Source organism: Cervus elaphus, chromosome 19 (assembly GCF_910594005.1).
Source record: "Cervus elaphus chromosome 19, mCerEla1.1, whole genome shotgun sequence".
In the NCBI taxonomy this organism is placed as follows: Eukaryota; Metazoa; Chordata; class Mammalia; order Artiodactyla; family Cervidae; genus Cervus; species Cervus elaphus.
The window spans coordinates 35,005,487-35,293,844 of NC_057833.1; the positions used below are offsets into that span (position 1 = coordinate 35,005,487).

The window sequence follows — 288,358 nt, forward strand, 5'->3', positions numbered from 1 at the left end:
CCACTTACGGCTGAGAGACTGTTCTTCCTCTGATTTCCACAGATTCCAAATTTCTCTGCCAAGAGTGGAATGAAATTCACACTCTCATATCCTGGTAGTAGAAATGTATGCTGAAAAAATAAAGAAAGAAAGAAATGTACACTGACACAAGCTTTCAGAATATTAAACAAAATATATCAATAACTTTTAAAATATTCATATATTTTGGACCAAGATGTGTCCTTTCTAGTAATTCATTTTATAGAGGAAAAAAAAATCAGCTTTTTAAAAAATTATCCTCATGGTAGTATTATATATTAGAAGAGAAAAAAAATACAGCAAACTAAAAGTCAAAAAAAAAAAATAGGCTGATTAACTCATAGCAAGATCAAAAATTTGGTATTATGTGGCCACAGAAAACACCTTTCCAAGAGACACGTAATGGCATGCAAATAGCTGAGGATGCAGTGTTAAATGTAAGTTGTAAGATTGAATATATAATATTGTATGTTTTAAATATAAAAGTAAATAATTGCATAGGGAAAAAAGCTAGAAGCAAGTATGTAAAGCAATGTAGTTATCTCTAAGTGGTAGAATCACAGGATATTGTTCAGTTTCTCATTGTTTATGTCCATTTTCCATTTAAAGAAGTACATCTACTTAATTAATCTTGACTTTTATGACCAACACTTCAGTCAGATGGTCTCCTCGTCATCTCTCCAAACTGCCTTGATTTTTTTCCTCCTTCACTGATCTGCCTACCTAGAATTCTTCTTCAAGAATTTTTCTTCAAGAGCAAGTTTCAAACTCCTCTATGGAGTTTCAAACCTCCATAGAGGTTTCCCAGTCTATGCTGATCTTCAGCCGTTACTTTTACCTTCAAACCTTTGTCATACCTCACTTAGTGGTATTATATGCCCCTTATTGAGAATATCAACTATCTCCTTTAATCTTCAAACCTCCCTAGGACTTCATTATTTTACCCATTTCAATGATGAGGCTACCGTGTGATACAGAGTGAACAGGTAGCATGTACAATAGCACTGTTTCTTTACTGTTAATTATTTCATGTTTTAATGCTTTGTCTCTCCACCAAGATTATAGGCATTTTGTGTTCAAAGATCTTATTTCATGCAATAGTACCCTACTTATCCAATATCCTATTTTTTCCATAATTGTATTTTCCAAAAAATTGTTTGCTTTAAATACCAAACAGCATTTTGTGTTAACCATGTTTGGTCATTTTAACAATTCCCCACCTACTTAAATTGAGTATTGTGGACATAATTAATTTTTTTTCTAAGATGTATATAGATATTTGTTGTTGTTCAGTTGCTCAGTCATGTCCAACTCTGAGACCCCATGGACTACAGCATGCCCTTCTTGATGGTCCAACTCTCACATTCATACATGACTACTGGAAAAGCCATTGCTTTGACTAGACAGATGTTTGTCGGCAAAGTGATGTCTCTGCTTTTTAATATGCTGTCTAGCTTTATCATATCTATTCTTCCAATGAGCAAGTGTCTTTTAATTTCCTGGCTGCAATCTCCATCCAGAGTGATTTTGGACCCCAAGAAAATAAAGTCTATCACTGTTTCCGTTGTTTCCCCATCTATTTGCCATGAAGAGATGTGACCGGATGCCTTGATCTTAGTTTTTTGAATGTGGAGTTTTAAGCCAGCTTTTTCACTCTCCTCTTTCACCTTCATCAAGAGGTTCTTTAGTTCCTCTTCAGTTCAGTTCAACTGCTGAGTCGTATCCGACTCTTTTCGACCCCATGGACTGTAGCATGCCAAGCTTCCCTGTCCATCACCAACTCCCGTAGCCTAATCAAACTCATGGCCATTCCATTGGTGATGCCATCCAAATCTCATCCTCTGTCGTCCCCTTCTCCTCCCACCTTCAATCTTCCCCACCATCAGGGTCTTTTCAAATGAGTTGTTTCTTCCCATCAGGTGGCCAAAATATTGGAGCTTCAGCTTCAGCACCAGTCCTTCCAATGAATATTCAGGATTGATTTCTTTAAGGATTGACTGGTTGGATCTCCTTGCAGTCCAAGGGACTCTCAGGAGCCTTCTCCAACACCACAGTTCAAAAGCATCAATTCTTCAGTGCTCAGCTTTCTTTATAGTCCAAATCTCACATTCATACATGACTACTGGAAAAACCATAACTTTGGCTAGAAAGACCTTTGTTGGTAAAGTAAAGTCTCTGCTTTTTAACATGCTGTCTAGGTTGATCATAGCTTTCCTTCCAAGGAGAAAGCATCTTTTAATTTCATGACTGCAGTCACCACCTGCAGTGATTTTGGAGCCAAAAAAAATCAAGTCTGCCATTGTTTCCCCATCTATTCGTCATGAAGTGATGGGACTGGATGCCATGACCTTAGTTTTCTGAATGTTGAACTTTAAGCCAACTTTTTCACTCTCCTCTTTCACTTTCATCAAGAGGCTTTTTAGTTCTTCTTCACTTTCTGCCATAAGGGTGGTGTCATCTGCATATCTGAGGTTATTGATATTTCTCCCAGGAATCTTGATTCCAGATTGTGCTTCATACAGCCCAGCATTTCACATGATGTACTCTGCATATAAGTTAAATAAGCAGGGTGACAATATACAGCCTTGACGTACTCCTTTCCCAATCTGGAACCAGTCAGTTATTCCGTGTCCAGTTCTAACTGTTGGTTCTTAACCTGCATACAGGTTTCTCAGGAGGCAGGTCAGATGGTCTGGTATTCCCATCTCTAATAATTTTCCACAGTTTATTGTGATCCACACAGTCAGAGGCTTTGGCATAGTCAATGAAGCAAAAGTAGATCTTTTTCTGGAATTCTCTTGCTTTTTCAATGATTCAATGGATGTTGGCAATTTGATCTGTGGGTCCTCTACCTTTTCTAAATCCAGCTTGAACATCTGGAAGTTCTCAGTTCACGTACTGTTCAAGCCTAGTTTTAAGGATTTTGAGCATTACCTCGCTGGCATGTGAAATGAGCACAATTGTGCAGTAGTTTGAATGTTCTTTGGCATTGCCTTTCTTTGGGATTGGAATGAAAACTGACCTTTTCCAGTCCTGTGGCCACTGCTGCATTTTCCAAATTTGCTGGCATAGTGAGTTCAACCCTTTCACAGCATCATCTTTTAGGATTTGAAATAGCTCAACTGGAATTCCATCACCTCCACTAGCTTTGTTCATAGTGATGCTTCCTAAGACCTACTTGACTTCACACTCTAGGATGTCTGGCTCTAGGTGAGTGATCACACCATCGTGGTTATCTGGGTTGTGAAGATCTTCTTTGTATAGCTCTTCTGTGTATTCTTGCCATCTCTTCTTAATTTCTTCTGCTTCTGTTAAATCTGCTTCTACCCTTTCTGCCCTTTATTGTGCCCATCTTTGCATGAAATGTTCCTTTGGTATCTCTAATTTTCTTGAAGAGATCTCTAGTCTTTCCCATTCGATTGTTTTCCTCTATTTCTTTGCATTGTTCACTTAAGAAGGCTTTCTTATTACTCCTTGCTATTCTTTGCAACTCTGCATTCAGATGGCTGTACTACCTTTTCTCCTTCGCTTTTCATTTTATTCTTTCTCAGCTATTTGTAAGGCCTCCTCAGACAACCATTTTGCCTTTTTGCATTTCTTTTTCTTGGGATGGTTTTGATCACTGCCTCCTGTACAATGTTACAAACCTTTGTTCAGAGGTCTTCTGGCACTTTGTCTATCAGATCTATTCCCTTGAATTTGTATGTCACTTCCACTGTATAATCATAAGGGATTTGATTATCAATATAAATATCAGTTATGATTTAGTGTTATAACATAGTGATGCTCTCAGAGAATATTGGGGAATAGAAGAATTTTCCCTTATTTCAAACATCAGACACAGAATCCTAGTGTGCCTTAAATTAAGTATTAACAGTGAGACTTGTTCTAATTCTTTTTCTTTTCTCCCCCCATTAAGATGGACAGATGGGCTCATCTTAACAAGTACGAGTATCTTTCCAGCTATATCTATCTTTTGATAAAAGAAACTTAGGAACTGAAACACTACAGCTGGGCTAACTAATATAAATGATATTGAAAAATGAGCAACGTAAAGAATGGATCAGATAAAAAAATCTGTTCTATTTCAACTCTGCAAAGTTTACTGCTACTGAGGTCTATTTAGATTCATTTGTTTTAAGATAGACTCACAGAGATTTCCAAACTTCTGCTATATTCTTTATTATCAATTACATAAGGCCCTTTAGAAATATTCAATTAATAGCTTGAAATACTCAGATTCTAGATTTTTCTTAAGGAAAGAATGATTTGGATGATCCGGGACCTTAAAATATATTCTTCTTAACAGGCCTTCTGGGTGATTCCAAGATCTTTCTCGAAAATTGGTCTTTTGGGATAATCTGGCCTCTGAGTCCCTGCATATTAACAAATGTCTTTTTTTTCCTCCATGAAGAATTTCTTGCACCTTTTCCCTTCATTACACAAATGGTGGGAGCTTATTAGGCCTTGTTCTAGGTTGTAACAATGAATGCAAAAATCCCCTGTCTTCATGACACATGTATTCTAAAAGGAGAAAACATACAATAAACAAATACACAGGAAAGCAGATGACAAGTGCTAGGTAGGAAATAAAGCAGAATTAGGAAGATAGAGAATGACTGAGAGTTGGGGTAGGGGATTGCCATTTTATTAAAATACACAGTTTCCCTTGATCAAACAGTAATAGAAAGAAGAGTTGAAGGAAGGGAGGGAATCATGTGAGAATCAGGTAAAGTGAATCCCAGGCTGACAGCAAGAAGGCTGTTGTGACTGGAGAGGTGTGAACAGGAGAGTGAGTCAAAGATGAAGTGAGAGAAGAAAGGGAAAGGCTGCTTTCGGAACCACTTGAGGAGTTTGTGAGCAGAAGTGGTGTGATCTGAGCAATCTTTTAAAAGAATCATTTAGGATGTTATGTGGAGAACAGACTCGTGAGTAGGCTACTGCAGTAATCCAGGTGACAGGTCTGGGTACCCTGGACCAGTTGTTTGAGCAAAGGTTTACAGGTTTGTTTCTTTTTTCCTCTCATGTGACTTGGATTACAATAATTTTATTGCAGTCTTCTGTAGATGCTATATATTTCAGTCTTCTGAATTTAATAAAGGAAAAGAACAAGGCAGTCTGAGTCTTTTTACCTTTTTGCATAACTTGTTCTTTCTATTTGAAAGCTTGTAAGACTTTTTTCATTATCATTGAAGCAGGCTAAAGACATATTAAGTGGAGTGCTAAAGGACAGAGTTGGATTGTCAAATCAAGGTCAGAAAAACACAAACTTGGGGATGGGAAAACTCTTGGAGCCCTGGGCCTGAGCACACAGGCGAATGGGTTGAGGGCAGAAAATCAGCTTTCAAATAAAGTCGTTCCTGGGGCCTTCTTTATCTGCTGCAGGGTGACTGCCCTTCTCCCACCAGCCTCAACTCAAATCAATTAACCTTAGATCTCAACCTCCAAAGCTGGATGAACATCCTTCGTCCTATGCTCTTACTATCACTTTCTTTTGTCAACAAAGCAAAAGACACCAAAACAGAGTCAATATATTCCAAGACAATTTCATCGGCCTCACATGTTGTTCACACAACATGATACTTTCTATATATGCCTACTTTCATCTCTATTCATAAACATTTGTTCTAGATACTTACTTCATACTTAGATCTAAGAATCTATTCACATATATCTGTGGCCCTGAAAGAACTTGGATATATTTATTCAAATGTATAAGTAGAAATTCTGCTTTATTTAGATGCATTTCTTGATTTTTTAAAATTTCATATTTGGCTAAAAGCTGAGTTCATATCTATAAAAAGTTAGTCTCGTTTTGGATATACGCAAGGAAGAGCCTGAAGGAAAGTATTTATGCCTCGGGCTATTTGGTGGGAGGAGAAAAGGGGATGAGTAGGGAAGCCTGATTGAATACAGGGTAAGTGAGACAAGGCTCCTCCATCTACTGTGGAGGGTGAGTCAGAGCAGAGGCTCCAGGAAAATCAATAAATATTATATAGGAGATCACGGCAGGAAAGCAAAGGATAATATTTGATAATAATACCCAGAAAGACAAACGTGCAATAAAGACAAGTATCTCCTTAATTTATTCTGTGTCCTTTCCTCTTCTGACTCCTCGGGTTATTGGGATATATCCTGCTCCCACTCTTTCCCTGGAGCCCATAGTCACCACAAGTTCTCTTTCACCCATTCTGTACACATCTTTGACTGCTATTTCTGTGTTTTTAGATGAAGGAACATTTCAGTGCATGTAATGTGTAGCTTAGAAGGTACATATACAATTTTGGATGAAGCTAGCTGACCAAACGTAGAGAACTAAGTGGGCAAGGTGCCCAGGCAGTGGACAGAAGATGAAACTGAACAAACTCCAAAGAGCCACCTGGAGAACAGATGGGGACCAGAGACCAGAATGCTCTTCCCAAATGAAACGGAAACAGAAAGGCTGTCCAAAGATTTGAGGGACAGGGAGAATGAGCAATGCAGAGGGAATAGTAACCAATGAGCTTTTCTCAAAGAAAATGAATCTAAAGCAGGTGCAGACAGAATGAGGGGGCTTCCATTTCCTGTTTATAATATGCTCAACAGGTTCCGTGGGATCGCAGAGAGTCGGACACGACTAAGCAACTGAACTGTACTGAACCGAACAACAGGTTCTAGTGGAAAATCTCAAAGGATGACACCATTTTTCAAACTTAAAATGCTCTTCTTCTTCAATGGAGGTGTTTGTTTTTAAGAACACAAGTACAGTAGAATATTCATGATGAAGAGTTTTTGATGGCAAAGGTGCATCCCGGAGGAAATCTTCCGGTTGCTACACTGTCACCTTCTGCGGAACTTTCTCTCTCTCTCTTCATTCTTCATTAGGTTGGAATTGGGATAAAAGAGCAGAATGGGTCATAAGGTCCTGTTCCGAGTAATTAGAGAGTTTCTTTTTATCTAAATGTACCTTGTTAAAGTATATCAGTGTCAGCCAGGTTAATTGGAACTTTAATGCATAATTGATGTTAATTTATGGCCCTTTTTGTTCCAGGATGCTACTGCAGATCTTAAAGTCAGGATACAGTTTTCTTGTTATTAATTATATACAGAAAGCCAATATCCCCTTTGAGAAGAGACCCATGTCACCTGTAGCTTATTAAAGATACAGTATCAGATGAAGAAACACTTCAATACATGTAATGTGCAGATAGTGTCAGCCATAGGTCACTTTTACTGTTTAGGTCCTCTCTAAATTCCATATTACTCCATAATAACATAATAAATTAATCACAGTAAGTGAAAATTGGAGTTTTAAGTTAAGGCTTATGTATGCTGTTAAATGTTAAAATGTTTTAAAATGTATTATATTTCTGTGGACTCATTGTATTCCACAGACCATGGAACCCTAGTTTCATTTTGGAAATCAGTACACCACCCTGGAACCAAATGTCTCCATGAATATAAAGGCAATAATACTGCCATAACTGAGACTGCCATGAGTATAGAATACCAAATGAAGACTATAAAATTAAAATTTTCTTGCAGAGTTACTATTTCAAGTCTAATTCTCATTAATCACCTTTTTTGGAGACAGAGGGAGAAAAAGAGTATGTCCCAAATCCACAAAACACTTTATGTTCTAAATATCTTCCATTGTGAGAACTAACTTAACAATTCTGTTGACAGAAATACAGGATCGTACAAGAACTGTAAGATGCATAAGCTCATATGTTGTCCAAAGTGCCACAATCAAAACCTTGACCTCGAAATTGAGGAAAGGGCGAAGTCCAGTGTGTGAATTTCTTGATGAATAGTAGCCCTAGATTTGTTAATGGTTAAAACATATTCAATTTGCAAACTTTGCCTAGTAACTGTACCATTTTGAAGGAGTGAAGAATGAGTGATTTCATATAAATCGAATGTACTGGGTTGTTTTCTGGTATGTCACCAAGTTTTGTTCAACTTGACGTTACCACCATGTGATATATGACATAATGTGAGAAACAGCAGGGGTGTCTCACAATGAATGGAACATGACACAACAAGATGTGTCGAGTTTCTTTTGAACCTTTCTTAGGATCCAATATCAGCCAAAGGAGGTCATTTTAATTATCAGATGATTAATTAATTAGATAGTTAATTGTCAGAGGTAGATGAATCCAAAGATAATGTGGTTCTGTACATCCATGTTTGTACACAGAGGGAAACGTGACATTTTAAAGCATATCTACTAAATGAAAAACTGAAGTTTAAGAATTTCAATTTGTTTTTTTTGAAGAAACATTCATGAATAGCTACTATGTATTGTGTTGTTGTGAAGCATGCTAGCATGCTCAGAGATAGAGGAGCTTTCCTACCCTCAAAGGGCTTGATATTCAAGTTGGAAACACAATGCCTTGCTTAAAAAAAAAAAATCTGGACATTTAGAAAGTGCGTCATAAAAAAAATGTTAAGTTAATGAAGGCATAAGTTCTAGGGCAATGAATAAAAAATATGAACTATATTATTCCATATTACTTTGCCAATGTTTGCTTTTTTAGGGGAAATTACCAAATATCAGCAACAAGGGTGACTGGCATACCAAAATTTCTTTTAAAGCATAGAGTTGAAACTGCAGTATCAGCCACTCAAATTTTGAGTTAGGTATAAACCAAAAAAATAGGATCCTATGTGAAACTTTAATAAATCAATATTTTAAAGTACTGTCTATTTTTTACTTTTCTGCTGAAAGCAGAGATTCAAGACATAAAAAATATTTAATTTTGTTACCAAATCAAACTTGAGTCCACTTGCCAGACACACAGCAAAGCCAATTTGTTGATACCAGGTGAGGAAGAAAAGTGTAGCCTTTATTGCAAGTTCTCAAGCAAGGAGAATGGGCAGCTAATGCTCAAAAGACCTGAATTTCCTGATGGCTTTTAAGGGTGGGTTTTTAAACACAAAGTGAGAATGAGGGTCATAGGGAATGTAATCAATTCATGCAATTTTCTGATTGGTGGGTGGTGAGGTAATCGGATGAGGTCACAGAGATTGATCACATTATCAATCCTCAGGCTCCAGCCAGTCCAGGGGCTACATGCTCATGGTCATCATTCTCCATCTGGCTGGGGTCTGGTTTCTGTAAAACAACTGAGAAATGTGCATTAGACTTTACTTTTGAGACAAAACTAAGAATCCTTGAGGCTGATTTATTAAGTTATGGTTATTTCTCTGCCTGACTGCCCTTTATTTCTACATTCCTTAGCTTTTCCAATCATCCCGCTTGGGCTTGTTTCTTTCTCTCTCTAATCATGGAAGGCCTAGAGGCCACAGTATACTTCCAGTCTTTTTCTTAATCACTAAGAAGCAGGGGACACACTGCGAGTTCTCTCACCAGGAAGGCCTCTGCATAGGTTGCTCGGTTTCAGTTTCACACTTTTATCTAATAAACAGTATTTTACTTGTGGGACATCTAAGTTCCCATCTCTCTTGCTTGCAGGAAGAGCTACAGAATCATATAACCTTAATGTAAGAGGCTGTCAACGTTGTGAATTTCTTTATACATATTTAGAAGGGTTTTTAAACAATTAATGGCAATTAATGCATCATGCAGAATCATTGTCAAGTACATTTCTTAAGCATCTATTTGCATGGGATTTGATCCTAGGCATTATACAAAACAAAATAAGCATGTAGTTAATATCTGCAACTTAAGGTACAATTGCTTTTCATAATTCTAAATTAATATTTTTGTTTAATTCTCTCCCTCAACATTTGTGATTAGCTTCATTGACCTTTCTGGCTCCCAATTTCTTCATCTGCAAAGTGAGACTGTACTACCCACTCACAGAGCCCAGTGATTACCAACAACTTCTCTAAATTATGTGTGCTATTTTTTTAACCACACTATGTTTAAAATCAAAGATTTTTACAATGTTAGGAGGGATTTTTAGAAAAGAAAAGATCTGTATTGTGCTCCAGTTGATTCAAAATACTAAGAGCTCCCAGGCCTTCATTTCCATGTAGCTTAAGCCATTGTAATTTATTGGCTTTTTAGAATGCTTTTCAAAATACAATTATGCTTGGTATCCACCTTTCCCTCACAGCCACTTCCAATCCATCAGTGAGTTCTGCATGTCCTATCTTCAAAACATAGCTAGGATGTATGTATTCTCTCTGTATCTAGGACCACCTCCCTAACCAGGTCCTTATATCTCCTGCTGAGAATAACAGTACTGGTCTCTTCAGGTAGGCATTGCCCCATGCAGCCCATGCCCCACACTGCTACAAGAGTGATGTATTTTCAATAGATCTCAGTGGGTCTGTCCACACTCATTCATTTTCAGTTGACCATTTTCTACTTATTTCACTGAGAAAATAAAAGCAAATTAAACAGAAATTCCACAAAGTTCTGCTGCCACATCTAACCACATACCTATGTGCACACTCACCATTCTGCCTTCCTACCTGTTACTCCAGATGAATTGTTTCAGTTGCTATCTAAAGACAACCATCTTGTCTGGAAGATCTCATTCATTCTTACCTTCTTAATGACATTGCTCCAATGATTCTCTCCTCTCCAGAATCATCAGTTTTTCCTTCTCTGTTGGATTATCTCCATTAACAAATAAACACTATAATGTCTCACTCCATTTTGAAAAAAGATTCTCCCTAAACCTTACCTACTCACTTCCCTAAACCACTGCTCCCTCAACATCAAGCTTCTCCCCTGGACTTTAGATTCATGTATTCAACTCTTCATGTAACACCTCCACATAGACATCTAAAAGGCATCTCAAAGGTAACATGTCCAAACTTAGCTCCTAATCTACCCCCATACCTGTTCCTTTTGCAGTCTTCATCATCTCAGTGAATGGTAACTCCATCCTTCCAGCTGCTCAAATCAAAAACCTCGCCTCCTCTCTTTGTCTCATCAGCAAATCTCTTGTTCTTTCACTGCAGTTACTTCTGGACTTCATCCACTGTACTGCTACTTCCCTGGTGTAAGCTACCAACCTTCATTTTCTAAATCAACCTCCCTACTACTTTTATCCTTCAATCTATTGCCAACACAGCAGGCAGAGTAATCCTTTAAACATAAGTTAGATGATGGCTCTCCTCTGCTCAAAATTCTGCAGTGACTCCCCATCTCATGCACAGTGACATTCAGAGTCCTTATAATGGTGTAATATTCCCTACATGACCTAAGCTTCAGTTACCTTTCTGACCTTATCACCTTCTATTCTCCTTACACATTTCACCCCAGCTATACTGGTCTGCTAGTATTTCTTAAACATGCCAAGAATGCTTCTGCCTCAGGATCTTCGCACTTGCTCTTCCCTCTGCATGGCAAGTTCACCCTCTAAATAGCCTAGATATCCTAGATACTTTCTCACCTTCAGACCTTATCCCAAATTCACCTCTCAGTGAGAACTTCCCTGGTTCCCTGCATGAATTTACACTTCCCCCATTTCCACAAACCAGACACTGTTTTCCTGCTCGGCTTCATTTTCCACTACAGTAACTACATCATTTAACATACTCTGTGTCAGCTTCAGGAGGTCAGGGAGATTTTTGCCTATTTCGTACACTGTACCTTCATGCATAGAATAGTCCCTTAAATAGTATTAGGGAAGTGAATGAAAGTTTGGTTTAAAAGTTAATGCCTGATGTTGATGCAGGTATAGGGCAAAAGTTACTGTCATATTCTGCTGATTAAAATATAAATTTCAACAACTTTCTGGTGGCCAATTAGTCACTAAGAATCCAAAATCTTAAAAACAGATACTATTCAGCTCAGCAGCTACACTTTTATGATTGAACCAAGAAAATTCTCATGGATATTTGGGGGGAAACTTTGCATAATAATGCTTATTGCAGGACTCTGCAACAGCAAAAAAGTGGAAATAATCAAAAAGATAAAACAAAAGAGATTTGGTAGGATAAACTACAGTACAGTACACTTGTATGCTGAAATTTTATTCACCTAGTCTTGATTAAATTTTAGAAAATCTTATAACGATGTGCAAAGCTGTTAACAATAGGTACAATATAATAAAATCAAATTTTGTGAGATAAAAATACATGCAGAGAAAATGATTGGGAGTAGATATCTCGGTTTATCTCTGGATTATGGAATTATAAAGAGTTTTATTTCCTTCTGTTTGTCTGTATTTTCTTTCTCTTATTGAAGTATAGTTGACTTCCCATGTTGTGTGAGCTTCTGGTACATAGCAAAGTGATTCAGATATACTTTGGGTTGACCAAAAATGTCACTGGAGTTTTTTTAAAGATTTATTTTTTTATTTTTATATTTTGGCTGTAGTGAGTCTTCACTGCTGCACGTGGCTTTCTCTAGTTGCAATGAAAGGGGGCTACTCCTCATTGCAGTATGTGGGCTTCTCATTGTGGTGGCTTCTCTTATTTCAGAGCAGGGACTGTAGCTGTGAGTTTCAGTAATTGCTGCATGTGGGTTCAACAGTTGCTACTCAGGGGTGCTAAAGCACAGGCTCAACAGCTGTGGCTCAGGGGCTTAGTTGCTCTAAGGTATGTGGAATCTTCCCAGACCAGGGATTGAACCAGTGTCCCTTGAATTGCAAGGCAGACTCTTTAACCACTGGACCACCAGGGAAGCCCCGGTGTTCTAGTTTTCCTGTAAGATGTTACAGAAAAATCCAAACGAACTTTTAGGCCAAGCCAATATATATATTTTTCATATTCCTTTCCATTATAATTCATTATAGAATATTGAATATAGTATCCTGTCCAATACTTTGGCCACCTGATGTGAAGAGCTGACTCATTTGAAAAGACCCTGATGCTGGGAAAGATTGAGGGCAGGAGGAGAAGGGGACAACAGAGGATGAGATGGTCGGATGGCATCACCGACTCAATGGACATGGGTTTGGGTAGACTCCAGGAGTTGGTGATGGACAGGGAGGCCTGGCGTGCTGTGGTTCATGGGGTCACAAAGAGTCGGACACAACTGAGCAACTGAACTGAACTGCAATACAGTAGGACCTTGCAGTTTATCTATTTTTTAAGTATTTAGTTTATTTTTTAGTATTTATTTATTTATTTGGCTGTGCATGCAGGATCTTTAGTTGTAGCATACAGACTCTTTTTTTCAGTTGTGGGATATGAGCTCTTAGTTGCAGCATGTGGGATCTAGTTCCCTAACCAGGGATTGAACCTGGATCCCCTGCATCGGTAGCACAGAATCTTAGTCACTGGATCACCTCGGAAGTCTCTATTTATTTATTTTATATATAATAGTTTGTATCTGCTAACCTCAAACTCCTCATTTATCCCTCTCACATTGCCTTTCCCCTTTGGTAACCCTAAGTTTGTTTCCTATATCTATGAATCTGTTTTGCAAATAAGTTTGTGTCACAACTTAAATTCGACATAAAAGATATCATATGGTGCTTGCCTTTCTCTTTTGACTTTCTTCACTTAGCATGATAATCTCTAGGTTCACCCATGTTGCTGCAAATTGCATTATTTCATTCTTTTTTATGGCATAGTAGTATTCCATTTTGTATATATACCACATCTTTACCTGTTCGTCTGTTGATGGACACTTAGGTTGGTTCCGTGTCTTGGCTATTTTAAATGGTGCTGCTGTGAATATTGGGGAGCATGTATCTTTTAAAATTAGATTTTCCCCAAATATATGCCCAGGAGTGGGATTCCCGGACATATGACAGCTCTATTTTAAGTTTATTGAGGAACCTTCACACTGTTTTCCATACTGACTGCACCAAATTACATTCCTACCAATGGTGTAGGAGGGTTTGTTTGTCTATATTTTCTTAACTGACTATAATGAATAGGTTCAGTTCAGTTCAGTTGCTCAGTCATGTCCGACTCTTTACGACCCCATGGATTACAGCATACCAGGCTTCCCTGTCCATCACCAACACCCAGAGCCTACTCAAGCTCATGTCCATCCCATAGGTGATGCCATCCAACCATCTCATCTTCTGTCGTCCCCTTCTCCTGCCTTCAATCTTTCCCAGAATCAGGGTCTTTTCAAATGAGTCAGCCCTTCACATCAGGTGACCAAAGTATTGGAGTCTCAGCTTCAGCATTAGTCCTTCCAATGGATATTCTGGACTGATTTCCCTTAGGATGGATTGGTTGGATCTCCTTGCTGTCCAAGGGACTCTCAAGAGTCTTCTCCAACACCACAGATCAAAAGCATCAATTCTTTGGCACTCAGCTTTCTTTATAGTCCAACTCTCACATCCACACGTGACTATTGGAAAAACCACAGCTTTGATTAGATGGACCTTTGTTGGTAAAGTAATATCTTCGCTTTTTAATGTGCTGTCTAGGCTGGTCATAGCTTTCCTTCCAAGGACCAAGCGTCTTTTAATTTCATGGCTACTATCACCATCTGCAGTGATTTTGGAGTCCAGAAAAATAAGTTTCTCATTGTTTCCATTGTTTCCATATCTATTTCTCATGAAGTGATGGAACCAGATGCCATGATCTTAGTTTTCTGAATATTGAGTTTTAAGCCAACTTTTTCACTCTCCTCTTTCACTTTCATCAAGAGGCTCTTTAGTACTTCTTCGATTTCTGCCATAAGAGTGAAGTCATCTGTGTATCTGAGGTTATTGATATTTCTCCTGACAATCTTAATTCCAGCTTGCACTATATCCACTATAGTAAGAAAATGACTTAATGACAAGTAATATTTACTGAGCATTAACAATATTCCAAATACTTATATATGCCATCTCATTTAATTCTCAAAGAGACATTATGAAGTATTGTCTTAGTCAGTTTGGGCTGCTGTATCAAAGATAGCATAGACTGGATGGTTTATAAACAATAGAAATTTATTTTTCAAAGTTCTAGAGTCTGGGAAGTCCAAGATCAAGGCACGTTATCTGGTGTCTGATGAGAGCCTTCTTCCTGGTTCATAGACACCAACTTCTCACTGTTTTCTCACATGGCTGGAGGGAAGGGAGACCTCTCTTGGGTCCCCTTTTTAATGACATGAATCCCAACCTTCATAGGTTCATCACCTCCGAAATGCCCCACCTCCAGATACTATTATATTAGGGATTATTTCAACAGATGAATTTGGAGTGATGTGACTTCAACATCACCCCCTAGTCTTCACTTGGTATAAGCTGGGACAGAATATCACAAATGATTACTGTAAACATCTCAGGACCTACATAATCACCTTTGTGGCTAAGGCTAATGAATTAAGGGACTCCAGAATTACAACCATATAAATAGAATATGCAAATGTGAAGAGTATTTATAGCATATCAACTAAAAATTCAGTTTTTGTGAGATCTCTATCACTACCAAGTAAGACAGCAAATGTGGGTAGCAGGTTTAAGGCCAAGAGTTAATCATTCCTACTGAAGAGTACACGGTAGGGTGATATAACCTATTTCTATATAACTACAAAAGACCTCCAACCTTTTTCATACTCTATTAAATATGAAACAATGGCTAGTTTTAAGAAGGAGAAAATATTCATTGTAGTTAATATATATTAAAAAAAACACCACTTCGAAGGGGGGACCAAGATGGTAACATAGGAGACTCCTGAACTTCCCTCCTTCCATGGACACACCAAATGTACAACCTCACGCAATGCAATTCCCTCTGAGAGAATTCCAGAAACTAACTGAGTGACTCCTACAACACAGGGAAAATGAGGAACTAACTACAACAAAATAATTGGGATAGGCCGAGACATATTCTTGCCATAAACTCCACCTCATGCACAGAACCATACAATCAGGAGGGAACCCCAAACTCCCAGTTTCTCCCTGAGGAGCAAAGAGCTTGAACTGTGCATCTATTGCTCTACCTTTTAAAGATCATATCAGAGGGATGGGTCCAAAAACACATATCTCTGAAAGCCAGTAGGGCTTGGGTCCACAGGACCCACAAAGCTATAACAAACAAAAAAGCAGTTCTTAGCAGGAGTATTAGCACTCACCACATGTACTCTCACCAGGGCTCAGTGCAGAGAAGCAGGCGAAACTGTCCATTACCAAGTTTTTCTCTGGACAATTTTTCCTGGCTTAAATACATACTTTACTAGTTACTGCTTAGAGCCTGTATGCTGACCAGCCTGCATCAAGGTGATGACTGCAGTAATCCTTAGTATTCTTTGGGACATTGATGGGTCTTGGCACACCCTCAAAGAATAAGGACGGTTGCTGGACAAGCACAGAAGTTTGAGAATCAACCAGGAACTTGGACCAGGCTGATTTACAAGGTTCATATCCTACATGAGACCAGCCTATTAAGACTGGGGAAGGTGGCTTTTCTATCTAATGTAGGAAAACCAACACAGAGAGCCAAGGAAAATGAAGGAACAGGGAAATGTGTTCCAAACAAAAGAACAAGATAAATTTCCAGAAATTGATCCTAATGAAATGGAGATAAATCCTGATAGTTCAAAATAATTGCCAGAAAAATGCTCACCAGGATCATAAGATCAATTCATGAACAACAAAGAGATAGAAAATATTTCAAAGTACCAAACAAAAATCATAGAGCTGAAGAATACAGTGACTAAACTGAAAAAATCAATCAGTTCAATTCAGTTCAGTCACTCAGTCATGTCTGACTCTTTGCGACCCCATGGACTACAGCATGCCAGGCTTCCCTGTCCACCAACTCCCGAAGCTGGCTCAAACTCATGTCCATCGAGTTGGTGATGCCATCCAACCATCTCATTCTCTGTTGGCCCCTTCTTCTCCCACCTTCAATCTTTCCCAGAATCAGGGTCTTTTCAAATGAGTCAGCTCTTTGCATCAGGTGACCAAAGTATTGGGGTTTCAACTTCAGCATCAGTCTTTCCAATGAATATTCAGGACTGATTTCCCTTAGGATAGACTGGTTGGATCTCTTTGCAGTCCAAGGGACTCTCAAGAGTCTTCTCCAACACCACAGTTCAAAAGCATCAATTCTTCAGCACTCAGCTTTCTTTATAGTCCAACTCTCACATCCATACATGACTACTGGAAAAACCATAGCTTTGACTAGATGGACCTTTGTTGGTAAAGTAATGTCTCTGCTTTTTAATATGCTATCTAGGTTGGTCATGGCTTTTCTTTCAAGGAGCAAGCGTCTTTTAATTTCATGGCCACAATCACCATCTGCAGTGATTTTGGAGCCCCCAAAAATAAAGTCTATCACTGTTTCCATTGTTTCCCCATCTATTTGCCATGAAGTGACAGGACCAGATGCCATGATCTTAGTTTTCTGAATGCTGAATTTTAAGCCAACTTTTCCACTCTCCTCTTTCACATTCATCAAGAGGCTCTTTAGTTCTTCTTTGCTTTCTGCCATAAGAGTGGTGTCATCTGTATATCTGAGGTTATTGATATTTCTTGTTCCATGTCAGACTAGATCAATCAGAAGAAAGGATCAGTGAACTTGAAAACAGGGAAGTGGAATTCATTCAATCAGAACAGCAAAAGGAAAGAGAATGAAAAAGAGTGAAGATAATTCAAGAGACTTTTTGGTATAACACCAAAAAGACCTATATATGAATTAGAGAGATGTGAGAGAGAAAAAGAGCAGAACGCTTATTCAGAGAAATAATGACTTAAAGAATACTAAATAGGATGAATGAACCTAAATAGACCCAAATGACAATACATTATAATTAAACCATCAAAAGCTGAGGACAAATAGGGCAAAGACACCCTCCTCAATAAATGGTGCTGAGAAAACTGGACAACTAGATGTAAAAGAATGAAGTTAGAACACTTCTTAACACCATACACAAAGATAAAATCAAAATGGATTAAAGACTTAAATGTAAGATCAGAAACTATAAAACTCCTAGAGGAAAACATAGGCAGAACATTCAATGACATAAATCAAAGCAAGATCCTCTAAGACCCACTTCCTAGAGTAATGGAAACAAAAAACAAAGTAAACAAGTGGGACCTGATTAAACTTAAAAGCTTTTGCACAGCAAAAGAAACTGTAAGCAAAGTGAAAAGACAACCCTCAGAATGGGAGAAAATAATAGCAAAAGAAACAATTGACAAAGGATTAATTTCCAAAATATACAAGCAGCTCATACAGCTCAATACCAGAAAAACAAACAACCCAATCAAAAAGTGGGAAAAAGACCTAAACAGACATTGCTCCAAAGAAGACATACAGATGGCTAATGAACACATGAAAAGATGCTCAATATCACTCATTATTAGAGAAATGCAAATCAAAACTACAATGAGATATCACCTTACACCAGTCAGAATGGCCATCATCAAAAAGTCTACAAACAGAACATGCTGGAGAGGGTGTGGAGATAAGGGAATGCTCTTGCACTGTTGGTGGGAATGTAAACTGATTCAGCCACTATGGAAGACAGTATGGAGATTCCTTAAAAAACTAGGAATAAAACCACCATATGACCCAGCAATCCCACTCGTAGACGTATACCCTGAGGAAACCAAAATTGAAAAAGACACAAGTATCCCTTTGTTCACTGCAGCACTATTTACAATAGCTAGAACATGGAAGCAATCTAAGATGTCCATCCACAGATGAATGGATAAAGAAGGTGTGGTCCATATACACAATGGAATATTACTTAGCCATAAAAAGGACTGCATTTAAGTTAGTTCTAATGAGGTGGATGAATCTAGAACCTATTATACAGAGTAAAGTAAGTCAGAAAGAGATAGAGAAAGATTGTATTCTAATGCATATATATGAAATCTAGAAAAATGGTACTGAAGAAATTATTTACAGGGCAGCAATGGAGAAACAGACATAGAGAATAGATTTATGGACATGAGGAGAGGGGACGAGAGGATGAGATGTATGGAAAGAGTAACATGGAAACTTACATTATCATATGTAAAATAGATAGCCAAAAGGAATTTGCTGTATGTCTCAGGAAACTCAAACAGGGGCTCTATTTCAACCTAGAGGGGTGGGATGGGGAGGGAGATGGGAGGGAGGCTCAAAAGGGAGGGGATATATGTATACCTATGACTGATTCATGTTGAAGTTTGACAGAAGACAACAAAATTCTGTAAAGCAATTATCCTTCAATAAAAAAATTAATTAAAAAAAAAGTTGAAGACAAAAAAAGAATCTTAAAAGCAGCAAGGGAAAAACAATTCGTTGTATACAAAGAAATTCTCTTAAGACTATGAGCATATTTTCAGCAAAGACCTTGCTGGCTAGAGGGTGTAGGATGATTATTAAAGTGCCGAAATTAAAAACCAAGAATACTCTACCTGGCAAAGTTGTCCTTTACCTTAAAATTGAAGAAGAGAAAAAGAGTTTTCAGACAAACAAAAGCTGAAGGAGTTCATCAACACTAGACCAGCCTTACAAGAAATGTTAAAGGAAGTTTATCAAGTTTAAATAAAAGCATACTAATTAATAATATGAAAACACACAAATGTATAAAATGTAAAAATGTACTGGTAAAGGTAAATGTATCAATTCAGAATACATTAAGATTGTAACAGTTATGAGTAAGTCACTTATAACTCTAGTATAAACATTAAAAGACAAAAGCATTAAAAATAGCCATAACTACAATAATTTCTTAATAGATACACAATATAAAAAGATGTAAGTTGTAACATCAAAAACATGAAAGGTGGGAGGGATGTGAAAATATAGAGCTTTTGTATGCATTAGAATTTAAGTCATTATCAATTTTAAATTAGCCATTTTAACTGTAAGATGTTTTATGTAAGCCTCATGGTAACCACAAAGCAAAAAACTATGGCAGAGATACAAGATAAAAAGTAAGGAATTGAAAAATACCCACTACAGAAATACACCAAAGTACAAAGGAAGAGAGCAAGAGAAGAAAAAAGGAACTACAAACAGCCAGAAAATAAGTTATAAAATGGCAATAGTTACTCCATAATTAAGTTAAATGTAAATGGACTAAAATATAGCCAATATTTTAATGACTATAAATAGAGTACAATCTATAAAATTTTTAATCAAATATTGTATATCTGAAACTAATAAGTCAATTATGCCTCAATAAAATTAAATAAATATATAAATAAAAATTTTTTTAATCTAAATAGACTAGATTCTCCAATCAAAAGACAAAGAGTAGCTGAATGAAATTTTTTAAAAAATCCAGCTATATCCTGCCTACAAAAGGATTCACTTCTACTTTATAGACACACATAGACTGAAAGTGAAGGGATGGAAAAATATATTCCATGTAAATAAAAATAGAAAGAGAGGAGGAGGAGTTACCTTTACATCTGACAAAATACACTTTAAATGAAAAACTGTAACAAAAAGCAAAGACGATCACTATATAATTATAAAAGGACCAATTCATCATAAGATATAACAATTATAAATAATGTATAATGTACATTTAGGTACATCAAACCACCTAAATGTATAAAGCAAATATGTAACAGGTCTGAAAGGAGAAATAGAAAGTGATACAATAATATAGGGAACTTCAATACCCCCATTTTCATCAACGGATAGATTACCCAGATGGAATATCAGTAAGGAAACACTGGACTTAAACTACACACTAAGCTAACAGACATGTATAGAACATTCCATCTAATAGCAGCAGGATACACATTCTTCTCAAGTGCACATGGAACATTTTCCAGGATAGATCATATGTTAGGACACAAAATATGTGTTAATATATTTAAGAAGACGGAGAGTGATGCGGGAGGGGGGATCGGGACAGGGAACACATGTAAATCCATGGCTGATTCATGTCAATGTATGGCAAAAACCACTACAATATAAAATAAATAAATAAATAAAATTCAAAATAAATAAATAAATAAAAATAAAATCATGTTAAAAAAAAAGAAGACTGAAATCATATCAAGCATCTTTTCCAACCACAGTGGTACAAAACTGGAAATCAATTAAAAGAAAAAAACTGAAAAATTCACAAATATGTGAAGATTAAACAACACGCTCCTGAGCAACCAACAGGACAAAGAAGAAATCAAAAGGAAAATTAGAAAACATCTTAAGACAAATGAATATGGAAGCAAATAACATACCAAAATTTAAAGGGTGTAGCAAAAGCAGTTTTAAGAGGGAAGTTTATAGCAACAAAATCCCATACTAAGAAAAAATAAAGATCTCAAATAAACAACTTAACTTTACACCTCAAAAACTGAAAAAGAACAAACTAATCCAAAGTTAGTTGAGGAAAGGAAATAGCAAAGATCAGAATAGCAATAAATGAAAAAGAGGCTAAGAAGACTAAAGGAAAAAATCCTTGAAACTAAGATCAAGTTCTTTGACAAGATAAATGAAATAGACATACTGTAGCTAGACTAAGAAAAACAGAAAAAAAGACTCAAATAGATAAAATTGAAATGAGACAGAAGACATTACAACTAATAACACAGAAACAGTAAGAATCATAAGAAGCTACTATAAACAATTATATGTCAACAATTAGCTAAACTAGAAAGTGAATAAATTCCTAAATACATATAATCTACCACAACCTGACTCATGAAGAAACAGAAAATCTGCAATGACCAATTACTAATAGATTAAATCAGTGTTCAAAATCTTCTCCAACACATAAAAAAGCAGATGACTGCACTAGTGAATTCTTTTTTTTTTTTAATTTATTTATTTTTTTTTTCAGTGGGTTTTGTCATACATTGACATGAATCAGCAATAGATTAACACGTATTCCCCATCCCGATCCCCCCTCCCACCTCCCTCTCCACCCGATTCCTCTGGGTCTTCCCAGTGCACCAGGCCCGAGCACTTGTCTCATGCATCCCACCTGGGCTGGTGACCTGTTTCACCATAGATAATATACATGCTGTTCTTTCGCACTAGTGAATTCTACAAACCATTTCAAGAAGAATTAATACCAACCCTTCCCAAACTCTTCCAATGAAACAGAAGAGAAGGGAATATTTCCCAATCTCATTTTACAAGAACAGTATTAGTCTGCTATCAAAAACCAGGGAAAGACACTGTTAAGAAAAGAAAATTATAGGCCATGGCCCTTATGAACACATATGCAAAAATCCTCAACAAAATATTAGCAAACCAAATTCAGCAGTACTTTCAAAGGGTCATACACTATGATCAAGTAGGAAGTGAAAAGAAGCTCAACATCACTAATCATCATAAAAATATGTCAAAATCACAAGGAAATATCACCTCATACATATTAGGATGTGAGGTGATATCTATTATTAAAAAGACAAGACAGACTTTCTGGTGGTCCAATCCAGGGGACATGGATTTGAGCCTTGTTCCAGGAAGATTCCAAATGCTGCAGAGCAACTAAGCCCATGCACCTCAACTACTGAAGCCCAGGTGCAGCAAAAAAGACCCAGGGCAGCCAAAATTAATTAAAATTTTAAATAAATGAAAAGGCAAGAGATAACAAATGCTGGCAAGGATATGAAGAAAGGGAAACATCTGTACATACTTGGTGGAAATGTATAGTTGGTACAGCTTCCATGAAGGTTCCTCAAGAAACTAAAACTGGAAGTACCATATGATCCATCGATTCTACTTCTGCATATATATCCAAAGAAAATAAAATCACCATCTGGAAAAGATGTCTGTACCTCCATGTTCATTGCGGTATTATTGAGAATAGCCTATGTGCCCATTGATGAATGAATGGATATAGAGAATGGATTGAAAAAATATTATTCAGTCTTATAAAAGGAAGAAAATCCTCCATACATGACAACAAGGATGAACTTGGAGGACTTTATGCTAAGTGAAATAAGCCAACAGAGAAAGATACATACTGAACAGTATCATTTATATGTGAATTTTTTAAGTTAAATTCATAGAAACATAGAGTTGAATGATGATTTCCAGGGTCTGGGGGGTTGGGGAAATAGAGGCTGATGAAAGTGTAAAAAATTTCAATTTAAAGATAATTAAAGTCTGAGGAACTAATGTATGACATGATATCTATAATTGATAATACTGCATTGTATAATTAAAATTTGTGAAGAGAGTAGAATTTAAGTGTTCTCACCAAAAAAAGAAAAGATAAATAAATATGTGCGGTGGGAATCCTTTCACAATGTATATCTCCGTCAATTCATCATGTATACTTTAAATACATTACAATCTTTTTTGTTAATTATACCTCAATAGGGGGCTTCCCTGGTGGCTCAGTGGTAAAGAATCCACCTGCCAACGCAGGAGACACGGGTTTGATCCATGGGTCAGGAAGATCCCCTGGAGAAGGAAATGGCAACTCACACCAGTATTCTCGGCTAGAGAATTCCATGGACAGAGGAGCCTGATGGGCTACAGTCCATGGGGTTGCAAAAGAGTTGGACACAACTTAGCGACTAAACAACAAAACACCTCAATAGAACTGAAGGAAAAAAGAAAACATCACGTCTTCATTATGCAGTTACCTTCTTCCAAGGAGCTAAAGTCACTTGATTCCACACATTCAAAGTAAATGGCAAATACACTGGGCCAATTCTACATCCAAAAAGTTGTGGCAATAATTCGCAGAAAAGTTATCCAGATCACTGTAAGTTTTCATTGAGCCCATTATGTGGCTAACACTGTTAGAGCCCCTAGAAGTAACAGACAAAAAGAGAAAAGAGGAAGGGTAATAGAAAGAAGAGAAGTAGCATGTTCTTGTTCTAAAGGAGCTTGTCATGCACTGGGGAACCCCTCAGAATGTTAGTTTGAAAATGAGCAAGTGACAAAATCTCAGTTGGTCCATCTGCCTTCACTTCTCACTGCTCTCTATCCATTCACCATACAGCATACAGCAATCTGAATGATTGCTTAAAAACCTAAATCAGAGCTTGTCCTGTGAAACTGAAAATCTTGTCACAGCTCCCTATTTCACTTACCAGGAAAAAAAGAAAAAGTACAATCCTCACAAAGGCTTAGATGTCCGAGACCTGCCAACTTCTGAGACCCCATCTCCTACCACATGTCTTCACTTTCACTAGCCTCAGACCGACTGGTCTTTCTATTCCTCAGTCATCCGAGCTCTTACCTGCCTTTGGGCCTTTGTACTGACCAGTCCCTCCCCTGACACAGCTGGCTGCTGGTTTTCGGTAGACTCTTAGATCCTGTGTTGCCCACTGAAAAAGCCTTCCCTAACCATGCAGCATAAGCCAGCCGCTCATCCCACTTGCCACACTCTCTGACATGCGTTTTCTTCACAGCGCTTTTCACCATCTCAAAGTGGCATATTTACTTGTGTCCTTATTTATTGCTTGTTTCCTCCTACTAGAAAGTCAACTGTCTGAAAATACAAACCATGCCTATGTTGTTACTCACCACACATACTTGGCTTCAATAAATACTTTTGAATGTAAGACAGATAGAAAGGAGCATGTTAGTGTTGACTATAAAGTTATCCAAGAAGGCTCCAAGAATTCAATGGGCCTTGAAAGACAGAGAGTGGTAAACTGCTCAGAATCTGGTCAGATTAACTCTCCTTCACTCTTTCCCACTAAAGCCTATATCCCTGAGCATCTGAAAAAGTCAAAGGAACCCAGGAAGCAAGTGCCAAATGCTTATTGAATTGAATAGCTATTTTTGAAGAATCCCACGTGGTGTGTATCACTTGAATAGAAGACTGGTATTGGGTTCACAGAGGTTTTTCTAGTTCAGGGCAGCAGTGTCCCAGATAGTGCCTGCTCTATGTCTAGTCAGGACAAAATGAAGCAGAGCTACAGGTAACCCAAACTGGTGTTGCTATAAGAAGAAAAAAGAAATATACTCCAAATGAGCTCCTTTCCCATCTCTAACTCTCAAGCCTAACTCTACAAAAATACATACAATATGCAGTCTTGTCAAATTTTGTGACTTAAATGCTGTACTGTTTGCCTCAGATAAGTGTTTGGCTCTTGTGTCATGCTTTTATTTCTGGGAATTCTTACTTAGCAAAGAAAAGAAATCTAAGGCTTAATGTCTCTTTCCATTAGATATCCATACTCCCAAAGTTTTAAATTATCACTACTGAGAATAATTGCACCCCGTTTCCATCCCGTGGTCCCTAACACTCTGTCATTTCAACCACGACCAGGTGGAATACCTAAGGGGATTATATGTTCATTTGGAATGAGATATGTGCAGAAAACCCCTTAAAAAACTAAGATCCTTTTTCTATTCATCAATAGTAATGTACAAGAAAAGAAAAGGGCAAATGGAAGAGCAGCAAGAACCATTTGTTAGTTGTTTGGGAACTAAGGACTTGACAGATCTTCTCTGGTATGACAACAGGTCTTGAGCCTAGTGTTTATCAGACTAAGACTAAAATTGCAATGCCTTTTTACTTGACGTATTATGTCCTAGAAAAAAACTCCAAGGAACAACTTGGTAAACATATATTTTATGTCTAAAATATATAAAACTGCGTCAAATCTTAGATTGCACAGCTACAGCTAATTAATTTGTGTATGTGATAAAGTGTTTAAAAATATGAGATTTTTTTTTAACTTCTGGAAATCAAAAAGTACTCACACACAAATACACTTTTGATTTGGAAAGAGCACATATGATTTGCCACATAAGGGACAAAAGATTAAATTCTTATGTAAAACACAGTTTAAATTAATTAGAAAAAGACAACTCACAATAATCGATAACTGAACAATATGAAAAAAGCAACTGACACAAGAAATTCAAATGTCCTGCTAACATTTATTCATCTTTTCCTTATTCAATCAACAAATATTTATTAAGTACCAAATATGTACCTGGTATTACATAAGACACCAAATTGTTGATGAGCAAAATACGGCCCTGTTTTGAAAGAACTCGTAGTATACTAAACCCAACTCATAATCAAAGAAATTCAAATTAAAATGGTGCCTTACCTATTAATTCCTTCAATTTGCATTCTATAAATTCAGCAAGATACACTAAGTAGTTTAAATTTTTTCATATGTTTGTCTTGCTAATTCCACACCTGGGCATTTTTCCTAAGGGAATAATCGGAAAGATGCAAACAGACTTATGTGTAACTATGTTAATTGTGCTATTCTGGGATCCACCTTAATGTTCAACGATTGGTAATGTTTTCTAGAAATTTTTTATGTCATTAGAAAATTCTGACAAAAAAAGTGTGGCTGAAAAAAAAATCATACAAAACTGGAATACCGATAGCATAATATCGATGCACGAATATATCCATATTCTACATTTTCTAAAGCTAAAGTCTTAGTCTAATATTAAGGGGGAAAGGTTTTTAAAATAACCAACATAAATCCTTTTGACAAGGATGTCATCTTATAAGTTGTTTGCCAAATAAACCGTCTAAATATACTCTTTTCAGTGTTCACAATTTGAATCTATTTTGGAGCATACAGAGGCTAAGAAAATCCTAATGTTAGAAGCAATACAAATCAACCCTCTTAGTTGTCTGAGCAATAAAATGCTGCATTATTTAAATTGTGTTAAAAGCAAAGTTCAAAGTTTAGCTTGACAGTCGCCTCTGCCTTTATACAAGAAACACAGCCTATAGCACCATTTAAAACCGCAGACCACCGACTTGGACTCGGGACCGGGAGGTTCTCGGTTTAGCCCAGACTCACAAAGGTTCCCAGCGGCCCGCCGGCTGCAGATGGCATACCCCCAAAAGGGAAGCCCGCGACTCTACTTCCTGCCTGGGGGCGGCACTTCGGGCCCTCGCAGGGATTTCAGAAACCTGTTCGAGCCGTTTCTTGTAGGCCTGAATCTTGTTATTTGGTAAATATTTATTTAGCTCTCTGAGAACTCCGAACTAATCACTGCCACTTCTTTTTAATAATAAATGGTGAACTTCAAACGCAGCAGAATCAACCAACTCATCAGCGCTCGCCGGGAGGTGCAAAACTGCAGCCGGCCATTGGACATGAAAGACTGAACATTTCCTGTTCCAGCTCCCGGCGGCCCAGAATAAACTTAAACCAAGTGGGAAGATGTTGGTGCGGCCGCCCCCCGCGCGCGGGCCGCGGGAGCCCGGGATCCATCTGTCCGAGGCCGGGCGCGCCGCCCCTTCCCCTTTCGCCCCAGGAACCCTCAAAGCCCGCAGCCCTGCCGGCTCCACAATCTGGGCTGCTGCTCTTCTGGGCTTTTTATGCTGCCTTTTAAATGTGCTGTTGAGCTGCAAGCCAATTAGCCCTTTCCGTTTGCCCGGGCGGGCGGTGGGAGCGCTCGGAGCGCCCCTCACCAGCGGAAAGGCACGGGCTCCCTGGGCGGCGCTCCCGGGCCCAGAAGGGAGTCGGCACGCCTGGCGGCGTTGACGCCAGCCTTCCAGGATTTGGTCCTCGAAGTCTTTTTTAATTTACTAGGAAAGACAAGAATCTCAGCTTTGATGGTTTCATTTTGTAATATGAGAAACAAACTTTAAGGCCCATCCTATACAGTCGTATTTGATTCATCAAAGCTGCACGGTCTCACCTTCATCCACTGCTGATTTGGAAATGCTATCAAGCCTTTGGAAATACTGAAAGATTTTTCTCCCAGACACAGGGATGAAAATAATAAGTGTTGAGACCTGACTCATATTTATCTAAAATTCTGTTTATCCAAGATGTATTTTTGAATTCTATACTGCCCATTCTGATGGAGGCATGAGTGTTTGAGGTAGAGCTGACTCTAGTTTTCTGATAAGCCATAATAAAGCTTTGAATGAGAAATATTTTGCCCGCGATGTATTCTTTGTTTTGTATGATTATTTCATCTGTGTATAATGGAGATCTACACAGATCTGAAGTCCAATTTGTTCTCAAACTTAATTTCACATTTCTGTTACGTTTTTTAAACATGAATTAATTTAGAAGAAGTTGCTGGAACCATAGGGGTTGATGTTAAAATAGCTTCGCATCATTCACAAAGAGCCCTGCTAAATGTACTTTTCATTTTACTCAATAATCCCTAGGTATGGAGAGGAGATGAGAAGCACTTGTTCTCCAACGGCTCACAGAAGCGACCCTGTGGGCACTTTCAGTGATGAGCTTGGAGTGCCCCTCTGTGGAAGGAGATGAGCACTACAGGTTCTCTCACTGATGAGTCTGTGGTTGCTGCTGACTTGGAAACCTTGTGGTTCTTGATTTCTGCACACAGGAGGGCAGATGCTACTTTACTGTTAAAATCTATGAGTTTAGTCTCACTCCTTTTCTTCCATGAAACATAAAATATTTGTTGAAAAGAATGAATGAGTGAATGAATCCTTTTGTCTCTCTTTCAAAAGCTTTGCATTTATTTTCTTGCAAAACCCATAGCCATGTTAGTCCCCATTCTGACATTTAAGAGCAGATAGAATGAAATGACAAGGAGCACAAATAGGTGTTATCTCATGTCCCAGGTCTTAGAAATTGGCAGTGGCTGCCACAAAGGGAGACTGTGGCCAAGTGTTGGCTCAGAAGGAAGGGTGATGTGATGAGTGAGCAGGATGCAAAAAAGAAGTTAATCACTCTGTGCCCTAGGAGCTGAAACCTGTCTTGTTGATATATAGCACTTCTAGCCATTGGTTAATTGTCACTGAATTTATTTAATGCATTTCAGTCTTTGTTTTCATCTCAAAAGCAAAATAGTATATTTACTGTTTACCCTGCCAAATAATAAACTCCACTTTTACTTATGTGATAATAAATTAAAAGGGGCTTTCCAGGTGGCACTAGTGGTAAAGAACCCACCTGCCAATGCAGGAGACATAAGAGACCTGGGTTCAATTCCTGGATAGGGAAGATCCCCTGGAGAAGGGCATGGCAACCCACTCCCATATTCTTGCCTGGAGAATCCCATGGACAGAGGAGTCTGGAGGGCTACAGTCAAGAGGGTCACAAAGTGTCAGACACAGCTTCTTCGAACACTTATTGGCTAGAAGTCATATGTTCAAGTTATACTCTAAATAGAAATATTATCATTAGGATGCTTTTAACTGCAAGTAAACAAAATCCACATCTGTCTTATACAATAAAGGTGATGCATTGGCTCATGTAACTGAAAATTCCCTTTCAAGCTTTAAGCAAGTGTTGATCCAGGGGCTCCAATAGTGTCACCAAAATGTTAGTTTCTTTCCATTTTTCCGCTTTATCTTCCCAGGTACTGTCTTCACCCTAAAGGTGAATTAATGAAATCACCAACATTATCATTACTGTATGAAGGAGGTCACTCAATGTTCTCTAAGAAGGAATAACAGATAAAGTAACAAACTTGTTTGAATCAAGATATTTTCTCATGAAATAATCTATAGATTAAGTCATTTAAGGAAAAAAATTTTGTTGAGAGCCTGTTGAGGCCCATGATGGAGGAAACTGTCCTCCCTTTTTCTTTTTCTTTAATTGAAATATAGTTGATTTGCAATATTGTATTAGTTTTTGTTCCAGGTATACAGTAAAGTAATTCAGTTGCTTTTTTTCAGATTATTTTCTGTTATAGGTTATTACAATATACTGAATATAATTCCCTGTACTATATAGTAAATCTTTGTTGCTTATCTACTTTTAATTTAACAGTTTGTATCTGTTAATCTCATGTTCCTAATTATTCCCTCCCACTTCCTCTTTGGTAACTATAAGTTTGTTTTCTATGCCTATGAGTTTGTTTCTGTTTTGTATATAGATTCATTTGTATTATTTTTTACTCCACATATAAGTGATATTACATATTATTTGTCTTTCTCTGTCTGACTTACTTCACTTAATATGATAATCTCTAGGTCCATCCATGGTGTTGCAAATGACATTATTTCATTCCTTTTTATGGCCGAGTAATATCCCATGTTGTATGTGTGTATACATATATATATATAGATACAACATCTTAAACCAATCAACAGTTGTTGGGCATTTAAGTTGTTTCCATATCTTGGCTATTGTAAGTAGTGCTGCTATGAACATTGGGTCCATTATCTTTTCGAATTAGAGCTTTTGTCGTTTCTGGATATATGCCCAGAAGTAGGATTGCAGGATCATATATTAGCTCTAGTTTTAGTTTTTTAAGGAATTTCCATTCTTTTTTCCTTAGTGGCTGCACCAATTTATTCCAACAACAGTGTAAGAGAGTTCCCTTTTCTCCACACCCTCTCCAGCATTTATTATTTGTAGACTTTCTAATGAGGGCCATTCTGACTGGTATGACGTAATACCTCATTATGATTACGATTTGCATTTCTCTAGTAATTAGTGAGGTTAAGCATTTTTCATGTTGTCCATCTTTTCATATTGTCCATCTGTATGTCTTCTTTGGGCTTCCCTCATAGCTCAATTGGTAAAGAATCCGCCTGCAATGTGGAAGACCTGGGTTCAATCCCTGGGTTGGGAAGATCCCCTGGAGAAGGGAGAGCTACCCACTCCAGTATTCTGGCCTGGATAATTCCATGGACTATATAGTCCATGAGGTTGCAATGAGTTGGACACTACTGAGCGACTTTCACTTTCACTATGTCTTCTTTGGACAAATGTCTATTTAGGTCTTCTGCCCATTTTTTGATTGGGTTATTTGTGGTTTGTTTGTTTGTTTATTTTTTAATTGAGTCATATGAGCTGTTTGTATATTTTGGATATTAACCTCATGTCAGTCACTTCATTCACAAATATTTTCTCCCACTCTGTAGGTCATCTTTTAGTTTTGTTGATGGTTTCCTTTTATGTGCAAAAGGTTTTAAGTTTGATTTGGTCCCATTTGTCTATTTTTGTTTTTAAGTCTTTTGCCTTGGGAGGCTGACCTAAGAATATATTGATATGATTTATGTCCAAGAAAGTATTATCTATGTTGTCTTCTAGGAATTTTATGGTGTCATGTCTTATATTTTGGTCTTTAAACCATTTTGAGTTTATTTTTGTATACAGTATGAGGGATTGTCCTAATTTCATTGATTTATATGTAGCTGTCCAGCTTTCCCAATTCCATGTGTTGAAGAGACTGTCTTTTCTCCATTGTACACTTTGCCTCCTTTGTTGAAGATTAATTGACAATAGGTGTGTGAGTTTACTTCTGGGCTTTTTATTCTGTTTCACTGATCTATGTGCCTGTTTTTGTGCCAATACCATGCTGTTTTTGATTACTGTCACTTTGCAATATTGTCTGAGGTCTGAAAGAGTTATACTTCCAGCTTTTTTCTTTTTCCTCACAATTACTTTGGCAATTCTGTCTTTTATGGTTACATATAGATTTTAGGATTATTTGTACTAGTTCTGTGAAAAATGTCAAGGGTATTTTGATAGGACTCACATTAAATCTGTAGATTGTTTTGGGCAGTGTGGCCATTTTAACAATAGTATTTCTTCCAAAACAATAGCATGGAGTGTCTTTCCATTTCTTTGAGTTATCAATTTCTTTATCAATGTTTTGTGGTTTTCAATGTATAGGTCTTTCACCTTCTTAATTAAGTTGATTCTTATGTTGGTGGGGTATTTTTGTGTTTTTTTTAATTTTACACTATTTTTTTTTTTTTTTGGTTGAGTTGGGTCTTTGTTGTTGTGCCCAGGCTTTCTCTAGTTGCAGTACACAGGCTTCTCATTGCAGTGACTTCTCTTGTTGTGGAGCACAGGCTCTAGGCTCATGGGCTTCAGTAGTTGCAGCTCACGGGCTCTAGAGTACAGTCTCAACTGTTGTGGCACACAGGCTTAGCTGCTCTGCAGCATGTGGAAGCTTCCCTGACCAGAACCTGTCAGGTGAACCTGTGTCCCCTGCATTGGCAGGCAGATTCCCATCCACAGTACCACCAGGGAAGTCCTTTGGCATGATATTTAATGGGAATTTGTTCTGATATTTCATTTTTAAGAAATGCAACATATTTCTGTGTATTAATCTTGTATTTTGCTACCTTGTTGAATTCATTTATTAGTTCTAATAGTTTTTGTGTAGTGTCTTTAGAGTTCTCTATATAGAGCATCATGTCATCTGCAAATAGTGACAGTTTTATCTCTTCCATTCCAGTTTAAATACCTTTTTTTTTTTCTTATCTGGGTTTCTTGTCTGTGGCTAATATCCTCTCTTTTTCTACTGTACACTGTTTAATGTGGTGGTGAGAGAAGGCTGTGATGAATACTAAAATATACCCTACCTTCATATATTACACCAGACTGATAGTGCTAGGAGAAACCTTAGAGAACACTTGGTCTTGCTTCTTTGGTGTACTAGGAAACTAACTAAGACCCAGAGATGGGGAGTAAACATAAAGTTCATTTAATGAGAACTGAAGAGACACTTTAAAATGTGAACAAGGGGGCTTCCCTGGTGGCTCAGTGATAAAGAATCTGCCTGTCAATGCAGGAGACTTGGGTTCAGTCCCTGGTCTGGGAAGATCCCACGTGCCACAGTGCAACTAAACCTGTGAGCCACAACTGCTGAAGCCCATGCGCCCTGGAGCCTGTGTTCTGCAACAAGAGAAGCCACGGTAATGAGAAACCCAAGCACTGCAACTAGAGAGTAGCCCCTACTCGCCACAACTAGAGAAAAACCCAAACAGCGATGAAAACCCAACACAGTCAAAAATAAATAATTTTTTTTACCGTGAATGAAGGTCAAGCCTCTGCATGACCACACGTGTTTATGTCAACAAATAGCACCTGAAAATCAGTCTTACCCAGAGATTCAACCAATCCAGACCAACTTGCCATGCCCTCCATGAAGACTCTGTGGTACAATCTCAGAAAGTAATCTCCCTTCAATCTGCTACTCACAGCTTCTTCTTACCGTAAAATAGTATTTTCTGAATTAAGATACACATACATCAAAGAATACATCGTATGTTGTAGAAAAATATAGCTGGTATTTCAAGCTGTTGACTTCATGACAATCATTATTCATAAGAAGACTATAGTTGATGTATCAGTGGTGTTCTACCTTACACAGCACATTTTTAACTGTAAGTATACAATTCAGAGATACCTGCAAAACTTTAAAATAGTCAACTTTACACACTGCTGTATTCACAGAAAAAAACTTTGATTGCTTTGGATATGGGCTTCCCTGGTGGCTCAGCAGTAAAGAATCCATCTGCAATGCAGGGGACACAGGAGACAGTAGTTCGATCCCTGGGTTGGGAAGGTCCCCTGGAGGAGGACATGGCAACCCACTCCAGTATTCTTGCCTGGAGAATCCCATAGACTGAGCAGCCCAGCAGGCTCCAGTCCATGAGGTCACAAAGAGTCGGACACACCTGAAGCAACTGAGCACAAATGCATGCTCTGGATGTGTATGAAGATCTAAGAGAAAAATGTTGTAAAATTTTAAATACTTTCGATCTCATTAATGCCAAGTTCTTGATCTCTTTGCTTTTTTATTTAACTTGTTAGAGAGATGGAGCTCATTGGCCTTCATTCAGTAATGTTCTCATGTTTTATTTGCTTTGTAAGAAACTCCAAGTCTTTTCTGTATGTAATCTTCAATCTGCCAAATTGTATACATAACTTGTGTTTGTGTTAAAAGATACTTGCTCATTTGAACATTCTAAATCTAACCCTCCATGGCAAGCTTACATTCCATATGCAAGATAAACTGAATGGGAAGATCATAAAGCTGGGGCTGTGAGGAACACTGCTTAATCATGGTGAAAAAGATAGGTTTTGTTGTCTGAATTACCTTTTTTAAACTCAGCTGAAGATCTAGTTGTAATTTTTTTTAATCTTATTAAACAGACACTTGAGAAAAAAGGCTTCAGATTTCCTTTTCTGGAAGTAAGAGGAGCTAATATTCTGAGAGGGCCTCTTACCAAAAAACAAGTAGATCCTGATAAGCCATCTTTCATTGCATGTCTATAGTTGTAAGGAAAAAAGGTAATTTTTCAGGATGCTCTCTCCAAAAATAAATTTCAAGAATGCAGAATGATGAGCCGGACTAAGAAGAGAAAGGTAGAGTGGCCTAAAGGCACAAGCCAATATTAGAGCTGTGATAGCTGGACTAAGTCTTGGGCTAGAAGCTGCTATAAGAGTTGAACTTGAGAATCCCACATTAAGCTGATCTTCTCAAAGGAAACTGAAATGTTCCAGCTCAATGGTCTCCCTGTTTCCTAGCATAATCACAAATAAATGTTCTCTTAATAAAACTATCCCCATTGTATTACCAAAAGATTCAGATTAAGAGAAAGCAAATATGGGCTCAAAAAAGATAAAGACCAGTACAGTATACTAACACATATATATGGAATTTAAAAAGATGGTAATGATAACCCTATATGCAAAACAGAAAAAGAGACACAGATGTACAGAACAGACTTTTAGACTCTGTGGGAGAAGGCGAGGGTGGGATGTTCTGAGAGAATAGCATTGAAACAAGTATACTATCAAGGGTGAAACAGATCACCAGCCCAGGTTGGATGCATGAGACAAGTGCTCAGGGCTGGTGCAATGGGAAGACCCAGAGGGATGGGATGGAGAGGGAGGCGGGAGGGGGGATCGGGATGGGGAACACATATAAATCCATGGCTGATTCATGTCAATGTATGGCAAAAACCACTACAATATTGTAAAGTAATTAGCCTCCAACTAATAAAAATAAATGGGAAAAAAATCAGAAAATATACATGTAAAGAAGACACCATTATTGCAAGTCATCAGTAACTACAAATAGATTCCAGTCCCTAAGGAATTCATATTTTGGAAATTGTCAGATACAGAATATAACATTTCTATATATAAATTGTTCAAATAATTAAACATGCTTTCACAGAACAAGTAATTGATAGGGATTATGAAAAATATTCTGCCAACTTGAAAAAAATGAAAATGAAAAGAACTTTTGGGAATAAAAAATGTAATTGTTGAAAAAGAAAATGGATGATTTACACTGCAGATTAAATGTAAGTGAAAAGAGAATTGGTGAACTGGCAGATATATCTGAAAGAATATCCAGGATCCCATATAGAGAAAAAAGAAGATAAAAATTAATATAGAGATTGAAAGTTATAGAGAATAAAATGAAAGACTTTAAAATACATCCATTCAGAATCCTAAAGAAGAAAATAGAATGGAGGAACTGCAATATTTGGAGAGACAATGATCAAGAAATTTCCAAAATTGATGAGCTACATAAACTCAGAAGTATCAGTAAAGGAAGTCGATATATAATAAGCAAGATAAATAAAAAGAAACCCACAAAGATACATTGTAGTGAAATTGCAGATCACAAGGGACAAAAAGACTTTAAAAGCAACCTGGTAGAGAAAGAATGATGTTTTCCTATCAACCATATGGATAGGAAGCAAAAAGACAGGATCGCTGAATCATGGAGAAAGCAAGGGAGTTCCAGAAAAACATCTACTTCTGCTTCATTGACTACACTAAAGCCTTTGACTGTGTGGATCACAACAAACCATGGAAAATTCTTAAAGAGATGGGAATACCAGACCACCTTTCTTGTCTCCTAAGAAACCTGTATGTGGGTCAAGAAAAAAACAGTTAGAACAAGACATCTAATAACTGACTGATTCAAAATTCAGAAAGGAGTATATCAAGGTTATATACTGTCACCTGGCTTATTTAACTTTTATGTGGAGTACATCATGTGAATGCTGGGCTGGATGAATCACAAGCTGAAATTCAAGTTGCCAGGAGAAATATCAATAATCTCAGATATGCAGATGACATCACCCTAATGACAGAAAATGAAGAGGAACTAAAGAACCTTGTGATGAAGGTGAAAGAGGAGAGTGAAAAAGCTGGCTTAAAACTCAACATTCAAAAAACTAAGATCATGGCAAATAGATGGGGGGAAAATGGAAACAGTGACAGACTTTATTTTCTTGGCCTCCAAAATCACTGTGGATGGTGACTGCAGCCATGAAATTAAAAGACACTTGCTTTTTGAAAGGAAAGCTATGACAAACCTAGGGAGCATATTAAAAGGCAGAGACATCACCTTGCCAATGAAAGTCCATATAATCAAAGCTGTAGTTTTTCCAGTAGTCGTGTATGGATATGACAGTTGGTCCATAAAGAAGGTTGAGCGCTGAAAAATTGATGCTTTCAAATTGTGGTGCTGGAGAAAACTCTTGAGAGTACCTTGGACTGCACGGAGATCAAACCAGTCAATCCTAAGGGAAATCAACACTGAATATTCATTGGAGGGACTGATGGTAAAGCTGAAGCTCCAATGTGTGGCAACCTGATGAGAAGAGCCAACTCTTTAGAAAAGACTCTGATGCTGGGAAAGCCTGAAGGCAAAAGGAGAAGGGAGCAGCAGAGGATTAGAAGGTTTGAAAGCATCACCAACTCAATGGACATGAATTTGAGCAAACTCCTAGAGGTAGTGGAGGACAGAGAAGCCTGATGTGCTGCAGTCCCCGGGGTTGCAGAGAGTCAGATACAACTTAGCAACTGAACAAGGAGAGAAATTACTGTCAGCTTATAATTATGTATTCTGCAAAATTATCTTTTCAGAAATAATGAAAAAATGAAGACATTTTCAATTGAACAAAAATCTAAAGAGTTTGCCATCAACAGTTTTAGGAACTTGTAAAGAATGTGCATTTAATAAGAAAGAAAGCTATTGTTAAAGAAAAGTCTAAAATGCAAATTATTAGTGAATAAATTGGTAAAGGTGTAATTTTTACATCTTTAATTTTAAATGACCTCATTCAAGGAGGAAGAAGATTAGAAAGAAAGAAGGAAGGAGAGGTGGGGTTCTAATTTATAGTGTTTAAGCAATAAAATACAGAACTAAAGTTCTAGACTTAAGTAGCATTTGGAGATTCTTCAGTCTCCAGATTTTGGTTTTGATTCACCAGTGAGAAGTAGCTGATGGAAAAGTGTTCTAAGATCCTTGCATCGTTCAGGAGCACATTTAACATGTTAACTTACTTTAGACTTACTTAAATTTAATATGTATGATACAATTTCAACAGTAATTGCTAAAAGAATATTTTATCTTAACTGGATGAGGGGAAATTTTGTTAAGAAAAATTTTTAACTAAAAACTTGAATTAATCTTAAAAAGGAAAAGGAAGGAAAGAAGCAAGTGAAACAGATAGGAGAAAAAAATTTTTAATATTTGTTTGTTTATTTATTTACTTGACTGTGCCAAGTCTTCATTGTAGCATGCAGCATCTTTTACTTGAGGCGTGTGGGATCTAGTTCCCTGACCAGGGATCAAACCTGTGTCCCCTGCCTTGGGAGGGCAGAGTATTAGCCACTGGACCACCAGGAAGGCCCCTAGGGAAAAATTTACATTGATAGAAACAAGTCCAAGTATATCAATAATGATAATCAATATAAATTAATTACAAGTTAAAAGGAAAATTTTATTTAATCTGTTTTTTCTTTAGCTAAACCATTTATAATAGTCACACCTAAAATATAAAAATGTTGAAAGATTAAAAAAGAAATTCCAGACAATGACAAAACAATACAGAGATCACTACACTGATATTAGATAAAATATAAAACAAAGAACATTATTGGGAATAGAGAAGGTTACTATATAATAGTAAAAGTTTTCAGTTCACTATGTAATTACAGCAACTTTAAATATGAATGCACAGAATAAAATTGCCTCAGAATCATCATAACATATGTTAGCATACCTCTGGTAATTATTGGTGGTCTAGAAGACAACATATTAATTTGAATAAAGAATGCTTGAAGAACAAATATAACAAAATTGCTATAATCAATGTATTTTAAATTAGATATCTAACAAGTAGAGAACACACATTCTTCTCAACCTCACAAGAAGTATTTCTTAAAATCCACACTCAACTCAGCCATAACACAAGTCTCAACACATCTCAAAGAATCAGCATCATGAAGACCATATTCTCTGGCAGCAATACAGTTGAAAAGATAAGGGACAATAATACAAATTTGATGGAAGACTTCAAATCACACATTCAAGAAATCCTATGAATCCTAATCAGAATAACTACAAAGAAAAGCATAACCAGGATATCAGAGCAAAAGAGCTAAAAACAAAAGAAAAGGAGGAAATTTTAAAATCAGGCAAAACAAAAGACATTATCTTCAAAGTAGGAACAATAAGGTTAACAGTCATCTTCTCAACAGAAACCATAAAAGTCAGAATAACGTTCTTTTCTCAGTCTGATTGGAGGTTTATCAATTTTACTGATCTCCTCAAATAACCAGATTTTAATTTCACTGATCCATTTTCTCTGTTGTTTTCTGTTTCACCGATTTCTGCTATGTTTATTCCCTCCCCCACCCCTTATTCTGCTTACTTTGGGCTTGATTTTCTCTTCTTTTTCTGATTTCTTAAGGTAGAAGCTGATAAAGGACATCCACAAAAAAGCTTACTTTTAATATCAACGTTACTGATAAAAGACTGAATGATTTCCCCCTCAGATCAGAAATGAGAGAAGGATGTCCACTCTCATTTCTGCTATTCTGCATCATAATGGAGACCCAAAGGACGAAAGCAAGGAAAAGAAATAAAAGACATGTATATTGGAAATAAGCCTCCCCTATTTGCAGAAGACATGATTCTCTATGGAGTAAATTCCAAAGAATATACCCCAAAAAAAGAAAAAATTACTATAAAGTATGAGTTTTGTAAGATTGCAAGATATAGGTTCAATATAAAAAAAAAATTCATTGTAACATTTCTCCAAATAAGACATACAGATGGCTAACAAACACATGAAAAGATGCTCAACATCACTCATTATCAGAGAAATGCAAATCAAAACCACAATGAGGTACCATCTCATGCCAGTCAAAATAGCTTTCATCAAAAAGTCTATAAACAATAAATGATGGAGAGGGTGTGGAGAAAAGGGAACCCTCTTACACTGTGGGAATGCAAACTAGTACAGCCACTATGGAGAACAGTGTAGAGAGTGCTTAAAAAACTGGAAATAGAACTGCCATATGACCCAGAAATTCCACTGCTGGGCACACACACGGAGGAAACCAGAATTGAAGGAGACACATGGACCCCAGTGTTCACTGCAGCACTGTTTACAATAGCCAGGACATGGAAGCAACCTAGATGTCCATCAGAAGACAAATGGATAAGGAAGTTGTGGTACATATACACAATGGAATATTACTCCAAAGCTATATAAAAAAAAAAAGAATGCATTTGAGTCAGTTCTAATGAGGTAGACAAAACTGGAGCCTATTATACAGAATGAAGTAAGGTCAGAAAGAGAAGCACCAATACAGTATATTAACGCATATATATGAATTTAGAAAGATGGTAACAACGACCCTATATGCAGGACAGCAAGAGACATAGATGTAACGAACAGACTTCTGGACTCTGTGGGAGAAGGCGATGGTGGGACAATATGAAAGAATTGCACTGAAACATGTATATTGCCATGCGTAAAATAGATGACAAGTGCAAGTTTGATACATGAATCACAGCACTCAAAGTTGGTGCTCTGGGACAACCCAGAGGGATGGGGTAGGGAGGGAGGTCAGAAGGGAGTTCAGGATGGGGGGGATGCCTGTACACCCATGGCTAATTCATGTTGATATATGGCAAAAATCACCACAATATTGTAAAGTAATTAGCCTCCAATTAAAATAATTAATTTTTTTAAACTACATAAAAACATAACATAGTAAACCCCGAAGGTAAGCGGATATGTGTTAGAATTGATTCAAAATCAAGCATTTGATAATAATGTTAAGAGCATCATTTAATCATAAGAGTATTTCACTGTATCTATTAAGGATGAAATGAATTTTAAGTATTTAGGGAAAAAAATATCAAATATAATTCTATGTACCAGTAGAAGACAATTGAAAAGTGAAATTTTAAAACAGAATTATTGACAATAGCATCAAAAAACATGAAATGCTTAGGAGTAAATCTAGCAAAATAGTACAAGAGCCATAGACTCTGGAAAGTATAAAACAGTCCTAAGAAAAATTAAAGAACTGAATCAATGTACTGAGCTCACAGGTCAGAATATACAGTATTATTGTGATATCAGTTCTTGTCAAATGGATCTATAGATTCAACACATTCCCAATCAATACCCCAGCAGGCTTTTTTGTAGAAACAGATAAGCTGATTCCAAATTTTAGAAGGAAAAGAAAAGAACTAGAACAATCTATTTCCTCATCAGCCACCAACAGAATCCCAATATCCAAATTTCGTATATATGGTTTAGAACTTGCTTCCAACTAAATCTATTGGTCTTATTTGTACTCATTGCTTAATCTATTGTACACTGAATGCTGAATGATTATCCATTCTTTAAACCATATGCAATCACATTGTCTTAAAAGCAATGGTTAACATAAATACATTTTATTAAAATAACTTTCCCATTTTGATTAGCTTGTTGGAAAGAATCAAGAAATTCACCTGTCAATATGTGAATTTTCCACACACTCATTTTTTAAGAAAATAAAAGTGTAAATCTGTATTGTTGCACTCATAAGCAATAGAAGTAATGAGTGTATTCTTTTCCATATTTTTCACAGCATCTTCTGTTACTAATATCTGCTGCTCTTTATGATGTTCATGTGAAAATATATACCAGTTATTGTAAGCTTTATCAAAAGAAAATAGAACAGATTGAACAAAAGCCTTAAAATGTGAATAGCAGGACCTTTTTTCCTTTGGGATCTATAGATTCTACACATTCCTACAGTAGTAGAATATAATGCCCTTTGCTATATAGTAGGACCTTGTTGTTTATGTACAATATTTTCTATGTAGTAGTTTGTATTTACTAATCTCAAACTCCTAATTTATACCCCCACCCCGTTCCCCTTTGGTAACTGTATATTTGTTTTCTATGCCTGTGAGTCTGTTTCTGTTGTGTAAAAAGTTCATTTGTGTCATATGTTAGACTCTGCATATAAATGATAGCATATGCTATTTGTCTTTCTCTTTTTTACTGCACTTAGTGTGATAATCTCTAAGTCCATCCATGTTGCTGCAAATGGCATTTCATTCTTTTTTATGGCTGAGTAGTATTCCATATTACTCCATGGGTTCTATACCTTCCATATCCTATCATCTGTTGATGGGCATTTAGGTTCCTTCCATGTGTTGGCGACTGTAAGTAATGCTGCTATTGAACACTTTTCAAATTCGAGTTTTCTCTGTATATATGCTCAAGAGTGGGATTGCTAAGTCATATGGCAACTCTGCTTTTAGTTTTTTGAGGAACCTCCATACTCTTCTCCATAGTGTCTACACCAATTTACATTCCCACAAATAGTATAGAAGAGTTCCCTTTTCTCCACAGTTTCTCCAGCATTTGTTATTTATAGACTTCTTAATGATGGCCATTCTGGCCAGTATGAGGTAGTACCTCGTTGTAGCTTCATTTGCATTTTTCTAATAATTGGCAATGTTGAACATCTTTTAATGTGCCTCTTGGCTGTATGTACCCTAGTGTAGGAAATGGCAACCCACTCCGGTGTTCTTGCCTGGAAAATTCCTGGACAGAGTAGCCTTGCAGGCTACAGTCCATGGAGTCGCCAAGAGTGGGACTGAGCATGCACATATTGGCTGAATGTATGGTAAGACCTTATTTTTAAAGCACTACTCATGTCATTTTCTGTTCTGAACTGTGTTCTCTCAAAATTCATATGTTGAAACCCTCCCCGTGACTATATTTGGAGATAGGGTCTTACCTTTTAAGGTAATTAAGTTTAAATGAGGTCATGAAGGTGGAGCCTGAATCCAATGACTGGATCCTCATAAGAAGAGGAAGAGGGACTACCCTGGTAATTCAGTGGCTGAGACTTCACGCTGCCAATGCAGGTGGCCTGGATTCGATCCCTGGTCAGGGAACTAGATCCCACATCCTGAAATTAAGAGTTCGAATGCCACAACTAGAAGATTTCACAGGCCACAACAAAGATCAAAGATCTGGCATGCCACAGCTAAGTCCCAGTGCAGCCAAATAAATAAATAAAAATAAATTTTAAAAAAGAAGAGGAAAAGACACCAAGAGGTCTGGTGAAAAGGCCATGTGAGGACACAGGTAGAAGGCCATCTGTCTGCAAGCCGAGGACAGAAGTCTCAGGAGAAACCAAATTTGCTGACACCTTGATCTTGAACTTCCAGCCTCCAAAACTGTGAGAAAATAAATTCCTGTTGTTTAAGCCACCCAGTCTGTGATATTTTGTTATGGCAGCTCTAGCAGACTAAGATAGTCCAGTTTTTGCCTCTAATTTTTGCCTTGCCTACTTCTCTGGATATTTCTGTAAAAAATGATTATCCAAATTTCATGCCATTTGACCACCTCACACCATACATTCAGCCACCATTTGTTTGACCCAGTCATCTCTTCACCTCCCTATATGGCATGACTCTGAAACCTCCTAGACATGCAGGACTGGTTTCTGCTACATCATTTGATTAGCTCATTTTGCAAGTTTCTGGATGGATACAGCCCATTACAAAGCCAGCTTGGCCAAGGGACAGAAATCACTAAGGAGGGAGACAGCAGGAGCAACAGGGGTTGGGTTCAGAAACCTTGCCACACAGTGCGCTGGCTTTTGAGCTTCATGGCACAGGCCCATGTTCTGTAAACTTTTCATCTGCACACAAATTGCATTTCACAGCAATACTAAAAGGGTGGGTTACTGATGCTGCATGTGGGAGGTATATGCACAAATCCTGTTATCTGATAATAGGATTACCATGCATGCCTCCTGAGCATGCTTTGAAAGTTTACTCCTGAATCTACATATACAGCCACAGGCCAGTCATTTTATTGCGCAAATAAAATTACTGCCAAATCATTTTTAAAGTCACTATTATTTTCCTCATTATTTCTGTCATCATTTCTAAGTTGAGCTGTAGCAACAGCCATATCCAGGTAAGTCTTTTTCTTCTCCCTTCTCACATCCATGCCATCACATCCCAACCCACCCAAGCAGCACCAAATTGTTTCTTGATATTTCTGAAACCCATAGGATATTACAGACAAACTAAGGAGAAAAACCAATAGAAAAGAAAATGCCTGTTATTTTAGCAACATTGATGAGGTATCTTCTTCAAAACTTATAACCAAAAAGTTCTTTTGAATAGTCACTTACCAGAAACTCCCTGTCAGTCCAGTGGTTAGGACTTGGCACTTTCCCTGCTCTGGTGGCTCTGGGTCAGTCCCTGGTCACGTAACTAAAATCCTGCAAACCATGTGGCCAAAAAAATAAAAGTCGTTTACCATACATGTTGCTCTTGGCTTTGATTTAACCCTTTCACTAAGTCTTAGGTTATGGACAGCACAGGTGCAGGTTCAAAAATTTCATGTGTAAGATTTCTGCCCTGTCTTGTGGCTCGAAGGCCTCACACTGTGCTCCAGCTCCATGGGAGCTGAGGAAATTGTTCCACCTGAAGAGACCGGAGCCATGACACTCAGGGCCGTGGTGATGGTTGATCAAAGTCCCTGAACCAACAATCACGATGCCCTGATCTAGCAAAGATTTTCCTCTCAAATGTGAATTTATTTACATGGAAAGTATTCAAAATATACAAATAAATGTCATTTATATGTACATTTAATGACTCATTTTTACTGTAAATTATATGAAGAGAAATACAAAATAACTATACAGTTCAGTGAGTAATATATCTGTTTCAGTAACACATGAACACTTGGAATCTACAGTATCCTAAAATATCTAGAAGGGATACAAAAAAGGGAGGCATGGTATTGGTTCTGAGTAAAACATATGCATCTCATATTTTCTCCGCAGACTCATCTTACACAGGAAGTAATGATACCATAGAGTAAGATGGTACACTTAACATTAATGGTGTAAGCACCACAATTCAAAAGCATCTTTTCTTCAGAACTCAGCCTTCTTTATGGACCAACTCTCCCATCTGTACATGACTACTGGAAAAACCATAGCTTTGATTATATGGACCTCTGTTGGCAAAGTGATAGGTCTGGTTTTTAGTATGCTGTCTAGGTTTGTCATAGCTTTCCTTCTAAAAAGCAAGCATCTTTTAATTTTGTGGCTGCGGTCACTGTCTGCAAAGGTTTTGGACCCAAAAAAAAAAAATCTGTCACTGTTTTCATTGTTCCCCCCTCTATTTGCCATGCAGTGATGGGACTGGATGCCATGATGGTAGTTTTATGAATGTTGAGTTTTAAGTCAGCTTTTCACTCTTCTCTTTTACTCTCATCTAGAGACTCTTCTTTTAGGATTTGAAATAGCTCAGCTGGAATTCCATCAACTCCGCCAGCTTTGTTCATAGTGATACTTCCTAAGGTCACTTTGACTTCACACTCCAGGATATTTGGCTATAGGTGAGTGTCCCAATCACTTACCCCTCCCCTAACAACTCTCTTGAATTTTATAGTCATCACCCCACTGCTTTATTTTATAGTTCTCCAGTTTGGGGCAGTTTCAATTACCCCTTCTCTAAATATTCTTGTATATGTATCCTGGTGAACATAAGCACACATTTTTTAGGGTATATACTTAGGAGAGGAATTTGTGTCAAAGGATATGCAAATCTACAACTTTACCAGATAAGGTCAGTTTCCTGAAATGGTTGAAATTGTTTACCACCTGCCACCCAACCAGCAATATATGAACTTTTCTGTGGTTCCACTTCTTTGCTAACACTTCTTAAGGTTAGAATTTAAGTTTTACCCAGTGTGGTAGGAAGTTGTACCTCACTGTAGTTTTAATTTGCGTTATCTTGATTACCATTGAGTTTGGATATCTTTACACATGTTTATTGACCATTTAGACATCCTCTTTTGTGAACTGTCAATTCATATCTTTTCCATTTTTCTATTGGGCTGTCTGGTTATTTGGTATTTTGTCTTTTGTCTTTGTTTTTTTGTTGTTGTTGTTATTTGTTATTTGTCTTTTATTGCACTGTAGAAGTTCTTTTTCTATTTGGATGTGAGCTTTTTGTTAGATGTGTCACGAATGTTTTTTTCTCTTCTCTGTGACTTTTTTCCCTTCTCTTAATGAGTCTTAATGTGTCTTCTGACTTGTGCAGCGAAATTCAGCAATCATTATTTCCTGTGGCTTGTTTTAAAATATCTTTTCCTGGCCAGGGATCATAAGGATAGTCTCCTAGATTATCTTCAAAAATCTTTCTTCTTTGTATTTGATGTTGAGATCTACTTTCTACCCAAAACAGACTTGTCATGGTGTTGATTGATTATGGGTTCAATATCTCTCCTTTTTTTCTTTCTCTTCCTCTCCTCCTCCTCCTTTTACTTTTTGTTGGTGTTGAGTCATCAGATCCATAAACATGGTACATTTCAGTTGCCTTTATTTTCTTTCATTAAGTTTTATAGTTTTTTTCACAAAGGTTTTGCACATTTTTTTATTTATACCTTGGGACTTGATTTCTTAAGCTATTTTGAATGGTTATCTCTTTTTTGTTTCCTTTTTTAACTATTGGCTGCTGGTATATAGAAATACAGTTAATTTTTATATTGACTTTGTATCCACTGTTCAATTTGGCTATAAACTAATATTGTATTCAGAGATTATTCTGGGTTTTATCATAATCATATCATCTTTAAACAATGACAGTTTGTTTCTTCCTTTCCAATCCTTATAATTCTTATTTCTTTTTCTTATGTAATGGCTCAGACTGGGACTCTGCTACAGTTCTAAATGGAAATAGTTATAATGGACATCCTTGTATTTTTCCTGATTGTGTGATTTGTAACTGTGGGATTTTAATTTATTGAGGTGACTAAATGATGACATGAAAGCTAATGCCATTGGAATAAGAATTACTTACATTTCCTGAGAGAAGAGGCCACGTCACATCATTCAGACCTCATGAGTGGTCAGGAGACAGACAGGAGAGAGGGAAAAGCCTAAACCCAGAACCCTTATTGGAGTTTCTTTGAAAAAGGCAGGGCAGAGTAAGACAGTTTAGGATTAGTTATTATTAGTAATAAATTTTGGGCTTTGGGCTATGGGGTCCTTTATAGCTACTTGGTTCCTGGCCTTGGGATGACTTAGGCCAGGGGAAATATTTGCTTGTTGTGTAAAGTTGGTGATGGACAGGGAGGCCTGGCGTGCTGCGATTCATGGGGTCGCAAAGAGTCGGACACAACTGAGTGACTGAACTGAACTGAACTGAACTGAACTGAACTGAAAGCATTAGATAAAGGAGGCGATTGGCTTGCACACGAGAGGCATGCTCCCAAGTAAAGTATTTACCAATTTCAGGAATTACTAACCTGAGGAAGCCAGCCTGTCCTCCACCATTAAGATTTTTAAGATGTCAAAATATCATAAGATATGAAAAAATAAGACATGATTATACACCGATCTCAAAGAGAAAGTTTCCAACATTTCATTAGTTTCATTTTGTTTTTTTTAGATGTCCTTTATCCTTAAAAAGATATCTTCAATTCTAGTTTGTCAACAGTACTTTTTCCTAGTTATAAACAGATATTGAATTTTATCAAATATTTTTCCTGAATCAATTAAGATGACTATATGACTTTCCTCATATAATCTGTCAATATTCATATTTACATTTATTGAACTCCACTTCCCTGGTGGCTCAGACAGTAAAGAATCTGCCTGCAATGCAGGAAACCCAGGTTCGATCCCTGGATTGAAAAATCCCCTGGAGATCCCACTCCAGTATTCTTACTTGGAGAATTCCATTGACAGAGGAGCCTGATAGACCACAGTTCATGGGATTGCAAAGAGTCAGATACAATTGAGTGACTAACACTTTCACACTGAACTTGTGATGTTAATCTGTATTTTTATTTCCAAGAATAAGCTCAATTTGATCATGATGTGTTATTTTATACATTGCTCAATTCAGTTTGTTAACATTTTGTTAGAGTTTTGGCTGCTATATTTGTAAATGAAATTCATCTGTATTTTTCTTTGTGTATGCACAGTCTCTGTCATATTAGTACAAGATTATGCTCATCTTCTGAAACTAGCTGAAGAAAAAACCATAGGATTGTTGGCATTTCCTCCTTGTTTGGTAGAATTCTCCACTTGAGCCAATCAGAGCATAAATTTTCTTTGCAAAATGCTCTTTATAAGAGACTTTATTTCTATAATAGTTATAGAAATATTTAGGTTTTCTGTGTTTTCTTATGTCAGTTTTGGTAAGTTTGCTATTTTTCCAGGAGTCTAAATATTTCATTTAAATCTTCAATTTGGGGATAAAAAGTTGTTCGTAGTATCTTCTTATCTTTTTATATATTGATAATGTGTTCCTTCTCTTTCTTTTTTTGGTATTTTCACCAGAAGTTAATTGATTTTATTGGTCTTTTCAAATAACTACATTTTGGTTTTTGTTCATCTTTTTTATTGACTGTGTTTTCTATTTCATTAGTTCATGTCCTCATCTGTTTTATTTCCTGCCTTCTAATTTCTGTGGATTAACTTTTCTGTTTTTTCTCTTTTTTTTTTTTTTTTTTTGGCCACACCCCATAGCTTGCAGGATCTTAGCTTCCCACTAGGGGTTGAATCCAGGCTACTGCCATGAAAATGCCAAGTCCTAACCACTGGATTGTCAGGAAATTTCCTCTAATTTCTTGAGATTTGATGTATGGCTTAATTGTTGTCAGCCTGTTTTTCCTTCTTAGTATATGCATTTAAGATAGTAAGTTTTCTCCTAAGTACTGGTCTAATCCTATCTTAAGAGATTTAATTTGTAGCATTTTCACTATTATACAAATAAAAATATTTTCTAATTTTCTAATCTACTTGTGATTATAATCTATAATCTAATTTGTGATTTTTTTCTTAGACTTATAATTTGTTTAGATGCATACTGATTAAATTCTAAACATGTAGATATTTTTTATTTATCTCTTTATTATTGATTTTGTTAGAATAAATATACTTTGTTAGATAACATATTCTATATGATTTCAGTTCTTTAAACTTGTTGAGACTATTTATAGCTCAGTATAGCATCAATTTTTGTAAATATTCTTCATGACTTTGAAAAGTGTACAATATGCTGCTATTTTTGTAATACTCATTCTTCCCTATTAGGGTGAATTTGTTTCTCCAGGCAATTCTGCCTGAAGTTTGCTCTATATATGTTGCTGTTATCATATTTAGTTCAGTTCAGTTGCTCAGTCGTGTCCGACTCTTTGTGACCCCATGAACCACAGCACGCCAGGCCTCCCTGTCCATTACCAATTCCAGGAGTTTACCCAAATTCATGTCCATTGAGTCGGTGATGCCATCCAACCATCTCATCCTCTGTCATCCCCTTCTCCTCCTGTCCTCAACCTTTCCTAGCATCAGGGTCTTTTCCAATGAGTCAGCTCTTCGCATGAGGTGGCCAAAGTATTGGAGTTTCAGCTTCAACATCAGTCCTTCCAGTTATCATATTAAAAGCATGCAAATATAGAATTTCCATATCTTCTTGATGAGTTTAATTTTTTATCATTATGAAATAAAGCCCTTTAACTCTAGTAGTGCTTCTTCCTTAAATTCTATTTTGTCTGGCATTAATGTAACTGCTCCAATTTTAAAATAAATTTGGCAGGAAGTTAATATCTCACTCTTCATCCTTCTGTATCCTTATCATCTTCCTCATTTAGGTATATTGATTAAAAATAATTTAAATATATATATATATATGGAATTCCATGGTGGTCCAGTGATTAAGACTCTGTGCTTTCACTGCCGAGAGCCCCATGTTAAATCCCTGTTTATGGAACTAAAATCCCTCAAGCTGCCAGGTGCAATGAGATATATATCCACATATAGATATATATCTCCAGTTATACATTATACATACAACTTTCTAACTGGAGCATTTAGCCCATGTATAGTTAACATAATAATGTTATTTTGGGGAATATATTTACCATCTTTTATGTGCTTTCTATTTGCCTACAAACTCTTTCCTTTTTCTCTCCTATCCCCTGCCTTCTAGGGCAGTGTTTTGGTTTTGTTTTTGTTTTTGTTTTTTTTGCACATGCCACTCACCTATTAGTTTGAAAGATATACACTCTTTTTAGTTTTGTTCTGTTTTTAGTAATTACCCTAGAAATTACGAAATGGATTAGACTTATAAAAATATATGTAGAAATAATTTAAAGCAAACTGTAGGATTTTACTCTCCTCAGTGTTATTTTTATTTGTTTCCTTCAGACACCTGGACACAGTAGCAATCAGGATCACTTTATTTGGAATTTAGGGGGTTTCCATATGACTGGAAAGGTATAGACCATACGAGATCTGATTTACTTCCAGTTCATTTTTATTGCTATATTCCCAGTCCAAGGAGTAGAGGTAGAGTGTTATTTATCAGGGGGCTTCCCAGGTGGCACTATTGGTAAAGAACCTGCCCGCCAATGCAGGAGATATAAGACACTTGGGTTTGATCCCTGGATCGGGAAGATCCCCTGGAGAAGGGCATGACAACCCACACCAGTATTCTTGCCTGGAGAATCCCACGGACAGAGGAACCTTGAGGGCTACAGTAATAAGGCCACAACACCCTTTGCATGCCCTGGATTCTACTTCTGACAACTCCTAACTCAGTGAGATCTCAACTCAGCCTCATGGCTGCCTCAACTGAGTCAACAGCAAAAGCCATCAAGTAATATTGAAACCAAGTCCTACTAAAACCTAGTTCCCTTCCCAAGTTTATGATTAATCTCTCTATCCAAAACTTTATTCCCTTTCTCGTCCTCCATGACCTCGATCCTGTGCTAACTGAACACTAATCCGCTAGAGTTAGATGACTACAGTTGCTGTTGTATATATCATCACTAACGTACAAACTCAGGTTGTTTACCCAGGGCAAGAGAGGCTAACAGACCCCTGAGCCACAGACCACTAGGCCAGAGACTCATAAACCAGAGACATCCTGACTCCCTAAATTACAATTAAGAAGTGGCACATAAATGGCACAAGACTATGATTAATTCCAGCCTTTTTGTTCTTCCCCTTAAAAAAAAAAATATTCTAATTCGAAGACCAAGTTGGAAAGAATCTGTCTTGTCTTCCTTTCCCTTGCTTGGCACCCAGCAATAAACACTGTACTTTCATTCCACTACAGATCAGTGTCAGTAAACTGGCTCTGCTGCTGCTTATGAGCGAGCCAACCCAAGTTCAGTTCAGTAGCAGCGCATTCACATTTTGAGCTCCCATCCTCTGCCAGATCTCAGACCAGTAATAGTCGATTATGTTGTTTGTTCTTTGATGCTATGATATTGTGATTTATAATATAATTATAATAGGACATTCTATATAATATAATAATTTATAAAAATATAAAATATATTTATTATATATATAACTAATATAATTTGTAGTATAATATAGTATAAAAATAAAATATTTATAATATAATATAATTTGGTCCTCATCCCGATTTCTGGTACAGAGCTCCTAAAACTTTTGGAATCTCCTAAGTGATGAGAGCAACAAAGCTGTTTTCTTTTAGGTTGATGAGGTGACTTTTGGAAAACACCTACGGATGGAGGCTGATTGCCAGGGGAACCAACCAAATGATTAGAGGGGATGAAACTTTTAACCCCACCCCTGACCTCCCAGGAGAGGGTTGGAGGTTGAATCAATTGCCAGTGACCAATGATTTAATCAATCCTCCATATGTAATGAAGCCTCCACAAAAACCCCAAAGGACATTGTTTAGACAGTGGTTTGGTGAACAAGTGGAGGTGCTATGAAAGTGGCTTCAGAGAGGACCTGGAAGCTCTGTACACTTCCCCATACCTTCCCCTACGCATCTCTTCCATCTGGATCTTCCTGAATTACATCCTTTTATAATAAACCAGTGATACCGAACGCTCAGCCTCCGTGCACCAGTACCAAATTGAATCTCAGAGACTGAGTTTTGAGTTAAATAGAAAAGAATAGCTTTATTGCTTTTCCAGGCAAAGGGGAACAGAGAAGGCTCATGCCCTCGAAACTGTTTGTCCCTACCTGGGAGGATTTAGTGAGGAGATTTATAGCAATGGTTCAAGAGTGGGGTTGCTGATAAGGATCAGTTCAGTTCAGTTCAGTCACTCAGTCGTGTTCGACTCTTTGCGACCCCGTGGACTGCAGCACACCAGGCCTCCCAGTCCATCACCAGCTCCCGGAGTTTACTCAAGCTCATGTCCATTGAGTCGGTGATCCCATCCAACCATCTCATCCTCTGTCGTCCCCTTTTCTTCCTGCCTTCAATCTTTCCCAGCATCAGGGTCTTTTCAAATGAGTCAGTTCTTTGCATCAGGTGGCCAAAGTATTGGAGTTTGACCTTCAGCATCAGTCCTTCCAATGAATATTCAGGACTGATTTGTTTAGGATGGACTGGTTGGATCTCCTTGCAGTCCAAGGGTCTCTCAAGAGTCTTCTCCAACACTACAGTTCAAAAGCATCAATTCTTTGGCACTGAGCTTTCTTTATAGTCCAACTCTCACATCCATACATGACCACTGAAAAAACCATAGCCTTGACTAGATGGACCTTTGTTGGCAAAGTAATGTCTCTGCTTTTTAATATGCTGTCTAGGTTGGTCATATCTTTTCTTCCAAGGAGCAAGCGTCTTTTAATTTCATGGCCACAGTCACCATCTGCAGTGATTTTGGAGACCAAAAAGTTCAAGTCTGTGACTGTTTCCACTGTTTCCCCATCTATTTGCCATAAAGTGATGGGACCGGATGCCATGATCTTAGTTTTCTGAATGTTGAGCTTTAAGCCAACATTTTCACTCTCCTCTTTCACTTTCATCAAGAGGCTCTTTAGTTCTTCTTCACTTTCTGCCATAAGGGTGGTGTCATCTGCATATCTGAGGTTTATATTTCTCCCAGCAATCTTGATTTGAGCTTATGCTTCATCCAGCCCAGCATTTCTCATTATATACTCTGCATATAAGTTAAATAAACAGGGTGACAATATACAGCCTTGATGTACTCCTTTACCAATTTGGATCCAGTCTGTTGTTCCATGTCCGGTTCTAACTGTTGCTTCTTGACCTGTATACAGATTTCTCAAGAGGCAGTTCAGGTGGTCTGGTATTCCTATCTCTTTCAGAATGTTCCACAGTTTATCGTGATCCACACAGTTAAAGGCTTTGGCATAGTCAATAAAGTAGAAATAGATGTTTTTCTGGAACTCTCTTGCTTTTTTGATGATCCAGCAGATGTTGGCAATTTGACCTCTGGTTCCTCTGCCTTTTCTAAAACCAGCTTGGACATCTGGAAGTTCATGGTGCACGTATTGCTGAAGCCTGACTTGGAGAATTTTGAGCATTACTTTACTAGTGTGTGAGATGAGTACAATTGTGCAGTAGTTTGAGCATTCTTTGGCATTGCCTTTCTTTGCAATTGGAATGAAAACTGACCTTTTCCAGTCCTGTGGCCACTGCTGAGTTTTCCAAATTTGCTGGCATATTGAGTATATAAGGCTTGCATTCCTTTAAGCTGACCTCAGGTGGTCTCCTGATGAGCTTCTCTGGTTCTCGAGGTATCAGTCTCTGACTTTCTCTCTGAAATGAAAAATACTTCATTAGGTAGTTAACATCTTTCATTTGCTGGGGGGTTTAGTTCTGCAGAAGAGCTGAAAGATATTATTATGTGTATCCCTTGAGGCGGAACCCGGATCCTGACCCAAGGCTGCACTATTGTTTCTTGACTTCTTCCTTGCTTCTGCATCCCCTCCCATCCCTGTTTAAATCTGCCCTTTGAAACTCAGGGAAGGTCATAGAGGCTGAAGCCACTTCTCTACAAACAAAAAATAGGGGACACAGAAAGGCTTCCATGCCCAGGAGACCCACAGGATCCTGCTTGGTTTTACTATCTCCAGGTAGATAGTGTCAGAATTGAGTTGAATTGTAGGACACCCACTAGTGAAGAATTGCTTGTTGGTGTGGGAACCACCCCTGCTTCCTGCCCAGCCCCCACTACATCAGAATTAGTCACCATAACCCTTACGTGGTTTTTCAGAAAACTTATAGTATATTCCATTCAGCTTTTTCATTCCAGTTCTTTAGAGATTACCCCTCAATTCCTGCCAGTGAGGTCCCTGGAGCTGCTTCTAACCTGGTTTCTCATTTAGTCAGTATTTATTGGAGACTACTATGTGCCTGGCCCTGTTCTAAGCTCAGAAAACTCAGCAATAAAGCCCTGCCATCATAGAGTTGACATTCAAGTCGGGGAAAAGAGGTGGTAAACAAGTGAACATATCTGAATAAAGAAGTGAACTACATAAAACTCTGGTGGAAGCTTTCTTCAGCAGGTGAAACAAGTTCAAAGGTCCTGAGTCAGGGGAGAGTACGGAGGGTGGACTACCTGGAACTGATGGGGGTAGGTGGGGAAGCAGAGATGAGGTAACAGAGCCAGGGCCAGATGGTGTAGGGCCTGGTAGAGTTTTATTCTAGCGAGTAATGAAAAACTCTTGGTATGCAAGACAGAAACTTGAATAACTTGTATTTGTATTAAATTGCTCTGGCAGCCTTATAGAAAATAGACTCTAGACCTTTTCTCTGATTCTGATTTAACACATTCCAGCAAATTCCTTTCCATCCTAAGTTAGCTATCGTTGTAGAACAGACAAATAAAAATCCTAGACAGTGTGACCAGAGAGGGGACTGCAGAAAAATTTGAGGTATTTTATTAGAAGTGATAAAAGACAATGAATAGCTCCATTCATATTCCAGACTGGGAAACTATTGACCCCTTGGTATGTAGGACTCAGCCATGCTCTCTTGGGTCTGACATCCCAAGCTGGCTGCTCCTTATTTGATACGGCCACACCTACAGGAGACCTGAGGCCAGGCTGTTCTAGGAACCAGCCACTCCCCTAAAACAATCTAGGTCCTGTTTTCAGCCTGGATCACCAGTCCTGATTTCTCCTTCCTTCATCCCCAGAGGGACTTTGGCATCCTCTGCCACCCACTACTTCAGTTGGGGTCACTGCTATCACCTGAGATGTTCTCAGAATTGAAAGAGATCATGGCATAAGGATAAACAAGGATGAAAACAGTTACAGATTGCATCAAATAGGTAACCCCTGAGTAGTAGTTGGACACCTGCTCGATCTTACTGCTGTGAAACAGCACACTTAGTAGACTGGTGCAAAGCTTCCTAAAGCAGTTTGCTGAGCACTCTTAAAAAATGAAGTAGGAGTAAAGTGATACAGCATAAGTAAGAAGGCAAGTGCTCATGGTAAAAAAAAAAAAAAAAAGAGTAAAGAAAAATGATTTCTCATTCCTAAATTGTGTGAACATATGTTAAACATGACATATCTCAATGTGGGCCACAAAGTCAAAACAGTCATTTTATTTCCATGTATGGTAACATTTCATCTCTTCAGAATCCAGCTGCCTAGCTATTTCCCTACCCAGAATACAGTTAAGAAAAGTAGTAAGCAAAAAACAAAAATCAAAATTATCCAAAGAATGCAAATAAGATTTAATAAAATTGTTCACTAAGACCCATATCTTTTACTCACAGGAGAGCCCTTTGCACTCTAGGTGCTGGTTTGGTTGTTTTTTTTTTTTCTAGTTTATTCATATTTCTCTTAGTTTGCTTTTATATTTGTTCTTTTTTCTCTTAGTTGTATGCAGCATAGTGATAGTAGAGGGGAGAGATGGGCCATCCTGTGGATAACACTCTAAGGACATATGACTGCGTGGTTACTAACTGGGCTCTGAAGTCAGGTAAATCTTGATTCAGCTCTATAACAGCTATCAACTTAGGACAAGTTACTTACCTACCCTAAACCTAGGTTCCGAATCTCTAAAATGAGATTATTAGTACCTCTCTCTTGGGGTCAGTGTGAGGATGAAATGAGATCAAGCAGGTGAGTCTACTCAGTAGTGATGCCAAAAGCTCAGCTTATGTGCACTGGTGCAGAATCAAATCTCAAAGACAGAGTTTTAGGTGAAGTAGAAAAGAATAGCTCTACTGCTTTGCCAAGCAAAGGGGGATACTGCAGGCTCATGCCCTCAAAACTGTGTGCCCCTACCCAGGGGGTTCTGCTGAGGAGTTTTATAGCAGCTGTGGGGTTACTGATAAGGACTAGAGTGTGCACAGGGTCTGTGCTCCTTTATTCTGGTCTCAGGTGGTCTCCTAATGAGCTTCTCTGGTTCCTTTAATCTGGCCTACATGGTCTCTTTGTTTGTTTGTTTGTTTTGGCTGCGTCAGATCTCAGCTGTGGCACAGAGGATCTTCTGTTGAGGAATGCAGGCTTAGTTGCCCCGCAGCATGTAGGATCTTTGTTCTCCAACCAGGGATCGAACCCATGTCCCCTGCTTTGGAAGGCATAATCTTAACCACTGGACCATCAGGTGGTCCCTTGATGAACTTCTTGAGGTTATCAAACTGTAATCTCTGGAATTAAGAATGCTAACTTCTTCCATTTGGTGGGGGGCAAGCGGGGGAGCGGGGGGCGGGGGGGAGTTCAGTTCTGTAAAGAGCTCAAAGATATCGTTCTGTGTATCCCTTGAGGTGGAACCAGGACTCGGCCCCAAAGCTGCACTGTTGTTTCTTGACTGCTCCTCCTTTGTCTCTGGGCTTCCCAGGTTCCCACCTGCCAATGCAGGAAACACAGTTCAGTCCCTGGGTCGGAAAGATCCCTCTAGGTGGGCATAGCAACCCACTCCAGTATTCCCGGCTGGAGAATCCCCATGGACAGAGGAGCCTGGCAGGCTGCAGTCCATGGGCTTGCAAGAGTCGAACGCAACTGAAATGACCTAGCACGCACGCACGCACCCTTGTCTCTGCATCTCCCCTTCCCTGACTAGCAACTGTTTGAATCTGCTCTTTGGGACTCAAGGAAGGTCATGGAGGCTGGAGTCTGTTCCCTACAAACAAGAATCGGGGGACAAAAAGGCTTCTGTGCCCAGGGTCCCCACATGGTCCTGCTCAGCTTCAGCAGTTGCTCTATCATGGGAGCTATAACTGCTAGCATGTTAATGTTTAAGGCAATGTTGCCTAATGACTATGGATTCCGTAGCCAAAATGTATAACTTCAAAGGTCAAATATTGGCTTGGCTACTTACTTAGCTGTGTGACCTTGAGTAAGTTACTAAATTTCTGTGTGCCCCCATTTCTTGGCCTTTAAAATGGAGATAGTCATTGGACCTACTTCATAGGGTTGTTGGGAAGATTGAGTTAATACATAAAAAGTGTTTAGATCATGACCTGGCACCATAAGCACCATAAAAGTATTAACTGTCATTGTTAATGACTGATCTTGCCATAATTATGGGAATGGCAACCCACTCCGGTATTCATGCCTGGAAAATCCCATGGACCGAGGAGCCTGGTGGGCTACAGCCCATGGGGTCGAAAAGACTGAGCCATGGACACGACAGCCACTTCACTTCACATCTCTCCTTCAATTTATCCATGACCTCCTAGCTCTGTTCTCCCCTGGCAATCATATCATATACAAAGTGTTCTCAGGTACATCATCCCAAGAGAGTCTTAGGACATCTCTGTGATATAAACAGGAGAACCTGATAGAAATGTATATACATTCCACACAAATATTTGTCCAAAAAAATGCTTAATTGAATCGTGTATCCTAGTATCAAACAATTCAAGTATCATGTCACATAAGAGTAAATTTGGAAAAAGTGTATAGTTGCAAAAATAAATTTCTTATCTCTCCAGTTCATGGAAAGTCTAACTGCTGAGACGTTACAGAGAAACCAATCTAAATAGGTGCAATTTGCTCACTTTAACACTAGGTGGCGCCAAATGGTGTTTTAATCTGCGGTTTTATGCCCTGGACAAAATGTTCCCGTCCAATCAGAAAGTCTAAGAACACAGCAAGAACTTCCAAGTTAATTTGGGCATCCCAAGGAGCTCCAGCTGTCAGCAGCTTCCTTCACCCTTCTATGCCCAAACTTCTGAAATTGTTTCATCTTGGATAAGACCAGGAAAGTTCCCCTACAAGAGTATGCCTAAAATTAACCTTCCAATGTACTGATATGAAACTGGGGCATACATGCTTGACACCTGCCAGGAAGCTATTGTGTTCTCCTTTTATTTCATTCATAAAAAAAAGTAACAACAACAACAAAAAGTAACACATACACAATGTAGGAAAGTCATCAAATTTAAGATACTAAGAAGAAAATGATCATGCATAATTCCACAACCCAGAAATAAGTATTAATGCCTCCCACAAATTTCAGCCTTCCAAATTCCCTATTTCTGTCACGTACCAATATTTGCATAATATTTGAGATATTTTATTCTTCCCTAACAAAAATAATAATATCCACTTAGAACTTTACTGTTTTAGAAAGGTTTGATCTGCTGATCTGTTGCACAAAAATGTGAATATACTTAGCACTACTGAAATGTACACTTAAAAATGGTTAAGATGGTAAATATTGTGTTATATGCTTTTTACTACAATGAAATTGTGTTTAACTTTTAAAAAGAAAAAATATTTAACTGTCAATATGTTGACGTGTTTGTGCTTAGTCACTCAGTCGTGTCTGACTCTGCCACCACATGGACTGTGGCCTGCCAGGCTTCTCTGTCCATGGGGATTCTCCAGGCAAGGATACTGGAGTGGGTTGCCATGCCCTCCTCCAGGGGATCTTCCCAACCCAGGGTTCAAACCCAGGTCTCCCGCACTGCAGGCAGATTCTTTACCATCTGATCCACCATGAAGCCCTTTGATGTGTTTACTTCAAATTAATTTAAGGAGTCTGCTGGTATAGAGAGGCAGTTCCCCCGTGACTCAAGTAGTAAAGAATCCGCCAGCAAGGCAAGAGACACAGATAGAGTGAGTCCAATCCCTGGGTTGGGAAAATCCCCTGGAGGAGGAAATGGCAACCCACTCCAATATTCTGGCCTAGAAAATCCCATGGACAGAGTCTAAAGCAGGCTACAGTTCATAGAGTTACAAAGAGTCTGACACAACTGAGTGTGCGTGCACACGCGTGCACACACGAAATTGACCAGTAAAGCTCATGCTAAGGAAATAAAATCCTGTGACTCTGGGACTCACTAGGCGTGTGCTCCAAGAAACACAACATGCCTAACACTATGGATAACAAGAGGGCAAAGTAGATGGAGAAGGTAAGAGTAGACCTTCAACCTCAATCTCAACTTCTGCAATAATTTGACTGAAGGGCAAGTGACCCTGAGCACTTCTTTAGGAAGTCAGATGGTGAGCAAAAAGTGGAGAATCCTAGGTTAGTTTTTGTTGCCCACAAGAGTTATTGGATATCTAAGATGTGGGAAAATGAAAAGTGAACTAGTTGCTTTTTGCGATTTCCGGTCAGATTTCAGGCAGGAGTAGAGATGGGGCTTTTGTATGACACATTTTAACAGCTGGAAGTGAGACTATGGGATCTGCAAAGCTCCAGAGATCCACTACCTGGTTTCAAACACTGAGCTCTCATTAGGTGTGTGGCTAGCTTTGCAAATTGTTATTGTTTAGTCACTAAGTTGTGTCTGAATTTTTTGTGACCCTGTGGACTATAGCCCACCTGGCTCCTCTGTCCATGGGATTTCCCAGGTAAGAATACTGGAGTGGGTTGCGATGCCCTCCTCCAGCAGATCTTCCCGACCCAGGGATGGAACCCACGTCTCTGGCATTGGCAGGCAGACTGTTTACCACTGAGCTACCAGGGAAGCTACTTCATCTTTATGTTGCCCCTTTCATCTTTACTATCTTTACTATCCCCCTTTCTAAAGTGAGAATGGTAATTTAATAGTAGTGCTTATCTCACTGAATAGGTAAGTAAATTAAATGAATTAGTATGTGTGAGACTTTTAGTATGGCATTTGACATACAGAAAACACCAGATAACTGGTAGCTATTAGATTTTGGAAGGCTTTGAAAATCAGTCTGAGAAATTTGAACAGTAAGTAACACAGAAATACACTCAGGAAGGTAGGACAAAAGGAAAAGCGCAATAGGTCAGTGTTTTCAAATGGGGTAGGGGTGGGGAGAAGTCAGACAGAAGAAACAGACTCAGTAAATTGAACTTGAGGTTTCAAGGGTTTGACTTGTGGGGTGGTACAGTAGGGAATAATGTGTGAGAAAGATTAGTTTATTACCATGAGAAACAAATGTCAGCAGGTTTATAAGTGGAAAGAGTACCTTAAACAGCTGGGTGACTTGGGCCTGGCTTTGACTCCACTAGCTATGTGGACTTAGGTGAGTCACCCCTCTCAACCTCTGGTTATTCCCCTGTTGTTGACTTTGGAAAATATCTTCACTGGCTTCCTTAGTGATGGGAGAAGAAAATGGTATGGTATGGTATGCATGAAGATACTTTTAAAACAATAAACTTCCAGATGGATATTATTACTGTTTTTGTTAGGAAGGAGAAAATGAATTTAGCCAGCTGGAAAATATTGACAGACCCTCTAGGGATGGCTTAAAGATAATTAATTCAAATTCAAGGTTATGGAATAGAAGTATTTAGAAGACTAAAACTAAAGAACTGTATTTAAAACATTTGATAGTCATCTATTAAATGGAGCAAAGAGCCTGTGGATTTCTCCTGGGTATAAATCCTTTCTGTGTCCTCCATTTCCTGTTTGCAGGAAACAGGCTGCATTCAGCCTCCTTGACCTTCCATGAGTTCCAAAGGGCAAATGCAAATAGTTACTAATCAGGGAAGGGAGGGAATGTATAAACAAGGGAGGAATAGTCGAGAAACAAAGGCAAAGCCACAGTGCAGCATCCTGCTTCCTCCCCATGGAATATGTTGTTGTTCCATCGCTCAGTTCAACTCTTTGAGACCCCATGGACTACAGCTTGCCAGGCTTCCCCATCCTTCACTATCTCCTTGAGTGTGCTCAAAGTCATGTCCACTGAGTCGGTGATGCCATCTCATCCTCTGTCATCCCCTTCTCCTCCTGCCTTCAATCCTTCCCAGCATCAGGGTCTTTTCCAATGAGTTGGTTCTTTGCATCAGTTGATCAAAGTATTAGAGCTTCAGCTTCAGCATCAGTCCTGCCAATGAATAATCAGGACTGATTTCCTTTAGGATTGACTGTTTTGATCTCCTTGCTGTCCAAGGGATGCTCAAGAGTCTTCTCCAGCACAGTTCAAAAGCATCAGTTCTTCGGCACTCAGCCTTTTTTATGATCCAACTGTCACATCCATACCTGACTACCGGAAAGATCTTAGCTTTGACTATGCAGACCTTTATCAGCCAAGTGATGTCTTTGCTTTATAATATACTTTTTAATATTCCTCAAGGAATATACATAGCAATATATTTTAGTTCTTCTATAGGAACTAAAGCTCCTGCTTAGGTGAAGGATGGTAACTTCAGGCTGAGCACAAGATTCCTGACACACTGCCCTGTTATTTCACCACCACCTAGTCAGCTTTTGAACTATGGTGTTGGAGAAGACTCGTGAGAGTCCCTTGGACTTCAAGGAGATCCAACCAGTCCATCCTGAAGGAGATAAGTCCTGGGTGTTCATTGGAAGGACTGATGCTGAAGCTGAAACTCCAAAACTTTGGCCACCTTATGCGAAGAGTTGACTCATTGGAAAAGACCCTGATGCTGGGAGGGATTGGGGGCAGGAGGAGAAGGGGACGACAGAGGATGAGATGGGTGGATGGCATCACTGACTCGATGGGCATGAGTTTGAGTAAACTCCAGGAGTTTGTGATGGACAGGGAGGCCTTGCGTGCTGCGATTCATGGGGCCGCAAAGAGTCGGACATGACTGAGCGACTGAACTGAACTGAGTCAGAAGAAAGCCACACACCCTGAAGCCCTCATCCCATATTTCGCCTATAAAAACTCCCTGGAGCTTGAGGGTTTTGAGCACAAGCCACCTGTTCTTATTTGCCCCTGCAATATACCTTTCTGTGCTCCAAGAATGTTTTGGTTCATTTGGCCTTCCTGTGTGTCAGGCACAAGAACTTGTGTTCAGTAACATCTACATGGAATTAAGTGAAGATTTTAAAATGTGCTATAAAAATGGCAGTAATAAAAAGGATTCAGTTGAATACAATGTATAAATATACCAATCAAAACTTTAAAAGAACTAAACTTCCTTTTTAAAATTAAAAAGATCATGGAAAAAAAAATTTTAGGGGGAGTGGGGGAGAATTTTTTAATTCCATTATTTGTTGCCCTGAGAAAACATGGTTAAAGACAAACTGAATCACTCAAAGTAAAGGCTGATTTTTACTTAAACAGATTGATCACATACATTTACCTCCTTTCCAATTCAAGTCCTCACCAAAACATCAGTGAAAGAAAGGTATACATCTGTCATAACAAAAAGAATAGGAGTCGATGTAACAAAATTTTACAGCTCAGAAAGTAAATTGTCTTATTGCTGCCAAACCAAACTTGGGTCTGCTCACCCACCCACAGCAAAGCTAGTTTACTGAAACCAGTTGTGGTGAAGGAAAGTACAGCCCTCATTGCAGGTTCGAGCAAAGAATATGGGTGGTTCATGCTCAAAAGATTCAAACTCCCTGATGGTTTTCAGGGGAGTGTCTTTAAAGACAACCTTTGGGGGCAAGGGCTGGAGGATTTATAACTTTCCTCTGATGGGGCAGTTGTGAGGCAACAGGGTGACATTTCAGGGATCTCAATCATGAGCCTTCTGGTTCCATCCAGTGTGGGTCTAGTGCTTGTATTCAGCAGTAGTAGTCAGCATCCTGTGCCTCAGGTCGGGGTTGTATTTCCTAAAGAACAACTTCAGAGATACCTGTCCAAATGTTACGTGTATCCCTTGAGTAGGAACCGGGACTCTGCTTCATCACTGAACTGTTACTACTTTTCTTATTTAACTACTTTTCCTTTGTTTCTGCATTCCCTCACTCCCCTAATTAGCAACTGCATGGGCCTGTGCTTTGGAACTTAGGAAAGACCTAAAAGACTAAAGTCTTTTTCTACACACAGGAAATAAGGAACACAGACAGGCTTTTGTACCCAGGAGGGCCCCACTGGGTCCTGCTATTTCAAACCTCCCCCACCCTTTTCCTTTGATACCCCTCAATCCTGAGGGAAACAGATGCAGGACAAGAAAGGGAATAAAGCTTTGTATAGAGAGGTTAATCATAAACTTGGCAGGGGAACTTGGTTCTAGCGGAACTCTGTTTCATTAGCAAAGGGGAGAAAGCTATGAAAACTGTCTGTAGAAGGTGTCAGCTACAAATTGTCACTTGCCATGAGCACTTGCCATCTACCTCTACAAGGATTAAATCATGTGTTACTGCAGCTGCTGTGACCTTCAACATCCCCTGAAGGGAGTTCAGGGTGGAGATCAAGAATGAGGCACTCTGTGCTCTGGAAAACTGGCAGAACAGGTCTTCATATAGATATTTCCAGGAACTGATATTATGAGCCCAATTCTTGCATCTCCTCATGTCTAGAAAAGCACTTAATCCCTTCATGGTGACATTGGCTCCTCATCACTAGCAGAACACTTTTGCAAAGATAAGTACTTGATTAAATGAACTCCCCCTTCACCAAAATTCCTTATATATTGACCTCCCCCCTCCCCTCTTTGGAGCAGTTTCTCAGTTACCTGAGGTACTGTCTCCCAGGCTGCAGTCCTCATTTTTGCCCCAAATAACACTTAACTCACAATTCTCACATTGTGCAATTTTTTTAAGTAGACAAAGGGGATCCCAAGGAGAATAAACCAACATGTACTGCAGAACTGAAACTTGCTCCTCTGATTGGGAATTGAACCCCTGTGCCAGAACTGGAACGCAGCGTAAACCCAGACTGGGACTTAAACCCATGGTCTTTTAATTATAATCATTCACCTTGTGTCTGGACATACTGAGGCTCAGGTTCGTTGTGTCTCAGTGTAGAAGAAATTCAGTGAGAGGCAAAGTAATAGGAAAGTAAATTTATTAATTTAAGATGCTGTGAAAGATGCAAGGAGGCAGGCAAGGGGGATTAGGTGAGCTGCAATTTTATAATCAAAGGAAAATGGGGGAGAGAGGAAAAGATCAGCTTCTTCCTCATTCTTCAAGTATACATCAGGCTTATATCACTAGCTCTGCCTTCATATCAGGCAGGAGAGTGTCCGACCCTATGAAGTCAAACTAGGACTGTCATAGTGCTTATTCACATCAGCAGAAGGGTAGTAACATTTTTCTTTCATTTAATGACCGGAAGGCAGGTAGAGTGGTCTGGTATTCCCATCTCTTTCAGGATTTTTCAGTGTCTGTTTTGATCCACACAGTGGATCAAAGGCTTTAGCATAGGCAGTGAGGCAGAAGTAGATGTTTTTCTGGAATTCTCTTGCTTTTTCTATGATCCAATGGATGTTGGCAATTTGATCTCTGGTTCCTCTGCCTTTTCTATATCCAGCTTGTACATCTGGAAGTTCTCGGTTCACGTACTGTTGAAGCCTATCTTGAAGGATTTTGAGCATTACTTTGCTATCATGTGAAATGAGCACCACTGTGCAGTAGTTTGAGCATTCTTTAGCATTGCCCTTCTTTGGGAATGGAACGAAAACTGACCTTTCCAAGTCCTCTGGCCACTGCTGTGTTTTCCAAATTTGCTGGTATATTGAGTACAGCACTTTAACAGCACCATCTTTTAGGGTTAGACCTAGCTCAGCTGGAATTCCATTACCTCCACTAGCTTTGTTCATAGTAATGCTTCCTACAGCCCACTTGACTTCACACTCCAGGATGTCTGGCTCTAGGCGAGTGACCACACCATTGTGGTTATCTGGGTCATTAAGATCTTTTTTTGTATAGTGCTTCTGTGTATTCTTGCCACCTCTTCTTAATCTCTTCTGCTTCTGTTAGGTCCTTACCATTTCTGTCCTTTATTGTCCCCATCTTTGCGTGAAATGTTCGTTTAGTGTCTCTAATTTTCTTGAAGAGATCTCTAGTCTTTCTCATTCAATTGTTTTCCTCTGTTTCTTTGCATTGTTCACTTAAGAAGACTTTCTTATCCTTGATATTCTCTGAAACTCTGTATTCAGATGGGTATATCTTCCCTTTTCTCCCTTGCCTTTCACTTCTCTTCTTTTCTCAGCTATATGTAAGGCCTCCTCAGACAACCATTTTGCCTTTTTGCATTTCTTTTTCTTGGGGATGGTTTTGGTCACCACCTCCTGTCCAGTGTTATGAACCTCTAGCCATAGTTTTTCAGGCACTATGTCTCAAATCTAATCCCTTGAATCTATTTGTCACTTCCACTGTATAATCATAAGGTATTTGATTTAGGTCATACCTGAATAGCCTAGAGGTTTTCCCTGCTTTCTTCAATTGAAGTCTGAATTTTGAATTAAGAAGCTCATCTCTTCTTAAAGAGATGGGAATACCAGACCACCTCACCTGCCTTCTGAGAAACTTGTATGCAGATAAAGAAGCAACAGTTAGAACCAGACACAGAACAACAGACTGGTTCAAAATTGGGAAGGGAGTACATCAAGGCTGTGTATTGTCACCTTGCTTACTTAACTTATATGCAGAGTGCATCATGTGAAATGCTGGGCTGGATGAAGCACAAGCTGGAATCAAGATTGCCAGGGGAAATATCAATAACCTCAGATATGAGGATAACACCACCCTAATGGCAGAAAGTGAAGAGGAATTAAAGAGCTTCTTGATGAAGGTGAAAGAGGAGAGTGAAAAAGCTGGTTTAAAACTCAACATTCAAAAAAACTAAGATCATGGCATCCAGTTCCATCACTTCATGGCAAATAGATGGGGAAACAATGAAAACAGTGACAGACTTTATTTTCTTGGGCTCCAAAATCACTGTGGACAGTGACTGCAACCATGAAATTAAAAGACGCTTGCTCCTTGGATGAAAAGCTATGACCAACCTAGACTACGTATTAAAAAGCAGAGACATTACTTTGCCGACAAAGGTCTGTATAGTCAAAGCTATAGTCTTTCTGGTAGTCAGGTATGGATGTGACAGTTGAACCATAAAGAAGACTGAGTGCCAAAGAATTGATGCTTTTGAACTGTGCTGGAGAAGACCCTTAAGACTCCCTTGGACAGCAAGAAGACCAAACCAGTCATTCCTAAAGGGAATCAACCCTGAATATTCATTGGAAGGACTGATGCTGAAGCTGAAGTTTCAGTACTACTTTGGCCACCTGATGCGAAGAGCCAACTCATTGGAAAAGACCCTGATGTTGGGAAAGATTGAAGGCAGGAGAAGGGGATGACAGAGGACAAGATGGTTGGATGGCATCACTGACTCAATGGACTTGAGTTTGAGCAAGCTCCGGGAGATGGTGAAGGACAGGGAAGTCTGGTGTGGTGTAGTCTGTGAGGTCACAAAGAGTCAGACACAACTGAGGAACTGAACAACAACAAATTCAAAAGGGCACAGTCGTTAGCAGAATTTCTAATTGAGAATAATTCTAACATGAGAGTAAACAGGTTCAAATCCCTATACTGCCCTACTTATTATTAGCTCAGTGAACTTGGGCCATTCATTACTTAAGCTCTCTGAACCTCAATTTCCCCATCTGTAGAACTATGACTTTAAGGCATAGAATCATGGTATGGATTCAATGAGATTATATGTATAGAAAAGCTTCCAGGAAAAACAAACCTTCATTACATTTAAGGTGTTATATTTGCTTCCTTTCACTGCTGTTACAAAATGCCACAAACTTTTGGGCTGCATTCCCTGTTTCATGGTCCCTTCCACCATTTTTGAAACCTGTTTTGCTTCGGTATCTACTTGCCTTCTTCTATGTCCAATCTCCCATGGCTTCTTGGCTCTTTTTTTAAAAAGATTGTATTGAAGTATATAGTTGATTTACCATGTTGTGTTAATTTCATCTTTACAGCAAAGTGTCTCATATATATATTATATATATTATACTTACAATTCTTTTTCATATTCATTTTCATTATGGTTTGTTACAGGATATTGAATATAGTTCTCTGTGCTTTATAGTAGAACTTTGTTTCCTCTGCCTATTTCTTTTTAAAAAATACTTATATGTTTGGCTGTGCCAGGTCTTAGCTGCAACATGTGGAATCTAGTTCCCTGGCCAGGGATCAAACCCAGGTCCCCTTCTTTGGGAGTGCAGTGTCTTACCCAGTGGACTACCAGAGAAGTCCCCCTCTGCCTCTTTCTTAAAAAGACACCTGTGAACCTTTAAAAACTGAAACTTGCAGACTTCCCTGGTGATACAGTGGTTAGGAATCCTCCTGTCACTGCAAGGGACGTGGGTTTGGTCCCCGTCTGGGAAGATTCTACGTGCCACCTGTGTGCCACAACTACTGAGCCCTCCTCGCTCTAGAGCACATGCTCTGCAACAAGAAAAGCCACCACAATGAGAAGCCCCTGCACTGCAATGAAAAGTAGCAACAAAGACCCAACACATACAAAAATAAATAAATAAAATTTAAAAAATATATATATATAGAGAGAGAGAGAGAGAGAAGAGACACCTGTGATTCCATTCAGGGCTCACCTGGATAACTTCCTGTCTCGGTATCTTTTCTTCATACCTATAAAATCTTCCTTGCCATCATAAGATAATATTTGCACAGTCCAGAGATTAGGATATCTTTGGGGCCATTATTTAGGTTTTATCTACAAATTATGCTTTGGAGGAATAGGAGAGTCCTGTGACTTTTAAACTCATCAAGTCTATTATTGAAAACGAATTGCCCCTGCCACCCAGGCTCTCCCATAGCCTATTTCACCCTGGGCTGCAACCAACTGAATAGGAAGATAACCCTACCCTGGCTGGGCTTCCCAGGTGGCACCGTGGTAAAGAATACACCTTCTGACGCAGGAAACGCAGTTCCATCGCTGAGTTAGGAAAGATCCTGTGGAGGAGGAAATGGCAAAACCCCATCCCACCCCCCGCCCCCCATTGTTTTTTCTGGAAAATTCCATGGACAGAGGAGCCTGACAGGCCACATACAGTCCATCGGGTTGTCAAGAGTCAGAGACGACTGAGCACGCAAGCACCTATCCTGCCTTCAAGAAGTCAAGAAAGAAAGCTTTCATCATCCACCCTGTCATAAAAAAGCCTGGGAAAGTCGGCTGACCCAGCAGAATCTCTGCAAGTGTTGCTCTGTCACCTATGGCTTACCTGCTCAGCCGGGACTCTTTGCAGATGCGGAGTTTGCAGACAGGCAGTAGAACTCCAGCAGAGGCGTGGGAGGTGTTCCCATGGGAGGGCTTTCCTCCCAGACCTGGAGGCTAGCCAAGACCAGCACCAGAGGTCAGGACTGCACACTCTTGTCTCCCACCTTGCAGCGGTGGGGTACCAGGCTCTCTGTGTAGACAAAGAGCTCCTTTTATTTTTTTATTTTTTGTTTAAGAACTCCTTTTTAGATAGCAGCATCTGGCATGAGTCCCTGTCATTATTTTTGGCAGGGTTGTTTTTTCTTCAGTTTGGCAAGTCTTATGTAATAATTCCCAGGCCATGTGGTTCTCATGTACTTCACTTAGCCCTAGCTTATAGTCTTGGCAATTGGTCTACAAGCAAGAGATTTGAGAAGCACAGGAGCCAACGTTTGTTGAGAGCTTACTATGCGCCTGGCACTCTGCTAGCTTATGCCATTTTCCATTTTGTTTTTATAACAAGCACATCATGCAAGTGAGAAAATTGGGGACTCAGCTAGCTTAAAGGTTAATTTACTTTCTCAAAATCATAAAGTAAAAATAAGAGGCAGAGTTTAGAGTCATCCTAGTCAGGCATGGGTATGTCTGACTCCTAAAGTTTTCCCACCACCCCTCCACCTAAGGGAAGGAGAAATAGAAAGCATCTGATCACAGCCATAACTCAGTGGTTTGTCTTGGAGTTCCTTAGTTACCAGCAGCAGATTATCCCCTAGTTACAGTTTTACAATCCTAGCTACCAAACCAGTGGCTAAATGACGAGTAAACAGCACACAATTGAGAAATCGCTCAGGAAACTAAAATCGAGTTATTATTCTGCTTTCACCTAATCCATTACCTTATGGGACAGTAATCTCCAATTTTTTTAACTGTACACCCTAGTCAGTAAAAAATTATTGAGCACACACCCTCAATAAATGTCTATTCATTTTTATTATCTATATACAGGTATTAGACATATAAAAAGCCCACAGGGAATTCCCTGGTGGTCCATTGGTTAGGACTCTGCACTTCTACTACCAAGAGCCTGGCTTCAACCCCTGGTTGGGGAACTAAGATCCTGCAGGCTCCACAGTGCAGTAAAAAACAAACAAAATAAAAACCACAGAAGTAAACATCTATAATGCAGTGTTTTACAGTTAGAAGTTCTAATATTTTCTCTCCATATTTGAATGAGTCAGCTTGCATCTTCGCTGTAGGAACAGTCCACCTGGAAGGCCACTGTCATACGCAGCTACTGTTGAGCTACAGACCCACTGCTGTATACCCAGACTCACTTATAGACATTTGAGAAAACATCAGCAATGATTAAAATGGCATATAATGAAAGATTACTGCTTCTGTAGCAAGAAAAAAAAAAAAAAACAGAACCAACTCACGTGATTCTACAGCATCTTCCACATGGCCAAACAGAACCCTCCCATTTCCCTTCATGCCTAAGTGACACTCTGGTACCCAGGGAACATTTGCCCAGCTGCTCCCTAAATGTTCTGATTCCCAGAGTTAATGCATTCAAAAGTGGCCCAAAAGAATATACCTTAGAAACTCAGACTTTTCCTTAGATTTTGGTTATATAGAGCTTGCCCTGAATTTGGGATGGGTGCCCTGAATTTATAGGAAATCAGTCAGTCACAAAGAGCATCCGACTCCCTGCCTCATTAAGTTTAATTTATGTTTTCTTTTAAAAACAAGTACCTTTGGGTTTGTCTGTCCTGTGGGATGTCTAAAACCCTCCTCCCTGAGTGAGGTGGCTCTCTATAATGTCTTTGTACATTTCCCCTTCTCCACCGCTTGTCTGAGCCAAGGAGAGAGGCTGTCCTGGTAGCATGACCCCTCCAGGATTTCTTTATCCTGGACCACAGATGGGTCAGAATGAACCCAATATACTGAGCAAAGCAGCCCATGCTGGGTGTGTGGCGTTGATGAGGGAATTGGGGAGGAAAAGGGTGATTATCTAGAGAACTGTTCAAGGAGGTAATCAAAGAGAAGGGTCTGCAGTAAATATCACAATTCAAAGTTCAACTGCAATCTTACAGAACCTGTGAATTCTAGCAAAGCAAAAACTGCCACCTGGGCGAATACCTGAGAGGAGGGCTGTTGCATTCAGCTGACTTTTACCTGCTCACTGAGATATGCAGGGAGGAAGCCCAATGTGATATGTCCTGACTGGCAAACTCTACTGGGCCCAGGATCACTTGGGGACCTTGTTAAAAATTATAATCTAATTCAGTAGACTTTAGAGGAGAAAAGGGGATGGAGACTATGAACCTCCGTTTTTAGCAGACACCTCCAGTGGATTCTGATACAGGTGTTCCATGGATCACATTTTAAGAAGCACTTAAATAAGTTATAGCTTTGTTTAGGCTAGTAGGCTACTATTGGAAACATAGTTTTCCTAGCTTGAAATAATGTATATGTGCAGTGTTGTTGTTGTTGTTGTTGTTTAGTCACGAAGTTGTGTCCAATTCTTTGTGACTCCATGGATTGCAGCATGCCAGGCTTCCCTGTCCTTCACTATCTCCCTGAGTTTGCTCAAATTCATGTCCACTGAGTCGTTGATGCCATCCAACCATCTCATCCTCTGTCGCCCCCTTCTCCTCCTGCCGTCAATCTTTCCCAACATCCAGGTCTTTTCCAATAAGTCGGCTCTTTGCATCAGGTGGCCAAAGTATTGGAGCTCCAGCTTCAGCATCAGTCCGTCCAATGAATATTCAAGGTTGATTTCTTTAGGACTGACTGTTTTGATCTCCTTGCTGTCCAAGGGACTGTCAAGAGCCTTCTCCAGCATCACAGTTCAAAAGCATCGATTCTTCAGTGCACAACTTTCCTGATGGCCCAACTCTCACATCTATACATGACTACTGGAAAAACCATAGCTTTGATTATTGTTGGCAAAGTGGTGTTTCTGCCTTTTAATAAGCCGTCTAGGTTTGTCATAGCTTTTCTTGCAAGGAACTAGCATCTTTTAATTTTATGGCTGCAGTCACCATCCTCAGTGATCCTGTGTTTGTGCATAAATGATTTAAATTATCATACTAGTTAATGTATACTATGTATTTTTCCACTGAGAGAGGTATCTGAAAATCATCCCATGTTGACTTAAGTGCTACCAATAGAAAGTTCAAAACTAAGAGGGAAGGGATGTAATGGATGATCAAGCCATGGCAATTATTATTCCCTCCTACTGGTAAGGTGCAGCACCCTTTAGGAGTTATCTTAAAAGATTGTTAAGTCCCCAAATTGATGGGTGTAGAATTTATATTATTCCTGTAATAATTTCTATTTCACATTATACTTTTCTCTTTTTTAAAAATTAAATTATTTATTATATAAGTTATTGGCTCAAAAGCAGTATCAGCTATTTTCTAACATGAGAGTCAGTCTTAGGCTTTTTTAAGACCTAGAGAGAAAAGAGCATAATAGAGTTGCCAGATACTATTCAGATCTTGCAACAACCAAAAAAAAAAAAAAAATTACAAAGATTTGAAAACTAGAAGAGATGGCTGATTCATATCAATGTATGACAAAACCCACTGAAATGTTGTGAAGCAATTAGCCTCCAACTAATAAAAAAATTAAAAAAAAAAAAAAAGAAAACTAGAAGAGAAGCCTAGGGTTGATAGTAAACACACTCTTACAAAGCAAAAGATAGTGATGAAATCAGTCTAAAAACATGGATTTGCTGATTTGAAGGAGTGTTGGCTTTGTCTTTAATGCAGTGACACTTAATGATGAAGAGACTCATGAGGATGCAGCAGAGGCAGAGGGTTTGTTTGGTGGGAGTTAAAGGATAAGGCTTTCTGGGTTCTGAGGATAAAAAGTAAACTGCTAAGAAGGCTTTTTGGTCACTTTTGGTCACTTTTTTGTTTCTGTCCATTGTTGTGGGGTATCAGATGAGATTTCTGTTGAAATTCAATTTGTTTCTTTGTTGCTTTTTGTATACTAACTTTCTGTGAGCAATTTGATTTAACTGCCCACATAATATTGACATTCCTGCCAATGCAATAATATGCTCCTATATTTTGTGCTAGTTTTTAGTGAAATATTTGTTTAGCTACTATTGCTGCAACTCTGTGTATAGCAATTCACTCAAGTTTATTTTATATAGCTGCTTTCTTTGTGCCCATCTTTATTGATATATTTACTCTATGGACTATGCAGAAATTTATCCTGATGTACTTCATATTATAACTCACTTATTGGTACAAACAAATAAAATGCAGTCTTATTATTTGATTTTGCAATATGACATGTACAGTAAGGGACTTAATTTACCAGTCAGTTTGTGATGCTTTATTCTCTTCTAGTCACCAATATTCAGTGGTAATCAATATATTTCTTTAGAACTATATATTTTATATTTTTCCAAGGTTAGTAATAAATTATTATATATTACATATTGTATTATGTGAGCAAAACTATATTTTCCTCTTACAACAGGCACTTTTAAATCACTTTTATACAAGTTTAGAAGTTGATCTATTATTGTTTCTGAGTTGCAGGCAATTTTTACATGAGTTATTTTATTTAATCTTTATGGCAATCCTAAGGGGTAAGTACTATTATCATCCTTATTTTTTTTAACTTTTTTATTTTATATTGGAGTATAGCCAATTAACAAAGTTGTGATAGTTTCAGGTGGACAGCAAAGGGACTCAGCCAATCATATACATGTGTATCCATTCTCCCCCAATACCATCCCTGTTTTGTAGAGGATGGAACTAAGAATCAGTGAGAAGATGTGACTGTCCATTTCACAAACCAGTAACTGGGCTTTGGGGAAGGCCCCGGGACTCCTCAGGGGCTGCTCATATCTGAATGATTCCACCTGCTCTGAGGGAAACCTCCTGATTTAAGTTGTATGCATCAGCCAAGAAAAGGAACAGATGGGAATCTGGGATGTCTATGCCTTATGGTATCTACAGTGAGCAGAGTCACAAACAGGTGTAGTTCACTCAGGTTCCTCTTCCATCTCCAGTTCCATTGCTACTGTCCTAGGATGCTCAGTCAAGTCACCACCTTCTCTGGCCGTGAGTTTCTTCGAAGTACAAATTAAGTAGCTTGACTGTTCTTGGCTGTTCAAGGAATTAAGAGCTTGTCAGTTCTAAGAGCTAGAAATTAACTTCCCTTCCATGTCTATAGGTGGAAGAGGGAGGTGTTAGAAAGCTGAACTTCTGGTAAGCCTGTTCAATCCCATGTTTTTAACAATCTGACACCATATTCTTTATACAGCACCTCTGCTGTGTGCTAAGTCACTTTAGTCATGTCTGATTCTTTGTAGCCCTATGGACTATATAGCCTTCCAGGCTCCTCTGTCCATGGGATTCTCCAGGCAAGAATACTGGAATGGGTTGCATGCCTTCCTCCAGGGGATCTTTCCAAGCCAGGGACTGAACTGACATCTCTTACTTCTCCTGCATTGGCAGGCAGGATCTTTACCACTAGCACCACCTGGGAAGCCCAACTGGGAAGCGGGCATCAGATCTTCTCTTGTTTAATAATCCCCCAAAAAACTTTAAATATTTCTTTTTATTCATCACTTATTTGGCTGTGCCAGGTCTTAGTTATGGCATGCAGAATCTTTAGTTGCAACATGGTCTTAGCTGTGGCGTGTGGAATCAAATTCCCTGACCAGGAATCGAACCCAGGCCCCCTGCGTTGGGAGTGCAGCACCTTAGCCATTGGGCTACCAAGGAATTCCCCCCACCCCACCCAAATAACTTTAAAAGATTATGGTGTTATCCTCATTTTACAAGAAAGGAGATCAAGTATCAGAAAAGATAACTAACTTGTCTAAAGACACAGCTAGTAAGTAGTAGAAGTAAAACTGGAACCCAGATCTATCTTCCTACAAAGCCCCTGCAGTGACCCACAGTGCTCTCCTCCTCGTCCAGTTATGCTATGTGTGGCTTCAATAGAGACATGGAGGAGATGGGACCCTCCCCCAACACTTCTTTGTCTGTGGCTACAGTTTTATGAATAAGAAAGTGTATATAGTATGACTTGTAGTCTCTTCAAGTGCCTCATTTCCTGCCTCTTCCATCTTCGAAGAGGGCTAAGATTACCTGTTTACAAACCAGGAAATAGAATGCCGCATAGAGGACTTAGAAGAAAAAAATCACTTATGTGGTTTTGGTAAGCACAGATATTCTGCAAAATATGTCGGTTAACTAGGACTGAGAATATTTTCTCTGTCTCACAGGACTCAGGAAAATCAGACTCACATTTCACTTGTTCTTTTATTGAACAAGTATTTGTTGTATGACTATTATGTGAAAAGTGTTGTGCTGGATGCTGGTAATAAAATGGTGAACAAAACAGGCAGGCCTTGTCCTCATGGAGCTTATTTTCTAATAGAGGAAAACAAGCAAACAATGAAAATATGAACAAATAAACAGGATGATTTCAGATTGAGATAAGTGTTGTAACCGCAGTAAACAGTGATTATGAGGAAGCGGGCAATTTTATAAGAAGACAGAGATGAGGATAGGGGTGGGGGAGGACCAAGAAGGAATCTAGAAAAGATGACATTGTCAGCCATTCCTAAAGCCTAAGAAACAGCTAGCTGTTTAGAGAGCATTCCAAGAAGAGGGAACAAGCGCAAAGTTCCCAAGGTGGTCATGAGTTGGGCACACGTGAGGAAGGGGCAGGAGATTCAAACAAGGGAGGAGAGAGTCATGAAAGGGGTTGATTTCATTTTCAGTGCAAAGTGAAAGTGAAGTTGCTCAGTCGTGTCCAACTCTTTGCGACCCCGTGGATTGTAGCCCACCAGGCTCCTCTCTCCATGGGATTCTCCAGGCAAGAATACTGGAGTGGGTTGCCATTTCCTTCTCCAAGGGAGGGTATTAAAGGATTTGAAGCTAAGGAATGGCACGATCTGAATAATGTGTAAAAGACATCTTTATGGCTGATGTGTGAGGGAAATGGATCGGGGGTAGTGGCAAGGAGTAGCAGGGATGCAGGAGACTAGGTTGTACGCTACTGCTGGAGCCCAGGGGAGAGACAGAAGAGCCTGGGTGAGGCTGGATTGGGGCAGAGGGATGGGAGAGACAAGGGAAAGAGAGGGATCAAGGGCAGCAAATGGATTGCTCAACTGTACCAAGCTAAGGAATTATCAGTAGATTGTGTCATCCTGAGGGGTGGCAGAGAGGACTCCTGCTGGGAAAGAGATACAGGAACGCTAAGATTGATGACCAGGAGCTCTAAATACAAGCTTCTCCTTGATTTCCCTAGGTCTGTCCCTGCTATGTGGAAATTCTGCTTCAAAGGTTTGAAATGAGGGGTGCATCCAATTCTCAAGCCATTTATATATTTTTTAAATTTTATTATTTTGTTGATTTTTTAATGATAAAAAATATGTAACATTAAATTTACCATATTAACCATTTTTTAAAAATAAAATGTGTTAGTTTCAGGTGTACAGAAAAGTGATTTAGATATATATGTTTATTATATGTATTCTTTTTTGATTATTTCCCTTTTCTATAAGTTTCGTAATGTATGTGTGCGTGCTAAGTCACTTCAGTCATGTCCAACTCTTTGCAACCCAGTGGACCATTGCTCACCAGGCTCCTCTGTCCGTGGGGTTCTCCAGGCAACAATACTGGAATGGGTTGCCATGCCCTCCTCCAGGGGATCTTCCCGACCCAGGGATCAAACCTACGTCTCTTACATTGCATTGGCAGGCAGATTCTTTACCAGTAGTGCCACCTGGGAAGCCCCTGGCAGCGTATACATTTTATTTGTTAAAATTATTTTTGGTTTCCCTGGGTCTTGGTTGCTGCACACAGGCTTTCTCTAGTCGTAGTGTGCAGGGGCTACTCGTCGTTGGGGTGCACGGCTTCTCTTATTGTGGAACACGGGCTCTTGGTGCACAGGCTTCAGTAGTTGCAGCATGCAGACTCAGTAGTTGGGGCTTGTGGGCTCTAGAACGTGGGCTCAGTAGTCATGGCACACAGGCTTTAGTTGTTCCATTGCATCTGAAATCTTTCTGGATCAGGGATTGAATCCATGACCCTGCATTGGCAGGTGGATTCTTATCCACTGTACCACCAGGGAGGTCCCTCTTTCAGGTTATTTTCCATTATAGATTATTACAAAATATCAAATATACTTCCCTGTTTGTTTTATATATGGTAATGTGTATATATTGGCCCCAAATTCCTAATTTATCCCTTCCTTCCCCTTTCCCCTTTGATAACCATAGTTTGTTTTCTATGTCTGTGGGTACCATTTTAACCATTTTTACATGTACAATTCTAGTATATGTGCTGCCGAAGTGAGCACTACATGTACAATTCAAGAGTGATAAGTATATTCATATTGTTGTATCTACAGATCTCTAGAAGTTTTTCATCTTGCAAAACTGACCCTCTACCCATTAAACAGTAATTCCCTACCTCCCTCTCCCATTTATGCTGTATTTTGAACATAGATCCAAACAAGTCTATTCTTTATCCCCAAACTTAGGCTCTCTCCCTGGGTACTTATCCTTCATATTTGAAAATGGTATTGAAAGTAATAAATGTTAGAACATCCAACTTACTTGGATTTCTGTTTTCAAAGAATCTTATTCATAAATCAAAAGTTATGAAGACTGTTCCATGAGGGAGGTGTCTGTGACTTGGTATTTTTCATCAGGATGATATTATCATGTTTGGTGGGACCATCCTTTCCCGTGCTACTCTCTTTAAGCAGTTGGTGCAGGACATTAAGCATCATTGCACCCCATCCCCACTAAAACCAGCCTCATCCTAGTCACTGTGACAATCTAAAACACCCCCTCACATTTCCAAACACTCCTTGGAGAGTGTTGACCCATCTCAGCAGAGATTCACAAATTACACATATATTAGGACCCCTTGACTTGGAATAGTGAAGGACAGGGAAGCCTGGCATGCTGCAGTCCATGGAGTTGCAAAGAGTCAGACACGACTTAGTGACTGAATTTTTTTTTTTTTTTGACAGAAAACTGTTATAATCATAGGGCCTAATTCAATTATATTATCCTGAGTCCATGGTAATGGCATGATTGTAGCTACTTTGCAAGAAATAGTTATATTTTCCCACACTCTTTTCCCCTACAAGCATCTGCTTGGACTTTTTGGCCAATTCTCTTGGCCTCGCACTTCTTTGAAGTAGTTGTCATTAAGTAAAAGGTCTTAATAAGAGAGTACTGCCCTCCTTCATTCACCTGCCACCCAGTCCTGCCACTATTTATGCTTTTTATTTCGTTATATAGACTCAAGGAGGGGTGTGTCCAGGAGCGCAAAAGGTGCCAAGAAGGGGCTTGGTTAGAGTCTTGGTTCAAAAAGGGAAGATCTGAGTGAGGGCCACAATCACCATCACATCATTGGCACAAGCTGCCTTTTCAGGGTGAAAACCATTGCCTTGAACAATAGTACAATTTTGTCAGAGAGAGACAGTCAGACAGACAGACAGAGTGCAGCAACTTTTATCAGACAAGGTACAATGACTCTCTCCTTTCTTACAGGTTTCTACAGTTCTTCTGGCATTGAGTGGTTTGATCTGATAGTAGGAACCAAAGATAGGCTACCTCCTGGCTCTGCCTCTGATTCATAGCAAGTCTTTCTTCTTCTTCTAATGAGTTTATTACTCATCAAAGTAAGTCACAGCCACCAGACTTGATATTTGGTTTCTCCGGGATCCTCCCAGAGAAAGTCCCACAGCACAATTATGAAATGTATGTCACCTCCAATTACATCTGTACTTTTTCTTCATATAAGTGATGACCAATTGTCTGTATCATGTCATAATGTGTTTGCATTATCTACTTCTTGTCATGACAAGACAATCACCCCATTTTCACTGGGAGCTACAAAGCTAAGGTGCGCAACAGACTATGTATCCTTTTAGTTTTATTTCTTTTTCCTTGCTTAAACATCAGTTTACAGAAATATAATCTTCTGTGAAGTCTCCTGGGGAGAAAAGCAATTTGGACATCCCCACTGTAACTTGATTCACAGACTCTGTTGAATGCATCAGACACCTCATGTTACTGTCTTATCGATCCTGGAAACACATGACAGATGCCTCATCTTCTCTCCATTCTGCCTCCAAGCATCTCTCTTTACACCCTTTCTCTCATCCTCCCCACTGGTCTCTGATGGGGGATGTATTGCTTCCCTTCCCATCTGCTGTCTCCACCACTGTCTGTCTTGTCGCCTCTGTTCAGCTGAATCCTCTCTATCTTCTTCACTCCCCACTAATTCACTTGCCCTTTCTTCTGTCTACCCTCTGAAACTAGCCTCCTCTGTCCTAGATTTAAAACAAAGCAAACAAAAAGCCTTGACTAAGCTGCTCCACTAGTAAACTACCCTGGCCCTTCTATTTCCTTTCTCTGCCAAACTTCTGGTCTCCACCCACTGCTTCCACTTTTATATTACCTACTCCCTTGAATCTAGTTCCACATTTAGAGCCCAGTGAAGCTACAGTCTCCCAGGCTGTTCCTCTCATCTCTCTGCAGCTGAGTATCCACTTTTTGAGAGGTTCTCTTTCTTTGAATTCCAAGAGAGCTTTCTAATCAACCTTCCCATCTCTGTTTCTTTTGCTCTTCATCACTCTCTTGTCCACAGCCACTCCTTCAGAAATCTCACCCGCACACGCTCAGTTCTCGCCTTGTGCCCACCAAGCTGCATGTCCTCCTTTCATGGTCTTTGCTTCCTGAATTGCAGTGGGTGGAGACTAGCTGTCTGGCAGAGGAAAAGAACCTGATTCATTCCAAGCCCTGTGTCTCCTGTCCATCAGCCCATTTCTCAGTCTTCTGTCAGAGACTTAACTTTGCGCTCAGATTATCACATTGTTCCATCTTGCCAACACATGTCCTTATTATATCTTGGATCCTCAGTTTTCTCCCGAGGTTTAATTCTACGCTTTAATGAACTGCTAAATATTTCCACTTGATTTTCCTGTCATCACCTCAAAGTGAAAACCTAAGAATAAATGTACTTAACCCTGAGACAATGGCGGAGGAGGGGGAGGTGGGGAACCTGGTATTCTTTGTAATTCACTTAGTCTCCAAATACCAGTCATTTTTGCTTCCTCTTCCTATTCTAGAAATTAGCCCTCTTAATTCTTCCTCTTTACTTTTCTTTCCTTCCTATTTCCACTACCAGCATCTTGATTTCTCTATCCTTGATTTGCTACTAGATTAATCTTCATAAAACCCTACTCTTATTATAGTCTGTGGTAATCAGAAGTCTTTCAGTTGTAAATAAAAGAACCCAGTTCATACTGACAAATTTAAAAAGAAATGTACTGGCTCACACCTAACTGAAAAAGCCAAGGATATCTCTCTTCAAGCATGGTTGCCCAAGTGCCTAGTACTTAAGCAACATCACTGGGAGTCTTTCTCCCTCGATCTCTTGGCTATGCGTCGGCTTCACTCGCAGGCACACTCTTCCTAAGTGTGTGCCACCACACACTTGGCCACCACTTTCAGCCACCACTACCGGCAGACTCATACTAGAGAAATGCAATGTCATTAGCAGAAAGAGAGGACTCTTTCCCAATAGTCTGGCAGAAATCCTAACACTGAGTCTGAGATGTAAGACCTGGGTCATGGGCCCATCCCTAGAGCCTGGGGTGATGTGAACCCATCCAATCAACATAGAGCAAAAGGAGAAAAAGCATGGTTCCCCTAGAAAATAAGGGTGCTATTACAAGATGAGAGGATGGGCTTATCTGTAGGCACAGGCAACAGATGGCCAATACACGCTCCCTTGACTGTACAATACAGTTAAATTCCCTTAATCTGACAATCTATAATAGATTCTTTTACCTTAATGTGGCTTAAAACTTTCCTATTTGCTCACCCATTATACAACACAAGCCTTTCACCTGAACCAATCTTTTTTCTCCCAGCTTTTTGCTATATAATTGACAAATAACATTGTGTGAGTTTAAAGCGCATAACGTAGTGATTTTATATAAGTACATATTGAAAAAATGATTACCACAATAAGGTTAGTTAACATCTCCACCACCTCACAGAGTTTCAATTTTTTTAGCTTAATCTTAACTATTTGTTATCCTCTGATCTCTCCATAGTCTTCCTATCTCTACATCTCTGCTGATGTCACTGCCCCTCTAAACTCTTCAAATTCTATCCATTCTCCAAATCCAAGAGTAGTCCACTCTCTTTGAGGTCCACCTAACCCTCCAGACTGCAATGATTTATGCTTTTATTCCCTAGATTAACATTTATTGACTGTGAGCTGGGTCAAACAAAGTACCACTCAAAAGTCAAAAGCAGAAGACAGCATCTCTTGTCAGATTGTGGGCATATAGCCAAAAGATCAGTAACAACAGAAAAAGCTGGTATGGAAATGACTATTTATTTGGAATGATAAAATAAACTACAATAAATTACAAATTTTGAAAAGTTGACATGTCACAAAATCACAAGATCCAAGAAAGCAACCATATTTTTATTGATTTTACCCCTGGCACCCCTTTATAATTATAATCCTCATTGGGAAGATTTTTGCCTGTATATTCTTTCATCAGATCTTCTGTTGACAATTATTTTGTAATATTTTCTATAAAGAAAATAAATAATTCAGTGTTTGAAGCTTTTTGCTCTTTATTATTGATGTATTATTGACATACTTTAGCTTCATAACTCATATTTGATAATGTCATGTAAATACTTAGGATGCTGTCAAATTTGAGAGACTCTCTATCCTCAGATTTTTTTTTCTATTTATGATTTATCAGATTTAGAAAAAAAAATTTTAGACTAGCTTCTGGCTCCTAATATTTTAAACCTTGGTGTTCCTCCATAATATAGTGCCACGGGTACAGGTCTCTGTGGAACATATACTTCTCATGATAAGAAAGTGGGCCTGAGCTCTTGGGTAGAGAATGACATGTGAGTCAGCACAGAGATTGGTAGGAATGTTCTTAGAAGCCACTCTATTTCCTACACTGGAATGACTGGCAACAACGTTATCTGTGGAAGTGACAGTGAACCATATAAATATATTTTACTAAAATCTCCATTAAATATATTTCCCAGTCTGCTTCTGTCCTTGACATTTTGTGAATAGGGGTGACCTTCTGTGCTTTGGAAGGCAGCTTAACCCTCAGGCTGAAGTTATACTGTGGGAAAACGGAAAAGACGGAGCTGGGGAGCTGATACAGTCATCTTCAGGGCAAGAACAGCTCCCAGTACCACTTAAGATTGGGTGTAACGCACAGAAATCAAATCCCAGATCTCCTTCCGGTAAGCTTCTTCTCATGTTCCCTAATCTGACCAAGCACTCTATACTCCAGAGCATTTCCTTCCCCAAAGGGGAGCATCCCAGATAAACAGCCACAGCTGTCCCACCACTGAAGTTTCTCTAACCATCTAGACTAGTTCTGCAAGTCCTTCCCAGTTCAAAGAAGTATGACCTCAAGTGCCTGCGTGCTAAGTCGCTTTGGTCATGTCTCTTTATGATCTACAGACTGTGGCCCACCAGGCTCCTCTGTCCATGGGATTCTCCAGGCAAGAATACTGGAGTGGGTTGCCATGCCCTCCTCCAGGGGATCTTCCTGACCCGGGGATTGAACCCCAGTCTCCTGCATTTCCTGCACTGCAGGTAGATTCTTTACCACCGAGCCCCTGGGGAAGCCCCGGGGCAACTGGCCAAAAATCCAAGCTGATGTGTGGGCAAAAACGCAATGCTGAGTTAAAATACAGTATCCTACATAGCCAATGGAAAAATTCTAATGCCTGTTCACTAAATGATGTTCCCCAAATAGGAAATGCCTTTGTATACCAGTTCCCAAGCTAGAATGGTGGCTGACCCAGCTGAGTCAACTACCCTACCCTTGATCACCACAGCCTTGTACTCTTTCTCCATCTCTTTAAGTGAGCTGTGAAAAAATTGCATCTTTTCAAACTGAATTTTAATACATGGAAACACACTAGAGCTATGTTTTTAGTGTTCTCCTGTTAGAGCTGAAAGTCTGCTTTCAGGTGCCATTCCCCTTCTTGTGCAGGATAGTGCTTTTCCACAAAAGAAGGAAACCTCAGAGAACTGTACAAGGCAGGCCTGGTCCAGTATAACCTGAAGGTTTTTGAAAATTGAAGGCCTCCATCCTTGATCTTTTATCATTCTTTTGAATAACTTTAAAGACCAAAAATATGGGTTAATATAAAGCTAGGAGAAACAGTGAACTAATAAAAGGAGCCAAAAGTTTTCCTCAGGTTAATTCTATTATGTTGAAATTTTTTTTAAAATGAATAATGAATAAATTTTAAAACGAATAAATACTATAGTTGAGGCAAAAAAAATTTCCAGATGCTTGCAGAAGTACAAAATTAAACAGTTAACACTTATTGAATGTTACTATGTGTCAGTCACTATTATGGCTTTAGTTGTGTTTACCATATCTTGGATGCTATGATGATAAAGGCTGTCATAGATGAGTTAGGTATCTTTAACTCATCTAGCAAAGTTGTAAGGATTAGAAATGGTGTAGGTATATTGCCTGGCACATAGTAGGTGCTCAGTAGATGCTATAACTAGTTTGTAAAGAAAGCTTGAAACAACTTATCCGCTTTAATAGAAAGTGATTATTTAATCTTAGATGGAGGGATATGAATGAAGATAATAATTACCTCTAGTTAATTGTAAAACCGTAAGTCTGGGAAGGAAGTGAATCTATTTTGAGTGACTCTGTAGGAAAGATAAAAAACAGTAAGTGGAAGACACTGGTTAAAAGGAAGAAAGGGAGGGGAGGAGAGCACAAGGGAGGAAGGGAAGAACAGTGGAAGGAGTCAGGGACTGTCTTGAGTCCCCATGTGTCTGTGGGGCTATTCTAGAAAAGGTAGGAACAGACTTCTGAAAATGACAGTTCTGAGGGGAATGCAAACATCTTATAAGCTTGCAGATAAAGGATATTTTTCCCACTAACCTAATACCAAGCCCTACTTCAAAGTTTACCCAGATGACTTGAGATAAAAGTGAGTGCCTTGGAGACTTTTCATCAGAACTCGAGCTTCACAGGACAGTTTTCCGCCAAATGGAGTTCTTATTAATGAAGCAAAAGATAAAGTTGATGCCTGTATAAATGAATAGGTAATGTCCAATCACTATTTTTAGAAGCTCCTTGAAATTAAAAAGAGACTAAATGTTTGCTCATCAGACCAACATTCTTGAGGCCAGTAACTCAGTGACCCTTTTTTAAGGACAGTGGATATTATTTATAAAGCTTTAAGGAGTTCATTAGTCAAGTGAATGTGATAATGTAATTCTTAGAAGATGCTAGATCTTTTTTGCAAAGTAAAGACGTGCTTCTCCTGTAATAGTGAATCTAACACCTATAAACATTTTTTAAATGAACCACCAGACAAATGCAGGGTCCCATTTTTATTATTTTCACAGTCTCATTCAACACATTTCATGACAAAGTAGGCTTCATTATAAAGCCTGGGTTTTTTTTTCCTTTAAAAAAGGGCTTTTAAAAAATTCACTTTAAAAAACCTACTCAGAGGTTAAAATAACAAAATCTATGTTTGCTGGACACATACGTGTCTATATAAAATATTTTACAAAAATGTCATAAAGTTCACTGTAACATAGTCTCAGTGTCACACTTCTGATTTTCACCTGATTTAAAATAAACTCCATGGCAAATGCAAACCCCAGTCAGGCATTTTGTAGAACATAATACATTCAACTTAATGTATAGTATGGTGTAACGGTTAAACTGAGTTGGTACTAGAGATGACTGGTTCACATTCAGTGTCCACCACTCACTAGTTTTAACTTAGTCAAGCTTTCAAACTTTTGTGACTCACCTATAAAATAGAAGTCAGCTCATCAGGCTGTTCCAAGTTAATACAAAGAAAGCACAGTAATTGGTCAATGAATGTTAGGTACCACTGTTATTGGGTTTCCCGGGTGGCTAGTGGTAAAGAATCCACCTGCCAGTGCAGGAGACACAGGTTCAATCCCTGGGTAGGGAAAACCCCCTGGAGGAGGAAATGGCAACCCACTCAGTATTCTTGCCTGAGAAGTCCCATGGACAGAGGAGCCTGACAGGCTCCATGGGGTCCCAGAGAGTCAGACACAACTAAAGTGACTAAGCATGCATACACTATTGTTATTAGTACAGTTATTAAAGGAGGAAGAAAATGTATCACATTTCAGAAAAACTGACCAATGCTGAGTTAAAATACAGCAGCCTAAATAACCATTTGTAAAATCTTAATACCTATCTATTAAATGATATTCCTGCAAACAATAAATACCTATATTGGCATGAAAAGTTAACGTTTTATTCCAGAGACACACATTTTCTTGTTTGTTCTTGCATGTAAGCATTGAGACAAGCAGTATCTTTTGTGTGTATGTGAGTGTGTGGTGTTGTAAGGGGATGGGTGTGTATCAGAGAGTTTCATGGAAGAGTCCCATGTGATTCCATAGTAAGGTTTTCCAGTCTTATGATTGAGATTATTATACTCAATAATTCTTCAAGACAATCACACTTGATAACACATGGTGAATTTTCTGAAGTTTCATTGTTACAAGAAGCAAATAGGTCAAACACATCATACATAATGTGCGGTGCTGTGTTGTGCTTCATCGCTCAGTTATATCCAACTCTTTGCGACCCCATGGGGATCTGTCCATGGGGATCCTCCAAGCGAGAATACTGGAGTGGGTTGCCATGCCCTCCTCCAGGGGATCTTCCTGGTACAGATTGAACCCAGGTCTCCCACATTGCAGGCAGATTCTTTACCATCTGAGCCACCAGGGGAGTCCATCATATGTAATACTTTGTACCAAAAGAATAAGTAATAATCAACCATAAATAATTGGTGGGATGGATTACATGCCATGATCATTTACAATGGCGCCTCATTCTATTTTTAAAATATTAATGATAACTAGCATTTACTAAGTACTAAATGAGTGTCAGGCATAGTTCTAAGTGATTTACATGTATTTTTCTCATTTTATCCCAACAACCCTGTGAGTAGATATTATTATCTTCATTTTACGGAGGTTCTGAGAGGTTAAGCAATTTGTTCAACATCACACAAAAGCTGTGAAGATAGATTTTAAAGCAATAGAGTCCAATTTCTGAGCCCTTATTATTAAACATCTCATCATGCTAAAAAGAGGTAAACTATCAATCAACTTTTCACTTTCAAAAAGAGTTTCCTAAAAGTTCTATCAACATATCTTAATACTTTAAAAATATAATATAATTTATAAAACTGTGGCTCACACATCTCAGGAGCACATAATTTGCATAAGTTAGTTTTTATTAGTTCACTCTGGAAAAACAGCATATTATTCTCCTTTTAGAATGGTTTTCACCTTCAAATTATCTAGTTAAATGCCTTAAAATTGACCTATACATGGATCTTTATTTAATATACCTGAAATATACATTTAATATACTCAAATCTAAAAACATGATTATCTATTTGGAAATACATAAATATATATATGTATAGTAGAAGGCAATGGCACCCCACTCTAGTACTCTTGCCTGGAAAATCCCATGGGCAGAGGAGCCTGGTCGGCTGCAGTCCATGGGGTCAGGAAGAGTCGGACACAACTGAACGACTTCACTTTCACTTTTCACTTTCATGCATTGGAGAAGGAAATGGCACCCCACTCCAGTGTTCTTGCCTGGAGAATCCCAGGGATGGGGGAGCCTGGTGGGCTGCCTTTTATGGGGTCACACAGAGTCGGACACGACTGAAGCGACTTAGCAGCAGCAGTGTTAGTTGCTCAGTGATGTCCGACTCTTTACGACCCCATGGACTGTGGCCCACCTGGCTACTCTGTCCATGGGATTCTCCAGGCAAGAATACCAGAGTGGATTGCCATTCCCTTCTCCAATGTATATGTATATACTTATGTAACATAGTTTCCTATACTAGAGAATCCTACAGGGCACAAATAAATTTCAAAAAGACTATGATTAATCAATGAAAAAAGATAAAATGTTAAATCCATGAATCAAAAACAGGATGATATATTTATATCATCATGCATGATGCATATGTAGAGCAGGAGGAATGTTTAATGATATTACGGGGGAATTGGTTTGGGAATCTGTTTTCCCTGAAGACAGCAAGTAAAGAGTGTCTCTTCCTCAAAAAGGAAGTTTGAAATGCCCCATGAGCCAAAGTAGGAGAGGAAATACCACAGAGGAACACAGATCAGGCCTAATCCTGGGCTACGAGTTCTCCCCAGTTCCAGGAGGCAGGCACTGGAAATTTATATCAGAATCATATACTTATCATTAATATAGTTTATAATAAAGTGTGTAGAGTTTTCATTCCAAAATAGATTTAATCAAACATGAATGCCTTTATTATCTTCACAAAAATCCCACAAAAAGCTTTTCAAAGGACTGGTATAGACTGGATAATTTTTTAAAAATTCTAATTTACCCAGTTCTCCTGTTTTTATCTCTTCTTTCAGTCTCAAGCAAGAATGAAGTTCATTTGTAACTTAGGAATTTTTACAGAGCTGAAAGCATGTACATATGAAATCAGAGTTCTTCTGGTCTTTTGAAACACCTAAGTCATAAAAGACATAATTGTGAGTGTCCTACATGGGAAGAGGAGAAAGGAAAGCATTTTTCTTTTTTTAAGTATTTATTTGTTAATTTGCTGTGGCAGATCTTAGTTGTAGCACATGGGATCTTCATTGCAACATGTGGGAATTTTCCTCGCGGTGCATAGACGTCTCTCTAGTTGCAGCTCATGGGCTTCGTTGCCCTGCGCATGTGAGGTCTTAGTTCCTCAACCAGGGATCAAACCCTGAGTCACTGCATTGGAAGGCGGATTCTAAATCACCACCCAGGGAAGTCCTTGGAAAGTGTTTTTTTTAATCAGAAGTGAGAGAGAAGATGCTGGGAGACTGGACAGGGGCCTGAAGTCAGCAGGTTCTGCAGATCACCAGGGACTAGCTGCACAACAGCAGAGCTACAGGATGAGGCAAGGCCTCCGAGAGGAACGTTTACAGTGCTCCAAAGGGGGACAGAACGTGGCTGTCCCAGGGTTCTCTTTTCTCAGGCATGGTCCAGAAGCAGCTGAGCCCTCAGCCCACGCTGATGAGACACAGGCCTGGCAACAAAAGCCAGGCTGGCCCATTGGTCAGTGCCAGAGTGGTCCATCTCTCCCCAGAATCTCAGCACGGTTCCGTGGCAAGACCCCATCAAGACAGTGAGTGAGTGCTGTTCCTGTTCTGCAGGGTGGGGCCTCCAAGTCAGATTTCAGTGATTTAGGGAAAATAAAGAAATATCATATTTCCTGCGTGGCTGTTTGTGAACTGAAATTCTGTCCCACAACAGATAGGTATCTGGGATGGATGACTACTACAACCTGACTCTGCCAGTTTGGGTGTCCAGAGGGGATAAATTCAGATAATCATCCCCTCTTACAGAACGGTGTCTTATGTTTACATGAGTAAGTGGGGTGGAGAGGTTTCAAAAAATTATTTGTTGGGAACAGTTATCCCATTTCTGGCAAGTTAGGGAATGTTGTCTAGTGAGTTAAGCTTCAAAGTATGGAAAAATGATAATAGAGGAAAAGTTCAGTAAATTGAAATGGTTTATTAACTTTGATAGTTATAATATTACAATCTAGTCAGGAGGAAAAAATTCATTTTAAAAAACTCACAAAGGAAACAACACAATCACATGCTGGATTAGGTGTCACAATCCGTTGAAACTTTGCTTCATGAAACAGGATGAAAACTGAACAATTACTTCATGTTTGTGAAATATTTTATCACTGTTTATTAGCTGCCAAAATGTATGTCAATATAAAATAAAGGGCAAGGAACCCAGAAAAGAATTGAGGACAGTTGGAATCAGGCATCAAGAAAGAAGTGGTTCTTCTTATTTACAAAACAGAAACAGACCCACAGACTTAGAGAATGAGCTTATGGTTACCAGAGGGGAAGGGTAGAGGAAGGGATAGACTGGGAGTTTGGGATGACATGTACACACTGCTATATTTAAAGATAACCAACAAGGACCTACTGTATAGCAGAGAGAACTCAGTTCAATATACAGGTTTCCAACTCCAAAGAGAAAATGCAGCAGTATCTCACCCATAAGACAATGAGACGGTTCATCTTATATGTGGAATGATTTTAAATGGAATGTTAAAAAAAATTTTACATGGATTACTAAGAAAATATGTAAAATTTTATTGGAAACTAGTTGCTGTATAACAGTGACTTTCAACTTTTTTTCTCTTTACTGATAAATTTTTAAAAACACAAAAAGTATGCCTCTTTCTAACTTAAAATTGATATGAAAATGTTTCTTATAGGCCTAAAAATAATGGTCCTTTATTGATTTAATTGAAACTCAAGGTTACCTTTAAAGCTTCCATGCCTCTCTTTTTGTTTTGTTCTATTTTCATTTTCTTTTTTTCCCCACTTTTGTCTTCTTCTCCAGAAGTAAAAGCCAGTAGACTTATGTAGTTTTGAAGTAGCATAAAGCTTGCAGGCGAAAAAGAGTTGAGTTTGAATCTCTACTTGCTCTTGGGTTGGGGAGTTAACCCCTGCATTTCCATTTCTTCACAGGTAAAGGGAGATGGCAGTGCCAATCTCACAGAGTGAGGAGGAGGGAAAAGGCAGTCAAAAAACCTGCACCTGACACAGAGCAGGCAGGTGGTCAGTGATGTTCATTATCCTTCCCCCTTTAGAAAAAGGAGTGAGAGAAGCAGTCTCTGTCTTAACAGCCGTGCTTCTCAAGGTTTAACATGTATGTGAAACATGTTAGCACTAACAACATGCAGTACTAACAACATGGAGATGTTAAAATGCATATTCTGTCCTGGCTGGGTCTCAGATGTTGCTGGCCCCCAGACCACACTTTGAGTAGTAAAGTTTTAGAGGTAAAAAGAACATGGAAATGTTCACATGATAAAGATTAATAGGCAGGAAAATATATCAACATTTACAGAATGTGTACTGCATGCCTAGAAATGTATACATAAATACATTTTAAAAATACTTTTTTTAATCCTCAAAATAATTGTGTGAAGTAGGTTTTATTACCATTTCCCAGAACAGGAAATTGAGGATCAGGTGCACTAGCTCAGAGGAGATCCTTGTCATTCCAAAACTCACATTCACCTTATACCTTGACAGAGGATACAGGGCATGACAGATCAACAGAAGGAGGTAGTGAGTCTAAGTGGGAGAGAAGGACCAAGTGTGGGTGGGCATCAGTGATCTGTAGAGGGAAAAAAGTAGGGGCTTGGGGAAATAGGGGTGCATTTAACCGTGAGAGAGAAGAGTGTAGGGGCAGTGAGCCCTTCACTCTTCCTCTTTTGCCCATACTCCTTCAGAAGCCAAAATAGCTACTGTTCAAGGTCCAACCCTTCACCTCTTTGATCAAATCATCATTGACAAAGAACTAGTGCAGCTGTCACCTTCCAGGAAGTGAAGCAGTGGATCTTAACCAACTTCACCTCTGCTAGTTATTTCTCTGGTTACCGAGATAAGAAAGAAAATGCGCAGAGAAGGTCAGAAGGAGGACAATCAGTATTGCACTTCTGAAGGCACTTTTTCAACCACTTAGTTTAGCAGAGAGTTTATATCTAATCTAAGTTTAATATTGCCCTAGCAAACAAGAGCTGGAGCCAAAGGTATGAACCCAGGATTGCAATAAGTTCTAACTGGTGACAATCATATGACAAGAAAAACATGTTTCCGCATAAATGTCTTATTGCAAGGCAGCAAACATTTCAGTGCTTAGGCTCCATAAACTGTGGACTTCACTTAGGGCAGACACAAAAAAATATAACTGTTTTTCATAATAAACTCTAAACTTTATTTTGTTTTCAAGATGATACACTTAACTGTCTTTAAGGCATCCTTCAGGAAGATACCAGTTTGGATCTGGTTTAGTAATTTCTTCACAGTAGCAATGTGGGAAATATTAATAGCTGTCTCTTCTGGCCTTCCCTGGTGGCTCAGCAGTAAAGAATTCGCCTGCAATGCAGGAGACACAGGAGACCTGGGTGTGATCCCCTGGGTCGGAAAAATCCCCTGGAGGAGGAAATGGCAGCCTACTTCAGTATTCTTGCCTGGAAAGTCCCATGGACAGAGGAGCCAAGTGGACCACAGTCCATGGGGTCATAAAGAGTTGGACACAACTGAGTAGCTGAGCACACACACACACTTCTGTGTCTGGTTGGTCTGACTCATTGCCCCACCCCCACCCCTTTCTGAGTGCCTGATTCTGAGTTCTCAGGCCACTCCCAGTAGGACCGGACTTCAAATGTGAACTCCTTCACAATTAACTAAAATTTCACCCGTCCCAAGTCCCAATACAATTTCTACCTCCTCCTCCAGATGATACCCATCTGTTCCTCTGAGCTCTCCATGATGAAAAGTGAATCCCAGGTGCCACATGAGCACCAATGAGCCTCTGTTCCTTTCTAACTTCACTAAAACTGACCAAGGCTCACAGCTGGTCCTCGGCGCCTGGTTGCACTTCCCTCCTGAACATCTGTGAGACTGATGCTCTGCTCTGAACCCCAGCAAGCTGGCCCACGGTATGCCTCACCGTATCATGAACACACTTCTTACTCTACAGTTTTAAGCTCCAGAATATCCAGAACTAGTGCTGCCTGCTCTGTCCCTCCCAATCTGATCCCTTTGGTCACTGACACTTGCTTGAAACAAACTGAATTTTGTTACATCCCACTCCACCACCCTCAACAAGACATTAGTGAGCTGTTATGCCTTCCAATGTGCAAAATGCCACTGGAATTGTACATCCCAGCCAACATATCCCTGGACAGTAAGTCACAAATCTGCCTCCACTCAAAATGTTTCTGCCTTTGCTAGTTTTGTGGTTCAATATGCCATTTTGTGAAGGAAGGGAGGAGTCCAGGGGGCAGAAACCTTTTCATAATAATGAAAGATACCTAACCTCTCTTGATTTAAAACATATATAAAACTAGGCCAATTTTAAATCACAGAAAGTATGTCTAAAGTCTGACCATTATTTTCTATTCACTAGTCAGTAGATGTGAAAATCTATTCTAATGTCAAGGTTCTATTTAGATCAAGAAAGTTACTAGGAGACATAAGTTGGCAAAGAGTTTAATTTGAGAGCATTATCTAAAACACAGCATGCAATGCAGTGATTAAATCTGGTTTTGATTAGGCAAATAAATATAAAGGGGCTGCTTATAAGGTAACATTAGTCCCATTAATGTCAAGGAAGATCAAGTTCTTAAATATGAGTTCCCAGGGATGGCTCATAAGGGAAATTAATCCAAGGATGGGAGAAAAGTAGGAGAGTTTATTGTTAATAATTTTAAACAATTTCAAATTCCTTAATTGCATTTGAGTATGGATAACCAATGGGGAAATGAATCATTCTTTCTCCATATGTAGGTCTGGAGTCAGAGGCTGACATTGTTGATCTGGAGTTTATAAGAGAGAAAGGGAAGTGACTCCATTTTGGATATGCGTAATTTCATTCAGTGTAATGTTGCTCTGAAACCCATCCTCCAGGACTCTGTAAAAGACAGAAAGAAAGCTTCCAAACTCATTCTATGAGGCCACCATCACCCTAATTCCAAAACCAGACAAAGATGCCACAAAAAAAGAAAACTACAGGCCAATATCACTGATGAACATAGATGCAAAAATCCTTAACAAAATTCTAGCAAACAGAATCCAACAACATATTAAAAAAATCATACACCATGACCAAGTGGGCTTTATCCCAGGAATGCAAGGATTCTTCAATATCCGCAAATCAATCAATGTAATACACCACATTAACAAATTGAAAGATAAAAACCATATGATTATCTCAATAGATGCAGAGAAAGCCTTTGACAAAATTCAACACTCATTTATGATTAAAACTCTCCAAAAAGCAGGGATAGAAGGAACATACCTCAACATAATAAAAGCTATATATGACAAACCCACAGCAAGCATCACCCTCAATGGTAAAAAATTGAAAGCATTTCCCCTGAAATCAGGAACAAGACAAGGGTGCCCACTCTCACCACTACTATTCAACATAGTGTTGGAAGTTTTGGCCACAGCAATCAGAGCAGAAAAAGAAGTAAAAGGAATCCAGATAGGAAAAGAAGAAGTGAAACTCTCACTGTTTGCAGATGACATGATCCTCTACATAGAAAACCCTAAAGATTCTACCAGAAAATTACTAGAGCTAATTAATGAATATAGTAAAGTTGCAGGATATAAAATTAACACACAGAAATCCCTTGCATTCCTATATACTAACAATGACAAAACAGAAAGAGAAATTAAGGAAACAATACCATTCACCATTGCAACAAAAAGAATAAAATACTTAGGAGTATATCTACCTAAAGAAACAAAAGACCTATACATAGAAAACTATAAAACACTGATGAAAGAAATCAAAGAGGACACAAACAGATGGAGAAACATACCGTGTTCATGGATTGGAAGAATCAATATTGTCAAAATGGCTATTCTACCCAAAGCAATCTATAGATTCAATGCAATCCCTATCAAGCTACCAACGGTATTTTTCACAGAACTAGACCAAAGAATTTCACAATTTGTATGGAAATACAAAAAACCTCGAATAGCCAAAGTAATCTTGAGAAAGAAGAATGGAACTGGAGGAATCAACCTGCCTGACTTCAGACTCTACTACAAAGCCACAGTCATCAAGACAGTATGGTACTGGCACAAAGACAGAAATATAGATCAATGGAACTGAATAGAAAGCCCAGAGATAAAACCACGAACCTATGGACACCTTATCTTTGACAAAGGAGGCAAGGATATACAATGGAAAAAAGGCAACCTCTTTAACAAGTGGTGCTGGGAAAACTGGTCAACCACTTGTAAAAGAATGAAACTAGAACACTTTCTAGCACCATACACAAAAATAAACTCAAAATGGATTAAAGATCTAAATGTAAGACCAGAAACTATAAAACTCCTAGAGGACAACATAGGCAAAACACTCTCCGACATAAATCACAGCAAGATCCTCTATGACCCACCTCCCAGAATATTGGAAATAAAAGCAAAACTAAACAAATGGGACCTAATGAAACTTAAAAGCTTTTGCACTACAAAGGAAACTATAAGTAAGGTGAAAAGACAGCCCTCAGATTGGGAGAAAATAATAGCAAATGAAGAAACAGACAAAGGATTAATCTCAAAAATATACAAGTAACTCCTGCAGCTCAATTCCAGAAAAATAAATGACCCAATCAAAAAATGGGCCAAAGAACTAAACATACATTTCTCCAAAGACGACATACAGATGGCTAACAAACACATGAAAAGATGCTCAACATCACTCATTATTAGAGAAATGCAAATCAAAACCACAATGAGGTACCATTACACGCCAGTCAGGATGGCTGCTATCCAAAAGTCTACAAGCAATAAATGCTGGAGAGGCTGTGGAGAAAAGGGAACCCTCTTACACTGTTGGTGGGAATGCAAACTAGTACAGCCACTATGGAAAACAGTGTGGAGATTTCTTAAAAAACTGGAAATAGAACTGCCATATGACCCAGCAATCCCACTTCTGGGCATACACACTGAGGAAACCAGATCTGAAAGAGACATGTGCACCCCAATGTTCATCGCAGCACTGTTTATAATAGCCAGGACATGGAAGCAACCGAGATGCCCATCAGCAGATGAATGGATAAGGAAGCTGTGGTACATATACACCATGGAATATTACTCAGCCGTTAAAAAGAATTCATTTGAATCAGTCCTAATGAGATGGATGAAACTGGAGCCCATTATACAGAGTGAAGTAAGCCAGAAAGATAAAGGACATTACAGCATACTAACACATATATATGGAATTTAGAAAGATGGTAACGATAACCCTATATGCAGAACAGAAAAAGAGACACAGAAATACAGAACAGACTTTTGAACTCTGTGGGAGAATGTGAGGGTGGGATGTTTCAAAAGAACAGCATGTATACTATCTTTTTTTTTTTTTTAATTTTTTTTTATTTTTACACTTATTCCCCATCCCGATCCCCCCTCCCATCTCCCTCTCCACCCGAAGAACAGCATGTATACTATCTATGGTGAAACAGATCACCAGCCCAGGTGGGATGCATGAGACAAGTGCTTGGGCCTGGTGCACTGGGAAGACCCAGAGGAATCGGGTGGAGAGGGAGGTGGGAGGGGGGATCGGGATGGGGAATACGTGTAAATCTATGGCTGATTCATATCAATGTATGACAAAACCCACTGAAATGTTGTGAAGTAATTAGCCTCCAACTAATAAAAAAAAAAAAAAAAAGACAGAAAGAAAAATGGAATTGCCTAGAAAAACATGAGCTCCTCCTGGGTTTTAAGGTAGCTTCCTTATTAACTATAGAAGTAGGTACAGAGGTCAATAAACAAGAAAAAAATATAATCAGGATTCCTTTTGTGTTGATATAGTGTGGAGCTTGCCTTAAATGAAGATCTGAAAGGAAAATCATCACAATACATTTTTTTAAATATTAAAACTATTATTCTGGAGTGTCTTCCTGACTCTCTTGGAGATTAGACAGTACTTCTTTGTACCCATTGCAGCTGGCACATGCCTCCAATACAGCAGGTATAATGGTATTGCAGTGGCTTTAGCTCATGCTCAGTCGCTTCAGTTGTGTCCAGCTCTTTGCAACCCCACGGACTGTAGCCCACCAGGCTCCTCTGTCCATAGGATTCTCCTGGCAAGAATAGTGGAGTGGGTTGCCATGCCCTCCTCCAGGGGATCTTCTCAACCCACGGATTGAACCCAGGTCTTCTGTATCTTCTTCATTGCAGGCGAATTCTTTACCACTGAGCCATCAGGGAAACCTAATGACTTTAGCTTCAGATCAGTTCAAGTCAGTCGATCAGTCATGTCCGACTCTTTGTGAGCAAAGCACGCCATGCTTCCCTGTCCGTCACCAACTCCCAGAGCTTGTTCAACCTCATGTCCATTGAGTCAGTGATGCCATCCAACCATCTCATCCTCTGCTGTCCCCTTCTCCCCCTGCCTTCAGTCTTTCCCAGCATCAGAGGTTTTTCTAACGAGTCAGTTCTCCTCATCAGGTTGCCAGAGTATTGAGCTTCAGCTTCAGCATCAGTCCTTCCAAATAATATTCAGGGTTGATTTCCTTAGTATTGACTGGTTTGATCTCCTTGCAGTCCAAGGGACTCTCAAGAGTCTTCTGCAACACCACAGTTCAAAAGCATCAATTCTTCAGCACACAACTTTCTTTATGGTCCAACTATCACATCCATACATGACTACTGGAAAAACCATAGCTTTGACTCTACAGACCTTTATCGGCAAAGTAATATCTCTGCTTTTTAATATGCTGTCTAGTTTTGCCATAGCTTTTCTTCCAAGGAGCAACTGTCTTTTTATTCCATGGCCGCAGTCACCATCTGCAGTGATTTTGGAGCCTAGACTTTAGCTTATCTGGCTCAAACTAAGATTGTTAGTTACTTGAAGTCAGGGACTATTTTTTCTGTGGTTTTTCAGTGCCTAGCAAGGCACTGCCAAAATGTATTGAAAAAGTTAATAATTTTTTTCCATTATACAAAGTAGTTGTATAATACAGATATAAGGTCAACACTTCTATCAATAGAATGACCTGGAAATAGATTGGTGATGACAACTAAAACTTGTTTCCTTTGGTCTTCTCTCTAAGATGGAATCAAATATAGCAGGTAGGATCATCTGTTTACGACTTTTAGAAGCACATTTTTTTCAGGAATATGATTCATGGGAAGAAAAGGCCATTTTCATATAGAATTACTATGTCAGTGTTGCAAAATTTAGTGGTAATTTAAACACTGCTTCTTTGAAAAACATTTGCATTAGTCAGTCTTCTCCAGAGAAAGAGAACTAAATATACACATAGAGAGAAGGAGAGAAAGAAATTTATTATAAGTAATTGGCTCATGTGATTATGGAGACTGGCAAGTCCAAATCTACAGGGTGGGCCAGCAGGCAGAGACCCAGGAGAACTGACTGTGCAGATAAAATCCAAAGGCCACCTGCTGGAGAACTCCTTCTCTGGAGGAGGGTCACTGTTTTTTGTTCAATTCAGGCCTTCAGCTGGTTGGATAAGGCCCACCCACATTGTGGAGGGCAATATGATTACCAATCAAAATGTTAACCTCATCTAAAAACACCCTTACAAAAACACCCAGAACAAAATTTGACCAAATATCTGGTCATCCTATGACCCAGTCAAGTTGACACATAAAATTAGCCATCATCATATTCCTGTGGCAGATAGCAGTGTCTGTATAGTGATGTTCACTGTATACTGCTGTGTACGATGAAGATTTGGAGTAAATTTCAACTGAGTAGACTACAGCTACCAGAGTCTATTGAGTCGACTCAACTGAGTAGACTATAGATAGTTTTGTGTGACTGTGCTAGTGTGAGCTTTTGTTTCACAGAGATCTGGGTTCCAGGCCCTTCTGCTATCTGTATGACACTGAGCAAGTTACATAAACTTTGTACATTTTAGTTTTTAAATTTTCTTTTTAGGAATAATAATAATAATACCTACTTCATAGAGTCATTGTGAGGATTAAAATCAAATGCATGTAAAGCACTTAGCTAGTACCATGCCCATAGTAAGACATCAATAAATGTTATTGGTTTTTATAATTATTTCCATACAACTTTCTCCCCTTTAAGATGGTCTAATTTCTCAAGACAGAGAATTTATTTTTAACCTGTTTCTATCACGCTCCATGCAAAATCCATCATGTGCATCTGTTAAGTACTTATGGGTTTAATCTGCCTCAGATTCTATGACTTTCGTTTTATGATGAGATGCCACGGGTTAGAATACATTTTAATAGTGGAATTTGTATTTGTATTTTTTTTTAAAGAAGCAAATGGTGGCAAATAGTTCATATGGTATTGAAGTAGTGTCAGAAGCTAGGCAAAAATCTGTGAAGCAGAAATAAGCTCTAAATAGGCTCTGGTGAAAAAAGATAAGTTCCTCAAAGGAATAAATAAATTTGTACATGGAAAGACCTGCAGCACATGTGCAACATTCTGTAGGCTTTAGTTGCATTTTAAAAATTGATATGAGCTCTATTTAAAGAAACTCCAGGTTGTTCTGGGGCAAATTCAAGATACCATTCATTCTCTCTATATTTCAATATTGTATCATTTTAAAAGTACTTTCCTTTTCATTTTCATATTTTTAGAACTTCTCTTTTTAAAAAGCTACAATACTTCACTCTCTCCAAAGTCAGGAAAAATTTCTTAATACTACTAATACCCAATGTTCACATTTCCCTTATTGCACTATGAAATCTTTTTAAAAAACAGTTTGTTCAAATCTTGATACCAATGGTCCATATATTGTTATGGATTGATATATATTTTGATAACTTTTTTCTTTAATCTATGTTTCTGTGGATCTCTCTCTTTAAAAAAAAAAAAAGTTGCAATTTTATTATTGAAGGAAAAGGTCATAGGCCCACAGAAGTTCTCACTGTCTAGATTTTGCTGACTGAATATCCATGGACTCTTTTAAACATATTCTTCTAGTCATACTGCCATCTGCCACATTTTATCTTCTATAAACTAAAATCTGAGACTTGATCATATTTAGATTTTTTTTTTTTTGGTGTAGGACAAAACCACCTCACAGATGTTTACGAACTTCCATCAGAAGGTACATGTCTGGTCATCTTCTTGAGATGCAAATAGCCATTGTTGAGCAATACCTACGTAGTGATACTCTGATTTCTTCCTAGTTTATTGGCTGTGATACTATAAAAAAGAAACTTTCCCTCACAACTATTAGGTTATTTTGAGGTACATGTTGTAATACTATCCTTGACTATTGAAACTGTACTTTCATTAAAATTGTAGTAACTAAATTTTATGTTTGACATTATATTGCAGAATCCATCATTTCTTGCCACTGTCAGCTGCTGAACTGTGTCGGTAGTGTCTGTAGTACACATTTGTATCATGAAATAGGTGCTCGGGATTTTCAATTATGGTAGATGAAGGAATGTGATACCTAGTTTGTGAAAGTGATCAACCAAAATTTTAATCTATACCCCTAATGTTGATTATTTATTCTGTACCAATGTCTTATTATTATGGATAAAGAGGTAATGAATGTATTCATGTATATACCTTTTTTATTTCTTTTGAATTAATTTGTTTGTGATAAAATTCCTCAAAGTAGAATTGATAGAACAAAGGACGTGATTTTACTTTTGTCTGTCGTTCTTTGTTTCCATATTCCTTTCCAAAAGGATAGTATTAATTTACAGTGCCATCAAGAATGAGTACATAAAAAAAATATGTACTTTGTGAAGTGAAATATGTACTTTATGAAGTGAAATAATACTTTCACTTCAACATTGACAATTGTCATACTTTTATTTTGCTATTTTAGTAAATGTAAAATGTTATTTTAACGTTGCTTTCACTTGCATTCTTCGGATTCCTATCAAGGAATAACATTTTTTTGCCTATCTATTTGTAACTATGTTTCCTAGGGTAGAAGAGAGATTTTTCTTAAACTATTAAAAGGCATGCCCGAACAACATAACTGCGTAATAGGAGCACAGGATTTCAGAATCTGGTGAATTTTCTGTTTTCACAAATTGGCTTACTAGGAGTGGATATAAATATTTCTGGTTTCAATTTCCTTTTTTGTAATGGGAGCAGAGGGTGCTGTCTTGGGAAGGAAGAGTCTCTGAGTGTTTGAATATATCATAACATTTCTTCCCATTTTGTTTTTTCATTGGAAAACCCAGTGGATTTAACAGTCAGCCCTGTGGCCATCCAGTTACAAGTCAGCGTGCTGCCTGTTCCCCTGGGAAGGTGACTTTCCAAGCCAAACAGTGGCTCTGGCCTAATCTGCAGAAGCAAGCATGAAGAGAGGCAGCTCCGGAGAGAGCATTTACAGAGCAGCTGCCAGGACCTGGCTCAAGGCTAGACCAGGGTTCTGTATCAGGCAACCAAACTGGCTTGAGCTGATTTAAAACTGACAAGGATTCTTCTTATTCGTTTTGAATAGTATGCTGGTCTTCGCAATCTTCTTAACCCATAGAGACACAGTCACAGCGAGAGAATGCCCAGTTGACAATGATTTTACAGAACATTTTATATCTCCCAAGCTGATTGTGTGTGTGCATGCTCAGTGGTGTCCAGCTCTTTGTGACCCCATCAACTGTAGCCCGTTCCTCTGTCCATGGGATTATCCCAGGTCACCATTTCCTCCTCCAGGGGATATTCCTGACCCAGGGATCAAACCCAGGTCTCCTGTGTCTCCTGCAATGCAGGTGGATTCTTTATCCACTGAGCCACCTACTTAATCTCCAAGCAGTAGAATGCAAAATGACTTCTAGGAAACTTGATAAACTGTTTTCCTTAGTATACAATAGACTTTTCTTTCTTTAATTGGCACCTTAGTGCCTAATTAAATAATAAGTGTGTCAATTAAAAATTAATAATAACATGTAATTAGCTTTCAAAACCTAGTGAATTTATCAAGAGATTAGGCATTGTTGTTATATAATTGCTAAATCATGTCCAACTTTTTCTTCACCACCCCATAGACTGTAGCCCCCTAGGTCATCCTGTTCATGGGATTTACCAGACAAGAATACTGGAGTGGGTTGTCATTTCCTTCTCCAGAGGATCTTCTCAACCCAAGGATCGAACCTGGGTCTCCTGTATTGGCAGGTGGATTCTTTACCACTGAGCTATCAGGGAAGCCAGATTAGGTATTAGGAAACCCTAATTTTAAACCTAGCTTGTTAATGATACACTCTATTTCCATGCTATTTTTCCCATTTCTGAAACTAAGGTAAAACTGGAAATGATGTCAAAATAGTTAATAGCTAAAAGTTTAGTAATCACTCACAAGTAGTAGTACATTCCATGAGCAGATACTCTTTAAGAATGAGAAATAAGATTGCCCTTTGGGTTTTAAAACAAAGATCTACACTGAGATGCACCTTGAAACAAAATAGCCTGCTACCTAATTAGTAAAGGTAAGAATGGTAGTGAGACTAGATCTGCCCAAAAAATAGAGGAAAAGGAGATTCACAGTATAAACATTGACCGAGCCCAGTCAATTTGTGTTTTGAGGAAAGAAAATCCAGCCAGTTTCTTCATAGTATCTGGTCTGCCTGGTAGGTATTTTCTTAGAGCAGAAATGCACACACTGGGCCATCTTAACATAATGCCATAAGTCTCTCACAAATACCTCCTCTCCTAAGCCTCCTCTCCTAAGCCTTTGCCCCTCAAGATTTCTGGCTTCTTACAGGGGAGGATAATGACAGGAAGAAAAATTAAACAACGGGCTCCCCAATCCCTAAAGGTTTTATTTCTCATTGTAAATTAATAAAAGTACCTTTCTGATCTCATATATCAGTCTTTTGGGAGGTTTGCTAAATTGAACATCCCCAGTCTGATCAACTTCAAACTACTGATGAAACATTTTCTAATGTGCAACATTTAGACTCTATCGAAGTTAAATTCTCCAAGGCTTCCCCAGGTAATACCCTCTGCATTGGTAAAGTGTCAAACAAACCTTTCCTGTTCCTATCTACACCCTTACTAGTGAGCACAGTGCACTCCAGGTCAGCTACAGAATGTAAACAGAATGGTGGATGCACCAACTTCTGGAATGATATCCAGAAGTTAACTTTCTTTTCTGTCTTCAGTTGAAACAGGCCTCACTTGCCCCACCTCCCTTGATCTCTATAGCAAATACAGCTCCTAGCACATAGCAGGCCTTCAATTTATGTTGAAATGATGGCTGCTCTTGTGCATATTTGATGGTCTCTCACGAAGGATAAGGAGGCAACTCACCACTGTGGGAATATTTTTGTGACTGTGTATAGCTGGGATGATTTAGTCTCAGAGTGTAATCATAAAAACAGCAGAACTTCCCAAAACTTGGGAGACTTTTTGTTTTAACAGATACTTCTCAGGTTCCCAGGGGAAAAAAATAAAGCAAAGAAATGAGGATGAGACAATCATCACCAGCTCAGGGCCTCTCTGGGGTACTTGCTAGTGATTCAGCCCTCCCCTGACAAGTCCCTTCTGCCTTCCAGCAGGGTTCCAGAAGATTCCCACTGCTCCTTGCTCCAGTCCTCAGCAGCCACAGTAGCTCCTACTATCACCGCTCATCACCAATTCTGACCTCCCTGCGTGGAACAGGGAGGACTTGCTCTGGCTGAAGATGTGTTTCTTTAACTCTCTGAGCTCAGATCCTGCCTGTAGCCATCTTGAACCTGTGAAGAAGTGATCATGGGGCAGGTGGCATCCCTTCATAAATGCTAACGTAAGTCCCAGGGTTAACTGTCACCAGAGAGCGGTGTGGGCCCCAGGCGTCGCTCAGAGCCCAGTGAAGAGCATGGGCAGGTATCCCACCCCTGCTGCTGCTTTGTGGAGAGGTTGCTTAGTGCTGCTGCAGGCTGACTCCTCCATTGGTCCCATGGGGTTCAGATAGTGCTAGAAGCCCCACTGCAAACTTGAACAGACCAGGAAGAGAGAGGCACAGGCTGCTGTCCCAGAAAAAGAGCCAGACTGGGACCTCAGCAAGAAACCTTGCTGAGATGCCACATATGTATACCTTCCAAAGGTCTTCCCACTTCTCTCTCCAGATGCTGCATATGGATAAAGTTTACTGCTTCTCTCACCATGTCCAGAGGATTTCTGCTTTCCCCCTAGTCAGTTTTCCTGTGTTGGCACAGGGATGAGGGACTATCCAATCCTGGAAGGTTTATTGCATTTTGTTAAGTAAAAGTGAACTCCAAAGTTGGCAGATTTGTTGATCCACATACAGGTGCTAAGTAACAGTCTTTAAAATGTAACATGTGCTAAGTCGCTTCAGTCGCCTCCAACTCTTTGCAACCCATGAACTGTAGCCCGCCAGGCTCCTCTGTCCACGGGGATTCTCCAGGCAAGAATACTGGAGTGGGTTGCCATTTCCTTCTCCAGGGGATCTTCCCAACCCAGTGATCGAATCCAGGCAGATTCTTTACCTACTGAAGCTGTGAGGGAAGCCCACTGAAAGATACATAGCACTGTAATAATAACATTTGAATTTCCTTTGATACTAAGGATGAGGTTGGGTAATGACCTGGACACTTATGTATGCTAAATTGGAGGCTCGCTTTTTGTCAGAAACGGAGAGAAAGACGTAACAGATGAAACACATAGATAGAGAATTAAAATATAATGCCAAGAGTTTTCAACAATTGGTATTTGGATTTTGGACATTAAAATTATATATAAAAGTAGACATAGTTTAAAAGTATGTAAAATGTGACTTTTGTAACTGAAAATTCTTGATTAGGTTAAATACCAAGTTGTGTGAATTAAATTGGATACAGTGGATTAAAAGGTCAATCAGGGTCAAGCAAATATTGCATAATCACAGCTTATCTAGCTACTAAATGATTACTGTACTCATGTTGTAAGATTGTGGGAAATAATAGGAAAAATAGTGAACAATTTAAGAAAAACAACAACTCATATGCAGCAGCTGTGAGGTGCATGTTCAGTCGTGTTTGACTCTTTGTGACCCCATGGACTGTATGTAGTCTGTCAGGCTCCTCTGTCCATGGAATTTTCCAGGCAAGAATACTGGAGTGGTTTGCCATTTCCTCCTCCAGAGGGTCTTCCCAACCCAGGGATGAAATCCAGGTCTCCAGCATCTCCTGCATTGGCAGGCAGATTCTTTACCACTGCACCACCTGAGAAGCCCAATAACTCCTATAAAACATTTCATAATCTGGGAATACACCTAGCCTGTCAAATAACACAAAAGAAAATTAAAATTTTAAATATAATTGCACCTGAAAAATTATTGCCTATAAACCCAGAGAAGAAACAATATAAAGTGAGAAAATAGTCAAATAAAATCTAAGCATCCTTGAGGCAACTTGAGTCTTGATTAACAGTTATTGATAATTCAAAATCTAATGGAATATTTTTTCATATCTGGGAGTTTATATTAGAGATAAGTAATATTTTTGGCTAAATTAACAACCAGGTAATGTTCTTTCCCTAATGAAATATATCAGTTCACATCTTGAGAGTCTTCTGAAAGCCTTCTTGGACTTTACAATTTAACATTTCTTCAGACTGTGGTTATACAAAATGAAATAGCTATCTTAAAACCATCTGCTTATTTTTCCTAAAGTAGACTTTCAAAATAGGATAATTTAATGGATTTGAGGTTTGTGGGCTTTGAGCCTCAATTGTGTCTTGGCACTCAACATTAAATCAGCTAATTACCAAAATGCCATCTCATCTTACAATGACCTTAAATCTCCAGTGAACATTTAGTGGTCTAGTGGTTTGGGAAATGTAGGTGAGGTGAAGTGAAATTCTATTGAACTTAGCTACAGCTAAAATTGACATAATTTTCCTCTTAGCTTTATTTCAGGTATGAAAGTAAAGGCCAGATTAATTTTTTTACTCCATAAGATGGCAATCTTCACTATTGCTATGAGGGAACTATCAGAGGGCATCAACCACCTAAGCAGCCTGGGACCAGAACTGAGGATCTCACTTCCAATTTTGAGTCAATTCTCCCTGACATTTTGATGGTAAGATCAAAGCTAATTTGCATTACTGATAAATCAAAATTATACCACGAGTTCTTTTATACCCTTCAAGGGATTTTTCCACTCAAATAATCCCGAGAGAATAAAGGTTGCTGTCATGTACTCTTTTTTTTTTTTTTTTGTCATGTACTCTTTTTAAACAGAATTGTACTCACAGGACTTCGCTGGTGGTCCAGTGGTTAAGAATCCACCTACCAGTGCAGGGGACATAGGTTTGATCCCTGGTCCAGGAAGATTCCACAAGCCTCTGAGCAACTAAGTCCATGCGCCACAACTACTAAGCCCATGCTCTAGAGCCTGCAAGCTGCAACTACGGAGCCCACGTGCTGCAAATACTGAAGCCTGCACACTCTAGGGCCTGTGCTCTGCAACAAGAGAAGCCACTGCAATGAGAAGTCTGAGCACCGCAAATAGAAAGTAGCCCCTGATCACCACAACTAGAGAAAGCTCATGCACACAACGAAGACCCAGCACAGCCACAAGTAAATAAATAAAAAACTGTACTCACAGTATTCAGATTGTACACAGTTATTAAATAAATGATATTATTAAATGTATGATATATAATTTTCTGACTTCCGTTGATTCACTAGCTTTCAAAGGCCTTACTCTATCTGAATGATAAAATAAAGGCAATTGCTTGCAGAGAAGGAAGCTGAAACTAACTGGGGAGAAAGAGATGAGAGCAAGATATCGAATATCTCTTATCTACAGAGATGATATTGTTGGAGAAAGAAATACAAAGAAGTGTTTATAATATAGACATTGAGACCCTCAGCAGAGTATACTCACAAAAGATGTCTTTTACTCCACAATTATTTTCTCTGAGCACCATACTGAGATCTCCCCACTTGCTAATAATTAAATATGTTATGAAGAAAACTTCTCTATTAGTTATAAAAATGTAAAGTGTTAAATAGTATGATTGTTGCATTGCAGTTAAGCTGCATCTGCCTATAAGGAGCCAAATTTACTCTAAATAAGCATACTTTTACTCTCAGTTTAACATCTAATCAATAGAAATTTGAGACAGATGAATAAAGCAGAATTACAGGGTAGGCTGTATTTGCTCACTTGTGGTTATTATAATTATTAAATAAATATTAATAGTAAAATTAATAAAGCATCAAAGTTATATTAAAACCAATGAGCAATAGCAGCAAATTCCTAACTTTGAAGAATGCAAGTACTTTCTGTCCTTCTCCCAGGTTGGATTCAGTGATGCATCTTCTTAGACTCTGACCCAAGGGGCAGGGAAAGGCTGAGAATGGAGATTCTGGGAAAGAGCAGATATGGCAAAAGGAAGACGGGAAATCCAGGAAGAAGAGACTCCCAGGTTCCAACTGAAGACAAATTCCATTTATATGTTCTACAAAGAGCCCCTAGGAGAACAATTAAGACTCTCAGATGCTCATGTGTCCATGATCCGACCTCAGGAAAGAAGAGGTTCTTTCTGGTACCGGGCCAGCACACCTACCCTGCTGAGGTGCATGACAGCATGTTTACGGGTCAGTAATGAAATATTCACTCTAGGAAAGATAATGGGAACAATATCGAAACTACAAATGCAGTACTGTACCAGCATTTAAATAGCAACTTGATAAAACACAACAGAGGGAGCTAAAACTGATGGATGCAATCTAAAAGCTGGCATCTCCCCCAATTTACTATTTAATTAATTAACACAGGAGAAAAGTCACATTTTCTTGTCTGGCATTTCAAAACAATAAAGTAAAAATAAGATGCCATTCAGAATTCTAACGCAACCTTGCTGGAGCACTCACATTGATTAAAGCTATCATTAATTATGGAGTTGGACTAAGGCTTATCCATTAGAATTCACATGCATTATTATATTATTCAAGGTTAAATTAGATTTATATCTTTCTGTACAGGTACATTAATAAAAAGACATATAATAATACAGAGGAGAACATATATATGTATGTGTTTAAAAGTTGTTTACCTTTCCTATTGTGGTTCCTCTTTTTTTCATAGGACAGTGGAAAGTCACAGTGTGATACATCTAACAGTAATCTCTTTACAATGATGATCTGACCTCAAAAAAGAAATGATATTATTGATCTGCCATTATATGAATTGAATTTATGATCATGTTGGTGATTTCACTGAATTATCTGCTCTCTCCTGTCCTATTTTGGGGGCTGGAAATACAGGCTATAGTCCTGAGATAAACTTTTCTTTTGGTAAAGCTAACAACCACCTCTGAGGGTTGAGTCTATGACTTTACACTCATCAGTAACTCTGGATAAAAATTAAATGTGCTAAGTAATAAAACATGCACACATCACCTCTTCATCTCCTCCCCTCCTGGCACCCAGATGCACACATATACATGCATAAATACACATACACACTGACAAACCATCAGCCCTGCATTGTGTAGAAGTGCAGTCTCCTTTTCTACAGACAGAATGCTTCTTCATGCAAAGTCCCTAAGTATGCATATGACGCATATGCATAAAACATTGCTCCATCTAAAAAAGTTACCACATCTCAGATGAAACTTTGAGGATCTGATCAGTGAAAAAGCAAGTCTGAAGTTGGAGGTGACAGAACTAAGAAATTTTTAAATTTTATCTTCTTATAGACCTTTTTTACTCTATGTACCAGTAACTTTTAATACTTTCACATATAATATTTTTACTATATTTAAGATGACAGATATAAAATTGTGTTACTTTAATAACTTAATTTTAAGATGGACTTAACCAGGACTTAAACAATGAACTCCTTAAGTGTAAGGTGTCTGGGAACGTTAACCCAGACACCTAGCACAATGACTGCGTGCGTGTGTGTGTGTGTGTGTGTGTGTGTGTGTGTGTGTGTTATGTCGCTTCAGTCTCTTGGGGATGCTACGGACTGTAGTCTTCCAGGCTCCTCCTCCTCCTCTGTCCGTGGGATTCTCCAGGCAAGAAAATTGGAGTTGCCATTTCCTTCTCTAGGGGATCTTCCTGATCAAGGGATCAAACCTGGGGCTCCTGCCGCATCTCCTGCATTGTAGGCAGATTCTTTACCGCTCAGTCACCCGGGAAGCCCCCAAATTGTTTACATTTGGCAGGATAGTTGGTCGAGTAAACAAATGTTTGAACAAACTGACACCCTGCCCCACAGAAGAATAGTGTCATAGGGAAGACAGACATTAAAGCGATTTCAGCAAAAAATTACGTGATTACCAGTGTGCAAAATATTTGGGAAGGTATAGGACACTGGAAATGCTTAATGAGAAGAGTGCAGAATTACCTTGACAGTTGACTCAGCATTTGTTTGGGGCACAAGGAGAGACTCAAGGGGGGAAAAAGGAGACAAGAGAGAGAATAGGGCAGCATGTATGAAAGAGAGATAGAGGGGGATAATTTCGATCAGAAGAAAATCTAGAAAGAAGTTATTCAGGATATGTATACATTTTGTTGTATGCTATTTCCAAAAAAGGTAAATGTTTCACACTTTTGTGTGTGTGTTTCAGTTTGTATTTAGGTCGGGTTGGTGGTGGCAGCCACTGGGATCTTTTGAGTGCTTATAAATGTCTTAAGGGAACCCAAGCTTCTCTGAAAAGTAACTTTTAAGCTGAGACTTAAATGATGAAGAATTAGTCAAGTAAGAAGCTTCCTTCTCTTCAGGATATCAGAAGAGACTTCCAAACAGAAGTACATGGAGCATGTGAAACCACCCAAAATTGGCTGAGACCACAGCCCCATTAATCTCTTTCCTCTTCTCTGTAGGAGTCACTGTGAAAGGTTGATGCACCCAGATCCTGTCATATATGCACAACAAATGGCCTTGCTGTGAGAGCCACATCAGAATATTAACCACAAGCAAGTGGGCAAACACAGTAACACAGACACACAGTTCAATTTGGTACAGCTTTATTTATGTAACTGGGGCTTCCCAGGTGGTACAGTGGTAAAGAATATGCCTGCCAACGCAGGAGACACAGGAGACATGCGTTTGAAACCTGGGTCAGGAAAGATCCCCTGGAGGAGGAAATGGCAACCCACTCCAGTTTTCTTGCCTGGAAAATTCCATGTATAGAGAAGCCTGGCGGGGTCACAATGAGTTGTATGCGACTGAGTACGCACGCATATTTATTGTAACAAAAAAATTCTGAACACATAATATGTGCCAGGCCCTAGGTTACCAGAGAATTTCCTACTCTGGGTTCTTACAGGGCTACTGCCTGATCTCAGCTATCTTCATTTGAGATCTTCTTCTCACCTGATTCCCAGAGAGGTGTGACTTCTCCTATTGGTTGTATTGTTTCTGCCCCAGCGTCCTATCTCCCCTGATCCCAAACCAACCCAGCCACTGTCTTCAGTTCATCCCAGAGCCCTCCTTCCCTGAGCACTAAGGCAATAACAGGCTTTGTATGTTATCCAGAATTATTTCCCACTCCACGCTCACCTGCCCTCTGCTATTTCCTTGCTGGTATTTCTGTGAAATCAACCAGACCCTTCCTTGTGTATGTATGTATGTACTCAGTTGTCCAACTCTTTCTGGCCCTATGGACTGTAGCCCGCCAGGCTCCTCTGTCCATGGAATTTTCCAGGCAAGAATACTAGAGTGGGTTGTCATTTCCTTCTCCAGGGGATCTTCACAACCCAGGGATCGAACCTGCTTCTCTTGCGTCTCCTGCATTGGCAGGCAGGTTCTTTACCACTAGTGCCACCTGGGAAGCCCAGACCCTTCCTTAATAGTAAGCTATTAACATTACCAAAACCCCTTCAAACAAGCAGCCACTTTCTGTTTCCCATACAGAAATCTCTTGGAGCAGTATTTCTTAATACTCAACTTTCAACACATTCTACTTCTTGCAACCTTAAAAAATACAGTTCTTTGTTTGACTCATCATGTTTTCCTCCTGATCACATTTTTTCCCCTCCTTTCACATACTACCAAACCTGACTTCAACCTGTACTCATTGGTTTATTTCCTTACAGTTAATCTCCGACTCACACAAATTAACATCTCTACTCACTATAAAGTAGGGAAAACACACGTAATTGTGGTGGCAGTAAAGGAAATCACAATCTTCAGATTAGATTATTTGGGGCTTATTGTTATCTTAAAGCATACAGGCTTCCTTTGTGGCTCAGACAGTAAAGTGTCTCCCTGCAATGTGGGAGACCCGGGTTCAATCCCTGGGTTGGGAAGATCCCCTGGAGAAGGAAATGGTAACCCACTCCAGTACTCTTGTCTGGAAAATTCCATGGACTGAGGAGCCTGGTAGGCTACAGTCCACAGGGTCGCAAAGAGTCGGACACAACTGAGCGGTTATCTTAAAACTAATCTTTGTGATTTATAATATGAATGACTATCTTATTTTCTTTTATTCCTTCTATTCAGAAATAATTGAAGATGGCTTAACAAAATATAGAAGGTATAATAAGATACAAAGGAGGTGAAATAACTAGCCAAAGGAAAACTAAAACTAGACAAAACAAGAAATCCAGGGTAAGAGTAATTCACGAAATGTGTGCTGTAGAGTCTAGGCACTTGCCATAAATAATTCCCTGAAATTTTAAAATAGCAAAAAAAAAAAAAAAAAAAAGCAACAAAATGACAGAAGGAAGCTCATTCAATTACATAATTCAAAATGCTCAGAAGCTTACAAAACAAACTAGTTGCTCAAGAGAAGCAGAGTCATCTGTGGTGAGGAGTTTCTGCAGGCTCTCGTCAATAGAACACAGTGTGATGAGTGAGCGGTGTTCCCAGCTGCACCTCCACAGCAAAAAGCAGTCATGGGGTTCCTGAGGCTACTTCTCCTACCTTCTCTGGACTTAGGCTGTTCACATGATCCTAAACTGCAGTTCAGTAAAAGTCACCATAGCAGAAGCCAAAATAAGACTATCTAAAGACAGATTTCTGACCTTTTTTTTTAATCTGAAGATAAAATAGACATCACCAAAAGAAAGTACATAGTCCTCACGAAATCCTCCATTAACATTTCTTCTCGCAGCTAAGCATTTCTGACAAATCTGCAAATCAGAAAGGAATGTTGGCAATTTAGGGTATATTCACTTCCATTAGTACTCAGCAGAACTGAGGATGGGTTTCACATGGTTTTATAAAAGTTAAGGAAACAGATGGGAACTGAGGAGACATTTGTGGGCTAAGCCAAGATTTTACTCAGAAAAGAATTTTGGATTTATTCTAATATAGATAAAAGGGCAAATGACAAGATTTTGCCATTGAACACAACTGTGATGGTTTAACCTAGAAAAATCAATGAGGTAACTGTTAACAAACATCTCTCTATGCAGTCTTTTTTTCCCCCAGGTTTTTTTATTGTGGTAAAATACACATTTAAATTTATTATCTTAACCATTTTTAAGTATACAATTCAGAATATATTTATGCTTTACATACTTTGACTTTTCAAGAAGGGATCATTTTTATAGACCCTAACTCTCACAATGACTCTTGAGTTTCAGTGGCTTTTGAGTTATTCATAAGCATAAATAACTAGAAATTAAACTGTGTTCATACAACTTAGTCCTGACATCTGTTTCAGAAATTTTCAAGAAAAGTTTCAAATATGTAATGTAAAATTGTTCCTAATGAATTTCTTTACCAGTTGATAAAATATGCAAGCCTGGTCACTACTGGAAAAAGCATCCCTGAAGTCTGTGTTTCCTTTGCCTGAAGTCTGGTCTGGAAATTCTAGAATGACAGTTAACCAAAAGGAAACTGCTTTTTAAGCATAATAATTTATAATATACTAGATTTCTAATTTTGAGAAAATAGACAGCTGTCCTTTTAAAAATGAGAGCAGATTCTAGGGCCCAACTGATGGTTTAATCTGTGGAAAAATAATTAAAGCAACAGATTGTCAAGGCTCACTTTCCTCCAATCAGACTGAACCTTGAAGGGTTCTGAGAGGCAGGCAACAGAGAGTGCCCTGAGTCTAAAGGATGGTAACCAGCACTCGTACTGTATAGCTTATGATCTCCTGAAATCATTCAGTATACTTCACTTTCTTCCACTTTGATATTTCAGAACCAGATGTTTTCTTCCCTGACTACTCAGTTATTGATATTAATTTGACAAACACATACTGAGTACCTTTTACACACTATGCGTTCCAAAACGAATGAGCCAGGAATCATGACCTTAACAAGCTCAGTCTGTGCTTCCTACTGATGGTCCAAGATGTTCTGATCGAGAAAAATATCCCTCTTTGTCCTTATTATACCTAAGAATCTCTATTACAGAAAACCAGGAGATTTTTTTTACTCCCTTGGAATAAATACATCTCACAGGTATATTTAACACAGAATTATATAAACAAGTTTACTCAAAAAAAGGAACCATACTTAGCATTAATTCAGTGACTGTTGTGTGATGCTATTATTCCCTTGGAAGGCCTGTCACCTCACTTGAAATGGCTTAAGTTCAAGTTTCTTTGTCTGACACCAGAGCACAACTTTCCTATTATGTGGCTCTCTGCCAGGGCAGCATTTGTGAACTTGATGCTTCATTCTAGCAATAATTTCCTATCTGATGTTTTTTCTCTCTTCACCCTATCACATATAATGTCTATGAACATAACACTCTGATTTCATTCTGTTATTTCATTGTTCAGAAAATTCCAGTGATTGACCAATTTCTGGTAAACTGACTAGCCAGAAACTCTCCTAAGATTATGCCTTCCCTTACTTATCCAACCTCACCTCTTATTACTCCACAGTAGTTGTACCTCAAACATCTTTAGCTTTCCGTGGTTCTTGCTGCTGGGAAGCCTTTCTCTCCCACCTTCATCCTCCCATTTCAAGTTCAGTTCAAATTCATCTCTGTCCTTCTGAACTCTCTTCAAATGATATTGCCCACATCAATTTTCTGAAATTAGTGACTATTATTGGTACAGTTCTTTAGAACTTAATCTCATACTGCCTTGGACTATTATTTAACTGCTTCCTCTCTGCAACTTCTCTTTCCAAGGGGACTGTAAACTCTCCCCAGAGCGAAGGGGCTCATCTTAAAAGTCGTATGCACTTGTGTCTCCTCCTAATATTAGGCAATTGTTACGAGTACATTTGGTGTCCGATACATTGAGGAAGTAGCTATGGAATGAATGAATTACCACTGACTGCAAATACATTTTTTTTTCCTTTCCTTGTAGCTGGTGCTTGCCTTAAGTCCTGTGTATTCCAATCTCAATGTTTTCAAAACTTTCCAACCACAACCAATAGGAAGACATTCTTTTATAATGTGATCTGGTGTGTATGTATATACACATACACACATGCACATGTGCATGTGTATGCACATGAATGCACACATGCATGTGCATACACACATGAGCACCTGAAACAAAACTTCACAAAACAATACATATTATCTACACTAAGCAATATATTCCAATGTTTTATATTCTATTTTTTAGAGACACTGATCATGACACATTAAATTGATTTCATTGCCAATAAAGAGTTATAATCTACAGTATAAAAACTTAATACTTCTTGGATCAACATGAAGTGTATAATATTGCTCTTGAAAAATCCTTAGACCAAAACACTACCATGAATACTCATTCTGTTACCGACAGTTTGAGCTACAATTATCTTTACACAGTTATCTTGAAATAACATCTTACTGTATTTCACTACAGAATTTAGAATCAATTTCAACTCCTCCCACTCTGCATTTTGAAAATTGGGACACAGTTAAATAATAATACACAAAATGTCCTTTAGCTTTCTATTTCTTGTCTTGACAAACTTTAGTGGCATATAAATAAAAATTTCCAGGCCCAATTTTAATCAGACAACTTGCAGATGAATAAAAGTAGATACATTCATATTTTTGTTTCTTTACAATATCATAAGAGCATGAACTTTTGTTGCATCTGGGAATTTGAGTCCCAGCTCTGCTGACTTACCTGGTGGCTCAGATGTTAAGGAGTCTGCCTGTAATGCGGGAGACCCCAGTTCAATCCCTGGGTCGGGAAGATCCCCTGGCGAAAGAAATGGCAACCCACTCCAGTATTCTTGCCTGGAAAATCCAATGGATGGAGGAGCCAGGCAGGCTACAGTCCATGGGGTCACAAAGAGTCAGACACGACTGAGTGACTTACTTCACTTCACTGCTGACTTAACCTGAGCAAGTTACTTAACCTGAACCTCATGATTTCTGCATCCACACAATGGAAATAATAGTATCAACTTCAAAGGAGAGATGAGGGTTAAAACAGACCGTGCAAGTAAAGAGCTTATTACAGGGCTTGGGACACACAAGTGTTCCATGAATGTACTGTTTGATCACTGTAACAAACAAGTAAATGTATGGCAAAATTCCTTTTAGGGTCATAAAGAAAGATTTAGTCATAAGGACAGAAGGGAGATTACGTTTTCTCTTTGTAGTCAGACTATACATACAATGTAAAATTCCACTTCTGGTTTTATAGATCATTAATACCCCTAAGAAAAGGCTCTATTTGTGGTGCTGGATAATCATTATATAATAAGGAATGTCTACTGAAATTAAGGCTTCCCCGGTGGCTCAGCGGTAAAGGACCCGCCTGCAACGCAGGAGACAAGGCCTGAGCTGCGGGTTGGATTCCTGGATTGGGGAAATCCCCTGCAGAAGGAAATGGCAACCCACTCCAGTATTCTTGCCAGGTAAATCCCATGGACAGCCCATGGGATCGCAAAAGGGTGGGATACAACTTAGAGGATAAACAACAAGTAAAACTAAAAAATTTTGTATATATACGAAAAAAACTGCCCAGTTTTGCTAATTTCATTTAAATTTGTTTTTGCTTAATTAAAAAAAAATTAACTCTTGTGTGTTGAAGTGTGCTTTAATTCAGCAAAATACTGTACACGATACACATACATAACACTCAAGATGTATAAGAGCTTGCTTTGAATAAAGCGAGACCCGGCGCTTCAGTTCAGCCTTCCAAGTCAAATTTTTATTCCTGTTGTCTTTACAATATATTCCTTCTTACTTCTATTCTTCCATACCCTCATCTTACTTAGGTCTTGCTGCTGTTGCTGCTGCTGCTGCTAGTCGCTTCGGTCGTGTCCGACTCTGTGCGACCCCATAGACGGCAGCCCACCAGGCTCCGCCGTCCCTGGGATTCTCCAAGCAGGAACACTGGAGTGGGTTGCCATTTCCTTCTCCATGCATGAAAGTGAAAGTGAAGTCGTGTCCGACTCTTCACGACCCTATGGACTGCCGCTTTCGCGGTATTCTTAACCGCAGTTCGGCAGTTAACAGTAAACAACTACATTCCCACAGGAAGTGTTTTCCCCCTAACCTGTTCAATTTAGCACTGCAAAACAGCATATCTTGTCTGTTCCCCGGGAAACACTGGTCTCCACCCGACCAGGCACAGGGGAGTTGCATCCTCTTTCAAAATTACTTAAGTGATCAAGATTCCCCTAGCCCCAGCTCGCCGGTTTACTAACGAGAGCTGCGATGTGTTGAGACAAACACTTCGGACAATTTAATTGAACCGAAACTGGAGACCTCTGGGGATGAACTTTCAGTCACTACACTCCTGATAGTACGTGTGTTGGGCGGCTGAACGAACCAAAGAAAGTAGAGAGCCGGAAGCAGACCTGCAACAGGGGGTAGAAACAGAGGCGTCTGCCAAAAGCTGCGGCCTCGGTATATAGGACACAGCCGTTTGACTTAGTCCAACCCGCTAAATGAACGGGGGGCGGGGGCAGACGCGGCGACTGACAGCCCGCCCGCCTCCACGCGCGCCGCCTTCCCACCCACACTGCTGAGCCCCTGCCCTTGGTCGGCTCAGCCTCTTTCGTCACGTCCGGGGGCGGGCCGTGGCGCCGCGGCCGGCCCAGGTGGGGCCGGGAGCCGGGGGCCGGGGGCGGGGTTGTGGCGGTACTGCGGGTGACAACGGTCAATAATGAAGGTGGCTGCGGCGCGGCAGCAGACTCAGCTGCGCCGGGTGGGGGCGGCGCCGAGGACGCGCCTGTAGGACCTCGGAGCCGGCGCGGAAGATGGGGCCCCAGCGCGGGGAGTGAGGCGGCCGCGGCGAGCGCAACTTCAGCCGGAGGGGCTCTCCCGCTTTCCCCTCCGGCTCGTTAGCCTCCACCTGGAGCCCCTCGACCCCCGCGTCCCGCGGGACGGGAACGGCGACGGAAGGGGCATGTGGCGCTGGGTCCGGCAGCAGCTGGTAGGTACCTCCGCCTCTCACCTCTCGGACGCTGGCTCTCGCGCGGCTTCTCGGGCCCGGGTGGCGGGGAAGGGCCGGCGGCGCAGAGCCGCGAGGCCGGGGCGGGAGCTCCGGGCTAGGCCTCATTGGAAGGGGGTCCCGGAGCCGGCAGTGCCCCGCGCAGCCCCGCACACGCGTCTCACCGCCGAACTCTGGACCCCCGAGCCCGGCGGCGGGGGGCTGCCGCTTCCTGGTCGCGCTTCTAGGTTAATTCTCTCCTCCTCGCCGCTCCTGGGCGGTTTGCGACCAAAAGTGGATGCGGAGCGGGGTCGGCGTCTTGGCTGAGGAACTCGGGCGGGGGAACGGAAAAGAGAGTAGGTGTTGGGGAGAGAAAAGAGGCTCGCATTTCCTGCCTTTAACAGTTTGGGACTGGTTTGAGTGAAGGGGACGGGGAGGATCTGTCTCCAGCCCCCTCTCCTCGCTGTTTTCAAGGTTGCGTGATTTATCAAGGAGAAGGGTAACTTGTCTAGTCTAACTCCTCTTAGAGAAATTTTACCGGAGGCCTGGGTGAGAAAGAATATTCTAACACCCCGTCTAGTTGCGAAGCTAAGTGAGATAGTCACGAAGGACGGTTTTCTTCCTGCCTTGTCCTCACCCCACCCCTGGTGAAACTTTTGGAATGGGAACCTTACTTTTTTTCCGTTCTCGAGGCAGTGTCAACGAGACCGATTTGGACCCAATGGTTAACTTTTCAGTTTTACTGGAACATCTGGAGAAAAAAAGAATTTTAGAAAAGTGTGATTTAAGGCATATAAAAAGCGCCACCTTTCTCCGAGTTAATTCACAGAGAAAACTTTCTTGCTTGCTGGCAACTACAGCCCCCAAAATACAACGCTTAGGCCACGTTGACAATTAGGAGTGAAACTGCTGCAGACTGGAGAAGTCTACCCGTACCTCCATGATGTCTGTTCCTGGTTGCTGCTTAATTTCTAAATCGCATTAGTAGTTAGATGCTGCTACAATTCGGTGTTTTCATTTACTAATTTAAAAGGCAGTGAAGCAGAAACGGTTTCTGTGGGACTGTAAAGATTTTTGGGGACTAAAAACATTGATACCTCCTTTTCCCTACTCTGGAAGAGCATTTTTATGTTTAAGAAGTATGCTATTTCAGAGCCAGCCTTCTGTTAATTCATTTGGCAGTGGGCATCATTCTCAAAAAAATACCTTATAAATAAAACTAGAACTGCCTGCCACTCCCTCAAGCACATGTTGGCTCTCTATTTTTAGGTAATTGTGAATTCAGATATCCCAGATATACTCCTTATTAGACGACGAAGCTAATGATGTCATTATAATACCAAATTGTTGTAATAGTTTGGCTTTGTTGCATTAAGCCGCAGCTGGGTAACTTGACTCTAGAAGTTAATTATTTCAGGTCTGACTTCATGAGTTTGATTTGCCCATCTTCGTGTATAGAAATCTTGTTTACCTGATGGTGTTTTTATGTGCTAGTGGTTTTTTCTAGTTTTTCCTAGTAGATTAAGACACCACTTCTCAGTGTTAGGTATTTTTTGTTAATCTGGATAAAATCCTGATTGTATTCTCACCTTCAGAATAGGCAGTCTGTTAATTTTTTTAAAAATGGCTTCAGCCAAACACAGCTAACAGGAGGGGCAAAAAGTCTTGTGTGGTTAATTTACAAGAAATGCCTTATGGGGTGATTAACAAGTTGAACAAGTTGCTGTGCATAAAAAATGCTACCTCTGACATTAGTCACTCACTTCACTGGTTGTACTTTTAAGTTATCAGATCTTCCAAGTATGTGATCAGACCTGTGCCTATGTAGGACTTTGTCTCTTTGATTAAGTTTGTACAGTCACTTATTATATGTAAAGGATAGTGAATACACAGAATAATAAGTATATTTTACTATCCCAGTCATAAACTGCCTTTCTAGTTACTGCACCAGAAATTACTCAGTTCGTAGGCTAGTTTAAAGTATACTTCGATTTGCCCAGTGGGTTGAGTCTTTCAGCAATAGAGGCACTAGGAGGGCACAGCAACCTGCTTCAGTACTCTTGCCTGGATAATCCAGTGGACAGAGGAACCTGACCAGCTGCAGTCCATAGGGTCGCAAAAGTAGGACACGCACACAAAGAAAATTCAGATAAATAAGACAGATTTGGAGAGGTTAATAAGCAGATCACAAAGACAGGATTTTTGAAATTATAAACACTTTATTTATTATATGAATCCTGATTTCCAGCCTCTTAGATTGTCGTGCCAAAAAGTTTGTCATTTGTTACAGAAACAACTTGTATGTTCTGTTAATTCCTTGTTAAATTAAACACAACTTGACTGCTTATCTCCACAAACTATTTTCACTTCTTGACACAATGAGAAAAATAAAGAAGGTTGTCAGAAAGTTGATGTTTTTCTTTGGGAAAGCAGACTGAAAAGATTGAACTATCCTTTCCTTTTTCTTCTTGATTCTTCGTTTTTGAGCTCACAATCCTAGTTATTTTACACTAGGAAAATTTTCTTATGATGTCTTTCTGGTATAATGAGTATTATTCTAGCATCATATGTGTTAACTCGTTAGAGATGGCAGCACCTCGATTATGATAACAAATGACATTAACTCATTGTAGTCTCATATTTAGGTTTTTATGGTAGCCGTTAACCACATTGGCTGTTAAATTTCTGATTAATTAAATTAAAATTCCACATGGCTATTAGCTACTATATTGGACAGTTCAGAGTAGAACATATTCATTATCACAGAAAATTCTGTTGTACAGCACTACATTAGATTTAAATGGAAGTCTTTGTCAATTCATGTTTTAGTTGACATGTAATGTTTCTTTACAGTGCAATGTAATGCTATATTTTTAAAGCACTTACTGTGTGCATGCATAATAAGCTAAATAGTGGGGACACAAATGTCGGTCAGTGAGGGCCTTATTTATCTCTATTTTCTGTCTCACACAGGACTTGATATAACAGTAGACACTGGGTACATGTTTTTTGAATAAATGAATAGGTGAGAAGATAAAGAATTAATCCATATTATTGCTTCTGTGTTTTGAGATAAAGTGACAAAATTCAAGATTGACCAGTCCAAAGGAAAGCTGGAAAATCAAAAAATACGACTTAATGTTGTCATACTAGGATACAGTTTCTTAAATTGTTCTATAAATATAGTCCCTTCAGGTTTATATCTACAGTGGCAGAAGGAGGCTAGTAAGATTGTCTTCTGATTCACTGAGAAAAATGGTAAGCTCTTAGCCTAAACTCAGTCTATTCACATTCACCAAACTTGTTTATTCCTCTATTCCTCTCTTTACACTTGTCACAAAGAAAGGTGTGACAGTCCTCTTTTCCAGACTAACCAGTCCATTTGTGTTCTTTCATCCTGCTCTCCGCATCAATTATCTGTAGTCTGTTTACTCTTACTTTTTCTTTCAGCTGTGAACACATTCATGCCTCCCTCTATTAATTTACTTTGCCCCATATCTGTGTCAAAATGTTTTCACTTTTCTAAAAAATAGGTCTTTCCTATATAACTATGCTGCCAGTACTCTGAAATGTGGCTAGTTCAGACTGAAATATGCTTAAGTATGAAATTCACATAGGATTTTAAAAACAGTGTAAAAAAAAAGCATGTAAAATATCTCAACTTTTTATATTGGTTACATGTTGAGTAATATTTTGGATTTATTTGGTAAAGTAAAATACTGCAGTTCATTTTGCCTGTTCCTTTTTACTTTTTAAAAAATGGTTACTAAAAAAAAATGGTTACTGGAAATTTAAAAACTACAGAAATGTAATTCCGTATAACATTAAAAGTGAACTCATTTTTCCTTATAGCACATTATGTAAGTCTAGATACCTTACACAGTAGACTAGGCTGTAAATATCTTGGGGTGGGCTATATTTTATCTTTAGAGCCCTTGCACTCAAGACAGCAGCTGGCCCATTGAAGGTACCCACCCACCAAATGTTGGTTGACTGAATATCAGGTTTCTTTCCACGTCAGTTTGGAAGTACCTGTGTTCTTTGCCTTTCTCTCAAGGAATGAATGAGGAGTAGGCCAAGGAAGCAAGGCCTATGGTGGTGGTATTTTGGTGTGGCTAAGTAAATTTTAACCTCAAAAGTTAATGTTTTGGGGCTTCCCTGGTGGTCCAGTGGTTAAGACTGCGTCCTTCCACTGCAGGGGCTGCAGTTCAATCCCTGGTCTGGGAAGTTCTGCATGCCACAAAGTGCAGCCAAAAAAATATTAATGTTTAAGATCCTAAATCTTAGAATATTTTATTTTATCTCTGTGTTCAGACATCTATCCTCAGATACTCAATTTTTCATTTGGTTGAAGAGGTCAAGCATTAGTGAAGTAACGTGAAAGTCGCTCAGTCATGTCTGACTCTTTGCAACCCTGTGGGTCCATGGAATATACAGTCCATGGAATTCTCCAGGCCAGAATACTGGAGTGGATAGTCTTTCCCTTCGCCATGGTATCTTCCCAATGCAGGGATTGAACCGGGGTCTCCCACATTGCAGGCCGATTCTTTACCAGCTGAGCTACCAGGGAAGCCTGGTCAAGCATTAGTAGAATCCCAATTATCCTAGCTGTACTGAAGTAGGGACCTTGCCCAAATGCTCCAAAGAACCTTGTGATTGCCACTATCAACATTAACTATCCCCTTTATCCCTACAGTCTGTTTTCAGTATTAACAGCCAGGGTGATCTTATTAAAACACAGGTTAGGTCATGTGATTCCTGTGTTTAAAACCTTCTAAAAACTTGCCTTCTTGCTCAGAGTAACAGCCAAAGTCTCTGCTAGATCTGTACCCAAGTCCCTGCCCAGACCACTTCTTGTCTCCCATCATTCTTCACCCACTTTGCTTTATGCTTTATCCACATACACCCTGCTGTTCATCAGAAGTGCCAGATGGATTTCATTCAGTGTTAAGATTTTTGCCCTGGCTGTCATCTCTGGCTAGAATGTACTCCCCGCCCCCCGCCCCAGTTAACCTGTTGGCACCTTCAGTCCCTTCAAGTCTTTGTTTAGATGTTATCATTGAGGCCTTTTCAGTATTAAATTGTAAATCCCCACCCCCATTTCCCTAGCCCTCTTCCCTGCCTTTTTTTGTTTCTCTTAGCACTTACCACTATTTAATATATTCTGTACTTTACTCGTCTCATTTATATCATGAAGGGAAGGATTTTTGCCTATTTTGTTTTAGTTCTCCATATAACAAAAACTGTTTCTCAACTCTGCATCCATACTTTTAGGTAACACTATTTCTTTCTCATTTATTGATTCACTCAAACATTTTCTGAACATATACTCTGTGATAGCATATTGCTAGGCCCTGGAACTACCAAAATGAAGCAACCCCTGCCCTAGCCGTTCTTCTAGGACTATTGGATATTTGAATTTCTGTCAGTTTTTTCCTGTTTAAAAAAAATATTGCAATGGACATTCTTGCTTGTGTGTTTTTTTAAATTGGCATACCTAGAAGTGGAATTGCTGGGCCACGGGGTGTGCATTTTATAACTGTTACTAAATATTGCTAAGTTATTTTCCAAAACGATGTTCCCTTTTCCCTACATCTTGGTCAACACTTTGTACTGTCAGACTTGAAAAAGCTTAGCAATCTGATGAGTGTGAAAGGTATCTCATTTTGCTTAATGTGCATTTTCCTGATTGCTAGTGAGATTAAGATGTCCTGTATTTTTTTCTTTTTTAAAAAATTTACTTATTTTTGGCTGTTCTGGGGCTTTGTTACTGCATGGGCTTTTTCTCTAGTTGAGCCAAGCTAGGGGGGGTTACTGTTTGTTGTAATGTTCAGGTTCTCATTGCAGTGGCTTCTCTTGTGGAGCACAGGCTCTAGGGTGCAGGCTTCGGAGGTTGTAGCATGTGGGCTCAGTAATTTCGGCTCCTGGGCTCGAGAGTGCAGGCTTAATAGTTATGGCATACCGGCTTAGTTGCTCCGCTCCGTGTCAGATCTTCCCAGATCAGGGATTGAACTGTGTGTCCTGCACTGGCAGGCAGATTCTTGCCCACTGAGCCACCAAGGAAGCCCCCTTGATTTCATTCATATGAGTAGATTTCCCATTTTTCTGTTGAGTGGTTTGTTTTCTCCTTATTAGTTTGCTTTGTAGTCTGGATGCCAATTCTTTGTTGTGTATAATGTGAGCATCTTCCAGCCTGCACTTTGTATTTAACTTAATGATATCTTTTCTGATATTTTAAATTTATTTGTAGGTAAACTTATTATTAGGTGAACGATTTCTACTTTTTATTACTTGTTTAGGAATTCCTTCCTAGGGTCATAAAGCTATCTTTCTGGCATTTTCTTAGTTGTCTAAAAATCTAGTTTTACAACGTTTAGGTCTTGAATATGCCTGGGATTTATTTTTGTATATGAAATAAAGGAGAGAATTTATTTTCTCCCATATAGAAAGTTATTTGTCCCAATACTGTTTATTGAATGGGCCATCTTTTCCCCACTAATCTCTGTTGTTTGCCTTCTGTCATATACCAGTATTCTTTTTGTGTTGTGTTCTCTTTTTAGGTTCTCTGTTTCATTCATCTGTTGATCTGGTGGTGCATGAATAATATAATACATTGTCTTAATGTAGTGTTTTATGAGAAGTCTTGATATCTGACCAGGCAAAACCCCTAATCCGTTTTTCTCCCCTAGAATTGCTTTGGCTCCCTACTCTTCCTTATGTTATTTTTTATTTATGTCATCAGTTTGTCTAATTCTGTGGAAAATCTTTCTAGGATTTTGATTGGCTTTGCATTGAATTTGTTAAGTTCTATTAATATTTTTCCATTTGATCATGTAGAAGCTATAGATTGTTGGAGAAGGAAGTGGCAACCCACTCCAGTGTTCTTGCCTGGAGAATCCCAGGGACGGCGGAGCCTGGTAGGCTGCCGTCTATGGGGTCGCATAGAGTCGGACACGACTGAAACGACTTAGCAGCAGCTATAGATTGTATTTTTATCCTTTTATTATCTCTCTCTACCTACAAATAATACAGGGATTTATAAGATTTTCACTTGTGTTCCCTCTTACCTTCCACATTACTATTAATAGTCTAACTGTTTTGTTTTTTTTTCTTTTACTGGCTGTATTGAGAGATAACCACATACAATTTTTTCATTAAAGTGCGCAGTTCAGTTTTTCAGTATATGCATAGAGTTGTGCAGCCCCACCACACTCTGATTTTAGAACATTTTTATACTCCCTAAAAGAGATTCCTTATCCACTTTCTCCATTCCCCTACAAGTCACTAGCCCCATTAGCCCCCAGCTGTGATCAATCACTAATCTACTTTCTGTCTCTATAGATTTGCCACCTCTAGACATTTTTTGTAAATGGCATCATATAGCATGTGGTATTTTGTGATGACCTTTTCACCTAGCATAATGTGTTCAAGGTTCATCTGTGTTGTAGCATATATCCATACTTCATTTCTTTTTGTTGCTAAAATTCCATTGTATAGATATACCAGAGATTGTATTCATTCATCAATTAATGGACATTTAGTTTGTTTCTGCCTTTTGGCTGTTAGAAGTAATGCTTCCTTTTCCATTCATGTGCAAGTTTTTTGTGGATATATATTTTCATTTCTCTTGGGTAAATATGTAAGGAGTGGAATTACTGGGTCGTGTGGTAACTCTGTTTTTGAGTTTGTGAGGAATTGCCAAACTTTTCTAAAGTGATTGCACTGTTTTACATTACTACCAGGCATGTATAATATAAGGCTTCCAATGTCTTTGTATCATTACCAATACTTGTTTTTGTCTTTGATTCTAGCTATGGTCATGAATGTAAGTGTAACTCATGATTTATATTTGCCTAATGACTGATGATTTCAAACATCTTTTTAGGTTCTCTATTAACTGGTTTGTTTGTACTTTGTGAGGCTTTTCTTGATGAAATGCTTATTCATATCTTTTAACACATTTTTAAGTTTTTCTTTTAGTTAGAAGAGTTATATGTATATGTTCTGGATATAAGACCCTTACCAGATACGTGATTCACAAATACTTTCTTCCTTAATGTTTGTGGAAACTCAAAACATTTAAACTCAAAACATTCTCTAGCTTTTTAACTGTCACTCATTTTGATTTACTACAGTGATTTTTTTTAAATTCACCATTATTTCTTTTAATTTAAATTTTATTTACTTATTGGCTGTGCTGGGTCTTCTAGTTGTGGCGAGCAGGGGCCACTGTCTCGGTGCAGCGCTCAGGCTTCTCATTGTGGTGGCTTCTCTTGCTGTGGAGTGCAGGCTTCAGGAGCTGCGGCCCCCCGCTCGGGAGCACGGGCTCAGTAGTTGTGGCGCACTGGCTTGCTTAGTTATGTGGTGGGATCATCCCAGACCGGGGATCCCGCCCAAGTCTCCTGCATTGGCAGGTGGGTGCTTTACCACTGAGCCACCGGGGAAGCCCACCTCTTGCCTATGTATTTACATTTGTTCTTGCTGACATACATTCTTTAGTTACTTTTAAGCAAGGCTTCATGTCTGGTAAACTTTCTTAGTTTTTATGGCTTAAAATGTCTTTATTCCTAATTATTATTGAATACTAATTTAGGTAGATTCAGAATTGTAGATTAATAGTTACTTTCGCACAACGTATTGTTATTATTGCTATTTTTGGCCACACTGTGTGGCATTCAGAACTTCCTCAACCAGGGATCGAACCCATCACTCAGCATATTGAAGATACTACTTATTCCTACTTATTCCTTTGCTTTCAGACATTTATTAGTGGTGTGAAGTATGCTTTTAATCTAATAGTCATTACTTTGCTGGTAGTCTCTGTAACATTGTTTTTAAGATTATCTCATTGTCCTCTATTTTGCAGTTTAACTGTGCTGTACTTACGTTGTTTCATATGATTTTTGTTTCTCCTGCTATACTCTTGCGTGTGCTTTCAATTTGAAAGCTGTCATTTCTACAGTTCAGAAAATTTTACAGCTTTTTTCCCCCTTTAAATGTTGGTTCTCCGACTTCAGTTTCCTCATTCTCGAACTCTTGCTTGATCTTTATCTGTGCTCTGTGGCTCTTCTTGTTCATATTTCTCATCTGTTTTCTCTCTGCTGCTTTCTGTGTGAATTCTCAGTTCAAGTTTGTAGTCACCAATTTTCTCCTGTATCCATGGGCTAGGCCTCTGACCTCCCGCCTGACCGGCCTCACCTCTCTCCCCTCACCTGCCTTCCCACCCCAGGCCTCAGCAGCATCTCCTAGCAGGAAGGGAGGATCCAGGGCCAGGGAGGAAAAGCCATGGGCTGCTCTCCAGTCTAGAGGTCATCCTTGTCTTCTGAATTTTTAATTTAAATGACTCCCCCCGGCCCCGAATTTATTATTGGACCTCTTTCATTTCCATTTGTTCTTGATGCATATTTGTCTGATTTGTCTTGTAATATTTTGTTCTTTAAAAAAAAAAAAAAGTATTATTCTGTTACCTCTTTGGAGATTCTACACATATTTAAAAGTACATAGCAGTTTTTAGCCTCCTTTCAGTTGAACCTGACTCTTGGACCCTGATACAGAAGGGGATTGAACTTCAGACTGCCTATTTCTAGAGCCAGAGTACCAAAGGCTCAGCCCCTGATTACAGAAAAGATTACCTTATTTTAAGCCTAGCTAAATCATCTTAAAGAAGAAAAAAGAAAAAATTTTTTTTTAATTTTATCTTGTGAAGTAGAAGGAAGAGTTCAAAGTGTGTACTTTTCCAAAGTTACTAACTAATTAGTGCTAGAGGCAGGACATAACCCAGAGTTTTTGGCGGGCATATGTGAGTGTGGAAGAGAATTAGCAGGAGCAGCAGTTTTCCCTGTATATCTCTTTCCCATTCCCGCCATTTTTAAATCTAACCAAGAGTAAGGCAAGAAGAGAGAATGAGTTGGGGAAAGAAATTTGTAGGTAGCAGTGGTACTCTGGAGATGGAGGTGACAGGTCTGAGAGGAAAAGGAGAGAAGTGATCAAGAGTTCCTGGAGTTAGCCAGTGTAGCCATTTTCAAGTTGGCATAATATTTTAGGTACTAGAAGAAGCTAGGCCTTGCTTGTACCCTAATATATATCTCCTCTTGAATATGTTATCTAATATCAAATGCAACACATTTTAATTGATTTTGAACATTGTGTCAAATTTTTAGAAAGGTTTTCAGTTTTAAGTGTCTTTTTTCATCTTAAACCTTAGGAACCACAAAATTGTTTTGATATTTGAGAACCTCATGATGTTGAAATAGAAATTGGAAATGCTGAAAAGATATAGGTTAGCTGTCCTTTTTTATTAGTAACTTTAATTACATTTGTAATGAAATTATGCCATACTTTTTTATATATATTTATAGTTGTATATTTATAGTTTATATATTTATAGTATATTTTATATATTTATAGTTTTTTAATATATTTATAGTTTATAAATTTATATATATTTATAGTTTTTATATATTTAAAGTTGTTATTTAACTATTCAGAAGAATGTGTTTGATAATTTTCTGTAGGTTAAAAAAAAGCAAGTCATCTAGTGATGACTTACTGCTATTTCAGTCAAAATTTTAATCATTTTATTTGATTTTCATTTCACTTTTTGTGCTTATTAAAGGCAATTTTTTTTTTTAATAACATCTTATTCAGGGCAAGGGTCCTGACTTCTCATTTTGGTATTTTCACAATACCAAGCATATTACCTAGCACATAGACAATGCTCATAGTATTTATAATGAATTTTTTTAATTAAATTATAGAGTCACTTAACAAATGAAATACTAAGTTGCTTGATATTTCAGAATGGTCAAATCAGTCAGTCAGATCAGTCACTAAGTTGTGTCCAACTCTTTGTGACCCCATGGGCTGCAGCACGCCAGGGCTCCCTGTCTATCACCAACTCCCAGAGTTTACTCAAACTCTTGTCCGTTGAGTCAGTGATGACGTCCAACCATCTCATCCTCTGTCGTCCCCTTTTCCTCCTGCCTTCAATCTTTCCGAGCATCAGGGTCTTTTCAAATGAGTCAATTTTTTGCATCAGGTGGCCAAAGTATTGGAGTTTCAGCTTCAATATCAGTCCTTCCAATGAATATTCAGGACTGATTTCCTTTAGGGTGGACTGGTTGGATATCCTTGCTGTCCAAGGGATTCTCAAGAGTCTTCTCCAACACCACAGTTCAAAAGCATTAATTCTTTGGCACTCAGCTTTCTTTATAGTCCAACTCTCACATCCATGCATGATTACTGGAACCATAAGCTTTGATTAGATGGACCTTTGTTGACAAAGTAATGTCTCTGCTTTTTAATATGCTGTCTAGGTTGGTCCTAACTTGTCTTCCAGGGAGCAAGCGTCTTTTAATTTCATGGCCACAGTCACCATCTGCAGTGATTATGGAGCCCAAAAAAATAAAAGTCTGTCACTGTTTCACTCTTTCCCCATCTATTTGCCACAAAGTGATGGGACTGAATGCTATGATCTTAGTTTTCTGAATGTTGAGCTTTAAGCCAACCTTTTCACTCTCCTCTTTCACTTTCATCAAGAGGCTATTTAATTCCTCTTCACTTTCTACCATAAGGGTGATGTCATCTGCATATCTGAGGTCATTGATATTTCTCCCGGCAGTCTTGATTCCAGCTTGTGCTTCATCCAGCCCAGCGTTTCTCATGATGTTCTCTGCATATAAGTTGAATAAGCAGGGTGACAGCATAGAGCCTTGACCTACTCCTTTTCCTGTTTGGAACCAGTCTGTTGTTCCATGTCCAGTTCTAACTGTTGCTTCTTGACCTGCGTACAGATTTCTCAAGAGGCGTGTCAGGTAGTCTGGTATTCCCATCTCTTTAAGAATTTTTCATGGTTTGTTGTGATCCACACAGTCAAAGGTTTTGACGTAGTCAGTAAATCAGAAGTAGATGGTTTTCTGGAACTCTTTTGCTTTTTTGATGATCCAACGGATGTTGGCAATTTAATCTCTGGTTCCTCTGCCTTTTCTGAAACCAGCTTGAGCATCTGAAAGTTCACAGTTCATATACTATTGAAGCCTTGCTTGGAGAATTTTGAGCATTACTTTACTAGCATGTGAGATGAATGCAATTGTGAGGTAGTTTGAACATTCTTTGGCTTTGCCTGTCTTTGGGATTGGAATGAAAACTGACCTTTTTCAATCCTGTGACCACTGCTGAGTTTTCCAAATTTGCTGGCATATTGAGTGCAGCACTTTCACAGAATCATCTTTTAGGGTTTGAAATAGCTCAGCTGGAATTCCATCAACTCCACTAGCTTTGTTCGTAGTGATGTTTCCTAAGGGCCACTTAACTTCACACTCCAGGATGTCTGGCTCTAGGTGAGTGATCACACCATCGTGATTATCTGCGTCGTGAAGCTCTTTTTTGTACAGTTCTTCTGTGTATTCCTGACACCTCTTCTTAACATTTTCTGCTTCTGTTAGGTCCATACCATTTCTGTCCTTTATTGTGCCCATCTTTGCATGAAATGTTCCCTTGGTATCTCTAATTTTCTTGAAGAGATTTCTAGTCTTTCCCATGCTATTGTTTTCCTCTATTTCTTTGCATTGATCAGTGAGGAAGGCTTTCTTATCTCTCCTTACTGTTCTTTGGAACTCTGCATTCAAATGGGTACATCTTTCCTTTTTTCCTTTGCTTTCCGCTTCTCTTCTTTTCACGGCTATTTATAAGGCCTCCTCAGACAACATTTTCCCTTTTTGCATTTCTTTTTCTTGGAGATGGTCTTGATCCCTGCCTCCTGTACAATGTCATGAACCTCTATCCATAGTTCTTCAGGCACTCTGTCTATCAGATCTAATCCCTTGACTCTACTTGTCACTTCCACTGTAACCATAAGGGATTTGATTTAGGTCATACCTGAATGGTCTTGTGGTTTTCCCTACTTTCTTCAATTTAAGTCTGAATTTGGCAATTTGGCAACTGAGTGCAGTGCCTAGCATCAGTTCAGTTGTCGCTCAATCGTGTCTGACTCTCTGCGACCCCATGAACCACAGCACGCCATGCCTCTCTGTCCATCACCAACTCCTGCAGTCCATCCAAACCTATGTCCATTGAGTTGGTGATGCCATCCAACCATCTCATCTTCTGTCGTCCCCTTCTCCTCCTGCCCTCAATCTTTCCCAGCATCAAGGTCTTTTCAAATGAGTCAGCTCTTTGCATCAGGTGGCCAAAGTATTGGAGTTTCAGCTTCAACATCAGTCCTTCCAATGTACACCCAGGACTGATCTCCTTTAGGATGGGCTGGTTGGATCTCCTTGCAGCCCAAGGGACTCTCAAGAGTCTTCTCCAGCACCACAGTTCAAAAGCATCAATTCTTCTGCCCTCAGCTTTCTTTATAGTCCAACTCTCACATCCATATGTGACCACTGGAAAAACCATTGCCTTGACTAGACGGACTTTTGTTGACAAGATAATGTCTCTGCTTTTTAATATGCTATCTAGGTTGGTCATAACTTTCCTTCCAAGGAGTAAGCGTCTTAATTTCATGGCTGCAGTCACCATCTGCATAGTATCTAGCATTCTATGCCTAGATACCTAGCATAGTATCAAGCATTTTTCCCTCTACAGATACAATAGATCTATTGTATTGTATTCATATCAATTGTATTGATATGTATTGTTCTGCATATCAATAGATATGTACTTGGGTACATATTGGTCTCGTAAGATTTTTTGCAGTGAATGCAATTGAATGTTAAAGCTTGAATTGTATACAGTCAGTTCAAGTCTTAATCACATTTTATCTAGGAAATTGTTTCTTCACTATTGCATCTCCTGAGCTACGAAAGGAATATAGATATCCTTCCTTGTCTCGCTTCTCCACTATGCTCTTTATTAGTTCAGAAAACTCTAACAAAGATTGAGGGTAAACTTAATTTTTTACTATTGAAAGACAGGGAAGTTGTTCTCTAATTTTGGGTTTTTCTATTGAAATTTAAATATTGTAGAGGAACTGGCCTCTAAACTTAGATTTACAGGAGACTTTGTGAATCCAGCTCCTATGCAGCATTAAAGGGAGACAGTGCTTACCTACCAGTGTTTGATCAACTATTTTTCCAGCATATATTTGCAGAATTAAAAAAAACAAAAAGCTTAGGAATTTATTATGAGACAGTGAAAGTCAAGTCTTAAATAATTAGAGATGCTGTTATCAGTCTTTATATGATGTCTTAGACCGTGAGTTCCCTCATAATGTTTCTTGTAGATAAAGTTTTCGGTGATCTGTGGCAAAATGAGAAATACCAGGTCAGTGTATTATGCACATGTCTGTTTGTGCATCTTTGCTCTAACTTATATATGTCCTTGTTTTTGAGGACTGTGCTTTTAACTTCTTAAAAGAATAGCTTTTTATTTTAAAATCGTTTCAGATTTTCAGAAAGGTTACAAAAATAATAGAGAATTCCTATACATTTTTCTCACCCAGTTTCTCTTGTTGTTAACATCTTATATTACTATGCTACATTTGTTATGCTAATTAACCAGTATTAATACATTGCTATTAATTAAACCCCATACTTTATTGCTAATTTTTATACATGGCGAAATAATCACCACAGGAAGTCTAGTTAGCATCCATCACCACACAAGAGTTACAGAATTTTTCCTTATGAGAACTTTTAAAATCTACACTCTTAGCAACTTTTGCGTATACAATACAACATTATTAACTATGGTTCCATGCTGTACATTACATCCTGTAACTTCTTTTATAACTAGAAGTTTGTACCTTTTACTTCCTTCACCCATTTTACCCACTCCCCAAGCCCCACCCTGGCAACCACTTGTCTGTTTTCTATTATTTCTGTATTTATGAGCTTGGGCTTTTTTGTTTTTGGTTTTATGTTCCACATATAAGTGAGATCATACAATATTTTGTCTTTTCTGACTGACTCTTTTCACTGAGCATAATGCCCTTAAAACCCATCTGTGGATTTAAAAGATTTCATTCTTTTTAACAGATGCCATTCTTTTTAATGTTGTTATTGTTTAGAATTTTATGGTTGTCTTTGTAGATTGATATGTATTTTAAGATATTAAATTTTGAAGGTACTTTGTAAAGGATATGTTTTCTTCATCAAGGATTCTTGTCTGTGGCCTCAGAATTGTAAACCCACTGCTTCTGATGTGCTGAGGACCCAGGAAGCCATCTTCATTGCCATTGTTGTTTATGATTGTGAGTAGAGAAAAAGGAGCCTTAGAAGTGTTTGAGAAATCTTAGTAGATTTCTCAGTAGTAGATTTCTCATCGTACTAAGAGATTTCTTAGTAGTACTAAGGAGTACTAAGTAGTATTACTAAGTACTAGCTTTCCAGCTGCAGGATTCAAAATATAGAGTCATCTTTGGCATCACCGACACGATGAACATGAGTTTAAGTAAGCTCTGGGAGTTAGTGAGGGACAGGGAAGCCTGGCGTGCTGCAGTCCTTGGGGTCTGCATGGAGTAGTACTTAGCTAGTATTTAGGAGTACTAAGTAGATTTCTCAGTACTAAGATTTCTCTCAGTAGATTGTTCACTCATCTATCTCCAATTTGGACACCACAGTTAGATTTACTAGTTTCACTTGTTATCCAGCCAGTGTTCAATTATAGGTATAGATATAGGTAGATCAAGAAAATTAATTTAGGGTTCTTGGTTACAGAAACCTTAAATTCTCTCAGTGAAATCTGTAATTTTAAAATTTGATCTAAGCTAAAACTACTTCACAGATTTATTTTTATCATAAATGTCTCTGTGATTCTATACACAGAAATCACCAGTTTAGCAAGTAAGAGACTGTCACAGTTAAATTATGGCCAAATAGGAAACTTCTAATCCAGAAAATCTATGGTAAAGTCCCAAATGGGTGAAATTGATACATTTTTAATTGTAGTAAATATACTTAACATAAAATTTGCCATTTTATCCATTTTTAAATGTACAGTTCTGTGGCATTAAGTACAGTGACATTGTTATGCAGCCATCGCCACTGTCTCCTGAACTGTTTCATCTTTACAAACTGAAACTTTATGCCCATTAAACACTAATGCCCTTTTACTCTCCCCTCCACACCTTGAATAAATGCCTGACAAGGTATGAATTTGTCAACTCTTATTCCTTATGTAAGAGGAATCATACAATTTTGTCCTTTTGTCACAGGTTTAATTTCACTTAGCATAATGTCTTCAAGGTTCTTCCATGTTATAGCATGTGTCAGAATCTTCCTTTTTAAGGCTGAATAATATCCTGTCGTACATACCACATTTTGTTTATTCATTCTTCTGTCAATGGGCACTTGGTTGCTTCCACCTTTTGGCTATTGTGAATAATGCTGCCATGAATATGAGTTTACAAATATCTGTTTGAGTTTTTACACAGAAGTAGAATTGTTGGATCATGTGGATGTTCTGTGTTCACTTTTCTGAGGAGTTGCCATGTCATTGCCACAGGGACTGCTATGTGTTGGAGTGGGGAATTAGGGCTGGGGAGTAACAGAAGAGATGAGCTTCCTGTAAGAGATGAACTTCTTATAGTAAAGTATTTGCAAATAATTTAAGAATTTTAGAGTTAAGCTCAGTTCAGTCACTCAGTCGTGTCTGATTCTTCACGACCCCATGGACTGCAGCATGCCAGGCTTCCCTGTCCATCACTCACTCCCAGAGCTTACTCAAACTCATGTCCATTGTGTTGGTGATGCCAAAGATTACTCTATATTTTGAATCCTGTAACTGGAAAGCTAGTTCCAACCTACCTCTGCAGTAGGAGCAGTTCTTGGAAGCCCAGACTGATCTGATAGATGGCAGACTACCTTAAATCCTAAAATGAAAATTATGTAACATGATTCAAAAAGTTAAATTATTGTGTTTACATCATAGGCATTTTAAGTTATTTCCTCTCACCTTGCTTTGGGCTGTTAACAGTGTAAAATTATAATACCTTCATATAGATGTATTTTGGGCTTCCCAGGTGGCTCAGTGGTAAAGAATCCAACTGCCAATGCAAGAGACACAGATTCAATCCCTGAGCTAGAAAGATACCCTGGAGAAGAAAATGGCAATGCACTCCAGTATTCTTGCCCGGGAAATCCCATGAACAGAAGCCTGGTGGGCTGCAGTCCATGGGGTCGGAAGAGTTGGATATTACTGAGCATCTGAGCATAACACAACATAAATGTTTTTTACTTGAAGTTCACATCCAGGAAACAGTAATTCACTATTAATTTTGTAGATTTGGTAAAGTACATTAAATCATTCTTCCCCAGAAGCATCGTTACATTGGAACATGTAGGCAACACTTTCTGTCATATGAAGTGTGTGACTAAAATAAAACTTTTGATCATTTCTTTTAATAACCAGTGCCATTGAAGTTTTGATTCTGAAGCTTCTTTTTATGTTATTTTTCATGGATTTTTTATTTGTTTTGTAGCTTTTTCTTTGTATTTTGGAGGAGATAGATCACATATAAGAATGATTACATGTACAGATTTGATCACTAAGCTCTAAAAATGTTCTCTTAGTTTTGTTAAGGAAGTGTGACATTTAATTACAGGACTGTAGTTTTAGTTTTTTCTTAGCTCTTATTTGTAATGCTTGCATTTTTGATAAAATCTTTGAGATTTGTAAGAATAGTACAGAGGTTGGTATATTTGGTATGAAAATATGTTATGATTCATTTCCAAGTACCGCTTTTTTCCACAGACCAGCTTCTAAAAATTATAAGCTGTTTTCTGGTTTGGTTTTTCTAGACTTCATGAGTTTGCTGTTAACAAAAGAAATCGCTTTCAAATCAGTCCCATGTGTTTTCAGTTTTTTCCTTGAATGCCATTGTGGGTTTTTTTTTCCCATCTTAAATATTCATCCACTTAAAAAAAAAATACTTGTGGTTTTTGCATATGCTCACAAATCCAGACAAAAAAGAGATTTTTAATTTCATACTTTCTTAGAATATGAGAGTTTTACTTTTTAAATAAAAATTAAATTTGTGTGCTTCCAAAATCCTATTCAGTTGACTCTTGAACAACATGGGTTTGAACTGTGCAGGTCCCCTTATATGTGGGTTTTTCAACAGTAAATACTACAGGACTGTAGGGCTGATTCCGAGCATGCAGAGGGCCAATTCTGAAGTTACACTCAGAGTTTTGACTGCATGGAGGGTCGGCTCCCCTAACTGCTGAGTTGTTCAAGAGTCAGCTATACTCTGTTTTTTAGCAGGTGCAAAAATCAGGATGGCTAGAATAGCATTACTGTATCTCAGTTCCTTTACTCAGGACAAGATGAAGTCAGAGAAGAAAGAAGCAAGCCATCCAAGGTTCAGGGTGTGAGTGGATAGTCTGGGTGGACAATAAAAAGTATAATATGCCAGAGGCTTCTGGACCCTGATGTGTGGCCTTAACCTAGTGATTCGGGAGTTCAGTTTGTGCAGCACCATAGAATTGCTGATAATGCTTGCTAGAAATAGTGTGAAACTGTGCTTGAACTTCACACTAACAGTATAGTTATTTAATTCTGATAAAAGGTATCTGTTTTGATTTCTGTTAAAGAAACTAGAGGTGTTATTGAAATAAAGATCCTCTGTGTCATTTTTAAAATATGGAATGTTGAGGTGGGCAGCTGAGTATAAAAACAAGACCTTAAAGTGGTTCTAGCTTTCTTAATGTCATCAAAATCTGTTGAAAACTATTCTGTCATCAGAAAAATACTTGTTCCCTGGTGGTCTAGTGGTTAGGATTCTGCACTTTCACTGCTGTGACCCAGGTTCAATCCCTGGTCAGGGAACTGAGATCCTGCAGTGCAGCCAGAATTTTAAAAAAATTTGAATGCACATATATGCAAATTTACATGCAATTTCAGAGACACAGACCTGAAGCCCTGCTCTAAGTTACCTTTCTCCTTTTTGGACAGTTTTATTCTTTTGTTTTTATTTAGTTCATGGCTACTTGAATTTGTGGCAGAGAAGACGATGTTCACGTATTGAAGTTATAGGTTTAATTTCCATGAGGAATGCTTAGCTATCCTTATACTACAGTTGCAAATATAAAATCAAACTATTTGGTGTGTGTAAAAAAATACACCCACATGTATATACATGCCATTGGTTATAACAAAATTGGGTAAGATCATTTGAATTAATCACTGGAAAAACAATTCAGAATGCTTAAGTGGGTGTTATAGCATCTCTGGGAATAAGGAAAGACGTGCTAGCATTATTTGCCTTTTAGTATTGTCATCTTATATGATTTCCTGGAATATGGTGATACTGAATTTAAAATTCAGTTTAATTTAAAACTGATTTTTGGAACATTTCAATTTATCTTCTTGAAGTAATTGTAGAAATCTCAGGAGTTCTAGCATTTGTGTGTGATCACCAGTTCATTCAGTAGAGAGGGATGGAGAATGGTGAGCATTTGCTTCCTGTAAAATGCATGCATTTATATATAGTATATTCATACTGTGAAATATGAGAGGTTATAGTACTAATATCATAATACATTTTGGGGTAAGGTCGTGGTTTCTTTGTTTTTTGTTTAACTTTAGATGTACATAGTAATAATCTTGGGATTCAGCAAAAAGAATTTTGTATCCGTGGTTCTCAGTCTCAGTTGTCTTGACATCTTAAAGATTTATATATTCTTTCAAGTCCTCAGATTTGCTCTTTTTTCTTTTATCTCAGAAGCTTTACACGCATGGTGTATAACTTAGGGTTTAGGTTAACATGATTACAGAGTGGATACAGAATGAGTATGTTCCATGGAGTCTAGTGCTTCAGTTACCTGTGTGTGTCTCTTCTTGTTTTATGTACCGTGTAGACAGACTTCTGGTGGACCCTCTTTGAGAAACACAGTCATAGACTACAGCAGTAGCATTCAGACTGTTTGTTCATCTATTTATTGAGTTGGAGCATATTATGATTTGCTTGCGTATTTAATAAATCATATTGTCCTTCATGGGTTAGCATAGTGCTTAAACTCAGTAGATAGTTGTTGATTGAATAAATAGTATATATCTTTTAAATGATTATGATATTCCAGATAGAGCAGTGAGTTCCAACTCTGATTTTGAAACCCACCTTTTTCTCCCATGAATTATTACAGGGCACAATTATGAAATGTTTAGAAGAAAATTAATGAGGAAAATAAATATGTGCCACATTGTATCCTTAAACTGATTTTGAAATCATATACGTAATGGCACATTCACATCCACAAAGTGTGGTCATCACTTTAAATAGCATAACAAAGAAAATAAAACTTCATTTTTTAATGGTGCATACAAATACATTTAATTTGCACCATTGTGTGCTGTTTCTATGATCACAAAATAAATTGTTTAAAACCATGAACAACAGCCATTGAAACCCAAACATAGCACTGCTAATATTCTAATGTGCTAAACAAAGTATCCTTCTAGGTAGTATGGGAATCTGCACTATCCTGTGTACGTCTGTCCTTAATGGAAATTTTACAGGGCTGCCAAGCATGGGAAGGCAGCCACATGACTTAGGAGATTACTCGCTTTAGAGCACTTAGTTTACAAAAGTAGATCGTTGTAGTTTATGAATACCAAGTTTAATTGATCTCTTAATAACTTCATAGTACTAGTAAATAGCCCTTGACCATCATGAAAAACATGTAAATCTAAGAAAATTTGAATCGTTGCTTGTTAGAACCAAAAAAGGTCTTGCATTTGGTGATTGCTTTCAACCTGTGAGTCCTTCACTGGTGGCTCAGACAGTAAAGACTGCCTGCAATGCTAGGAGACCTGGGTTTGATCCCTGGGTTGGGAAGATCCCTGGAGAAGGAAATGACAACCCACTCCAGTATTCTTGCCTGGAAAATTCCATGGACAGAGGAGCCTGGTGGGCTACAGTCCGTGGGGTTGCGAAGAGTTGGACACGACTGAGCAACTTTCACTTCAACCTGTCAAGGGTTCCCCAATCAAAGAAGTCTTGAAGATTTACTTGTCATTCTGCAAAAATGGAAATATAGACCAATGGAACAAGATAGAAAGCCCAGAAATAAACCCATGCACCTGTGGGTACCTTATTTTTGACAAAGGAGGCAAGAATATACAATGGGGCAAAGACAGCCTCTTCAATAAGTCTTGCTGGGAAAACTGGACAGCTACATGTAAAAGACTGAAATTAGAACACTTTCTAACACCATACACAAAGATAAAATCAAAATGGATTAAAGACCTAAGTGTAAGACCAGAAACTATAAAACTCTTAGAGGAAAACATAGGCAGAACACTCAACATAAATCAAACCAAGACCCTCTATAACCCACCTCCTAGAGTAATGGGAATAAAAACAAAAATAAACAAGTGGGACCTGATTAAACTTAAAAGCTTTTACACAGCAAAGGAAACAATAAGCAAGGTGAAACACAACCCTCAGAATGGGAGAAAATAATAGCAAATGAAACAACTGACAAAGGATTAATTTCCAAAATACACAAGCAGCTCATACAACTCAATACCAGAAAAGCAAACAGCCCAATCAAAAAGTGGGAAAAAGACCTAAACAGACATTTCTCCAAAGAAGACATACAGATGGCTAACAAACACATGAAAAGATGCTCAATATCACTCATTATTAGAGAAATGCAAATCAAAGCTGCAATGAGATTTCACCTTACACCAGTCACAATGGCCATCATCAAAAAGTCTACAAACAATAAATGCTGAAGAGGATGTGGAGAAAAGGGAATGCTCTTGCACTGTTGGTGAGAATGTAAATTGATACAGCTACTATGGAAGGATGATATGGAGTTTCCTTAAAAAACTAGGAATAAAACCACCATATGACCCAGCAGTCCCACTCGTAGGCATATACCCTGAGGAAACCAAAATTGAGAAAGACACATGTGTCCCTTTGTTCATTGCAGCACTATGTACAATAGCTAGAACATGGAAGCAACCTAGATGTCTATCAGCAGATGAATGGATAAAGAAGTTGTTGTACATACACACAGTGGAATATTACTCAGCCATAAAAAGAAATGCATTTGAGTCAGTTCTAAAGAGGTGGAAAAACCCGGAGCCTATTATACAGGGTGAAGTAAGTCAGAGAAAGATAAATATCATATAGTAACGCATATATTCAGAATCTAGGAAGATGGTACCAAAGAATTTGTTTGCAGGGCGTCAGTGGAGAAACAGACATAAAGAACAAGACTTACGGACATGGGGAGAGGGGAGAAGAGGGTGAGATATATGGAGACAGTAACATGGAAACTTACATTACCATATGTAGAATAGATAGCTAATGGGAATTTGCCGATGTCTCAGGGAACTCAGACAGGGACTCTGTATCAACCTAGAGAGGTGGGATGGGAGGGAGGTTCAAGAGGGAGGGGACATATGTATGCCTATGGCTGATTCATGTTGAGGTGACAGAAAAACAACATTGTAAAGCAATTATCCTTCAATTAAAAAAATAAATAAATTTTTTAAAAATAAAAAGATTTACTTGTCAATTTGGAAAAGAGTGTAATATTGTAGGAATGAAGTATCAGTATTCTTGTCACCAGGGCAAACCTTTCCACTGGAGATGATTAGTAAATGTACCTTAATTGAATGTCTTCTAAATTTGAAGCCAGAATTGTAACATATTAATATATCCACATGTCAGAGAGTCGATTGATAATGTAACTAGCACAAAGAAATGCTTGTATGGAATGAATCTGGGCTATACAATGCGTTTTTAAGTTCTCTGGGAACAAAGCTCTTTGAAACCGAGTTGATCTGGGTGTAAAATAAAATGTAAGCCTTTGTCATCAGACATGGTAGGTGCTGAGTAGGCCTTAGCTACTCTGGGCTTCCACATTACTGACTAGGAGTCAGAAAAAGACTAGGAAAAGAGAAAAGCACGGAAGTAAGAAAGAGAAAAGCAAGGAACCCCAGGAATGAAAGAGAAGGAAAGAAGCCTTCACGAACTTCTGTAGCTCTTCTGTATGATTATTCTTTTCTTGTGGTTGCATCTCTGACAAAGAATGGACTATTTTTCATTACCAGAGGTTATTACCTAGTTAGTTTATATCTAAAGAAAATGTACCTGTTTACTTTGAAAGGGGCTTCCCTGTTGGCCCAGCTGGTAAAAAAATCCCCCTGCAATGCAGGAGACCTGGGTTTGATCCCTGGGTTGGAAAGATCCCCTGGTTCTGGGAGACTACCCACTCCAGTATTCTTGCCTGGACTGTATAGTCCATGGAGTCGCAAAGAGTTGGACATGACTGAGCAACTTTCACTTACTTTGAAAGAAAAAGAAATGGCTTAAATAGATTAACCCTATATGCAGTTCAAGGCAAGTAATAGGTATAATATGATCAATTAAAAAGTACCACCAGTAAAGAATCATGACAACTAACTTTGCTGACAGTTGTTTTTCTTTTGCTTTGCCTTAGGGTTTTGACCCACCACATCAGAGTGACACAAGAACTATTTACATAGCCAACAGGTTTCCTCAGTATGGCCATTATACACCTCAGAAATTTATAGATAACCGGATCATTTCATCTAAGGTAAGAATTAACACTTCTATTATTAAAACTGTGGTTATGTACTATTTTGCTTTAAAAAGTGATTTGTTTGTGTAGTATACATTTATATCCTTAAAAATTCAAGGAAATGGTGGTTGGTAGATTTATCTTAACCAAAATTGTGAACTGTAAAATAAAAAGAGTTGCTGGTTCCTAATGTCAGATAGCCAATGTTCCAAAAGGTACCCTTAGTTTAAACTAAGGAACTAATTAAGGAAGGAATTAAACTAAGGAAGCAGTTAAAACTAAAGGAACTGATATTTATACCATATGCCAGGCACTATATTAGGTACTTCTTATATTATTTAATCCTTACAACAACTTTAAGATATGTTTAATGAGTGTTGTTATACTCATTTTATATCAGTTTCTCCAATTGAAGTGCTGGAAAATAATTTACCCAGGGTTGGGATTGGAGTTTGAACTCAGTTCTGTGTGACTTTAAAGCCTGACTTCCTCCAATTTTATCATTCTTTTATAAACATTTTATAGTACAAAAGAACCTACTCATTCTTACATATTCTTCCTTGATTCATTTTTTTCCTGTGGCATTTTGAAGCTGAAGATTATAGAATAATGCTGTCATGTCATGACAGACATGTTTTCCTTGCTGTCTAATGTGATAATAACCATTAGCTAACACATAGGGCTGTTTAGGCCTTGAAATATAGTATGTAATTGAGGAAGTTAATTTTTAATTTTAATTTATTTTAAATTGTCAGTAGCCACATGGGACTAGTGGCTACCTTATTGGACAGTGCAGTTACAGAGGATGTGAGTCAGAAACTGAGGGTAAAGTTCTTTAAGCATTGTTGTTGTTCAGTCACCCAGTCGTGTCTGACTCTTCGCTACCCCATGGAGTGCAGCGCTCTAGGCCTCTCTGTCCCTCGCCGTTTGCCCAAGTTCATGTCCATTGCATTGGTGATGCCATCTAGCTATCTCATCCTCTGACACCCTCTTTGCCTTCTGCCCTCAATCTTTCCCAGCATTGGGGACTTTTCCAATGAGTCAGCTGTCCACATTAGATGACCAAAGTACTGGAGTTTCAGCTTCAGCATCAGTCCTTCCAAATCAGCAGTGTTTATTTCCCTTACGATTGACTGGCTTGATCTCCTTGCTGTTAAAGGGGCTCTCAGGAGTCCTCACAGGCATTTTTGAGCATGTGTGTTTTTGTTAGTCATGCCCACTCTGTGAGCCCGTGAACTGCAGCCCGCCAGGCTCCTCTGTCCATGGAATTTCCTAGGCACAAATACTGGAGTGGGTTGCCATTTCCTTTTCCAGGGGATCTTCTTGACCCAGGGATCAAACCCAAGTCTCCTCCATTGCAGGCAAATTCTCTACCGTCCGAGCTACCAGGGAAGTCAAGATAATAGAGGAACTTTAGATTAATGACATAGTTCTTAGTAAGTGATGGAAGAAATAAAAGTCCTTCTTGAAAAAAAAATTTTTTAAACACGAGGTATAGTTTATATACAATACAATTTACTAATTTGATGAATTTTGACAAATGTATAGCATATGACCACTGTCATTAAGATACAGAATACATTTGTCACTCCAAAAAGTTGGTGGCCGTTCTCCCTTCTCTTCACTTCCAACAATAGCAACTGATCTGCTTTCTGTAGCTATAGTTTTGTATTTTCTAGAATGTCATATAAATAATGGATACGGTGGTAGTCTTGTGTCTGAATTTCTTTTCACTTAACACAGTACTGTTGAGGTCGATCTTTGTTGTTCCAAGTGTCAGTATCTGTGTTCATTTCCTTTTTAGTGCATGTTTTAGTTGTCATCATAGGTTTGGGTAGTTTATGTTCTGAATTTGGGTCATTTTCCTTGGGTGGTTTCACTACTAGTATTTTCCCCTTAAGTTTCCAGCTGCTTTTCTAGCCCTGAGTTCTAAATCTTTGTCGTATTTTGTTGATAAGGGAGTAGTCCCCCCGCCCCCGCCTTTGGCTGACATAGCTATACAAGCTGGATAGTATCTCCAGGCTAAGAGGCTATTGCTTATAATTCATACACTTTCCATTTGTAATTTTTTTGAAATTAAACTCTCTTCACTTTTCTATCTATATTTTGGACATGTTCCAAGATTTTAAATAGTTCATTTTAATCTAGTTTTCATAATTCTTATCTGCTAGGAGTTCACTTAAATTGAAGAAAGTAGGGAAAACCACTAGACCATTCAGGTATGACCTAAATCAAATACTTTATGATTATACAGTGGAAGTGAGAAATAGATAAGGGACTAGATTTGATAGACAGGTGCCTGATGAACTATGGACAGAGAGTTTGTGACGTTGTACAGGAGACAGGGATCAAGATCATCCCCAAGAAAAAGAAATGCAAAAAAGCAAAGTGGCTGTCTGAGGAGACCTTACAAATAGCTGTGAAAAGAAGAGAAGCAAAAAGCAAAGGAGAAAAGAAAAGATATACCCATTTGAATGCAGAGTTCCCAAGAATAGCAAGGAGAGATAAGAAAGCCTTCCTCAGTGATCAGTGCAAAAAAATAGAGGAAAACAATAGAATAGAAAAGACTAGAGATCTCTTCAAGAAAATTAGAGATTCCAAGGGAACATTTCATGCAGAGATGAGCACAATAAAGGATAGAAATGGTATGGACCTAACAGAAGCAGAAAATATTAAGAAGAGGTGGCAAGAATACACAGAAGAACTATACAAAAACATCTTCACGATCCAGATAATCATGATGGTGTGATCACTCACCTAGAGCCAGACATCCTGGAATGTGAAGTCAAGTGGGCGTTAGGAAGCATCACTACGAACAAAGCTAGTCGAGGTGATAGAATTCCAGTTGAGCTATTATCAAATCCTAAAAGATGATTCTGTGAAAGTGCTGCACTCAATATGCCAGCAAATTTGGAAAACTCAGCAGTGGCCACAGGACTGGAAAAGGTCAGTTTTCATTCCAATCCAATGCCAAAGGCATTGCCAAAGAATGCTTAAACTACCGCACAGTTGCACTCATCTCACATGCTAGCAAAGTGATGCTCAAAATTCTCCAAGCCAGGCTTCAATAGCACATGAACTGTGAACTTCCAGATGTTCAAGCTAAGTTTTCGAAAAGGCAGAGGAACCAGAGATCAAATTGTCAACATCCGTTGGATCATCAAAAAAGCAAGAGAGTTCCAGAAAAACATCTATTTCTGATTTATTGACTGTCTCTTTGACTAAAGCCTTTGACTGTGGATCACAACAAACTGTGAAAAATTCTTAAAGAGATCGGAATACCAGACAACTGGACATGCCTCTTGAGATATCTGTACGCAGGTCCAGAAGCAATAGTTAGAACTGGACATGGAACAACAGCCTGGTTCCAAATAGGAAAAGGGATACATCAAGGCTGTATATTGTCACCCTGCTTATTCAACTTATATGCAGAGTATATCATGAGAAACGCTGGGCTGGATGAAGCACAAGCTGGAATCAAGACTGCGGGGAGAAATATCAATAACCTCAGATATGTAGATGACACTACCCTTATGGCAGAAAGTGAAGAAGAACTAAAGAGCCTCTTGATGAAAGTGAAAGAGGAGAGTGAAAAAGTTGGCTTAAAGCTCAACATTCAGAGAGCTAAGATCATGGCATCTGATCCCATCACTTCATGGCAAATAGATGGAGAAACAGTGGCAGACTTTATTTTTTGGGGCTCCAAAATCACTGCAGATGGTGACTGCAGCCATGAAATTAAAAGATGCTTATTCCTTGGAAGAAAAGTTAGGACCAACTTAGACAGCATATTAAGAAGCAGAGACATTACTTTGCCAACAAAGTAATTGTCTAGTCAATGCTATGGTTTTTTCAGTAGTCATGTGTGGATGTGAGAGTTGGACTATAAAGAAAGCTGAGTGCTGAAGAATTGATGCTTTTGAACTGTGGTGTTGAAGAAGACTCTTGAGAATCCCTTGGACAGCAAGGAAATCCAACCAGTCCATCCTAAAGGAAATCAGTCCTGAATATTCATTGGAAGGACTGATATTGAAGCTGAAACTCCAATACTTTGGCCACCTGATGGGAAGAACTGACTCATTGGAAAAGACCCTGATGCTGGAAAAGATTGAAGGCATTGGGGGTGGGGGGCGGGGGAGGAGGACGGAGAGGATGAGATGGTTGGATGGCATCACCGACTCAGTGGACGAGTTGAGTAGACTCCAGGAGTTGGTGATGGACAGGGAGGCCTGGCGTGCTGCAGTCCATGGGGTCACAAAGAGTCAGACACAACTGAGCAACTGAACTGAACTGAGGAGTTCACAGTCTGCTGATACTTGAAACTGAGTGTCCTGGAAAACTTCTGAGATTAAATATCTTTATATGAATATTTTGATATTCAATCAAATGTAGTAGTATTAGGTTTAGTGTTTTTGACCAGGTTTCTAAAGTGTAGACTTTTAAATAAATGTTGCCTTTTTTCACATAAATGAAGACTGTCTTTCTCATTTCTCCTCTATTATTATTCCACTACTGCTTTTTTAAACTTCCAAAGCAGATTACCTGCTATTCCATAAATTAACTTCCCTACCACCTTGGCTTTGCTATGATTTTGTTTTGATAATCTCAACTTTTAAGAACATAGGTTGTATATTTTTGCAGAGAATATAGATTTCATGTTTTTAACCATAATTTCAAGAATGGAGACATTTTTATGCGTGTATGCATGTTCACGATTCTTTGCGACCCTTTGGACTATAGCCCTCCAGGCTTCTCCGCCCATGGGATTTCCCAGGCAAGAATACTAGAGTGGGTTGCCATGCTCTCCTCCAGGGGATCTTCCCGACCCAGGGATTGAATCCGCATCTCCTGCAGTGGCAAGCAGATTCTTTACCGCTGAGCCATCAGGGAAGCCCAGATATTTATATAGGCAGTGTCTGTTTTTTTCTTGACCATAGTTGAGCCTGGATTCTCAATGTTCCCTTTTACTACCTTTCTGCTCTCCTACTGTTTCCCTAGACTCTTTTCAGACTGCATTATCTTCTGTCACAAAGCCATGATGAACTTCCCTCCTCTCTGCCTTTGTTCATTCTTTCTTTCCTTCCTGAAATGTTCTCCCTCTGTTTGCCCCAGTTTTCAGATTGTGAGTGTTCCTTCCTTAAAGCCCATGTTGAATGTAACCTCCTTCATTAAATTTTTCTTTCTTGTTGAATTGTTTGTATATTACTTCTTTTACTTTATCTTGGAATATAGCTGGTGATAAAAGTATTGTTCTTAATCCCCTCTATTTAAACTTGTTATCTTTGTTCCTTTTATAAACTGATTAATAATATAGCAACAGACACAGCAATTAGTATGAACTAGGTTCTGTCCTTAGCACTATGAAAGTGAAGTCACTCAGTCGTGTCCGACTCTTTGCGACCCCGGTTCTCCCGCATTATTGGCAGATGCTTTATTGTCTGGGCCAGTGGTTAAAGTGTCTGCCTACAATGCGGGAGACAAGGATTCGATCCCTGGGTCCGGCAGATCCCCTGGAGAAGGAAATGGCAACCCACTCCAGTATTCTTGCCTGGAGAATCCCATGGACAAGGAGCCTGGTAGGCTACAGTCCACAGAGTCGCTAAGAGTCGGACACGACTGAGCGACTTCACTTAGCACTATATATCAGCTCATTTAATCTTTGTAGCAACCTATACAGTGTGATTGTTGTAATTGTCCTCATTTTATAGAGCATAGAATGTGGTACAGAGAAATAAGATCCAAGGTCCTTCGGTGACCATGAATTAGGATTTAGATCACAAAAATTGTTAACCTTTTACGGTCAATGTTTATAACCGTTATACTCTACTGTCTCACTGTGAAAATAGACATTGTGACAGATTTTCATGTCCTTTATGAGATTTTCTTCATGGTTATACCAGTGATCACTTAACTAAAGTAATTTTCAATCTTTTTCGCATTTCATATCCCATGCTTACCGAGGAGTAATTGAAGAATTTTACTGTCTTCTCTTTTTCTGACAAAACCTAAAGAAAATACTTATAAAGTAAACTGAATCTAGTGTTAGCATTTTTATCAACTCTTAATCCATCTTTAAATTTATTTTTATTTATTTGGCTGCCCTGGGTCCTAGTTGTGGCACATGAGCTCTTAGTTGCAGCATATGGGTTCTAATTCCCTCACCAGAAATCAAACGCAGATCTCTTGCGTTGGAAACGTGGAGTGTTAGCCACTGGACCACCAGGGAAGTCCCTTAATTCATCTTTCAACATTAGGTTTAGTTTTGTGTAATCAAAATCCAAAGTATTAAAATATTATTTTAGATCTGCCATCTCCAACTTCTAAAAAAACTAGGAATTTAATAGCAAAATTGATAGATTCCTTTATCTCTTTTTTAAAATTATACTAAAATCGCCAATAAATAGTAAAAGGTAAAAAGTAGAATAAAAGCTCAGGTAAAAAGTAGAATAAAAGCCCTGAAACTCTAAAAGCCGGATAGTTTTTGTAGCATTGAGTTACATGAATTTGTGTAAAGACTTGGTATATCTGATGTGTACAAGTTTTCTTATTATTTGTATATAGTACATATTATTTTAAAATATTAACTTATCTTTTTGTTTTTTGTTTTTTTTTAGTATACTGTGTGGAATTTTGTTCCAAAAAATTTATTTGAACAATTCAGAAGAGTGGCAAACTTTTATTTTCTTATTATATTTTTGGTTCAGGTAAGCTTTATCACTCCATAAATTGTTAAGTTGATAGACATGAATGCTAAACATATATCTTCAAGGAAAAGTTAACATTGCATTCTAAATCATGTGACTATGGGACCCTTTTTTTTTTTCTGCAGAGCTTCCCCATTGTATTCAGTGAATATAGTAATGGTCTGAAGAATGGCCAGTGAATTTTAAGATCAGTTGTATTTTGTTTTATCACTTATGTGTTATAGTGCTGATAATCATAATTAAAGCCAAGAAAATAGCATCATCCTTTCAGATGTTCTGCCTCAGAAAATAAATATTATGGCTTTTAACATACAGCACTTGTTTTTGGCACATTTCTGCCTGTGGAACCATCTTTGTACAAAATTAATCTTCCTTTGGTTTTTCTTTTTTTTTAATTTATAGATTTTACTTTTATTTTAAAAGTTTTTATTATAATTTCTGAGGATCTTCATGAATATAGATTTTTATCCAGGAGGCCATTTTCTTAAACTAAATCTATATTCATTGTGCTTTTTTGTTCCCTAATATCAGAATATCAAGAGAACAGTATGAAACTTGAGTACAAACCAAGATTTAGAATTAATGACTGTTGTTTTCCTTCAAAGAGGTTTTTCTTTTCTGATGATACGTTAGCAGTCTCTTTCAGTGTGGCACTGAATTTTTTTTTATAAACTCTGAACTTTTCTCTCCATAGAACCTGGACCTTCAAAAGAAAAAAAAAACTTGTGAAGTAGTCACGTTAAAGCTTGAGGAAGCTTTTTTTTTTTTAATTGTTTCTCTTTGTGAGCAGAAAAAAAGAAATTCTGGGTTTTGTTTTTTTGTGTTTTTTTTAAATCAGTAGACCATCAGCTTGCTTAGTCCAAAAAAACGAGAAATTTATACTTATTACATACAAGTAACATGCATTTGTGAAATTACTGCCTAAAATCAGGAATTCAGCCTGTCTTTGGAATAGAACAAACTTAATTGGCCTAACCAGAATAAAGCAATATTAATAAATTATTAGACCCATGTTCTAAATAACCAAATATAATTACTGCAAATATTTCTTTTAAAGCAGTTTATTGAAACATCAGTTGTATGATTTAGATAATTGCAGCATCGTTTTCCAAGTTGTACCCTTCTGGTTCTACTAGCTGTAACAAAATCACTTGTAGAAAGAAACCGTTTGCCTAGTCCCATTTCTTGTTTTCTCTCCAGTGTGAGTTTATTCTGGATCCCAGAATAAAAATTGACAGATTTTTTTTTTTTTTAGCATTTCTCTGGATGGGCAAAGAAATGTGAATTGAGATTCTGAATAGCTGTAGCTCCCCTCCAAGACAAATACTGAGGAAGACCTTAAGTACTCTGTGTGTTAAGAAAGCAGAGAAACAGTCCACTCTAGCAATATTTGTGGGTATGCAATAGATTTAGATAGTCTACTAACCCCATATAATAGCTAACAAAGTGTACTTGTGAAACTGTGAAGTAAACTACATTCACTGCATAATCTCTCTCAAGTTACTTTTTCATCTGAACTACGACATGTATTTTGTATAATGTTTTCAGATTTCCCAATAATTATGAGATTCTAGATGTTAATAGTGATATGTACAATATAAAATATAATACTCTGCGTTCTTTCTTTTTTAATGCAGCTTATGATTGATACACCTACCAGTCCAGTTACCAGTGGACTTCCATTGTTCTTTGTAATAACAGTTACTGCCATAAAGCAGGTACGAAATATTTTCTGTTGCTTGCTTTCTTCCCAAGTCATTCAGAAGTTAACTTAATATTTCTCCTCTAAAGTAAGATTTATTGTTGCGAAAGTAATTTTCATAAGAAAGCAAATTTAGGGCTTTCCTGGTGGCTCAGAGATAAAGAATCCATCTGCCAAATCAGGAGACATGGGGTCAATTCCTGATCTGGAAAGGTCCCACATGCCATGGGCAACTAAGCCTGTGTGTCGCAAATTCTAAGCCTGTGCCCTAGAGCCCAGGAGTCATAACTGCTGAAGCCTGCGTGCCCTGGAGCTTGTGCTCTGCAACAGGAGAAGCCACTGCAGTGAGAAGCCCCTGCACTAGAGAGTAGCCCCTGCTCCCTGCAACTGGAGAAAAGCCCGCACAGCCATGAAAGACCTAGCACAGCCAAATAAATAAATAAAATTATAGAAAGAAGAAAAGCAACAAATTTGTTTGATTCTGCATATGGTAAAAATTAGGTAGAACGCTTTACCACCTGAGCTCCCGGAGAAGCCTGCATATGGTAAAAATTAAACGAAAGTAAGCCTCTCTTGGGATGATTACAGTTATTAAAGTATGTTGTTCCTTTAACATACCTAAGAAGTATCCAAAAGCAAGCATTTTTTAGGTACAAGCCAAGTTATGTGTGAAACAGATTGTTATAATCATCTTTGTAGAGTTTGGTAGTGTTTAAAGGATATATAATTCAAAGAAAGGGGGTATGTTTAGGAGTGAACATGTACTTCTGGCATGAACATTTTTGAATAAAAATTGTATAGTACTTTCCTACTTTTTACAGGTTTCTCTGTGAAATTGATTTTTATGTAAAGTAGTACTCTAAGGGAATAGCTTCAACTAGATCTGATTTGATATTAAAATCTAGGTATAGAAAAACAGTATTATTGGATAAGCATGACAAGAAATTTAAAAATTCCTAGAAGCATCATGTTTATATAGCTACCACTTCTCAAAATATCTTGGCAGAAGCTCAGCTATACAGAACTGCTCCCTTCCTCTTGAAAGAGTTAATTTGAATTTTCATGTGCCAGTTTGATAAGTTTTCATTTTGTAAGATTTAGGGATAAGGTTTAAATTGACAGAAACAAAATTGGCAGACATTTGATCATTCTGAGATGTAGTGTATTTATTACTTATTTGATAAAGGTAAGGGAAGTCTATAAATCAACAGTTAATCTAGTGTGTCTGAATAACTTGCTACTGCTGTAAGTTTGATTTCCCTTTATTCACTGCTCTGTTGGAGACTAGGATTTTTGTAAGTCAGTAAGCATCCAGATCACTTAATACAATTACATATTCATTTGGTTTTGTAGATGTCATTTATTGCATCAGAGTAACAAATATTTGTCCGTTGGGCTTCTTTTTTATATATAATTTTTTCTTCGGTGATTTCATCAAGTCTAGTGGTTTTCTAATTTACATGTATCCTGAAACTATGCTCTGAACTCCAGAGACACATATATAACAATATATGCTTGAAAATACAACTATTTCTCTTGGACACCTTAGGCTTTTCCTGACCTCTGTGTCACTGTCTCATTCCCTGCTCTGGTCTTTTTGCTTATATCATTTCTCATTCACTGCCTATTCTATTGAATAAATGCTTGTTTATTCGTTTGTCTGTCACCTTCATTTGAATGTTTAGTTCTCTGAGGGCAGAGACTTTGTTTTGTATTATCAGTTTGTTACCAGTGACCAGAACAAGGTTATGCACATATTTGACATGAAATAAATATGTGATAGATGAATAGATGAATGAACGAACCTCTTGAATATTTTTAAGAAAGTGTTAAATGTTGCAATACTTCTTTCCTTGGTTTCCCAGTATAAATTTGGCCAAATAAAGAGTGGATTTAGTTGGAATATGATGCTGTAACTAAGTTGAAAATATGTTGGTGAGTTTATAATATATCTGCCAAAGGAGTGAGTTTAATATAATAATAATGACTTACAACCTGTCTTTTTCCAAAGTGAGTCATTTGTCAAGATGGGAGACATTGGAAATGCAGCAGATTTTAAGGATAACATCATCAGTTTAGTTTTTAAATGTTTAATGTTATTTATGAGACATCAAAATGGAGATATTAAGAATACAGTTGGATATTTACGTTTATTAGAGTCCAGAGATACAGGCTGGAGATAGAAATTTCAGAATTTTTTGAAGACACAGGGATAAAGAAATCTTGTATAGGAAGTAAGAGAAGGGTGAAAAAAGGGCCCATTAAGATGATATAGAAGGAGCCTCCCATAGTAAATTGAGAAGAAGTAACTGGAGAGGTACTGTGAAAACCAGGAACATGTGTGTGATGAAAACCAAGTGAAGAGAGTGTTTCTAGCAGTAATGAATGCCAAAGTAGTCTAACATGGTTCTAATGAATGAAATGTTTTGCGGAAATTATGTTTCTTTTTCTCAATTGATAAAAGTATCTCTGGGGAAGGGAATTGCAATCCATTCCAGTATTCTTGCCTGGAGAATTCCATGGACAGAGAAGCCTGGCAGGCTGTAGTTCGTGGGGTCACAAAGAGACACAACTGAGCAACTAACACACACACACATATCTTCTAATTATACTCAGAGGAGCTTTTTTTATTCTTTTGATGTTTACAGGGTTATGAAGATTGGTTGAGACATATCTCAGATAATGAAGTAAATGGAGCTCCTGTTTATGTTGTTCGAAGTGGTGGCCTTGTAACAACTAGATCAAAAAATATTCGGGTATGCATTTAATAAATAATAGAAATCAATTATATTTTAAAAACAATTCTAATCTGACTATATTTTAGTTAAAGTCTGCTTTCCTACATTAAAATATTATAGTAGACCACTTGTTTAGAACCCAATAAAAATAAGTCCTGCCTTTAAAAATCTGTATATTCACTTTTCCCTAAAATTCTTCATAGGTGGGTGATATTGTTCGAGTAGCCAAAGATGAAAGTTTCCCTGCAGATTTGGTGCTTCTGTCCTCAGATCGACTTGATGGTTCTTGTCACGTTACAACTGCTAGTTTGGATGGAGAAACTAACCTGAAGGTTTGTACATGTGTATGTTTGAGTGTGGCTCTTGGTGAACAAAACGTCTCTGGATTATAGTGATATTTTCCTTTGGTTAAGGTAATAAAGTTTGACCCGACAAAGGAGAAATGTTTTAAATTACTGTTAATTACTCCATGAAAGCACACATTTTACTTCAAGGTTAGCCTCACATGGTTTAGTCAAGTTAAGAAAAGTAAAAAGTGCTTTGGAGAAACTATAATCTTTTAATATACTGATGCTTTCTTAAATAGGGGGCACATTTAAATTTTTCTCAATTTTCAAAGTACAGTCAGAAATTTTACTTGATTCACTTTTTTCTCCCTGTTAAATTTATTTGCAATAAACTTTGAGCAGTAAGACTATTAACACACTTACAGACTTAATTTCCTTGTATGCAAATGGCCTTTGTAGACAGGTAATCACAGTAGCTCCTTTTATTGCTTGTTACTTTACATTCTTCTTTCTCTTCTCTTCTGCCATCTAGCTTAGTGATCTCAAGTACAGAATGCTATGATCTCATTTATAAAAGAGATTTGAAATAAATGATGTCTAAGGTCCCATTTAAATCTCAAAACTATGGGCTTTAACTTTCCTTTTTTTCAGACACATGTGGCAGTTCCAGAAACAGCAGTATTACAGACAGTTGCCAATTTGGACACTCTTATAGCTGTGATAGAATGTCAGCAACCAGAAGCGGACTTGTACAGGTATGATGTGAATATTCACCATATTTATTTTAAGTCTATTTACAGATCTCATTTTTTAGGGTCATAAAACATGCAATGAAATAGCTGTTTGAAGACATTGGGGGGAGCAAGGCAGGAGATCAATTAAATGGGGGCAAAGCTAAAAGCAGAATTTGGCAGAATTCTAAGCTGAAGTATTAAAAGCTGTGCTTTTATTCACATGTTCCTCCCTTTTATCTTCTACTTTGGGGTGAACTGGCTTTATAACAATAGCAGTAAACATTATAACTATAATAGTAGTTATGAGGGAAATAAAATTATTTCCTTGGAAGAAAATAATCTAATGGGGTGTGTGTGTATGTATGCATGCAGGCACATGTGTATATGTGCTCCATGAAGGGCCATGTCTTTGTGTTCGTTAGGAACTAACTCATTTTAACACTGTTAGTCATCTTTCAGTGAGCTATATGCTAATTATTGCCATCTATGAAATGGAAACAACTTTAATTATTAAAGAGAAAACTGCTCATTTTTACTCAAAAACGGGTATATAAATCACAACCACATTATAAAAATTGGCTTCAGCTTTTTGTCATTCTCTGCATTTATTGGCTTAAGATGTTATCATTAGTCATTGGCTTTTTCAGATCTCTTACATATCTTTGTTCTGAATCCATATATTTATAATGGAATTTTCTCTGTGTGATATAAAAAGCTTACATTTTCATCAAAAACAAAAACAATGTGGAATTTTCCACTTAACTGTAAAAATTTGAAGTTCTGTGCATTTAAATTATAAGATAGATTTAACTGAAGAATTCAGTGCTTTGAGTTCTATATTGCTGTTATTTCTAAGTCTCAGAAAAGGGTGAATTATAAGAGGATTATTGAAAACTAGAAAATGATGCAGCATTAAGGAAGCATAAGATTAATAATGAGATCAAATGTGACTAATGCTTTGAGTGGTTTTGCCTTATTTGAAAAATGGGGAGAAAGTTTAAAAAAGCTTTTTATAATAAGAAATACAACATTTTATTGTCACCACTGAAAGCACCTGACCCCCTCCCTGGTCTGCTCTTAATCAGAATACATAATTTATAGCCAAATGTCAAATCATTTTTGAACTTGTATCCCTACCCCCAGCCAGGGTTCTATTCCCAGGCCCAGCATAACTCCTTGAGTGTCAGAATTGTGGATAATTGCATAAAAACTACAATATTCTGCCTTAGGAGGCTGGAAAGCAGAATGGAAAAGGAGAGTGACAAATTCAAGAAAGCCCTGGGCAGAGTCCGAGCAGTAGTTTTTAGAGGGCAAGAAAGGCCCAGGATGTCAGTAGTCACAAGGGGAACGAGATGCTGAGGTCACAATCTGGAGGAGAATGAAGGGTGGAAGAGGCCTGGGCTGGGAAGCAGTCTTGGTTCAGAAGGGGTCAGCCAGAGTTAGAAATCCTGGAGGCTGTGAATCAAAGCGCAGTGGATCAACTCTTCTGACACAGAAGAGTTGGACAGCTGGTCAGAATGGAGAAGGTGACAGCACCGCCCATGACCTGTAGCAGCAGCAGAAGCAGGATGGGGTTTCTCTCATTCATTGGCCCAAAGACTTTAAGTAGCAAGTGGATGAGTGTCATGTTGTTACGCTCCATGGAGGCACTGTCCTCATTCTCATTCTGGTGCACTGTCACTAGCCTGAGGCTCCCTGCTACCAGTTATGGTAGAGCAGTCCCATGGTGGTAGAGAAAAAAAGATATGAAGTTGAAGGAAAAGACATGATCATCCCAGGAATCACCTTCCAGCTCCACTAGGAGGTTGAAGACAATGATGGAAGCAGAAATGACTAGCAACTGGCCAGCCTCTAGGCTGTTAATTCCTGCTGCAATTTTGATGGCAAAAGTGGGTGAAATAGACCATAAGGAGAGCTAGTGAGACAGCTGTGGGCAGCAGCAACAGCTTATGGCACCAGCCCATATTTGTACATCATCTGCAAAGCCCAGGAAAATCGTGCAGGGGATGGCAGGGAGAGCACTGCATAGTGGGGGAAGGCTTTACACCGCTCCTCCACAAATGAAACGGGATGAAGCAAAAGAGCATGAGAAGGAAAACAGCACCACTGATCACTCCCTGAGAATCTAAGAATACTAATTTTTTAAAGTGATTGATTTTTTTAATGACACTAAAATTTTTTAGTGACTGATTTACCTTTGTAATTTCTAGTACAAATATTGGATCATTCATACATGCAAAAGGTTGGTTTTGTTTCATGTGTAAGAATAGTGCCAAAACTTTAAAAATTTCCACCTATTGATGTCATAAATGTATTATTAGTTTTTTGTAACATGATGAATTCTTTGATAGATTCATGGGACGAATGACAATAACTCAACAAATGGAAGAAATTGTAAGGTAAGAATAAATTTGCATTATCCAATCACTTTTAAGTGAAAATTGTTTGGGGAGGGACTAAAATCAAGTTAAAGGGAGATTAGATAAGTAAGCAATGGGATCATGAAGGAGTTGAAAACATTTAACATTTCATCTTCTAGCAAATTTCCAGCAGCAGCAAATGAGATGAGGATGAAGCAAATGCTGTGAAATGACATTAAAATAAGTTAGTAAGATTATTGGTGTACTAGTATTTTTTGGTCTAATGATATTAGGTAGTATTAATAATATTAGATAGTAACATAAAGGAAACACTGGTTCCTGATCATATTCTTACACATTTAAACTACCACCACCTAAGTCTAGAATACAAAAAATGTCTTATGGTCGTCTTCACTTCAGAATCATTCCTCAGAAACTAGAGTACTGGGCAATCTAGAACTTCTTATTTACTCTTTTGGTTGGTTGGTTGGTTGTTTTGGTTTGTTTTCCCTCAATATTCAGGTTAATTTCTGGTAACATACAGGAAAAACTTCTTGTCCTATCAAAGATTTTCTGATAGGGTGAGATTACATAGTTACTCATGCCACAAAGCTGAATTTAGAATAAATCTTGGAATCAACCCTTGAACTTCTAATTAAATTAGCATTCTGCCTATTTTCTGGAAATGTTCAGTTTATACTGGCTGCATAAAATAAGATACTAACAAAGAATTGAGAATTTGTTTTAATAAAATCTTCAAGACAAGCCACCAAAAATACGCATCAGGATGGATTCACATTTTTAATAAAAGTTAACATAGAAGCACGTTCAGTGAACTCTGTGACAAGGTCTTTGTAAGTTTAGGGACCCCTGCTGAACAACAATGACTGGATTTTATTTTGATTTCTATAGTGACATATTGGAATGCTTGTGTGGATACATAGTATGACTAGCATTAAGATATTGTGGCTGGTAAAAGAAAAGATCAACTATGTTAGCAAGTAGAATGGTTTTTTTGGTTTGTTTGTTTGTTTTTTTAAGGGAGCCTTGTTCTTTGCTGAGGCAACCAGAGTAAACAAATGAATTTTTTAATTTGAAGCTTTCTACCATTATATCCTAATTTTATATGCCAACTTGAGCTCGAAGTTTTTCTATTCATTGTTGGAACCAAATGAAAAAGAACTGTAATAAATCTCCTGAATAATTGATTTTGGAATATCCATTCAGTGTGTTCCAAATATATGATCTAATAAAACCATACTTGTTATACATAGCCAAACACCTGGCCCCCTGTATTCATTGGATTTTTTTTTTAAGTATTTGGGTTTATAGACCTCTTCAAAATTGGTTCAGATTCTGTTTAATTTGGATAACCTTGTATGTATATTTCTGGAAAGCCTTATGATAAGGAATATCAACAAAATTAAAGCTTTTTAATCCATCCATAACAGAGTTATCATTTGCTATCACTAAGAAAATACAATTTTCCTTTCTAGTTATTTCTTCTCGTTTTACATCTCCCTTATGGAGAGAAATTCAAACAGCAAGAAGACCCCATGCTCCAAGAAGTATGCAATGCAAGTAGTCAACTTGTAGTGTTGATCTTGCCTTAAAAAACTACTAACTCACTTGCTATATTATCTTTTGTAACCTAGTATAATTTTAATTGTGCAGAAAACATGGAGTTATATACGAATCATACTATAATTTATGTTTACATTGCTTTTTTTCTTCACACAACCTGTTTACATTGCATTTTAATTCTGTATTTTCCCTTTAAAAACTGTTTATTGATTTTGGTCAAAATTTTAAAATTTCGTCTTCTGTAAAACATTTTGAAGTTATCACTTAATTTTTTGGTTTTGTTGAATTTTATGTCTAAACTTCTGAAACTAGTGGCTTTCTGATTATATCTACAGGCATAATTTATTTCTGAGTCATTAACCTTAAAATGACTGAAATGCTAAAGCAGATGTTTGTTGTTATAGTAACTAACATCATGATTGACCTAGACAGCTTTATACTAGCTGAGATTTTGGTGTTATTTGAAAGCATTGTTGTAAGTATAGCTTTAAGTTCCTTCTGTCTGCTAAAGATGCCATTTAAAATTTAATTGAATATTTAATATATTTAATGCTTTTGGTTATTTTTCCCCCTAGACCTCTGGGGCCAGAGAGTCTCTTGCTTCGTGGAGCCAGATTAAAAAACACAAAAGAAATTTTTGGTTCGTATATATCAAAAATTTTTAATAATAGATTTGTTTTGGTGCTTTACATGAAGTATTTTTGAAAGCACAGCATTTGTGTTATTTTGGTTAGATAATTTATTGTCTACGATAATTTTCTTTCAAAGATTGTGTTAATATAATTTTGTGTTGTATTTTTTCTTAATTCCTACTTTTGAATAATAGATTAGAACCTTGCTGTTATATTTTCTTCGTGAATACTTCTGCTAAGAAGAAAATTCTGGCATTTGTATTAATGGTGTTAAGAACTATATTATCTGGCACCATGGTGCAAAAAACCACTTGTATAATTCCATTATAGTTAGATTGGATTGTTAAAACTGCTAGCTCATTTATTCCTTCAGCAAATTCTTACTGATCTGTGACTGTATATCAGATGATGTTTTAACATACACTGACTGGATCAAAGGATAAATAGTGTTCTTGCATTGGAGATCTCAATTCACTGTGCTCTGAGTCAACTCTAGGTAAATGGTGAAGTGAATGGTAACCGTTAGCTGTCAACTAGCTCCTCAGCATTAAGGAATGGCCCGTTAGCTTTTGAGCTCTTCTTTCTCATTCTTTTGTTTTCTGTTAACTGTACTATATCTTATCAGTGTTAGGCTCTCTGATAAAGAAATCCATAATTTTTTAAAAAGGAGAATAATGAGTGTGACAAAAATGTGGAGAGATTGGAACTCTCATACATTGCTGGTAGGAGTAGAATGTTCCAGCTGCTATGGAAAATAGTTTGGCAGTTCCTCAATAAGTTAAACGTAGAATTAGAAACATATCATCTGGCAATTCTACTTCTAGATATATACCTTAAAGAATTGAAGATAGGTGCTCAAACAAAGGCTTGTATGAGAATGTTCATAGCAGCATTGTTCATAATAGCCCAAAGGGTAGGAACTGCCCAAATGTCTATCGACTAATGAGTGGATAAACAAAATGTAGACTTTCCAACTAATCGAATATTACTCCCCTATAAGAAATGCAGTACTGATACATGCTGCAACATAAACTTTGAAAACATTATGCTGAGTGAAAAAAATCAAACAGAAAAGGCCACATATTGTATGATTCCATTTATTTAAAAAACCCAAAATAAGCAAATTCATAGAGACAGAAACTAGATCAGTGGTTCCCAGGAGCTGGGGGGTGGGAATGGGAAATGATTGCCTAATGGGTTCAGGGTTTTTTTTTGGGGGGGTGGTGAACTGTTCTTAACTTAGATAGTGAGGATGGTTGCACAACATTGTGAATGTAACTAAGCACCTCTGAAATAAAAAGGTAAATTGTATGTTATGTGTATTCTGCCACAATTTAAAAAAGGAAACCATAGTAAAGTTTTATGGTTTAAAAAGTCCAGAGAAACCTCCAGGACTTTTAGGCCCTCTCATATAATGCCGTATTTTAACACCTTTCTAGCAATAATGCCTTTCACAGTCTTACATTTCAGGAAATGTGTATTCCTTTAGATGAGTTTGTTGCTGTTTTCCTCAGCATCGCCTGTCTGTGTTGTACCGTTCTGTGTGATTTCTCACATTTCTTTTTTTTTTTTTTAAATTTTATTTCAATACTTTATTTTCTGCTTTTATTCTGTCTTATTGCTGAGCAAAATATGTTGTCAGTAAATTATTGTTCCTTTACAAGTGATCTTTTCTCATTGGCTGATACTAAGATATTTTGGTTCTCCAATAATCTGCAGATTGATTTCTCACATTTCTATAATTTTCTTGGCCTTTATCATTTGAGTTGTAATCTCTGCCTTTAAGGAATAATTCTAATAGTGAAAATTCCAGCACAGATCTTTAGGAAGAGAGCATAATGAATATTGTTCCTCACATCATACTGTTTAGGAACAGGCATAAACATTGATTGATTGTCTTTCTGTTTCTAGCCTTTTTGCTAATTTGTCACACAACCTTGCAACAGTTTTAATGAGGTATTTTTTCCCATTTAAAGATGGAGAAATTGAGACAAGGAAAGATTAAATAACTTGCTCAAGGTTGCAGAACTAAGTGGCAGAGCTAGCATTCAAACAAAGTTCTAACTCCAAAGTTTTTTTTTTTTTCTTTTTTAATAAGACAGCTCTTACCTAATTTCAAACTGCTCTTCTCAGTTTTAGTCCCATTATTACTGTCATTCTCTTTCATCTCAGAGTCCTTCTCATAGGCACGAGTTTTTAGAACAGCAGTTTCCTTGTATTTACTTCATTTACTCTTGACAGATTTCCATATTATCTTTCTAGTGCTTATGAGATTATGTCTAGACTCCAGATCCTGGCATTCAAGGCCTTTCAAACTGACCCCAATCCATTGTTGCAACCTAATAGAAAGTGCTTTTCCATTTCTGTCTTTGCCCTGTACTTAATGTACTATTTGCTATATCTGTAATGGCATTTTCTGCCATCTTTATCTTTCCAAATTCTTTGCCCTATCAGTTCCAACTCAAGTAATACCGCTTTCATTCAAATATCTCAGTTATAATTCAGGAACAGAATCTATATGCCTTTCTCAGTCAGCAGGCTGAATGACTGGAGTTTCCCAAAAACCTCTGGGACTTAAAGGAAAGCCGAATTCTAACAACTGTCAGTTGATACATTTTCTTAGTTGCTTTCATGCTAGTGAGTACATTCCTTTTGTGAAACATGGTGGAGGATTAGTTTAAGACTGTTTTGTTTTTCAGGTGTTGCTGTTTATACCGGAATGGAAACTAAGATGGCATTAAATTACAAGAGCAAATCGCAGAAACGATCTGCAGTAGAAAAGTAAGAAAACTATTTTATTTACACGTAAATATGACTGTTGATATGGATATTATTATATATATATATAAAATATGTGGTATAAATGTATGTTTCAAGTCAACAAAAGTTGGTATCCTTGAGGATAGGGAGAGTTTCTCATTTTTATTTAATTCTGATTTATTGACATATAGTTGATGAATAATATTAGTTTCAGGTGTAGTATGTGGTGATTTGACATTTGTATCAATTGTGAAATGATACAGTGAGACTAGTAATCATCTGTCCCTATACAAAGTTATTGCAGTATTATTGACCATATCCCTTATACAGATATTACATCCTCGTGTCATTTATTTTATAACCAAAGGTTTGTACCCCTTAAACCCTTTCACCATTTTACCCATTACCCCAACCCCATCAAGCAGCCACCTGTTTAATCTATGAGTCTGTTTTCATTTTGTTTTTTTTAGATTCCACATATAAGTAAGATCATATGGTGTTTGCCTTTCTCTGTCTGACTTAGCATAATACCCTTTAGATTCATCCATGTCACTGATGGCAATATTTCATTTTTTATGGCTGAGTAATATTCTACTGTGTGTATATATACCACATCTTTTTTATCCATTCATCTATTGGTGGACACTGAGGTTGCTTCCATATCTTGGCTATTGTAGATAATGCTACAGTGAACCTTGGGTGCATATATCTTTTCAAACTAGTGTTTTTGTTTTCTTTGGGTAAATACACAGAAGTGAAGTTGCTGGACCATGTGGCAGTTCTGTTTTTACCTTTTTTGAGGAACCTCCATATTGTTTTCCACAGTGGATGTGCCAGTTTACAGTCTCACCATTGGTGTATTCAGTTCAGTTCAGTCACTCAGTCCTGTCTGACTCTCTGTGACCCCATGGACTGCAGCACTCCAGGCTTTCCTGTCCATCACCAACTCCTGGAGCTTACTCAAATTCATGTCCATCAAGTCAGTGATGCCATCCAACCATCTCATCCTCTGTCATCCCCTTCTCCTCCTGTCTTCAGTCTTCCCAGCATCAGGGTCTTTGCCAGTGAGTCAATTCTTGGCATGAGGTGGCCAAAGTATTGGAGTTTTAGCATCGGTCCTTGCAATAAATATTCTGGACTGATTTCCTTTAGGATGGACTGGTTGGATCTCCTTGCAATCCAGGGGACTCTCAAGAGTCTTCTCCAACACCACAGTTCAAAAGCATCAATTCCTCAGCACTCAGCTTTTTTTATCGTCCAACTTTTATATCCATACATGACTACTGGAAAAACCATAGCTTTGACTAGACGGACCTTTGTTGGCAAAGTAATGTCTCTATTTTTTATTGTGCTGTCTAGGTTGGTCATAGCTTTTCTTCTAAGGAGCAAGGTCTTTTAATTTCATGGCTGCAGTCACCATCTGCAGTGATTTTGGAGCCCCCAAAAATTAAGTCTGTCACTGTTTTCCTAATTGGTGTATTAGAGTTCCCTTTTCTCCACATCCTCACCAACACTTGTCATTCGTTGTATTTTTGATGATAGCCATTCAGACAGATATGAGGTGGTATCTCATGGTTTTGATTTGCATTTCCCTGATGATTTGGAAAAGTATCCAATTAGATCTTTTGCCAGTTTTTTAATCTGATTGTTTTTTTGATGTTAGGCTATGTGAATTTTTATATATTTTGGATATTAACCTCTTGTCAGATAAATTATTTGTAAAGTTTTCTCTAATTCAGTAGGCTGCTTTTTCATTTTATTGATAGTTTTCTTCACTGTACAAAAGCTTTTTAGTTTGATATAGTCCCTTCTTGCTTTTGTGCCTGAGGAGATGGCAAATATATATATATTTTGGCCATGCCATACAGCATGTGGAATATTAGTTCTCTAACCAGGGATCGAACCTGGGCTCACAGCACTGAAAGCTCAGAGTCCTAACTATTGGACCACCAGGAAACCACCCCTCCAAATATTAAGATCAATGTCAAAGAGGAATGGATGGTTTCTAACATTTCTGCATACATGTAGCATTTTGCACAATGTTTGGCATATTGCAGGTGCTAAAATTATGATTTTAAAATAAATACTGTTGAATAATAATGGAACTCCTTGAGCAGACTAAACCTCCTGCAGATAACAATTATAAAATCTGGGCAGAATATTAATAAACAAGTATTTGAAAGCATTGGAAAGTGATCAAAAACATAAACTGGCAAGGAGTCTACTCCTGAAAAATGACAGCAGCAAAAAGGGGGAGTGCATCTTCTTACCTGAGGGCCCTTTTTACTTACTGTGCTGCTGCACAGGCTGTGAGAGAGCCTGAGCTGTATAGTGTGTAGATGTTAAAGGACGAAGTTCAAAGCTGAAGGAGCAGCTAAAAAGGGAAAAATCATTTAGGGGAATGAACTCCAAAACAGGCACATAAATTCTGCCCAAAGCCTTGACTGACTGTTAGAACTATTCATGTACAGGGGAGACTCCAGTGGGCTTGGCAAAAAGTCAGTACCAAGAAGCTGAAAGAACCAAACAGATAATTTTGCTGTTTGAACAGCAGTCGAAAACAGAATTTGATGTTTGAAGCTAGTCAAGTTAACTCCCTGCTGAAATAAAAAGCAGCACTCATCTGAGGAAACATAAAAGAATACAGTCTCTATAATGTATTATTTATAAAATCCAATATGTAGTCAAAAATAAGCAGATATGAATAAGGACCTACTGTATAGCACGTGGAACTATGTTCAATGTTATGTGGCAGCCTGGATGAGGAAGGAGTTAGGGGGAGAATGAATACATGTGTATATATGGCTGAGTCCCTTCACTGTACTCCTAAAAGTGTCAAAACATTGTTAATTGTCTATATACCTCAATAAAAAACTAAAAGTTTTGAAAAATCTTGTATTAATAAAAAATGTAAATAAGTACCATAACTAATATATTGTAATTAAATACCTTTTCATTTTACTATTTGTACTTAGTTTGTAATATGGTTATCATATAAAATTTTTATTTAGTTGAAATTATCAGTAATTTTCTTTATGGTTTTTATGTATTGTGTTTTACTTTAAAAAGGAGTTATGTAAAGCAAGGTTAAAGTTCCCCTGTTTTTTGTTCTGGTAAAAAAACAAAAGCAGACATGTGAAGGAAATGTAACTCATACTCAGAGAACTCAATAGAAACTATGTAGTGATTTAGACCTTGTAATTAGTAGACAAGAACTTGGTAGCAGATTTTATAAATATGTTCAGGAGCCTAAAGGAAGGTGTGAAAGAACATATGTGAAATCTCAGCAGATTAAATGGAAACTATAAAAGAATGCAGTGAAAATTCTTGAATTGGAAAACATGATTATTGTAATATAAATGTCATGAGATGGACTCAATACCAGATTAAGGGAAGCAGAAGTTGTCAGTGAACTTGAAAGAGCAATAGACATCAGTCTGAAGAACAGAGAAAGAAGATTGAAGAAAAACAGAGTTTCAGAATCATGTGGAACAATATTAAGCTATCTAGCATAAATTTAAATGTGTCCCTGCCCCTGAAAAAAAAAAGAGCCAAAGGGGAAGAATAAAAATCTTTGAAAAAATAATAACTGATAATTTCTAAATTGCAGGAAGAGAACAGAATGATAATTTTAAATCCAGCATATTAAATCTGCAGACTCAGGCAAAACCTAGGTTAAAGAGAATTTTTTTGCTTTAAATGTTGATGGAGAGAAGAAAGGCTTAAAATTAGTCTTCTAAATTTCCACCTTAAACTGGATAAAAAGAAACAATTAAACCCAATCTGAGAATAAAGAGAAGAAATATTTAAAATGCAGGCTTTAAACAATAGAATAAAAAACAAGCCATAGACAAAATTAAGAGCCAAAAGTTGCTTCTTTGCAAATATTAAAATGGGTAAATCTGTACCTAGATCGGACAGGACTGAAGCGACTTAGCAGCAGCAGCATACCTAGATAAGGGATCAAAGGGAAAAAGAAGCGGTAGAAGAGAGAAAGCTTAAAAATTACAAAGAGCAGGGATGAATGAGAGGATATCACTGCAGATCCTACGTACATGGTCACTTGATCCACAGATAAAGAAATTAACCTTTCTGTCTCTAGATTTTTCCAGCTTAGATGAAATGAACAAATTCTTTGAAAACATAACTTTCAAAGATTGTCACAGGTGAAACAAAGTCTAAATAACTCTATGTATCAAAGAGAATTATTTTTAAAAATCTCCACACAAAAGCATAGTCTTTTCAGCACAGTGCTGGAACAATTGACATTAATACGCCAAAAACCAAACTTTGACCCTTATCTGTTTCAAAATGTAAGACCTAAGCATAATAGCTAAATCTATAAAACATGGGGGAAAATATTTGTGACCTTGGATTAAGAAAATATTTCTTAGATAAGGAAACGTACAAAAAAGGAACCCAAAGCAAAACTCAAAATTGATAAACTTCATGAAAGTATAATGTTAAGAAAATGAAAAGACAAGCCATTAACTAGGAGAAAATATTTGCAAAGCTCATGTCTTGTAAAGGGCTCGTACCCAGAAGATCCAGTCTCACTACTTTCTTTCAGCATTATCCTAGATCCCTATTCAGTGCAACAACACAAAAACATAAAAGGCATAAACATTCGAAAGTGAGGAGTAAAATTCTCCCCATCAGAAGACACATGACTGGTCACGTAGAGAGTTGTAAAGACTCAACAAAAAACTTCTGGAACTAGTAAGTGATACTACCAAGGTCTTGGAATATTAGGAAATAGTAGGAAAATGAAATTTTTAAGAAAATAGTTACATTTTACATTAGTGTCAAGAAAACATATTTAGAAATAAATTTTTAAGAACTTGTGCAAGATCTCTATAATGAAAACTATGAAACATGAGAGATGTTAAAGTCTTAAATAAATGGAGAAATCATAGTAGATTGACAGGCTCAATACTGTTAAGCTGTTAGTTGATATGTAAATTCTTTCATTCCTAGTTAAAATCCTAGCAAGTTTTTTTTTGTAGTAATTGGCAAGGTGATTCTGATCTGAATATTGAAATGCAGTAGCCAAAATACATAGGCAAATGCATAATGGAAACAATCTTTCTTAAGAAAAAAAAGCTGGAAGATTTACATTGCCTCATTTCAAGACAGTATAAAGCTACAGTAAGTTTTGTATGATTTTAGCATAAAAAGATACTTCAGTAGGTTAAAATATAGAGAGTTGAGAAATAGTCAATAGATTTTCAGCCAAAGCATTAAGTGAATTCAGTGAGGAAAAAGTCTTTTCAACAAATGATGTAACAACAATTGGATATTCAAGTGGGAAAAAAAAATAATAAACTTCAACTCCTGCCTTACACTGTACACCAAAAAAATTTTTAGGATGGATCATAGACCTAAACATAAAAGCTAAAACTATGAAACTTTTAGAAGAAAACTTAGGAAGATATCTTCACAACCTGGAGATAACTAAATATTTTTTAGGACACAGATAGCATAAATAAAAGGAAAAATTGATAAACTGGACTTCCTCAAAGTTAAAAACTTGTCATCAGACTACACAACTAAGGAAATGAACAAATAAGCCACAAACTGGGAGAAGATATTCACAAGATCTATCTTACAAAGAACTTGTATTCAAAATATATAATGATATATTAAAAGCTCCTACATATTTATAATAAAAACAGCCCAGTGAAAAAATAGGAAAGATGTGAACAGATATTTCACAAAGGAGAATATACATGTGGCCAATAGGCACATGAAAAAGTGTGTATCATTAGTCATAAGAGATACGAAGTAGAACGACAGATATCAAGACATGTATTGAAATGGTGAAGATGGAAACAAGTGAACGTTCCAATTATTGGCAAAGATATGGAGCAGCTGGAGCTCTTCTAAGTAATCTGTGGGTCAAATAGGAAATTTCAAAGAAAAAATTTTTAAATACCTAGAAATTAATGAAAATACAACAATCATATTTTGTAGAATGTAGCTATGGCAGTGCTGAGAAAGAAATTTATAGTACTTGTATTAGGATTCTCTAGAGAAACTAAGCCAGTAGACTATACCTCAGTTACATATAAGGGGAGATTTATTACAGGAATTGGCTCACGTGGTTGTGGAGCCCATGACGTCTCAGTCGGCCAAATGCAAGATAGAGACCCAGGAAACTCGGCGGTATAATTCAGCCCAAATCCAAAGTCCTAAGAACCAGCAGCTCTGATGTCCCAAATCAAGAAGAGACAGAATTTGTCCTTCCTTCACCTTTTTTTGTTGTTGTTCCATTTGAGCCCTCAATGAATTGGATGATGCTTGCGTATATTGGGGCTTCCCTGATGACTCAGACAGTGAAGAGTCTGCCTGCAGTGCAGGAGACCCAGGTTCAATCACTAGGTCAGGAAGATACCCTGGAGAAAGGAATGATTACCCACTCCAGTATTTTTGCCTTGAGAATTCCATGGGCAGAGGAGCCTGGCAGACTACAGTCCATGGGCTTGCAAAAAGTCAGACATGACTGAGCGACTAACTGCCTATATTGGTGAGGGCATATGTCTTTACTAAGTCTACTGAACCAACTATCTCTTCCAGAGACACCCTCACAAACACATCCAGAAACAATGTTTTACAAGCTCTCTTGTTAGCCTGGTCAAGTCAACACAAAAAATTAACTGTCACAGCACTAAATAATGACATTGAAAAAGAAACACCAATGACAGAAACTGAAATTTAAATTATGCCATTTGCAGTTACCACCCCCAAAGAAGTACCTAGGTGGACACCTAACAAAATCCATATAAAATCCATGTGCTGAAAAGAACAGAACATTGATGAAGGACTTTAGAGATACAGTATGAAGCTTGCCCAGTGAAAAGAAGAGGGTTTTAAAGTCAATTCATGACTTGTATGATTTGGGGAAATCTATAGAATGATTTTTGAGTTTTGGTCACCATCTTTAAAAAGGATGCAATCTCTTCCTCACAGGTTTTTATAAACATTAGACAAGCTTGCTTTTTGTTTAACATAAGGCAAGTTAGTGGATGTGACAAAAGTTTTATAAAATATCAATGCTATACAAATATTAGTTATGTTTGCACATAAAGTAAGATAGGTCCTGAAAATGTAGAAAATCTTTTGATCATTGTTTCCAGCAAAATAACTGGCCAAAACTGTCATTTACTATAAGCATTTTGAACAGTAGCTTAACTATAGTAAATATGGTTGTAATCATATGTATCTGTTCTTTTATTTCTAGTAAATAGATTCAATTGAGTGGTCATGAATTGTGTCATTTAGATAGCTATCATAATATCTTATATATTTAATGTCTTATTTAATACCAATAATAATTTCCAAACAAATGAGTATAGTAACGTGTTATTGATGCATTTTATATTCTCTTTTTTTCATTTCAGGTCAATGAATACATTTTTGATAATTTATCTAATAATCCTTATTTCTGAAGCCATCATCAGTACTATCTTGAAATATACATGGCAAGCTGAAGAGAAATGGGATGAACCTTGGTATAACCAAAAAACAGAACATCAAAGAAATAGTAGTAAGGTATTTTATGGTGCTTTTGACTCTGTTATAAAGAAAATTTTATTCTTTGGAAATTTTGTATCTTTTAATGTTTTGTAGTGTCTTCTGATAGGAGTTACCACTGTCATCCCCTAAAAGTATTATTGTTGAAGGATATCAAAAGGATATTGCATGTGAAGAGTAGCCAACATGTTTGTACTGGTACGCTTTTTACATTTTAGGACATAAGCAATTACATTCCCTATGGCATAACTAGAATGGTTAAAGAAGATCACGAAAATTTAGATTATCTGTATTGGCATTCCATTTCAGTACTAGATATTGAAATTTTTATTACATTTACTGTATTTTATAGATTAACTAAAGAGTAAATTAATTAATTTTCATTTCTATCAGAGTAATTCACTGGGCTTCCCTGGTGGCTCAGCAGTTAAGAATCTCCACCTGTGATGGAGGATACGCAGGTTCAATCCTTGGGTCAGGAAGATCCCCTGAAGTAGAAAATGGCAACCGATTCTTGTCTAGAAAATTACATGGACAGAAGAGCTTGGCCGGCTACAGTCCATGGTGTTGCAAAGAGTCAGACCTGCCTGAGCAGCTGGGCACAGGCTTGCGCACAGGCACAAAAAGTAACAAATTAAGTAATTTGTTTTTAACCTTTTTTTCTTTCTCTTTGTTTAAGATTCTAAAGAGCAGTAAATGTGTTGAAAGGACAATTCGATAAATGAATTTCAACTCATGAGGCTATTCTGTTTCAGAATATAGTTGATAGTCTATTTAAATGCTTAACTGATTATTTTCTTCAGTGATGATAAAGAAATTCTCATATTTTTTCTTACCAAAAATCATTTTTTTCCCACAGATTCTGAAATTCATTTCAGACTTCCTTGCTTTTTTGGTCCTCTACAATTTCATCATTCCAATTTCATTATACGTGACAGTGGAACTGCAAAAATTTCTTGGATCATTTTTTATTGGCTGGGATCTTGATCTCTATCATGAAGAATCAGATGAGAAAGCTCAAGTCAATACTTCTGATCTGAATGAAGAACTTGGACAGGTAAAAATGATCCTTTTGTTTTTTTAATTTGTTATTTTTATCAAAACAATAAATGTACAAAGACTAATAAAACTAAGTATTACAAAACTTATGCTAAAAAACAGCCCCACTTTCTTTGCTCCACAACTTATTTCTTGTTTCCCATTTTGAAATCTTAAGCTGTTCTTCATTATTTAGCACTGTATTTTTATATGGTATTCTTTCTGGATTTTTAAAATTGAGACATTATTTACTATGAAATACAAAGATATAACCCTTACACTATTCCTTCTACACACATACCCAGACATATACCCACTTTGCCTCTCCATAGCTCCCCAATATTGTTAAATCACAATTTGGGATTTAATAAATATTCACTTATTGACATTATAAGAACTGTTTTGTTATTGTTTATTAACTCCTAGTTCTCTCTGTGTGCTGTGTAGTACTATATTTACATTTTTCTTATGTATTTTGGTTTTGTTACACTTAATTGTTCTGTTTTTCCATTCACTTAATTTTCATTTACCACAAACAAATCTGACAAGTGTATGAACCACCTCTCCACATATTCAAACACAGCAGGTAATCTAGGATTTCCTTTCTCTTTTTTATTCTGTTGCTCGCTTTCTCTTTTGAAACCTTTCATTTTTCTGCTTTAATTTGGACTTCTTTCTGGGCCAGCTTCTCAGCTGTCACCCTGTTTACAATCTTCTCTTTGTGCAATGAATCTGAAATTTTATGATGATACACCTTGGTGTCTTTTTTTTACTCCTTTGGGCAAAGAACTCTGAGTCCTCTTAATCTAGAAACATGTCCTTCGCTTCTAGGAATTTTCCTTATTTCTTTGGTAACAAGTTTTTTCTGTTTTGTGGAATTTTATTTCTGAAATTTTTTAATTTGGGTGTCAGACCATTTATCCTGATTTCCTAATTCTCTTTGACTTTGAATTTTCATTTCTGTGTTTTTATAATATGCTTTCTGGGAGAAGTCATGCACTTCTATCTTTCCACCTATCTTTTGGTTTATTATAATATTTTAAATTTCTGATATTATAGTATATCAGAACAGTGTGTTTGTTTGGCCCTGCCCTGTGGTTTGCAGGATCTTAGTTCATCAGTTCTACTGTAATGTGACATATCCATTCCTAAAAATCATTGTGCTGTGCAAAATTACTTAGTAAAAACCACAGGGTTTATGGGAAAATGGGATTGGGGTATAACAAAAACTTTGTCAGTAATACATTTAAAATGAAAAGAGAGGAACCTAATGACAACAGTACTTGCTAAATTATTAAGAAATACAATAAACATGGTGGATACAATAAATAAGTAGTACAATAAATAGGGCACTTTATCTTGAAAAAGACCTAAAAGTATACTTTTAGAAGTGGCCATCAGAAGTATTGCAGCTGGTTTTTGTTTGTTTTTTGAATTTATTTATTTGGCTGATGGGTCTTGGTTTTAGCATGTGGGGGCATGCAAGATAAGATCTTTCAGTTGAAGCATGTGAAATATAGTTCCCTGACCAGGGAACTATTTCTGTTGTTTGTTCAACAAAAACTATCAGTCACCTCTATAGATAAACGTGACCCTAAAGATGCCACAGACTTAGAAAAGTATATAGATTTTAAATGTTTTGTGTTATCCTGTCTCTGTGGCATCATTAATTATTTGTAGTCTCAACATCAGTATATCAGTGTTAATTGGTAAACAACATCAGGAGACAGAGGGCAGCTTGTTGTTTGTTTGTTTGTTTTGTCCAATATAAGACCCTGAACAGAAAAGTTTGTTTTCTTTTCTCTCTCTAGGTGGAGTATGTGTTTACAGATAAAACTGGTACACTGACAGAAAATGAGATGCAGTTTCGGGAATGTTCAATTAATGGTACAAAATACCAAGAAATCAATGGTAGACTAGTATCCGAAGGACCAACACCAGACTCTTCAGAAGGAAACTTATCTTATCTTACTAGTTTATCCCATCTTAACAATTTATCTCATCTTGCAACCAGTTCCTCCTTTAGAACCAGTCCTGAAAATGGAACTGAACTAGTAAGCAATTTTTAAATTAATAAATAAGAATCTCATTTGAAATAGTAATTCTTTGTAGTTGGTGGGTTGTAGAAGAAAATGTTTTAAGTATTAGTGGGGAAAGAAATATACATTTGAAATGTTTATACTTTGGTTCAGCACTGAGAATTTATAGTCATAAGCCAGCTTAAATTGTCACTTATTATGTATCTACTTTAGTTCTCTAGGTGTTTAAATGAGACTAGGTTAGGGAAAGCACTTTCTGCCTTCAAGTAAATAAGACTTTATTAAGGAACAGAGCTTAAATTGATTTAATACCTTTTCCATCTCAATTCTGCCACAAAATAGTTTTCACCCTTACTTGCAATTTGGTTATGTCTACTAAAAAGATAGTCAGATGTTGAAGGGTCATAAGCAAACATGACGTCTTAACTCCTTGGAGTCAGAAGCAGCCAGCTAGCTATTACTTACGCAATTCAAGATTATAGCACTCTTGTTCTACATCTTATTTTATCAAATTACAAACTGTATTTATTGGCATTTTTTAGAATTTTGTTTCTGGTTTCCTACATGTTACTTGGTATTGATACTTTTATTGTGAATATTAATTATATTTCTACAGAATAAAGAACATGATCTCTTCTTTAAAGCCGTCAGTCTCTGTCACACTGTGCAGATTAGCAGTGTTCAGACTGATAGCATTGGTGATGGTCCCTGGCAGTCCAACTTTGCACCCGCCCAGTTGGAGTACTATGCATCTTCACCAGATGAAAAGGCTCTTGTGGAAGCTGCTGCAAGGTAGTTTAAGTATAATTTTCAAATCTTCAGAAGAATACCTTTCAAATAAAAGTGTGAAAATACAAGAAAATACTTTAAAATTCTCAGACAAAAATCAAAAGCACATAAAGATATTATAAATAAGAATGTGAAATATCATTAATTTTGTTGTCAAGCTTGCATTAAGTCGTGTTTTGAAGAGATCTCTTTAAAAGTCTACTGCATTCTGCCTGTGTGCTCAGTCCTGTCTGACTTTGTGACCCTACAGACTGTAGCCTGCCAGATTCCTCTGTCTGTGGGATTTCCCAGGAAAGAATACTGGAGTAGTTTGCCATTTCCTCCTCCAAGGGATCTTCCCAACCCAGAGACCGAACCTGCATCTCCTGCATTGGCAGGCAGATTCTTTACCTGCTGAGCCATTGCGGAATACCCATACCCAAAGTTAACAACAAGACAAAGTAACTTTGTTGCATAAATTAACACATTTATTATAGGCTAGCAGTGTTATCAAATGATGACACTTCTACTGGTCCTTCAATTCCTTCAGTCTTCTGATGGCAAATTTTACTGTCACAGCAGAAGTAGTGTTGTAGTAGGTCCAGGCACCACTGGCTGCTGTCTGATTGCTATGAAATATGTTGTGAAAAATACTTCTGTGTGTATTGTTTTGTACCTACTCTAATCCTTTAAATTCTTAAAAATAATGCTATATATACTCAAAGGAAATACTTTAAAATACATCTTAAACTTATATTTTAAATGTTTACTCAAGTTATATTGTAAAATATGAAATGTTGTTGCTGTTCAGTCACCCAGTCGTGTCCAACTCTTTGCAACCCCATGGACTGCAGCATGCCAGGCCTCCCTGTCCCTCACCATCTCCTGGAGTTTGCCCAAGTTCATAGTGCCCAAGTCCACTGACTCGGTGATGCCATCCAACCATCTCATACTCTGTTGCGCTCTTCTTCAGCCTTCAGTCTTTCCCAGCATCAGGGCCTTTTCCAGTGAGTAGCTGTTTGCATCAGGCAGCCGAAGTATTGGAGCTTCAGCTTCAGCATTAGTCCTTCGAATGAGTATTTAGGGTTGATTTCCTTTAGGACTGACTGATTTGATCTCCTTGCTGTCCAGGGGACTCTTAAGAGTCTTCTCTAACACCAGTTTGAAAGCATCAGTTCTTTGTCACTGTGCCTTCTTTATGGTCCACCTCTCATCCTTTATATCTTGTATTTCTTTCTTTTATTTCCTAGATTTGGCATCGTGTTTATTGGTTATTCTGGAGAAATTATGGAAGTTAAAACTCTTGGAAAACTGGAACGGTAATTTTTTTCTATATGTAATTTTCTATGTATTAAATACTATAGAACAGGTATTGGTAAAATGACCCAGAAGCCAGATCTGGCCTACAGCTTGGTTTTGTATAGCCTACAGACTAAATTACATTTTTAAAGCATTTTCAGAAACAAAAATGCAACAGAGATCATATATGATGTTCAAAGACTAAAGGATTTACCATCTGGCACCTTTAAAGTTTACCAAGGCCTGCTCTAGAATGATGTCAGTATTACATTGTATCTCATCTCAATAATAATATAATGATCTGAATCTTTCATCTATACTTTAGCTTCATGGTTCTTGAATTTACTTATGTGTTTATTTTTACATGTAAGGGTAATGAGTTTTGTAAGTTTCTACTCACTAAAGAAAAATTTCTTTATCTTTCCTATGATTTTTATCTTTCAAACATTAAGGAACTGTTGTATCATTTCCAGTACTTCTACTGTTGGATAAATTAGTCCATTCTTACCATATTCATATATCTTTTGTGATTTTTATCAGTTCTGATCACATCTCAGCTCCAGCCCTGCTCATCCAGACTATGCTTTTCTGAACTAAATAGTGCCCAGTCTTTGACTACTTTTATCTGGGACCCTGTCTAGCTCATATTATCAACTTCCACATTTGACCCATCACACACCAAATTCTTCTACAGCTCCCTAGAGAAATCTCCCCCGCCACCCCACCCCGGCCAGTTGTACACATGTGCCCTGTCTTGGGTTTAGAATCACTGCTATAATGAGCCTCTGTTACTAATGTGAGGGCTTATATTTCTCAGATGTGTTTGGGCAGAAAAAAGGATTTAGAATCAGTCACCCTTTTTAGTGAGGAAACATGAAGCTGGGCAGATCTGGATTCCAATCCTTTCTTTGCCACTCATATGCTTATTTGGCTTAGGCAAATGAATATGCCTTTCTGAGTTTAATAGTCTGCATCTGTAAAGTGAGGTAAGACCTATATCCTTTGGTTTTCATGGATGTTAAATGATAGAAGGTATGTAAAGTATGTGGCATTTGGTTAAGTATTAGACTGATCAAAATGGTCATTCAGGTTTTCCCATGAGATCTTTTGGCAAAACTTGCATGAACTTTTTGTCCAACCCAATACTTAATAAATGTCTGTTCCTTCTTTTTCTATCTTGTATTATTAATTGACTCATGATCCATCATCTTGAAAAATATAGTTGAGATTAATTTATTGTTCTGAATTAACCATTTTATCTCTTATGGGGGTTCTTTCCAAATAGTCACTTAATATTATTCAAAAAGTAAAGATTTTGTCTTTCTTATTTTTTTTTTGCTTAGATACAAGCTGCTTCATATTTTGGAATTTGATCCAGATCGTAGAAGAATGAGTGTAATAGTTCAGGCACCTTCAGGTAACAAATCTAAACTTTAATGAATTTGTACTTATTTAATATTGTATCTAATACAGTTTTTTAAATGTTCATTTTTCTTTTCAGGTGAGAAGCTTTTATTTGTTAAAGGCGCTGAATCATCAGTTCTCCCTGCATGTATAGGTGGAGAAATAGAAAAGACCAGAATTCATGTAGATGAATTTGCTTTGGTAAGTGCAAATTTCTCTTATTTTAAAAACCATTAAAAATATATGTGAAAGATATTTGCATTAGTATTTTATCAAAAATTACAGTAATTCTGTAGTTCTGTTACATTATGTGTTGGTTCCTCATTCTTTGGTTAAATACTGACCTTTTAACCTGCAAACATGTATCTTCTGTTTGAACCTATTACAGCCAGAGTACTTATGGCTTTAAGGACCCCTCAAATTGCTGTGTTATAAAAGGAGGGATTTCCTTAGTGGTCTAGTGGTTAAGACTCTTGCTTCCACTGCAGGGGGCACAGGTTTTTATTCCTGGTCAGGGAATTAAGATCCCACACGGCACAGCCAAAAAAAGGAGGGGATTATACAAAAAAATCTCAAGAATGTGTAAACCTGAAACCCTCATACATGCTGTGGAAATATAAATGATATGGCCAACTTAGGAAACAGTTTTACAATTCCTCGTACAATATAGAATAATATAGAGTTACTATATGAGTCAAGGTATACATCCAATAGAATTGAAAATATACATCTAACAAAAACTTGGACACAAATATTTGTAGCAGCTTATTGACTATGCCAAAGCCTTTGACTGTGTGGATCACAATAAACTGTGGAAAACTCTTAAAGAGATGGGAATACCAGACCATCTGACCTGTCTCTTGAGAAACCTGTATGCAGGTCAGGAAGCAACAGTTAGAACTGGACATGGAACAACACACTGGTTCCAAATAGGAAAAGGAGTACGTCAAGGCTGTATATTGTCACCCTGCTTATTTAACTTATATGCAGAGTACATCATGAGAAACGCCAGGCTGGAAGAAGCACAAGCTATGCAGACGACACCACCCTTATGGCAGAAAGTGAAGAGGAACTAAAAAGCCTCTTGATGGAAGTGAAGGAGGAGAGTGAAAAAGTTGACTTAAAGCTCAACATTCAGAAAACTAAGATCATGGCATCTGGTCCCATCACTTCATGGCAAATAGATGGGGAAACAGTGGAAACAGTGTCAGACTTTATTTTTCTGGGGTCCAAAATCACTGCAGATGGTGATTGCAGCCATGAAATTAAAAGATGCTTACTCCTTGGAAGGAAAGTTATGACCAACCTGGATAGCATATTTAAAAGCAGAGACATTACTTTTCCAACAAAGGTCCATCTAGTCGAGGCTATGGTTTTTCCAGTAGTCATGTATGGATGTGAGAGTTGGACTATAAAGAAAGCTGAGCGCCGAAGAATTGATGCTTTTGAACTGTGGTGTTGGAGAAGACTCTTGAGAGTCCCTTGGACTGCAAGGAGATCCAACCAGTCCATCCTAAAGGAGATGAGTCCTGGGTGTTCATTGGAAGGACTGATATTGAAGCTGAAACTCCCAATACTTTGGCCACCTGATGTGAAGAGTTGACTCATTGGAAAAGACCCTAATGCTGGGAGGGATTGGGGGCAGGAGGAGAAGGGGACGACAGAGGATGTGATGGCTGGATGGCATCACCGACTCAATGGACATGGGTTTGGGTAGACTTGGGGAGTTTGTGATGGACAGGGAGGCTGTGCGTGCTGCGGTTCATGGGGTCGCAAAGAGTCGGACACGACTGAGTGACTGACTGAACTGAACTGAACTATTCCTAATAGCTTAAAAAATGGAAAAACGCAAATGTCTGTCAACTTTGAATGGATTAAACAGTGTCCTATCTGTATAATGGAATATTAATTGGCCCTTAAAAGGAATGGTGTTCCTTGTTAAGGAAAGAAGCTAGTCACAAAAGGCCACATATTCTGTTTATATGAAATATCCAGAAGAAGCCAGTTCATAGAGCCAGAAATCAGATTAGTGGTTGCCAGGAGCTGGAGGAAGGGGTAAAAGGGAAGTGTCTGCTAATGAGTATGGAATTCCTTTTGAAGGTGATGAAAATGTTCTGGAATCAGATAGTCGTAATGATTGCATGACTTCATGAGTACACTAAGGACCACCTAATTGTACTCTTTAAAGTGAATTATGGTATGTGACTTATGTCCCTCTTAATAAAAGAATGTAGGAGTATCTTACAAAATACAGTGCCACGATTCATGTGAAGAGGAAACTTATTAAGCAGTTCTGTCTCAGTGTTAGAGCATCATGATCTCTCATTTCTGCATTTCTGTAAATATTTGCTTCATACTTATCTCTATCATTCTGCCTCCTTAGTTTCTTTTCTCCCTTTACTTATTTTCTAATTGTTTATGGTCTAGTTCATCTACCACACTGTAACATCTGTAAGAACAAAGATATTCTACTTTTCTGTCATTTTAATATCTAGAACAATGCTTTCACTAAGCTGGGACTCAATAAATACTTGTGGAATGAATTCATTTCATTTATTTATAACTCTCATAGTCTCTTGGCTTTTTTAAGAAGAGGTGTTTATAAAGGTAGGTCATATGTAAATCAAGGAAAGCCAATATTTAGAAATCTACTAAGTAGTGTCATATAGTATTTTAAAGCCTTTCCTTTCTGAGTCCTTTTATTAGAATCTTTATTTTGGGTTTTTGTGAGGAAAATGTAAGAAAAAGAACTTTTATAAGTTTTCAGAGTTAGATACCAACTTTCAAATATTAACACCATAAGAAAAATTGACCCTTGGTACAATCAGATAATCAAACATGTATTCCTAAGTTTTGTGTAATTCCAAATCACCGGTGAAGATATAATGATACAATTAAAAATCATTCATTCGATGGCTTTAGAAAAGTATTGGTTGATTGATAATGACCACCTTACAGTCTTCTTTATTTAAATTGTGAATTTGTCATACCATGAAGCCTCAGGAAATTATAGTCCCCTTTGCTTAAAAAAATTTTTTTAAGTAGATAAAAGTGAATTTATAGTGGTTAAAACAAGAGAGTAGAACCTAGTGCTGCCTCTTTTGATTGGCCTGAAGGTACCTTTGTAGAACTTTTATCCTTTCCTGGTAGAAACAGTTTTAAAATTATAGATAGATCATGTTTATGATCTTGTCTAGGGTCTGTAATGTTCTACAATACAGTGACCTTAATTATTATGAGCAACTTTTTAAGAACCCATCAGAAATTGAAAGAGCAATGATAATATGTATCCCACAATTCAGGTGACTATGGTTTTATAACAGTTTCCTATCACTAGATGGTGATAATTTTTAAATTATTGATAGTTGATTTTTGGTAATGGTATCCTCAGTTTATTTCAGTGACTTTGATTCCCCATTAGTTATTTTCATTCAATTTTGTCTTTAATTTTTCTCTTTTAGAAAGGGCTAAGAACTCTGTGTATGGCCTATAGGCAGTTTACATCTAAAGAGTATGAGGAAATAAATAGACGTTTATTTGAAGCCAGGACCGCCTTGCAGCAACGGGAAGAGAAATTGGCAGGTGTCTTCCAGTTCATAGAGAAAGACCTGATATTACTGGGAGCTACAGCAGTAGAAGACAAGTAAGTATCAGATAAATAGCCAATGTCATTTTTCTCATAAGAATTTTTTTAACCAAGTATTTCTAATATATGACAAACTCCATTTTTAACATTTTATGACGACTTAATATATTTAAAATAAAAAGTTAAAGCCTTAATGTTTCCCAGTCCATACATACAATTTTTTTCCTAGTCAGCTATCTGAAATACTTGATAGAATCCAGCCATATATAGTTCTGAGTTTTTAGACAACTACTCAGTGTACCATTCAAAGATTTTAAGCTCTTGCTTAATTCTCCAGCCTCAGCTCCTACCATTGTCACCTTCTGCTTTACATTTCAGCAGTACCAAACTGTAGTTTTCTGAACATCAGTGAAGACTGTTTTAACTAAAACTGTTCTGTTTTTGCCTTTTTTCCTTTGCAAAGCTGTGCCTTCTGCCCGGATCATTTTTCTCTTATCCATCTATGAATACCCATTCATAAATTATAGTTCATATATTACCCACACTCTCTAGAAAGACCTTTCCTGACTCCTAATAGTATTAAAAATTCTCTTCTTTGGGAAGCCTTCATGTTTTGTAGATAGTTTCTGCTGTTGTCCTTGTGACAGTATATTATAGTTACTTGTTTGAAGACTTTCCACTCAGCCTGTGAATTCCATGCCATCTATTTACTTATTGCCTTGTTCCCTAGCCTCTCTCTCCATGTATGTTTCAGTTTCTTGAATTATTGAATTCTACAAATTAAGTCTATTGTTAATGTTTTTTTCTACCACCTAGATCTAAGGGTGTTTGCATTTTTTTAAGATCTAGTGTTCATTTACTTTTCAGTGATCCTTGTGAGATTTCTCAGACTCTCTGAAGTTATGTAGACCTTTATTGTCTGCAGTCTGATTTTTGAACTACTGATTTAAGAGATTTTCTTACCAAAAAAGAAAATCTTCTAATTTGAAATTTAAGACTTTTAAGAAATAAGTTTGTCTACCTAAAGAAACAAAAGACCTATACATAGAAAACTGTAAAACACTGATGAAAGCAATGAATATAGTAAAGTTGCAGGATATAAAATTAGCACACAGAAATCTCTTGCATTCCTATACACTAACAATGAGAAAACAGAAAGAGAAATTAAGGAAACAATACCATTCACCATTGCAACAGGAAATAAGTTTGTGAAGACCGTATAGTTCAGTTCAGTTCAGTCGCTCAGTCATGTCCAACTCTTTGTGACCCCATGAATTGCAGCACGCCAGGCCTCCCTGTCCATCACTAACTCCCAGAGTCCGCCCAAACCCATATCCATTGAGTCGGTGATGCCATCCAGCCATCACATCCTCTGTCGTCCCCTTCTCCTCCTGCCCCCAATCCTTCCCAGCATCAGGGCCTGTTCCAGTGAGTCAGCTCGTCGCATCAGGTGGCCAAAGTATTGGGAGTTTCAGCTTCAATATCAGTCCTTCCAATGAACACCCAGGACTGATCTCATTTAGGATGGACTGGTTGGATCTCCTTGCAGTCCAAGGGACTCTCAAGAGTCTTCTCCAATACTACAATTCAAAAGCATAAATTCTGCACTTAGCTTTCTTTATAGTCCAACTCTCACATCTATACATGACCACTGGTAAAACCATACCCATGACTAGATGGACCTTTGTTGGCAAAGTAATGTCTCTGCTTTTTAATATGCTGTCTAGGTTGGTCATAACTTTCCTTCCAAGGAGTAAGCGTCTTTTAATTTCATGGCTGCAGTCACCATCTGCAGTGATTTTTGGAGCCCAGAAAAATAAAGTCAGCCACTGTTTTTACTGTTTGCCTGTCTGTTTGCCATGAAGTGATGGTATAGTTAGTTGGTTCTATAAAAATCGACTTCAAAGTACAGTCTTAAAATACAAAGTTGTAGATTTTATATCTAAGTGTACATAGTGCTCCAACATATTAATACCCTGTGAGCTTCAAAAAACCAAATATGTTTACAGTGGTATTATCTGTCACCAAAATGAAGAGGAAGGAAACTTAACAATTGTTAGAATTCATACATGTTCTCATCAAGGCAGTATTGACCCAAGTGATTAGTATCTGTTACCTCAAATGCCCCACAACTCTGGTATGCCTGTTGTTACAAATGTGTCAGCACACAGTTGTAGATTTTGTATTAGCCAGGTGATCACTGATTTGGGTTATTCTTGTTTTTTCCCTACTGGGAAAAAAAGTCAGTTGTATTACTATACTGTAGCATTTCTAGGTTAAGGAGTTCAGAATTACCCTACTTGTACTTGTTTACACTTAAAATTCAGTCAAAAAAGTATTCTCTACTACTAATTTGTTTCTTTTGTTTTCAGACTACAAGATAAAGTTCGAGAAACTATTGAAGCCTTGAGAATGGCTGGTATCAAAGTGTGGGTGCTTACTGGAGATAAACATGAAACGGCTGTTAGTGTGAGTTTGTCATGTGGACATTTTCACAGAACCATGAACATCCTTGAACTTCTAAACCAGAAATCAGACAGTGAATGTGCCGAAAAATTGGGGCAGCTTGCCAGAAGGTAAGAATATGCATCATGGAGTTCAGGGTTCAGGAAGCTATTGCCCAGTGAACCCAAATATGGCCCACTGCCCTTTTTTATAGCCCATGTGCTCAAAATAACTTTTCTGTTTTTTAATGGATGAAAAAGAAGTCAAAGAAGAGTAATATTTCATGGTGTGAAAATTACATGAAATTAAAAATTTAGTGTACATAAATCTTATTGGAACAGAGCCACATTGGTTCATTTACATATCAGCAAAGGCTTTTGTGCTATAACAGCACAGTTGAGTAATTGGGCCAGAGCACTTTTATCATTTCTCATTGCTGCTTGATACAGTGCAAATCACAGTGACACAGTGATAACTCAGTAATGTTTTCTCTGCCACACTGCTGTATGGCATTTTGGTATATTTTTATTGTCAGTGTTTAACTATCATGTCCAACATAAAAAGAAAAATGGACTTTTAATATCACACTCTTAAAGCACAGTGGAGTGTTGATTATTATCAAATTAGATGGCAAAGCATTGTGTTTATTATTCAGTGACAGTAAGCTTTAATATACTGCCTATTTAAGATATAATCAAATATGAAATATAAAATCTCATTACCTATGGTTCTTTTGTAATAAAATGTAAAATCTCATTACAGATCAGCATTAACAGATGGACATGTGCCAGCTGACTTTGATAAAAGACATTAACTTTGAACCCCAATTAAAATGTTCTTTCCCTGCCAAGAAAAAGATTTCTATTCTATTATTTTTAAAATTGTATTTAATTATTATTACATTTTCTTACTTAAAAATTTTTGTCAAAATTTGTTTCTTCTTTTGTAGTATAAGAACCTATATAATACCTTCGATTTAGTCTCATGGCCTGCAAAGCTTAAAATTGAAATATTTACTTCTGGTGCTGTATAGAAAACATTTACCAACCAGTGATATAGTTCACATGACCATACTGGGAAATGCATCTGCATTTTACTGTTCAAAGATACTTTCATAAGTATATATGCTCTTAATTTGTTCTGTTTTTCTCTAAACCTGCTTCTTTAGGTAGATCAGCTTTTTTAGGAGCCCTCATTTAACAGTTTCTTTAAGTTTTATTTCTTTATGGCCGTGCTGGGTGCCTTCATTGCTGTGCAGGCTCTTCTCTAGCAGTGCGCAGGCTTCTCATTGTGGTGGCTTCTCTCACTTCGGAGCATGGGCTCAAGGGCGTTGTGAGCTTCAGTAGTTGTGACTCCTGGACTTTAGAGCACAGGCTCAGTAGTTGTGGTACACAGGCTTAGTTGCCCTGCAGCCTGTGGAATCTTCCCAGATCATTGATCGAACCCCCTATATCTCCTCCGTTGGCAGGCAGATTCTTCACCACTGAGACACCAGGGGAGCCCCAGGTTGTTTTTTTTTTTCTTTTTTACCTTAAATAGGAGTGTTTCAGTGTAAGCATGCGGGTTGCTTGTATGTAGGTATCTGAGATGTCCTACTGATATCTCTCTTTGCCGTCTTGTGATATTAATGCAGAAAAACAAATACGAAAAGACAGTGCCACAATTGTCACTGTACATTCAGTGCTTTATTTATGTTTGTTATGCAGGGATTGGTGTGATACTAAATTTTGGATTTTATCAGAGAAAAGCTTATTTAAGGAATGTTTTAAAGAGACAGTACAACTTTCAGAAAGATCTTTGCTTGAGCTCAGAAAGGTGATTGATCTAGGTTAATGACACGGGTTTTGAAGCAATGCCAACACTATTGTGGCTACTTAAGCATTTAAGGGCATAATGTCCAGAACTCCCTAAAATATACAAACTAATTGTTCAGAATCATTTGCTTCTTAAATATTACTTCTGATTATAAAAGTAATAAATACTCATTTTAAAGCACTGAAAATAAGATATGATGATTAGTAATATAATACAGCCATCTGAAGATAATTATATTTTCAAATATTTTTAAGTCTTCTATATATGTGCTTTTGGTGAGTCTGTTAAGATCATGGGTATTGTTCATTTCCCTTTTTGTACAAAAGCTGTATTATAAAGTGAATATTATACCTTGAAATTAATTTTAGGCTTGCTATGTGAAATGTATGTTTCAGAGATACCATCTTAGTGGAATATATTTTCTTCCTTTTTTTTTCTCTTTTGCTGAGCCTCAAAGCTTGTGGGATATTAGTTCCCCAACCAGAGATTGAACCCAGATCTCTGCAGTGAGAGCACAGAGTCCTAATCACTGGACCACCAGGGAATTCCTGAAATATGTTTTCTGAGTTAACCATATAAGTCAATAGGATTTTGATTTATAGACTTTCAGGAAGTATCTATTCTAAAAATCTTGGATATAGCAAAAAAATTCCATATCTTTCAAAGCTTTAGTGTATGTATCTAATCCTTCGAAACCACATTGATTATCTCCTATGTAGGCGTTTGGGACAGTCATGTAAGGTGTGTTGTTTATTCCCAGAATACTTACAATGTGTCAGAAAAAAGAAGTAAGTATACTGTCACAACCATCACGACTGAATTGTAACTGAGACAAGAACAGAGAGCTGTCTGTGGACCGAAGTGGGAAACTCAGCCCAAGTTTATCCTAGAAACAGCTCTGTACATTAGAACGCTGTACATGGGAACTCATGACTGTTGTCTCCTGTTTTGAGATGTAAACTTGTCAGAAAAGAACACCAAGAATCAAAGTGGCCCATGTATGCAAATTCCCAGAGCTGAGAGGCTCATTCAGGCAATTGATAGTAGCTACGTATGGCCAGGGAATGGAGTAGATGGGACAGGATGTGGGAAATACTGAAACATGAGGCTACAGAAGTAAGCAGATGCTAACCTTACTATGTGCCAGAACTATGAGGGGCTTTTCCATATTGCATAGACGTTACACCATGGATTGTGTGTGCTGATTTATGAAGCCTGTCCAGAGAAGAACGTCACTTAGTGTGCCTTGGGAATGTTCCCGAGGAAAGCTTACCTGACCTGTCCTGCTCTTGGCTGCTGCTGCTTCTGAGACCATGTGCTCAGGCAGTGCTTACACGGAATGCCTGTAGGCAGCAGGGGCTGCTAAGGAAGTTCAGCCCACAGAGAGGAAACAGTCAGTTTAGATGCCGATTTCAGGTACTGGAGAATTGATAAAGGAAGTATACATTTTTTAAAGTTTATATTGTAAATGTTAATTGCTTTCCACTTATTATACAGTGCAACACTATAGTTACTAGGCATACAATGAAGACATCATTTTAACTTACAGAAAAGATTTAAGTATTAGACGGAAAGTCATCAGTATGTTTAGTTTTCATAACTTACTGCTCATTTAATAGTCTTCTCACTTATCATTTAAAAATTGAGGGAATAGCCGCTATGGAAAATGGTATAGAAAAAATTTTAAACAGAACTACCATGTAATCCAGCAATTCCACACCTGGATATTTATACAAAGGAAATGAAGTCACTATCTCAGAGAGAGCCACACTCTTGTGTTCACTGCGGCATTATTCACCATAGCCAAGAATGGCAGCAACCTAAATATCCATTAATGTGTGTGTGGACAGTGAAAATGTGATGTTCCTTCAACACATGAAGGAATATTATTCACCCATAAAAAAGAAGGAAATCTTGCTTTTTGTGATAACATGGATGGATCTTGACAACATTATGCTCAGTAAAATAAGTCAGACAGAAACAAATACTTATATGTGAAATCTAAAAAAACCAATGATAGAATGGTGATTGCCAGGAGCTGGTCTGTGGGGGAGATGGGGAGGTGATAGTCTGGGGTACAAACTTCTAGTTTATATATAAGATGAATAAGTTCTGGGGATCTAATGTACAGTATGGTGGCTATAATTAACAGTACTATATTATATATTTGAAAATTGTAAAGAGAGTAGCTCTCAAGTCTTACCACCATGACAAAAAAAAGTTTTTACATGAAAGGATGGAGGTGTTAATTAACCTTATTGTAGTAATCATTTTTGCAGTGTATATATATGTATCAGATCATGTTGTGTACCTTAAACTTATATATATGTCAATAATATCTCAATAAAGCTGAGAAAAAAAATAAAATGAAAATGTGTGGGTGTTTCTCAGTAGCAGTCCTGCTATACTGTGAACCCAGTGGTGAACTGTAGTATTTTCCTTGTGCTGACCTGAACACAATGCTTCTCTGAGTGCTGGCCTTCAACTGCATAAGAAGCTTGCTCCAGAATGTAAATCTATACACTGCTTCTTTCACTGAGAAATTCTTATTACCAAAGGGGGAGTTGGGTGAAGCAGCTGAACGAAATAGTGTGCTCAATAATATACTTTATTTACATACTGACGCAATAACATACTTATTATGATAATATACTTGTTTTCTCTTTCTTGTCGCAAGTAGTTCTCTCAACTGCCAATTATTAGACCATTTTTGAAATAGTCCTCAGTATAGTATATGCCCACAAGGGAGGTGTTACCCATTTTCCACCATTGTAATACCTGGCATTACAGTCCATTGTAGGGTTAAATATCAAGAGACAGTTGATGGTTTCTTCATTCCTTGCCTTGCTACTTAAATATACAGTGAATCTAGCTTGTAAATTTTCCTGAACATTCTTGATTTCGTTTAATTTTTTAAAATTAGAACTTGCTAAATGTATAACTAGTCATATTTTTATTTTTCTAAGATTTTTTATACAGTTTGGGAGAATATCCTCAAATTATGTGTAACAATTCACTTTTTAGAAAATACAGTTTCTCTTTGTGTGTGTGTGTATATATATATATGAATTCATTGAAAAATTGAATATCATCTATTTTACTCTTCATATCAGTCACTCCCAGTTCTGCTTAATCTTAACTTTCAAATGGTAGAACTCTATTCCCTAACATGTCAGTTTTGCAACAGTGAAGTCTATGGGTGAATGATCCATTTTTCAGTAAGAATCTTTTGTTTACTAAATGAATGTAAATAATATGGCTTTATACATATCTTACAGAGGATATCATCATTTTCTATTTTTTTAGGGTTAGAGAGGATCATGTGATTCAGCATGGTCTGGTGGTAGACGGGACCAGTCTGTCTCTTGCACTCAGGGAGCATGAAAAGCTATTTATGGACGTTTGTAGAAATTGTTCAGCTGTAATGTGCTGTCGTATGGCACCACTACAGAAAGCAAAGGTATGTTTATTTCATAACAAGTCCCTTAGAGATACTTTGATTTAAAAGTATTCTTTAACATTAATGCCTCACCTAGTTCCATTTGGTGATATACAGTATATGAATCTTAACCAGGAGTCAGTCACTTCTCATAATATGAATTTTAACCATATACATTAGGCCTTTGGAAATTTCACAGTAAATATTGAAGTTTTAATTATTCATAATAACATAGAAATAGATCATTGTAACCTAAAAGTGACCATGTGATAGATAGCAGTTTGTGATATTCCTGAGACACAAATTTGAACTATGGTAACAAGTCTCACGAGTTCGTTACTTAACTTACAGGGTCAAGGACCCTATAAGACTTCAGTTCATCTGCACCTCTAGGTCATTCTGTTGATCTTTGCTTATTCTTGGATTCTCATGAATTGATAATTCTCTTTGTTAAAAATGACTGTTAAGTGCTAAATAGAACTTTAATAAAGAGTTAAAAAGCCAATTAATTGTGATATGAAGCCGTAGTTAGGAAATATTTAATGTTCAGCTGTGATTCAAGTGAAAACCTATACAAATATCTTTTGTAACTGAAACCTTCACAAGTATATGCTTTGAAATATACCTCTAAACATATTATTTCACATATAGAGCTAATAAACTATATATCCAGTTTTTTTGGCTTTATGGAGTTTTATTACAGTGCCTATTTTATTATGATAACCCATATACCCCAGTCTGTGGACGTTAAACTGGAGACCAAACAGACCTAATGCCTAAATTCTTTAGAAAAGTACGTTCAAGTATTCCAAAGAAACCTTTCGTTAGATTTTATTGAATTTAATTTTGATGGCTTTTTAAATTTTTAAGAAACTTTACTACAAGAGAAACTAATTATCTTTCCTATGTATCAAATGAAAATAATTTCTTTGAGAAAAAAGAATTGCCTGACAAAGTTCAATTAATTGTAGTTAATTTTTTACACAGTTATTATTAAGCTTTTTACAAATTTAAGCTGTGTTTAACAGATTCTTACATCCCATCATAAAATCCAAAGACTGAAAGACATTGCTAACGTCTTAATGGAGACATCAGACAATGAACCCCAGTGCATATTACTGTCCAGTATAAAACTAATTTTTTTCATTACTGTTCTTACAACAGATCATTTCAGATAAATAATTTTATATAAATACAAGAAAATTGAAGTTTTATTATAATTAATGAGTTGTATGTCTTTCAGGTAATAAGACTGATAAAAATCTCACCTGAGAAGCCAATAACATTGGCTATTGGCGATGGTGCTAACGATGTAAGCATGATACAAGAAGCACATGTTGGCATAGGTGATTGATATTTTTTCTTCGAACTTGTAAAGTTGGTATAATTATTTGATGATGAATTTTCCTTTTGTAGAATAAAGTACAATGTCACATATACAAATGAAAACTAAATGCAGTGGTGTAATATATCACATCATATTTCTGTCAGAAACCTATCATTATTAAGCCCAATATTTAGGATTTTTTAAAAATATTTATTTGGCTGCCCTGGGTCTTAGTTACAGCATGTGGGATCTAGTTACCTGACCAGGGATTGAACCCAGGCCCTTTGTTTTGGGAATGTGGCGTCTTAGCCACATGGACCACCAGGGAAGCTGCAGGATGTTTTAATTGCAAATTTTCAAGGAAATAAATACCACTAGTGAATTTTATCTCTCCAGTTCTTCTTCCCAGTAAAGTTAGTTTAGTTTTACATGCAATTTTGTACCTTTTTAAATACTTTTACACAGTATTTTTATCATTTTTAAATTATAAGTTCATGATATATACATAAGATGTATAATTATCTTATTTTAGAATATTATTATTTACCTTATCCATTAGTCTAAAGATTTTGGAATGTATTTTAAAGATAATTTTTAGAGACAGGAAATTATACCAAACTATAAAATTTCAAGTAACTTTCTAATTTAATAATCTTTATGCTAACTTTTTTCTATTTTTGCCTAAAATTTTTATTACATTCAGAATACTAAAATCATTTTATTATATTTATATTACCAGTCATTTCCCACTTAAACAATATTTTGACCTGTCTTCCTCAATAATTTTATTGAGGAAGCAAAAGAGATGAGTATGGATTTTTGTTGAAGGATAAAATTTTAGAGTTAGAAGATAGTCCTTGCTCTGGAGTTGCCTGTGTGATGAGTACTGATTGGGTCCATATTTCCAGTGTATCCCTCAAATCAACTCCTTCCTCTTTGGGATAATTAACTCTTCATATTGAAAACCTCGCTTTCTTTATATTGTTTATACTGTTGTTTCTCAGAAATCTTCACGATAATTTGATAACTAACTGTATCATATTTAGAGTATAAAAAACAACAGTACTTTTGATTTTATCAGTAATATGATAACAGCCAGACCAGTGAGCAGAATCAATTCGGAATGCCTGGAAATTTAGTATGTAACAAAGGAGATGTTTCAAATAAGTAGGGAAACAAATTATTTGATTTAATAAAACACTGATATAACTAGTTATCTGGGGGGGGAAAGTGAGTCCCTTTCCATTGCTTATAGCAAAACAAATTCCAGATGGATTAGGATTTAAATAATTTTTGAAGGCTATAAAAATAATAGACTTTAGTGAATAATCCTGTTATTTGAGGTATGGAAGGATCTTTTAAATACACAACCAAAGAAAGCAAGGAACTGAAAAGGCAAAAGATCAACATGTGTGACAGAAGTAAATACTTCCCATAAAAAAATTTTTAAGACAAACTAATAAAGAATATTTGTAAAATAGATTATAGTATTCCTATTATGTGAGGTCTTAAATTAAGGAGAATAAGAAAAACAGTCTAGTGGAAATCTCCCTAATAATCAAAAAGTAAGTTGAAATTGCCTGTCAGATTGGCAAAAATACCCTGAAATTGATCAGGGGTATGGACTTCCCAGGTGGCACTGTGGTTAAAGAACTCCCCTGCCAATGCAGGAGATGCAAGAGATGGGGTTCAATCCCTGGATCAGGAAGATACCCTGGAGTAGGAAAGAGCAGCTCACTCCAGTTTTCTTGCCTGGAAAATTCCATGGACAGAGGGGCCTGGTGGACTACAGTCCATGGGTTCACAAAGAGTTGGACACAACTGAGCACACACACATGCAGATTAACAAATGCCCTTAAATGTTAGTAGGAATGTAAATTGGTACACCCTGCATTATTATATATAACAATTTTAAATGTGTGCCCTGTGGACTTCCCTGGTGGTACAATGGATAAGAATCTGCCTGTCAATGCACGGGATGTGGTTTCAATCCATAGTCCAGGAAGATTCCACATGCTACAGAACAACTAAGCCTGTGCACCAAAACTGCTGAGTTCTCGTGCCATGACCAGTGAAGCCCTCATGCTCTAGGGCCCAAGAGCCACAGCTAATTGAGCCCACATGCTGCAACTACTGAAGCCCATGCTCCTAGAGCCTGTGCTCTGCAACGAGAGAAGCCATTGTAATGAGAAGCCCATGCACCACAGCAAACAGTAACTCCCCTTGCTGCAACTAGTGAAAGCCTTTGCAAAGCAAAAATAAAATAAATGTGTGCCCTTTGACCTAGTGACTAGGCATCCAGGAATTCCTTTTAAGAAAATAAATGACTATGTTAGCAAGCACATATGTCCATATATAGTAAGTAAACAATGTCCATAATGTAGAAAGTGATGAAAGCAGATTACAAAACAATCCCATCTTTATGTACTTGTTTGTATATGTGTTAAGTGAACATATATGAAATATGCATAAGGAGAACTTCTAAGAGTATATAGACCAGAAATAGTGGTTTTCTCTAGGAGCTGTGAATACAGATGATTTTCTTTACATTTTGTAACATTTTGATCCTTTTATAACAGGAGTAGAAAATTTTAATTTTGAAAAAATAATTTTTTTGAAGCTGGTTTCACATGGAATAAACAAACTTGGCAATAATTTTTGAAACCTAATGAACTATGGTAACCTCAAAAAAAGTGCTCATATTTGTCAGATAAAATTATGTACTGATTTCAAGTAATATTGTACATTTTTCTTTTAAAAAGCACACTGAGTTTTGCATGAGAGTTTTAAAACTGTTAAACATGGTTATTTCTACTTGATTCAGCATATTTTTTATGTTCCTTGGAAATAAGAGACGTGAAAGCTGTTTTATGGCATTCTCTTGATTAGAATAAAAAAATGTTCTTAGATCCTGAACTTTTAATATTTTATATCAATTTTATTTTATTCTAGTTCTTTGAAGATTGATGTTACACGCCTAGTATATGTTATAGCTTTGTATTAATTACATATCTGATATAAGTAGAACAACCTTTTCAGAATCTATTGTCTGCTATAATTTAGAATATAATTATCCTAAATCCACGTTCAGCTGCTACAGATAATTAAGGTATTTGCAGACATCTTAAAATTTACATTTACCAATTATCAGTGAACTAATCTTTTTGTCCCCTGTATTACAGGAATCATGGGTAAAGAAGGAAGACAAGCTGCAAGGAACAGTGACTATGCAATAGCTAGATTTAAATTTCTCTCCAAATTGCTTTTCGTTCATGGTCATTTTTATTATATTAGAATAGCTACCCTTGTACAGTATTTTTTTTATAAGGTGAGTTTCATGGAGATAGTCTAGAGTTAATTGCTAACAGTATTTGAGGTTTCAGTTTAAAGAATGTTATTAATATTACCATACAAGTTAGTCTGAAAATTTTTTCTATAAGTAAAAATAATAGTCTATGGAATATACTTTTTTTATTTTATCATAAATCTAATGTGTACTCACAGTGGTTGCCTGAGGCCAAGAGTGTGAGTGATAGAATTGACTAGAAAAGTATATGAGAGAACTTTGCTTGACAGAAAAGTTCTTTAACTTGATTGTGGATATATGAATTTGTCAGGATACATCAAAATTCACACTTATTTTATTCTATGCAAATTAGAACATGATTAGTTTGATTTCTTTATTGTTATTTTGTCCCAAACCAGTAATAAGTTTTAATTTTACCTCTAATATTATGATTTTAAGCAGAAGTTCTTCATCTTTTTTGGGCCATGAATGACTGGTAGTCTAGTAGTATAAACTACTCAGTATAGGGATTTTAGGTGCATAAAATAAAATACATAGAATTACAAGGAAGCCAGTTATGTTGAACTATTGTTCTATCTCTTGACCCTTTGGGCAAAGATAGGATTATTTGGAACCAATGTTAAGCACCTCTGAATACCAAAACATTTACTACATCAGAGTGTTCTGTGTTGCATGTATTTCTATAATTAGTAGCTGCAGCCCAATGAAAGAACACAGGTAGATTGCATAATGCTAATAGATGATGTTGGCAGTTTTTTCTTAGCTTATTATAATAACTTTTGCTGTGACCTATGGCTTTTGTAATGGAAAGAAATTTTGATACTCCATTTATTTTATTTTAAATATTTTTGCATTCTAAAGTAATTTTAGCCCTAAAGTTTAAATAAACCTTCCTAATTGTGTTGTGTATGAAAAGTATTGAATAATAGTTATAAATTCAAAATTATCATATTGTTTGGCAATGACAGGAGTCAAAGGTATTTTCATGTTGACATTTGCAGTGCTACATAGACTACTTTTAGGCATTTTTTAATAAAATGGGATTCTTATTTTCCTATTTTGTATGGAAAAGTTCTTATGGGCAGATCTATTTACCATATCAACTGAGATTATTTTCTGGACTCTTAAGTTATTTTTAGAAATCATTTCACATTTAGACTTAAATATTTCAATTATTTCCATTTAATCTTGTTTTTCAGAATGTGTGCTTTATCACACCCCAATTTTTATATCAGTTCTACTGTTTGTTTTCTCAACAAGTAAGTAAATAGAGTCTTTTGTTTTATCCTTTTAGATAAAGAGTAGAGTATGTTTGTTCAGGTCTTGTTAAATACTTGGAGGGACTTTTTCCATTTTTCCTAGTCCTGCAAATAACTAGATAGACATAACTGTTCTTACAGTATACTTAATTAGCTTAGCGTCAATATTCTTTTTTCTGATTTTCAGTGTGAAGTGAATGTGAATGCCAAAAAATATTTTAACTGTGGATGCTTTTTTAAAAAATAGATATTATTACTCTTAATAGCTTATGAGAGGACTTTGCTAACTGTTTTCAACTTATGTATAGTATTTCTGTAAAATTCATATCAAGCCAGGCCACATAATTATTGTAAGATTACATCATTATTTATTTTTTGACTCATAGAATTTTTTTTAGATTTGGAAGAAACATAGTGATTGAGTCCAGGGATGACATATAGGTTTCATCTCAGAAGGTAATTAAATGGAGGTTCTAGGAGTGCTATATTGAAAAGGGTTCTGAAGCTATATGGCTATATGCTCAGAGGGAAAACCTTATAGTAGGTTAAGTAGCTATAATGAACACTTGATGGGTCATTTCTTCGTATACATGTCACATAGAGAAGGAAACTGAAATCCATAGGGATTAAGTAACTTGCCCAAGATTACATAGCTAAGTTAATAACCAAACCATGCTTGGACCTATTGCTTCTGACTACCTGACTACCTGCTTCTCACATACCATACTCAACATCTCTAATTGATCAAGACATTTGTTCTAACTTATTGAAATTTTTAATTATCTTAGGTTTTGGGTTGTTTTTTTTTTTAAATGAGTTTCCTACTCTTAATCACCGTTTTCTCCTTTGTTTACAACCTGGAATTCTAAATTTGAGACATCTGCTTGGACATTAAGTTAGTTAATGTTGTGTCCGACTCTTTGCGACCCCGTGGACTATACCACCAGGCTCCTCCGTCCATGGGATTCTCCAGGCAAAAATACTGGAGTGGGTTGTCATTTCCTTCTCCAGGGGATCTTCCCGACCCAGGGATCAAACCCAGGTCTCCCACATTGCAGTCAGACACTTTAACCTCTGAGCCACCAGGGAAGCCTGCTTGGACATTGATTGCTAGTAAAAATGTTTTACTTGGATGAAATAAAGAAAGCTGTGAGAGCATGTGACAAGAAGACTTAACCTATTTTGTTTAGGTTTTCAGGGAATTTATAGTATAATCTGAGAGACAGTATCAATGTTAATAAAAGCTATATGTAAAGAACAGACAAACTGCTAAGCACTTAGTATCAACAGTAGCACATATAACTGTTTAGAAGAGGCAGCTATCATCAGGAATTTGAGCCAGTGTTTTTAAGTTTCATGGATCATGGATTAAAGAAAGTGTAGGACTTAGGTGGGAAAACAAAGCAATGAAAACAAAACTAAATGTGTAGCATATCAAAGAAATAATAACAAACCTAGGACACGTAAGAGAATTGTGTAAAATTACATCACAGTGATCAAATTAGGATATCTTGAAATATAGACCCATCTGACTGTAATAGTAGAATCAAGTGTCATAATATTCCAGTTTCCACAAAGAATATAAATGTAGAAACATTATGTCTATATAAGAAACAAATTAGACTTACTAAAATGGATTCAGTGTAAACTGACAATATGTAATTTTTATGATGCTTCTTTGTAATGAATAATAGTAATGTAGTCTAGAGTCTACAAATTCCGACAAATTTCTCTTTCTAGACACTATATGACAGCGTGTACCTGACTTTATACAATATTTGTTTTACATCCCTGCCTATTCTGATATATAGTCTGTTGGAACAACATATAGACCCTCATGTATTACAGAACAAGCCCGCCCTCTATCGGTAAGTGTTTTCCAATATTAAATATCCATACCACCTCTTGCAGCAAGTAGTACATTATATTTCAATAGTTACCCATTTTTAAAAGTATCTTAAAAATAAGCAAAGATATCAGGCAATTTCTTGGTGACTAATGTCTTACTAAGGAAAGTACTTAAGTTTTCGTATGGTTTATAATTGTTGAACATTGAAGAGAATATTTGAATGAGTTTTCCAATGTTTTTAGGAATGAATAGTTTCGTCCTAGGAATGCATTGAGCAGTTGCGTGATTTGCACTTACTGTTTTAAACCAATAATACTCTGTTTCATGGGCACACACAAAAGTTACTCATTACTTACCTGAAAAATAGTTCGTGTTCTAGCCCTGCCGAATTTATGGGTAGTAATTGATGCAAGATGGAGAGTTGAGGCCATTAAATCCCATCCCAGGCCCCCTGGGTTATTCCTTTCTCAAAACCAGGTAATCATAGATACATGGACTCAGCTCAGGACTAGCTTATGATTCCCACATTAACTTGACCTTTATGCTTATAGAGATACTCAGTTATCCAGAAATGGCAATAACTTACCTTGATTTCCCAGGATATCTAGGCCTGGGCTTGACCCAAGATTGTACTTAGTTACTTAGTTGTGTCTGACTCTTTGCAACCCCATGGACTATAGCCCGCCAGGCTCCTCTGTCCATGGGGATTCTCCAGACCAGAATACTGGAGTGGGTTGCCATGCCCCTCTCCAGGGTATCTTCCCAACCCAGGGATTGAACCCATGTCTCCCGCATTGCAGGCGGATTCTTTATCACCTGAGCCACCAGGGAAGCCCAAGAATACCGGAGTGGGTAGCCTATCCCTTCTCCAGGGGATCTTCCTGGCCCATGAATTGAACCAGGGTCTCCTACATTGCAGGCAGATTCTGTAGCAGCTGAGCTACCGAAGTCCTGACCCAAGATTGGCACAGGCTTTTCTGCTCATAATAGCTGTTGATAGACATGAACTCAGTTAGGAACCTCAATGCTGAACCTAGCTCACATGACTCCACCATAAAGAAATAATCATGGCTGGTTATAACAGAATATAACAGATTTGACAAAGAGGAAATTCCCAGGCAGTCCAGTGGTTAGGATCTGGGCTTTCACTACTAGGGGGTCAGGTTCAATCCGTGGTCAGGAAACTAAGATCCCATAAGGCACACATTATGGCCCCAAAAAAGAAATAGCAACTTTACATAGTTAAACTGAAGAATTATGCCCATATCATATTTCCTGTATTTGAATATGTTATGAAAATATAAGCTGTATGATTTACAAGCAGTGGTTTGTAAATTAGGTTTTGTTCTTTTGCTAAAATTGTAAGCAATTTTGAATTAAAAAGCCATCTTTTTTAATTATCAAATTGTAATAATTATTTAGTAGGTAAATAATAAGTCGTGATGTATTTTTTTTTCTCTTCCTTTTTTTTAAATTTGCAGAGACATAAGTAAAAATCGTCGATTAAGCATGAAAACATTTCTTTATTGGACCATCTTGGGTTTCAGTCATGCCTTTATTTTCTTTTTTGGATCCTATTTTCTCATAGGGAAAGATACATCTCTGCTTGGAAATGGCCAGGTAAAATATACAGTTTTTTTACAGAATGTTTTTAATAATTAATGTAGTTTGGCTTTTGATAACTTTCTGTCTTAAAAAATAAAGTAAAATTACGTTTAAGTTATAAAGTTGTATATATTAAATTAAAATGCAATTATTAAAAGGTTTTAACTTAATCAAATTTCATACAAATGAAAATTAAAACAGAAAGGCAGTGAAGTGTAATTTTAATGTGAAATTCAAGTTACCTAAGTAGTTTTGTGGGTTCAAAAATTAATTCATATAAGGGAATATATTCATGCCACTGCATGCTGTTCACTTCAAGATTGTGTTTATGGTAATGATAACCCTATATGCAAAACAGAGAAAGAGACACAGAAATACAGAACAGACTATTGAACTATGTGGGAGAATGTGAGGGTGGGATATTTCAAAAGAACAGCATGTATACTATCTATGGTGAAACAGATCACCAGCCCAGGTGGGATGCATGAGACAAGTGCTCGGGCCTGGTGCACTGGGAAGACCCAGAGGAATCGGGTGGAGAGGGAGATGGGAGGGGGGATCGGGATGGGGAATACGTGTAAATCTATGGCTGATTCATATCAATGTATGACAAAACCCACTGAAATGTTGTGAAGTAATTAGCCTCCAACTAATAAAAAATTAAAAAAAAGAAAAACAGAAAATAAAATCCTTTGCCCACAAAAACAAAACAAAAAAATAAATAAATAAATAAAAACCTTTAGACTACGAAAAAAAAAAAAGATTGTGTTTTAATAATAGCTACTGTTTATTTTGATTCATTGGAAAAGACCCTGATTCTGGGAGGGATTGGGGGCAGGAGGAGAAGGGGACGACAGAGGATGAGATGGCTGGATGGCATCACTGACTCGATGGACATGCATTTGAGTAAACTCCGGGAGTTGGTGATGGACAGGGAGGCCTGGTGTGCTACGGTTCATGGGGTCACAAAGAGTCGGACACGCCTGAGCAACTGAACGGAACTGAACTGTTTATTTAGTACTTAATATTGTGCTCAGTGCTTTACATGCTGCATTTCCATTAATCCTCACAGTAATTCTGTTGGAATGATACTATTACTCGGCCTTTTCAAATGAGAAATAGAGACAGTGTCTAGGGTTTTGCTTTTAAATGGATGAACTTTTTTTTTGGTGTGCTTAAAAAGTGCTGCTCTACTCTTAAGTGCACAGCAGCAATCCTGAAGATGTCAAGTTACAGTTTAGAATGGCCATATTTCTGAAATGTAAAATTGGAAAGGAGTACCACACAGTATGTTGCTTCCGTGTCCTGACTGGAATGCTCATGTTGAGAGATTCTTTGCAGAACTAGGCCTCTCTCTAGGCTTAACTAGATAGGTTAGGAGGAAAAAGAAATGACATCTGTAGTCCCGTGATAGACTGAAAATACTTGTCACCTTAGTTTCTGTTTTCTGTTGGCAGTACTTAAGAACTCCAAAATATATTTGCAGTTGGGAGAATATGAAGTTTTATCTGTGCAACAAACATTTATTGAGGACCAGCCATTCCCATGTACTATACTAGTGTCTGGATTTATGAGAGGAACTAACACACTCCATTATGGAGCTTAGAGTCTTGTGAGAGGTACTGGAAATGAGCAACTGAAATAACACAATATTCAAGAGCATAAAGGAAATGGATTTCAACTTTAGAGAGGCTTTAACCATGCAAATCCCTTTAGGATGTACAATAGGAACATACATATTATTGCCACTTTTGAGGACATACTTAGCCAGGTTTGGACAAATATATGAATCTAGTTTGTGTAGCATGAATGTTACAGCAATTCCCTCAAGTAATTGAATTTTATTCAGTTTTTTTTCTCTGTTGCAGGTATATTCCATGTATTAACTTACTAAATTGTAACAACAATCCTATGTGAGGAAAATATATGTTACTTTTTTTCATATTAGAAAAGTAATCTCAGGTTAAAAAACTTGCCTCAAGTCACATAGTAAATAAATTACAAGAGTATAATTCAATATTATATAATTGATATATAATATTCTATATTATACAGTATAGATCTGTATAATGTCAAAGCCTGTATGCTTTGCCATGATCCTAAATTCTGTTGAGAAACAGTTATTAGCCTAGTACACTTCTGTGCAGTATTACCACCTGTGCAAGGACCATCAAACATATATATATATTTGCCTGTGCTAGGTCTTGGTTGCTACTCACAGGCTTTCTTTAGTTGCAGTAAGCAGGGGCTACTCTCTAGCTGCAGCGCACAGGCTTCTCATTGTGGTGGCTTCTCTTGTTGCAGAGCAGGGGCTCTAGAGTGTGATCTTAGCAGTTGTGGCCCATGAGCTTAGTTGCATCTTTGCATGTGGGATCTTCCTGGACTGGAAATCGAACCTGTGTCCCTGCATTGGCAGGCAGATTCCTAACCAATGAATCACCAGGGAAGTTCAGTCATCAAATATATAGTTATATGGGTGAGCATGCCCATTTTCACCTGAAATACTGGGGTAAAAACGGGACAGAATAAAGAGGGAAAAAGTTAAGAAAAAAGGAAGATGTCATTGGATAAAAAGGAAGTTAAAGAGATCTCTTTTGTGCTAGTTTTTCTTCTGATTTTGAAATACGGTATCGGAAAAATATACAAAAATAAAAAATAAAACTACCTGTTCTCCTTGTACCCAGGTGTAATTATTCCTATCGTTTTTACATATTTCTCCTATTATTTTTTCATTAACCTCAGAATTTATATCCTCTCAATAACCTCATCACCATTTTCCCCTTAATATTGCCTCAGTGATTTTTCTTGTTATTAAAAATGCCTCAAAAATATTTTTTTCATAGCTACATAATATTCATTACATGGTATAAATTATTTAAGAATATTACAGCTTTGATTTGCTTCTAGTTTTTAGTGACTTTTAAAATTAAATCTTGAGCATGCTTTATATGAAATTAAAAATCTTAATGCAAGGTAAATTGTTCTGGCCCTTTGGTATAAAAGTTTCTTTTTTTCTTTTTACCACTTGTTAACTACCATTTTTTTTTAACTCAAATTGTATATCATTAACTTCCTTCCCCTTTTAGCCTACCAGTTCTATCACTCAGATATATACCACTGGAAATTTATCTACCACTCCCTGCCACCAGTACTAGTAGATACAGTGGGAAAGAGGCATATGTTACAGTCAGTCAGATTGGATTTACATCCTGGCATCTGAAGTTATCATTTGACTGATTTGGGATGAATCAGTTAACCTCTCTGATACTCAGTTTCCTCCATCAAAATTAGGAGTTTAATTACTACCTTATTGGTTTGCTGTGACAGAGTAGGCAATGGCACCCCCCCTCCAGTACTCTTGCCTGGAAAATCCCATGGACGGAGGAGCCTGGTAGGCTGCAGTCCATGGGGTCGCGAAGAGTTGGGCACAACTGAGTGACTTCACTTTCACTTTTCACTTTTATGCATTGGAGAAGGAAATGGCAACCCACTCCAGTGTTCTTGCCTGGAGAATCCCAGGGATGGGGTCGCACAGAGTCGGACACGACTGAAGTGACTTAGCAGCAGCAGCAGCAGGTTTGCTGTGAAGAATAAATGATATATGCAGGGCATTAGGCATAGAGGCTAGCATACAGAGTACTCAATCTTCAGAGTATTACTTGTTATTATTACTATCAAGTCTTTTTATTGAAGACCTTGTTGTACCCAATCCCATCTAGCCTACTTCTCCCACAAACCCTCTCTATAACCATATAAGTTAAACTGCCCTTGTTGGCTCTCTCAGAACATGCAACATTCATTTCTAGAGTTCAAAGCTATTTCTATGTTTCCTCTCTAGAATGCTGTTTACCTCTTTCTCTTATGACTGTTCTTCAGGGTTGAGCCTAGGTTGTAATTTTGAGAAAGAAAAACCTTTTTGTAGTTTTTACTACAAAGCTTTTTTTTTTAATGTTAATGATTTTAATTACTCTTTCGCACTATAATGTCATCAGCTGTTGAAACCTAATCATCAAATGATAAGAGCTCTGTGTTAAGATAGAAATATACTATTTTATATTTATATTACACAGAGAAGTCAGTATCTTTATTTTAATTCAAATGATTTAACCACTGTAATTACCAATCAGGTCATTAAAGACACATATGCAATTTAATTCCTAACAGTAGATATAGATTTATTTTAATTAAAGCTTGTATGATTGAAATGCCTTTGATTATCTAGTTCATTGCATAATTTCCCTGCGTATTCTCTTATTCATGAGAATATTTAAAGCACTAATAATACTTCAAGCAGTCAATAGGAAATTTTCATGTACAGAGAACAGAAAAATATACCTTGCTGCTTATGGTATCACCCAACAATTGGTCAATGTTTTAAATGAATAATAAAGAGTTTGTACTGGAGAACTGAACAACTGATTAACTCTATAGAAGGTAATTGTCTTATAGATCAATGTATAGTTAAACCTGTTACAAAATTGGAGGAAGTTATATTTTTTACTATTTCTACTTCCTGGCCTCCTCTTCTCCCTTGAATGTACTCCTGTGGGACTTTCCCCCAAAGCTCTCCCATTCAAACCATGTTCTTTATGGTCAGCAGCACCCACTTTATTGCTAAATCCAAGAACATGCCTCAGCACTTATGAACTCAACCACTGGGTACAATTTATGAAGACTTCCTGCCTGCCACAGTATCTTCTCTCAGTCTCTATAAGTTACTTTGGCTTCATTACCAATTATTCCTTTTCAGTCTTTCAGGGACCATAGTAACTACCTTCTTCCTGCTTCTGTTCTTCCCCTTCCTACTATCCATTCTTCTCACAGCAGCCCAAGTGATCTTATAAAAATGAAAAAATTTTGGACTACCTCTTGGACTGTATTTCCTTACCACCTTCCCTTTTAGTCACTGTATGCCAGCCACACTGGTTTTCTTGCTCCTTCAAACTAATTTATTCCTGCATTAAGACTTTTGCACTTGCTCTTTCTCTGCCTAGATTCTTTTCCCTCATGTGGTCATGTGGCTGAATCCCTTAGTTCCTTCAGGTCTCCTGAACTATCACTGGTTTGACTCAGACTTTCTAGACCACTCCAGTAAAATCTGTCCCTCTCACTTTGTCACTTCCCGACCCCTTACTCTACATTTATTTTTCTTCATGGTGCCTGCCTCTGCCTGAAAGTACATATTTTTAAGTTTATGTCCTGCCTTTTCCATTATACAAGCTCCATGAGGTCAGGAATGTTACATTATTACTGCTTCATTCCCCAAGGCCTAGAATGGTACTTGGCATGGAATAGATTCTCAGTTACTATTTCTTGATTGGCTTTACAAGTGAGTAATGAATCATCTTCTTTAATTCGAACTATATGATTGGCTTTATTAAATTATTAGGTATCAAATTAAGTTAAAAGAAGTGATTAAAAAAACCCAAAACATTGTGATAGAAAATGTTTTGAGCATCTGTCTCTTCTGAGCAGGAGCAGATCCAGGTTTAGTAGAGTAGTCTAAACCTTACTCATTTTGGCAGGCCTTCTTTCAGTGAAAAAACATAAAACTGTAAGTACAAACATAGTATATGTAAAAATGATTGTGAGTGACATAAATAGCTTCTACTTAGAGCAAGCCAAAGTAATACGCCCATCTCAACTTCTCTTTAGCTGGATCCCCAAATTCCCTCTGCCACTCACTTCATCACCAATTAAACTAAATTCAAGGGGAAATCAGAGGGAAATAGACTTAAGTTATTGCTGCAGTTGAAATAAATTACTTTGCTAATTTACCCAAAAAAGAGAATGTGAATTTGTTTTCTACAGCTCCCTCTAGGTCCTTAAATGCTCAAATTTTAAATCATCCTCTGCCTCAAAGGAGGATACATATAATTAGCCTCAATCTGGGTCCAGTAAAACCAGATACTGAGAGGTAGATATGTGTGGTTGTTACCATTTCCAGGCCCATGTGGCCTGACTGCATTGATTACCTGCTTCCATATCACTGAAAGAGGATCTGGCATTCTTAAGAGCTGAATTGAGTGAGATACAATGGTTTTTCAGTATTCTAAGTCATTTCTAGAGATGATAAAAGCAGGAAAAGTCATATTGACTTTTCCTTTATTTTCCCCTTGACAAATAAGCACCCCAAAATACCCTCAAATAAAGGGATATTAATGTTTCATTGTTGATTGTAAGAATCATTATTTATTGGTTGCTTTTTTACCTTTAAGCTATTTGTTTTTTAATTGAAGTATAGTTAACATACAGTGTTGTTAGTTTCACATGTATAGCATAGTGATTCAGTTGTATGTATACATATATTATTCTTTTTCAGATTTCCATTATAGGTTATTACATGATCCCTGTGCTATATATACAGTAGGTCCTTACTGTTTGCCTGTTTTATATATAGTAGGGTGTATATGTTAATCCCAAACTTCTAATTTATCTTCTCTCCCCATACAACCCCACTATCCCCTTTGGTAACATAAGTTTGTTTTCTGTTTCTGTGAATCTATTTCTGTTTTATAAACAATCTCATTTATGTCTTTTTTTTTTTTAGATTCTGTGTATAAGTGACATCACATGATATTTGTCTTTCTCTGTCTGACTTACTTCACTTAATATGATAATCTCTGGGTGAATCCATGTTACCAAAAATGGCATTATTTCATTATTTTTTATGACTGAGTAATATTCCATTGTGTATATACACCACATCTTTATTCATTCATCTGTCAGTAGACATTTAGGTAGCTTCTATGTCTTGGCTATTGTAAATAGTGCTGCTATGGATATTGGGGTTCATGTGTCTTTTCAAAGTAGTTTTCTCTGGTTATAAGCCCAGGATTGGGATTGCAGAATCATATGGTAACTGTTTTTAGCTTTTTAAGGACCATTATTCTCCCTAGTGGCAGCATTAATTAAATTCCCACCAACAGTGTGGGAGAGTTCTGGCATGCTGGCTTTTTGTTGCACTGTGTGGGCTTTGTCTGGTAGCGGAGCATGGGCTCTAGATCTCCAGGCTCAGTGGTTGCAGCATGCAGGCTTAGTTGCCCCTAGGCATGTGGGATCTTATTTCCTGGACCAGGGATTGAACCCACATCCCCTGCATTGGAAGGCAGGTTTTTAACCAGTTGGCCACTAAGGAAATTCTTCTGCAGACTTTTTAATAATGGCTAGTCTGGCCAATGTTAGGTGATTACTCATTGTAAGAAATTTTGATTTGCATTTCTCGTATAATTAGTAATATTGAACAATTTTTAATGTGCCTGTTGACCATCTGTGTGTTTTCTTTAGAGAAATGTCTATTAGGTCTTCCGCCCATTTATTTTTTTTAATTAAGCTGTATGAGCTGTTTGTATATTTTGGAAATTAATCCCTCGTCTGTAGCATCATTTGCAAATATTTTCTCCCAATTCATAAGTTGTCTGTCTGTTTTGTGGATGGTTTCCTTTGCTGGCAAAAACTTTTTTAAGTTTAGTTAGGTCCCGTTTGTTTATTTTGTTTTTATTTCCATTATTTTAAGAGACAGATCCAAAAATACATTCTTGCACTTTATGTCAGAGTGTTCTGCCTATGTTTTCTTCTAGGAATTTTACGTTTAGGTCTTCAATTTCTTTAGATTTTATTTTTTTATATGGTGTTATGGTGTTAGGGAATGTCCTAGTTTCATTATTTTACATGTAACTGTCCAATTTCCCAGCACCACTTATTGAAGAGATTGTCTTTTCTCCATTGTATATTTTTGCCTCCTTTGTCATAGATTAATTAGACCATAGGTGCATGGGTTTATTTCCAGGCTTTCTGTCCTGTTCCACTGATCTGTGTGTGTTCCACTGATCTATATGTCTGTTTTTGTGCCAATATCATACTGTTTTGATTACATTAGCTTTGTAGTATAGTCTGAAGTCAGGGAGCATGATTCCTCCAGCTCCATTATTCTTTTCTCAAGATTATTTTGGCTATTCAGGGTCTTAAGCACTGAGTTGGTCATTTATTTTGAATTACTTAGATAAGTGTTATTGCCATTGGAACCCACTTGTTTTTAAATGACTGGTCTTTTAAATAGTGTTTTTTTTTTAACCAATGGTAAAGATTATGACTTTTGGTGACGTAAATTGACATAAAGTTCTGGTTATGCTCTTGTTTGTGGAAATTAAATCCTGATGTTCTTTGGGGAATCTGCATTTTTAATAAATCTTAGTCAGTTTTGGCTAAAAAGCCCAGAGCAATACTGTCTGATTGGCATTAACTGCATTTTTACATGGAATCCTTTGAGTCATTCCACTAGCCATTACCTTTCCTTTCAAGTGTTGGTTTCGTGTATAAATTTCTTTTTACTTGATCTTTCTATGCTGTGTCCAGAAATACAGTGGCAGGTATTCTCCTGTGACTTTTGGCTGGAGTGGTTTCAGAAAATAATTATAATTGAACAGGGTTTATTATCATATTTACTCTGTGACGAGTAAAGCAGTTACTAACAAGTGTATAATTCTCACTAAAAACTATCTGTGCCACACAACTTCAAACCTGTCTTTGAGTTTCCAGTCTGATAGTGTTATCCAAAGGATCATTTATGTAATAAACATAATAATGCTTTATGGTATTTCTTCTCATTCTCCTTTAACTTTACTAATCTAATCAGATTTCAGATGTACCTGACGTAAATGATGCAAGTGATTTTCAGTGAAGAATGTGATTATTCTTTGCATCACTTCTGTTTCAGCATCATTTTAACATGTAATACAGTACTAGTTTATTCTTTGTGTTTTAGATGTTTGGAAATTGGACATTTGGCACCTTGGTCTTCACAGTCATGGTTATTACAGTCACAGCAAAGGTATGATACAGAAATTAGGAGCGTGGACATGTTTTGTCTATAGAGTTCTAAATTTTCTTCATTATTTTAGTGATACAGTTTTTCTTTTTATTGTCAAGAATAATTTCATGGATGGCTAGTTTGATAATTTTAATTTTTGTCAAAAAATTCATTATGAATTCATTTTTTAATTCATTATTTTGGAAAGCCTCAGCTGATTTTTCTAGTCAAAGGAAAGTTAACTCCTCAATACCCACCTGTGAAATTATGCTTCTCTCTATGTAATGCAAGATAACACAAGCTGGTTTAGCCCATGGAGTTGATAAAGTACTCATGAAATTTTAATGCTGCTTCCTCACAGAAGAAGAATAGTATAAACTTGAAATTGTTCAGTTTCATACTAGGAGCCTTTCATTAATATTTGTCTTCTGAGGGACTTTGCCATAGGAACTTTTTAGTCACTTATTCTTGGGTTGTATCTGAGAAGTTAAAGATTTATTAATTTACATTAAGGATTTTTTAATTTATTTTTTTAGATGGCTTTGGAAACTCATTTTTGGACCTGGATCAATCATCTTGTTACATGGGGATCTATTTTATTCTATTTTGTGTTTTCTTTGTTTTATGGAGGGATTCTCTGGTGAGTTACTATATTGTATTTTAATTACATTGATTCAACTCTAATAAATATTTATTATGATAGGTTATATTATGAACAAATTCTGCTCAGAATAGTTTGTTGTTGTTTTTTTTTTCTTTTTTTTTTTTGGTCTTGTTTATCTCACAAGACCTCCAAAAATTGTGTAGAACTCTCCCATAGCCCTCCTCAGGGCTGGGGGGAGGGGGCGTCCCTAACTCTCAGAATAGTTTTAGACCCTATCCTGGTAAGAAATTTAGTTCTTTCAGTTGATCTTACTAATAAGGAAGAAAAAAGAAACTAACAATTACTCTATCTACTGCATTCTAGTGTTTTACCTGAGGTATTAACATTGATTATCACAATAATCTTACTGTCCCTTTTTTTCTATTTGGAAACTGAACTCTTTAAGATCACAAAGGTTAAAAATAAGATTTACTTGAAAATTATTGTTCTTTATGCTAACCATAGTATTGATACTCTAAATTATTACTAATGTATATAATAAAATAAGTCACATAAAAACATTAAAGTTTCATGAATAAGTTAACTTATCTCTCAAAAGTAAATAGTGTGCTGTATTTTCATTGCTAAAATCAGATATTCAGCTTCTCTGATAGATAAAAAATGAGTGCTTATCCTAAAGAATCCTAAAATTCTTTGATAAATCATGGACAACTGAAGTCTCTGAATTAGAGTATTTATATTACATTGCCTACTGTGTCTGCAAAATATTGTATCAGGCAAAGTATTACAAAAAGCAGGTAAAAAATTTGGATTGGCTAAACATTAACTTTAATTAGGATTATAAAAGGATGCTCATGACTATCATTTGTTTTTAATCCTCTTTATTTCTTCATTTCTTCCTGTATTTCCCCATATTGCTTTGAAGTGATATGTACAAAACCCCAAAAATGGTATTTTGACAAAACCTATTACTATGTAGAACTAATATTTGTGAGTACATTTATTTTTAAATAAGTGTGTAGAGAAGATCCTCTAACTAGAGCTTTCCAACCTAAAATTTTGGTTATCAAGCTTATAGTTGCTTAGTAGAAAACATTTTGTTACATACTTTTCTTGCTTTTTTAACCTCTTAAGTCTGTATTACAACATAATTCTTTGGATTTCCTACCACTGGGATAGAATAAGTCAACTACTTGGCACTTTCCTAATTAGAAAAACTGATTGTCATTCAAGCGAATTAAATTGGATTTTATTTTTGACAGTGAAAGTGTATCACATTTTATTAGTTAGTTAATTAAATTACATTGATTTGGAATTTTGAACATTTTACCTCCGTATACGTAAAATTATAACCTTCGAATATAGTGGGTTTACTTAATGTCTTGATTTAAGAATCTGTCTTGTCAGTTTCTTCTTTTATTAAGCCCACTTTCTTTGCAGGCCATTTTTGAGCTCCCAGAATATGTACTTTGTATTTATTCAGCTCCTATCAAGTGGTTCTGCTTGGTTTGCCATAATCCTCATGGTTGTTACATGCTTATTTCTTGATATTGTGAAAAAAGTATTTGACCATCAGTTCCATCCTACAAATATTGAAAAGGCACAGGTAACCACATTTTATATACAGTACCTTTTTAATTAGGAGTCTTTAATGAGTAGTTTTCATTATAATTTGTTCCTATTAGAAAATGGTAAATTAACTATTCCTGTATCAAGTGTTTTGCAATATAAATGTTGTTAAATGTGATACTGTTAAAGTTGTATTAAGTTTTTGACTCCTGAAAAATTATAATTTTAAAATTTCATAGAAGTAGAGTAGAAATATAAAACTATCAAGTTATATCCAAATAATAGTATAAATACATCTTAAGTAATATCACAGCATTTGATCAAATATATATAATTGGGATATATATCCATGTCTTTAGAATCATTAGAATTTCAGTAGTACTTCTTTAGGTTATATTGTTGGCAACAGAAGAAAGAAATAGTTCTTTAACCTAAATAACTTCTACAGAATGGATTTTTACAAAATATTTTCTCTCATTGAGTACTCACTAAAGTATTTAAACTACAACAGGTATTAACAGTGTTTACATAGTGTTTAAGAATATGTTCTTAAGGACCTGATAGTTGTGGGTTCAAAATCCTTATTCTACCACTGGGTAGCTCTGACTTTAATTCTCAGTTTCCTCATGGGTAAAATTATGACAGAAATGTCTATTTCATTGCATTTGAAGATTAAATGAAATAATATTCAGACAAAGTGGATGCTCAAGAAATAAAAGCTATTTAGTTGAATGTACCATCTTTGTAATTTGACTTGTACATAACCTAGAAATCCTAGTTTGTTCTGTTAACTGTACCATGGCATTGAATATATATCCTCAGGAACACATTCTGATCAACTTTTATGCCCCTGTAAACACCAAGTTTATTAATTGTTTAATTCTTCCTAGGTTGAGTGTTTGTTGCAGATGGGGGGTGGGGGCGGGGGTTGTTGTTTTTGCATGTTTGTTGTATGCAAAGCAAATTTTGTTTAAATTTTGGAAATTCAGTTGTGTGTTAATGCTACAAATAGAATAAGTGCTTCCTAAGTATTTAGTGATTTGTTAGGCTTCCTAAATCGTATATGGGTTTAATTTCAATTGATCATATTAACATTTCTTTAGCATTTACTTGCTTTGGTCACTCAATTCTAGCCAGTATACAGTTTAACACCATTGAAGCAGTGCAGGCATCTGAAGCCTGACAGACTTAATTTAAATACTGTTTTAACCATACAATGTATATTCTTAATCAAGTCACTTCCTTAAGCCTCAGTTTCTTCCTATATAAAATCAGAATAATAATTACTACCTTACATGATTGTTAGAGACAATTAATATGAAGCACCTGGGTCTGTATGTAGTAAGTCCTCAGTAAGAACATAATTATAATAATGATTAGGATGCTGTTCTAATACTGATCTTCAGCTCAGGTTGAAAAAATTTGCATAATCTATTTATTGTGTCTGCCTATGCATTTACCTGTATCCGAATATGGACAAATTTTTCCACTGTGCAAGATATTACTTAAATATCTTTTGTTTGCCTTTTTTCTAAGCTTCAGAGATATTCTTTTTTTTTTTTTTTTCTTTTTTTTTTTTCAGAGATATTCTTGATAATAGAATACTACTTTTAATACATTGACTATTATACTTTTTCTAGACCTTTATGAAGAACATTTTTGTCTTCTTGCCTAAAGTTATATTTCACCAAAATAGATTAATGACATCACTTAAAGACTTAAATTTTTATAAAAGTAAATAATCAGAATTATTTACATTTATCCTTGGAAATTTTCTTTAGTCAGAGTATTTACATACTTACATTTTTCAAAGAGATTTCTTAATGATAATACAAGATGATAATATTAGTCCTTATTTTTACGGGCCTCTTTTTAAAGGATTACATAGGAAGTATTTGATACCTTAAGATGGACCCTTAAACAAGAAAAAGTTAAAAGTGCTTTATATTTTGGTTCTTTTACCATGGGTTAGTGGATTTAAAAAATAGAGTTAAGAAATCAATCATTTTTCTATGTGTGAAAGCCAGTATAATCTCCCTTTCTACCCCTACTAAATTTTTTTTAAATGATTTGACTGGATATTCAACTGGAGTCTGATCTAAAGAGGAAAAGGATGTATATATGTATAAAACTATGTCCCTTTGCTATACAGCAGAGATTGGCCCAACATTGTAAATCAATTGTACTTCTGTAAAAAATGAACATATAAAAATAAAGAGGAAATCTCTGCTTTCACTCAGGGATTTTTCTGTTTTTATTAAGACAGTATATGGTCCTTCAAATCCCATGTGTGATGTTATTCTTTTGCTATAGTCAGTAATTTTTATTGTTTCAGACTTGTACTGTCACCCCTAATTTCAAATGATAAGAAAATTGTTAGAAAGCTGTCAGTTCCTTAACTTCATTTTGCTATCATCCAAATAGTAGCAAGAAAAATTATATCACAAGAAGAGGCGGCAGCATTGATTCTGAGTTTTTCCTGCAGAACAGCAGTGTGGTAATAAGAGTAAATTGTTGGGATAGCAAATGTCAGTCATGTATGTGTACCGTGTATGATACTTCCTGCTCCTGTAGGAACAAATGTCTTTACCAAGCTTGTCGTGTGTCTGTCTCTTAGATGATAAGTCCAGCTCACTGACTTGCCGCATGTCCCGTCCCTCTTCTGTCCACTTGTAGATGTACTCCAACACAGTCGCTTTCAGTGACGAGTTCATCGCACTGCAGCCGTTGTCGAGGGCAAGGAGTCAGCTGAGCAAACTTAGGTAGAGTAGGATGAGTAGAACCTCATTAACTCTTCTGCATGCTAAAGGTCAATTTAAAAATATTCAAAAGATGGGCAGAGGCATGAATTAAGAGTGGGGCGTTTTTGTTAGCACAGCTCTGTCTCTAATTTGACCTTTACCATTATGTATGTTAAAACCTAAAAAATATCCATTTCTTTGAGATGAAAATTCAGCATAACAGGACAGAGATCTGTACTTTGTTATATGTTTTATACCTTAACTACCTTTCCTAACACAATTCTAATGCTTCTGCTTGTCATACTCGTATTTAAGAATGCTCCTGCATGTTGAGTAATTTAATTTAAGCTACAGGAATTCATCATACAATTTAAAGTTTTAAGTTTCAGTTACTTAGAAGTGAGAGTTGCCTATTTTTTATCTTGCCTTAATCTGTGTTGTAAATACACATGCATATTTGTCTTTGTACACTGAAATGGCTGCTGAAATATTTCATATCCTTGCTACTGTTTAGTGCATCTATAAATTGAATAATAGATTTTGTATCTCATATATATCTTTATCTCCACTGACAGATTCATTCTGTCAGTTTCTGCAAAAAATAATTAGTAATCCCAAGGTGTCTTTTGATGGAACAGAATTGAAAGTTTAAATCCTAGAACTTTTCATATTAAGATACCAAAGTTATATATTAACTTTAATTCCAGTCTGGTTTGAAGAGGAAAAGTAATATAAAGTTTCTTTGTTTTTAGTTTTGGCACCCTTCAGCTTCTCACCCTGGGTTTTTAATCATATGTATTTTTTAAATTCTTTTTTATTCTGTAGATTTCTAATCTGTGTTCACTTGATCAAATGAATGACTGTGACAAAGCCCTGCTTAAATAACTTATGTAACCTTGTAATTTTGAGTTCTTCCAAAATTTTCCAAGCCTTTTGATTTTATTATTCCTATTAGTATGAGGGTTTTTCAAATATTCTGCTTTGAATTACAAAGATATATAATTATAGATGATATACAAATGGGAGTTTAAGTGGTAGTCAACTAAATTTCATGTTCAAAACGAGAACTAAAATGAAAACACACTTGGAAGATTTACCACCAACTTTGGTTGAGCCAAATATGTATATCATTTTTATCTACATGTGCCTTCTGAAAACAGTGCATACTTATCACATTTTTGAACATCTAATAAGGCAATAGGAGAGCTCATTATTTAAAATAACACTCTGGTAAGCACTTTTGTGAGGATTAACTTTTGCATTGTGAATAATCTTAGTATTTTTATTAAATCATATTTTCACATGTCATGGTGGCTCAAATCAAGCAACATTTTTTGCGTAGTGATAGACAAAAAAGGAATGAAGCACTGCTGCTGCTAAGGCACTTCAGTCGTGTCCGACTCTGTGCGACCCTATAGACGGCAGCGCACCAGGCTCCCCCGTCCCTGGGATTCTCCAGGCAAGAACACTGGAGTGGGTTGCCATTTCCTTCTCCAATGCATGAAAGTGAAAAGTGAAAGTGAAGTCGCTCAGTCATGTCCGACTCTTAGCGACCCCATTGACTGCAGCCCACCAGGCTCCTCCGTCCATGGGATTTTCCGAGCAAGAGTACTGGAGTGGGGTGCCATTGCCTTCTCCGATATTCTAATCAGATTAGAATATTAATTGAGCTTCAAGGTTCTTCACCTATCAGATGACCATTTTACATACTATAGTCTTATTTACTTAATATCAGCATCAGCAAAAAACAAAAAGAAATATAATCAACCAAAGGTCAGGCAGAAATAACAATTGATTACATGAGTGGTGAATGACCACTGGATGGGCATTTGCTCATAGCTTCATGAAGAAAAAGTGCCCACAAATATCTGTCTGCTGGTGTATCCTGTGAATTTTAAATGCATCTTGTTTTTGAATCGTGTTGAGCAATATTCCTGGGTGTGGTCCATGATGACTTGTTTACTATTGTAACTGGAAAATTATGCATATATTGAATGTCTTTAAGAGTTTTCAAATCTTTTGTAAGGTTAGTATTGATACTTAAGAACCATTAACACAAAGCTATTAATAATTTTTTTAAATAAAAGAAAGCTCAGTTTGAATATTTTCCACTCCTTTATAAAAGGCAAAGCTATAATAATAAGCTATCTTTACATAAACTTACTGTACTCTTGAAACCAAGAAATTCTATTTTATGTATATAAGAAATTTACTACAGCATTTTTTATAGAAATAATTATTGATTAGTCCTAAGACTGAGAAAACACACAGAAATGAGGAAAAAGTATGTTTTATTTATTGAGGAACTTTCTTTTTTTGGTAATTTAAGAAAGGTTAAAATTTTTAAATTAGCTTGGCTATGGGCACATATTCCTTAGAAGGTCTCTAATACTTAAAATATAGAGGGAACTCCCTGGCAGTCTAATGGTTAGGGCTCCACGCTTTCACTACTGAGTGCCTGGGTTCAATCTCTTGTTGAGAAATTAAGATCCCACAAGCCATGAGGCATGGCCCCTATGAAATAGAAAAAGCAAAGAATAGAAATTGATTTGAGTTAGTTAATACTAAAAAAAAAGATATTTTAAATTAAGGATTAAATTAATTTTGTTTACTAAATCAAGTCAAGCTTCCCCCTACCCATATGTCTAACATTTGAAAGGCTATTTGATTAACCCTTCCACTCTGCTGAAGTCCAGTTAGAGAAGTCTTCTGAGAAGGAGCATGAGAAATATGAAATGAGACATACCTTTGCAATAAGAACCCTAATTCTTGTTGACAAGGAATTTGTTTAATGGAAGAAACTGAACTTTCCTGCCGGAAACCTGGTTGTAATTTAACTTTGTGCCCTGTATAACCATGGCTTTGTTTGGTGTGCTCCATTGTATGCTCCTTAAGCTCCTATTAGCTCTCTTTTGTGACAGTAAATGAATGTGGTGGTGTGTGAACTTTCATTTGTGCCTCACAGATTGTGGACCCTGACTTGCTGTTTTGATTCTAAACTTATATACAGTGAGAGTATTGTTCTGTAATATGAGACTTGTTGCTTTTCTGTCCTTCCAGATGGAAGAAGATAAGGGTTCAGTCAGCTCAGCATATGAATTTGCTGAAAGCAAGCACAGAGGGGAGGACAGTAGGCACCTGCTAGCTGAGGCTTGCAGCCAGCAGGACAGTTCTTGCGTGCACTAGGTAGTACTGCGCTGGACCTTCCTGGGGATATCCGCTAAGCTTGGGGCATGCTATGGGAGAACTGGCCTCACATTTCAGTTTTTACTTTACTAATTCCTTCACTGTTTCTCATATGTTGTTTTCATTTACCTGTTTTCCTTTTTTGGTGATCTTCACATTTTTTATATGTCTGTACCCAAATATTTCATTTCTTTTGGAGTTATAGTTAAATCTTACTTTACTTCAGATTCTGTCTTATTGTCTTATAATCAAGCATTTATTCCTTTTCACTTCTTTTGAAAATATGTCATGCTATTTCTCTTATTTCTGAAGTCACTTTTCCCACTTTGTAGTTGTATGTCATTTTATACATGTTAATGTAGTTAGATACCACATTACTTACCTAAGTCTCCCCCTTGAGTTGAATGGTCAAATGAATGAGTGCTTAGACCTGGTACTGAATAATTTTCTGTTGACTGATATTCACCAAACTCTCAGTTCTTAACTTTTCATTAGCTTTCATAGTTACATCTTTGTAATAGAAAAGTGTGAATTAATAAAGACTTGATTCACTCCCCTCTTGAGAAATAAACCCTACCAACTACTTCTATATCTAATTGGGATATGCAAAATACTTTAATTGGTAGTAACCAAGGAAGATAAAAATTCTTACCACTAGTAATTATATTTTTACTTGGGCTATTTGCCACTTTGGATATTGTAATTACTGATCAAGAAGGTGGTACTGTGTCATCTGAGATAACGCTTATAAGTAGCGAAACTTTAAAACAAAGCTACTTAAAGATTGTAAATCAAGACAGTGGAACAGATACAGTAATTTGAAAAAAAATATGAATTACATTGAAAAATGTTTTTAAAATTAGATTCTTTTAATGAATTGCCCAAAATGGAAGATGCTGAAGATTAGTCAGCTATCATTCATTATTTTAATTAGTTGAAAAGAAATCCAAAAGAACTCAGAATTTTTATTTTGTTCAGGGATATTTCATGTGATTATCTTTACAACATATTTATCTTGTATTTTGATAAACATAGAAAGATTTTTAGTTTTTAGAACATGCACTCATTGGCTGAAAGGAAAACTCAGCTGAAGGATGCACACTGGTTAAAGAGGGGAAGCTGGCTGGGATTTAGATTATGTCCTGGTTATTTCCTAGAGCAGATAATCCTTTGGGTCCTGGCTGTGCTAATACTGTGAAATTATGTCCTCTGTGATAAAAGTTCCCCAAAGGCTCAAGCTCAAGTGGATGTTTCATAAGACATGTATCTGGTGCTGCTTTGCTTTAATATGTGCATTAAAATGTAGAGTATAGTTGAGAATTGGGTTCATAGAATGCCCCTAAAAATAATAAGGGCCTTGTTATGATTACTTTTCCAAAGGAATGATAAGTGAATTCTTCTATCATGCTGTGACATATGGTCTGTCTTCCTATAAATAAGAAAGCAGAAGAACCCTTAGGCCATGGATATGATTTTAGTAAAAGTGCTGGAGGTGTTACCCTGATCTGCAGTTTTTTTCTGCATATCACTAAACTTAAATTGGTTGAGTAAAATGTATGTTGAGTATATCTCTTCTCCTGTATTTCTGTCTTTGGCATATATTTTGAGGTAAAAATCACTTGTAAAAATAAGTGTTAAATAATCCCTCTTCTATATATTCTTTCTTGAATTGGCATTTATTTCTCTAATCAAAATTTGGTTAGCCTTGCCAAATCAGACAGAGAGTTATGCTGAGCCCTAAATGTTACCATGGGCCATAGACTCTCCTAGTTATCGCCCTCTTTGTCACCTGCCTCTTAGGCCTTCATTGGTCTGTCATTTCTTTCTCTCTGGAGTCCTGGCTCTACTCTGGATGCCCTTTTCCAGCTTGCACCTAGTAGCTACCATAGAGATATCAACAGGATGCTAGGGCTACTAAACCTTCTCATTGTGGATCAGGGTACTTAAGTCCCAGACCTGAAATCTGCCACTACCAACAACATTTTAAGCAGTTTAAACCAACTACAAGTCACCTTCCTCTCCTTATGTGACAAAGATAACATAGAAATACTGCTTCATTTAACAAAGCAGCTAACTACAGAGGAACAGAAAATCTGAATGGCCTGTATTCAGTTATTTGCCTCTAAAAGGTACACTTTTCTGAATGAGTAAAATTTTGTAAACAGAATCAAACATTTAAAAAGCTGATAATAATAAGGCATATCTGATAAGTGTGACATTTTACAAAACTAATGTTATTTTCAAATCTGTGCTGACTTACTGAACAGCATTTTCATCTGGAGGTTAAAATGAAGAAAGGTACTAGTATTAATATTATTTCTACCAAACAGTAATGATATGCTGTGTATGATTGATACTTAGAAAACTGATTTCTTAACATTAGCTCTGCTGATGAGTTAATAATTGCTATTCAGATTCACCATCTCCATTAAAATAGGAGATTTTATCATTTTTCACAGATACCTCATACTCTTATTCATCTAAACTACAAATTCCTAGTCAGATATTGTTGTTTTGTTTTTCTGGTAATCACACTATTAAAAGAGTCTCAGTCTTTTTGAAAGAAGGAATAAGCCAAATTTGTAAGCTTGCCTAATAATGTATGCTTATTTTCATACTTAAATTTAGGCAACACATATGGAAATCTCCTTTCTAAGGATCCCTAAAAGTCAGTATAGAGGTATTTTATTTATAACTATCTTTCAAAACTGTTTATTTGGGGAGAATGAAAAAAGGGAGGGAGTCTAGGGAAGTAAATATGAACTTGCAGCATGTTTTGGAGAAAAAGACCTTGAGTAAGAGAAGCAGTTATTTAAATACAATCATTAAACAGCCATGTCTTCCAACTCTCAATAAGGACTTGAAGCTGTTACTAGTTTTAGGGGTTTTACTATTCGTAACCAAATTTGGAAATTGGTAATACTCAATGACTTTCTCGATCTTACATTTAAAAGAAAAACATTTCCTAAACAGGAGCCTTTTTTTCTCACCATCATTATAGTTTAAGGCTTCTTTCCAAATACCTCCTATAAGGCTAAGCAAGGTATTCATTTTGATTATGAAGTATATAAAATAATTTTAAGAGCAAAAGAACAAATGTGGTTAATAGTTTGATAAAACTTTATTTGAAGGGTAAAATGTCATGGGAGTGACTAAAAAACTTAGAAATGTTATGAGTTTTCCAAAATTTAGAAGATTCAAGAAGGATTTTTGTAGAAGCAACAGGAGAAAATTCTAGATGTTTGCCATCACTGATGTGAAAATATTGGATATAAAAGCAGTAAGCTAGAATTTATTTCAGAAGGGAAGTTCTGTAAAGATGAAAATTTCCACTAGCCTTACATCCCATGTTGGCTCTCCATAGCTGTTTTGCTTGGCAGCCCTTTTAGCTCTGAGTTATGTGGTGGTTTCTGAGAAGTATTGTGGAGAGTGAGTCTTACCAATAAATCAAAATTTCTGATAAGTTAAAAGGTAACTATTTAGTCCACTAAGTAGGGTTTCATTCCCAGTACTTTCCTTTTTTTCTTTTCTAGTATTTATTAATATTAAAAAAATTATTAATTTTTTTTTTTTAAGGTAGTGACCCCCTCTCCTTACTTTGAATGAAATGAGACCTAAATGCTGCACACTCAGTTATACTGGAAGCTGTGATATGAGATCAAAGATGTATACATGGGAAAGTGGTAGAGCTTGGAGATTTGCTAGAGAACAGTATAGTGTTTCCAATACATAGCTTTACAGAAATGCAGTTAACCGGCATTCAGCATTTTCAAATCAGGTGGGGGTTTTCCCCCTTAGGGAAGAAAAAGAAATGTATTTTATTTAGTGTGATCAAAGGGTGATCTGAGAAGTCATTTCTTTATATATGTTTGACATTTTAAGATGTTTACTCTCTGTGTTGAGTTGCCCATAGTTTAATACCTGTCCTCAGGTTTTAAAGTAAAAGGTGATGAGTGCAAAGAAAGATAATTACCTAAAGTCAGATCCAGACCTAAGCACTGTTCTACATGTATCAGTATGTGGACACGCAAATGCTGTTGCCCTTACGGATGTCATCTTTAGTGAATCCCTGTCAGTTGGTTGAGCCCCAGCAGTTAGTAAAGCACATGCTGTTAAATTAAGAAGAACCAGACAAACTCCTTGTTCGGGTTTCTAGTCTAATTCATTGCTCCGCAGATAAATGTGAAGGACCAGATTGTTTTCTTGTTTTGTTGTTCATTTCTAGTTCATCACAGATCAATACTTTTGTAAAATACAATAAAAATGAATTACTAGGAAATGAAATTTAAAAGATATATAAAATAAGCCCCAATTTTGAAATTATTAGATTGAACAGTTAACAAAAATATTCTGTTGGATTGCAGTAAAATTGTCTAATCTCTTAATCTCACTGACCAGATGCATTTGTGTTCTCATGGGCCAGTAACGTGTTTTCAGACCAACAATGATCCATAGATCACACTTTGAGGCACACTGGTGTTTTTGCCAGGGGGGCACAAGTAACAGCTGCTCTCTCAACACTTAGGCTAAATATGTGCTGAGTGCACATCATGCTTTTCTGCCCACACAGTTACTCATTCTTTTTGCTTAGCCTGGAATGCTCTTTCTCTCCCATCTTCAGCTATTGAAATCCCATCCAGTCTTCAGTATGTATTTCAGATGCCATCTTTTTCATCAAAATACTCTCCCACTAATACCAACAACAGCAGCTGGTTTTGAGCTCTCCTTTCCCTTTTTTGATATTTGTAGTCTGCCTTATACCGTAACTATAAGAAAGCAGTATAGTAGCATGGTAAAGAGGTTTGGGCCCTGGAATCAGAGAAACCCAAGATTCAAGCCCCAGCTGGGTGAGCTTGAATATATTTTTTTAACTTCTCTGTTTCCTCATCTGTAAAATGTGTTTAAGTCTGGTGCCTATCCCAAAAGGTGGTTATAAATAAGATAATCCATGAGAAGCTTCTTACCTAGTAACTGGCACACAGTAAGCATTCCATTAACATAACTGCCGTTTCTGACTTACCTCCCACCCTTTTCTTTATCCTTAACTCAATAGACTGTCCCCTGTAAAAAACCAGTGCAGGGCCCTGCTCAGTGAAATACAAGGTGAATTTAAGTGCTTCTGCCGTTTCAATGATACAGACAACCATTGGAGTAGAATCCAGAGAGACAGAGGCTACTGATAGTTGGACAGGTGGGAAGATTTTAGAGAAATGACAGTATTTAAACTGATCTTGGTGTTAGGAGTCAGCATGCTGCCCCTAATTGGTGACAGGCCCTGACCCGTGTTCGCAGGCAAGGAACACTGCCTGGTTGGCTGTGTGGACACAAGAGCATTTAAAGGTAGAAGGAAAGGCAGCCTGAGGTCAGGTTATAAAGGGCTGGTTTTGAGATGGAGGAAGCTGGAGCCCAGTGACCCAAGAAGGAAACTAGGAAACTGGTTAAATCCTGTTACCTACACCAAGATTTCCTAAAATCTTCTACTGAATATTAATATTCCCCCTGGTATTGATTAATTAATGTTCCTTGGGGGGAGGGGAAGAAGGGAAGTTCACCAGAAAAAAACCAAATTTGCACTGTATCTAACTCTCCCCCTGGAGACTGACCATACAAACATGACTTCTTGGCAGTCCTTTACTCACAAAAGTCTGTTTAGACATTCCTTGAACTAGGGTTTCTCAAACTTAGCACAAAACTTTTTTCATGTGATATCTGTAAATACCTCAAAAAAATTCAGTTTAAGAAATAGTAAACAGTCCTAAATCAAGGGCATTATAATGAAAGAACAGGTTGAAATTTGGCTGTTCCTCAGTGTTCAGCAGATCCTAGGACATTGATGCAGTCCATTCATTGCCAAAAAGAAACCAAGTTGTCTCACATTGCCTGGTATTTGGCAGGATTATTATGAGCAGGGTTTTTGCTGGACCTCACCAGTTGCTTCCCTGGTGGCTCAAATGGTAAAGAATCTGCCTGCAATGCAGAAGACCCAGGTTCAATCCCTGGGTCAGAAAGATCCCCTGGAGAAGGAATTGGCAACCCACTCCAGTATTCTTGCCTGGAGAATTCCATGGACAGAGAAGCCTGCTGGGATCGCAAAGAGTCAGACACGACTGAGCGACTAACTTACTTTCTTTGACCAGTTGCGTTAGGTTCAGAATGCCAGGTTATTTATGTTCCATCATGCTTGTGTCTCTGTCCATTGTGCCACCCATGCATGTCCCCTGTTGCCATGCTTGTACTCAACACTTGGTGACTCCCAACCTTTGCGAATTGTAGCACTCCAATGATCTATTGTTGTTGTTTTCCTTCCTCTATATTTTTGAGAGATTTGTTATGCAGTATGTTATACATGTAAAGTAAATGAAAATAAGTTTGTTTAAAATAACCCTTGAGAAATTTAGGAGTACCCTTGACTGTGTCAAAACCAGGTTGGGAGTCATTGGGCTATGTGGTTATACCATTTTCCTCCTTATTTTAACAGGATTGAAATTATTAACTACTGTAGCTTTAAGTAATCTTGCCCGGTTGTTTATCCCTCCTCAATATAAAGCTTGCATACTTACAGAAATTAATTCAGTTTTAAACCTAAATAGTACTACTTACTTAATCGACTTTAATAGTTTGTCATCAGTTAATTTTTAAAAAAACAAGATGAGCTGCTTATGGACATGGTTAGCACTTAATAGTTGCTTAGCAACTTGAGGCAAATGATAGTTTTTTTCAAGAATTATTTATGGTGTATGTATATATATCTATATGGTGTTTAGAACTTACCACATAGTAAACACTATGTAAGGTGTTTGCTGCTGTTGGTGTTATTGCTGAAGATTGGAATTCAGTCCTGCCTGGTTATTTCCCAGTCTTCAAAATAATTTAAACTCTGCTTTTCTCAGTTACTGGACATTTTTAATTGAAGTTGCAAGAGCAGTTTCACCTAAAAAGTTCAAAGAAGAATTAAACTTCTTTAAGTTTCTGAGCGGTTGATGTAGATCATATTGATCATAATATATTAAGATACTGAAATCCACAATCTTGGGACTTCCCTGGCAGTCCAGTGGTTAAGACTCTGTGCTTCCAGTGCAAGGGACATGGGATGGGACGTGGGTTCCATCCCTGGTTGGGGAGCTAAGATCCCACGTGCTGTGTGGTGGGGCCAAAAGATAAATTTTGAAAAAAAATTTTAAATGCACAAACTTTCCAGATTTATACAAGATTCAGCTACTTGTTTTATATAACTATTTTACTCAACCTCTAATTTAGGACATAGTGCCTTTTAATCACTCTTCAAGTTTCCCATACCTTTCCATATTATATAAAACATGTATGCATTACTTTTGGTTTTAAAGTACTTGTTATTTTTTTTAATGCTTTTTGGAAGTCCAAATCTATCAGTAACTAATATTTTTCTGCTTCACCTCCTTCAGCTTACTGAAACAAATTCAAGTATCAAGTGCTTGGACTCCATGTGCTGTTTCTCAGAAGGAGAAACAGCGTGTGCATCTGTTGGAAGAATGCTGGAGCGAGTAATAGGAAGATGTAGTCCATCCCATGTCAGCAGGTGTGAAATTTCTCTAAGTAGCCTTTGCTGCAGATGAGTATCCTATAAACTGGAACAGGTTGAACCTACATCTCTAGATACCTAATCAGTCAGCCCCTGCTTTTACCAGTTGAAGCAGGAAGTGTGCTATTTATTAGCACTCTTTGATGCTATTTCACTTCGTGGCTTTAGGATAGGGGGTTCTTTCACTAACAAAGGAAGAGAAGGCACCTTTGAAGAGACTTTTCATCTAATGAACAAAAAATTTTTGCTTTACAGTCTTTCTCAAATGTGGTGAATAGGAGTGTGTATATGGTACTCTTGCTTTTATAACTTTCTCTTTTTTGTTATACCTATACTATTTTATTTCCTGTATTTGTTTTGTTTGCTTTTTGTATTTACAAAATAATATGCACATAATAGGAAAAATCAAGAGATTTTGCTTTTCTTATTCTTCATGTATATTGTCTAGTAAGTCATTTGAGACTTTGGGATATTTATAAACAGAAAAAAGGCTGTATTTCTGCTCTCCTATACCTTTTTATCTGTGTGCTGCTGCTGTGTAATGAGGTTTTAAAATAAGTTGTGGTTTTTAAGTTTTTACTGCTATTTATGGCCTAATTAAAAGTTTATAAGTTAGAATGGGTCTTTAAATTATGGTTTAGAAGAATTTTATTGTTTTTTGTCCCTTCCCAAATGTATTTCTTGAATTAGACTTGTGCTTTTGAATCATAACAAAAATGCCATATTTACCACTTAAATTATTTAAAAGTGAAATTGATTCAGCTCTTTCTACATTTCCCCAAGAGACATACTATTATTTAGGCAATATTAAGAAATAGAAAATTGTTTCACACTTTGGTGTTCTTTAAGTGAATGATATTAAAGTTCCAAAGTGACAGCAGCAGTGCACTCGTGCCCATGATGTGTTAGAGATGGGCACAGATGAGTGGTGAGTTCCATTGTCCACAGCGTGCCACATGAACAGGATCACTTTCTATATGTGCCATGCTGGGGAAAAGTGTGGAAAGACCCCATGGAGCAGGAAATCAAGGGTGGAGGCAACACTGCTTTTATCTGTTGATAAAAGAATTTTTAATATTTGGTTGGCTTTATGTTTTAAAAGTGAAGAGCATGACATTCTTCTTCTTATTCTTAATGATTATATATTATTATTATAAGGTACATTATTCTTGTACCTTAGAATTCAGGTAACTTTTACTGGCAAACTTGTTCACTCCCACTTTGCCTTTAGTTATGGCCATTTCTTTATGGTACAGTTGCATTTATAAATAGAATTCTTTTAATATGTATATGGTTTCAGTCCCCATTTGTTGATTATAATGTGATCAAGAACATTTCCATAACACTGTGACATTATAGTCATTTTATTCCATATATAAGAATTACTATGAGCAGCTGAATTTATTGTGACTTGTATGACTTACAAAATTGTATTATAAAATGCATTATAAGAAATAGTTCTGTCATGTACCCAGGCCAGTGAGTCTCCCAAAGGAAGTTCCAGAAAGACCTAATATATATTATTTTACTTATTAAGACAGGTTTACTGCACAGAACTAAGGTGGGAATTAGACTAAGAGACTGCTATAGAACTTGTATAGAATTTTTTATATATCTTTTCAGCACAAGATTTCTGTTTAATGACAATAAATGTCTTCACTAACTACTAAAACAGATTAGAATTAGTTTTAAATAAGCCCAGAATATTTTTCTGCTTTACATATATTCCCACTTTCTGGATATCAGTTATTAAGGTAATCTGCCCCATTACTCTTAACATAGCCATTTTTTTGCTACGTTATCCCTTTTGAACCTGCCTGAGGGATTATATGGGGTTTCTTTCTGCATATTCTATTGAATGTGTCTGTTCTCATCTGTACTTTTTTTCACTTAAAGTTGTATCTCACTTTTTTCTTGTGTAAGAGTTGGGTGTTTTTTTTGTTTTTTTTTTTGGTAATAAAATGTTTAACAGTAGTGAATATCTTATTTGACAGACTATAAATAGCTTTCCAATTTTGTTCAACATCTCCGGTTATGTTATTGGTTACTACTGTCATTATCTCCCTGTTTTCTTCAAATGAATAATCCAAAAAGTCTTTTGAGATTTGTTCGATTTGTTCTATTTTTTTTTTAGTGGATAAAATTATATAATATGCAAAACCACTTTGTGCCTTTCTAAGGGCTATATGAAAATTACCATAGATCCATTAACATTATATTTAAACTTTGAAAAGTCATTTGTTTTTGTTTTTTACATGTAATTGTTTTAGTGAAGTACATTTGGCACTCTGTTTTGATTCTGGAACAGCTTCTATTCTACATCTCTCTCTTATGTCTAATTTAAAAAGTAGGACAAGATTAACGTCTATTACAAGATGTAGAATCCCTTGGATATTTGTTCCATTAACATTAAACATAAGAGATAATGGTAATTACTTGAATACAACTAGTGCTTTCATATAACAGATTTCTAATAAAACTAATAAAGTTTTACCATCCTTTATTCTACTTAAATTTTATTAATTGATGTTGTCAAAGAAATATGCCATATTGCAAGCTACGTTTCAAAGGTAGCATCATGGTGCTCTATAAAAGATATGCCATGTTGTACTCTGAAGGTCTGTGCTTCAGCAGTAAATGCTTTTCTGTATGTAATTTACCAGCAGTTACTTATTCTAATCAAAATTGTCTTTTAAATAGAAAGGAGTTAATAGTTAATATATAACTCCGGGTTTAATGTTCTGTCAAATATGATATTTAACAATATAAATGCACATATGTGCTTTGAAAAGATCAAAAATGAAAGACAGCTTACCTAAGAGGATTTTCTATGTAAGCAGTGGTTGAAAAATAGGAAAAACTAGTACAAAATATTGGCAGTTTAGGAGTGTTGTTTATGGTTATGTTTTGTCATCTGTGCCTGAGCATACTTTTCCTTGCCTCAATACCAGGAAATGTTCCCATTTCATTCATTTATTTTACCAATACTGAGTACCTACTATGTACCAGGCATAGTTCTAGGTACTAGAGAGACAGTAGTGAACAAGCCCTTCTTAACGGAGGGTAGATACTGTTTAAGTTTTCTGGAAACTAGTAAAATTAGAGAACCTGTAAACCACTGGTATAGTTGTTACTTGTCTGTCTGCCTCTTCGCCAGCTTTGTAAAGTTTTCCAGCTTCTAAACTTCATTGTGATTGTGCTCACTTAATCGATTTAAACTGGAACTACATACACACTTTAGAGTCTCTAGGAAACAGATTTTTGAGAAAAGTGAATTTGAGCCATTTTAAGTGCTACTCTCTTCTTCTAACATCTTTATTTAAGGAAAGTGGGAACCCTGGTAAAAGTTATATAAAATGTATTTATTGTTAAGTGCTTTTAAGTCTTCTAAGAACAGCCACCTTTAACTTGGTAATTCTAAACTGTCCTTGAAATAGGTTAGGCTATTTTAAGCATGGCAGGCTATTTTCATTCTTAAGTTTTTTAGCTGAAATTGGTACAGCTGCAAATAAACTACTATATAATGAATTGCATATGGTCTTTTCATTCAGACAGTAGTTAACTTTTTACAGACCAGTAGAGGATTATTTGTTCTTAGTTAAGTGAAAATCCTAGTGATTTCCAGGTGTCTTTGATACCTGTTGAATTAAAACATCTTCTTTGTTCAAGCTAATTATGCTAAAATCTTTAGAATAGAATTTATATCTGAAAAGAAATTATAATATAATATGAACATACTATTACTTCATTCTAAAGCTTTTGGTAACTGGGCTTTTTGTTGTTTGCTTTTGTTATATCAAATACAGCCTAGTTGCTTTTCAGGAAAACCAAATGTGCATAACTTTAATAACATATTTGTTTCTTACTGAATTGTTAAGATTTTAAGAGTGTCTCATGCTTTACTACCTATAGAAATTGTTTTAATACTAGTGGATTTTGGCTAATATTTTTATATGATGACTAATTTTCCCAAGTTTTTGTATAATATAATGTTTGGTCATTCAGTGCTAGTAAAAAGAACTTCTCTTTAGCTTTTAAAAATGAATCAATCAGTGCTTAGTTTAATACTCAAACTGCATTTTGCTCCTAAGTTTTAGAGTTAATTTTTTTCTCAATTGATACATAGGTCCTGGTGAGCCAAACTTTTCTCTTATTGTTACTTTAGATCATGGAGTGCATCGGATCCTTTCTATACCAACGACAGGAGCATCTTGACCCTCTCCACAATGGACTCATCTACTTGTTAAAGGGGCAGTAGTACTTTGTGGGAGCCATTTCAACTCCTTACCTAAAACTGAGTGTGAGCATCCTGGTAATGGCCACACTACCTCTGTGGAATTACTTTCTGAAATCTCTGAAGTAGTTCATGCCCACTCAGAGTTATAATGGCAAACAAACAAAAAATATTACCATGCACCCATGTCAGCCACCATCTTAATTTAAACATGTTAAAATTTGTGAATAAAGAGACATTTTTCATCTCTTTATCTGGGTTGTCCCCATGTGTTTATGGGACTCCTAATGGCATTTCAGCCTTTTCCTAAGGCCACTCTACTTTAATATCAAGGTAGAAAAGGGAGCTAATTCCTAGTTAATTGTATTTTTTAGTATTAGCTTGGTTATTGAGTCTTCTATTTAAATCTGCTTCTGTAAATTATGCTGAAAAGTTTGCCTTGAAAACTCTATTTTTTTATTAGAGTTATATTTGAAGCTTTTCATGGGAAAAGTTAATGTGAATAGTAAGGAATTTTGGTCCCTCGGTGACCCATGTTAATTCTTTAGTGCTTTCTAAGTTCACAGAACAAATTAGGAGAATGCATTTCCAACCATTATTTACTTGCACTATGGATAGTATAGATAAATATATATCAGTTCCAAACTTTCAGTGTACTGTAACACAACCAGTTAAGTTAACCATATACATGCAAAAAGGTATACCATATCATATATAAATCAAGAATCAAGTCCATTCACCAAATTTCAAATTAATATTTACTATTTTCATGACAATGTAAAGAACCTGTAGTGGGTAAATTAGACACATTTGCATATTACTTAATGTGTTTATCATTGGATCTTTTGCATGCTTTAATCTGGTTAATATATGTCAGTTTGCTTTTTCTTGTCTATCTGAAGGCTTTGTTTATAGTATTTTACAGTGCTGTTGTGAAGTCCAACTATATCAATAAAAAACAGTTTGGAAAGTATTCAAATATTGCAAATACTTTTAATTATATGAATCAAAATTTTAGGATAATTAAATCAGTAAAATGAGAAGAGCCTCTTTTTGTGACTAGCTTAGAACTGCTCTTGCCTTTCAGTAAGCTAGCTCTTAGAATGAAGAATTTCAGATGAGAATCCTGTTATTTTTAGGTTAGTATGTTATCTAAGTTACAGCAGCCTACCACAGTAAAGTCAAGTCTACCCGGTGTCCCATTATAAGGTATGGCTATAGAATGTAAATGAAATAAACTCTAAAATGCTAAATTATATGCGGTAATGGCTGCAGTAAATTTAAGTGCTATAAATGATTAATCAGGTTTGTATGATTGCCATTAATTCACTGCAGTTCAGTACTTGATTTCCATCCTGAATTTAACATGTAGATCCAGTGCTATCATTTGTTTTCATAAAAAGTAATGTTGTTTTAAAATTTGGAAATGATTATTAGTTTAAAACTCTTCCTAAGCATATGATTGAATACATATACATTTAAAATTGTATGGGAATGGTTGCCAAAGTTTTTTGAATATGGTAATTCCTTTCTGTACATTTATTTTTTGCACAACCCTTCCACCCCTTTCCCATTTCATGAATATAAGACTTCTAGAATTGGGCTTGTAGGGAAAGAATCATACAATTAAGACTTTACCTTTGTTCACTGGTAAGCTGTTTTCTTGCCAGTATAACATTTGTCTGTTTCAATAATGCAAGGATATATTAGGTTATAAATTTCAGCCTAAATATTAATTTTTGCAAATAGCCCATCTTTACCTTAGATTGGGTTTAGGAAAATGCTGTTATTCTGGAAATACTATAAAGGGATAATAAAAATTTACAGTGTGTACCCTTACCACTTCATGTTTCAGAAGAGGAAATACTGCAGAAAATATTCAGTAGAGTATTAGTGGATGACAATGGCAAACTTGCTCTTAGAATGTCTTGTAAAATGTTCATATAACAAAATGACATTTGGTAGCCGGGCATTGCATCTACCTTGGTGTTTATTTGCCATCAATTTAACTGACTACTAATACTAGGGAAGGACTGCAAAGCCATCAAGCAGTCTCTGACCAACTATAGCAAGGCATGAACTCAGCCAGCCTATTTGGTGCTCAAAGTATGATTGATACAATTTTTTGCATTCACTATTTGAAGTTATTTAGGAACTTTGTATCTGAAAAATAGCATCTGCTGACATGCTTATCCTACTCTGTTGTTCAAAACCTACTCCCTTTAAAGGAATTCTTGCAATTGTAAGAAAAGGATTTTCTGTTGTTTAAGAAAGTAACAGTGTTGTCTGCAAACCTCCAATAGTTCTGTAGATAGTCATTTTGTAAAATTGTTACTGCATAATGAGTATTTGTAAATTTTCCTCCTTGCATATCTCTTTAAAATTCTTTGGAAAGTACGATGTTGATAATTAACTTACTCTTATCTGCCAACACCAGGTACCATGCTACATGTGTTATTGCTAGTTACTGGTCTCAAATCTATTTGCTTCGCTTGCTTGTGTTTGCCTAGCCTTAAGGCTGTAGCCCTGAAGATAGTAGCAATCACCAAGTCAGTTTCCAAAATTACCCATCAGCTGCTTTAGGTGACTCAGCAATCCTGCCTCAACTTTCAACAAGCATTAGGCTCACACTGGAAGGAATAGAGTGTGGGCCAGGGGAACTATAGCTACCCAGGCTTGCTGTGGGGTTGAGAAGGAAAAAGGAGAGAATTAAGTTTTAATTTCTCTTAACTAACCACCTCCTTGGGTCTTAATCTCTCTGATGTCCAGCGGCTTCCCAGACCTGATCCAGACTCTGGCACTGTCCTGAGTAGGAGGTTAAACAGGGTCATTTCTACTGCATAAGATTGTGAAATTGGCCTTGTGTGATAAGCTTGAGCCTCCTATCTAATAGGCAGGAATCACAACCACTAAAATATTTACAATTTATACCAAAAGTTTTAAAATACACTGAAAAGTTATTGGGGCTGGGAAAAGGGAAAAATCATCCCATGTTTTGTGTTTTTCCTTTAAAGATCAATTTGGGGTGTAAGCATGTGTTAATAAAACTTAACACACCAAAGACTTATATGAAACATGTTTTGTTATTTTTGGCCCCCCTTTAGAGACACTTTTATTTCTATCTAAAATGCCTTCTATTTTCATAAAAACAGAACATTATTAAAGTGCTGTTTATGTGAGATAACCTGAATGATATTATTGCAAAAGAGCATAACTAATGATATGTTTGTAATAATGGTGATTGTTAGATTTTTATGAATAAAAAGAATAGTTGGAAATACTATTGTAACAGTTTAAAATTCTGGACCTCAGACACTGTGGCTATCTAATATAACTTGTTATCTTCATTGTCAGTAAATGTAGCATACCTGTTGTGCAGCGCTCAGTAATTTTTTAAAGTTTATGAAATTATATTAAATAAAAAATTTCCTATATAAGTAAGTCTTTTTCTGTTATTTAAATGCATTTTAAACCACCCTCTCCTCATCAAAACCAGCACTGCCAAGTTTTTGTAGTTAAATTTTACTGCATTTATTCTCCAGTAAAGAAATGTTATTATATGCCTTTCACTAACTGCAGTTTTCAGAAATCCAGTTCTTTTGTTACCCAAGTTTTATAGATTATCAGTACAGTTTCTGAAAGCTGTCTGATTGAAATGTACAGACTGTAAAGACCAACACACTTCAACTACAAATGCATCATTCATGAAAAACCAGCCAGTGTAAATTTGGAAATGCCTTCAATGAATAGAAAATATGTGCTTTCTGGGATTTCCTTGGCAGTCAATGGTTAAGACTCCAACGTTTCCAATGCAGGGAGCACAAGCTTGATGCCTGGTCAGGGATCTAAGATCCCACTTGCTGCATGGTGTAGCCAAAAAATTTAAAAATTTAAAAGAAAAAGAAATGTGTTTATTAAAATATACTGTATATATTTATGTCTGAAATATTCCACTGTCCTAATGATGCTCAATCATTGTAAACACATTATTTCATTGGTGTTTATTAAAAAGGTAAGCTGTTGTTTTTGTACATGTGTTAGTATTTGCAAGGGATGACAATGTATATATTTTTTTATTTCTGAAATGAGCTAGAACACGACCCTGGACAAGTCAATTTATCTAGGTATCTTTTTTTTCCATTTATTTTTATTAGTTGGAGGCTAATTACTTTACAATATTGTAGTGGTTTTTGTCATACATTGACATGAATCAGCCATGGATTTACATGTATTCCCCATCCTGATCTCCCCTCCCACTCCCTCTCTACCCGATCCCTCTGGGTCTTCCCAGTGCACCAGGCCCGAGCACTTGTCTCATGCATCCAACCTGGGCTGGTGATCTGTTTCAGCCTAGATAATATACATGTTTCGATGCTGTTCTCTTGAAACATCCCACCCTCACCTTCTCCCACAGAGTCCAAAAGACTATTCTGTACATCTGTGTCTCTTTTTCTGTTTTGCATATAGGGTTATCGTTACCATCTTTCTAAATTCCATATATATGTGTTAGTATACTGTAATGTTCTTTATCTTTCTGGCTTACTTCACTCTGTATAATGGGCTCCAGTTTCATCCATCTCATTAGAACTGATTCAAATGAATTCTTTTTAATGGCTGAGTAATATTCCATGGTGTATATGTACCACAGCTTCCTTATCCATTCATCTGCTGATGGGCATCTAGGTTGCTTCCATTATAAACAGTGCTGCGATGAACACTGGGGTGCACGTGTCTCTTTCAGATCTGGTTTCCTCGGTGTGTATGCCCAGGAGTGGGATTGCTGGGTCATATGGCTGGAAATAGGCATCTGTTTTAAAAGGCATTGAGGACTCAGACTGTCTTTAAGATATTCAGCCTTTAATGTTTATTGTACAACATAATGAATCATGTTCCTAATGATTAAGACATAGGGCAAGAAAGTAAAATTTTCTGAGCAGCATTTCACCAGAACATGTAGTGAATTAAAAAACAATTGAAGTTTTATTTTAAAGAGTATTTATTTTGACTCAAAGCTGTTGTATTGGGTTGGCCAAAAGGTTCATTCAGTTTTTTCCTAAGTTGGCTTTGGTAGCACTTAAATTAGTTGTCTTTAACTTAATTTGAAACAATTTTGTTAGATTGTACTGTGACAGTTGTCATATAAATGTGCATTTTAAAAATCAAAATTGGTGGATTTTTGTGTAACCATTTTAATATTGAAGATGGAAGAAAAAGCAGTATTTTCAGCTTTATTATTTATTATGCCTTATTACTTTAAGAAAGACAAAAATGCAACTGAAATGCAAAAAAAAAAAGATAAGTGTGGTGTATGAAGAAGGCACTGTGATCAGCGTTATATACCATCAGAAGAAAGCCAACAAACTACAAATATCCAAATCAAGAGTTAAAAGGCATTTGCACCAGTTTGGTTATGTTCATTGCTTTGATGTTTGGGTTTCACACAAGTCAAGTGAAAAACAAAAACCTTCTTGACCATATTTCTGCATGTAATACTCTACTGAGACATAACAAAAACATTTCATTTTTAAAACAAATTATGATGGGCAGTGAAAAGTGGATACTGTACAATAATGTGGAACAGAAGAGATCGTGGGGCAAGCAAGATGAACCACCACCAACCACACCAAAGGCCAGTCTTCAGAGAAAGTGATGGTGGGATTGGAATGCTTATGGTGGGATTGGAAGGAAGTCCTGTTGTGAGCTTTTTCCAGAAAGCCAAACAATTCCAACACGTACTGCTCCCAATAGACCAACTGAAAGAAGCCCTCAACAAAAAGCATCCAGAATCAGTCAACAGAAAATGTATAATCTTCCATCAGGATCAAGACCGACTGACTTTGATGACTGGACAAAAGCTGTTACTGCTCGGCTGGGAGGTTCTGATTCATCTGCTGTATTCACCAGATACTGTACCTGAGATGTCCATTTATTTCTGTCTTTACAAAATCCTCTTAGTGGAAAATTTTTTAACTCTGGAAGACTGTAAAAGGTACCTGGAACAGTTCTTTGCTCAAAAAGATAAGTTTTGGGAAGATGGAATTTTGAAGTTGCCTGAAAAATGACAGAAGGTAGTGGAATGAAATGGTGAATTTGTTGTTCAATGAAGTTCTTGGTGAAAATGAAAAATGTGACTTATTTTACGTAGAAAACTGAAGAAACTTTTTGGCTAACTCAGTCAATTGAAGTGAATTCACATATCTGTGAACAGCTGTTTTTGGAAGTAGCAGACTTTAAGGTAAAATGGTCTGTATTCAAGTAAAATCTGTGGACAGTGAAGTGCATTGACTTTAGGATTACATTTTATCAGTTTTGACAAATGTGTATCTCTGTAATCCTAACCCAGATAGAGAACCTTTCCACCTTCTCAAAGTGTGCAGGAAATTTCTCTCCCTTTCTGCCCTTGGCAACCATTTTTTTTTGTTGTTTTCTGTTGACATAGACTAACTTTACCTGTTCTTGAATTTCATATAAATGCAATTGTACATTTTCACTTTTGTATATTACTTTGTTTACGATGTCAGTGAGATTCATACATCTTGTTGCATAGTTTGGAGTATTTTTTTGCTACTCAGTGTGTTCCTTTTTGTGAACATCTCACAATTTATCCTTTCTCTGGTTTATGGACATTTGAATTATTTCAGGGTGATCATAAATAAAGTTATTATGAACATTCTTCATGGACATGTTTTTATTTCTATTAAATAACAAGTAGAATTGCTGGGTCATAAGGTAGGTCTATGTTTCATTTTATGAGAAACTGTCAAAAAGTTCTCCCAAGTGATTGTGGGTGCTATTTTATGTGCATTTGTGTACAATAATGTGTTTCAGTTTTATTATAGCTCATTTTAATTTGCATAACAAATGACATTTAACTCCTTTTTTTATGTTTACTAGCAATTTATATTTTTCTGAAATAATCTGTTGATGTCTTTGGCCATTTTTTTCAATAGGCTGCTTGTCTCATTACAGAATGGTTGGAATCCTTTTCATAAGGATGTAAGTTCTTTGTCAGATGTATGTATTACTTGCATTTTTCTCCAGTCTGTGCTCTGCTTGTATATTTTCTTATACAGGAGCCAGAGTGATCTGAGGAGCCAGAAGTGTTTTATTTTGATGAAGTTCTTTTTTTTTCCTTTCTGGTTATGTGTTTTTTCTGTCTTATCCAAAATATTCTTATCAACCCCAAGTTCATAAAGGTAATTATGTTTTCTTCTGAAAGCAGTCTCATATTTAAATTCATGATCCATCTTAAATTCATTTATGTAAGGATTGAATAACTTCCTTCCTCCCAACCCTGTAAAATATGTTTGGTTTACTTAATTGGTTGAAAATGTTCTCAATCTCCATTGAATTCATTTGGTGCCTCTTTAAAATTAACTGAGTGGGGAATTCCCTGGCAGTCCAGTGGTTAGAGCTCCAAGCTTCCACTGCAGGAGGCATGGGTTCAATCCCTGATCTAAGAACTAAAATCCCGCAAGCTGCACAGTGTGGCCAAAAAACTGAAAACTATATAAAACTGTATAAATATGGGTCTATTTCTGGACTCTATTCTGGTCATTTATCCTCATACCAGTAGCACACTCTTGATTACCATAGCTTTCTGCCTAACTTTGAGATCTGGTAGTAAGTTTAGCTCTCCTATCTAGGTTCTTTGCATTTCTATATAAATTTTGGAACCAGCTGATGAATTTTTTTAAAGTCCTGATATGATTTTGATTGCTCTGAATTTATAGATCATTTTTTGAAGCACTGACATCTTAATATTGACTCTTGTATTTCATAAGCATGTTATCTCTCTCCATTTATCTTAGGTCTTTTTAGGAAGGTTTTGTAGTCTTCAAGAGTGTAGAAATCTGGCAAACTCCTTAAATGTTTAAGATTTTTGGTGCTGCAGTAAGTAGAATTGTTTTTTAATTAATCTTCCAGTTACTTATTACTGTTCTACACAAATGCAGTTAATTTTGTGCCTTTGACTTTGTAACTTAACAACATTGCAAAATTCATTCAATTTTTCTAACTTTTGTGTAGAACCTTTTTGATTTTGATACACACAATTATGTCATCTAAGAATTGTTTCAATTTTCATGTCTTTTTATCTCTTGTTATCACCTTATTGCACTGGCCAGAATTTCCTGTACAGTGTTTAATAGATATGCTGAGAACCATGAATAGGTGTTGAATTTCAAAAATTCTCCATTTTTTCCTTCCATATTTCAAGATGATCATGTGATTTTTTATGTTTCAGTTTGGTAATATGGTGAACTATCCTGGTTAATTTTCCATGTTAAATCAACTTTGTATGTCTGAGATAAATTTCACTCGGTTATGATGTATTACCCTTTTATATATTGCTGTTTGATATGGTAATACTGCGTTAAGGGCTTTTGTATCTGTGCTTATGGAAGGATATGGATCTGTAATTTCACTTTCTTATAACATCCCTGTCAGGTTTTGGTACTAGGGTTATTACACTGGCCTCACAATAGTTTGGGAAATGTCCCTTCCTCCCCTTTGTTGGAAGAGTTTATAAGGTTGATGTTATTTTTAACTCTTAATATTTTGAAGAATTTACCACTGAAGTCATAAGACCGAGAGTAAGAGGGGTTTGGGGGCATTTCAGTGAAGATATTGTGGATCATGACAGATACAGGATTATTCATTCTGTTTCTTTGTGAAAAATTTGAAAAGTTGTATCTTTTAAGGAATTTGTCCATTTTATGTAATTTCCAATATTTCTGACATAATTCAGAATATTTTTTATATCTTTTTAATGACTCTGGGATCTGTATTATGTTTCTGCTTTTCTTTTTTATATTGGTAGCTTCTTTCCTGATTTTTTTTTTACCTGACAAATCATGCTAGGGATTTAATCAAGTTTATTGATTTATTTCAAAGAACCAACTTTTGGCTTTGTTAATTTTATCCATTTATTTGTATTGCTTTATGCTCTCAGTTTTATTATCCCTTTCTATTTTGGTTTTAATTTGATCTTCTGTTTTGGCTTTTTGGAACCTTAGATAATTGATTTTAATTAAACATTAAAAGTATATAATAAACATTAAACTATATAATAAACATTAAAACTATATAATAATTTTAATTAAACCTTAGATAATTGAACCTTAGATAATTGATTTTAATTAAACATTAAAACTATATAATAATTGATTTTAATTAAACATTAAAACTATACACTTTTCTCTATGTACTGCTTTAGATGCATCCCACTGATTTTGTTTTTGCTGTTATTCAAAATCAGAATATTTTATTTCCTTTATGATTTCTTTTTTGACCCCTGGATTATTTAGAAGTGTTTTGATTTTTAAACATTTGGAAGATATACTTTTTTTTCCTTCCATTCCCTACACTTTTTCTTAATAGTGTACCAGTTCTGTGTTAAAACATTTGTGGTAATAAGGATATCTTAATCTTGTTTCTTATCTTAAAGAGAATGCATCTAAGTTTAACTCATTTAGCGTGACGTGTACTGTAAGGTTTGCATATGCATAGCTTTTCCCTTGTTAAAAATGTTTCCTTCTAGTCCTAATTTACTACCAATTATAGACAGGTGTTGAACTTCATGAAGTGATTGTTCTGGTTCAATTAAAATTATCATGAAATGTTTTACTAATGTAGAGAAGTATATTGATGAGTTTTTCTGATATTAAGTAATCCTTGCTTTATTGGCACAAATTCTGCATGTTCATGATCTGTTATTTTTAGTGCTATGTTGGATTCATTTAACTCGCTTTATTTAGGATTTTGCATCTGTGTACATAAACAAAATGGGCCTATAATTTTTACTCTCTTGGTATGGATTTTTTGTTTATGAGATGGGAAGCTTCCCACTTCCCCATTTTCTGGGTTCTGAAACAACTTGCATAAAGCAGCTATTGAAAGTTTGGTAGAATTTGATAGAGTAAAAACATTTAGACCTGAGGTTTTTTGAGAGGACAGGTCTTTACTATTTCTAATACCCTTTTTACAGTTGATGAGTCTATTCAAATTATTCCTATACATTTTATATATTTCTAGGAGTTTATCCATTTTAAATATTTCAATTTAGTTCATAAGACTTTACCTCCATATGTCTGAAATAATTTCTCCTTTCTGGGTTATTTTCCATACATTCTTTGGTTTTGTTTTGTTTTTTAATTGAGGTATAATTGACAGATAACATTAGTTTCAGGTGTACAACATCATTTTATATTTGTATACATTGTGAAATGGTTAATAAGCCTAGTTAACATCCCTCACCAAAGATAGTTACAAAATTTTTTCTTGTGATGAGAACTCTTAAGATCTCTTAGCACTTTAAAACTTGCAATACAGTATTTAGTCACCATACTGTCATTATATCCTCATGACTTACTCTGTAACTGAAAGTTTGTACCTTTTGACCCCCTTCATTCATTTCACCCAACTCTTAAGCCCCCACCTGTAACCAATCTTCTCTAATCTCTATGAATTCAGTTTTCTTGGGATTTTTTTTTTTTTGGAAGATTCTACATATATTTAAGTTGGCTCATATGATATTTGTCTTTCTCTGTCAGATTTATTTCACTTAGCATAATGCCGAGTCCATCATGCTGTCTCAAATGGCAGGATTTCTTTTTTACGGCTGAATATGCCTTTATGTGGGCTTCCCTGGTGGCTCAGAGGTTAAAGCGTCTGCCTCCAATGCGGGAGACCCAAGTTCGATCCCTGGGTTGGGAAGATCCCATGGAGAAGGAAATGGTAACCCACTCCAGTATTCTTGCCTGGAGAATCCCATGGACAGAGGAGCCTGGTAGGCTACAGTCCACGGGGTCGCAAAGAGCCAGACATGACTGAGTGACTTCACTTTCACGCCTTTATATATGTATGTATATTTTCTTTATCCATTTATTATTGAACATGTTTCCACATCTTGTAAGTTGTAAATAATGCTTCAGTGAACATGGTTCAGTTCAGTTCAGTCGCTCAGTCATGTCCGACTCTTTATGACCCCATGAACCGTAGCATGCCAGGCCTCCCTGTCCATTACCAACTCCCGGAGTCCACCCAAACCCATGTCCATCAAGTCAGTGATGCCATCCTGCCATCTCATCCTCTGTCGTCCCCTTCTCCCCCTGCCCTCAATCTTTCCCAGCATCTGTCTTTTCCAGTGAGTCAGCTCTTCGCATCAGGTGGCCAAAGTATTGGAGTTTCAGCTTCAACATAGGTCCTTCCAATGAACACCCAGGACTGATCTCCTTTAGGATGGACTGGTTGGATCTCCTTGCAGTCCAAGGGACTCTCAACAGTCTTCTCCAACACCGCAGTTCAAAAGCATCAATTCTTCAGTGCTCAGCTTTCTTTATAGTCCAACTCTCACATCCATACATGACTACTGGAAAAACCATAGCCTTGACTAGACGAACCTTTGTTGGCAAAGTAATGTCTCTGCTTTTTAATATGCTATCTAGGTTGGTCATGACTTTGCTTCCAAGGAGTAAGCGTCTTTTAATTTCATGGCTGCAATCACCATCTGCAGTGATTTTGGAGCCCAGAAAAATAAAGTCAGCCACTGTTTCCCCACCTATTTGCCATGAAGTGATGGGACAAGATCCCATGATCTTAGTTTTCTGAATGTTGAGCTTTAAGCCACTTGTTCTCTCTCCTCTCTCACTTTCAACCAGAGACTCTTTAGTTCTTCACTTTCTGCCATAAGGGTGGTGTCATCTACATAGCTGAGGTTATGTTGTGGACTTAGCAAGTTAATGTTTTTGTTTTCTTTGGATAAATACCCAGAAGTAGAACTGCTGGATCATAGGTAGAATGTCTATACTGTTTTCCATAAAAGCAACACCAATTTACATTCCCGCCAACAGTGTACCAGGGTTCCCTTTTCTCCACATCCTCACCTGTACTTATTTTTTGATAATAGCCTTTCCAACCAGTGTGAGGGGATACTGTGGTTTTGATTTGCATTTTCCCGATGATTCGTGATGTTGAGTACCTTTTCATGTACCATTTTTATGTCTTCTTTGGGAAAATGTCTGTTCAGAGCCTTTGCCCATTTTTTTAATTGGAGTTTATTTTCTTGCTATTGAGTTGTAAGAGTTCCTTATAAATTTTGCATTATTAATTAACGCTTTGTCAGAAATATTTGCAGCTATTTTCTTCCATTCAGTTGTGTTTTCGTTGTATTGATGACTTCCTTTGCTATGAAGCTTTTTAGCTTGATGTAGTCCTACTTTTTTATTTTGTTGCCTTTACTTTTTATGTCAAATCCAAACATCAGTGCCAATACTGATGTCAAGGAGTTTACCACCTATTTTTTTTTTCCTAGGACTTTTATGGTTTTAAGTCTAAAATTTAAATCATTTTGAGTTATTTTTTGTTTCTGGTCCAGTTTTCCCAGTACCATTTATTAAGAGATGCCTTCATTTTAAATTAATTGACCACAGGTGTATGGGTTTATTTCTGGGTTCTCTATTGTGTTCCATTGATCTATATATGTTTTTATGCCAATACCATACTGTTCTGTTAGAGCTTTGTGATGTATTTGAAATTTAGGAAGCATGATGCCTCCAGCCTTGCTCTTTTGTCTTAAGATGGCTTTGGCTATTTGAGGTCTTTGATGGTCTTATACAAATTTTAGGATTGTTTGTTTTCTATGTTAAAATTTCCGTTGAAATTTTTATGAGAATTGCAGTACATCTGTAATTTGCTTTGGATAAGATGGACATTTTACCAGTAATCTTCTAATTCATGAGCACAAAGCAGCTTTCCATTTATTTGTGTCATCCTCAGTATCCTTCAGTGTCATGGTTTTCAGTATACAGGTCTTTTGCTTCCTTGGTTAAAATTTATTCCTAGATATTTTATTCTTTTTGATGCTTTCAGAAAGAATTTTTTTTTCCTTTTTCAAAGTTGTTATTCATGTATAAAAACAACACAGATTTCTATATATTGATCTTATATCCTGCAACTTTACTGAATTTATTAGTTTTAAGTCTTTGGTGGCACTTTTATGGTTTTCTGTATGTATGTCATCTGCAAAGGTATACTTATTTCTGAGTTGGATGCCTTTTCTTTTTCTTGCTTAATTAATTGCTCTGCTTAGGACTTCCAATACTATGTTGAATAAAAGTGGCAAGAGGGGACATTCTTGTCTTGTTCCTGATCTTACAGGGAAAGCTTTTAGCTTTTCAGCATTGAGCATGTTATGTTATCTGTGTACATGTCAAATGGCCTTTTTTTGCTGAGGTGAATCTTCTCTATACCTGCTTTGTTGAGAATTTTACCATAAATGAATGAATTTTGTCAACAGCTTTTTCTCCTATCAAGATTGTTGTATGATTTTTATCCCCCATTTTGTCAATAATAGTATATTACATTTATTGATTTGCAAATGTTGAACCATCCTTGGATCCCTTCAATAAATCCTACTTGATCATGGTTTCTGACCCTTTTAATGTATTCTTGAATTGTTTGCTGGTATTTTGTTGAGGGATTTTGTATCTATGTTCATGAAGGATATTGGCCTGTAATTTTTCTTCTTGCAGTGTCCTTTTCTGGTTTTGGTACCAGGGTGATGCTAACCTTGTAAAATTGGAAGTACTTACTCATGCAAAAAAATTGGAAAAGAGGAAGATTTGGTATTACTTAAATTTTGGTAGAATTCCCTAGTGAAGTCATTTGGTCCTAGAGTTTTTGTTGAGAGGTTTTGGATTGCTGATTTAATCTCCTTACTAGCAATTGATCTACTCATTCTATGTGTTTCTAGGAATTTATCCATTTCTTCTAGGCTAGTCAGGTTGTTGGCATACTATCATTCATAATCTCATGATCCTTTGTATTTTTGTGGTGTCACTTGTAACATCTCTAACATTTCTCATTTTGAGTCCTTTCTTTTTCTTAATGAGTCTAGATAAAGGTTTGTCAATTTTGTTTACTTTTCAGAGATCCAGCTCTTGATCTTCTCTGTTATCTTTTGAATCCATTTCCTTCCATCTACTAATTACAGTGTTCTTTAGTCATCTTTTTCTAGTTCCTTTCTAGGCACTTCTCACTATGAACCTCCTTCTAATAACTGTATTCCCTAAGTTTTGGTATTATTTGCATTTTTGTTTGCCTTAAAGTATCCTTTTTTTAATCCTTTATTTCTCTTGATTTCTTCTTTGATCCTTTGATTGTCCAGTCGCATGTTGTTTAATCTATATATTTGCAAATTTTCCAGGTTTATTCTGTAATTTTTAGTTTCATGCCATGTACTCAAAAAAAGAACCTTGATTTCATTCTTCTCAGATTTATGAAGACTTGATTTGTGGCCTAAAATCTGTCTTGGAGAATGTTCCTGTGCACTTGAGAACAATGTATATTTTGTTGCTTTTGGATGAAATATTCTATATACGTCTAAGTTCATCTGGTTTAACATGTCATTTAAAGACAGTGGTGGTTTTTTCTAATTGATTTCTCTCTCTGGGTGATGTATTTATTGATGAAAATGGGACATTGAAGTATCCTATTACTGTATTGCTATTTCTGTAAGTCTTAATGTTTGCTTTATATATTTAAGTGCTTCTATGTTGGGTTTATAAATGCTTACAAATATTGTATCCTTTTGTTGGATTAACCTCTTTATCATTATGTAACGTCCTTCTTTGTCATTTATTACAGCCTGTTTGTCTCATGTAAATATACCCAAAACAACTTTCATTTGCTTTCTATTTACAAGGAATCTTTTCAGTCCTTTCACTTTCACTTCCAGTCAGTGTGTGTCCTTATATCTAAGTGCATTACTTGTAGGCAGCATATAGCTTAGTCTTGGATTGGTTTTTATCTATTCAGCTACTCTGCATATTGGTAGGTATATACTCATTGGCCATTTGTGCATTGTTTTCAGGCTGTATTGCAGTTCTGTTACTTTCTCTTCCTGTGTGATTTGATGGTTTTCTTTTGCGGTGTGTTTAGATTTATTTATCTTTTGTATATCTAGTATAGGTTTTCCTGTGTGGTTACCATGAAGTTTACATATAACAAAAGTCTTTGTCATTGATAACAACTTAAGTTGGAACGCATTCTAAAACTACATTTTTACTTTCCCCCAGCTACATTTCAGGTTTTTGATATCACATTTTACTTTTTATATTGTATATCACTTTTTTTTTTTTACTACTTTAATCTGTATGCTAGCTTTATGAGTGACTTACCTACTTAGGAATTAAGCTTTATGTAATCTAATTAAGTTTTCTATGTCTTTTAGTGATTAAATTTATAAGAAATTTTTAATTTCCAAGTACTTGGGGTATATATTATTTTTAATTTATAATTCTGTTATAGTCAAAGAACATACTCTGATTTCAAACCTTGGGACTGTATTAAAAGCTAGCATTGGATATATCTTGGTGAATGTTCCATGTGCACATCCAAGACTTTGTTTCTGGTTCTACATTTAAAAGCTTAAAGTCGCCACTCCATCCCGACAGCAAGTAAGAAGTTGAAACAGATTGAAAAATCAATAACTCTTCCTAGATTCATAAGAGACTGGAGAATAGAGAGCAAACTTCTACCCCAATATTGGAGAGGTAAGCAAAGACTGAAAAAAAAACCAATACATTTGGGACAGTTACAAAAGGTATAACATATGTACACATGGTGATATCAATAGAAGAAACAGAGAAAGGAGAAGAGATATTTGAAACAATGACAGATTTTACCCCAAATTAATGGCAGAGATCAAACCACAGATCCAGGAGATTCAGAGATCACCAGTCTAATCTGAAGAAAGCTAGAGATTAAGAAAAAAATATCACCAACGTAGATTTCTGTACTCTGCAAAACTGTTCTTTCAAAAGTCAAGGATAAAGATTTTCTGAAACAAAAACTGATGGAATTCATTCACCATGCAAGAAACATTTAGAGAGAATGAATGTAATACAGGTCAAAAACTCAGATCTGTATAAAGGAAGAGCAGTGAAGAAGTAATAAGTGATGGTAAAATTAAAACTTTTTTCTTATTTTTAATTGATCTAACAGGATAACAGTTTCTTCCAAATACCAACAATGTATTTGATTATGTATGCTAATGTATATGCTTATATATAAATGAAGTGAATAACAGCAGTTGTACAAAGGACTTAGGATTACTTTGTTACTATAATGTACACTACCTGTGATGTGTTATTTCATAGTTGACTTGGATTAGCTATAAAAGTACATACAAATTCTATGGCATCCACTAAAAAAGGTGAGGGAAAAAAGTATAATATGCTAAGGAGAGAAACAGAATCTTAGAATATGCTATTAAAACTACAAAAGCCAGAAAAAGAGAACCAAGGGCAACAATTAGAAAACAGTAATGAATATGATAGGTATTAATATTACCACTGTATCAGTAATCACTTTGAATGTCATTTGAATGTACCAGTTTAAAAATAGATTGGTCTTCGTTTTAGATCCACTCTGACAAACAGTATGTTATCTACAAGAAACCCATTTTAAATATAAAGACATGTAGATTAAAAGTAAATGGATAGAAAAAAAATAGACCACACTAAGGCTAATCAAAAGAAAGAGCAGCTATATAATTTTCAAGAAGAGCAGACTTCAAAGAAAGAAACATTATCAGTAATAAGGGCATTAAATGATGATAAAGGGGTTAGTTTATTGTGTATGTGCCTAAAAACAGCATGAAACTATATGAGGCAAAAACTAATGGAAATAGATAAATTCACTGTCAAAGTTGGAGATTTCACCAACCTTGATCAGAAGTGGACAGATCCAACAGGCAGTTAAGGATATTGTTGAATTAAAAATCGATCAATCAACTGAATAAAATGGACATCTGTAGACTGTTTTATCCAACAACAGAATACAAAGTCTTCTCAAGCTCATAAATATTCACCAAGATAGACCATATCTGGGACAAAAAAACACCTTTAAAAGAACAGAAATTATGCAATATCTGCTCTCAGAACTAGAACTTAAACTAAAAATAAGTTACAAGATAACTGGAAAAGCCTAAAATACATGGAGATTAAGCAACACTTCTAAATAACACATGGGTCAAAGAAGAAATCAAGCGAAATTTTAACTAAACTGAGTATTTTGAACTAAATGAAAACAGAACTTAGCAAAATTGGTGGGATGCAGCAGAAGCAGTGCTTAGAAGGAAATTTATAACATTTAAGTGTATACATTAGAAAAAAAACAAAAATCTAGAATAACTTACACCTTAGGAAACCAGAAAGAAAAGAACAAGTTAAAACCAAAGTCAGCAGCAGAAGAGAGAGTGAGAACTAGAGCAGAAATTAATGATGTTGAAAACATATCAATAGAGAAAATGAATGAAACCAAACTCCAGTACTTGGAAAGAGCAATAAAATCAATAAATCTCTAGCCAGGCTAACTGAGGAAAAAAAGAGGACACAAATAACTAACACCAGAAATGAAAGAGGACATCACTACAGATCCCAAGGACGTTAAAAGGATAATAAAGGAATATTATGAACAACTATGACCACAACTGTGACCACCTAGAATAAACTGACCAATTCCTTTAAAAACACAATTGTCCAATGCTCAAATGAGAAGAAATAAATTATCTGAATAGGCCTATATCTACTAAAGAAAGTGAATTTATCATTAATAACGTTGCAAAATGGCAACAAGGCCAGATGGGTTCACTGGTGAATTCTACCAAACATTTAAGGAAGTAATTATACCAATTCTTTCTTAGAAGATAGGAGAGGAAATACATTCTACACTCATTCTTTGAGCCCAGCATTACCCCTAATACTGACAGCAGATAAAGACATCATAGAAAAAAAATTGTAGACCAAATCTCTTTGATGGGTGGAGATGGCAACCTATTCCAATATTCTTGCATGGAAAAATCCCATGAACAGAGGAGCCTGGTGGGCTACAGTCCATGGGGTCATGAAGAATCAGACACAACTTGGCAACTAAACCACAGTATCTCTCATAAACATAGATGTAAAATCAAAAGTTTCAGCAAATCAGGAGGGGTGCTTCAGACTCAGAAGCATTTCCTCTCCCCTTTGATTTACAACTAACTGGACATCCATAGCCCAGGAAAAGTATCTCTGCACAGCACACCAGGTGACCTGAGAGAGATCCATCTACCTTACATCCAACAGTGGGTGGATTGGGATCTCAGAGGAGGCAGAAGACCCAGTACATTAGTGGCAATGGTGGGCTAGCATGCCATTCTGGCAATGGAGATGGAGGGCAAAGATAGTGAGTGGGGGTCTCCCTGGTCACACATGCTGGAGGGACCGACTGCTCTCAGCGACTGAGTTACAGTGACTGAGGAGAGGGAAAGGGAAAAAGGTAAAAACCTAAATGTCCATCGACAGAGGAATAGATAAAGAAGATGTGGAATGTATATACAATGGAATATTATTTAGCCATTTAGAAAAGAATGAAATCATGCCATTTGCAGCAACGTGGATGGACCTACAGATTATTGTACTAAGTGAAGTCAGACAAATATGATATTACTCACATGTGGAATCTAATTTTGTAAAATGATACAAATGAACATATTTACAAAGCAGAAGTACACTAGCAGACTTTCAGATATCAAAAACAATGCCGAAGTGGGATAAATCAGGAGCTTGGGTGGACATCACACACACTACTGTAAATGATCAACATGGACCTACTGTGTATAGCACAGGGAATTCTACTCAATATTCGTGATAACCAATATGAGAAAAATCTGAAAAAAGAATGAGCATATATTTATGTATAACTGAATCACTGCTGAAACACAACATTGTAAATCAACTACCAATAATATTAAAATAAGAAAGCAGAGAACTGAAAGGATTTCTTTTCTGCTGTCTGCCCCAGGATTCTGGCAAGAAGGCCACCCACAAACATATTCAAGGATCCCTTTACCAGGCTTTAGGCAGCCCCAGGTGCCAATGACATACCTCACCCAACTCTGCCACTGCCCTTTTCTCCCCTATATTTCTGTCTGCTAACTTTTTCTTTCTTTATATGCACACTCCCAACCCCTTAGTGGTGAGTGAGCTTTAAGAGAAATCAAAAACTTGTGCTATAGTGCAACATTCTGAAAAAACGAAGGTTCCTAATTGCTAACCTGCTGAATCAAAGTCTTACCTAAATAAGAAAGGTGTTCTCTACTTCAAATGCAGCAGCAAAGGCACTTTTCATCAAATACTATTGAAAAAAATCATGGTATTACAGTTTCACAAAAGTTTTTATATTGTGATCTAAAAGATAAAGAATTCAAAATAGTTGTTACGAAGAAATTCAACAAGCTATAAGAAACTCAGAAAGGTAATAACAATGACCTCAGGAATAAAGTCAATGAGTAGAAGGAGTACTATACCAAAAGGATTGTAATTCTAAAAAAAAAAAAAAAATTCCAGGTATCAAGAACTTAGAAAAGAGATGAAGAATGCATTAGAAAGCATTGGATATAGGGCAGGTCAGATGAAAGAATGAGCTCAAGGATAGCAATATAGAAGTGTTTCAGGTGGAAAACAAGAGAGAAGTAATACTTTGAAATGAAGAAACCCCATGAGAATTTACAGACGCCATTAGAGGTGCCAACAGAGCATTAGTGGGTATACCATAAGGAGAAGAGAAAAAAGAGCTGAGCACATGTTCAAAAAAATATAGCTGAGAACTTCCTAAACCTGGGAAACTGGATATACTGGTCCATGAAGCTAATAGAATACCTTATCTCAATGAAAAAAAGACCTCCAAGATACACTAAGACTCAAACATCAATGATAAAGAATTTTAAAAGCAGCCATTGGGAAAAAAAGCAAAACCCATAACCTACAAAGGAACTCCTATAATGCAGATTTATCAACAGAAATTCTACACACCAGGAGACAATGAGATGACATATTCAAAATATTGAAAGATAAAAATTCAGCCAAGAATACCCAATGCAGAATGACATATATACACTACTATATATAGATCATAAAGACCTAATGTACAGGAGAGGGAGCTCTACTCAATTCTCTGTAATGACTTATTTGGGAAAATCATCTAACAGAGAGTGGATATGAGACTTCCGTGGTGGTCTAGTGGTTAAGAATCTGGCTTGCAGTGCAGGGGACTTGGGTTCAGTCCCTGGTATGGGGAGATCTCACAGACCGCAGAGCAAGTAAGCCCGTGAAATTCTGAGCCCTTAAATTCTGGAGCCCACACCATAACTAGCATCCATGCACCATAACAAAAGATGCCGCGTGATGCAACAAGATCCAGCACAGTCTAATCTTTTTTTTAAAAAAAGGTCAGATATGTGTATAACTGATTCCCTCTGCTGTAGAGAAGAACCTAACAACACTGCAAATCAACTATACTCCAATTTTAAAAAAACACCATATCCAGCAAAGTTATCCTTCAGATAGGAAGGAGAAATAATAGCTTTCCCAGACAAATAAAACCTCAAGGAGTTTACCACCACTATACCTGCCTTAAAAGAAACATTGATCAGAGCTCTTCAAGATGAAATTAAAAGGCAAAAAAGTACATACAAGTGATTAAGGTGATAGAATTGAAAAACTAAAATTTAATAGTATATTAAACAATTAGAAATGTTAAAAGGAGGACATTAAAAATTACTATAGCTACTAAAACTTAGTAACAAAGTCACAGCATAAAAAAAGATAATTTGAGAAATCAAAAATATAAAAGGGGAAGAGTAAAGGATGGAACATATTTAGACAAATGGAAATAAATTGCTATCAGCAAAAAAAAGGACTACTATTTCTATGAGATATTTTATGTAAATCTCATGGTAACTACAAAAAGCTACAGCAGACACACATACATAAAAGAGAGTGAACAAATCACCATGGAAAATCACCAACTTACAAAAGTGAAAAAGATAACAATGAAGAGAGAAAATAACCAGAAGGCAAAAAATAAAATGGCAGTGGTAAATCTTTACATATCAATAATCTCCCTAAATGTAAATGGGTGGAACTTATCAATCAAGAGGCACAGATTGGACGGGTTTAAAAAAAAAAAGACAACTATATGCTGTTTACAGGAGACTTATTTCAGCTCTAAAGACACACACAGGCTCAAGGTAAAAGAATGGAAAATGACATTTCAAACAAATGGAAACCAAAAGATGGTGAAGCCATACTTGTATCAAACAAAAGAGACTTCAAGCCAAAAGTGGTAATGAAAGTCAAAGGTTATTCTATAATGATAAAAAAGAGCCCATACATCAAGAAGTTAGAGCAATCATTAATATATGTGCTCCCAACACCCAAGTAACCAAACATTTTAAGCAAATACTAACGCCGGGAGAAATATCAATAACCTCAGATATGCAGATGACACCACCCTTATGGCAAAAAGTGAAGAGGAACTAAAAAGCCTTTTGATGAAAGTGAAAGAGGAGAGTGAAAAAGTTAGCTTAAAGCTCAACATTGAGAAAACTAAGATCATGGCATCGGGTCCCATCACCTCATGGGAAATAGATGGGGAGACAGTGGAAACAGTGTCAGACTTTATTTTTTTGGGGTCCAAAATCACTGCAGATGGTGATTGCAGCCATGAAATTAAAAGATGCTTACTCCTTGGAAGAAAAGTTATGACCAACCTAGATAGCATATTAAAAAGCAGAGACATTACTTTGCCAACAAAGGTCTGTCTGGGCAAAGCTGTGGTTTTTCCAGTGATCATGTATGGATGTGAGAGAGTTGGACTGTGAGGAAAGCTGAGCGCCGAAAAATTGATGCTTTTGAACTATGGTGTTGGAGAAGACTGTTAAGGGTCCCTTGGACTGCAAGGAGATCTAACCAGTCCATCCTAAAGGAGATCAGCATCAGTCCTTCCAATGAACACCCAGGGCCGAAGCTGAAACTCCAGTACTTTGGCCACCTCATGCCAAGAGTTGACTCACTGGAAAAGACCCTGATGCTGGGAGGGATTGGGGCAGGAGGAGAAGGGGACGACAGAGGATGAGATGGCTGGACGGCACCACTGACTCGATGGGCATTAGTTGAATAAACTCCAGGAGTTGGTGATTGACAGGGAGGCCTGGCGTGCTGCGATTCATGGGGTCGCAAAGAGTCGGACACGACTGAGCGACTGAACTGAACTGAACTAACACCTTAAGGGAGTAGACAACAGTATAATAATAGTAGGAAAGATCAGTATCCTGCCATCAGCAATGAATAAATTTTCCAGACAGAAAAACAGTAAGAAAATGTTGGAATTAGGATAAATGGACTTAACAGTCATATACATAACACTCTATGCAACAGCAGCAGAATACACATTCTTTCAGGTGCACACGGAACACTCTCCAGGATAGACCATAAAACAAGAACACAAATTTTACCAAATTTAAGAAAACTGAAATCATACCAGCTATCTTTTCTGACCAAAATGGTATGAAACTAGAAATCAGCCAAAATATCTACAAATATGTGGACACTAAACAGCACAATGGGTCAAAGAAGAAATCAAAAGGGAAATTAAAAATTATCTTTGGGAATTCCCCGGTGGTCCAGTGGTTAGGACTCTATGCTTTCACAGATGAGTGTGCAGGTTCAATCCCTGGTTGGGAAACTAATATCCGAAAGCCACGTGGCACAGCCAAATAAAATTATCTCAAAACAATGAAAATGGAAATACAACCTATCAAGTATTAAGTACATATTAAGAAATCAAAACTATCTCAAATAACCTAAAGATATTAGAAAAAGAACAAATGAAGCCCAAATTAAGCAGAAGAAAAATATAAAGATTAGAGTGAAAGTAAATGAAATAGAGACCAGAAAAAGAACAGAATCAACCAAACTACAGGCTGCTTTTCTGAAAAGATATAAAGAAAATTAACAAGTCTTTAGCTACACTTAGAAAAAGACTTAACTAAATGAAGTTAGAAATGAAAAGGAGATGTGACATCTGATACTAGAGAAATACATAGGATCATAAGACTACTTGAAAAATTATATGCCAAAAGTTACATAACCTAGACAAGATAGATATATTTCTAGAAACACAAAACCTACGAAGACTGAAGCAGAAAGAAACAGAAAAACTGAATAGACCAAAAGTCAGTAAATTGGATCAGTAATCAGAATCTCCCAACACAGAAAACTCCAGGACCAGATGGCTTCTAGAGACTTTTACCAGACATGTAAAGAAGATTTAACACCCATCATTCTCAAAATTTCAAAACATCAAGGAAAGGGGAACACTTTCAAACTTATTCTACAAAGCCAGCGTACCTTGATAGTAAAACCAGATATGGATAATGAAAGAAAAGATCCATAATCCTGATGCTGGGGCTGGGGGGGGGGGGGGGGGGGGGGAACCTTTAACAGAATGGGTATAGAAGGAACTTAATTAAGGCTATATATGACAAACCCACAGCTAAATTATACCCGGTGAAGAAAAATTCCAAGTGTCTACCCCAAGATCAGGAAAAAGACAAGGATGCCCATTCTCACCACTTCTATTCAATACAGTGATGGAATTACTGTACTTGCTAGAGCAGAACAGAATAGAGTGCCCAGAACTAAATCCTAGCATACACAAGGCAGCTAAGCACACCAAATGTGGAAAGGACAGTCTTTTCAACACATGGTGCTGGGGAAACTGGAGAAACACATTCAGAGAAATGAAACTGGTCCCCTCTCTCACATCACCCAAAAAAAATAAATAAACTTGAGGGACTTCCCTGCAGTCCAGGGTTATGATTCCACTTCCACTGCAGGGGGCACAGGTTTGATCCCTGGTTGGGGAACTAACATCCTGCCTGCTGTGTGGCCAAAATAACAATTGAAAATGGATCAAAAGACTTAAACATCAGACCTGATACCATAAAACTCCTAGAAGAAAACACAGGGAAAATGTTCATCAATATTAGTCTTGGCAGCAATGTTTTGGACATGACACCAGAAGTACAACCATAAAAGCAAAAATCAATACGTGGGAGTACATCTAACCCAAAAGCTTCTGCACAGCAAAAAGAACAAAACGAAATGAAAAGACAACTTACAGAATGGGAGAAAAAAATTGCAAACCATGTTATCAGTTAAGGGGTTAATATCCAAAACATACTGAAATCATACAACTTAGCAACAAAATGTATTTAAGAAATGGGCAGAATTAATAGACATTTTTCCAGAAAGGACTCAAAACAGTCAACAAGCACATGAAAAGATAACATCCCACTAATCATTGGGAAAATGTAAATCAAAACCACAGTGAGATATCACCTCACACCTTAGAATAACTATCATTAAGAATACAAGAGAAAAAAGATGCCAGTGAGCGTGTGATAAAAAGAAAACCCTCAATTCACTGTTGGTGAGGATGTAGACTGGTCTAACCACTATGGAAAACAGTATGGAGGTTCCTCAAAAAATTTAGAAAAATAGATCTAACACATGATCCAGCAATTCCACCTCTGGATATATATACCCAAAGGAAATACAAACAGGATTTTAACATGATAAATGCACTTCCTTGTTAATCACAGCATCATTCACAATAGCCAAGCTATGGAAATAGGACTTCCCTGGTGGTCCAGTGGTTAAGAGTACACTTGTCAACCCAGGGGACACAGGTTTAATCCCTAGTCCAGGAAGAACACAGGCCAAGGGGCAGCTAAGCCCACGCTCCACAACTATTGAGTCCATGAGCCCTAGAGCCCATGCTCTGCAACTAAAGAAGCCACCACAATGAGAAGCCTGCACACTAGAGAGTAGTCTCCACTCACCACAACTAGATAAAGCCCGCATGCAGCAACGAAGATCCCAGTACTGCCAAAAATAAAACTTTTTTAAAAGAACCTAAACTCTTAAAACTGAGTATTGTCAAGATTTCAGTTTTTCCTAAACTGATCTACACGTCCAACATATTCCCAGTTGAGATTCTACCAACTGCACTATAGAATGTGTAGCATGTATGAGCTACAGAATTTGTATTCTACAGTTGCTGAATGTTCTATAAACATCAACTGTCATTTTCAAATCAGTATGTGTGTGTGTGTGGCTTTTAGCCAGTTCTACTAATTACTGAATGAGTAGTAAAATCTCCAACTGTAATTGTGAATTTGCCCATTTCTGTAATTTTTTTTGCTTCATACATTTTGAAGGTCTGTTATTAGGTGCATACACATTTAGGATTATATTTTGATGAACTGATCTTTTATCAAAGTGAAATGTCCTTTTATACTTTATATTAACATAGCCACACTCCTTTATGCTTGTTTACATGATATATCATTTTACTTTTAGTCCTTCTGTCTTTATATTTAATGCATGACTTGTATAAAGCATCTACTTGGGTCTTGCTTTTTGTCTATTCCAAAAGTCTAATTAATATAATCATTAATATATTTGTATTTAAACTTCACATCTTGCTCTTTTCTATTGTCTCTTGTGCTTATTTCTTTCCTGCCTTCATTCAGGTTGTTTTTTAGCATTCAATCTCCTTCTAGCTTTATGGTTATACCTGTTTTCAGTGGCAATTCCTAGGATTTACAAAACATCCTTACATTGCTCAGTGGTAAAGAATCTGCTTACAATGCAAGAGCCACAGGAGATTCGGGTTCCTACACTGGGTTGGGAAGATCCCCTGGAGGAGGAGATGGCAACCCACTCTGGTATTCTTGCCTGGAGAATCTCATGGGACAGAGGAGCCTGGCAGGTTACAGTGCATAGGGGTCACAAAGAATTGGACACAACTGAAGCAACTTAATTAGCATCCTTGCAGTGAACCAGTCTTTACATATTAACTCACCTCATTTATAATAATCTTAAAATTCCATTTACTCTTCCAATCCTTTGTACTACTGTCATGTAGTTTACATTTATAAACCCAACTAAACACCTTTTGCTTTAAACAATTATTTTAAAGAAATTAAGTTTTGTAAAACTATTTTATAATGCTTTCCAATTCCAACGAATATTCAGGACTGGTTTCCTTTAGGACTGAAAGTACCATAAAAAGTATTTTATTTTTATTATATTTTTAAAATATAAAAGTATTTTATTTTTATAATATTTTGAATCCTGAAGAAAATCAGTCCTGAATATTCATTGGAAGGACTGATGCTGAAGCTGAAGCTGCAACACTTTGGCTACTTCATGTGAAGAGCTGACTCACTGGAAAAGACCCTGATGCTGGGAAAGACTGAAGGCAGGAAGAGAAGGGGACGACAGAGGATGAAATGGTTGGATGGCATCACTGACTCGCTGCACAGGAGTTTAAGCAAACTCCAGGAGCTGGTGATGGACAGGGAGGCCTGGTGTGCTGCAATCCATGGGGTCGCAAAGAGCTGAACACGACTGAGCAACTGAACTGAACTGATGGCATAAGTTGTACTTTTTAGTGTCCATGCCTGAGAACACACACACACACAGATGTAAAGACCCCTTACGCCTGCAATGGTGTACTAGAGGTACAGCCTGAAGGAGAACTACGTCACGTGTGCCGAGTCACTTCAGTTGTGTCACTCTTTGGACTGCAGCCTGCCAGGCTCCTCTGTCCATGGGATTTTCTCCAAGCAAGAATACTGGAGGAGACTGCTGACCTTCTCCAGGGTATCTTCCGAGCCAGGGATTGAACCGGTGTCTTCTGTGTCTCCTGTATTATAGGCGGATTCTTTACTGCTGAGCCACCAGGGAAGCCCCCAGAACTACCCTACCCAGCATTTAAAAATATGTGTGCACCCTAGAGAGGCAGTTTTTCATTTCCTGGGGTAAAATGTACAGCTCCGAGATCCAATGCAGGACTGTCCTGCCCAAAAATGTTCAAGTATCTGGCTATACTTTGGGACATTACTTATTTTTACTTGTTTGAGTAAGAAACATTGATATCTAACAACAGAACACTTGATTTTCCCAGATTTCTAATCCAATGATCACCCATTATGCTACATGACAGCATCATCTATACAACCATTTCAATTAAGAGTTTTTCCTTCCCTCCCAACACAATCCATCATTATTTGACCCCACCTTTAAAATATATCCTTCGTTTGCCCACCTCTCTTCTACCATTGTCGCACTAGTTCAAACCAGCATCACCTCTTGTCCAGATGGCAAACTCCTAACTCGCTGGGAATCATTCTCAAAATAGCAGCCAGTCATCTTTTAAAAGCAAAACTCAAAAGTTTTCTTCTTTCCTGTTTTAAAATCTCCAAAGGCTGCACTTAGAAATTCACTCTCCTTGTGCTAGCTCACAAAATCATATGCCATGTGGAATCATGTGCAATCCTGCCTGCCTCTCATCTCATGGCCCAGTCTCTGCTTCTCAGCCACCTCACTACCTTACCCTCCATTCCTCGAACTTGCCAAGTTCATACATGCTTCAGGGACTTTGAACTACTGTTGTTCTCTGCTAGATCTAGATCACGTGGGTGCCTCCTTTTCTTTTGGAGCTCCAGCTCTGCAGAATCCCCAGAAGTAGAACTAGGTGGTTACCTTAAAAATAAGTAAACTAAAAAACAGAGATAAAGTTTGTGATCCAGTGAGCTAAACTTTCTTCTCCTCAAGCCTCTAAGCAAGTTACAGATTTAGCTGTTAATGAATCTGGAAATAAAAAGTGAGAATCCAATTCAGTAAGTTTTCTTATTTCCCTTAGAAAACCTTCACATTCAGTGCATGTTGTATTAGGTAAGGCCATACTGCTGCACCAGACACCCAACAACAACAAAGAGCCTTAAAGAGAAGAGGTGTAACATCTCTGATTACCTTCTGTGGAGAGTTCCAGTAGGAACTGTACAACATGACAAAGTGGGAGTTGTTCCTGGAATGCAAAGATGGTTCAGCATATGAAAATCAGTCATTCTGATATGCCACAGTAACAGAGTGAAGGACAAACACCACATGACCATACTGATGCAGAAAAACACTTGATAAGACTCAATACCCTTTCCTGTCACCCCACCACCAACAAAAAAAATCAACAAACTAGGAATAGAAGGAAACTACCTCAGCATAATAAAAGATTTAAAGATCATATATGAAAAGTCCACTGCTAACGTTATACTTCAATGGTGAAAGATGCAAAGCTTTTCCTCTAAGATCAGGAACAAGATAAAGATGCCCACTCTCTCACTTCTACAAGGTATCTGAAGTCCTAGCCACAGCAATTAAGATGGAGAACAAAATGAAAAGCATCTAAACTGGAAAAAACCAAAATTATATTTGCAGATATTATCTTTCATGTTGAAAATCCAAGATTACACACACACACACAAAAATTGTTTTAATATAAAGCAAAACAAAAGAAGAAATTGAAAGGGAGAAATAGACAACAGCATAATAAAAGTAGGGGACTTCAATATCCCATTGTCATCAATGGATAAGATCATCCAGACAGAAAACCAATAGAGACACACTGAACTTAGTAACATTTGAGCAAGTGTTTAACATCTAGAATATCAAAAGAACTCTGATAACTCAACAACAAAAAAATAAAATAGCCAATTCAAAAATGGGCAAAAGACTTAAACAGTCATTTTTTCAAAGATGATATACAAATGGCCAACAAGCATGTGAAAAGATCCTCAATATCACTAACCAGAGAAATGTAATTAAAAACCACAATGAGATATTATCTCAATTCTTTAGGATGACAAATACTAAGGGGGAAGGAAAGGAAGGCAGGAGGAAAGGAGGGAGGCAGGAAGTGTTGATGAAGATGTGTGGAGAATCTGGAGCCCTTGTGCACTGTTGGTAAGACTAAAATGGTGTAACTGCTGTGGAAAACAGATTAGAAGTTCCTCAAAAAATGTAAACAAGAAATGCCACAGGATCCAGTTATAGGACTTCTGGGTATTTATCCAAAAGAACTGAAAGGAGGCTCTCAAAAAGATATTTGCACACTTATGTTCACAGTAGCACAACAGTCAAATGTCCACTGACAGATAAATGGATAAAGTAAAATGTGATATATATACTTACAATGGAATATTATTCAGTCTTTAAAAACAATGAATTCCTGTCACATGCTGCAATGAGGATGATGCTTGAGGATATCATGCTAAGTGAAATAAGCCAACCACAAAAAGATAAATACTGTAATAAAGACTCCATTTATATGAAGTACATGAAGTGAAGTAAAAGTTGCTCAGTCATGTCTGACTCTTTGCAACCCCATGGACTGTGGTATTCTCCAGGCCAGAATACTGGAGTGAATCCCAAACCCAGGGATCGAGCCCACGTCTCCTGCATTGCAGCTGAATTCTTTACCAGATGAGCCTCCAGGGAAGCCCTATGAAGCACCTAAAACTACCTGAAACAATCAAACTCATAAGACACACAAAGTAAAACAGTGGTTACCAGGGGCTGGAATGTGAGAATGTTTTCAGTTCTATTTCTAGGAGTAGAACTGCTGAGTCATATGCTAACTCTATGTTTAACTTTCTGAGGAACAGCCAAACTGTTCCACAGCTGCTGCACCATGTTCGCATTCCCACCCATGTACGAAGGTTTCAGTTCATCCGCATGCTCTTCAACACTTGTCCTTTTCACTAAAGGAATCCTTGAGGGTGTGAAGTGATAACTCACTGTCGTTTTGCTTTGCATTTCCCTAATGACTATTGATGTTGAATATTTTTTCATCTGTATATATGTTCTGGAGAAAGATCTATTCAAGTACTTTGTTCATTTGTAAATTGGGTTATCTTTATTGTTAACTGTAAGAGTTCTTTATATATTCTGAATACAAGTCCCATTATATTTTTAAAGTTAAGGGAATGTCTATTGATATAATTATTATAGCTTTCTATACCACACTTCATTAACTTCCAAAATATTTTCAAGTTATAATATTTTTTGATGAAGCACATCAAAGGTTACCTTAAACATAAATTGCACAGAAATTTTAAAATATAAAGCAACCAATGCATTTTCAAACAAATGGACTTCAAGCAGAAGAGAGGCAGGTACGGGGACCCATCAGTTAAAAGAAATTTACAGATATACATTGAACTGGAAAAATAAATTATGAGACAATTTAAAATGCTGACTTACTAAGAAATTGTTAACATTTAAGCTTGATAACAGTGTTTTGGTTATCTTTAAGAGCTTTATCTATCAGATATACATACTGAAATATTTACAAATGAAATTTGCTACCTGGGACTTGCTTCAGAATAAATCAGGGTTGGGAAGATGGGTAGCATATAAATAAATCAAGATTAGCCACATGAATTTATTGTGTTGAAGTAGGTTCATTATACTAATCTACGGTTGTATATCCTGAAATTTTCTATTACAAATAAACACTACTCCAATGTCCACTCTAAGAGCAAAAGTGGCTAGAAGCAGCTAAACAATATCATCTAAAGTTTTACAAACTTAAGAAACTTAACAAGTTTTACAAACTTAAGAAATTCATTCCCAGAACAAAAGAGCTCTGGGAAAATTAATAATGAGACTGATATGTCTGTGCAATTATTTATACAACATTTTAAGTATTACCACCAGTCACAGGCTAACTGGGAACTTACATCAAGCACTGTACACAAAGTAGCACAATGCAACAGCCATCAGTATCACTCTTAACCTACACAGTTCATTTCCTCACTGGAATTCACCAAGGGACTGGAACCCCCATTGGAAGAGTGCAGTAACTACCCTCACTGATTTGCAGAAAATACTGCCTTCAACCAAATATATGTACATAGCAAGTAATTTTATAACAATCCCTGAGGCCACCTTATACTCAACTAAATTGCACATCCAACATACACACGAATTAGGATAGCTAGATATATATAACTTGTACATGTGAAATACAGATCTACCAGGATGACGATGGCAAGCCAATGCAGCACTCTTGCCTAGAAAATCCCATGGACGGAGGAGCCTGGTAGGCTGCAGTCCATGGGGTCGCTAAGGGTCGGACACGACTGAGCGACTTCACTTTCACTTTTCACTTTCATGCACTGGAGAAGGAAATGTCAACCCAACTCCAGTGTTCTTGCCTGTCGGACACGACTGAAGCAAGCGACCAGGATGGCGATAATAATAACATACTCACAAGGATTTAGAGAAACTGCAATCCTGCATATTGTGTTAGGAATATGTTTAAATGGTACAGCCACTCTGGAAAAGTTTGGCAGTTTAGAAAGTGAAACGTAAAATTTTGAAACAATCCAACAATTACACTCCTAGGAATCTACCTAAAAGAAATTAAAATATATGTCCACATAATGACATATACAGGGAATATTCACAGATTATTCATAGTAACAAAAATGTAAACAATCCAAATGTCCATCAATTGGTGAATTAATAAACAAAATGTAGTATATCCATATAATGGAATACTACATAGCAACCAAAAGAATTAAGTACAGGTATATACCATAACATGGATGAACCTCAAAAACATTATGCCAAAGGAAACAAGCCAGAAACAAAAGACCAGATTGTATGATTCTAGTCACCTGTAATTTCTGGACAGGAAATTTATAGAACAGATCAGTGTGACTGCCTAGGTCTTGGGGTAAGAGCAGCAATTAATGCAAAGGAGCATGAGAGGAACTTCTATTAAGGATGATGGAAATTTTCCAAAACTGGATTGTGATGGTTTCAGAACTCTATGAATTTACTAAAATTTAATGAACTTACTAAAATTTACTGAATTGTACACTTACAATGGTTGGATTTCATGGTGTGTAAATTATACCTCAATAAAGCTGTTCCTATTGAGTACCATTACAACAGTCTTATGAATGACTATTTTAAAGCTCTGGCTTTCATTACATATAATTTCAGTACAATGAATACCAACACACTCTCAGGATTAAGAATTGGAAACTAAACATAAGTATTTTCAAAAGATTTCATGTACACACATCTCCAAATCTTACTGATCAAATATTGCTCTTTTATCTCTGTGTAATGTAACTATATGACAAAGCACTTTCTATAGCTTACCTTAGCATTTCTCCTTAGCCACTAAGCTTATGCCCTACAGTACTCCTTTTTGTAAAAATCTCATTTGGCATTGCCCAAGTTTTCCATTAGATCCAGAGTTTTCTTAAAATATTTCATAACCTGAAATAAAATTTTAATAATTATATGTGTGCCTAAATATATATACTAAATATAAAATGAATATTATCCATTTTTTTTTCTTTGCTTTGCTCATTAAGCCATTCACATGTTGCCTCTACGTTTCCAAACTTTTTCACTGTTTTAAATCAAGCTTTGTTTTTACTATTTTTGGTTCTAAACTATTCTTCACTTTAACCTCATGTGATGGATTCTTCTTTTCAAAGCAGTGCTGCTTTCCATAATCAAGCCTGCTTTAATTTCAATCTGACTCCATCTCTTCCTAGCCCACTGAAAAATGTTCCCTCTAAGCCAGGTATTAAAAAAAGAAAAACACCTTTTTAACCAAACATTTTTCCCCAGACCAAATCTCATGTGAAATGCCAATAACATACAAGAGATACAGTAGAAAGCTTCTGACCTCATGAAATATAGCAGCCTCAAGGTGTTTCTTGAAAAACAATGCTCTAAGTTACAAGCTACACTGATTTCTGCACAGCACAAACACAAAAGATAAGCTGAAAATAAATAAGCAATACTTTTAAGAAAAACTTGGTTATACTTAGATTAAAAAAATGTTTTAGAAACTCAATTTTTAAAACATAATTATAAAATGATTCCCCAAATATCTGTCTTTAAAACTCCATAAAGACATTACTTTTTAGGAATTCCATCTACTACAACAGCTGTGCACTTTTTTAAAATCATAATTTCCTTATTTATGGCAGATTAAAAAAAGACCAAAGAAAGAGAAGTCAAAAGCCACATTAACACAAAACACTGAGCCTAGTGGAAAGTTGTCAAATAAATGAGTTTGTCAGCAAGAAATGCCAAGTACCCAACAGGCAGTAAAGAAAATAGATAGCAAGAATGCTCTGGTAAAACCATTTATGTAACTGTATTATGAGTTTAAAAAAAAAACAGAACTATCCGCCTCCAGAATCAAATACAAATCAAGCAAATATTCAACCAAAATGGCAACAAAGAGTAAGGGTAAACCTGGAAAAGGGGATTTGTACTATTAGGAATTTTCAAACGTAAAACTACAAAATGTAAACCACTTCCCCTTCTGAAATCAAAGGTAAAGGTATCAGAACTTCACCACATTTCTATAAAATAAAAATAGAAATTATTGCTATATGATTGTAAAAATGGAGGCAAGTAAAGAGTTCAGAAATATACTTGTTTATAATCAATTAAATGATGAACCATAATTTGAACCCTAATTATCACATTATGTAGAAATCACAAATCCGGTATTGTGTCCTCAGTTATTAAGATAAATGTTAAATAGTTCACATTTTAAAAACATTTTATCATTACATTATCAAATTTGATAAAATCTTATCAAAACATCTATGTATGCAATATAAATCATGTTGTTAAAAGTATAAAGTAACATTTAAAGAAAACTGCTGAGGTGTCAAATAAGTATTTTCTATTAAATATATACAATTTAACATTTAGAACTCCATAAATTAATTCTTGCTAAAAGTTGATTCAGGTTTACAAAGGCATACTTTGTGAACTATAATAAATTTCCCCAGCACCACTTTCCTTTATTCCAAAATTCTTTCATTAGGTTTAACTTTCTTCTGTCATTCATATGTAAAAGTTACAGAAGGTTTACAATACGTAGTCTTCATAGTAACATGTTTTAAAAAATCTAAGCAAAGTGCATGTTAAACTGGCTACAACTACTCAAACCTCTTGATTATCATCAAATAAAAAATAGATGAACACTTCATTCACTTAAATCTTTCTGAGGAAAAAAAAAAATAGTATACCTTGCTTAAATAAGAATTTCCCAGTAAGGGTATTATATAAAAGATTTCCCATGTTATTTTATTAACTCTCTTTCACTCATTAAAACTTTTTAAAAGTCTAATGAAGAACATATACTTACAAAGCCATATTACACAACTACAGTACTGTTAATTAAATAAAGCAGCCCAGTATAGTTGTAAACATTTTAAATATAGTAAACAAGACTTGGCAGGTCTTTTCTCCCAAAAACTTGCCATTACAATGCTCTTTCCATAAATAATTATCCTTTCTAGAAAAGTTTTCCGGTATATTTTAGTCTTTAAAAGTATTACACTGAAATAATATGTGAAAAGATTTAGTCATGGCAATTTCACTGAAGCTTTTATTGCCTCTGTTGGTAATATGACAGGGATGTAAGAAACACAATTGAACTTACAGAGATATGCAGATGATAGTCACTAAAGATAACCTTGATCTCAAGTATTTTTATATGTGGGCACTTCTAATTTTATACACTTTACTATTTAAAAAGCATTACATTTTAAAATGTGTACCTGTTTTGACATTTGGCAAAAAGGAAACTGTACCTGTGGTTCAGTTTAAAACAAAGAATCAGCATGGGGAGTTAACCAAAATAAAGACTGAAACACTAATTAATTAAAGCAATTCAAGTTGTGTGTGTGTGTGAGCATATGTGTCCCTTTCAACCTGTCAATCTCACTCTTTCACACACACTCACACACACATGGCCATTATGTATAAGCATTCTTAGTACAAAATATTCCCTGTAAGCAGACATTTATCCTCAGAAAAATCACACCACATTAAATCAGTCTTCTCTTTCAGGCCCTAGTAATAGTATTGTTTAATTCTAAGATGCCATCATAGAGTTAACAACCTTAACTTTTATGCTACATAATTATATTCAAAGTTTTATGTATTGTTTTGTTTATAATTACACAGTAATTATAAATGTTTAGTACCAAACTGATGACAAACACTATTTTGTTGAAAAGGTCTTGCATTTAAAAGGAAAAGTCTGTAGAACCCAAGGCACTAGGCCACGAACCAATATCGGACTTTTATGAAAAACAATTTATATTGGGGGAAAAAAGCTAATCGGATCTCATTTCAAAACACAGCGTACTGGAATTAATTAATCAATTCAAAAACAATACCGTAACTCAAAATCTTTAAGACAGGAAACAAAATAGTACATATATATATATATATATATATCTTATTAAAATATTTCATAATTGAAGTTCCTCTTAATATTTACAAATATGAAATCAGGAAATACTGAAAGCAGCAGGATTCTTCTTTTTTTCTTTCTTTTTTTCTTTAAATAACCAATTCCAGTAACCTGAATAGAAATTTTCAAAATTTTCTTTTGATAGAATCATATTTTTTAATTAAAGTTATGATTAGAATGTTAATATCTATGGGAAGAGCTTTCTAGTCAATTTCAAAATCATGTAAATAAAAAGTAGCTTTAATATATAAGTTTTTTTAAATCATTTCCACATCTACATTATAATGTACTGCTTTCCTGAAGTACATTCCTTTGATAATTTCAACATTAGACCTTACAGAATGCCTGGATACACCAAGCAAAATCTACTCCTGCTAAAAACCAGTCATCCAATCTCTGAAGTTTTACATTTTTTAAACCGGCCTTAAAGAAATGTTTAAAAAAGCAATAAACCCTTCTTCACGTGTCAAGAAGTGAACAGAGAAATGAGCATTTTCAGCATGAAAGCAGTTCACGGGTCTTGTAATAAAAAAAATAGACACAAGATACAGGTCTGCTTTGATGTGAAAACTGAGCTGAGTGAAATAAAAACATAGTAGAAACTAAATAATTTATGAAAATAGAAGCCAGATTTGTATTTTGCATCAAGAGCATGCTTGCTTGAAAATCTTTGCTCCTCAAGTATTTGGCAACCACAGTGATTAGCAGTTAAAACAATTTCAACAAAATAAGAAGTCATCAAAAATGGACTATTTTTCTGAAAGAGCAGTACCTATAAGAATTGAACTTCATGGCTCATTACAACCATTTTCAAAATTTAATTCCTACTATCTTCTTATAAATTAAGAGAATTTCATTTGTGTTCCATAGTGTGCTGACAAAAAAAAAAAAACAACAAAAATAAACCCTCATGCCTAAATTTAGAATATTGTATTATGTAGCAATCTAAAACATTCAAACAAATTAAATAGTTTAACTTACTCAACAGGCATATAAGCATTTCAAAATCATAATGAAATCCAATTATGAGGTGCATAATGTAGACGGGAGTAGAAGCTAACATTATGCAGATGTTTTTCTAAATAAAAGCCCCTGTAAGACAACTATATATAAACATGGGTAAGATAAGTGCAGACTAGGTTCTGTGGAACCTTTTGAAATCGAGGGTCTAAAACACAATAAAATTTTGGGTAGGCACACCAAGTTATCCTAAAAATTTTTCACGTTGGTTATTTTGACTTTTTTTCATCAGATACTCTACTCACATTAACAATACATGTAATTTGCCAGGAAAAAAAAAAAATCCCCCCATACCAAAACACCATTCCAGATCTGGTACACTTAAATATATCACTCTCACTGGAAGTGCTATCAGCATAGTCTTTGCAACTAGCCCAAAGCATATATTTAAGAAGTTTTTATAAACTGTGATGTTCATATGTTTAATTCTTATGCCAAACTTGTTTTCTGATGAAGACAGCATTGTGCTTTATGCAAGAATGGAAACTTCAAAATAATCACCATAAAGCTTCTAAGACTTATGGGAGAATAAACTAGGATGGTCCACAGATATAAGATGAAATCCACAATGTTGGAATAATAAATGTTTAGAGCGGCCCAGACTAGAAGACAAGCCCAAACCACCATTAGAAGAATGAAATATGATATGGTCCAAGATGTATCCTTAAAGTTTTGTCTCAACCCTCAGTCTGAATTGTGAGGATTGATCTTCAGTTCAGTCCAGCCAGCAGAAATTGACTGTGCAATTTTCCGTTGTTTTTATTGTACAGACTATGTACATTCTAGAAGGTTCCTTCAGTGCTACACTGTTGTACTTTTTGTCCCAGCAATTTGAGGGCGTGCAAATTCCACAAAGTCATCAATAAGAACAGGCCATGCTCCTGTGGGGGGGATATGTGAGAAAGGAAAGAAACAAAAGCAGAAATAAGGATAGTATTTTAATAGAATCCTTTTTTAATATCTTCCCTATAATTGTTAAAATATATCATTATAAATATCCCCACTGATAAGACCTCTAAATGTCTAGTTCTTTAAAGTTTCTACCTATTCCTTGCATTTTCTCATAGTTCTATTATTCCAACACTTGATCATTTTCTGAATGATAAAAAATAACTCTCCTGGTAATTAGTAATATATGGTTTTCTGAAGGCCACTGAAGTAATCTGGTCAAATCCGGCCTTGATATGATGACACATTGCCAGTGCTGAAAGCATATTAGGTTGAAATTAACCTTTTTCTGCATTTTAGGACAATCTTACAAAAGAAATTAAAAGCAAGGATCAGACACTAACCTATTTCATGATAATAAATTACTAAAGGATCTTAAATTACATATATGCATGCCTCTATACATGCTGCTATGGTAACTTCCAAATCAGCAAGTTCTCCACTTTTGCATAAAGCCTAACAGAAAGCACAATCATCAATTATCAGTCATTTCTCAATTCTTATAAAGAAAACAATACATGACAATGAAAACAAAGATGAAATAACATTATCTGTGGTTAGGTTAAATAGTTCCAGAACACTTTTAAGGAGACCAAGGTTATTAAAGATTTTTCAAAGAACACCTGTCTATTCAAAGATATCAAAATATATCTTGCTAATTCTCAAGGGGAACTAGGTAAGTATCTGTGAAGAAATCAATGTAAACTACTACCAGTTCCAGAAAACAAAAATATCCTGATAGTGGATGGTAGAGTTACCTTTCTATATACATGAAGAAACAGCAGACAAGTATTTAATCAGTGAATATTTACTGAATGCCAATAGTACTACAGTAGGAAAATAAAGTCCATTTCCACGTGGCCTAAGTCACAAAACTCAAGGAGTTTACAATCAAGTTCACAGACAAAAACAGACAATAAAAAAATAAATACAAGTACTATAAAAGTACATTAAGAAAAGAATAAGTTCCTAAAGTAGACTGAAAATCTAAAACATGAATGAAAATTACTCATGCCTTTCTGGAAGACATGAATACAGAGCTGGTATTTAAGGAAACAATACAGATTGGTAAAAGAGGATGAAGGCATTTTCTACATTCAGAAGAGCACAAATAAAAGCTCAGAAGAGGGAAATCTAAGAAAAACAAAAGTAGACAAGAAGTTCCAGGGTTTATGATTAAAGATATTTTTAAAGAATTGGTAGAGCAAAATGTTCATTACCTTCTTCATCATAATTAGACATGTCATCTGCAATCATTGTACTGAAGTCTAAAAGAAGATTCCAAGTATCTTTTGGTATTGATCGTTTATGATGTTCCTATTAAGAAAAAAAAATAACAAGAAGCATCCAATTCACTAAAAAGAGTTTCAAAAAAACAGTCCAGAAGATGCTGAGTACAAGAATGCAAAACAACCTATGTAATAAAATTCTGGAAATCAAATTTCTCATTCTACATCCATTACATGTTCTGAAATGAGTTAGGCATCCTTTAAAATGTTAATTTATCTTCAAACAAAGCAAAAATTTAGAAAACACCAAACCGCAGAAAACATGAACTTACCAACAAAAATTTATTCCATAAGTCTAAGAATTTAAATCTTCCATTAAGCACTAAATTCCAGTAGGCAATGGCCATTTCTAGATCTGTAATATTAAAAATAAATTATGTACTTCAAATGCCAGGAATATTTGTCCCTGAAAAAAAACACCAAGTAAGACAAAGATAGCCTTAATTTAAAAAAAAAAAAAAAAAAAAGGCTTGTGTCCTGAATACTTACATAATAAAAATTTCCTATAGAGTTAAGTCCAAGCTTTATATCCTGATTCCATCACCAACGCAAAGGTTCCTTCAGGGCAAGAAGGGTATCACTTACCTCATTAGGGGTTTCTGAAGTTTAAATGAGATAATGTAGGTAAACATGTTTGACTACATCATAAGTATTGAAATGTTAATGTACAGCAGACCTCAGCCCTTTTGACATTTTGGACCAGATCATTTTTGTTGCGGGAGGCTGTCTTACGCATTACAGCATTAGCAGTATCCCTGGCCTCTACCCACTAGATGCCAGGAGCAGTTTCCTATCCCCAATGGTGACAACCAAAAATATCTCCACATATTGCCAAAGGTCCCCTGGGATGCAAAACTGCCCCCAGATGACAACCACCAAAGTACATGTATATGCTGTAATGCAAAGAGTTGCTATCCGCAATCCTAATTAATCTTACACTCCAAGTTGTTGGCTGACTGATCATGGTCTCACCTCAAGGAGACCATTAAGAAGACTGATTAAAATTTTAAAATTAATAATAAACTAAGATCTGTCTTTCTAAAAGTTTGATGAAGAGGATATAAATGACTATTTAACTGGAGCAGAGAAGGGTAAAGAAGCAGTATTACCGCATGACAAAATATGTATCTGTCTTAAAAGAGGAACTGAAGTAGTTATGTCAAGCTTTTATGAGTAAATTTACATTTCCAGGTCAGGAAAACTTCCATCCCAAGTAACTTAAAAGTTCTTTTGATATGAACTCCAAACTACTCTGAATAATCTGAAGAATCATGAGAGACTAAGACTCCAAAAACAGGCTCACATCCTACCTGAAAGAAAAATGTAACAGAACATAAGGCAAAAAATCTCCCATCTTCACTAGATCCTAAGCTCTTCAAGGATAGGGACTACATATCCCCAAACTAGCACTGAAACACATAGCAGGCATTCAGAAACTGCTGAATGAACAAGCTTCCTACGTATGGTTCTATTTACAAATATGTACTCACCTCCAAATTCATCATTATGTCTTCCCTCAAACTCAATGGAAAAGGTGCCTCTTTTTTCCTCCTATCCAAGGTTAAGCCCCTAACACCATTACTCTGGATCCAATATGCCATCCTGCCTTTTAGTTTACAGATTAGTTTTCTTCTCTCCTTGTATCCTCAACTTTGCCCTGTCTTCTGGCTTCCCCCTCCACAAACAAACACACTCAAGTTATCAACTAACTTTAAAAAAAAAATCTTTCTTTCTTGTATCTCTCCACCCTCTTACTAACTACCCTCTTTCTCCTTCCCTTCACAGATCATTTTGGAACAGTACATGGAGTCTTCTACTTTTATTTTTAATGTGCTCACAAAAACATGTCTGAAAGTCAAGTTCAGATCCCCATATTTTATGAGAACTAGAAACAGGACCTCGGTCCCTAATCACAAATCCTTTTTAATCTTCACAATCTTTAAAGCTTTACACCAAATACTCCTTTCAGGTTCTTTATTATTTTTCTTACCAATTAAACATAGAGCATACAAATCATAGAGATAACGTGCAGTAAAATTGCTGTCATTAGCCTGTCTAGTAGGATTTGCTGTTATTAGCATGCTTTATGATATCCTTCACTTCAAATGCATTAAATTTATGAAAACTAAGCTTATCACTTAGCATTTTTTTTAACTTTTAGAAAATAAGAATGAGAAACAATGAAATATTCAAGTAATTGTAAACCATGAAACACCTATAAATGCCCATTTCTCAGCTGATATACCAATCTAAGAATCTTAAAAGAGTAGAAGTATATATGCATGATGTTTGAAAGTTCAGGTTGTAAAAGAGAACTTTTTGTAATCTACATTCATTGTCCAATTTCTTTACCCCCCAGACACTTTAATTTTAATTCACTCACCCCACTGAAAGTAATCTCTGAAGGGTCGGTCACCAAGCCCTTCTGGTTGCCAGATAAACCTTAATGTCCTTAATTTACTTGGCTCTCTGCCATATTTCACAAAATTGAGCACATCTCCTGGATGGAACTGTCACTTCTTTTAGCTTTTTTTCCCTCTGTCCTTTCTGGCTTTCTTTTACTTCTCCTCTTCCTCTATTCATCCATTAAATGTTGATGTTCTATAACACTGAATGTCAGTAATAACCACTTCTACTTCTCTCAGATTTTTCAAACCTTTACCTTCTTTCAAGTTTTACGCTCAACCGTCTCTAACAAGTCCTAAAATCTGAAACTTCTCTATATATATTCTTGACTCTTACATCTAACTGCCTAAGGATATCTTCAACTGGATATGCACAAACAATTCAAATTCAAAAGGACTCAAACTCAACTCAGTATCTTACTTCTACAGATCTACCATTTCCTGCTCTTTCAATGAATGTTATCACCCTACAGTGATAACCTACAGTTATCTCAGTGAAACACAATTTTTCATTGTGAGCAACAGAACTACGCACTGCAGGTCTCTGAGCAGCCCCCTAATCCTAAAGGAAACCCTGTCATTCTAACAATACCAAAACTATCCCTCGCACATTTCCAAATATTCCCAAATGGGGATTAATGCTAACTTCCTCATCACACTTTCAAACAAAGCTTTCTCATTTTGGCTTCTAAGTACCTTTTGAATCTCTCTTCTCCATCCCCACAGGCCCTGAAAAGGGCCTATGCCAGGGTCCTTTTCATTTCTAGCTTCATAACCAACTTCTCGTCCTCTAGTTCTGCCTCCACTCCTTTTAAAGGACCACACTGCTTTCTGATGGACCTTGCAGGCATATAAATTTGGTTTCACTTCCATGAAAAAACCTGTACATAAATGTTTACAGAAGCTTATTCATAACTGCCAAAACTTGGAAGCAAGCAACATATCCTTTAGTAGGTACACATATAAACTGTGGTACATCCAGATGAAGGAAAATTATTCAGTGCTAAATGAAATGAGCTATCAAACCACAAAAAGATATGGGAGAAAACAAATTCATAATAATGCTATTAAGTGAAAGAAGTCAGTGTGCAAAGGCTACACACTGTATGATTCCAACTAAAAAAAGGCAAACTTTGGAGACAGTAAAAAGATCAGTGGTTGCCAATAGTTAGGAGGGAGGAAAGGATGAACAGGAGAGCACAGAATTATTTCAGAAGAGTGAAACTTTTCTGTATGATGCTATAATGGTAGATATATGTCCTTATACATTTGTCCAAATTCACAGAACGTACAATATCACAATATCAAGAGTGAACCCTAGGGTAGGAATAAATTAGTAGGAGTTTGGGATTAAAATATACACACTATTATATATGCAGCAGAGAACCAACGAGGACCTAGTATATAGCATAAGGAAATACATTCAATATCTTATAATAATCTATAATGAAAAAAGGTGTGTGTGTATAAACACACACACATATATAACTGAATCACTTTGCTGTACACCTAAAACTAACACAACACTGGAAATCAACTATATTTCAATAAAATTTTTAGAAAGAAAAAGAGTGAGCCCGACTGTAAAATTAAAGTTTGAATGATAACAATGTGTCAATGTAGGTACAACTGTAACAAACGTACCACTCTGGTAGGGATTAGATAATGGGAAAAGCTATGTAAATATAGGGGAATGGGATAATTGGGAAATCTCTGTATCTTCTGCTCAATTTTGCTGTAAATCTAAAGCAAATCAAGAAACAAGATCTACTAACTTTTAAAGTCTGCAACGTTTCCCACTGCTTTCAGATAAAATCTACATTTCTAGTCAAATAGACTTACTTGCAGTTTCTCAAAGGTGCTCTGTCTCTCACCTCCAAGAAATTGAACTTGCTAATCTTTCCACATTCAAGATGGCTTCTTTTTCTTTTGGTTTTGAAATAATATATTCATTCTTCAAGGATCAAAAATTATAATCTTTGTGAAGACTCTGCAAACTCACCCAAACAAAGATGCTCCTAACTCCATGCTCTCAGAGTAAGCAGTCAATAAATGTTTTTGGATGAAACAGGAATACTCAAATATTAATAAATTTTTATTAGGAGCTGAAACACAGAAGATTAAATTTTACAGGAATAAAATGTCAATTGCCACAAGCACGTGAAAAACTGCCTGCCCTTTAGGGACTTCCCTGGTGGTCCACTGGTTAGGACTCAGCGCTCTACCTGTCTGGGCCCTGGGTTCAGTCCCTGATTAGGAAACTAAAATCCCATAAGATGCACAGCTCAGCCATTAAAAAAAAAGAAAAGCTGCCCTTTAGTCAGAAATGTCTGAATAACAGAGAACAGCTCAGCGAGAGAGAAGCGGTTTAATGTAGTGGTTTAACATCTTAAATCTCAATTCCTCCCCTAATTAAGCAGGCCCTGGGCAACGAAGCTCACCTTGCTGTAATTCAGGTTAAAATAAAGATAACAGCACCTGCCCTCATGAGGTTGTTTTAAGAATTAAGTGAGAGAATACACATAAAGTATTAGAACAGTCTGGAATATGTTCTTACTATTACTGTTGTTTGAGTAATTTTTAAAATTATTATTATAGATTCTGAAGCAGTATGGGAAAGAAAACAAACTCTATAATGTAACAAGAAGCAATGACAGCAATTAGAACAAACAGAAGGGTGACACAGAGGGAAAGAGACACAAGAAAGGCCCAGTAACAGTATTACCTAAAGCTGAGATACTTGCAGAATGAAGCCTTAAGCCCTTATAATAAAATTAAAAATGCAAACAGAGGTAATCCCAGTGTCACTCTTTCACAGAGAATCAACAAGGGCTATGTTCTGTTTCATAAAAGATGATCAGCTGAGTGCCAGACAAAAATGGACATGAATTGAGACTGAATCCAAACATAGTCCCTAAAGGGAAACAAAATGTTGCTAACTCACTAGGGAGGATGAATGGTGATTTAAAATCCTATTCACAAAGTCTTAATTTACCTAGAAATATCTAAGTTAGCACAACATAATACAATAAAAAGAACATAAAATGTGGAGTCAGAAGATCTGAGGTTGAGTCCCAATTCTAACAACTCTAAAGTTACGTGACCTTAAAAGTCAACCTCTCTGACCATGAGTTTCCTTATCTTAATGACAGGGTGTTTTACTTAGCTCAAAGGGTTGTTATGAGAACCAAATGGGATTGTGTAAATAAAAATACACATTAAAAAACTATAAAATAAGTTCTAAATATTAAATGTTTAATAAATGTTAAAAATTTCTAAATTCTAGCTGAACCCCAACAGTTTACAAGAAAATAACCTATAGACTTTAGTAAGTTCAGGATGATCCTAAAAATAATATGGCTGTTAAAAAACAAAAGCAATTTTTGGACAAATTAATAGAATGAACAGTCTTGCAAAAAATAACAGACCCATGGTGTTCTACATTAAATAGCCTCCTTCTGGAGTATTATATTCAGCTTTAAGAAATCTATTTTGAGAGAAACCAAGAAACTGGAAATGTTATCTAGGGGTGACAGCAACAGGAATAACAAAAGTCTTCTCAAATGAAGAATGGTTAAAATTTGGAATGCTGACTTGAAAAAAATGAGAAAGGATAAATGAGAAAAATCTTGAAAGGGTTAGCCTTCCTTTGTGTTGCTGCAGAAGACAATTAAGAACAGTGGTAAAAGTTATAAAGACGAAGATGTCATAAGGAAAAATAACAATAGTATTCTGTGATAAGAATGAACCACTTTCTAAAATGACATGTGTTCAATCCCCACCCTGTATGTTCAAACATAAAAGCTAAATGAGCATCAGGTACAGATGCTACATTGCATAGGTTAGATTTAACACAGAACTTATGAAATCCCTTTCAAATTTAAGATTCAGAAGACTACCAGAAATGGCAGGTGACTGAAGCAGACGGTGACAAAGGAAGTATCCTATCCTGGTGTCATAAGAAATAAGGTTACAGAAAATGAGAAAATACGGGAAACACCAGCTCTCATTATAGCTAGCCCAGCTATTTATAAATAAACCACAATGCTGTCACTGTCACTCCGCCAATTTTTTGAGGCCTCAACTCTTCTCCTACGATCTCCTAATTCCCTTCTGCCAAATATTATAATTTAGAGCCCTGTAAACCCTTAGAAACACTGTCAAGAAAACTACTTTCTTTTTAATTAACTTCAACTAAGCAAGTCATTACACTTCCTGACACCCAACATCGGTGCAAAAACAAAAAGAGAAATTATGATCTGTCTTTTATTACATTTTTTTAAATTAAGACTTTGTAGTTTCAGGTTTATGGAAAAACTAAGCAAAAAGTACACAGTTCCCATGTATCTTTACCCCATGCACGTATACTATGTCACTTCAGTCATGTCCAACCCTTTGAGACCCTATGGACTGTAGCCAGTCAGGCTCCTCTGTCCATGGGATTCTCCAGGCAAAAATACTGGAGAGGGTTGCCGTCTCCTCCTCCAGGGGATCTTCCCGATCCCAGGATTGAACACGAGTCTCTTGTCTCCTGTCAGAGGGTTCTTTATCACTAGTGCCACGCCACGACCTTCCCCCATCTTTAAGGTACTGCTTTGTGCTGCGCTTAGTCCTTCAGTCGTGTCCGACTCTCTGCAACCCCGTGCACTGCAGCCCGCCAGGCTCCTCTGTCCATGGGGATTCTCCAGGCAAGAATACTGGAGTGGGTTGCCATGCCCTCCTCCAGGGGATCTTCCCAACCCAGCGATCGAAGGAAGGTCTCCCTCATTGCAGGCCAATTCTTCTTTGGTATGAGCCACCAAAGAAGTCCAAGAATACTGGAATGGGTTGCCTATCTCTTCCCTAGAGGACCTTCCAGACCCAGGAATTGAACCAGGGTCTCCTGCACTGCAGGCAGATTCTTTACCAGCTGAGACACCAGGGAAGCCTTTAGTATATTTCTTATAATTGATGAGCCAATAGTATTACCAAAAGTGTATTATTTTACATTAGGGCTCACTTTGTGCTATACGTTCTGCAGTTTGAAGCTTTTTTAAAACAACTTTTAAGTTGTGGTTAGATACACATACAATTTATAATCTTAAGCATTTTTCAGTGTATAGTTCAGTAATGTGAGTTACATTCCCACTATTGTGCAATGAATCTCCAGAGCTCTTCACCTTAGAAAACAGAAACTCTATACCCATTGAACAATGTTATTTTTTTCTTAACCTCAATACTTACTACAATAAAACAATTTTAAAATCTAATTCTTCAGTATACTTTTCTCAACTTTTCCTGTAATCTAAAATTCCAATATACCATCATATTAATATACCCAACAGCTATAAAAATGTCAATTTTATTGAAATATCAATAACCTCAGATATGCAGATGACACCACCCTTATGGCAGAAAGTGAAGAAGAACTAAAGAGCCTCTTGATGAAAGTGAAAGAGGAGAGTGAAAAAGTTGGCTTAAAGCTCAACATTCAGAAAACTAAGATCATGGCATCTGGTCCCATCACTTCATGGCAAATAGATGGGGAAACAGTGGAAACAGTGGCTGACTTTATTTTTTGGGGCTCCAAAATCACAGCAGATGGTGACTGCAGCCATGAAATTAAAAGACACTTGCTCCTTGGAAGGAAAGTTATGACCAACCTAGACAGCATATAAGAAGCAGAGACATTACTTTGTCAACAAAGGTCCGTCTAGTCAAGGCAATGGTTTTTCCAGTAGTCATGTATGGATGTGAGAGTTGTACTATAAAGAAAGCTGAGTGCTGAAGAATTGATGCCCTTGAACTGTGGTGATGGAGAAGACTGTTGAGAGTCCCTTGGACTGCAAGGAGATCCAACCAGTCCATCCTAAAGCAGATCAGTCTTGGGTGTTCATTGGAAGGACTAATGTTGAAGCTGAAACTCCAACACTTTGGCCACCTGACGTGAAGAGCTAACTCATTTGAACAGACCCTGATGCTGGGAAAGATTGAGGGCAGGAGGAGAAGGGGACGACAGAGGATGAGATGGTTGGATGGCATCACCAACTTGATGGACATGGGTTTGGGTGGACTCCCAGGAGTTGGTGATGGACAGGGAGGCCTGGCGTGCTGCGGTTCATGGGGTCGCAAAGAGTCGGACACGACTGAGCGACTGAACTGACTGAATACAATAAAAACTAAGATTCACTATCAAAACTACATATTCACCCAAAAATATCATTTATACTGTGCTCCAGTGAGAGGTAGGGATATAACTAAGCAATATGTCAGCCCCATTTAAATCAATATCTAATATGCACAACATTTTCTCTAATCTATATCAAAATATTGTGATACGTTCTAAACACAACAGAAATAATTCTTTAAGCACACACATGTAAATTCAAATGCTTCAATCGATTTTTATTTGTGGGAAGATAAGAGGAGACGAGAAAAAATAATCCAGTTAACAGGCGGCCACAGATACAAGACAGAGAAATTAACCCTAGGTATCCCAGCTTATTTTGTCGGTAAAATGAGGAGTTTTCCTGGAAGAATAAAATCCAATCGAAATTAACTGAAAAGACGACTTCATCATTCCAAATTTTGCTTAATAGTTATTTTGTAAATCCTTAATTCCGTCACATTTAGTCACTCTTTGGATCAATTCTCTAGTACAAATGTTGTACATTCATCCTTTCCACTAGCTTTCAGTCATGTCCTGTGTGTGCATGCTATGTCGCTTCAGTCTTGTTCAACTCTTTGTGACTCTATGAACCGTAGCCAGCCAGGCTCCCCTATCCATGGGATTCTCCAGACAAGAATACTGGAGTGGGTCGCCTATCCCTCCTCCAGGGGGTCTTCCCAACCCGGGGATCAAACTCGCGCCTCTCCTATATTGGCACGCGGGTTCTTCACCACTAGCGCTACCGGGGAAGCTTTCAGTCGCTTCCTCGGTCTAATTCCATAATCCTTTTCTCAAAGTTCTTTCTCGCTAATCTAAAATATAAAGAATGATTAATACAAGATGCACCTATTAGCCTCTCCAATTACCTTATCTTCAAAATCAAAAAACAAACTCACTTCCATCATTTAACATGCTGTGCCTCCGTTTCTTCATCTGCCAAATAAGGATAAGTGTCTAGCACTCTATGAGTGGCACACGGTAGCTGGTGAATTACTGAATGAAAGAATGAGTAACTCATAAAGTTGTTAAACATTAAATGAGGCAATGTATGTAAAGTAATTAGCACACTGCCAGGCACACTGCGCCACCATCATAATCTTCGGTGCATCCCCACTGCCCACAGATTCCAATTTAAGCCCTTCTGTCCTGTTTTTAAAAGAAGCCTTATTATATGAGTCTTATTGTCTCTCACCAATTTATGCTCCAAACAAGCATTTGCACTGAAATCAAATCATTTTCTCTTTTCCACAAAGAAGCCAAGCTTATTTCTAAAGTCTGAGACCTTTATTTAAAACTACCCTCTCCCTGGAACATCTTTCATCTTCACTTACCCAGCCAAATATCAAATCCTTGGGTTCACATTCCCTCTTGCCCAGGAAGCACTTTCCAACCATTCTTGCTTTTACTCATTTCTCCTTTTATCTAAAACCCTCATACTCATATTTATAATTTTGTATTATGTGCTACTGTCTACTTTCTCTGAATGATCTGCAAATTACACTGAAGTTTTTACTTCCACTTCCTTAGCCATCATCCCCAGAGCAAATGTATGGTTATTTTTACAGTATAAACTGACTGATCTAAACTGTTAACAGTGGCTATTTTGGGGTAAGATGATAAATAAAAATCACCTTTTTATTCTTTGTTACAGTTTCCAAATACTTCAAATCAAAAAAGGATTTACAAAAAAGAATAAAGTCACATGCTAAGACTCAGAAATGTTAAAATGCTATTTCAACAGATACACAGTGAAAAACTTATGATCCTAAGATCCTACAGTATCTTCTGAAAAATAAACAAGCAAACATACATACCCATGTCAGTGGAATTTTAATAACTATTTCCTGTATTGTAGTTCTTAAAAAAAAAATCAGTGGTTCATATATAGTATCCAGGGTAACCCTATTACTGAATAGGCAGGGTATTTTCTGATTAACTAGAAGTTCATTGTTTTTCATTGTTTTTCAGTAGCCAGTAATAACTTTATGCTCAAAACAGAACTTTTAATTACAAAACAAAAGTGACATGGTCAATGTAGTTGAATGTATTTGAAACACCAAATATAATTTTTAAAAATTCTTACCTAAACCTTTTTGTCCTGGATTCTTCGCAAAATTAAAAGTAAACTGGTAGAAATCCTTAAATCGTCCCGGTTCTTTCAATTCTTGCTCCATCTTGGGTATCTGGGCCTTTAGTTTTTCTATGCTGTCACATCTATACAAAATTAAGTTTATAAAAGATAAGCTTTTTCTTTATAAATCAAAAACGTATTTATTCCTATAACAGTTTATTTCATAGAACTCTTTTTAAAAATCCATTAAAATTTCATCTTTTTAAATTACATAAACAAGTATGGGATTAGCTGGAAGAAGAAAAGTTCTAATGTTAGCAATAATCACTATTTTTAAGAGAAATGGGCTATGACTTTTAATTATGTATTCATGGGACTGTCAATACACTCAAATGGTAGAAGTCAGCTGTAGTGAACATATGAGAATGTATTAATCAGCTTTGCAATCATCAGTTTAAACTGTGGTAGTATTCCTTACATGGTAACAAATCACAGGTCCAGCTTCCAAACAAATTGAAAGCTCAGTCTCTTGGTTAGGCGAGGAAACAGGCATTCCTCTTGAAAACCTCTCATTATATTCAAAGTACCATCTCCAACTGAAGTTATCTCAAATCAGTACTAAGCTTTTTTCTATATCTGAAACCATTCAATTTCCAAGGAGCTTAAATGGGTTCAAGTACCAAGTCCTACTTTGCTTACGGTAGAAATCTTCTGTTTTGGATTCCACAAACCAATCACTATATTTTTTTTCCTTCAAATCATTTTTGCTTTTGTTTTCCTTTCATGGTCTTTATAACACCTCCCAGATTATTAGTTTGCAAATTAAAATTCTGCTTTGGGAGTTCATTACATTTTACATGAACTCACTTTTAAATGAGGGAAAAAAAGAGTTCCAGTGAAACCAGTCCTAGTATTGAAAACTCCAGCAAGTTCAGGATAAGGCTGGCTCTGGCTATAAAACACAGTGTCGAGACGAAATATTAATTTATTGTTTCTCAGCTTTAAATTCACCCTTCTTTGCCCTACTTTGTGGCTGTTTGCAGTGGACTACAAATTGTGAGACTTCATTTTTTTCTTGCCAGCTGGCTCACCATTAGGTTCTACCAATAGAGGGCGATGAAACACTGGAAGCGGAGGAAGGAATTTTTCTTAGCCCAGTCTGTTTTCTGCAGAGAGCGAGGGTGTCAGTGTACTGGGAGGTCCTAGCAGTGTTCATCAGTGGTGGCAACTTGCACAGCTCTGCAGCAAGTGACCCTTAGAGCTAGCTTCTTCTCCATCAGAGAAGCAGGCACAATGCTCCAGAAGTAGCCAGGCACTGTCTTCCAGGGTCAGAATCTTAGCCTTGTGGGGATCCTCTTAAGTTTCCAGGTTCCTTCCTTGTTTCCTTCCCTCATCTCCAGGGGTGGTGACAACTTCTTACAGCTGCCACCTTTGTTATACTTAGAATTTTCTTTTACCCCACTTACACAATATAATAATTTCTAAAATTTACCCTGTTCAAATCGCTGGTATGGTTTGTGTGTCCAGTCTGGACCCTGACTGATTACAAGGTCCTGCAGGCTCAAGAATCAGAATGACTGAACTCAAATCCTGGCTTTAATACTACTTAACTCTCTAGTTTCTCTCTACCTCTATTTCCTCATCTCTAAAATTCGGGTATAACCACTACTACAATCACAAAGCTATTGTGAAATGGTAGGTGAAGTACTTACTTAGCATAGTTCCTGAAATGAATGTTCAACAAATGTTCAGCTTTTATTATTCAAAAGAACTCACTAAAAACAGTAAGGACAGCCTGTCACTGATTACAGACTGAATACTTTCAGAGCCTCATTAAATGCAGACAACTAGTGGCCACAGGTAAAACCTCTACCTATGACTTTTCAATCTATTTATACCAAGACATTTAGCTAATCAGTTGTCAAGGTTTGTGTAGAACAAAAAGTAATTAGTAACTTCTAGGATTTTTAAATTCTAGGAGCTTGTTTACAAATTCAGAGTTTACCACCTCACATTAGGAAATAACTTAAAACTTGCTCACTTCACTTACCCACATAAAATATTAAAGCACAGTAATTTTAATACTATGAACGTCCCTCAGAAACTAATGATAAAAGCATAAAGCAAATAGAACAGAACAGGTTGTACTAACTACACAGATAACTTGACATGGGAAGGAACTAACGTATTAGCCCATTTCTATTTACAGCAATGTCTGGGGCATGGATATCAGTTCCACAGTGACTCTTATAGCAGTGCACTGATTTCATATGAAGACTACACACGCACCCTAATTCTGTCATGCCATCCATGAATTCCTGTTTGGAGAACTCGCACTGTGTTGCTGCTCTGAACTTCCACGCGATGATTAACACACTGATGCTGGCTGGATCGAGGGCCAGGTCATCACAGAACTGCTGTATACCATCTATTCCAATTTTATTTTCATCTTGAGGATCTTTAAAAACACCAGTACAATATGAAATTAGTGCCATACTTTCTAAGCTACTCCTAAAACTGACAAAAGGAACGCTTTCTGTTCCATATTTTAAAATGATCACAAGAGACCAAAAATACAAAGAAATACTGCTTTAACTGTTACATTCCCCCTGTAATATTTAAAGCCACTTTGCCCCTGAAACAGCATTCTTAAACAGCAGGATAGGCACTAGATAGGACCTGGTTTTTTAAAAGTCTCATTTATTCATATGAAAAAAGTCCCATACTTACACACCACCAGAAAATCTGACATTCCTATACAGGGAAAAAGGATTTTTACTGAACATATCCACATTTAACAAAGGCACTCTAAACAGTATTATATACAGAAATTCTTTTCTCCTTGAAGTTTAATTTCATTATAGAAATCTCTTAGAGAACATCAGAAAAACCAAACTGTGTGATTCAATTCTAATCACAAGACAAACATCTGCTATTCAAATTAAAGAAAAACCCCAACTATCAAAATTTACTTTTCAGACAGCAAAAATTTAGATACAAATACAAGGAGAAAGAAGTACTCATACACTTGTCAAAAAAATGCGCACATCCCTTGACTTTGGGGGAAGAGCTATGTATATCAATATAATCCCACCTTTGGAAAAACTTTGAAATAATTCTATATATGTATTTCTGCATAAAAGACACAGAAAGTTGGACACCAGGCTCTTAAATATTGGTTCTCTCAGGAGAATAAAAGACATAGAAACTATTGACTTTTTCTTTATTCAACCTATTATGTATTAACTTTTTAAAAGTATATATTACTTTATAATTATTTAAACATTATTAAAATTATTACGCAGGTTTCCTTAAAATAGGCTCAGCTGAGTTTTATGAAAATGAGGGAAAAAACCTAGTCCCCCCAGTCCCCATTCTCAAACTGGGTAACAGAGGAGGAAAAAAGGAGGCAAATAAAGGGTAAGGAAATAAAGACACTAAGAAGAAATTTTAGTGAAAAGAGGGAAATAATTTTTCAGATTTCTTAAATTAATTCTAAGATCTAAAGAGCTCTGTTAGACACATCCACCCAATTAATGTCCTCTGTATTATTTGATTTCTCACAAGAAGCATGTAACTCTGGAAAACCTGGTTCAAAATATTTAAAGTCACAAGCAAACACTCACCTTTGTATCTACTGTATAGTTGTTCTAACTTCTTCCTGTCCAATGATCCTTTTACACTCTCTCGTATATAAAGCTCAGGATTTTGAAAAAAATTGTCTGTTGCAACATCTAACTTCCAGTCATTTTGAGACAGACAACTTACTGCTGTTTTTTCACTAGATTGTGTGAAGATCATAAACTGACGAACTTTATCCTTCTGCGATGATTTCAACTTGTTCTATTGAAACCAGAAAATAAACTGAAACTTTGTAACATCACAAAAGACTAAGTATTTCTATACTGCTTACTAAATCATTTTTAGCAATACATGTGCCTCATAAAATAACATTTAGCTTAATGTTTTGATCTATTAATAAGGAAAATTTTTTAAAAATCTAAAACACAAAATCACTACCATTTTGGAAAAGCAACTAGGACAGAGGCAAAAGAAGTTTACCCACCCTGCATTTCTCCTAAAAGTGGGTCCTGTGAGAATATATAAAGGCTCTAGGAGGGAAGCAGAGCTAACTCTCAAAACCTTAACCAAGCACAAAGTTCCAAGGGATGCTTAAGGAGTGGTGGGGAAGATGATATTATTTAAGCCAGTCAGAACATTCAAGTGACCCTGAGGAACAATGAGATTAACAGATATTTGTTGCAGTCCTAAAACACATTGTAAAGGATATGGGGTACAATTCTCCCGAACCTCACCACCCAACCTACTCACCCCCGACCCTGGTTTTCTTGCTATCTTTACCACATGTGACAAGAAACAGGGTATGAGGTACTCTACATTTCTCCTTACAGGGGTCAGGAACCAAGATAATTATCAAGAGAATTTCCTCGTATTTTCAATCAAACCAGAAGCAGTGAAATATGAACAAGTACCCTGCATCCTCCCAACCAAGGTAATCTTTTAATAGAATTCTCCTTCTTTCACCGTGAAAGAAATTACCTCTTTCCCTTGGCCTGAGCCTAGGAGACATTCTCTCTAGCCAGACTCTACTGTAATAACCTTCTCTCACTGGCCTTGTGTTGACACATACTCATTTCTCATCTGCCCTGAGTCCTAAGCAAAATAAAGTAGGGCAGTTAGGCCCTCCACTCTCTCCCAGTCTCAAGGGCCACATTCTTTGACTCCTCATGCAAGCTGTCTCCTGTGTAATTTCAGCCTCCCCACTATTACTCTTCCCTCTCGCAAGTCCTAATACCATCTCTCAGCAAAACACGTGGGTTCTTTCTGAGCTATTATTGCCAATGAAGAGGAAAAAGCATGTGAGTAGGACACACATTAATAGATACAGTGTTCTGTGGTTTAAGCAACACATCTGAGAACCCAAGCATTTTTGATCTGGCCCAGACAGATCACAAACCTCAATCCCCTGATTGTACAGATGAGAGAACAGACCCCAAATGTTAAGGAATTTGTTAAAAGAAAATCACCCAGGTTATTAGTAGAAATGGGTCAAGAACAGAAAGATCTCATGAATCTGAGTTTTACTAATCTTTCTATAAACCACACTGCTTGCTGTACATACTTACAAATCTTTTGAGGTTTTCAGGAAAAAGACTAACGAAGATATAAATATTTCCACCTTTCACAGAGTAAAAATAAGGCTATGCAAAAATCAAATATGAAAACCAACCCCATCTTTAATACCCTGGAGTCCAATCTGTCAGCCATACTCTTCTCTGTAAATGTGTTATTGCTTAGGATTACACATTAAAATCTCAACCTCTGTTCTCCATTAAAATTGAGAAACTATCAATTTACTAGCCTCCTGTTATTTCATAAATAAATCTACCACTTCTGGACACCAGATAACTCATATCCCATTATTTGACACATCTCTCAAATGTCTAGGAGTCCCAACTTGAAAAGTACCTAAAGATGTTATTCAATTGCAACAAACCCACAATGAAATCAAATGACAAGGCGGATACCTGTCTTAATATACTGTTGAACTGAAAGGAAACCACTCTGATTTCAACTTTTGCTACTGAAAGCTATTTTTAAAATGAATATACCTTTCTAAGAGATACAATACATGTAAGTGATACGGTATCTAAGAGATGTAGTATATGACATATGTTTTAATCCTCTGAAGAACAGGGAAGTTCCTGAGGGTCATTATGATCATCACTGACCACTGTATAACGCTGCACAAAGTGCTGGAGATTAACCTAGAAGTATAACAACTACAGGCCACAATCTGGAAATAACTTTTAAATTAAACATTTCCATTTTCCTAAAAATTAAGAAGCAGCAAAGCAATCAAAATTATTGGGGGGGATATCATACAGTATTAAATCCCATGTTATTTCCTGAGGCTTGAGTGAGTTTTGAAGAGAGGGAGGAAAAACACAGCTTAAGTCAGTTCTGCCAGTCAAAAAGTTGTTCACTGCACTAATGACTTCCTATCAGAAAGCAAGATATTAGAAAATTGGGGGGACAAAGATAAAAAACAGTCCTATCCATAAAAACTAATAACAATTATATAAGTGAATTAACTCCATTTCATATCTTACTTGAAATAAAAGTATAAATAATGTCCATGTATATGCAAACAAATTATTTTAATGGGTTTAAATTTCCAGTATATGGAGCAATATATTTTAAGAAAAAGGGCTGCAGCTACCCATTTCCAATACCACAGAGGCTAATGAGTGATACCTCACTGAGAACTGACAGTATGAGTTCCTGCTAGGCCAAGTTGTAATGAGCAATTCCATTGTGCAAAGTCTGATGAGCATCCTCCCTTTTCTTGTACTTTTAATGCACTCTGACCGGTTGGTTCCTCTGTCGGCTCTCTGTGCCTAGAATAAATCTTAACACTTGCTCTCTTACTAGGGAGCCATGTACTCAATTCTGTAGTCCCAAAGGCTGCCTAGAGGAAGCTGGAGTGGGCTACACAGAGCCACCCTTTCCCCAAGCCTATTTAGGAGAGCTACAACACACCCATCCCCTTTTCCCAGGCCACAAGGGGGCATCAGGCAAGGAGTTCTGATTTTGACAGTACAGCTCAAAGGTTTAAATTTCTATCAACTTGAGAAAGAGGAAAAGGGTATTTAGACAGCAAAGAAGTATTTTATAAGGGATGAGAAGTGGACAGAAAACCGAGGTGGAAGAAAAAACAGATGGAGTGTCTCTATTTCTACTACAAAGCCAGTGGGTATCTTCCTAAGAGCAAAAACATATGACAACTACAATGATTCAGCACTCAAATGTAGTACATGCTATTTAAGACTTACTTAAAAGGAACAAACTAGGGTGGTCACTAAACAAGATTAAGCAATACAATCTTTAGGACTCAAGTGTGAAAACTATCTAGAGATTATCAAATTTTCAAGGAAATTCAATATTGGCGAAGTATGTAAAATGTATAAAATACAGAATAGACCCTAATTATTATGGCATCCAGTCCCATCACTTTATGGCAAAAAGATGGGGAAACAGTGGAAACCGTGACAGACTTTATTTGGGGGGACTCCAAAATCACGGCAGATGGTGACTGCAGCTATGAAATTAAAAGGTGCTTGCTCCTTGGAAGAAAAGCTATGACCAACCTAGACAGCATATTAAAAAGCAGAGACATTACTTCACCAACCAAGGTCCATCAGTCAAAGCTATGGTTTTTCCAGTAGTCATGTACGGATGTGAGAGTTGGACTATAAAGAAAACTGAATGCCAAAGAATTGATGCTTTTGAACTGTGGTGTTGGAGAAGACTCTTAAGAGTCCCTTGGACTGCAAGGAGATCCAACCAGTCCATCCTAAAGGAGATCAGTCCTGGGTGTTCATTGGAAGGACTGATGCTGAAGCTGAAACTCCAATACTCTGACCACCTGATGCAAAGAACCAACTCACTGGAAAAGACCCTGATGCTGGGAAAGATCAAAGGCAGGAGGAGAAGGGGACAACAAAGGATGAGATGGTTGGATGGCATCACCGACGTGATGGACATGAGTTTGAGTAGGCTCCGGGAGCTGGTGACAGACAGGGAAGCCTGGTATGCTGCAATCCATGGGGTCACAAAGAGTTGTACATGACTGAGCGACTGAACTGAACTGACCTTAATTATTTCTAATTCTAGCAAAACAAAGGGGAAAGAGAGAGGAAGGAAGAGAGGGAGGGAGAAAAAGAAACACTGTGTCTTGTAATAGAAAGCTAATAACAATTATATCAAAGATTACTGAAGTTAGAAATACTATAATCTGAACAGTAAAAAGCACCTACTTACTCATCTTTCCAAAATTAAAAAAATGTGGTTATCAATATATATTGTTTAATAGTTAAATCTAGCTGATGTTTGCAATTTTTTTTCCACTCAAGAACTTTGGAATTTACATTTAAAATAACAGTTTATCTGGGACAAAAAAAAAAAAAAAATCAGACAAATACTTTGGACATAGCCAAGTATCATATAGCCAAGTGAATGAACTTAACAGTCTACTGCAATAGAAAAATGGGGACTCAAAAAAGCTCTAAAACAAAAAATGATAATAAAGTTACACAAGTACTTCCATCAAGAAAAACACTGAACATGGAAAATTATTTTCTAGGTAACAATTTCAAAATAAAAATAATTTTAATAGGTGGCATTTTTAAAACAAAAAATTAAGATTTTATTATTTCTATTATTCTGAATAGAATCTCACCCTTAAATTTCAATCTCTCACCCTTTAAATTTCAAATTCAGTCTAAACTCCAGAAAGACAGACACCAAGGCCTTTATATTTTTAAAAGAATTAATTTTCTAACTCAATTCTAGTTATCTCAGGATTTGATGAATCTTAGCTCACAAAAGACAATGTTTTAAAAATTCAAACACTGTAATGATCACCCATAATTTTCATTAAAAACTCTGGATGTGGTTCTCATGTGTTTACCATATAATTAACAGTTTAACTTCATCTGAAATTTAGAAGAGCTGGTGTAAGTCCAGAAAAATCATACTTTCTATATATGATACATAGTATCCAGCAGATATAGCCAAATGTTACCAACATCCCAAACCACTCATCTATAAAAAGGCCTTCTCACAGACTGTAGGTCTGAAATCAAAAGTAGAAGAAAAATCAATCCAACTAACCAGACTACTTTCTATTCCCAGAGAAGACTTTCACCTAGGGGCAAAGTTCTATCAGAAGGCCAGGCTAAGAATCTAGGTAGGAGTCACTAGAAATTCTCTTCCCTTCTACCTGCAACAGAGAGGTAAAGAATGCAGACTGTCACATCAGACTGGCAGGATTTTAATACCACCTATGCCTCTTAATTGCTGTGTGACTTTAGGATCATTACTTAATCTCTATATACTTCAGTTTCTTCATTTTGTAAACAGGGTGTGAAGGTTATCTGAACTAATTCAAGTTAAACTCTTAGAATTGTAATCAGAACATAGTAAGGACTCCTTACAAGTCCACAAAGAATATACCCCAGAGAAAAAAGTAACTTTGTGTAAGTAAAACAGTAATAAAGAATAACAACTACCATACTCAGAAAATTTTTAGCTAACATTTGACCTCCTACTGTGTGCCAACTCTGTGCTAGGTATTTAATTATTAAATAATTAATTGTCCAAGCTGCCTATCATTGATTTTTTTTTAAATCAATGTGGAGATCAAGACTCAGAGCTCCTTTTATCTAAAGACAGACTTACCCAAAATGTAGCAGAACCAGAAATGAAACCCTGGTGCCTAGCTTCAAGGGATGCAGTTTTTCCATTTATTTTACACTGTCGTTAAGTGAGAGAGAAAACAAAAAGGGCAAAAGTGCAACCACTGAGCAATTACTGTGTGCACTGTGGGGAGAGGGGAATTGTGAGCAATATTTCTTCACCTATTTTTATGGAAAGTTAAATAACTAATCAACTGACCTTTTTCCTTTCAAATGTATACAATTTGCATTCTGACCAAAAAATTGCACATTAAGCATTCCCTTACTAACCAAAAGACTAATTTAGGGGTAGAACTTCCTTTTAGGTTTTTGGGGGAAGGGGAATAGGGGGGAAGAGGTGGATAGACTATTTCAAAGAAAAATGTGTTTACTGTCCTGTCATAGTCTATTTTTAAAAACATGGCTACAATCTATAGCTTTAACTATACAAAGGGGAAAATTAGGGAAAGTCAGGGTTTCCTTTTCCAATTAGAAAGTTCAAAACTCAGAGAAGAAACAAAACATATGCAGGTTATGGCCAGAAAATAGAATCAAATGTGTACAATTTCAAATATTAAGCAAAACGAAACCCCAAAGCTTCAGTATCCACCTAAATTATAACCTGCAGTTTAGAACAGTTACTTAGTTCTGTGGCTCTCATCATTCATCCATATACTTCCTGCACTTGGAATGACAATTAAAATGAACTCTTCTTAGAGAGATGCTGCAATAGTTCTAAGTCAAAAGTGGAATAATGTACTGTACTATGTAATCACTGTACCTAATGATGTTTTATATAATGGCAATTCACCTGAAAAATTATTTCAGAAGTACACTTGTAAGATCCAAACTGGTTTTGTACCTTAGGTTTTTTTTGTATCTCTTTTGTATCTCAAAGGTTTTTTAAAAATGTTCCATTGGTGAAAGTTTAAAGGAGTTTTCTTCTTCCCATCCTCAGAATTATTTTCAAAAGATGCCTACAACTGTAAATTAATAAATGTTTTGATTCTGGTTTAGAGAAGACTGTTTTGACTATTAAAAAGTTATTTTTGCTAAAATTCCTGATTACCTTTGATAATAGGACAGAAATAACCTCCTTAAAGTACTTGAGTTAGTCATCATATTTCAACTCATATCCCAAACTTAAAGCCAAAACATCTAACAAGTAGGCAAGGCAGCTAATTTAAATTTGCTCTTTCCCTCCACAAACATCTTTTCTAATGAAATCTCATATTAACAAAAAGATTAGTAAGGTGAAAACAAACAACGAAGAATTAAATGAGATTTTTAAAGTCTCACAGTTAAAGAAGTTATAATAATGACCAGCATTCAACGGTCATGGATATTTGTTTCACAAAGAGAATAAATGATCCTTGAAAAATGAAATCTCCTAATTCTAAAATTTGGTGTCTACTCAATTCCTAAACCTAGAAATATTAAAATCCTTGAATAATAAATAAGTGCTTTGAATGTTTGCTGAAATACAAACATCCTAATATTACAAAGGAATAGGCCATGTAATTCAACTTAAACCTCTGTTGCTGAACACTGTTCAGTGTTAAGGGATTCGAAAATGGATTGCAATAGAACTCTTTAGCAAAAAACTGTTTAAAAGTAAAACCGCTCTTAAAATTTTACAATGCAAATAAGCAGTCTAATCACTCTTACTGGGTACTAATTATATAAAATGGGTTCAACAAAATGATGAAAGACACTTCGGTGGCATTTCCCCCTTTTGTTTGGGCTTTTTCTTAGGTGGGGATATACATCTAAAGTGACTAGGTAAACTAGATAGTCAGCAGGTTATTCAAGAGCTTGTTTGTGTCCACAAAGCAACTGAATCCTATTTGGAACTATCTCTCTTCATCAAATGTCATGGCTAATACTATCACAACTTGAGCAACACACACTCAAATTTAAAAGGGGGCTTTCACACAGATTTTCATTATGCTTGACTCAACTTATGAAGTCATAATCAAAAGAGCCACTTGACTCAAATAAGCTCAGCTCTTTTAAAACTTAAAAAAAAAGAAAAGCCCCACCACCACAAGTTAATTTTACTTCAACTTTTTTATCACATGTACCAAAAGAGTTCTAATTTTTCAATTACTTAAGTGTTTACATCAGATCATCTGATTTGATATGGAAACAACTAGGTCACTATTCAATATAAGGAAGAAACCAGAGTGAAATCAATCAAAAATTCCACACCCATACAGAAAGGCTGCTTGCTGGGTTTAAAAAAAAAAAGAGGAGGGGTAGACAAAGTGTGTAACCAGAGACCAGGCTTCTAATCCCTGCTCTCTCACATACTAACTCTTTACCTTGGTCATCTCTTTAGAAACGCTGAACATACTTTTTCAGACATGATACAAGGAAGTAGCAATACCCTATCCCACAAATTGGAGTGGAGATAAAAAACAGCTGTGAATTGTTTGACTAGCAGAGGGTATGTTCTCAATAAACACTAATGTCCTCCTTTCTCCCTAAAGGTCCAGTTTTTTTGCATAGTCATTAAATGACATGCCAACTACTACAAACTCAAAAACAACCTACAAAAGAGATTGTACTGTGCTGTTTTTATTAACTAGCATGGCCAGGTAAACTTGATGTTCATCTAGTATTTATTAAATATTGGGCAGTCACCTTATTCAGAATTCAAATTCACACAGAAGCTGCATTTCTTCTTGTCTTTAAAAACTGCTTGGGACATAATTATCTATAACTGTAACAGGACACTATGAGACAGTAAAACAAGGTCTATCATACCATTCAGAATCCTTCACTGGCTCCCCATTTCTCTTGGAGTAAAAACACAACATCCTTCCAATGTCTACCCATGCCCATCTCCACTCCTTACCACTCAGACTTCATCTGCTCCAATGCCCAACATGCCCCTCTCCCCCAGCCACACTGGACTCACTGTTCCTCAAACTCTCTGACCACATTTCTGGGTGGCTTACTCCCTCATCTCCCAGTCAGCTCAAAATCTACTTCATCAGTGGTGCAAACATCGTTTTGCACCCCCAATTCTACTGTACCCCTGCACTCCCAATTCCCCCCACCCAACACTACTTTTCTCCCAAAGCACTTAACATTTTCTAACACAGTAAGGAAGAAAAAATATATACTATGCTTATTATTTCTCTCTCCCTAGTAAAAATGCAACCCTCACCAGGGCAGGGATTTTTATCTCAAGGCGGGGGGAAAAAAAAAAATATATATATATATATGTATATATGTGTGTGTGTGTGTGTGTGTACACATATATATACATATATGTGTTTGTCTGTCTGTGTGTGTATCCACATCCCCAGTGCCCAGAACACTGCCTGGCATACAGTAGGCATTTAAGAAATAATTATTAAAATTAATTAAGGCCCTCCCCTAATCTACTTATGTATATGCAAAACAATGTGAAACAAAAGGAAGACAACCTTGAACAGGCCTACATTAATCTACACTTACAAACTCTGACATTTGTTGAAAATATAATCTTATATTTCAAAGTCCAGACATTTTAAAAAAAAATTAAAAACATAGTAAATTAACAGCACTAACCACTCATCTGAATTTTGTTATTTAACATTTTCATTAATAACACTTGGGTTTTCCTCTGTTTAAATGAATAAATTAACTTCAAATCAATTTTCAACCATTTCGCTAGATTTCATGTGAGCTAAGACTGTATGTACCACAAGTACTGGGGAAAATAGTAAAACCAGGAAAAATTAGTTTCAGTTCTGCAATTAACAATTTTGCAAACTTGAACCTCAAAACCTCTTTGATCCTCAATTTATTCTTCTGTAAGAGGGAAGAGGAGTCAATTAGATGATCTCTGAAGATATATTTCAGGTCTAAAAATTTCATGATGCTGAGTCTATAAAAATCTAGTAGGTCACACAGTTTACAACTTTTCACACATCTAAGAAAAATCATTAAAATCAAAAATTTTAGCTGAATGTACCTTTATCAAATCCTGTCTCTTACAAATAAGAAAACAAGCCAGAAGTCAAACACTTTTTTTAAAAAGACTTTCAGGAGTAACAAAATATTGTCTAGTTTTGGAGCTATTTTTGACCTTTCTATGTGGGTGTCAGGTAGGTTAAATGAACATGTTTCTTATACAAAATAAGATATTTAAAAAAAAAATTCAGATATTCCATCATTTAAGTCTGACCCCAAATCCCAGGAATGACAATATACCATGTGCTCTAGAAATGGACTGCGTTACACCGAGAAACATTAGCCCCAAAATTGTATCAAGAAGTAACTGTAAGTAAAATAAATTTACAATGAAAAACTAGAAAATTCTTATGGCCTCAATTCTTTTAGGGCCCGTGGTGATTTAGCTTCCAAACTAACAAAAGCATACCAAGACAATTCTGGTGACATGATCTGAGTTCAGCCACAAAAAAAGTGTTTTAAATTAGTAATATCTTCCCATTACTAGTGTAATTAAATGAGTTATGGCTAAGTTCCAAAACTAGCTACTTCAATAGCAATAAAAGGACAAAAGCTTACGAGTCCCAATACAAGGTGAACTCTCATTTGAATCAGGTGAATCCTGAATTCATGAACAGGTAATGAGTATTATCAACACCTTGGATTCCAGAGGATAATGGTGATTGGAGGCTATTATGAACAGAACGCATTTCGATGGGCTCACTTAGTGTTTACCAGGGAATTACATTTCATTACTTCAAGCTTACTCTTACAAGCCAAGCGTCTGGAAACTTTAGGAGTAACATCTATGACCGTCAAAATACTTAAGAAATTGGAAACTGTTTAGCCGCCCTGCTGGATCTTTGAACACTGTAATATCAGTCTAAACGTTAACCAGTAGTTTATGGCAAAGTTTTCTTACAAATACAAATGGTCAGCTTTCATTGAACTTACCGCAGAACCTAGGTCTTGAGTACATGGCAAACTAAACCACATATTCATACACGACACCAAAATTCTGCTAAGTTGGAAGCTGAGACGAGTTAAGTGTCATTCAGCAGAAATAAGACCAACCAAAAACAAAGACACTGGAGCAAAGACACATACACCCTCCTCAAAGAGGCCTTTATGTTCCCCATGAGCAAAAGGACAATAATATCACTTTTACTGTCTATTCATACAGTAACCTGCATGGAATTCAACTCATGCTCAGACTACAATGCCAACATCGCTTCTGAAAAACAAAAAGTCCAAGAGTCAGGTACATTATTACCAAACTGTAAACAGATAACTTGAACACCACGTCTTGAAGCTTGTAGGACGTTTTCCAAACAAAAAAGCAGAGGGGACTAACTTGACAAACTGTTTTTTAAAAATCACAAATGGTCTTTAACTGGCATAATAAAGCAATTACTCCTCCCACCTCAAGGAAACAAAATATGTGCTCAAAAGGTAGCAAGTCTGTTTCTCCTAATTTTATGAAATGAGAACAGGTTGCACTTCCGTACTTCCCCCCTCCCCCAACGTCCCCCCAGCTCAGCGGTCTCCCATGTTCTCAGAAGAGGTAAATATAACCTCCACCAACTGGCCAGTGAAACTCCCATTTTCCAAGAGCACGGGACGTAGCGAGAGGTGATGGAGAAAGAAAAGGGCTGTTACCCCGCCCCAAGCAAAACTGCCTGGAGACTTGAGGGGTGCTGGAGCCGGAGCGGAGGAGGGAGAAGAGCGCCGGGAAAGTCTTTCCTTCTCCCGGCGGGGCGGAGGGGGAAGCCCCGGCTTCGGGCGGGGGGAGCCTCCTACCCGGAACCCCAGACCCCGGTCCCCGGCCAGACACAATGGAGCCGGCGTGGGGGCCGGGCAGGGACCGGGCCGTTGCCCCATCCCCTCCCCCCCGCCCCAACGCCTGCTCCCGCCGCGTCGGGCCCAGCGAGGGGCACCGGGGGCCGCTCCCCGCGTCCCAAACTCCCCGGGGCTCCCGACTAGGCCCGGCTCCGCTCCGCCTCCTCGGCTCTCGCGTAGCGGCGGCGCCCGGGCGGGAAGGGGCGAAGGAGGAAGGGAGAGGCAGGGAGGAGAGCCCCGCCGGGGAGCGGGACGGAGGCCGCAGGACGAAGCTCCGGGCGGCGGGGTCGCCGCGGGGCGGAGGGCGGCCGGGGCGAGGGTGCGCGGCTGCGCCGGCCCCCAGCCGGCGGGGCGGGCGGCCGCAGTGCCTCACCATGTTGGTGTCCTCCAGGCCTCTCCCCTCCTCCTCCGGCTCCGCAGCGAATGGACGGCGGCGGCAGCGGCGGCTCCTCTCACGGGCTCGCCGGGCTCCCGCTCATGCGCAGTGCGGGGCGGCCCCGGCGCGGCCCGAGGAGGCAGCCCCGGGCCTCCGGGAGGCGGAGGGACTGGGGCGGGCGGCGGGCGCCCCGCGCGGGGCTTCCCCCGGGCGCGGGGGTCCCCCCGGGTGGGGCGGGCGGGGCAGGGGGCGACGCACGCACCGCGCGCGCAGACATCCTCCCGCCGCGCCCGGCGGCCCCCGGCGTGTGGGGGGCCAGGGGACACCACCTACGCTGCCTACGCGCTCCTTACGCCGTGGGACTGCCGGGCCGGGTCTCCACCGACTCGAGGAGGGGAAGAGCCGGGGCCGAAGACTTGAGCAGCCGGGGACCACTTGGAAGGGCCAGGACTGACGCGCTAGATCCGATCCAAACCACCCCTTCCCATCAATACCAAAAGACGGGGGGGGGGGGGGGGGGGGGGGCGGTGGAGAAAATAGTAAAAACACCTCCTACCCCCAAGTGTTTTCTTATCCCAGTCCAGTATCTGGACTGCATCGGGTCCCCCACGTGGACATACCAGAGGAAACCATGGTCTAGCCATGTGGGAGCCGGAATGCCCTTTAGAATGGCCCAGACTCTTCCCAGACCTGTGTCCACAGGAAGACCAGTGGGATGGCCCTAGGGTTCCAGGCTAGGAGGATTGAGCTTTCAGGGCCTCATTCATGCCACTCTGGTGGCGGATATCAGTGCCTTCCGCTTGGTCTCTGCTTAGTTCAACCTTCCTATGATAAGTTTGGAAAATAAAGAACTTTTTTTTTTTTAACCAAGGGTTGACACAGTCTTGGTTATAAATCTGATGAGTCTGAGGGTACCTGGATTTTCTGCTGGGGATCAAGTGCTACAGGGAGTACAAAAGATTCTTTGGAGTGGTCCCTGACCTTAAAAAATTGACTATCCAGTTAAAGAGATGAGACGCTTTCACAAAGGAAGGAAATAAGAAAACAGGTAATAAAGCAAACATTAAAAAAATCACATCTAGGGCTGAAGCCAAAAAATCTGTATTTCAGTACAGAACCAACCTGAGTGGAAGTGTTATCATTCTCACCTGTTATCACTGTACTCACCAACATCTTTTTCCCCCCAATGCTAGCATAGGCTGCCAGATCAACCCAATGACTTCATGGCTTTGAAATTCTTATCAAAACTTCTTTGGCTATTCCGGGGGTCCTCCTGACACTTCCTGGAGCAGCCGTGTATCAGGAGCTCCCAGGACTCTGCCAAGACCCATCCCTGGCTACCAATAAGCATACATTCATTTGTTTTCACCAGCCTTCAATGTGCACATATTAATGTCCCAGACTCCTTGCTAAGCCCTGGGAAAATATTCGGTAAAGACAGACCAGATCTACCTAACGCAGCAAGCCTGAAGCTGGACCACAGCCATAGATGTTCTCCTTCCAGGAATTCACCTAGCATTTGACCTGAAATATCAAGTAACATCTAGGGTCTTTTTTTTTTTTTTTTTTTTAACATCTAGGGTCTTAATGAAGAGTGTTCACTGTCTCTCTTTCCGCAAACTTATACTTCACTAAGGTAACAGTTCATGGGTTTTCTTAAGCTCTTTTTTCCTGACTGCCAGCTCCAGCAAGGGCGTCCCTGGTGGTTCAGCAGTAAAGAATCCACATGCCAATACAGGAGACGCAGGTTCAGTTCCTGGGTCAGGAAGATCCCCTGGAGAAGGAAATGGCAACCCAGTCCAATATTCTTGCCAGAAAAATCCTATGGACAGAGGAGCCTGAAAGGCTACAGTCCATGGGGTCACAAAAGAGTCGGATATGACTTGTCGACTAAACAAGAGCACCTCCAGCAAACAGTTCTTCTCATTCTACCTGACCTCTCTACTGCCTTTGAACACTTTCGCCTTAGATTTCCTCTCCATTATGTTCCATGATTCCACCTTTTACTATGTTTCCTCCTTGCTATGAGACACTCTCCTTTGCTGGCTCAGCTCTCTTTGGGTCTTAAATGGTAGACTTTTCAGAACTATCCCTGAATCTCTTCCTGTATATGAGCTGTGTCATGCTCTCACTCACAGTTCCACAATGTCAACTATTATCTATATCTTCAGGAGTCCTAAATCTTGACTTCTAGGTCCTGAGTGGCAGGCCTGCACATTAATTTTGGTTACTTCACCAGCCTGTCAATCTTGACAGATCCAAAACCTTATCCACAAATCTTTTTCTCCTGTCTTTTTCTCAGATCAGCTAAGTCAGAAATTTAAGTCATTCACGACTCCTCCTACTTCATCCCACTAATCTAATTGCTCACCAAACTTCATCAGTTTCACCTCCTAAATAATTTTGAATCTGCATTCTATCTTCTATCCTTCTATAGCCAAGCCTCTATTATATTTCTTCTCATCAGTAGCCTCTTAACTCAAGTTCTGGCCTCTACTCTTTCCCTACTGTTTCAGACTTCTCTTGCTGTAACACAAATCTGAATTTCATCCTTAACATTCTCATTGGGCTCCATAAATGTGAGCCCCTTTGGTGTGGCATACAAGGCTCTCTCCCCGTATTCTGTTCACTAACCTTGCAATCTTCCACCCCCTTCCACACAAATGCACCTCATATTTGTTTTAACAACCCAAGCCTGCCATCTCTCATTCTGCTATCTCTGGGTAGCAGCCTAAGACTGACTGAGGGCTTTCCATATACTGGGCACTGTGTTAAAACCATACACAGCCTAAGTCACATAATCCTCACTTCAACCCTACGCATGCATGAATGCTAAGTCACTTCAGTCATGTCCAACTCTGTGCAACGTCATGGACAGCAGCCCACCAGGCTCCTCCGTCCACAGGATTCTCTAGGCAAGAATACTGGGGTGGGTTGCCATTTTCTTCAACCCTATGAAGTGTGTGCAAAGATTATACCCACTCTACCAAGGAAGAAATGAGCACAGAGAGGTTGAGTAACATGCCAGATGTTCTTCAGCTGATAAGTAGTAAAGCTGAGATCTAAACCCAGACAGGTGGCACTGGTGGTAAAGAACCCGCCTACTAATATGGGCGACATAAGAGATGTGGGTTTGATCCCTGGGTTGGGAAGGTCCCCTGGAGGAGGGCATGGCAACCCACTCCAATATTCTTGTCTGGAGAATCTCATGGACAGAGGAGCCTGGCAGACTACAGTTCATAGGGTTGCCAATAGTCAGACAAAATTGAAGCGACAGCATGTGTGCAATCTGGCAACAGACTCTATTCTCTTAACCACTTCACTGTTATTTCCTACCCAAAACCTCCATGCTCAACTCAGAGACCATCTTCTCTGTGATAAGCTCCTGACCTCATTCCTTGCATTCCACCAGGTATATTTCTCCTTCTGTACTTCTGTGACAGCTTATATACACTTCTATTATGCTTATGACATCATATATGATAATGTTTGCCTCCATGACCTCCCCTGCCAGACTGTGTGCTGCTCCAGGCCAGAACACTCAGTAGCATTCATCTCTGAGTGTTCAGTGTCAAAATGAGTCCCTTGAATATAGGAGATATATATATATACATATATACATACTCCATGGTAATACTTGGATAAATTAAAAGAAAGATGATATCTGACTAATGTTTTGATCTGCCTTAAGACTGTGCCTGTATTGTTTGTTATTGTAATGGGATGTCTTTACTCCTTGGCAGATGTATGTTATACCATATGGTCAGATGGTAAATGTAGTAGCAACTGTACCCATTACTGCACTTCCAAGCTACAGTACTGAATGTGAAATGGAGAATTATTACTCAGTCATTGTGGTTGAGTGAGAGAAACATACTTGTTAAAATTGTCCTGATTATTGTTAAATGGAAAATTCCTAAAGATAAAGCATAAATGACATGATTTAATTAACTAAAGAATATTAATTA

General features: G+C 37.1%; 2 protein-coding genes and 1 non-coding gene across 13 annotated transcripts; 2 read left to right on the forward strand and 1 right to left on the reverse strand.

Annotated features, from left to right (window-relative positions):
* Nucleotides 1-113,308: 113,308 nt before the first annotated feature.
* ATP11B (ATPase phospholipid transporting 11B (putative)) lies at nt 113,309-223,477 on the forward strand. 10 transcript variants are annotated; one of them, XM_043873574.1, is made up of 32 exons: nt 113,309-113,627; nt 137,024-137,140; nt 143,740-143,829; nt 145,467-145,547; nt 148,180-148,287; nt 148,473-148,601; nt 149,208-149,311; nt 151,642-151,689; nt 153,147-153,227; nt 153,810-153,874; nt 156,566-156,647; nt 164,027-164,177; nt 165,019-165,216; nt 167,009-167,251; nt 167,853-168,028; nt 169,255-169,323; nt 170,647-170,720; nt 170,805-170,908; nt 174,169-174,350; nt 176,666-176,869; nt 181,860-182,013; nt 183,236-183,338; nt 186,502-186,647; nt 187,826-187,885; nt 189,626-189,753; nt 191,216-191,354; nt 200,104-200,169; nt 200,685-200,788; nt 202,193-202,358; nt 204,998-205,083; nt 215,670-215,803; nt 219,933-223,477. In XM_043873574.1, exons 1-31 carry the CDS (start codon nt 113,601-113,603, stop codon nt 215,770-215,772), a joined length of 3,588 nt encoding a protein of 1,195 aa, XP_043729509.1. In that variant the 5' UTR covers nt 113,309-113,600; the 3' UTR covers nt 215,773-215,803; nt 219,933-223,477. The 10 variants fall into 10 exon arrangements, with proteins under 10 accessions (XP_043729509.1, XP_043729510.1, XP_043729512.1 ...); XM_043873575.1 differs by having other exon boundaries at nt 219,972-219,986; XM_043873577.1 differs by lacking the exons at nt 215,670-215,803; nt 219,933-223,477 and adding an exon at nt 208,123-208,222.
* Nucleotides 132,324-132,395, forward strand: TRNAE-UUC. Its single transcript has one exon. It is a non-coding gene; the product is annotated as a tRNA-Glu (tRNA).
* A 30,711-nt stretch (nt 223,478-254,188) lies between the features above and the next one.
* Nucleotides 254,189-284,524, reverse strand: DCUN1D1 (defective in cullin neddylation 1 domain containing 1). 2 transcript variants are annotated; one of them, XM_043874012.1, is made up of 7 exons: nt 284,388-284,524; nt 272,597-272,813; nt 271,260-271,428; nt 268,983-269,113; nt 258,619-258,701; nt 258,278-258,374; nt 254,189-256,990 (listed from the first exon to the last, which is right to left on the reverse strand). In XM_043874012.1, the coding sequence occupies exons 1-7, from the start codon at nt 284,388-284,390 to the stop codon at nt 256,911-256,913; spliced, it is 780 nt and encodes a 259-aa protein (XP_043729947.1). In that variant the 5' UTR covers nt 284,391-284,524; the 3' UTR covers nt 254,189-256,910. The 2 variants fall into 2 exon arrangements, with proteins under 2 accessions (XP_043729947.1, XP_043729948.1); XM_043874013.1 differs by lacking the exon at nt 284,388-284,524 and adding an exon at nt 273,037-276,078.
* Nucleotides 284,525-288,358: the final 3,834 nt, after the last annotated feature.

Coding starts and splice junctions, on each gene's coding strand:
- ATP11B (XM_043873572.1), top strand. CDS start 113,601: ATGTGGCGCTGGGTCCGGCAGCAGCTG. Junction 151,690..153,146: donor CAAATGGAAGAAATTGTAAG/GTAAGAATAAAT, acceptor TTTCCTTTCTAG/TTATTTCTTCTCGTTTTACA. Junction 176,870..181,859: donor TTGGGGCAGCTTGCCAGAAG/GTAAGAATATGC, acceptor CTATTTTTTTAG/GGTTAGAGAGGATCATGTGA.
- DCUN1D1 (XM_043874012.1), bottom strand. Junction 269,114..271,259: donor GATGGCATGACAGAATTAGG/GTGCGTGTGTAG, acceptor AATTTTGTATAG/ATGTGACAGCATAGAAAAAC. Junction 258,375..258,618: donor TATGGAATAAATTTTTGTTG/GTAAGTTCATGT, acceptor TTTTCTTAATAG/GAACATCATAAACGATCAAT.